The 260728-nt window shown below is 42.7% G+C and overlaps 13 protein-coding genes across 22 annotated transcripts; 6 read left to right on the top strand and 7 right to left on the bottom strand.

The window, feature by feature from the left end:
- Positions 1–37006: 37006 nt before the first annotated feature.
- On the bottom strand, positions 37007–47141 carry prox2 (prospero homeobox 2). Of its 3 annotated transcripts, XM_034222364.1 has the most exons (6): positions 47042–47141; positions 46252–46334; positions 43234–44840; positions 41198–41305; positions 39563–39757; positions 37007–37826 (listed from the first exon to the last, which is right to left on the bottom strand). In XM_034222364.1, the coding sequence occupies exons 2-6, from the start codon at positions 46325–46327 to the stop codon at positions 37659–37661; spliced, it is 2154 nt and encodes a 717-aa protein (XP_034078255.1). In that variant the 5' UTR covers positions 46328–46334; positions 47042–47141; the 3' UTR covers positions 37007–37658. The 3 variants fall into 3 exon arrangements, with proteins under 3 accessions (XP_034078255.1, XP_034078254.1, XP_034078256.1); XM_034222363.1 differs by having other exon boundaries at positions 46252–47090; XM_034222365.1 differs by lacking the exon at positions 47042–47141 and having other exon boundaries at positions 46064–46286.
- On the top strand, positions 46993–54146 carry dlst (dihydrolipoamide S-succinyltransferase). Its single transcript, XM_034222366.1, has 15 exons — positions 46993–47187; positions 48100–48133; positions 48242–48281; positions 48425–48486; positions 48593–48667; positions 48818–48873; positions 49199–49307; positions 49409–49576; positions 49747–49829; positions 49947–50044; positions 51317–51447; positions 52201–52274; positions 52372–52455; positions 52575–52742; positions 53520–54146. Exons 1-15 carry the CDS (start codon positions 47125–47127, stop codon positions 53652–53654), a joined length of 1380 nt encoding a protein of 459 aa, XP_034078257.1. The 5' UTR covers positions 46993–47124; the 3' UTR covers positions 53655–54146.
- A 449-nt stretch (positions 54147–54595) lies between these two features.
- rps6kl1 (ribosomal protein S6 kinase-like 1) lies at positions 54596–61003 on the bottom strand. Its single transcript, XM_034222392.1, has 12 exons — positions 60878–61003; positions 60078–60191; positions 59764–59937; positions 59356–59480; positions 59016–59108; positions 58881–58928; positions 58268–58400; positions 56467–57837; positions 56296–56385; positions 55390–55472; positions 55203–55298; positions 54596–55107 (listed from the first exon to the last, which is right to left on the bottom strand). Exons 3-12 carry the CDS (start codon positions 59897–59899, stop codon positions 54997–54999), a joined length of 2286 nt encoding a protein of 761 aa, XP_034078283.1. The 5' UTR covers positions 59900–59937; positions 60078–60191; positions 60878–61003; the 3' UTR covers positions 54596–54996.
- angel1 (angel homolog 1 (Drosophila)) lies at positions 59772–86382 on the top strand. 6 transcript variants are annotated; one of them, XM_034222398.1, is made up of 10 exons: positions 59772–59881; positions 60103–60237; positions 83190–83413; positions 83522–83591; positions 83680–84122; positions 84773–84917; positions 85055–85165; positions 85257–85287; positions 85577–85740; positions 85835–86382. In XM_034222398.1, the coding sequence occupies exons 3-10, from the start codon at positions 83264–83266 to the stop codon at positions 85990–85992; spliced, it is 1272 nt and encodes a 423-aa protein (XP_034078289.1). In that variant the 5' UTR covers positions 59772–59881; positions 60103–60237; positions 83190–83263; the 3' UTR covers positions 85993–86382. The 6 variants fall into 6 exon arrangements, with proteins under 6 accessions (XP_034078289.1, XP_034078284.1, XP_034078287.1 ...); XM_034222393.1 differs by lacking the exons at positions 59772–59881; positions 60103–60237 and adding exons at positions 74772–74860; positions 81976–82815; XM_034222394.1 differs by lacking the exons at positions 59772–59881; positions 60103–60237 and adding exons at positions 75278–75357; positions 81976–82815.
- On the bottom strand, positions 62230–64457 carry si:ch211-173a9.6 (olfactomedin-4). Its single transcript, XM_034222400.1, has 5 exons — positions 64255–64457; positions 63997–64164; positions 63689–63901; positions 63462–63603; positions 62230–63151 (listed from the first exon to the last, which is right to left on the bottom strand). The coding sequence occupies exons 1-5, from the start codon at positions 64300–64302 to the stop codon at positions 62361–62363; spliced, it is 1362 nt and encodes a 453-aa protein (XP_034078291.1). The 5' UTR covers positions 64303–64457; the 3' UTR covers positions 62230–62360.
- si:ch211-173a9.7 (olfactomedin-4) lies at positions 68059–69765 on the bottom strand. The gene is given in 6 exon segments (XM_034221970.1): positions 68059–68626; positions 68628–68841; positions 68916–69063; positions 69142–69354; positions 69442–69615; positions 69712–69765. Coding segments are annotated over 6 exon segments (1371 nt in total).
- LOC117549860 (leucine-rich repeat-containing protein 74A) lies at positions 70415–74105 on the bottom strand. The gene is made up of 13 exons (XM_034221959.1): positions 73997–74105; positions 73598–73773; positions 73417–73524; positions 73223–73316; positions 73013–73062; positions 72809–72890; positions 72607–72692; positions 72340–72534; positions 72153–72248; positions 71830–71973; positions 71587–71691; positions 71282–71367; positions 70415–71024 (listed from the first exon to the last, which is right to left on the bottom strand). The coding sequence occupies exons 1-13, from the start codon at positions 74103–74105 to the stop codon at positions 70415–70417; spliced, it is 1941 nt and encodes a 646-aa protein (XP_034077850.1).
- A 1456-nt stretch (positions 86383–87838) lies between the features above and the next one.
- vash1 (vasohibin 1) lies at positions 87839–93255 on the bottom strand. Of its 2 annotated transcripts, XM_034222087.1 has the most exons (8): positions 93074–93255; positions 92346–92578; positions 91882–91970; positions 91507–91563; positions 91061–91135; positions 90520–90901; positions 89332–89441; positions 87839–89173 (listed from the first exon to the last, which is right to left on the bottom strand). In XM_034222087.1, the coding sequence occupies exons 2-8, from the start codon at positions 92565–92567 to the stop codon at positions 89101–89103; spliced, it is 1008 nt and encodes a 335-aa protein (XP_034077978.1). In that variant the 5' UTR covers positions 92568–92578; positions 93074–93255; the 3' UTR covers positions 87839–89100. The 2 variants fall into 2 exon arrangements, with proteins under 2 accessions (XP_034077978.1, XP_034077977.1); XM_034222086.1 differs by having other exon boundaries at positions 92346–93255.
- Positions 93256–93851: 596 nt separating this feature from the next.
- On the bottom strand, positions 93852–96032 carry fcf1 (FCF1 rRNA-processing protein). Its single transcript, XM_034222085.1, has 8 exons — positions 95901–96032; positions 95210–95274; positions 95016–95087; positions 94779–94927; positions 94586–94658; positions 94418–94505; positions 94196–94290; positions 93852–94088 (listed from the first exon to the last, which is right to left on the bottom strand). Exons 1-8 carry the CDS (start codon positions 95985–95987, stop codon positions 94040–94042), a joined length of 678 nt encoding a protein of 225 aa, XP_034077976.1. The 5' UTR covers positions 95988–96032; the 3' UTR covers positions 93852–94039.
- On the top strand, positions 95988–109506 carry arel1 (apoptosis resistant E3 ubiquitin protein ligase 1). Its single transcript, XM_034222084.1, is given in 23 exon segments — positions 95988–96048; positions 96903–97130; positions 97588–97756; positions 99180–99400; positions 99810–99881; positions 100173–100399; positions 101228–101465; positions 101562–101731; positions 101902–102082; positions 102193–102434; positions 102556–102633; positions 102721–102862; positions 102961–103082; positions 103170–103245; positions 103382–103398; positions 103400–103492; positions 104339–104518; positions 104840–104965; positions 105438–105567; positions 105681–105739; positions 105831–105920; positions 105989–106164; positions 107293–109506. Coding segments are annotated over 22 exon segments (3060 nt in total). The 5' UTR covers positions 95988–96048; positions 96903–96982; the 3' UTR covers positions 107396–109506.
- Positions 109507–130410: 20904 nt separating this feature from the next.
- On the top strand, positions 130411–224639 carry LOC117550076 (latent-transforming growth factor beta-binding protein 2). Its single transcript, XM_034222374.1, has 41 exons — positions 130411–132004; positions 134560–134633; positions 144871–145132; positions 163005–163267; positions 164175–164360; positions 168000–168200; positions 171620–171903; positions 173364–173466; positions 185195–185269; positions 188905–189027; positions 189115–189279; positions 191003–191266; positions 191925–191944; positions 192189–192225; positions 192653–192727; positions 193709–193834; positions 194332–194460; positions 194679–194798; positions 195068–195187; positions 197782–197901; positions 198055–198177; positions 198291–198416; positions 198528–198653; positions 198833–198958; positions 199154–199279; positions 200130–200255; positions 201099–201224; positions 201513–201632; positions 201787–201912; positions 203615–203737; positions 204355–204483; positions 211449–211577; positions 212341–212475; positions 213410–213610; positions 213715–213807; positions 214177–214305; positions 219107–219247; positions 219412–219585; positions 219692–219964; positions 220653–220802; positions 222522–224639. Exons 1-41 carry the CDS (start codon positions 131562–131564, stop codon positions 222695–222697), a joined length of 6168 nt encoding a protein of 2055 aa, XP_034078265.1. The 5' UTR covers positions 130411–131561; the 3' UTR covers positions 222698–224639.
- A 2570-nt stretch (positions 224640–227209) lies between these two features.
- pomt2 (protein-O-mannosyltransferase 2) lies at positions 227210–234865 on the top strand. Its single transcript, XM_034221896.1, has 21 exons — positions 227210–228001; positions 228086–228170; positions 228256–228360; positions 228897–229005; positions 229209–229317; positions 230012–230171; positions 230266–230372; positions 230488–230570; positions 230865–230974; positions 231073–231139; positions 231234–231294; positions 231401–231479; positions 231941–232092; positions 232183–232274; positions 232354–232430; positions 232524–232595; positions 232692–232751; positions 232850–232955; positions 233055–233195; positions 233692–233803; positions 234138–234865. Exons 1-21 carry the CDS (start codon positions 227697–227699, stop codon positions 234241–234243), a joined length of 2298 nt encoding a protein of 765 aa, XP_034077787.1. The 5' UTR covers positions 227210–227696; the 3' UTR covers positions 234244–234865.
- A 713-nt stretch (positions 234866–235578) lies between these two features.
- lin52 (lin-52 DREAM MuvB core complex component) lies at positions 235579–256384 on the top strand. 2 transcript variants are annotated; one of them, XM_034221894.1, is made up of 7 exons: positions 235579–235689; positions 236667–236741; positions 236838–236875; positions 237011–237077; positions 237214–237297; positions 255999–256098; positions 256250–256384. In XM_034221894.1, exons 1-6 carry the CDS (start codon positions 235671–235673, stop codon positions 256052–256054), a joined length of 339 nt encoding a protein of 112 aa, XP_034077785.1. In that variant the 5' UTR covers positions 235579–235670; the 3' UTR covers positions 256055–256098; positions 256250–256384. The 2 variants fall into 2 exon arrangements, with proteins under 2 accessions (XP_034077785.1, XP_034077784.1); XM_034221893.1 differs by having other exon boundaries at positions 255999–256384.
- Positions 256385–260728: the final 4344 nt, after the last annotated feature.

Raw genomic sequence — 260728 nt, 5'->3', positions numbered from 1 at the left:
AGAAGGAAGTTTAAGGAAGCTTTTTGTTATTACAGAATGAATGTCTGTAGCAAACCAAATGTCCTGGCAATTCATCAAAAATGATTTAGACATAAAAAAAACACAAAATGTCAACTTCATAGTGGCAGTGGAGAAAGTCAGAGGATCACCAAAGTCCTTTGGATAAATCATCTGGTAACCATGAATGTCTACAAAACATATCCTTTACATTTATTTCAACTGATAAGTGAACATTTTACCTGCTTATGGAGCTCCAGGAAAAGGCAAGGATCACCATTCACGCCATTTTGATACATTGTCTGGGTACCATGTACAACATTTCAAGGAAATCCATCTTATTGCTTTTGAGATATTCCATTCTGGACCAGAGTGATGGACCAACAGCTGAATACATCTATATTATCATCTCTTGGCATTACATTATTTACCGTATAAGTAAATAGGAGAACGTTTACTAAAACTATGAGCAACCTTTACTCTAACCCTTCCCTCGGCTTAGCATATTTATGTACCCATTGTACTATGGCCATTCCCACACACACACAACACAGGGAGTTTAGCAATGAGAAAGAACAAAGAGCAGACCAGTGCTCCCAACAGACCCCAGATGGGTGGTAGTAAGCTAGGCACACCAGTGGAAGATTCACGAAGGCCTCTAACCATCCAGCCGCCTCTAACCATCCAGCCCCCCCCCCCCAGCTACTGCAGGTCCAGGAGCTGTTGAAAATGGATCCGTCACAGGAAACAGGCAGACAGACACGCTGGTGGAGGTGGGGGAGAAGCGAGGGGCTGTAGCTCCATTATTTCAGGAAGCTGATATTCCAGGGAGTTAAAGTATTCCCTTCTCTATAATTATAAGAGCCAATTTCCCTTTTTGAAATAATGTCTTGCTAACCAATTAATTGTAATAATCCTCTTTGTGGAAACAATGGCATCACAAGACAAGATGACTGGAGGATGAAAAGGGGAGGAAAAAAGAGGTCCCACACAAATAACATGTAGAGCACGGTCTGTGTGTTTTTAAAAGTAAAGGGCGACTCGTTTTCCATTCAAATCCTCCATTTGGACCAGATATTGCCATCAATACGTTTCCCACAGATACAGTAGCAAGGCAATCATTTACCTCCATTGGCAGGTCAAAACACCTTTCATTAGAGTTACGAGGCATCTCATCAAGATGCGGCCCCTCGCGCAGCTGTATGACTGCCGTGTATTGCTTAAGTGTGTTTCATTATTCCCAAAGCAACGTTGATGATGGTGAGGGAAAGGATTACACGTCAGGGTGAGTGATTGGGTTTGAACAGAGCTGCTGCATACACTTTGTATCAACCCAGGGCTCAAATTACACTTAGGTTGAAAACGGAGCACGCAAAAGCCCAGGAGAGCTTGTGGCACAGAAATGAAGAGTGGGCCACCATCTCTCTCTCTCTCTCTCTCTCTCTCTCTCTCTCTCTCTCTCTTTCTCCCTTACACACACAAACTTTTCATCTCTTTCCTTTGTCAAATTTTCTTTGGACCCCTCCTCCTTTTGCCTCCCCCTCCCTACGCCCTCCTCCTTGTTTTTGAGGCACAACCATCATTTATGGGCATTCTTATTGTTCCACTGATTCCGTTATGTGTATTTATTGCTCCATTTGTGAAATTGGAGGCACCGGCCGACAAGCCTATTACTATTCAATAACAGGAGCTGGGCATTTTCACAACCGTGGGCTATCAATGTCCCAGACAGAAACATTACGTCACATCAATTTGAAAAAACCGACAGATTGCTATATTATTGTTGTTGTGTGTATTATATTGGAGGGGAAATTTCACCCGTGTCCACAGAGAACACTGCGAGTGCCAGCGGTCAACAACGAGTCCCATCTTCAACAAAAGGACAATGCAACCGGCTCAAGAGTAGATCTATTTCCTAACAGATCCTGGTTACTGCCGTCCTGTACCTGTCCCAGTGGCGGTATCAGAGCCATGCATCCTCACACCTTTGACCCTGCCCAAGACTCTCTTTGGCTGATCAATAGGCTGTCAAAGTGCCTAGCAGGCACACAGGCCGGGGCCATCTGAGATTTCGCCCTCTCATTGTCCATCTTCACTGTTTTAAGTGCATTTATCAGGTTACACGCCTGCTCTGCTCACCACTTAATGCACGACTGAGCTGCTGTACTAAAAAAAACAAGTGGCTACAGTGGACCTTTGTTCCAGTTTGTCAAATGACTATGGTTAAAATTGTTATCAGACCATTACACAATCACACATTGAAAGACAAGTCTTCTGGTATAAGAGTAGATTAAACACCCACTTTTTATATTGTCAAACTAAATTCTGGAGCTAAAAAAAGGATTCAATGAGACAATTCTGGGCCAAACTGTGGTACTGGTCCTTCAGAAGAGTTGATTCAGCTGATATCAAATGAAGCAAACCCAAAAAGCATACCACACAGAATGGCTGAGAGGGTGAGACCACACAACACTGCGGAGAAAATACTCCTTTTAGCTAAAATCACTTGTTCCATTACACTTGAACATTGTAAGAACAGAAGCACTGTGAGAAAGCTGGTACACACACACACACACACACACACACACACACACACACACACACACACACACACACACACACACACACACACACACACACACACACACACACACACACACACACACACACACACACCACACACACACACACACACACACACACACCACACACACAAGATAACTGCATGTGAAGGGTTTTCTTCCTTCATTCCAGATTTATTTGCCCAACTGTATCTTTATCTGTGCGGCTCACTGATATGAAGCGATGGGGGGGGAAATATTTCCAACTATCAGCTGAATGTATCTCCCTCCACCCAAGGAAAACACTGCTGTGGGATGTTGGGGGGCCTCTTCTTCCCCTACTGTTTTATTGCCTCTGCCATGTATTCACGCGTTCTTATGGGCTTTTCCAATTTAACCACTGGTTTGGAAATAATGAAGGTAGATAAGGAACATTGATAAGCATGGATACGTCCATCAAATGGAGAAAAACTCACACAGGGTGCTGTGTGTGTGCTCACTTCACAGGCGTTTAACACAATTACCCTGTCATTACGGAGGGTCGGGGCCTGCGTTTTGAATTATATTAAGCCATTTGCTTCATCTAAGTGTACAGGTGTGATTGCTCATATTTTCTGGGCATGTTTGGATCTTTAAAATCAGAACACAGATAATACAATATTTTTGATATCTGATATTTCTTTAGATTTGCTATTTTACATGATTAATCGTCCTTGTTTTTTCTTGCTAATCTTACTAGTCTAAAACATGAATGAGCCGTGATTTAACCAGAAAGACACTTTGTCACATGTCATTTGCCAACTATCCTTCTGCACTATACAGTATCTCGATGGTACCGTGGATCCGGGGCTTTCCTGGGGTCCAAAAGAGCGGCGAGGAAATGGTCAGGCTCAACTCCAGAGGGGAAACCACAGATGGGCCTGACCTTTTCGGGCATGTCAAGCAAAGGTTAGAAATCTCCACTGGCCTTAAAGCAAATGCACTTGTTTGCCATAATAGAGGAGGCCCCTGCCTTTTTTCAGCTAGAGACCAGGTCCCAAGAGAGTTCCCTCTGATGGAATTCCACACACACACACACACACACACACACACACCACACACACCACACACACACACACACACACACACACAACAACACACAACACACACACACACACCACACACACACACACACACACACACACACACACACACACACACACACACACACACAAACACACACACACAACACACACACACACACACACACACACACACACACACACACACACACACACACACCACACACACACACACACACACACACACACCACACACACACACACACACACACACACACACACACCTCTGTCTCCATCGCTGCTTTGCCGTATAATTAAGTTCAAGTGAGTGTCAGGCTTTCTTGTATCAAACAAACCTAACTCCGACATGTTTTATAACAATAAATCTCATGGCGCATTTCAGGTCATAAAACACAATGCATCATCTTCTTTATTGTGATCATCCTTGCTTACATTTTCGTGTCATTTGCATTTCAGAGAGATGAACTGGGAGTCAAACAGTCAACAGCGCGATGAGACCGCATGCTGGGAGAAATAGATCTGTGATCAACCACGTAAGACCCCGGCGAGGAAATCACCCATCCCTTATCCTCTTACGAGATATACTGTAGAAATCTCATAAATATTGGCAAGACACTCTGTCTGGGTCCTATAGACGTATTGTACATCATATAACACATATGACCGCTCGTAATTCACACATTTATATTCACAAACGTGATTTTGTATTTAAAATATGACTCATAAAGCATGATATATGGAAATTGACAGATCATATGTGATTCCTGAATTAAATATCGTATAGATCACATGTTTTATGTCCTTTGCTCTCATCTCTCCTTGCCTGAGAAAGGAGCCTTGACCATGCAGGTAATTTACAGTGTTATGGGATGAGTGCAAAACATGCTGTAAATAAATAAGAGTCGACCCATTTCATTTTAGGACATGGGGAGGTTAGCCAGCCCCCCACCTACACCCCACCCCGCTGCCCCTTTTGAAACAGTGATGTCCCATCACCGGGTGCATCTGTATATCACCCAGAGAAGAAGGGACCACAAATGGGGCAGCAAGCGACACTATGCAGTCCATTTGCTAATTTCATATGGTGTCCGTCTGTGTGGGTATGGCCTTGGGCACAGTAGCAACCCCCCTCTTAGTCCCCCCCCCCCACATGCTCGTCTCTCCCCTGTGTCCCTTTGACCTTGCACTCAATCACAAACACACATACACATATATTGACTCCATAAGAAACTAAACACAAATCACATCTGCTTTCCAGCACTTCCTAAACACACACACACACACAGGAGAACTCTCCGATACATTTTTATCTTACCCAAATATATTCATTTTGGTACCCCGTCATATCCCTTTTGTTGTGTCACTGGTGGCTCTCACATTGTCAGTTCAGGCAGACACAAAGGTAGCCTGTGTCGATGCCTGACGAGCATCAATACCTTCAGTGTCAGCGGCAGCAGGACTCTTCTATTGTCTTTGTGCAGTAAAAGCTCACATATCGGCAGGCATTTTAGGACACTTTTCAGTGGAATCAGCACTGTCAATGAGCGCAGTCAGGATGGATTATTGCAGAAATCCCAATAACAACACCCGGTGTGTGTGTGTGTGTGTGTGTGTGTGTGTGTGTGTGTGTGTGTGTGTGTGTGTGTGTGTGTGTGTGTGTCTGAGTGTGTGTCTTTGAGTGTGTGTACGTGTGTGCTATAGCTTGTCCCTGGAGCCCCAGCAGCGTTGAGAAACACTGCATATGGGGGCGTTTGAATGGCTGTGATTTGCTCAATAACTCTCTACAGTGATATGGCTATGATCATTGCCCAGCTGTACGGTGTAACATCAAATGAGCAAATTAGGCGTGCCTTTGTTCTAATATTGTTTTCCCGTGTCGCCCGCCCACCTTCAGCTGAACTGTTTATGCAGACCCTTCTCACAAACTTTGAGGAACTATAAAAAATGTAATCATTTTGAAAAACAAAGAAGGAGCTACTTTTTTTATCGTCCACATGCTGCACTCTTTGATCATATAACACTGTCATTGTTTTGTCCGCACAGTCCAGCAGGTCTGCCTGTCGGCTGTTTAAAGGTTTACTGGCCCATGAATCGTGATTAAAACATCTCCTGTGAAAATGTTTTACGGTTGTTGCAGTTTGTGCCATCCCCAACCCTCTAACACATCCGTGTCTGCATGTCTCCTCTCGCCCTCCCTACTCATTTCATCTGTGTGTGTGTGTGTGTGAGAGAGGGATAGGTGTTGGAGCAGTAGCAGAGGGAATATTACACAATCCTCTGTGCATTATTGTAATTAGATTTCCCAGGATAGCTCAATTAAGTCATACTGCTCCGGGGACCCGGTGGTTTGTGGTTTGACACTCGCTCACAAGGGGTCCGGTGTGTTAAGTAAGGCAGAGAAACACAAAATTAAAATGGTCACTATGTCCTTTTTAAGAGAAAGTTGGTCATAAATAAAAATGTCTCCCTCAACAAGGCGGCTTATTTGTTTTCCAGCTGCCTTTTTTTTCTGCTTGCACAGAGGGCAGGTAGAGGTAGAGCCCATTCTGCCGCTCAGCTCTGTTGCTGTTGAAGAATGAAGGACAGCACACACAGTTACCCGAGTACAGGCGTGTAATGTAATGTTATGTATATTCTAATGAGAAGAGCTCCATCTATAGACCACCTGTTGAACTGCATTCATGATGAAAAGCATGAGCTGAAAGGAAGCTCCTGTGTGTTGAAGAAAATGCTGGTAGGTGGTAAATAATATCTATTTTTAGTAGCCACCGGATGGACGCTCAGTATAACTGTAGAGGTCAGATTTAAAGGGCTGTCCTGGCTTCCTGTGATTATTTATTTGTATGAATGGCAACAAAACGTGAATATGTTTGGAGGAATTGCATGTCATGTGTGGTGACAAAGGGAGATTCAGCACTTTTGATGATATGTGGTTACATTACTGGTCTCAAGGCTGGCGCCGAGTTTGAATGCTCCAGTAACATTTCCTTTTATTTATATCCGCAGACCTTGGCTGAAATAAATGAGTTGAGACAAGTGTGAGGGGCCGGTGTTACGAACAATTTCTTCCTGACATCGGGAAACGAGTATGCGCAAGACATTCAACTCTTTCACTGCCAGTGGCTGACAGGCCGTCCCGGCACGGCAGCCGGAGGCCTCTTAAAAAGATTCAATGTCGGCATCAACGTGAAAGTCGTTGTGTCATTATCTTAAATCTTAACTATCCAGCAGGATGGAAGTGTGAGAGACAACCCTATCTGTCAGGGGTCGGCAGGAGATGTTTTATTCTCTGTGTACAGTGAGTGCCCCTTTCATACGCCGAGATTAGAAGTCCCAACCGAGGAAGGGTCATTCTGCAGCCTGCCTTCAATTTACTGCCCCTTTTAATATTCTGTCATAGTTACATTTTTTATTGCCGTCTTTTATGACCATATCCTTATGTCCCGTGCTTATGAACTTTTCTATGCAAATCACTCACTGGAATCAAAAATGGAGTCCTGTGCTCTTTGTTTTTAGGCAGCTGAGGCGTCATGAAAATCAGCTGCCTGCTTCTGTATTCCTTGTCATCAAACACTCCTGCTGCATAACAGTTTCAGTGTATTCTCAGTGTGTGTGTGTGGTCCGGTGGATTGAAGGGCACAGCTGTCCAGACAAAACAACCGAAGGAATTCAGAATGACGTCAGTTTTTGAACAAAAGTCAGAAGTTGCTCCGTTCTGTGGTATAGTCAGCTGTGAGAACAAACAGCAAATCCTGAGCTGAATGTAATGATAATGTTTCTTTTTTGTAGCGCTGCACATGGACTCACTGGGGACTAGTTTCTTTGAGCTCAACATTTGTACTTGCTTCACCTCGCTGTATTTTCACACTCTTCTTCCTCCCTGACGACCGCCCCGCTCTTGTTTTCTCTTCCTCTGAGGCTTGACAGGCCAGCGGGCGTTGGCGGGGAGAAAGAGAGAAAAAAGAGAGGAGCGGAGGATGAGCCGGAGATTTACGACTGTATGGTCCTGCCACTTTGAGGATGGAGTTTATGAATACATTGAGATTTTGTCCTCTGACGCTGCTGTCCTGTGTGCTATAGGTTACAGCACTCTACGCAAAGACACAGAGAGCCATGCCTTTTTTAATCTGCTGCAGTATGGATCATCCAGCCAGCCAAAGGGGGGGGGAGGAGAAAGACAACAGAGGCTGCTGGGAGACTGACCAGTGGCCAGAAGGACTGGACTATTGTCCTGGTGCCATGGTGAATGGAACCAATCAATATTACATTAGTATGATCGTGCTATATGGATACAACTAGCTCTGTGTCTCTGTCCCACACACAGACACATGGGCTCTTAATGATAGTTATTTGATTGGGAAAGGTGCATCGAGGAGAGGGCCGACCTGACCGGGTGATGTGTGGATGTGTGGAGGGCCCCTAAGTGCTCATGAATGGCCCTAATGAGGGTAGAAAATGGAGACATAAAGAGGGAATGGGTACACTTTTCACTTTAGTCTGACATACCGTTGCTGCCCCCCAAAGCCCTTGAGGGGGCATTTGGAGAGGGTGCGACCATGCTTCAAATCCTCCTCCTCGGACTAATTGTTCAGGATATTGACCTTGGGAAGGAGAGAACGAGGGGAGGGAGGGGAAATCGGGTAAGGGGTTGAGGTGGCTCACAGTTCACGCCGGTTCGTTGACCTACAGAGAATTTATTCCTTCCTCACACACACACAGTTTACAGTATTTATACTGTTTTGTGGCCATTTTGGAAGTAGGAAGGATCGAAAAAAAGGAGAGTGGCGTTAATCAAAATGCATCAATGAATGTGGCATCATAACTGCTGGAATCAATCACTCCAATTTCAGGCCTGATTTTCGCCCCATGTCATTGATTTGGAGCACACACAGCACTATTGGATCCATGCGGGAGAAAGCGAGGGTCTCTCACACACACACACACACACAAATAAACATCCCCACCCCCTGTCCCTTGCCCTGACCCTGATCTGTGTTAGACAAGTTCACCATCCCGTTCTTCCTCAAGTCCCAGTCAATTGGTATCAATATGCCGGACGACAGGGGCTAGAAGGGGAGTCGATGAGGGGCTGATAAGCAGCGAGAGGCTGCTTTGTTTTAGTAATGACGGCTTAAACTAACGCCCACCGGCCCTTCCGTTAACCCACAGCATCACCTCAAACAACACGCTCTCATCAATAAAAAGGGACAGGCACAGAGTATGGACCCTCACGCAGAGCAGTGGATGATGAGAAAAAATACTTTTAAAATGTTGGTGGTGAATGTTGACTATGCCGTGTAGAACTTTACAGGACACTTTTAGCATTGAGCCTCTGCAGGGTTTTATTTCTCAACATTATGTAGAAATTAGAAATCTATAGGTTTTGGAGCAGTAAAACTTCCACTTTTTTATTTTGCAAGCTGATTAATTGCCAGCTTAATGGCATTTTATAATGTTACATTAACACATTAACGATTTAATACTCTTGGTTCTGCAATGCAATATTCAAAGTTCATTAGAAGTAAATCAGATCACATTACTGATGGCGCTGTGGTTATTGAAAGTGTAATTCTGATTTATATCTCAACAAGATTATGTATTATCGGGGAAAATCAGGGATGCACCAAATGTTTTATCTGAGGTGACTGCACATGAGGTTGTTCGTCTCCAAAGTCAAAGTCAGTGCTGTGTTTTGTGTGTGCTCCCTCATCCTTCCTGCCTCTGGCTGTATGTCAGTACAATCAGCAAAAAAAGCTAAAATAGTCCTTCTCACTGCTCTACATGCTGCTGTTTTTAACAGATAGTTTAAATATTACTCTTATGTCACTCTCAAATGTAATAAAAACCTCCCTGCTATGCATTTCTTTCCCCCAATTATTGATTTAGAGACATTACCAGCACTCGGATGTCACATCAAAGGACCTGCATTGTCATTTCACAATTTTAATTGACTCATATATACTCCTGCTCACAGTGTTAATTTTACAACATGTAGACAGGGTTTACATACATAACAAAGCACTACAATATAAAAGTGTGTTGCTGTGAGGTATTTATTACATTAATATGTGAGGTGGTAGAGTCATGTTTTCAATGGATCATTGCCCCGGTTAGCATTTGAGCATAAAGGCTTTGACCACTTGCTGTACGGTATGACTGCAAACAATAGCCTTTTTACTAGAAAGCCCTCCTCCTCCCCTATGACAGGCTTTTATGACGTGACAGTTGCACTATACCTCCACAATTACTTTTCAATTAGCGCGATGAACATTTCCAACACTGCGGCGCAATTATTTTATAGCCCAGTGTCTTAGCCCATTAATGGTGCTAGCAACAGCACGGGAAGTGATAAACCATCTGGCCAGGCTCCCAAAGAGATAGAGCACACTTAATGGAGTGAAAAAGTAAAAGCAATTAATGTCACATTAATATAATGATAATAATGCCTTCCCGTACAGCTCTGGCAGGCAGAGCAGGCGACTGGGACTGGGACGGCGCTTTCATAAGCACCGCTAAACTGAGGAGAGGAGCTCTGCTGGGACTCTGCTGAAGCCCCAAACAGCTCGCAGGACGTGAAAAACAAGCTCCCTGCTCCTGCTGCTGCAACGTGAATGGAAACATTACTCCAGCCAGGGAGAACAAGTCTGAATGGAGAGGGAATCGGATATGGTAGCAAGTAGTCGATGCTGTCAGACGATTAATATGTGTGTGCATCTGAATTCTGAAAATGGCGGATATTAAAGACTGATTCATTGCTGCAGAGCTACTATGGGATCACACAAGAAGAAAAGTCTCTTTGAATATTCATGCAATCAATTTGACTGATTATAGTGTTGGAATAATATGTTAGCATGTATGCTTGCAAATAGGGTGCAAAAGGATTAGACTAGAGAGCCAAAGATCTGATTGCTGATGTGGACGTTTTGACAGTTTTAAAAGGAAAACCACATGACTGCAATTACAATTTTCTTGGTGTACTTTCCTAGAAAACATGAAATAACATTCAAGAAGTCATAACTTGTGTTTGTGTTAACAATAATGAAGTCACTTAGATGTGGCTAGTCCGAGCTATGGAATAATAAATCATCCATCTATGTTCACTTTGCTCACACAGCTATTGTTACCCTTGGGGTGTGCATAAACTACATGTTATGAACTTCTTTTTTTACAAAAATTGAAGATTATCTGTAATCTTATCGGGATCAGCCATCAGAAGCAGGTAAGTATAGATTATTGGCTGAAGAAATCCATATTGTGCATCCCTACCAGTAAATGCATGTGTATTATTGAGGTGCGTAAATAAGTAGAGCTCAGAAGCATTGTGGTGTGTTTCATTATGTGTGTGTGTGTGTGTGTGTGTGTGTGTGTGTGTGTGTGTGTGTGTGTGTGTGTGTGTGTGTGCGTGTGCGTGTGTGTGTGTGTGTGCGTGTGTGTGTGTGTGTGTGTGTGTGGCAGCACCTGTCTCAGGAGTAGCTCCCCTGTCCTATCTCCTGACCCCTCTGTGTTCCCGCCGCCCTGCTCTGTTTGTGTTAATTCCTCTACATCTCCAGGGTGGCTTACATTAGAATATCTTAACCACTGGGCTGCATTAGCATAGCGTGATGGATGCCGCTGAATCTCCATGCCAGATAATGTCCACATTTTGCATTTTAAACTAAGCTACGCTATGGACGTGCTATCCATTTTCACAGGGGGAAATTAGGTCCTGGTGGGAGAGCGCCTGGCACTCTGTCATCCCAAGCAAAGCTCCCTGCCCAGGTTTTATGACACCTCCGGGGCACCATACAGAGACAGGTTGAGGGTCATTGTCTAGCACTGGTCAGCTGTGATGTCACCTAAACACTTGCTAAACTTGGGTGTCAGTTTACTGCACTTGTTCTTTTTAAAAGCTTGCCAAAGTTGGGGATGGAGCACTTGCGTTCCTGCGCGTCCGCCATCTTTCTGCAACACACGTTTTGTTTCCTTTCATGGAGTTATTTTTCGAGCGAAGCGTGTTAAATCATGCATAATTTCCATTTTAATCCGAATAGTCAGGCAGACGACTTGTGTGCATATGTCTGCGTGCAGCCAGACTGCCTTGGCTGTGAGGGAGTGTTGATTTCCGTTACAAGGCTGTTGCGGCCCCCGGCAGTTGATCAATAGGAATAAATCAGTGGGCCCCTTTATGTGACATGAGATAGTTGTACATTTATAAGCCTCTTTATGAGATAAGATCTCAACACTTGAGCTTGAGTCATACACAAGGAAACACACTTACGCGTGGAGAGCCAGGTCCTCGCTGCTTATTAAGCAACAGAATAACTGCGTGTCTGTCTTTGCCCGAGGTGGGATGTTCCTCAATAAATATCCACATACAGGTTATTATTTTGTATCCTTATTGGCAGCGATAACAATACTAAGATGGGGAATTACCAAGTGCAAACCTTTAAATCCGATTGTAGGAAACAAATGAAAATGCTATTGCTTATACAAGCCCTGTATTGTGTTAGACTAAAAGAGCTCGAATGTTTGTAGAGATATAAAAACACTATCCATGTGTGGAATTTGAGGCTCATTGATTTGTCGTCTCCTTGCTTTTCTCTTCACACAAGCATGAAAGGCATTGCTGTGCAGGCTAGTCATTCTGTAATGTTCTGCTAATTACGTTTGACTAATTATGATCCTTTTATATGGCAATATAAGCTGGGAGTTTCCCCCCTTATTACGATATAGGTCTTCGCCCTGCTTCATTGATCATGATTTGATACAGAGGCCTCCGTTTTCTGTTTATTTTCTAATTAAATATTAGCTTTAACCACTTTGGGGGGAGATAATTAAACTATTACAATACCCCCCACTCCCCTACCCCACCCATTGACCGCTCAAGAATGTGATCAAGTGAGACTCAAGCTTTAATTAGATGCTTGGACATTAGTGTGCTTTTTTTTCCAGGTTAGGAAAACCAGGCAGGATGCTTTCAACACCAAGCACATTGACTGAGCTCAAATTACATCCGCCTTTAAGTAGCGGATTGATTGGGGAAGGGGAGGCTGTCTTTACGAGCTAAGTGTTTCTGAATAGAGCTGCAGCACATACCTCCTCTTCTGTCCTTTCACGTGCCCCATAAAGAGAGCTCCCCTGGAATGGAGTGTGGACTATGTGAAAAACAGGAGGGATAATTTAACAACACACGTGTAGATGAAAAGGAGGGGGCGGGGGGGTGAGTGCGCCGTGGCAAAGCCAGGATGTCTCAACAGAGAGGAAAAAAGAGGAGTGTGCAGAGAAAGGTGTATGTGTGTGTGTGTAGGAGGGGGGGGGGGTTGGAGGTGGAAAGCAAAGTGCCACTGCGCTCTCTTTCTCTTTCTCCACACATGATGGATAGCAACAGTAGGGAGAACAAAACCAAGCATTCCTCATGCTGTCACCACAATGAAACAGGGACATAACAGGATTTGGTCACAATGCGAGCGGAGCACTTCAGAGAGATGCCAGGCCATCATGCCACTTCTACTGGAAGTCAAAGACTCCATCCATCACGTATAACGTCCCCTTAGCATTTGACTGGGGATGGCGCTGCTGTCTTCCCTGGGACTTCCTGCTCCAACACACCAGTCTGCGTGAATGAATTTATTGCACTGGCCATTGTTTTGCTGGTGTTGTTATTTCATTGAGTTGTTAGTTGGAGTGTAGAGCATTTAATTTCCTATCTGAGATGCAATGAAAATGCACTTAAGTACAAGGTTAAGCCTATTTGGATGATTATCAGGATAATACTAATTAACCTGAAAATCATTACATGTAATTTGCATATTGTCCCATGCATAGACTCAACAGCAGCTTAGCTTAGCGCTTACACAGGGAACACAGGAAACATTTAATGTAGATCCATTTGTCCAAAGAAAAAAAATCATTAAAATCTTAACCAGAAAGCAAATACAAGCTTACAACTATTTGTTGTAAGCCTTCAGACCCAAGGAAATTGAATTATTTTGTTATGTTTAAAATGTTCTCAAATAATTGTTGGTACTCTATGCTGACCTTCAGAATAAAACTGAATAGACACATCAGAGGTAGGGACTTATCTGTCTCTGCATCATCAAAACTGCAATGTTAATAATGCAGCCCCATTACATCTTATTTTATTGGTTAATACCTCTTTATTATGGGCTGTATTCTACATCCAGGGAGCGCAGAGCTAGCAGGTGTTCCTCCTGTTTTCAGTGCTAAAAGATCAGCTCTATCTATAGTGGTGGGCTGTGCTCCTGCCTGTAATGTGAAGCCCACCAAACGACTACACAATACGAAGACTACGTGGGAGGACAGCGTTTACAATCAGGCTCTTGAATGGCTGGCACCAGGTGATAAACATGATTGTGTAATGCTCCAGAATGTGATAATGTGAATATTGTGCTGTGACGAGCGGTGGTGGGGGCAGGTGGCTGTTGAGGGATTGGAGGAGGGGATTGTTGAAGGGGGAGTTGCATTCTCAAAATTAAAAGTTGTAGCCTATTAGTCTGTGTTTGGTAGCTGAGCACGCGCCCATGCCTAACACGGCTGCTAATAGGAAAAGATGTGTGGAAGTGTATGATTTATGGTTGCACGCAGGCAGGGGTGGAATAATTTGGTGCAGAACGGGTACTTACTGAACGGCAACAACTCGGCTACTTATCCGTACTTTCTGGTGATAAATTAGCTCTTGTTTAAAGTAGCCGGAGACCCATTTTTCATTTTGATTACTACACTTGATATCTCTTTCTTTCTTACTCTCTCTTTGTCAGCAGTGGTTTCTTAGCATTTGTGTGTATGGTTTGGGTTATGTGTTTGTGTGTAGTCAGCCCAGCCGCTGGTCCTGGCCTTAACCCCTCGTTGACTGCGGTGGCCACTGCAGCACTGTCCCATGTAAAAACATGGTAACGTTGTTAATTGTGAGGAGACAAAATCTGGCCAGAGTGACATGGCTTTTCTCATTGACCGTGAGCTGTCCTGCTGCCAGCTGGATGCAGGGCTCCTGTCAATCAGCGGCCGACCCCTGCCGGGACCTTCCCCTGCTCAGACAAGGTTCCCATTGATCCCTCCGTCGCCCCTCTGACAGGAAGCAGCCTCAGTGGGGGAAATAAGCAGGTGAAATATTAAGTTATAAGTCAGCTTCCAATCAATAAACAGAGCCAGGAGCGGGAAGGGGCAGGGCCAAGTCCCCACAGCGGGAGCCCTACCAGCCGGGGGGTAATGCGATTGAGGTCTGTGGATCACCCCAAAGACCTGCAGGCAGAGCCCAAACCATCCCTCCACTCCCTGACTGGGGCCATCACACCGAGTCCACTGCCAAGTCCTACAGCGCTGGCTGGCACTCGCTCTTATTGTCCTCTGTTTGGCACTGCCACCCATGCCAGTGCCCAGGCAGAGCTGGACACTCTACAGACGGCATAAATAAAACATATGAAAGCTGTAATGAGAAAAGAGCTTCAGGGCCAGCAGAGCCAAAGAGCAGCGCCTATTGATATACACAGATAGACAGCTCCACAGAGTCCAGTACAATTACAGCGACACAGGGCTTTAGAGCCAACAGCTCCACCCTTAGTTCTCACGGAGAGCTGCAGCGTGACATCGATCACATGTCAGCATGCGTCTCAACTCCATTGTCCTGAGTAGTTTGTTTGAACTGGTGAATCTCTGGCCCCGGGGTTGGATAGCTTGGCAGGTGTCAGCGGTTATCTTGGCCTGTCTTCTGTGGACAGGACAAGTGAGGAGGTGGTGCCGAGACCCTGTCAGCCCCCTCCCTGTTAGGCCTGGAGGGGGCAGGGGCAGGGGCGTGGGGGCAGCAGGGCAACTCAAAGAAGGCCCTTTTTTCCTGCAGGGCAGCATCTCCGGGGCCGAATCCTCCAGCCCCCCCCCCCCCTCCGTGCTCGTGCTGCTGACTGACAGCTATCTTCCAGCTGCGGGACATGCACCCCACCAACCCACCGCTGATAAAATGTTAATGTAATTAACAGATAATGGCTGTTGTTTTTAGCTGTCAATACTCAGACTGGGAAGGGATAAAGGATTGGAGCTACACAAAGTCACATTCAGATATCTGCCAGCCATTGTAGAATTCAATTATTTCGGCAACACTACCCCCACCTGTCTTCAGCTACTAACCTCCATCCAGTGCCCCAGACACCTGCCCTTATTGCATAGAGGCAAACATCTGATTGTCTTCATGGGATATTGACAGCATTTCCATCTGGCCTGCTGTTTGAGCCAGCTGTTTAGGGAAGACAAGATTGTTCTCTGGCCATCCATGGTGAACTTTTTTTTTTATATTCAGCCATGTCTTCCTACTTGCAGCTTTGAGATCATAAATCATGTGACTGAGGCAGGCCGCCTTAGGGCTCCTCTCACCTCGGACAGCGCGTCGGACACAGACGCACCTAGCCAGCCCGCCACAAGACAAATGTATTTATATTTGTAACCAAAAACACAGCGCCTATCAGGACATGGCCAGCGCTTTTTTGGACATCGGGCTGCCTGACTATTCTGGTATTTTAATAAGTATCAAGCCCAAACAAGATTAGGCGCTTCCAGTTTATGAAATGTCAGTGAAGGCAGCGCTATCACTCATAATAAATGGGCTTATGCAAACACTGGGGTTTTTGCCATGCATAAGAGCTTGTTTGGTGTGCACCACGGTGATGCTGTATGCTGATATGCAATTATTCTAAAGAGTATCAAAGTTCAGGTGTGAGTCTACCATCTTGTAGAGCGGCGGGGGATGCTCTGAGCAGCTACAGATTACCCAAGGAATATTCCATGAATAAAGGGGAAACAACTTGGGACGATAAGGGGGGAGCTTGAGAGTATGATAAAATACATTCCATAATGGATGGTGCTCTGTGTATTCATATTTTGTTTTTGGTCCAGCACTAAAGCTGATATGAGTGATTATTCTCAGCCCTACCCTCAGCTGGATTTGGGCTTAACGATGTCAGACTGGAACTTTGATCAGTCCATCTCAAGTGTTTGTGCCCCTGCTCCCTAATTAACCCAGTTTGTATGTGCTAATGACACCTAATTATCATTTGTGTAACAAGATTGCTCTCATTGCCATAATGAGAAAAACTCCTTCAAATGTTGCACCGCTTACAAGCGGGTTTCTGCCGTTATTAGCGGAGTGTTTATGCAATCACATCTAATTGAAGTGTTAATTAAATCAGGAATACCATTTTGCCAAACAAAGAGGCTAAGTAGTGGGAGTTGTGCAAAAAGCTAACACCCGTTTCCCCTACCAACAGTCACTATAGGTAACCCTAAAAACCACAACGCCTTCAGCCCCACCTGCCCCCCCCTTCCCCAGCAGCATCCACACCAGAAGAAGAGCCAATCAGGGTTGATTGGCACTTTGACCGGCTAGTGAGATGAGGCGCCTTGCTCCCACTGCTTCAATGTAATTGCCATGCACAAGAAGGTGGGAGGGCCGTGGGTTGTTGACCTTGTTCACATGTCAATAACAACGTAACTCTGAGCAGGGGTGATCTCAGGTGACCAGATACACACAGGACAAAAGGAATTATCAGTAGTCAGCAGGCAGAGGAAGAACGCATTATAAGCATATTAAGTAGATTGACATGTTTAGATTTTCTCTAATCAGTGTTGGAAACGTAAATAACTAACAACTAACTACATAGCTGTTCAAATACATTACATAATACTGCACATACATTATTATATTTTAATAGTGATTCAAGTGGTGAAATCACATGTTTGACATTTTATTTAAACACTAAAACTAAAGTTTTTCTAAGACTTTTGTGTATTATTATACAGATATTGGTAACTTGCAAAGCTAGTCTTATCATATCATGATATATGGCTTTATTATGACTTGCTGTGAAAGAAGCTTCACACACTTGTTTTTGTAGGCTGAGAGGGAACCGTTGCCTACTCCTTTCAAATTATTGCTGAAGTCAGAGTAAGGGAGATTATAGCTTATGAATTTATATGATGTATTATCATATTATAAATATTATGAGTCATGGTAAAAGCTTTTAAATAGCGGTTGAAGATAAAATAATTAGTGACTTTTACTCATGGGTTTGCAAACATCCTATAAAAAGGAAAAATCAATTTTTCCTTTTAGCTATTATGAACAAAGTATGGGAAGAGGGGCTGCAGCTATTGTAAAGATGCTTTTATCAGCTAAATGTAGTCAAATGTAACTTCACATATAAAGATAGTGTTTTTCAAAATCCTATTTGAAGCACAAAAGACAAACTATTCCAATGTACTATATATTTTAAAATAAGTCCCAAGTCTTTGGTTAATATATATAAACTGCGCATCTGTGCATAAACTGAGGAAAATAGACAAGCTATTGCTCCTAATATATAAATCATAGAAGCCCATGTTTAAATCAGTTATCTAAAGCTACTCTACCATTTTCATTTGGAAATGAACCCCATCATTGCCCTATTTTGGTTCATTAACTATAAAATTGACATAAATGGTTATGTTTCCTTAACCTTTTGACGTAATAAATGTTAATACATCAAGTATACTGTGGGGCAGAACCTGAATGGTACAAAATATAAAGAATAGTCAATTAACTTTTTGATGCATGTACCAAACAAAAATTACCTAGTTACAACAGTAAATAACCTACATTTAAAAAGGAAATAAATCCATTTGGTCAATCCGAATAAATCTACCAATAAAGGCTAGTTCGATCTGAATATCTCCAACAAAAATTATGAATAAATACGTTTTTTTTCAATATATCCGAAACAGTCGAACAATAACATAAAAAATCCTCACTAACATTTCTTCAGTCTTCAACCAGTTATTGACTTAAACATCAACATTTTATATTAATCTTTACGGGAAAAAAAAGATTGTGTTGCATCTACGTTATTAGTTTTGTTTTATTTCAAAGTAATCAAATGAATGTAAAGGTAAAATGCCCTTTATATCAACCCGTATGCCTACATAACATGTAAAGACAGAATAAATGGATTAATCCAGTAAGTGTTGGAGCTACAATCAGTTTGCATACTTATCCCCGCTCTGCTCTCGCCTTTCACTGCCTCAGTAGGATGATCCATTTCTCTCCTCTGTCTTTACGTTCCTATCCCCCTCCTCTCAATCTCATTTCATACCCCAGTCATTATGTTTCTCCCCCTTCTCCCATCCTGCTCCCGAACAGGACCCATTGGCCCTGATTAATCTGCTGCATTTGACTTAATGAGAGGTCATTCACATATCTGATCACAATGGCTACAGGAATCAATGATAGATGGCCACTTGGCAGAAATACTGAAAAAAACCAACTGAAAACTATATTACACATTCCTCCTCTGCACTGTGTACCCAAGTGTGTTGTTATAGCCTGTGTAACATATATATTTCTAACCTTTAAAAAGCTCAGAGATTGCTTCTTTTCACTTCTCTGGTATTATTGTCCATGCCTGCAACTCAACTGTGCTATTTAGATTCTCAGTTCAACACTATTGAGTTGGATAAGGTGAGTGTTGTGACTGAAATATGTGTTTGTGTGTGTTCAGATTAGATACACAATAGGTCAGTCAATAATATAGTATTGTGATACACACATCTGGAAAGAGAGACATATAGCAGGTGCGCACACACGCAGAAAAAACCTTCAGTTAGGAGATTATGAATTGATTTCTTCCGCCCTATAAAGCCCATGTCTTCCTCGCTGAATGCAGTAATGTGTCCACTTGACCTTTCTTGGTGGGCTCCTTTCTGGTGAATTGACTTCTAAGTGTTTGGCCCTGGCCTTTTCAGCACTGTGGGTGTCCTCCGTCTGCAGTGTGGCCTGGCTGGCAGACAACAGCAGCCTGTCAGCACATCACGCTGCCTGTACCAATGCAAACGTACTCGATCTCACACGCACAAACACAACTGCGCCGAACTGCTGATACAGAACGTAGGCCTCAAATGAGAACAATGTGTCCATCTCTGGCCATGACAATGCATGCAGCTTTTTTAGAATTGCACACGTGTTGCATGAGATCACCTCTTGACATTTTACTTAGTTGACCTACAGCATGTAGCCTATTAAACTGTTCGGTATATATAGTTCTACACAGCAGACTAGCCTGTCACACACCCATTCCACCACATTATGCAGAGTGAGACATGTGTATAGAGTATTTGCTGCCGTTGAATTTCCTGGTCTTTGTCCAAGTGCCATCTCTGGCCCATGGAGTGTGGTGGCAACGAGACTGGTCAGTGACACCGAGGTCCCGGGCATCTGAACTAGCATCTGTTGTGGACGGCAGCAGCACAGCGTCCGCCCTGTCCTCGCTGTTGGCCCGACACCATCCCACACTATCCGCTGTCTGTCACACTCGGCGCCCTGCAAAGTTAATTGTGAACTGGAGTGGCGCGTTGGGGCCCTCTCGCTAAGCAGCCCCTAATGACAGGCAGAAAGACAGCTACACATGTTCGCTGGCTCTCCCTCTGGAGGAGGCTACAGATAGCGCTCCGGCACAGACACTGACCTGTCACAAAGCTGTCAGCAGCCAGCCTGTCAGCCATGCAGCCCAGCACGCAGCCCAGCTATCCCAGGTGCTCGGCTGACAATCTCAACACCCTGTTCTGTCGGCTGCTCTGCCAAGCCTGCTGCCGCTAAGATCCATTAAGGCTTTATTCAAAGCTGTATTGGGCACTTCATTATCAACACACCTAAGAGGGTGTGGGACACACATAAACAGCACTTCCCATGCTTTGAATTGCTGTCCCGAGTCTTCCTGAGTCGCTGTTGTTCAGTCATCTTGTACTCTGGTGTTACATTTTCTGAAAACTCCCTGTGTTCCACTTGGTGTCCCTTGTTAAGATGACTCCTGAGGTGTGCGTTTTGTGTTTATGAAGGATTCTCCTGGTAGTGTAATGGAGCTCAGTACAGACGTATTGAACACATGTGCTAATATCTCCTCATAGGAGCCCAAATGAGCCATTACAGGAGCTAATCTGACAGGCATACCACATTCAGTTCCCCATCTGCCAGCCGCGGTGCTGAGAGCCACGGTGTGTTCCTCCTGAGTGCAGGCCGGGATGGATGGGCCAGATGGAAAACACCCTACTTTAGACGCAAGCCACTGACCATGGATGCAGAGAGATACAGGGAGTAAGAGGACGACTGAGAGCAATGGCACACCACGGACGAATCACCTGGTGAAGTTTGGGAGAATCAACATCCACTTCAGCACTGTAGTTGTTATGTGAATTACTTTTCCAGAAAGCTGTGGTACCATATCTAATGTTGGCCTTCTGCCTCTACCCCTTCTATACAGTTTCTCGGGTTCTTCCACACGCATAACCCATGGAGAGCAGGAGGGGGAAATGTAGAGGGAACAAAGGGGCAATATAGGCTGCTGCCTACCTCTTGGGGAAGAAGACATATAACATTAATGGTATCCGTTAACATCTCCTTAACCCCAATCCCCCTTGCTTGCAGAGCACCTCCCATTCCCTTCTTTTCCCCCTGCAGCCAACCGCAACCCACTCACAACCCCACCATGGTCCCCTCTACCTCCACCCCCCCCAGGCTCTGCTCCCAGGGGGCCTGTTTGTTTCCCTGCCAGGGGCACAGGCGGCGGAACACTGATGAGGTGCTCAGGCCACCGTGAAATGTGCCATAACCTGCCAGCGCAGGGGCCTGGTGAGATTGCCGTATTTACTTTTTAATCTGGCCGCCTTAATACATGCGATAAAAACTTTGTCACATTAGATGGTGACAGATGGGCCCGGAGATGTTATTACTGGTCGGGGGAGGCAGAGGGGAGATGGTGTTGGGAGGAGCGGGTGTGGGCTGGGAGCGCAGGGCGGCGGAGTGGAGGAGAGGGAGAGAGGCAATGCCCCCAATCACGATAATTTTTCATCACCCCAATTACTTTGTTGAGTGCATCTCGGCGGTGGCATGTGCACACCCAGCCCTGGTGCTGGGTAAAGAGCGAGGCAGGGAGACATAAATAAAGATAAAATGAGGTGCCCTAGGTCTTCTATCCCGCTGACTACTCCTCTGCCATCTCTCCAAACTGATGGAGGCCCTGTTTAAATGAAGGGTAAATCTTATTTAGATAAGAGAACTGAACTGCTGCCCGGGAACGAGAGCATCATTGTTTGTTACTGATGGCTGGAGAGGTGGAGGGGAGGAGGCAGGGGGAGGAGGGGAGAGGGGCTGGTCTTTGCATGTTCTTATGCTATAAGAGAGATTGAATGTTGTTTGTGTGTTTGCAGGCAACTACACACAGAGAATATCTGTCACTATACAGATAGACAGGTATGGTTTGTGCATGTGAGTCCCCTGGTAATAAAATCAGTATATCCATCCTTATGTCGTTTCCTATCGCGCAGTTCTTTGATCGTGTATTGCATGAAAAACAATATCAAACTGTATCCGTTGTTTATGGCTTTTCTTGATAGCTGAACATCACAATGTGTGTGTGTTTGTGTTTGTTGCACAAACATTTAGTTTGAGCCATTGAACACACAGCACTCAGCTGCCTCGAGCAGCACAAGTTTAGCAATTGTTTTCCTTTTTTTAATTTGTAGTGGAAATGAAATAAGAGTGTTTGTGACATGAGTGCTGCAGGTAATGAGAGCCTGAGAGCAGCTGGGAGGCTACGGGTCTGCGTGCGCATCATTAGGAGCTCAGAGGCTCCCAGGCTCCACGCTAGCGTAAGCCACTAATGAAAAGAATGTAGTCACAGATCTCATTTTTCAGGCAATTCTTGTGTAAACTGGAGATTTTCCAGTGTATGCACAGTGGAACAGGGGGCCCCACATAAATCACACAGGCTGGCTGCCTCCAGTAAAGAAAGAGGGGGTTTGAAGCACATGCTAACCACGCAGACATATGCTGCAGGAAACTGGAAATCTGCAGTGGCACAGCCAGAGAGGCAGCCACTCACAGCACCTACACCTGTCTACACCCCCACCCACTTCTCCCCATCTCTTCTAGCTCTCTATTCATCTCCACTGTGCTGTCCAACAGCCCAACCCCCACCCTCCCCCACTCTAACATCCCCCTCCTACCCGCAGGCAAACCAACCAGCAACGCCTGCATGCAAGCCATTGAAATGGGTCATTTTTTAATTAAATACAATATTAATTACTGCGAGCATCATTACCGATATGTGAGATTTGACTAATTAGTGTAATAGTTTTGGAGTCACGCTCATTAAATATGAAAATTACAGCAGTAGAAAAGATTGCTTCCGTGATCAATCTTGTATGGACAGAGAGGAAATGATTTAGAGAATAGCTTTTATTGTACAATTAACTCCATTACAACCTGCCAGACAAGAATAAAGACAGCAGGGAATTTGGTCGGTGTTAAGAGTTTCACACAAGTGCTGCCTTTGGCTGCTGGCTCTCCCTCACTTCAAATGCAATCTTTTACCTGTAACTAGATGAGACACTTGCCAAAGCATACAATACCCTCCAGAGGAGCCGTAGCCTCATCACCCACTCAATTAGGACAGCTGCTAAATGGAATACTTGTTGATCTCTTCTAGTTGACACCCTCAGAGCTACTTCTACTTTAATGTGGCAGATTTGCACTAAAAGAAAAGCCGGCCATTGTCATCCGACAAAACACAATTATTCTAGTGAATTTGACACATTTTGAGCTTCATCTGAGCTGAAAAACCTTTTTTTGTAAATGGTAAGTTGATGCTCTGGCACTGATTTTCACCATCACTACAAGATGAGAGCATTGACATTGAATTTTCACACTGAGTGTAGAAAAGAGAAAATGTAAGTTTTCCAAAAGATATTATTCTACAAAATGAAAATGTCCTCATGCTAGAAATAGAGTATGGACGGTCTCCAAGGTGACCAGTGGGCTTCACTGTTGTTTGTGTGTATCCGGGTCTCTCTCCACTGCTCTGGTAAACACATGAAATAGGAACACAGCCAGTGCATAGGAGCTGAACAGAGCTCCTCTATGTCCTCACCATGTGTACGACTAAACACTGAGATAGAAATTGGCCCCTTTGCTGGAGTGCGTTTTGTGTGTTTAGCATATCAAAGCTGTGAAAATAACCCTGTTTGCATTGCCTCTTCTCTTTCCAGGTGGTCTATCATATCTGGGCCCTCAGACCGGATGGCACGCACTGTGTGTGTTGATCACTGTGGCATCTGGGTAAGGGGAACACCCCTGGCTGGCATGGCAAGTGTGTTATAGTTTCAACACAAGTGATGGCAGCCATGACAAAGCAAACAAGACGCGAACTTCATTCAAATTATGCTGCTTTTTTTTTTAACACAAATTGCAATAGAAAATGCCATCAGGTACAGTGCAAAGCATGCCCTTGTAATTATTATAAAAAGTAAATACAAAATAAACGTATGTATCTGATCTAATATAATTATTTTATAAATTATGAAAACACTAGATGAATTAGCTTTTCTAATGATTATTAAAATAATGTATGTAATGCATTGATTCTACTTAATTGTTACCACCTAATTCTAAATAGGTCGTATTTTTAAAAAGGTATTAAAATAAATGTTTTTTTAATTTAAATGTTTGTAACAATGCACACATCACTTCATATCAACTCCGTCATGAAACTCTCCATCGTTTATGACCTTGTGTCGTGAATGTCTTTGTGAACCTCTGCTGGTATACGTACCATAAACATTTCCCCCTTTGAATATATGCAATAATCCTATCTCCAGCCACATGAATACCGGCCCTCCATATTATTGTAATGCTAACCTCCAGACTGCATGCCTGATAGCCAATACTTTATCACAGCTTTGCCTTTTTTATGGGTCTGGTGTCTCTTTAAAATGATTGCCCCTGTTTTGATCTGATTAATTTTGTGTGAGCACAAACAATTACTTTTCATCTTTATCTGCTCAAGGAATCACCCCTTTTTATGGGTATCATTTATTACAGGTGGACAGCTACTTGTTTATTAGAATTTCAAGCAGTCTATCGCAGCAGAGATCTCCCGCGGTCTATATTTACATTTCAACTTCAGCTAAACAGGCATGACAAACACACATAGCAAAGGGCCAGCCGCGGCCACACTTCATTTTCATATTTCCTCTTCGCATGCCAGACGGACTGGACTTAATGCAAAAGTTCCTGACATGGTGGCAGAAGGTGCTGAGCAGGAGGGAGAAGAGGAAAAGAGAGATGCAGACAGAGAAACTGAGAGAGCGAGGAAGCAAGAGGGAGAGACAGAGAGAAAGGGATGGAGGGAGTAGGTTGACTAAGTATGTGTTTGAGCTTTCAGGTGAGTGTCCATCATTCAGGGAAAGAGGATGGGTTCATGGCCTTTGAAATCCAACCATGGCAAGGGGGTCTTCACAGTGAATATAAATATATGTGTGTGTGCCATGGCCAGGGCCACTCTTGACAAGCCAACAGCTGTTAATTATGAATTGGCCTGCAGAGAGGAAGACAGGCTGGTGAATATGCAGAGCTGAAGGTGCACGCAGAGCCCATGCAACACAAGTGTCAGACCCCCACTGCACCCGGAGTGGCAGGGGTTGACCTGGGTGTCAATCACTAGCACCGGCCAAGCAACAGGACAGGGATTGCTTGGAATTGACCCAAAAAACTGCAGTTTGACTCGCATGGAAATTAACTTTCTTATTTAATGGTGGCAATCTAAAGTAAACTATAATCACCTCTTTCTGAAAAACATTGGGATATTGGAAATATATTTTATTATAAGTATTTAGTCTAAACCAAAGCAGACTAAAATGCTAAGTAAACAATTTGGTCAGTATAAATGACAGAGAGTTTCATTAACACTTCATTACACAACACACCGGGGAGCCCTTATATCCAATCCAACGATATATCAGATGATATGTGTCTTTTAAATAAAGATGCACTTTGCAGCCTGTGCCCATAACTGACCTCTGTGCAGCCTTAAATTCAGACTCAATTCAGACAATTAAACAAAAAAGCCATAGATAAAGAGTCTATAAACAACGCAACGGGTGCAAAAAGAAAAATCAACCCACATAAATGAAATAACATGACATTTCTTGGAATCAACATCAGAATAGAACATAATCACAGAACACAACACAGAGTAGCCTACAAAATATGCCCTTCATAGCAGCTGAAGGAAAAAAACAAACAAATAACATAACATTCTCCTGTGGGGAGCAAGTGTGTTGTTGTAGCCTACTCACCTGTCTGAAGGAGAGTCTTGTGCACCACCTGTCTGAAGGAGAGTCTTGTGCACCATGAAGGTTCAACGTATTCAGTTCCCAACGTGTAAAATATCCAGTCCACTCAGCCTCTCGGTCCCAGTACTCAGTCTCTGTCTCTGTCTCTGTCTCCCAGTGTGTCCCTTAACTTTTTCAAACATGTTGAGCTGAAGTGTCACACACCTCATCACAGGTAAAAGTTCCTCAGTAAACTCAGAAGTAGCCGCTGGAGGATCTATCATGAGCACGTTAGCATTTAGCATGTTAACCAGACCACCCACACACCTGTTGGGTGAGTTAGAGTTACTGGGCTGTGGAATTGTGAATAAGGTAAGTTAAACATTTGTCTTTCTTGTTTTTATACCAATTATATAATGATTGGTATAACAAATGTATATTGCATCTCTGCAGGCTTACTAGTGCGTTCAAACGGCTAGCCCTGCCCCGGCACAGGTGCGTCTTCGTCCCCCACAACCTGTAGTCATGAAGCTAGGCTACTTAGCCGCTTCTCCACCAGCGTGCGGGCACTGCGGGCCTCAAGATTTAAAACCATCTGCGTTTTCAGCTATCGCTAGGATATACCGTAGTCCCGCAGTTTGGCCCTATAGGCCTACCCCGACGCACTCACCCATTTCACGGGATTTGAGAGTCGGAGCCGGAGGACTCAATATGAGGTACCAACCGTACAATGTAGCCTACCAAAGACCGACTGCAGACGTTTCAGAAAAGAACTGCATTGGAATTGGCTTGTTGTTGCTTTTTATTATCTTCGTTTACTTTAGACTAAAGTGTTGGAGCCCTTTACGGCGATGCGGGAAATTATGTTGGATGCTCGGTGCAAGAGAGCAACCCAGAGAAAGACCACCGTTGACTGAGGAACTGGTAATGTCCCTATCATATGAATACAGTTGAAAATAATGACAAAACAAAAGTGTGGCTAATTAGCTTTTACAACTGTAAGAGAGGGGAGCTTATACTAAGATCCTTTGGGCAACTTAAGTAAAAGTAGGCCTACTAATAACACAGTGAAATTACTCTAATACAAATACAAGTCCTGAACATCTTTTCTAAAGTGTCACCGGAGTTCTGCCCTCCTGCGGCTACAGAAACCACAGCAGCTTAATTTCTGCTGCAGCAGCAGATTTGCTACATGTTATTTTTTTCCAGGGCTTTTAAAAACGCCTATGACTTACCCTTGTGAGGATTCGACTCTAAATGTAGGCCTATTGTAGGTGACTGAAGATGGAAAGGTCTCCAGTAACATTTAAATTACAATGTTTTACAAAAATCAAAAGAAACATTGTGTTACAGTCACAACAGTAAACGTAGCCTATTTGCAACCTCCACTTTCCACCCCTGTCTGCCATTTAAAGTCTAGGTTATTGTTGCTTTGATGCAGACATGTGCCTAATGAAGAGTTATAAAATGACTAAAGATATTTTATGTGTTCTGAATTTGATTAGATTTGAGTGTTAGAAATCATGTAAACGGAAAACCTGTGTAAATGCAAAGTGTTCCAGCACCCTAAGTAAAATGAGTTATTGTCAAAGCTTATTTATCCTCCCTAAAAACCCATATTTCTTCCCCCAGTCACTCAGAGCCCCTGCATGCACACACTAGCCATTCACAGTAGGATCAGGGTTAACAGGGCCTGTGCCTTTAATGACAGGAATATCTCCAGGAATTTTAATTAATTTTCCACTCTTAGCAGCTGAATCTGCGTTAATTTCCCCCTCAAGGCCTTTTATAAATTTCATCATTAATAAAATCAGACATTCAATTAGTCCCAAAATCCAGATTGCCAACTATTTCGTAACAGTCCGGGTCCGATTTTCCCTTTTTTATTAGGTTGGGTGAAAAAAAAGTTAAAACTAATTTCATTAATCTAATTGTCATAACTTCGAACCATCTCTTAATTAGTTCAAATTAATATGATTAATCACAATAATGACAAAAACTCATTCAATTACAGGTTTCTCAATGCCAAGTGGATGTGTTGGGGGTGATAGGGGCATAAAGGATGAGGGCGGGAAGCAGAGCTGGCTGCGAGAGACAGGATTGGTTGTGATTATTCCGATGACTGACAGGTTATCAATCATGCCGCACTTTTAATAAAGGCTGCTGGAACTTCAGTGGAAGGCCTGGCTCAGTTGTCTTCTTTCGTGTTTTATTTCTTCAAAATCCTTTGGAACTCTCCTTATTCCCGCATGAAATATGATCCTGCTTTGAACGACTTGAGCTGCACATTTTAATGAAGAGAGTGGTGCGCATAAAAACAAAAATGGACTCATCCATATGTAAATAAAATGGTGGCGGTGCACTTGCTCATCTCCACTACCCCATTATTGCAGAAAATTGCATACGTTTATGCGCTGGAAATGATATCACTTTATTTTCATTTGTCTGAGCGTTCGCTAAAGCTGCAGATGAGTCTGCCCCCTCTCTCGTTCCATTCCCTCTGTCGCTCTGCAGACATATGGATCAGTGAGATGCCTGCTGCGTTGCTTTCAATCAGGGCCACCAATCTAACAAAGCAGAGGAGCAGAAGCATGTCACCATTTGTCACATGCCACTGGGGCACAAGCTGAGCAGCAGGCTCACCCTCGGGTGTGTTAGGCCATGAGGGAGTGCTGCAGCTGCCAGTCTCAGGCAGGTTCCCTCTTGTCCCATGCTGTAGCCCTGGGACCAGCCACCCAAATGTCCCCAGTCAGTTGTCTGGGTACGATTTGACCTGCGCTCCACCCATCTGGACTGAAGACTGCATTGAGAGGGCTGCTTAGCTTCCATCACCCTGAGGAAGGAGTCTGATCATCAGAAGGCCCATCTGGGGATAGAGATCCCCCTGGAGACTCCAAACCTTAGAGTCCTAAAGACGCCCTTTCACTGTACCCCTATTGGCTTTTCATGCCCGCCCGTTCTCTCCTCTATACTTCAAACACCGCTTTAATGCTCCCACTCCAGAGCCGTGGCGCTAAGCAGGAGAGTTCACCTGCCACCCCAGGTAAAGTCAACCAAAGCCTGCTGGAGCGTTAAGCAAAGCATAGCATAGATACATATGTTATGTATCTGTGACAGTGCTTATCATGCAGCTCAAGGGCTCCCATCCTTTACCCAATGGTTATATCTCACACAGCATTGGATCCATGTCCGATGTATATCTTGGCTGACAGCATGGTTGAAAGCCTGGAGCATGACAGACATGTAAAAGTATACATTGTATACCCAAGTGTGCATGCTGCGGCTTGTAAGTTCCTATACTGTGCGGTGGCATGTGTTTACCAGTGCATTGTTTGTGGAGCCAGTGATTAGAGGCTACTGGAAGTGATGCAGAACCAGACAGTGAGCAGTGCCATACGTCCAGGATGCTGTGACCACATGGGGCAGCATATGGAGCTGTTTCCTCTCCCCTCTCCAGGACTTTTTAGACATGTCAGTTGGGCCTTAATCATGCATTTTTCTGCATGAGGGAAGAACTGGAGTATCTGTGCCGAGCTGGCTCCTGTGCCCTGAGGTTCTCAACCAACACAGTCAATCAATAGTGGCCAGCTCCACTGTGTACACAACACAAACATGCACACAAAGGCAGATAGACACATAGAGTTTACCTCAGTCCCATTTAGGAGCCTGTGCTTATTCTGTCCATTATTCAGGCCAACATGACCGTTTTCTTATTGTCATCATGCTTTTTAATTAGAGGAGAGTGGGAACTGCTGGATGGGGGACAATACCTCAGTAGTTCAGCCTTCCAGGGACTCAGGGATAAAAGGGGCATTTTTCAAGGTCTAAACCCACCCTCCCCTCATATGCACAGCCATCTCTAAGTCCCCAGCCACCCTTGAGAGGGAAGCACAGCCTTCCATGTGCATAAAGTTGAAATAAACTGCAGTCTGTATTTTCATTGGGGAAAGTGAACCCAATTTACACGCTGCTTCATTGGAGATGAGCACTGTAGCGTACCCTAGCTGGTAATCTCGCCCAGATTCCCCCTTTGTGTCCTGCATTATTGTTGAAATAAATAACCTTTCATTGCAATCAGTGTGGGGATCTTCACTTAAATTATCGCCCCACAGATAGCTCACTCATGATCTGCTTCTATATCCATTAACTATCCTCGAAAGTGATTTATTGGTGAAGGGTAAGAAAAAGGGAATGAGGAGGAAAGCAAGGAGTACGTTTGGTTAGACAATTGTGCCCTCTACTGTTGGTGAAGTGGATCACTTTAACAGACTGAAAACTGGTAACACCTTCAACAGTAATGTGATGGTTAAGTTTTGTCTTCTAACCTTAAAAAAAAGCTTTTGGATGTCTTTTTAAATATGGCCATCTTAAATTGGAACGACCAAACTGTAGAATGGACGTGTTAAATACCTGCAGTCATTGAAGGAACCATTCAAGCAATACAAAAGAAATCCAGAATAAAGCTCTCTAAAAAAAAAATCCAACACAACCCTCTATGCACTGCAGTTCAGATGGCAGTGTGGGCATAGACATTGTGCCCTCACTTTGTAGCAATTCATGCCAGGGCTCCTGTACCTAGTACCCCCACCCCATCCCTCCATCCACTCCTCCGCAGTCCCTCCTTCCCCACACTCCTGTGATGTGTCGTTACACGCTCGGCTGGCTCCTCTTTCATGACAGACTGTTACTTCCTGGAGCGGAAACGCATTTGATTGTTAACATCTGGGCCATTACAATTGCAAACTAGGGCTCTGTACATCAATCAGGAAGTGATTTCAAAACAAAGAGACCGTCCTCCAATCAATCTATTGGGAAGCGGGGGCATTACATGCTCCTGTAATCCCGGCTAATTAGCGGGATAATGGGAATGAGATTTATGAATCTGCTGAGGAGAGTGGAGGTACGAGGGCATACTCAAATTAGCAGGGATGCGCGCCAGCCAGGGCTGCAATAAGGAGGATGTGCTGTTGGTTTTTATCAACTTCTTGCCGCTGGGCCACCTTTTGGCTCGGTGTCACTGTGAAGGGAGCATCTTGGGCTAATGTGCAGGCACGATGTGAGGCACTGATACAGTACATCAAATCTCTGTTTAAAAGATGAACTTTGTTAACATCCAACAGAGGAGCAGTTTCTGTTCTGTGCTTCTGTCAAACATCTGGTGTATCAAGAAAAAGGAGTAAGCTCTACTAAATATAGGTAGAGCATTAAAATACTTTAAACGGCAAACACATTAGAGGAATTTTGTATCTGTAGACATTCGGCTTTTGTTTGTTTCCAGTGGCTCCCAATAGTTTTGGACCCTGAAAACCCATTTCTAAGGGTTTTGTCCTCCTCTTTCCCAACACATGCACCCTATACACCTCAAATGACACCATGCATATCTGTTCAAATCTATTTAAATGAACCTGATAAACAAAAAACACCAATGAAAAAATTCAAAATGTAAGAGCCAACATCAATAATGAGTACAGTAAATAAGGACATTTAAAAAAAAAAGAACTGTTTTCTACTATTTAAATAGAATGATTTTAAAACAAAACATAAAGAGGAAAACAGATGGACACAACATTAGCCACAGATTGTGAAATCGACTATAGAAACAAGTGGCAAAAATCTGTCATTATTCAAATCTATACTGTGCCATACAAGCACAATGTCCTGGGCTCGATTCCGGCCTTGGGCGCTTGTCATATCTTTAATTTTCTTTATTCCTCTGTCAAATAAAGATGAAATTGCCCCCCCAAAACAAGTTTACAATGTAGAAAATAGAAATTATACAAATATTGCAGCACTTTTTATTGTACCCCACTTCGGAAACCACTGCTGTTGGTGTCATTCAGATATTAAAGGTCCCATGTCATGCTTTTCCGGTTATTACCCGTCCCCTTGTGTGTTATGAAGGTTTTTATGCATGTAAACGGTCTGCAGAGTCACAAACCCTCAAAGTACACCCTGTAGCGAGTAAAACTCTAACTCAGTCTATGCTGCCCCAAAACGCCTTGTTGGAGATTTCTCCTTTTCCATTGTTTACTTCCTGGGTATGACGTGGGGATACCCAGAGGCCACACCCTCTGCCAGCCTTTCACGAAACAAAGCTTCCCAAACCTTTCAGCGATTCATGACGGATATGTACAGCGTAGGGCACTGAAGAACGATGCTGTTCCTACTTTGTTTTGGACCAGCGGGAGATTCGGGTACACAACCTGTAAGTATTCATTGTTGTTTGTGTATTTATGATGTTTAAAAAAAACAAGGTATCTACCACGACTGTTTAAATGGGTAAACGTTTTTCGGGCTACTAAGTTGGGATTGCGGAGAAATGCTCTCTGCAGACCCATTCTCACAGCGTTATAAACCTTTTTCTTACTCAATATCAAGCCACACTTATTGTTTTTACTTCGGCTGTGAGTGTTTGTGTGTGCTCAGGATGAGCTTCGCTTGTTCTCGCTGTATCGCCGACCCGGAAGCCTGTCCGCTCCTCGCAGCAGATCGCAGCAACTAGCCTCGCAAACGTCCCGACCAATCAGAGCACACTGGGCTCACAGGGAGGGGGGGGGGGCAGGAGCTCCAACAAGCCATTTAGGACAGAGAGTGAATATACCTAGTGAAGACACATACTATACAGAGATGCTGTATGAGAAACCAATGTGAGTTTGGAAAATTGCACAGTATAAATCTATTTTACACTGAACAAAAATATAAATGCAACACTTTTGTTTTTGCTCCCATTTTTCATGAGATGAACTCAAAGATTTAAAACATTTTCTATATACACAAAATAACCATTTCTCTCAAATATTGTTCACAAATCTGAAAAAATCTGTGATAGTGAGCACTTCTCCTTTGCCGAGATAATCCATCCCACCTCACAGGTGTGGCATATCAAGATGTGTGCCTTAGGCTGGCCACAATAAAAGGCCACTCTGAAACGTGCAGTTTTGCTTTATTGGGGGGGGTCCAAAAACCAGTCAGTCTCTGGTGTGACCACCATTTGCCTCACGCAGTGCAACACATCTCCTTCGCATAGAGTTGATCAGGTTGTTGATTGTGGCCTGTGGAATGTTGGTCCACTCCTCTTCAATGGCTGTGCCAAGTTGCTGGATATTGGCAGGAACTGGAACACACTGTCGTATACGCCGATCCAGAGCATCCCAAACATGCTCAATGGGTGACATGTCCGGTGAGTATGCTGGCCATGTAAGAACTGGGATGTTTTCAGCCTCCAGGAATTGTGTACAGATCCTTGCAACATGGGGCCGTGCATTATCATGCTGCAACATGAGGTGATGGTCGTGGATGAATGGCACAACAATGGGCCTCAGGATCTCGTCACGGTATCTCTGTGCATTCACAATGCCATCAATAAAATGCACCTGTGTTCGTCGTCCATAACATACGCCTGCCCATACCATAACCCCACCACCACCATGGGCCACTCGATTCACAACATTGACATCAGAAAACCGCTCACCCACACAACGCCACACACGCTGTCTGCCATCTGCCCTGAACAGTGAAAACCGGGATTCATCCGTGAAGAGAACACCTCTCCAACGTGCCAGACACCATCGAATGTGAGCATTTGCCCACTCAAGTCGGTTACGACGGCGAACCGGAGTCAGGTCGAGACCCCGATGAGGACGACGAGCATGCAGATGATCTTCCCTGAGACGGTTTCTGACAGTTTGTGCAGAAATTATTTGGTTATGCAAACCGATTGTTGCAGCAGCTGTCCGAGTGGCTGGTCTCAGACGATCTTGGAGGTGAACATGCTGGATGTGGAGGTCCTGGGCTGGTGTGGTTACATGTGGTTTGCGGTTGTGAGGCCGGTTGGATGTACTGCCAAATTCTCTGAAATGCCTTTGGAGACGGCTTATGGTAGAGAAATGAACATTCAATTCAGGGGCAACAGCTCTGGTGGACATTCCTGCTGTCAGCATGACAATTGCACGCTCCCTCAAAACTTGCGACATCTGTGGCATTGTGCTGTGTGATAAAACTGAACATTTTAGAGTGGCCTTTTATTGTGGCCAGCCTAAGGCACACCTGTGCAATAATCATGCTGTCTAATCAGCATCTTGATATGCCACACCTGTGAGGTGGGATGGATTATCTCGGCAAAGGAGAAGTGCTCACTATCACAGATTTTTTCAGATTTGTGAACAATATTTGAGATAAATGGTTATTTTGTGTATATAGAAAATGTTTTAGATCTTTGAGTTCATCTCATGAAAAATGGGAGTAAAAACAAAACTGTTGCATTTATATGTTTGTTCAGTGTAGTATACCTCAACAATGGAATTATGATCAGTAAAAATGGCCATGACATGGGCCCTTTAAGATATTATGATTTTTGAATGACATGCAGTGTCTGTAGCTTGTTGTCTGCGGTGCAATTTGTCTGACCTTAGAGTTTGGAGGTGTTTAGTCCTCATCTATTGCCCCTAAACTTTCCCATCTTTCTCCAATCTATACATGGCAAAAGAGCGTAAACAGTAGCTATAATCCACACTTTTCCATTCACCCCTTTACCACACGGACTCAGTGAATAAGGGGACGTGTGTGTACAACAATGCCTGTGTGTGAGGCAGTATGCCTGGAGGTGGCTGCCTCAGTGCCACCCTGAAGCCTCTTCCTCCCCAGCGGCCCTGGGCCTGACCTTGCCCGCTGGCGGGGGACATCTCCCATTAAAGCAGTGCATTGTGATAAGGCCATTTCTTTTCCTTCAGCATCCCTTTAATGTCATCCCTGAAATATGAAGTCATTAAGCGATATTAAAACAGTGCTGACAAACTAATTAACAGAAGACATTATACGGGATGGGCTCGATTAATCCGCTTTAATTGCTCTTTTAAATGGGGGCTCCAATTAAAATTAATAAAGATTTACTGGTGATCACACCAAACTACACCAAGAAGTGGTTGTCTGAAGGGCAGCCTAAAGTCAGCGGCCTCCATTCTCAAGTTGCACTCCCTATTGCTCCCTGCGCCCTCCCAGAGTGAGCCTGCCAAAAAAGCCTGTATCTATGAGCAGGAGATTAACCAGAGGGTCTGTCCCAGTGCCCCCGGTCCCCCGGCTGCTTTTGTCTCCAGCTCAGGGGTGTCTGATCCTGCCTTTGTCTTTCCAGGACCCTGCTAAGGAGACAATTTCCCATTAATTTCACAGCACACAAATACACTCACTGTACGCGATCAGCCATGCTTTCTTAACCCACAAATATCTCAAATGCAATGTTTGAAATTATAACAAATTTCACAGTGGCTGTTTCCCTGAAGTCCTTGCTGTGAGGAAATAACTGAGCAGTGTTGAAGAATCCCTTAGCAGAGGATCAGTTTCTACACAGTGACAAGGGCACCCCTATGTGGACACTTTTGTACACAGAATATGATGAATATTGAATGGCCTAAAATACTGATTTATAGTGAAGATATACTTTATTGATCCTAAATTGGGATTTGTATTCGTTACAGCAGCATGCTAAAACAAGCCATTGCACATCATTTGAAAAGTAGAAAATAAACAAATGTAAAATATAAACATCTCAAAATAATAAATATAAAACAGAACCAAAAGGTAATATATACAAGTTGAACGTAAAAGATAAAAATGTGTTGACTCTGGCAAATACACACTATGAAGAGCCAAATTACAGCCAACACAATTTAAAAGCAGGATATTATTATTTATAATTATTAAATGACTTATAAAAGAAAGCTTGTGATTGGCTACAATGTAAAACATATATATATTCTTATGAACACTAAAGAAGACTGTGTGAGAGAGATGAGTGAATTATGTTTGAGGTGAGCTGTGCTGTGTGTATTACAGAAGAGATTCACTAGATGATGCTGTTACTCTTTTCTCTGCATCCATCTCCAAGAACTAAGAGACTGATTGAAATGCTCTTTATTTAGTCTCTCTCAGTGTGAGACTGAGAACACTACCGCTTTATTATCATCAGTATTTTTCTTTAGAAATGTGCCTTTTTATATATTGAAAGCATAGCACAAAGACATCTCTTCCAACACTGTTTGAATTCTGTGACGTCCTGTTGCCTTTTGCTTTTCATTTCCTCTTCATTACACAGAATGCCGCTTTTTATCTGCGCCTCTCTAGTACAGAACATAATTTCATATCGCACCGTTTAAGTTGAAGCCTTGTCAGCCAGAGGCAGTTAAACAAACTGAAGGTAGTTTCTTTGTTTTCTTTCATTTTATCAGAGGTTACCAAGTCTTGTTCAGAAAATGTTACACAACAAATTAATTTAAGCGAAGCACTTTAGTTCAACCAGAGGCATTTTAATTCAGTTGATAATGTAAATCAATTTACTGAAGAAGAAGACGGATCTAATTGAAAAGAAATATCTATTAAAAGATTAGTGAGGTTTATTGTCTCCAGTCTTTGTCATCAACCAATTCAACTAATGTTTTAATTTCTTTAATGTTATCATTTTTGATGTAATTGGTGCTTGGGTGCCTAATTGGTTTTCCTATTAAATGTTGGGTTTTGCGCACTGACAATATAATCTCACGCTGTGATAAGAAAAAGTGTAGTTTTGTTAAAGTCCTTTCTGTTGTGCAGCCTGCCTTTTATTTTTTTAAAGGCACCTTGTTGCTTTAAAATGAATTAGCTGTAAACATACAATAATCTGTATGGATGTGCCAAATACTTCACCGTTATTCAGAGTAAAATAAACAGTTATGACATTTATTTATCCCATTTTATTCCCTGCTGTGGTTTATATTGAGCCCATGTCATCCAAAATAGCTCATCTGTGATTTTTGGGACATCACCATACTTGCATGTGCGTGTGCTTTTGCGTGTGCTTTTGCGGTCGCCACCGTGCTTTGAGTCGGTGCCTGGAAGAAAAAGTCAACGGGTTTGTGGAATTTTGCTTTGGTGGCACAACTGATATGAGGTCACCTCGGGCGTTAGTCATTAGGAGGGAATGCATTGTGGCTGTTTTTAAGACATGGCAGTTGTCCGCATCCGCAGCGGCCGCACAATGAATGCAGGCCTTAGAAAGTTGACTTGAATTGGCTTCAGTGGACAATGTGAACGGCATAGTTTGGGGGACATTTAACAGCTGGCTGCTGGACGTGGATTAGAGGCACCTTAGGGGCTCGGCAGTGGCTCGCAGTATTGTCATAGGGAGAGTTCAATGTTTACAATGGAAAAACAAAGCATTTACCTGTGTGTCTCTTTTTTTAAATATGTGCAATGAAAAGAATCACACAGTTTATATTCTATAATTTAGTGCATTTTTTATTTCAATAATCATCCAGTACATTGTCTGTGAATGAAATATCTGAAAATGATTGTACTTTACATGACCTTTTTATACATAATTAAACCAAAACAGCATTATTTTCACATGCGCATTCTGTCAAGATAAAAGATAACAAAATAATGATAGAACAATATGCAACACTCAACTGTAGCGCATGTACATTTACAAAACACACAGCCAGGAATCAAAAGCAAACTAATACTGATGGTAATTGCCAAAAAGGTCTTCTAGGTCAGCTAAACAGGCTACTATATCGTTTTATAATATTGAAAAAGAATGAAAGCACTCTGTAAACATTTGTACACACACCTAAAAATTCCTTAAATGTGTTGAGGCAGATCATACAGAGTAAACACTAAACAATAGAATAAAGAGCCATCATATTTGTAGATTATTACTTTCTTCTTCTTTTTTTTTAAACATACAGCATTACAGACTAAAGCTTATTCATATTTAAAATGATGTGTGTGTTTTTTTAAGATCTACAAAATTATTAATTATCCAACATCTACATTTCACCTCACTAAAATGCACTACAATAAAGGATGAAATAATACTGTCAAGGTGACCAACTCCTATTCTTCCACTTTTCTAATCCCCCACTTCGGCCTATAAATAAGAAGATGTCTTGAACTCTTCCGGGACGTCGCTGTCCAGTTTACAGATCACCTTGTAGATGGCCTTTTTCCATGAGGGGTCTGAATCTTTGGCTGCGGAAATGGCACTGTAAAACTCATGCAAGGTAATCTCAGAAACCTCCATGAATCTGTCTGGAACCTGTAAGAGAGAGGCAAAAAACATATACGTTGAATCAATCTTGTTAAATCTTCTAATAATGAAAACAGGACTTCATGCAATGAGCATACTGAACAAGCTTTCTTCAGTGCTCTCAAAGTCCAAAACATATCAAATGAAGACCTGTAGTGCAATTCTTCAAACACTCAAACTGATGAAAGGGATCTGATCTCTTTGTTCTCTGCACACATACAATAAATGCAATGCTGCAATCGTTGGCTTTCATTTGGAGGCCTCTTTGATTAGCTAGTCTTATTTTCTTGAACTTAAACTGCATTGTGAGATTTCCATCCAGCGCTGTGAGAGCCAGTCAACAAAAGCATGATTTTAAATCCCATCAGAAATATGGTTGAAAATGAAGATTACAAATGTTTTCATTAGGTTAGATTTAGGGCTAAACTTGGGATAATTGTGTTTAATTAAGAATTATATGTGGCTTAAGTTGGTGTAACGACAGCAGGATAAAAAAACGCATCAACCATTGAAGTCTTGATGCTGGGAGAAACCCGCCCCGCAGCCCATGTTTCCCATCCACTGACTAGTTATCACAACAGTTGGCATAAGTTATTTTTCTTTCCCCTCATCTCCCGACACAAAAGCATCCCTGGGAAAGGAATGTCTTGGTCCCAAGGTAAAGAAAACGGTCCCGTCCCTTTCCCACCGAACGGCCCTTCTCCCTCGGAATCCACAGCGTCTTTCTCAGCATTCCGCATCAGTAGCAATCTCAGTCTCGCTCAGGCGTACTGGTCCTCTAATCCTGAGTTGTTTTAGTGGGATTTTGCGGCTTCCTCTTCCCACAGTTTGATAACGCATCTCTCTGGAGTTTAGATAATGGCTGTAAAGGCTGGCCAGCCACAGGTGCAGTGTGACACACAGGTCAGATAATACAGTATGACCACAGCTACATGCTGACAGGAGAGCATACCTCAGCAGGTACTAACCACTGGGATAAATGTGTCAACTACAAAGTGTTAAAGGAATAGTTGGACATTCTGGGAAATAAGCCTACTCACTTGCTGGTAAAGTTAGATTCATACCGTCAATAGATGTATGTCTGTTGAATAATAAGCAACAGCAAGCAGCCACTTAGCTTAGCATAAAGCTGTAAACAGGGGGAAGCAGCTAGCCTCGCTATGTCTGTAGAGACCAAGTAAGCACCCTTTGTTATATATTTTTGTTTTGTCTGTACAGAAACAACGATTCAACAATTTATATTTCATGTCAGTTTGTGAATTGTTGACTTGCTGAAAGGTGGATGTTGTCGTCTTTCAGACATAGGCAAGCTACCCGTTTTGGCTGTTTACAGAGACATCATTACCCTTATAATATATATATCTGTAATATAAGACCATGTGGGTGCGTTGTATTTTTTATCCTTCTAATAATTGGCAATGCAATTGTTTATGCCTTCAAAGCATCACATTGATTGAATATTGAAATATAAATTATTAGAACATATATTTTCCCTTATGTAATACTGTATACTGAATTCCATTACCACCATCATCACCCTTTTAGCTGGGGGACATTAAACAAACAGAATATGCTACCTCTTATCAGATGAAAGTTGACTGAAGGAAACCTTTATCCATCGCACAGAATACTTGCAGAATGAGAGCAGTACCTCTTTTAACCAAACTTTGAGTTAAAAATCAGACCTTGATGCAAACCATTGAAACCACAACATAAAGGAGAAATGACTAATGAGTGACACTTACATGGAAGTCATTGGCTTTGTTGTAGTGCATGTTCAGCGCCCGGAACAGCTCTGAGTCCCTGCTAACCGTCATGTCTTTGATATCACTGATGCCATCGACGATGGCCTGGCGGGCAAACTTCTCCATCTGGATGTAGTAGAACTCCCTGAAGTTACTGAACCACTTGATCAGCTGAGAGGTGATGCAGCGGTTGAACTGGAAATGAAGAGAGAAAATACGTCTCTTAATATCATTGATTAGTTTACAGCCGATTGACAACCGAAGCCTCTGCATCGACAATAAACTATCCGGCTAAAGTGTCCTTGAGCAAAACAATAAAACCCAACGAGTCCAGAAGTGCTTTTCTAACATTTGATGTCTCAGTGAGGAAGCAAATGAAAGCAGAAATCATCCCTTTTAGTGATAAATTAAAATTGTAATTTCAGAACTCCATTTAGACTTCATTGAGAGCATACAGAAATTAAAAAATATGAATCTCCATGCTTTTCAATTAAAAGTCAAATGGCCGTTTGACGCTTTGGTATTAACCACCCTTTCCATAATTGACTGCACTGGTACCTGTAGGGCAAAATGGCACCAAATGGTCCTGTCACTCTACGCAACATTAATTGCTCTGAGCTTTTCCCACCAATGGTGAAAAAACATCTGTCAGGGCTCTGTATTTCTAAACTCAGTCTTGACATTAGTCCTGTTATTCTATCTCCTCATCCAGAAAGACAGAAAAAAATGCCTAAGGGCTGGGCAGGCATCAAAGACGCTTCTTCTCTCTGGTGTGGTGGGTGAGAAAGCGGCAGCATAAGGACAGAAGGAAGCTTCCCTCTCATTGACTCGGGCTGATAGGATGGAATCAGACACTGGGATTAGGTGCTCTTTTGTTCAGTGCCACTTCCCACCACAGGATTGTAAGCAAGGAGGAGACGTTCGCAGGGCTGCAGCAACAGCATCCTCCCCCCTGACCCCGGGGGTCAGAGCAGATTGAGAGGCAGGGGCCCGCACTGGCTCAGAGATCCAGAGAGAGAAGATAGAGATAGAGAGGAGAAGGAACAGAAACTCCAGAGAAAATTGCAAGGCAGGCAGGAGAGGAGTTATGGGTGTAAGCTTGTAACATAAGCAGGAAGGATGCTCCGATTGGAAAAGAATGAAAAAGAAGGAAGCAGAGATAAATAGGATGAATGAGAAGAGTTAACAACAGGAGACAGATCAGGAGACAAGAGGGAAGACAAAAAGAGGAGATAGAGGAGGAGGCATGACACGAGCCCAAGGCCAAAACACACAGGATGTTGTGTTTAGGCCCAGCTCATCGCCGCCTGGGTGCTGCCGCACAAGTCTCTAATACCAACTCTCTGTTGACACTCAATAGCAATGCCTTGCCTACAGAGTCCTTTGTCACTCCATTTGCTGACTGGAGTGGCTTTTTTAAAGAGAGAATGCCCCTGTATCTCCCTCTGCCCCCAGGACATACTAGCAGCTCAGTGGCTTTGTTATTTAAACCCTCTGCGTTTTTGTTTCTCTCCTCCGACACACTGCTGATTTTTCTGTCCCAAACACACACTGACAAGTAGATACCGGGGAGTTTAAACGCAGGGCAAACAATCCTGCAGCTTGTTTGACACATTATAGTTCAAATGTAATTACCTTGACATCAGGGAAGAAGTTTTTCAGCACATTGGAGCTGGGGTAGCGGGTGTAGAAGAACATCAGCTTGGCCTTCTTCAGATGGCTCGGGGTGAGACCCTCCTGGATGTTCACATTAACGTTAAGGCAAAAAACCTGACAATTAAATAGAACACAGCATGCAGTCCTATGCAAAGTGATAGCAGACCAGAGTATTGTGTTGCCTCAATCTTCAGCTAAATTGAATTTCCCTAAAGAACAGCTCGGCATTAACCAGGGAGTCAATAATGACCCTAACATGTGCTTATTGGCAAAACAGAATTACCAATTAGATTAGGGATTTTTAATTAGAGAGCGAAGCACTTCATGCCTGGCAGTAAAGACAGCTTGTTTTGAAATGTTTTGAAAAAAGAAGCCGGTTTTCGGATATAATAAAGTTGATTTAAAAGACGACATATGGTGCTATATTTGTTTTACTTTGGAAAGAAACACGCCAAAAAAAGGGACATTTTTTAAACAAAATTTAAATTACATGTAGTTCAAATTCAAATGTATTTATATAGCCCAATATCACAAATCACATTTAAGTATTTTAGTAGTATGTTTAATAAAATGTTTTTGAGTTTATGTGTGAGGCTTTAATTGTACACGTTTTGAATGGTAAAAATTGCAATATATATAAATATATACATTTCCTTAATTTCCTATGATAAATAATTCAATATCTTCTCAAGTATACCCCCTATGGCAATGAAGATGGTCAGGAGCATATCCTCTGTAGTCCACCACCACGCCTTAGGACATCATATTTCCTTATCAGGTCACCACACAATACATTTATTAGAGGAACCCTTGCTTTGAAATACGGAAGTTAAGATGAAAGATTTATGTGGTATTGTTCAAAGAGAAGCAGAGCTCTTTGCTCTGTAAAGATAAAGCGAATCCTGACAGGCACTACATTATATTCCTCTCTTATTCCGTGCGACAAGACAATCAACAACACTTCTCTGACTATTTTCAAATGATTTACTTTATAAAGACGGATTGTAACGAAATTATTTATTTCTTAGGCAAAGGATAATGAAATGTAGATGTTACATTTCATCATTCAGATTGTGGATGTCAGCAAACACATCATTAAAAGAACAATAAAGCCATTTTCCCTGAATTAAACATCTTATCCTAGATGGATTTTCTATGAGTTCCTATAAGGCTAAAAAAAACTGTTATCTTGCACTCTGTTTCAATCATGTACACTCTGACAAAGGTATCCAACAACAAATGCTCAAGACAAGAGCTCAAGTGTGGTGGTTGTGAGGCACTTCTGGTTTCCAGCAGCACTCAGATGTGACCTTTTAGATGCACCCCTATCACTCTGATGATGGAGAAATAGATCCTGCACCTTTTCAAGTCTGAAAAAATGACGCTTCCTGAAACAGAAACCGATGCTTTCTCTGCCTTTGAAAAATTGGCTTTTGTTCCTGGCAATTCTTATCAAAGCCTTGTATTCCTTTTTAGTTGTCTTTTTCTAAACTTAAAGTCATTACTCTGCTCAGATTAAAGAAGATGCTGTAATTTTCTATGGGGTTAGCGAGATCAAAGAAAAAATTCTCCTTGAAGTTTGTTACTGGAACTGCCCATGCTGCAATGAACCTCAACCAGCCATTGTTCAAATGGAAGAGCTAACATATAGGGAGTGTGTATCAATGAAGGAGGTAAATACAGTATGAGATAATAACACGCATACCCTGCTGTATGGGGAATGGTACAGAATGATCTGGTGTTGCTTTTCATTGTCAATTCTGTCAATTGTTTTAGAATTATTAAATTATTTATAATAAAATGTAATCATTCTAGAATATTTGTTTTGTATTTACCCAATACAATAACCGTTTTTTAAAAAGCCTACCTGCATTAAATATCTGAATTGTGTCTCTTTTTGTATCTATTGTCTCTTTTTTTATCATCATTATTACACAACAAAGCTCTAAATCCTGCATTTAAAAAAAAATCAAAGCCGCTCTGGCTCCACATATTTATTTTAAATAAAAGGATATGTTGAGTGACATGTAGGGGTTTCGGTCGGCCATGCTCTGCAGTTCTCCGCACTCGATCTTGACGTGGGGGAGACACAGATTGTCGACCGTCACTGCCCCCAGGGCGGAGGCACGGGCGTGGTGGGCGAGGTGGCTGGACGTCACCTTGGACCTCATGGCGATGGCGTCCCAGGGCAGGTCCACGGAGTCTGGGGAGTTCCTGTCCATGGATGGGGCCATGCAGGGGTGACCCCCGAAACTGGAATGTGGCCCGTACTTAAGAAGATGCTCCAGGATCTGACTGTCGTGCAGAGGGGTGCTGTAGCTGAACTGAAATGGATTCTGGTGCATGGGGTAGGGCCTCTTCACTGTCGGGTTGACTGAGCTCAGAGGGGTCACGGGCGGCTTGCGGACCACCAGTGACAGTGCCTCCGTCTGGTCCGGTGGGCTGTGAGCCTCGGAGCTTTCATAATACTCCAAAGAGCAGGGCTTCACCGCAGCCTCCTCCGCCTGGGGCTGTTCCTGGGGGGAGCCGGCCTGCTGGCGCTTCCTGTCTGCACCTACGCCGATCTGCAGCTCTGGAGAGGAGCACATGCGCTGCTGAGGGGACAGATCCTGCCCTGTGGAGGACGCTTCCTTCTTGAACACTCTGTCCACACAGTCATTCACAGCCCTGGAGAGCTCCTGCTTCAGGGTGTCCTGCAGGCTCCGACTCTCCCTCTGTTGCACCAGATAACCAACTACTTTCATTCGGTCCTTACACTCCGCAGTCACCCTGCTATTCTTCCTTTCAAAATCATCTTCAGTGCTTACGTACCGTGACTCTGTGCTTTCATGCTCCACACCTTCTGTGTCATCCCTGTCATTGTTTTCAGGGTCCTCCTGGTTGTAAACTTGCAGGAACTTTTCCTGGAGCTGGCGCAGCAGCCTCTGCATGCTGTGCAACTGCTCCTTCAGCTTGTGACACTCCTCATCCTTGTTGCAGTTATCACTATTGCTGCTGCTTCCGGGTCTTCTGTTTGCCGGCCCTCCAACACTGTGTTCCTGATGCTGAGGCAACCGCTGTTTACGTTTGTTCTCCCTGTATGCTTCTCTGGCCTCTCTGGTGTCTCTGGCATCTGTGTCACACCTCTCGCTGTCTCCAGGCTGCCGGCTGTTGGGAGAGCCCGCCATGACCCTGATAATGTTCTCCACTCTGGCCCTCTTGGCCTGCAGGTGGTCAGCCATGGGATGCTCCACCTCCGTGCCGGCTCCTGTGGGAACATGAGCGCCGGGGGAGGCAGCTTCCACAGTGCTGTCTTTTGAGGATATGCTGCACTGGTCCTCCTGGCTGGAGTCAGCCGCAGCGGAGCCTGAAAGGTAGAAATGGCTTTCATCTAGTGCCCTCTTGTTGTGGATTGTCTTGCGAAGGAGTTGAGAGATGATGGATCCGCTGGAGTATGAGGCCAGAGGCTCGTCGTACATGTTTCTGCGGAAGCAAGGCAACATGACATCAGGTTTGTCGTCCTCGAGGCAGCCTTCACTGGAGTTGTGCATGGTCTGGTCGGGGAGACTGAGGTTCATGCTCGATAAGAAAAACTGTCTTCGGCTACACACGTTGCACAACCAGTTATTTAAAATGCGAGAATCTGAAAAGAGAGAAAAATAGAACATAGTAAAAATCATACATAATGAAAAAACATTTTAATATAAAATGTGCTTTAGCCATTCATTATTCTTAAATCCTGTATGTGCATTCTTATATTGTGTATTTTCTTTTACACTTTTAATAAAACAATCTTTGCATATACATTATTGCATGCCTATTTCTGAACATTGACATTCAATTTAAACAGTAATGTCTCTTTATTCCTTGGATTCGTAGCAAAAATAAAGTATATTCATTTGTTAAATTGTTTCAGGTAAATTCATCTATACACAACATTTACAGGTGATTCTGCTTGTTAGAAAATGTCACTTTTGTAACTTAAAATTACTACATTAACAAGCAAAAGTAGAATTACTGTTATATATGATAGAAAGTCAATGAATCCTACATTAATCGCAAGTAGCTCTGTTCTGTAAAAAAAAAAAGAAGACGCATAAGAAATCCTTGATCTTCTGTAATAAGGGAGTGCTTTTTTTTGTATCATTTCATCTTGGGGTTGTAATATTGGATAACACAAAGGATAAAAAGACTGATACCCATCAAAGGTAAATGATAGCCTCTGAAAGCAATAGACCACACACAACAAACGGCTCTATGTATATATTATTTAAAAAAGAAAATACCATGAAAACCTCTTTATATTTTTCTGGTTCTCATCTTAAAGAATGATCAAGAAATTATTCTCAATGGTAAATATATAAAAAGCTCAATTTACCGATTCTATAATAACTAACTTAATTCCCTTTTGGTGTTTATTTTATAATATGTTCTGTGCTGTAGCTCACAGCATGGCATGTCAAACTAATTCAATACTTAAATGAAACGTATGGACTTGAAACGGGTATTCTACATTTTATTACTAGACGATAGATCCGTCCTTATGTTTATTTTTCTTACTTTGACATAATTAAGCATTCTTTCAGAAAGATCAACCTGTTTTGTAACTCAGTTACCCCTCATAGCAAAGTTTGAGAGGATTTAATTTTCCTACAATTTGTAGACAGCATTTCAAAGTCACCTTTACTTTTTACAGTTTGACATTTCCTGAAATATAGCAGGCAGACCTACTGTTTGTGGATAAACTCATTTGTATATATATGAAGCAACACATCATCTCAATAAAAAAAATATATATTTTAGTTTACTCAAACATTTCAACAGTCAATAAACACTTCATAATCGAATTTTTTTTTTTAAACTCACCAATCATATGATTATAATTTCTGTTGTCCTGTAAAAGCCTGCATGAGTTTTTCTAAAGCACTTTTCATAAAAAAAAATCAAGCTGAAGTGATGAGACAGGAGGCGGGTGAGCTGCAGGCATGCACTGTGTCACAGGCTGCAGTTTCCCCACGGTGCACAGAGACAGAGCGGCTGTGATGGGACCTTACCTGTTGCCGGGACGTGCTGCCGAGCTGATGGCCTGCGCAGACTGGGCTGTGGACAGTAGGAGTGCAGGAGAGGCATCACGCAGCTGGGGCGTGGCCATGTGAAAGCAAATCACCCACATAATGTCAAGAGAAGGAAAGTATTATTAGTGAGGTGTTGGAGGAATAGGTGGGTGAAGCCTTATGTATTGTCAATTTGGAAATGTGCACAAGTATTCATAGGGAAAACGTTTAAATATTCATCTATGACTGGAAAATGTAGATGTTGGCCTACTTAAATAAATAAAAGACGTCTCTACTGCTATCCTTTAATCTCTCAATAATTGTATTTATCTCAAAAGGGCAATTTTTGGACCATGCATTTACGAAAAACAAGCAAAGCAGTCGTAAACTCAAAGAATAAATAAGTGAAAAGTATACACTTGAAATTAGATACACTATGCTAATAAAAATCATAACCCTCTATAGACTTACCTTAACTTTTCGCTATTCTATTCTATAAAATCATATGTTTTCTTATACTTACCCTTAGGCTATGCATTGTCCTATATCATTTGAATATTATCATATATTTTTTCTATTATAGTCTATATTTACGTTGTTGCATGTAGGCTGTCTGTAAATACGGTACTCTTACAACTACCTTTACAGACAGCCTACATGTAACAACGTAAATATAGAGACTATAATAGAAAATATATTTCCCCAGCCCAGACAGGCCTACAGTGGGGGTCAGAGGGGACCACTAATCTCCAGCCTGCCCCCCTCTCGGAGCACTTGGTTTATCCCTCACCACTTCCTCGCTTTTTTGCGCGTCCGGCTTGTCCGTGTTACCGGAGTTCCCTTCCGCTGACAGGCTGCTGTCACACAGCCATCATGTTATCCCATTCCCGGTGTCTCACCAGGAATTTTGGCCGTTCCCTGTCTGCCATCCGCCAGGTAGGCAACACGCAAGTAACCTGTTGTCGTTGCCTCGCTGGGCAGGACTCCTCGCTGTCTCTGTAGTGTGTTCAGAGCTAGCATATATGGCTAGCATACATTAGCTGCAGGCCACGGTCATGCTGTAACATTGTAAGCCAAGGACAGTTTGACACTTCCCTGCACAACTCTGTATCGTAGTCTGTATTAAAGTGTAAAGCAGTGTCCTCTGTGTTGTGTTTGTCTCGAATTCACATTAATGTTAAAGGTGTTACACAGAGAGTAAAGTGTCCATCTTTAGTTACACAAGTTATCCAATATTGTTTTGGTAGCTAGCAAGAACATGCTAGCCGCGCTAAGCTAAATACACGGGTAGGTTAGCTAGGTCCTAGCTATCATGCTGAGGTCATAGTGTGATTATTGAGAGAAAACCACGCCCCTTTTAGTTAACTTTATGAAGTGTTGTGTTAATGTTTTATTCCTTTGATTTAGCTTCATGTAAGCAAAGTCAAATGTCAGAAAGTCCTGCTAAGTGTATGTCAGCTTGTCAGTAAGATAAGTAGTATAACATTAGGCTTTAAGGCAACTGTTCAAGTAGCCTGTTAACATATGTATTCATTTGCTGCTGCAGTTCTTATGCAATACCACAAAGCTACCTGTTTGCCTCAAAAATGTATTGATTGTGTCAAAGGTCATGTCTAACTTGTAGAAATAACCTTTGACCGACAGCACTGACTTATCTTGCTCAGGTTGAATCCTTTGTTGGCACTTAAGTTCAATCTCAACTATTATCACTGTTAGACATAAGGGGCAAGTCATTGACCTTGATGTCAGTGTTGCAATGTTCCAGACATTGTTGAGTTGTCTTTTCTGCACAATCGCTCCTAAAAAAGTTGCAAATGTGTTTTAAATCCTAACTGTGTTTTGTCACAGGGGAATAATGGACTTGCACGTCGGGCCACGGCAGGTATGTTTGGTTACTGTTCAAGCGATATGTCTTAAATGCCAATCTTTGATTTTGGATAGTCCTGCTGCAAGAAGTTAATAACACTTCTCCTTGTCCATTCTCTTACAGCTCTATCAGCTAGCCATTCTATCACTCTGAACAACAATGTGTAAGTAACACAAGTACATTTACTGACAGAATTTAAGTAAAACATTCACACTGTAGATGTTTCCAAGTCAAACAAATTGTTTAGTTTTGGGGATCGCTATTAATTGTTATAATTTTGAATTCATTTATTTTGTTTCTCTCCAGAAAATCTGATCCTCGTTCCAGCGTCTTCCAAATCCAGTACTTCAGGACGTCTGTAGCCCACAGTATGTTTCGAGCCAAATGCTTTTTATTCATACACTTATCTAAATCACTACTACTGATGTGAGGAGTAAATAAATGCATCTCCTATGACTTGTTTTTGTTCTATAGGAGAGGAAGTTGTCACAGTCAATACTCCTGCGTTTGCTGAATCTGTCACAGAGGGAGACGTAAGGTGGGAAAAAGGTAACTTTATTTAAATGTTATTTGCACACATGAATAGCTTCTGACACTGTAAAGAATAATAGGAACAGATACTGGATGGATACATAGACTAACTAAACAAAAGTTAGTCAATCTGCCCTCTGTTCCTAAAATAGAGCCTGCTTCTTACAGCTGTTGGAGACACCGTTGCCGAGGATGAGGTGGTGTGTGAAATCGAGACTGATAAGGTCAATTAAGTAAACGTTTTATTAATTTTTGATTGTTCGGTTATGCCTTCAAATGTAAAGGCCATCATTGTTTTGGCACATAAATAGTTAAAGTATTGGGGCACGTCGTTTTTTTCCCCAAAATAACAAATACAAAATCATGTTTGTTGGAGATTATTTCTAAAGTATTTCATTTTCCTCCTGACTGAATATGAGAATTACGCGAGAATAAAACCATACGGTCATTATTTTGGCAACAAATGTAGGCTATTTTGAAAATGTATAGAACTTTTCCATGTCTTATTTAAACCTATGATGATCTCTTTATGTGTTCCCCTTCCATTAGACATCAGTGCAGGTTCCCTCTCCTGCTGCTGGGGTGATCCTGGAGCTTTTGGTCCCTGATGGAGGGAAAGTCGAGGGAGGAAATGCACTCTTCACGCTTCGAAAAGGAGGTCCGTGTATTGTCATTTTATTTAAAAAAAGTACACAGTGCTGATATAAAAAATATATATGTAAAGTCTGTCTCAAACTAACGGTTCGCTTCTGTCTTTAGCTGGTCCTCCCAAAGCTGCAGAAGCCCCAAAAGCTGAGGCCCCGGCCGCCGCCACCCCTCCACCACCTTCTGCTGCCCCCCCTCCTCCCCCCTCAGCTGTGGGCCCCATTCCCACCACTATGCCCCCTGTGCCACCTGTGCCAGCACATGCTATGGACACCAAACCAGGTTAGTCGTCATGAGACAGACGGTCCGTGTCATGTGAGAACCGTTTTACTTGACATCTGTGCTCTTGACCTCTAGCTTACTTGATTACTCATCGTCGGCAGTGGCTTTCACCAGTGCCACTAAACCCGATGTCTGGAGATACTAAAGGCGTATTTCTGTCTTTCTCACAGTTTCAGCCATCAAGCCCACTGCTCCTGCTGCACCGGCGGCTCAAGCTGAGGGGGCGAATAAAGGAGCCAGGACAGAGAGCAGGGTAAAGTGCAAAGATCTCTACAAACACCTCAATAACATTAAGCGGTATCTGATGATACAGTTTGTGAAATGGATCAGTATAGTACTTGAGAACTGAATTTGAAATGTTTTGTTTTAGGTTAAGATGAACCGCATGCGACTGAGAATTGCCCAGAGACTGAAGGAAGCCCAAAACACCTGCGCTATGTTGACTACGTTTAATGAGGTCGACATGAGGTAGGAAACTCTATTAGTTGACCTACATTATAAAGCCATCAGTGTTGTTTTTAGAAATGTTTTCCTGTGTTAACAGTGTCCAAATCTGCTTATAAATTAGCATGTTTGTAAGTGTGCCTGTGTGCAGTACACAGGATACACACTGCCTGTTAAAAGCCAAAACAACACTTGCACAAATGGTTATAGATTGGAATCTGCCCAATAGGAAAAGCTTTTTGAAACCCGATATCCTCTTAAACGCTGGAATGTAAATATTTGGTCGTAATGCCATCTAAAACGAAGATAAGAATTGTTAAAACCGGTTTTATTAATTTACAAGGAAATGTTATTGTCTGCACTTGCCCCCTGTGCTGAAGAGGACACTTTGAGGATTTCTTTTCCCCACAAATGTGCGGTGTCAGCTTTCAGCTATTCAGGGTTTTCTATGTATCCTAATTAGATTGACATTGACGGTCTGGAGGAAGACTTCCCATGCTAGGGCTCATCTGGAGCCGAAGGAGCTAGTCAGAGCAGGAGGCTGGAGCATCTGTAGGGGCCCACAGAGACCTGCGCTCTGAGTGGAAGAGCGGCCTCAACCGATATGGGCTTTTATGACAGCCCAATAAGATTTACAGGCCCTAGAAAGTGAAGATTTTTATCGCTTCTTCTCTCCTTTCTCGGAGAGTCTGTGTCTTGGGAGGGGCTAATTATGTTAGCGGAGAAACCCTAGAGCTTCAACAGGGTTAGAGACAGGAAAACAAACAATTAAAAAGAGAGATACACGAGAAAAATGAGCAATGATGAAACGATTAGAGGGCCAATTTCAATAGCTTTAATTCACCACTATCTGCAACAGCATTTTTTTATAGCCACAAAAAGGCATTGTTTGTTTTTTTAGATTGTGATTTTTTTTTTACTGTTACAGTATTTAGGAAAAGATTGTCTTATATTAGCTTGTACTTTAGTTTTTCGAAAAATTCACATCATTCATTAATTGCTGCTGTTTGTTGTAAACTCGGCAACAAGGAAGTAACCGACTTATTTTCATAACCTGCGAACCCTTCCTGAAGCCAGTCCGCCCATCAGTTCTCAGAAATGAACACAATTTGCTCAAATATGAAGGGGATATTAAAGATCACATTTTTGGGGGTTTTTTGTAATAAAAAATGTTTTAGTCATTCTTTAAACACATTTCACACTGAAAGGCTTCATTTTCTGCTTCAGCCCTGCTTGTTGCCTTAATAACAACTAGTTAATTGATCTTTGCAATTGTTTTTGTCTATTTCCCTGCAGCAACATCTCAGAGATGAGGAAGACGTACAAAGATGCGTACCTGAAAAAGCACAACATCAAGTTGGGCTTCATGTCTGCGTTTGTGAAGGCTGCTGCCTACGCTCTGGCTGACCAACCTTCTGTCAACGGCGGTATGTATCTAACCTTAAACGACAGTGAAACCTTACCCTGCGGTGACAGCTTGGCTGCGTCTTTGCACGTATGAGTACAAGTCACTGAGAGAGGATGAAAGGAAGAAAAACGATTTAAGCTTCAGTAGATTTCTCTTGCGAACCTCAAACCCAACACTCACTTATTTACTGCCTATAAACACCCTGACCTATTTAGATACACCACAATGAAGGAGAGGGGGGGGGTCACTGATGCTGGCTTTTACCAATCTGAAAAAGTCTGTGGCTTTTTACTTGCATGTAACAGAAAATGCCACCCATTAAAAGGAAATGACCTTCGGGGGGGCTGCATAAGAAATGGAAATGTAATCAAAATTGCAATATTCACTTGTGCAATATCCAAATCGCAGTAAGTTCAATACTTGGTCAAGGCAGAATATGTGAAAATATATAAATAAAGTATTGTGGAGCTAGTCCCAGCCTACAAAGAGTATTCTACAGATGTAATACAAATCCATGTTGAGTACAGATCCTCTAAGAAAATCACACCATTTTAATATATTTTCTTAGATTATGTGAATAACGTTAAAACAATGATTCCCTCTAATATTGCTAATTATATTGCAATTACAATACATTATGCAATATGTGTTTTTCAATATGTAAATCATGCAGCCGCAAACGTTGGTGTAAATTGTATTGATGATTTGCAGTTTTAACATGAATTCATATTTCTTTTGTCTACAATGTTAACCAATTCCTCTGTGTTTTCAGTCATTGATGACACAACCAAAGAGATTGTGTACAGGGATTACGTGGACATCAGTGTTGCCGTGGCCACGCCAAAGGTGAGACAAGTGCCTTTTACTGTAATGCTGAGTGTAAGTGCTTCACTTGACTCTAATGTGAAGAGCAGAAAATTGAGTCATATAACTTCTCTCTCAGGGTCTCGTGGTTCCTGTAATCCGAAACGTGGAGGGAATGAATTTTACTGACATCGAGAAGGCCATCAATATGTTGGGAGAAAAGGTGAGATTTTATATTATATTATGACACATTCTTCGGTCATTTCTTTTACACTTCACGGGTTTTCATTTGGAGATTTCCTCAGTATTTGACCGATCCTTATTGTTGGCGTGTGTTCGTAGGCCCGTAAGAATGAGCTGGCTGTGGAGGACATGGACGGAGGAACCTTCACCATCAGCAACGGCGGCGTGTTTGGGTCCATGTTCGGCACACCCATAATTAATCCACCCCAGTCTGCCATTTTAGGCATGCACGGCATCTTTGACAGGCCCGTAGCAATCGGTGGCAAGGTTGGTATTCTTCACTTTAAACCTTAAAATACATAAAAAAAGAGACAATATACCTAGCATGGAGTCGTCATATATGTAAAATGACTGTCCAACATTTTTCATTCTTATCATGAATTTAAAAGTTTAGTTACTATTTCAGTAGATTAAAGATAGATTTGCTTTTTTTTTTGTTTAAAGGTCACCTATTATGCAAAATCCACTTTTTCATGTATTTTATACATAAACATGTGTCCCCTCTGTGGAAAGAGATTCTGAAAGTTTCAGGAAAAAAGATTCACTCACTTTTTGTCCTGATCCATTTATATAATGAAAATGAGCTGATCAGATTGTGGCCACTTTATGATGTCATAACGATTTTTTGGCTTGTGTAACCATTAGCCAATCACCAACCAAGGTAACCCCCCCCTTATCACCTGACTCTCCTCCTAGAGCACCATTGTGTCTTTTTAACCAAATATCTCTCAGAGGGGCGTGGGGAGGGGCTCCTTATTTTCATCTAAAGTAACAGACAGAGAATCAGCACTTTTGAAACGTGGCTGAAACAGAGGGGATTATGGGATGCTACAATGATCTGTTTGGTATTTGGAGCCAAACACTTCAGAGACGTGTTTTGTATATATCTGAGACCTATAATATATTGATGAAAAACAGTATAATAGGGGACCTTTAAAAACAAAAAACAAAAACAAAGGGCCTTGTTTGTCAAATTGTATTATTGTATACACTAATTTGAGTGTGTCTAACATTGCATGCATTGAATCCTATTCTCTTGTTCAGGTGGAGATCCGTCCCATGATGTATGTTGCCCTGACATACGACCATCGTCTGATAGATGGAAGAGAGGCCGTCACTTTCCTGCGTAAGATCAAGTCAGTGGTGGAGGACCCCAGGATGCTGCTCCTTGACATGTAAATCCCTGTGACTCTAAGCCCGAATCAAACAAACCCCCTCCCCCCCACACACAACCAGTGGTTGTCCTCACCTGGTGAACATGACTGCAGTTGTTGTGTTAGAAAAAACGATTTTGGGGAGAATTCTTTTTTGAGTACTGAGAGGTTTAGTTCTATTGTGGAGAAATGTCTGGGTTTCTATGGTGCTGGTCTTTAGATCAAACAAAACAAAGAGTATCCTAGTACTCATTTGCGCCATGTCATTTTCTACATACAACACAATAAATGTCAACCTATTGTGTATAAATGTCAAAGATAGAAGAAGTGATTAGTTTAATTTAATTATATTGGGTGAGAGAAGAACAATGAAAACATATTGGACCAGAAACCAAGAAACACTATGTCTGAAATGGTCCAAAGTGAAAAATATGAGGGAAATGATCTTTATGCTCTGTTAGAAAGACTATTTAAGTAAAAAAGAAAGTTTTAAACAATAAAAGCTTCTCTGACTGTAGGTTTTGTTTCTGAATTTTTGTGTGCTATTATTGACAGGGTAGCTACATTTACAAAATGTGGCCTGGGGCATAGATAGCTTAAAAACAGTTCCATTCCATACATTATACACAGATGCAGTGACGGATCATCATAAGAACCCATTTGAAAGATATTAGTTACTAAGTAAGGTGCTAACTGCTAACCATGCAGTCTACTATGAATGGGAACATTGTTTCTCAACACATTTATTTTTACTTATCACTCAATTGTATATTAGTGGGTTGTGGAATCTTAGATGATGACTATTAAGATGGGGGCGGAGTCTAACCAATACATAAATGTCCAACCATACAATGATAGATTTGTCATGCTCTTCGAGTCCCTTTTACGGATCATGCAATCCCAAAAAAGCACCGACTCAAAAGCAGTTAAACACACAAAGACCTCGACAATGAATGAACTCCCAGAGATAGAGAAGGTAACAATTTATTGCCTAACATCTTTGTTTCTTCAAAATATTTAATGGCAGACACTGCAGACATTTGTAATTGTCAGAATTTAGTCGAATGTAATGTCAGTTTTCATGCATTTTTATAATCTGCATACTATAAAACCTAAATGTACCAAAATTGCATCAGGGTATCTAAAATGGCCATCATACATAAAGTTAAAATTGATGTTTCATGTTTCGTAAGGGACATGGTTCACCAGGTTTGTTCATGTTTCAGTATTTACTGTCTTCTTTGAGAAGCGCAAAAGAGTGCACAGAGAACAAGCCATCTGGTGCTGGATCCAGTCGAGATGTGTAGGATTCAGTGTTTTAACTTCAATTCCAGCGCGGGACTTAGGGATCAGGGGTGAAGCACCTGCTAGCAGCTCAGAGCTTTCCATGAGACGCTGCTGAAGAAGGGATGACACTTGATGTCACTGACGCCCCCCCCACCAGAACCCAGGCGATAGCCCGCATCAAACTGAAGCAACTGTGAAGCAGCATAATGGAGAAACACAGTAAGATAACATCTCAACACGTATTGACACTGAGCATAATGTTCAGAAGAGTAGCCTGAAGTCTGACCTCAGTGAGCAGAGAGGCGGCGGCAGCGCTCAGGTGATTGGGGATGAGCAGTTGGGTGTGGGAGTGGATCCCTGCTGGGTGGAGCTGCCACAGCGGCTGCAGGCACAGAGAGCAGAGAGAGAGGGAAGTCAAGATGCAATGTGCAGAAATAACTAATACTGAAGATGTTTCTAGCGTGTAAGCTTACCATTCCTGTTAGGAGTTCAAACAGCAAAGCCCCAAGACTCCACCAATCACAAGCCTCCGTTATCCTGGATACGCCTCCAATTTCTGTCAACATACAGGGGCTGAGGTAAGTTGTACTCATGCACAAAACGTATGGAAATGTGTTGTGATGTCTTCCTATTACTATTATAATATGCAGTACTTTGCTTCTTATTCAGAGGAAAGTGAACCGACTTAATCTTGCCACTAGGTGGCAGTTAAACACCAAGCCAGAGGTGTGAGAAATATTCAGATTCTTTAGTAAAACTTTTACCTAAGTGCTAAAACCCCACTGAACAAATCCATCATAAGTTAAAACCTTGCAAAACCTTAATTTAACATATGTAAGTATTATCAGCAAATCAAGTATGACATGTAAAAGCGCTACATAAACATTCCCCCTCTGTGTGGAACAATTATATATCATGTATTAATAATACTGCTACATTAATTTAAATGTTGCATTTTACTGCTTTAGATGTTTAAGGTTGTGTAAATATTAACACTTTTATATACTGTTGGTTAGTTAAGTCTACAGCATAGATCATACTTTAAAAGACAAAGGTTTGCCGACCTACTGACCTATCTGTAAAGGTCAACTTTTCATTGGATAACAAAAACAGCCCTGCTTTTACTTTGCAGTTTCAAGCTGATCCAAGAGAAGTTTTGAATGATTTATTTATCTTTAAAAGTATGAGAATCTACCCATAAATCAACACTGAATCTTTCAGTTTATCACAAAGATTGAACAATGACCACATCTGGAAGAACATGGGGGTTACAAAGACTGTAATAAAGCAGTTAGGCACATGCATTAAAAACAGTACTTTAGTAAATATGCTCAATTACATTCCACCTCTGGGTTGAGCTTACAGTAATACATGTTTACCTGGAGCGCAGTACATCTGTTCCATGGCTTTGGAGCAGATCTCTGACTGAACCTCACTCCACTGTCCGAAAAAAGTCAGACACACTTTCCCTGTGAAGACATTGCGTCTGGTCAAAATCAGAAGTATGTACGTTCTCCACATGCATTCTCTTACTGTAATGATTAACTCACCGTTGCTGGTGAGCAGAACGTTTCTAGGGTTGAGGTCCCGACACAGAATGCCCTGCTGATGCAGACTCTCCAGAGCCAGCAGGACCTGAGCCCCCGAGACGCGGACCTCTGCTTCCGAGAGCCCCCAGCAGGTGTGCATGGCCTTATCTGCAGACCTGGAGGTTTCCACGGGGACCCTGGGCGTGTGGCACCATCCATCCACCTCTATGATGTCCTCCTCCCCCTGCCTCCCCGATCCTTCAGATTTAACAGACACATCCTCCCCGTTCCTGTGGGGCGGGGCTTCAGCAGGGCCTGTGGAGAACCAGCTCACAAATGATCTTTTTTTCGCAGGTGCCACCTTCTCTCCGTGACTCAGCACTTCGCAGGCCTCCTCTACACCGTCATTTGAACATGTTTCCCCCAGAAATGTCCCCTGTTTCTCTGCTATGTTGTGGCAGAGGGTAGCCGAGGAGTGACAGGAGCTTTCTGAAGTGTCTGTGTGCTCAGAAAACACTGCTCTGTCTGTGCTCTTGATGACCAACATGCCCTCTGCGGTGGGACTGCTGTGCTCCTGCTTTAAGTCTGAAACTGTATCTGCAGAGCTGCCACTCAAAACTGATCCTTGGTTAGAGCCGTTGGTTTCCCACGATGCCCTGCCACGGATCTGGGTTTGGCAATGGAGAGGAAGATGCAAGATGGCAGGAGAGGAAGTTAGACTGCTATTTTTACATGAGGTCTGGTTTGTACGAGGTGATGTTTGTCCTGGCGTGCTTTTTAAAAGACAGTCAGTCACTGCATAGGGGTTTATGTGCTCAGAGTTGTGAGCTGAATCCGCAGCTTTCCAAGCGACTTCAAACTCTGCACTGCACTCTGTCAGTCCCATTGCAGCCTGTGTTTTGTGGGGATCTGACATGACACCGAGAGCTTGACTGACCCGAGAACAGGAGAGAGGAAGAGAAGGGTGGTCCTGAGTTTCACTGGGGTGCAAACACAAACTGGGAGCTGGTGTGTGGATGCGGGTGTTGGCCTGTGTCCTCTTCAGGCTAGAATTCAGAGTCAGCCGATCGAGCTTGGTATAAAACGAGGCTGCGGAGCGCGTGTTCTGAAGACAACCCGTCTCCTCGATGTAGGAGTGAGTGCCGCAGCTCTCCAGGCGCTGCTGGGTCTCGTCCCAGGACGTGGGGAAGTCTGTGTCTGGGCTCTCATCGCTCAGTTTCTCTGGAATCACTCCTGTGCTCCCTCTGCTGTTGTGCTGGTAGTCTGTGTTGATTGTGGGTGAGGTGTAGCTGGTCTTCAGTTTGATGCTGGGCTGGCCAGAAGCGATGCATTCTGGGTGTTCCTTGGCCTTCTCGTTCCGCAGCTTGTGCAGCTTGGAGAAGAGCTTCCCACCTGGGACGATAAGGGAAGAAAATGCAGGTGCACTCCTAAAATAACGAACTAATAAATAGGTTGACATGAAACTTGATTTTTTTCTTTTATAAAACAAGGTTCATCAATGTTTATTTGTGAGAAAACGACCTTTAAACTTGTGTCAATATGATTTGCAAGACACTGCAGGTAAATAAGCCAACAATCTTAAGCTTATAGCCTAGATTTAACTTAAAATGTAACCCATTTAACACTTACACTAAGAAATGTTCTTAGTATTACAAGTTTCTGAAATGTTATGTTTCAATATGCAAACCATGCATTAAAGAATGTGAATTTTTTTGTGAATTTTTATGAAAACTTAAGTCACGAAATAGTGTGTTTTGTGAATGTTTTCTTCCCACTAGTCTAAAGGAACAAACAACACAGGAGGACAGAGCTATCCGCTCACCTTTGACATGCTCGAGATGCAGGTACACAGCATCCTCGCTGACATAATATCTGAGCAGCTTAACCATGTAGGGAACCCCCTGAGGAATGATGGTTGGCTTATCCCTGCTCTCCCAGCTCGACTTGACCAGACTCTGCAAGAACACACACACACACACACACACACACACACACACACACACACACACACACACACACACACACAGACTGATCTTTTAAATATGCACTTATTAATATGGAACAACATGGTATTAAATCAGACATGGTTACAAGAAAAAGAAAAAAGACTGCTTGGATTGCCCCTTTAGAGTTCAGTGCCTGTGTGTAACCAGGTCTCTATGGTCACTGAAATTGGAGGTGCACTTGCATAGGCTAAAAGGGTGAGAGCTCTCAGGAAGATCAATGCAGGATGATACTGGGGGAGACAGGAGGGAGAGAGCACCCAGCGACTGGCTTGCCACAGAGGTCTGGCTCGCTGACAGACAACAACCCCCGAAACATATCCGCTAACACTGGATGGATCTTAAAGATGTAAATGTAACAAAGGAATGGCCAATTTTCTTACTCACTTCTGGTTTCCTTAAATATCTAAATATACAAGAAAACTGACTCACCTTCACGACAAACGTCTCCTTGTTGACCATGCTTTGGACAATCAGGACCTTTGAAATGAAAAACAAATCAAGGAGTGTCAATACTCAAATACATCCCTCAAATGGAAACAATGGTGGTAAGTGTTTCTGTCTTACCTTATCAGTCACCCCCACCACCTTACACATCTCCAGGTCCTCCACCGGCGAACTCAAGTGTCTGATTGGACGGAATCTCAGACTGCTGTAACCCTGGTGATTAAAGCAACCCAGGATAAAGAACTATTTGAGTATTTGAGATGAATAAGGCTATTTTGAGCATAAAGTTTCAAAGTAGGCTAGGACGTGCTCTTTTATGTTCAACTTCCAAGGAGAACAAGCAAAAAATGCTGATACGACAATATTAGCCAATAATACGTGACTGCTGTAAATAACTCAACCCTACATTTAGAGTTTAGCTTGACTTTTTGTGAATGACAGTAAAGGATGACAGTCTTACCCCTAAGTGAGAGCTTCCCTTCCCTAGGTTGTCCTGCAAATGCGTTATGAAGATCTCTTCAGCTCTCTTGAGATACTGGGTTGTTTTCCTCTTGACAGCCTCCCGACGCTCCTTGTTTGGGTCCACTATAAAAAAAAAGTGAAGCTCTATTACACAATAATGCAAAGTAAAGTGAAGTAACTGCAGCTGTGTGACCCTGACCGGAGCACACCTCTGCTCCTGGGTTAAGGATTGGTTCCACACAGCTAACAAAGGAAAATCTCTGTTTAACCTTTGGTTTGTGACTTCCTGTTTTTATTCTGGTCCACATGTTCCAATCACATGACTTGTGCAAACACTCCTCTTCCAATGGCTCTTTATCACAAAGTCTTAACCAATTGTGTGACAGACCAAATGTTGTCCACTTACGCTGAACCCCATTGAGCAGCAAGTCCACTCCGTTCTTGTAGTAGCTGAAAGCGGCCTCATAGTCCTCATTGACCTCGCTGTCCAGGGCCATGTGGATCTGCTTGGCCGCCTCCACCAGGTAATCTCTCTTCGCCATCGCTGCCTTGTTTTGTACCCGTCAAGGACCGGATGGGCCTGAGCACAACATGGAAAGTTAGAAATGACATCTGATTCAAACATGGTAGAAAGTCAAGTTGTGTCTTGTTGAATAAGAAACTAAAACCTAATTTTGAAAGGTCGTAAATAAATCTTACTTGAGTTAACTTGGCACTTACCTTTGCTCCCTTATCTTATCAACAGTACACATCTCTGTCTGTTGTCACTGGGCTCTGTGTGTGTCTGCCCCCAGTGCATCTAAGGTAGAGGTCTCTGTACCAGAGCATGATCATCTGAACCAGTGGAAACAAAGAGTTAACCTCCAGACCAGCACAGGAAGTGAGTACAAGCCTGTGTCTACTATTTCTGAATGATGAATGGAAAGAAGCAGACTAGCAAACGTCCAAGATGACTCAGGTGACTCAGAGCACTGAGGCACATTGTCGTGTGTCTTTAGGGGAAATAAGGTAGTCATGTATCTCCAACAGGATAACCTAAATGTTACACTGGAGAGGGTGTCCACACAGCAATCTGACTCCAAGAAAGATATGGTACAGTGTGGTCTAAATACATCAACCAAATCACAGGAAGTGGATTATTTCTAATGTGCTGACACATCAAATATTATGCAATTAGCTTTTGTTACATACACATGTATTGAAATGTATCAACAGTCAGACAGAGAAGGCTAATGGTGACTATAATAGCTCCCATTGATCTGCAATATAATGTTTCTTTCCCTTGAGGAGGGTATTTGGCCTACACACTGAGACACAAACATCACACACCCCATCCTGGTTACAGTCAAGGAGGCGACATCATCTAAGGAGTGTTATGAAACGCACAGCGCCATCCCCAGTCTCCCCCATCATCATCTTACTAGCAGCATGCACTCCCACAGCAAAACAACTGGCTATCAACCATGGTAAAGAAATAAAACCATAGCACCGGAAACAGGCAGATACACAGCGTACTGTACCTGATGTGAGTGTGAGGCTTCCATGCCCCGGACCCTCCACCATCCAGCGGCAGCAGCGGCAGCATCAGCAGCGGGCAGCGGCTAGTGCCTCCAGCAGCCTGACGCCCTCCTCTGAGGAGCAGGGAGGAGCAGGGAGCTGAGTCAAGGCTTCTGATTGGCTGAGCGTGATGTCACTCAAAGGTCCCATTTCACACAGGGCTTGTGCTTCCCATCCTCCAAACCTGACAGATAGTGGCAAATTTAAAGAGACAGTACTGTTTTTGTGTGCACTGACTGAAGGACATTTTTTTCCCTGATTGTTTTACTTCCGAAACGCCACTGTGTTGTCCAATGACACATCCTCTATGAAATGTATAATATTATTGCTGTATTTATTTAATGTGTCCCATCCACTATGAATGGAGGTATCACCCTGCCCAGAATCTATAATCTGCAGGGTCTTGGTGCTCAGTACCAGATGGAGCCAGGCTCCAGTCACAGCACAAAGGAGAGTGGTTTCCTTCCCAAGGGAGGGCCGGTTTACAGGGGGGGGGGGGGGGGGGGGGGGTAAAAGCTTCAGCCTCAAGCAGGATGGGAGAGGAGGAGGCCTGTGGTGTATCAGATGCTGCAACCTTATCTAAAAAGAAAGAAGGGGTCGTATTTAGTGTAATGCATATTTTATACCGGATGAACGTTTTTAATATATTAATACCTGCTCTATTATGTTAGAAATTGCCTGATACAGTGCTGTACAGGTTATACTAACACAATCAAATTTCCCTTATTTTTTGCATTTACAGTTTCCTGATTAGCATCACCATAAAAGATCAAAAACTACCAGTTACTTTCACTAGACTTGAGATATTTGATTTCAATTTCTCCTTTCAGTCAGTTTTTATTTTTGATTAGCTGGGACTGTAGGGTAGGCTGAATCTTCCTGTTCCTCTAAGTTTGAAAAACAACATTACATGGGATGTACTGTTTTTACAGTACTTGCATCTTTGTATTGTTGTTGTTAAAAATAAACACTGTGTATCTCTATGTGTATGGCACCTGGACATCAGCTCTGGAAACCCTCACCCTTGGATCCATATTTCATTTGATTTAAAACCCTTCTAAACAAACTATTCAATTACAAATGTACAGTATGATAAATGGATCTGTCTACTTTCATTCTTATGAAAAAACAGACATGTGAATACTGGATTGAACATACTGGATCTTACTTTTAATGATATATAAGCACTTTTAATTGTTGCTTGTTTTAATTATCTAAAACTAATCTTCAATCGTGCCATTTCTTTTAATGTTGTATTAAAACATTGTGTAGCAGCATTATTTATTTGCATAAAAAGTAAAGGCAATTGACCCAATTTGAATGCTTCAGTTAGATTTTATTCAGGAAAAGACAGTCTATGTGATACAGTACACAGTATTATAGACCTGCAGTGAGGAATTAAGTAAGTATCGATCACTATACGTAGATCACAGAGAGGAGTCATCATTATTTGTCAAACCTCACATTGTAGGACACATAGTAGCCATTGTTGTACATGTAGAGCTTCTGATCGGTAGGATTGTAATGCAGGTTGGTGTATTTCTCCTGGAACTTTGAGAAGTGGATGCTGAGGTGTTTCTCCTCATTGGTCCTGGTGTCGTACGCATAGAAGATCTCCTCTGTGGTCAGATCCACTGACCTGGTGGCGTACATAACTCCACAGGCCATGAAAGCGTTGCCAGCCAACTGCTTGTACGCAGTGGTGCTCCACTCATTCTCAATGCCGAAAGATTTCTCATCTATTTTAGCGATGACAATTTTACCTTTGCTCGCCTCTGTGACATACATTACCCACAAGCCATTTTCATCTGCTGAAAAGTCCATGTTCTGATGGGGCGAATAACTGTACGAGAAACTTTCACTAGCAGATGGGATCACTCTGTAGTCATATTTGGCAGTGGTCAGGTTCAGTTTGCTCATGCTGAAAGGAGTGTTGTGCTGGTAATATATGGTGTTACTATGTACAATGTAATTGTTACCAGTACCTTCCCACCCACTTGGTAAGTCATGGTGTTTCAATGCTGACCTCAGAATCAGGTTTTCATAGTTGGAGTACAAATAGAAGTCATATATATAGTAACTGGTGTATGCACCGTAGAAGTACATTGATTCATAGCCTCTTACAGGTTTGGAGTCTTTTCCCCAGCCCCCATATTGATAACCTGCATTCAAATGAGAATTCAGTTGGACCACCATTGGCTTGCCAATGCTCATGATTCCTGTGCGGTTGCAGTTGCCTGGAAAGAAGAAAGAAAAAAGTTAATTATTATTTTTAACCCTTACAATGTAGCTGAAAATAACGGTTATATGCTCTTCCAAATATTTTCTAGGTCAATTGTTTGGTCTTAAAAATGTCAAAAATAGTAAAGAAAGTTCATCCCAGTTCCTCCAAGTCCAAGGGGATGTCTCTAAATGTCTTGATACGTCAGTCCGAAACTCAAAGATGTTTAATTTGATACAAAACAGAGAAAAGCAGGAAATCTCCATATGTGAAAGGCCAACATTTTTCTGATCTGTTATCCACCATCAGTTGAATAGTTGACTTACGAATATCTGTCTTGATTACATCATGGTCCTTCTGGCACTCCTCCAGCTTCTTCTGCAGCTTAGCGAACTCAAGGCGGATCACCTCCAGGTTGCTCTTGTCGAACGTCTCCAATTGGTTCACAATGAGGGTCATGTTACAGATCTGGGAAAAAACAAGTGTAAATGTGTTATTCTAATAAAGAAGAAATCTATGTTAATTAAAAGTTATAAGTAAATAGCTCTTTTACCTCAATATACAGACTGTCAAACATGGGAGAGGTGGAGTTGAGGGAGTCTTTGAGCTGAGACACCAGAACTTCAAACTCTCTGAGCTCAATCCTGAGCAGCTCAAAGTCCAGTTTGATGTATTTGTCAGCACTGCTCTCCAGCATGGACACTCTCACAGTCAAGTCTGACAGTTCCTTCAAGTAGCCCTCCAACGTACCCACATAGCTTATCATCTGAAAGAGTGAAGAATGGGAAATCAGCATGAAGATGTCACCAAAATATATAGAAAATGCTTGGAAGATTACCGTATTAATCAATCTTACTGCACCTTGTTCATCTGAATGTCCACCTCCAGGATCAGATCATGGCTGACTTGCTGCATGTGCTCAACCCGGTCTGCAGGGAAGGTGATTTCGGGCAGATACACGTGACAAACACACTGACCTGACTCACCCACTGAAGCAGTCACATTGCCGGACTCCCATTCATGCACGGGCTGATAATCAAAAAGTAAAGATATTGCCGTTAAAGTTGATTATAATAAATGACCCATACCTCCTGCAAATGTTAAAGAAAGTTCACTTACAATCCAGGCCGAAGCAGGACTGAGCAGCAGCAGCAGAATTGGAAGCATCTTGTCTCAGTTTACCTCTCAAGTGTCTCCTCTGCAGCCTTATTCCACGCTTTTAAGGACAGCTCTTATCACATCATCACCAACACCTTCTCTCTTCCCATAGTTGTTAATTGAGCTGCCCGGAACTTCAACACAAGACCAGCTGTTCATTCACAAGCAGCCCAGGATTAATGGCCTTATCCTTGTTTGCTCACAATAACATTTGAGGAAGAAGTCAGGTTTGATCAGAACATTGGGGTGTGGATGATAAAAATGCCATTTGTTGAACCTCATAATCTTTATGGCCTGTTAGGTGAATGTCGCAAGTGTTAGATAGGGGTCATCATATCCTCAGGCACACACTGTGTCAGGCTGTTTAATATAATTGCATCATTTATGATATATCCTGCTTAACAGGTCGTGTTTGTTTGTATAGTCATTACCCTAAAAGTCTGTTCTCACTGTGTTGTGAATGAAATAATCAAATTGCTTCTTTGTATAGTTTACTCCACATTGTAAATTGCATAATCGTATGCATGTGACTTGTGTGGTGCTTTTAATCAGCGTAGTTCATGAGAAGGAGACACTGTGCCATAATGGAAAAACTTTTAGTAAAATGCTGACTTAAACTCCTGGAAAGAGATTGTTTGCAGTTATGACTATTATTATTACATAACACATACAGTTGCAAGAAAAAGTATGTGAACCCTTTGGATTCTCCACACATAGCGTTGTGTGTTCCTTCCAAACAACTCAACTTTGGTTTCATCTGTCCACAGAATATGTTGCCAGTAGTGCTGTGGAACATCCAGGTGCTCTTTTGCAAACTTCAAACGTGCAGCAATGTTTTTTCTGGACAGCAGTGGCTTCCTCCGTGGTGTCCTCCCATGAACTCCATTCTTGTTCAGTGTTTTACGTATCGTAGATTCGTCAACAGAGATGTTAGCATGTGCCAGAGATTTCTTTAAGTCTCTAGCTGACACTCTAGGATTCTTCTTCACCTCATTGAGCATTCTGCGCTGTGCTCTTGCAGTCATCTTTACAGGACGGCCACTCCTAGGGAGAGTAGCAACAGTGCTGAACTTTCTCCATTTATAGACCATTTGTCTTACTGACTGATGAACATCAAGGCTTTTAGAGATACTTTTGTAACCCTTTCCAGCTTTATGCAAGTCAACAATTCTTAATCGTAGGTCTTCTGAGAGCTCTTTTGTGCGAGGCATGGTTCACATCTGGCAATGCTTCTTAAGAATAGCACATTCAAAACTGGTGTGTATTTGTTATAGGGCAGGGCAGCTTTAACCAACACCTCCAATCTCGTCTCATTGATTGGACTCCAGGTTGGCTGACTCCTGACTCCAATTAGCTCTTGAAGAAGTCTTTAGCCTAGGGGTTCACATACTTTTTCCACCCTGCACTGTGAATGTTTACATGGTGTGTTCAATAAAAACATGAAAACATATAATTGTTTGTGTGGTATTAGTTTAAGCAGACTGTGTTTGTCTATTGTTGTGACTTAGATGAAGATCAGAACACATTTTATGACCAACTTATGCAGAAATCCAGGTAATTCCAAAGGGTTCACTTTTTCTTGCAACTGTATGTTGTATAGCTGGCGTTTTTATCCAACATGATACCGTAAAATTGAACCTATCAAGTGCAACAATTTGGAGTCAAAGACGTTTTTTTTCATCAAGATTTACATGACTGCACCTGTTGTACATCCGGTATAATCATTCCTGTCCTCCTTGGACACCAAATGACATACCATTTATTTTACGTGGTCATTCTTCATATTGTGCAAACATTAAGAACACAATGCAGACATTATCATTCCCCCCATCAACAAAATGATCAAACAATACCTGAACTGTTATGTTAGTAAAAACCAGTGTGTTACAAACCAAATGAAACAAGTCTAAGAGAATCAAAGTAAATAAGAAGGAAAAGAAAAAAAAGAAACAAATAAATAAAGTGCTGCTGCTAGAGTTCTGGTGTTGCCTGTATTGATGGCGACCACTTTATTCTTCAAATCTATCGGTTTTCAGCTGTAGTGGAATCAACGGTTTAAACGTTTCAATTCAATTAACAAAGGAATTGAACTATCATGTAATCACAGTGGGTGGTCCCTCCCCAAACACTGAATATAACTGCTGCGTGTCCCCCTCAGTCTGCCTCTACAGCACAGGTCTGATTGATTAATTAATTATGGGTGCATTTCCTTCAGGTGTGCTTGTCCCTGTTTCATTGCATGCCGTCTCACTGGAATAGCTCACTGTGAGAATTACAGGTTACAGAGCCATGGTTAATGATTAACATCATTACAATGTAGACTTTTTTATTTCATTGTATCATCCTTGACCAACTTAAGGAAACAAATTAACCTTAACTAATGAGCTGCTGATGCATATTATTTCTGCTGTCCATTGCAGTTTCACTCTCCCATTGGATTGTTGTCATAGTGAGGTGCAAAACGTACATGATTAGAGTATTAAATTGTTGTCCTTTATTAATCTTGTTGGGATATTTGTTATTATCTGCTAAAAAGCAGACATTAAAGGCGGGGTAGGTAAGTTTGAGAAACCGGCTCGAGATACACTTTTTGTTATATTCCATGGAATGCTCTTTACATCCCGATAGCAATGAATATTTTAAGTGCTTTGACAAAAAATCCATACAAAAATGTCATCTGTGGAAGCCGTAGTACTGTAAAAAGCACGACCAATCATTTTAGCCGGCCCGGCTAAAGTAACTGGATGGCCTACCTGCCTGTCAGCCTTCCATCTGTGCACAAACTTATCTCGTGCCCTCATTGGTCATGTGCGCATTCGTGTGTGTTGGAGGAGGGGTTCTGTAAGGAAGTGGCAGATTTTTTCCAGCTGTCTCTGTTCAAATTCTAGCGCACTCGTGCTGGTTTCTCCAAAATTACCTACTCCACCTTTAACTTGTCATGGTAGAAAAAAGACTAGTGTTACTAATAGCAATAACGATGACTCTGTTCTATTCAAGGGTTGCAGTTGGGACAGTGACCCTGAATTTGAGGCTGCTAAATAATTCAGCCATCAGTAACTTTAATTTGATAATTAATATGATAATTTAAACATCAATGCTTTTACTATATATATTTTATTATTTTTTTGTCTACCTTGCCTGGCTCACTAAAACAGATGTACAGTATTAAAAAAAAGAAGTGAAAACAATCAATTGCACAGGTCTGTCACTTCCAAATATGTATGTATTAGGTTGCATCACCCATTGAGCCAACATTGGTAGTTTGTACACACATTAGAACTACTAAGAAACCTCATTAATTGATCCTGCAATCCAGCATTTCAAATCAAGTGTAATACACAGAATATGCCAAACAAAATCTAATAATAGTGGAAATAGATGAATTCCTTTGTATGTAGTTATTATTTTCTACTGCTTATCAAGTAAATGGGAAAACAGATATATAATGTGTGATGTATCATTATAAATCTGTTGGGCATTTTTACACTCCTTCAGTGTCAAAAAAACAAATATAAAGGACAATAACAACAGTTAGATGATCCTTCACCTATTGACTATAATTCAGTTTGAAGGTATAGAATGAGTGGGTGAAGAGAGTATAAATATAAAAAACACTCTACTCATCACATCTGAACAAGGAAACACTTGACACATTTGCAATGCTTGAGATAATTTATTATAAATCAAGAAGTTTAATTAATGCACTTTATGAACTTCAAGAGGAAAACTAGAGATATAATCACTGCTAAAGTCACAGATACAGATTTAGGACAAAATAAGTGGTGGTTCCACTGTGGCTTTAGTGGTGTAGTTAAACCACAGGTGGTAGTTAACATAGTAACCATCATTGTACATGTACAGCTTCTGGTCAGTGGGATTGAAGTCCAGGTTGGAATACTTATCCTGGAAACGTTCAAAGGGAACACTGACGTAGCTCTCTTGTTTGGTTTTGGTGTCGTACTTGTAAAATATCTCTTCGGTTTTGATATCAACTGTTTTGACTGCATACAGAACGCCACACACCATGAAGGCATTGCTCACGCCTGGTTTATAGACACTAGTCTGCCATTCCTCCTCAACCCCAAAAGAAAGCTCGTTTATTTTAGCAATGACCATACGACCAGCGGACTCCTCATTGGCATAGGTCACCCACAGGCCGCTTTCATCAGCCGCAAAGTCAAAGTTCTGATTGAGGGAGTTGGTGTAGGAGAACCTGCTGCTGGCTCTAGGAATAACCTTGGACTCATATTTCCCTGTGGTGAAATTCAGTTTGGCCAACCCAAACGGGTTGTTGATCTGATAATAGAGAGTGTTGTCACGGAAGATGAAATTGGTTTCTCAAAAGGAGGTTCTTGTAGTTAGTGTAAAGCCTGATGTCAACAATGGAAGCACTGGAGTACCCGGAGTACCAGTACATAGATTCTCTGTCAGGAACAGGCTTTGAGTCTTTCCCCCAGCCTCCATATTTGTAGCCTGCATTAAGATTGGCATTCAGTTGGCTTACAACAGGCTTGCTGACCTTGATGATACCTGTGTGTGCACAAGAACCTGCAGAGAAAGAGAGGGGGGAAATTAGTGTCCGAAAAAAACTTAGATGTGAATATCATAAGGAGTGAGCTTACCAATGTTCGGGTTGAAAAGCTCCTGGTGTCGTCTCTCGCACTCCTCGAGTTGAAGCTGCACCTTGATATACTCCCGACGCGTCACCAGAACCAGGTTCTTGTCGTAGGTCAGCTCCAGCCTAGTCAGGGTCTGCACCATGACTGTGATCTGGGTGTAAACACATTTGTTGGCATTGTGGATTGGCATTATACTGGTAATGCGTTGACTCCCATCAAATGTACTTACCTGTATACGCAGAGACTCAAAGACAGTGATGGAGCCTTTAATGGAGAGGTGCAGCTCTTTAATCAGAGCCTCCGCTTGTTTGATCTCAATCTTTATCTCAACCTTGTCGGCATCATTGTATGCATCGGGGTTCTTTTCCATTTTTTCAATCTGTACTGACAGCTCTATTATCCTCTCTTCATAAGCTGTCAGCTTTATCTCATAGTCCTCCAGCTGAAATAAAATGAAGATTTTACACTCTTTATTGAAGTCTCAAATATGTTATCATATACTTTCATATGCTTCAATATGCCTGTGCACCTTGCCCATCTCCAGCTCCAGTTTGTGTGAGATCTCCACGGCTGTCTGCTCTACCATCACCAGGTCTTTAATAGGAAAGGTAGAACTGGGCAAGAAGGCATCACAGGTGCACCGGTCCCCACTTCCACCTCCGGTCCCATTCCTCGCACTGCCCTCGCTCAACAGGCCTAAGCGCTTCAGGCAACAAAAAGAGATGGTCACATGCTGATACAGTAGATCATCCTCAAAGAATAAAGATGAATCAGTGGATCTAAGTCATGCCATAGATACCCTCCAGGCCATCGCTGAGCTGAGCAGTGCCAAGAAGTACAGCGTGTCAATCATCCTTGATGCAGTCAGAGTTGTAATGATTGAGATAGCTGGACCTTTGTGCTTTTATAGCCTGTTTCTACATCTCGCAGGTTGAAACACCTGTCCTTGTTCACATCACAATTAGCCAATATGTAAAACTTGATGTCATCGTCAGCAAACAGAAATGAAATACTCTTATGTTTGTTTGATTTATTTATGAGTGGGTGTGCATCAGAATTCAAGGATTAGATGATGGGTGGGTGTACCATCTGACAGAGTTCCCAAGCAATATGAAATGTTTTTCCTGATGGTCTGAACCCTGAATATGCTGTGCAAATATAGAGATTAGATAAAAAATAGCACCTGTTTCGGATTTATAAGCATACCTGTCTGTACCGACTACCCAGGGAAAGGTCAGAGAATTTAAATGAATGTCTGTATTTATGTATCATTTGCCAAGACTTGGAAGGAAAGGGGTAATGTATGTGTATGTGAGCAATAACGTGTAGATTGGAGTGGACTGTAAACTGAGGCGGGTGTGATTTTTATGTACATCTCCATGAATGTTATATGTTTGTGGAATAAATAAAAAGTTCTAAAAAAAAAAAGAAATCCCAGAAATATTAGTTTAAATCGTTTTTTATTCAGACAGTGAGATTTGAAACCAGTACACAGAGTTTTACTATAATTTGACATTTGTATTCTTCAAGTCTTTATCCACACGTTTTGTTGTTTTCTTTTTCTTTACTTTCTTGGTTTTGGCTTTAACCACTGGCTGCTTGGCGTCAAGAGCCGGCCTGGACCTGGTCAGGTGGTTTGCTGTGGGGCTTAGCTTGCTGTGGCCGAACTCTGAATCGGAGCGTATACCTTGGGCAGAGACAGATATCCCTGGAGCAGAGCGGGGGGAGTCATCCAGCAGGTTGGGCTGGGAGTAGGAGCGCATCCCTGGGGAACTGGTGGGACGGTAAGGCGTTGTGCCTCCCAACATGGGCAGATGGACATGCTCATTGCTCAGATTACTGACGGAATAGCGACTGCTGTTGGACATGACAATATGGTGCCAAGAACTGAGCGGGGTGGCAGAGAAGGGCTGCGGGCCACCACTTGAATCATCTCTGGGACCCCCTGGAGATATGACCATTGAGCTGCGTGGTGTCACAGCGTCCACGGCGCTCTGGAAGGTCTTGAGAATGCGGTCGCTCTTCTGCTTCTCCTTCTTCTGACGAGACTCAACCTTCCTCAGCTGGCGGCGGTGATCCCTCATCATCTGTTTCCTTGTATCTGCCAGTCCCCTGCACAGAACATCAGATAACACACACATCCGTTTTTTGTGAAGTCATTCAAGGTGAAGATCTGGACAAGTTCCCAGCTCATAACTAAAACACACACAGTTTAACTGTACCATCAATCAAACAATAATAAGACTGTAAATTGACAGCAATGTTGTCACTTAATGTTTTATATCCATAAACCTTGAGATATCAATCCCTGTGAAGTAATTCAGAAGGCCCACCTGTGAGTGTGATTAAACAATCGAAGACTTGCTTACCTGTAGTCTACCATTCCTGTCCTGTCGCGATCAAGTCTCTGAATCAGCTCCTCGATCTGGTATCGATCCAAAGGAATACTTGATTGCTATCATGGTTTCACAAAACAAACAAAAAAAGTCAGTCACTAAGTTTCTTCTTGAAATCATTCACCAGTCCCTTTCAGTAAGCTTGATTCAATTGATTCACAGTGTAAGAAAGACTTGAAGAGCGCTCTTCACGCATGATTTCAGAGGACAATTTCATGGTAGTCTGCCCTGCGAATGTAACTGACAACACAGTTAGGAAGATCAGTTTATCTGTACACCTGCACCGCCTTCCTGAAGTCAGCGACAGGGACCCGCATGGTGCCATCTTTGTCAATGTTCCGGAAGAAATCCCACAGGCGTAGCTTGCGTTGATCCAAATAATCCTTTAAAAACATTAAGACATTTTGACAATTAACCAAGCAAAAAGAAAGAGGAATTTGACGGCTTTTTTAAACTAATATGTCTCATTGTGTAAAATAAGATGCTAGGACTACTTATATTCATTTTCGACTGACACAGACCTGGATGACTTTCATTGGATCAACACGTTTTGGTGGCTTCTTAGCAATAAAACCACCGACCCCTCCGTACTGTACATCCAGGCCGGGATGCTCCTGGCATGTCACCTCCAACAGGTGCACAAATGTCTCAGTTACCAGCACATTCTGCGTGGTAAAAAGGTGACAACATATAATGTTTGGTACAGACAAGAAACAGGGTATTTATTGTGATTTATTTTATATTGAAAGGCCTATTTGAAAGGTTATGAAATGATATGACAGAACAGTTAGATCAGGGTGCCAAAAAGACAGACAGAGACAGACATTGAACCAAATAAACTCACACATATGTTAATCTCCTCCAAGGCAGTTCTAGGTGTGTTCTTTACCACATTAACCAGGGTCAGTGCTCCCTCTACTGTTAGAGAGTTGTAAGCCAGCTACAGGACAGTAAGAATAAAATGTCACATTCAAATGTACCTGCACCACACCGATGAGACATGTTAGCATAAAACAACATGTTCCACCCACCAGTAGGACTCGGAGTGTGTCGTTGAACTCGAGGCCCCTGCAAAGCATGCCGACGCCTTCATTGGTGAGGCGGTTGTTGTTAAGGTTGAGGTGCACCAGAGTGTTGTTGAATTTTAGGGCCTCTCCCATGGCGAGGGCACCCTCATTCCCAAATCCGTTCCATGACAAATCGAGGTGTTTCAACATCATATTCACCTAAATATGGGGAATGTGATCAGCTGTTGTATACTGAGACAGTGATCAAATGGATTGATTATACATCCAAACCTTGAGTCCAGCACAAAACGCCACAGCCCCTTTCATTCTGAGATGGTTCCAGCTGAGATCCAGCATCTCAAGACCCTCGTTGTTTGCTGTAGAAATGGAAGGTGGAATCACAAAATAAGGCTTGGCAAGTTTGTAATTTATTTCATGAAGCAAAGCTATGCATTTAGCAACTCAACAAAGACGTTAGAAAATGTTACCATACCCAACAGTTGTCCTAAATGTTCCCCTCCTTTTCCACAAAACTCATTATGGCTCAGGTCTAGTTCCTTTATTCTGGAATTGGTCTAAATATAGAAATATTAGCATCATAATAATGGCAAAAAGTAACCAAATATAACTTCATAATTTAAATGTCATTGCATAAAAATCATTGTTGTCGACTGATCATAAATAATAATAAACTTACCAACAAGGCATCTGCAAAATATTTTGCATCATCATCAGAAAATCCATTTCCTGTTGGAAAAAATAGAAATGTGCTAAACAAGTATAGAAATCACAAATAATAATCTTGAAACGTTTTTCTTTTTTAACTGAATTTAGTGATCTAAATGTACAGTGATATCAACTGTATAAAATATTGTATTTAACCTATTATTTTTTATTTCCACACTACCTGAAAGTTTCATAGATTTGATTGAAATGTTGTCCAGCAACACTTTAGCCATATAATCAGCTCCTTCAGACTGCAGATAGTTGTTGGACAAATCCTGTAAGCAAAACAGATGATGGTACAATATGCTGCACAGATGTAAGGGAGAAAAGCCTCCTGAAAAGCACTTGTGCCCTCCAGTGGTTACTCTGACATACCAGGTGCTGCAATGTGAAATTAGCCCTCAGCATCTCCACAAGGTATTTGGCTCCTTCAGCTTGAATATGATTGTCTGCCAGTTCGAGAGTATCGATATTCATATCAGCCTAAATACAAAGATAATATTAGAGATGTTCTATTTTAAAAAGTCACATTCAATAGCATGCCCTTTTAACTTACCACTAGAGCGATAGCAAGTGCCTTGCACCCCAAAGGTCCTAGCCCATGATGATTGAGGGTCATGGTTGTGGAGTCAAGGTTTTGTATAAAATAGGAGACTGGAACTACACCCACCAGCCTGCAGGCCTCGAGGTACACTTCAGAAATAGAAGTCTTATTGTTGCTCTCTTCTTTTTCTGGAAATGAGTGAGTACCACATGGGCCGTTGGTTACAAATACGGTATTTAAGTTGTGTTTCACAGCGACACTTTGTCAAAACAAGCGTTCTATTTTCATTGTTTTCATTAATGTTTTTTATCACAGATTATGAGTTGACCTAACAACTTTACATGAGCAGCAAAATAGCTAATACTATATTTACTCCAACAATTAATCCAAAAATGTATATAATTGACTCACCGTCTGACTCTAAGTCTGTGTCAAACTCATCCTCCGTGTCCTGCTGTTCAGTTGGTGATGGACAATCATTCTCTTTTAAGCAGAGGGACTCAAAAGAGAGCATTGACATTGCTATGCTGTCAAAGCCTATATCCAGATTAAATCAATTTTCAGACTCAAAGGGAATACAGTCCTCTGGTTATTGTTTCTCAATTTGTTCATGTGTGTTCTGTATGGGCTTGCACTGTGAAATGAAATAGGCCTGTGCTTTCCCGAGGGTAACTCTACCTCTCAGGTAACAGCTCATGTGTAGTGACATCAACAATTTATGCCTTGGTGTGGTAAGCATGCTGTGTTTTTTTTAGCATCTCTAAGCAAAACTGTAGGTATGATGATACAGTATGACACTTTGTGAAATGGTATTGTTCAAAGTAAAATGGTATTTTATAAGATGCTGTACATTCTTACATCAGCTGTACATTCTAACGTTTTATTTTATTTAGTTTATACAAAATGATGTGCAAAAGGATGCTATTTCAAACTGTGTTGAATTACATTTATTTAGAATAATTGTAAGAATAACACATTTTGTAATATACTGTATAGTCCAGGAATTCAGTGCAATATAGACAAGGAATATGAAAGAGCAGAAAATCAGAGGTAATAGTAAAATAAAAGATAAGGATAACAAACATGATGTTAACCCTAATTTTCACAGGTTTAATAGTGAATAGTTTCTCGCTGACCATTTGTAACACTACCTCATCACCACCAACTTCACAGCGCGCATGCGCAGACCTCACAACATAAACATGATTGGCAGCATATTGTACTATGCGCTCTACCCGCTGTCACGGTACATGACAAGTCGCCGTCTACACGCAGGTAAATAAAATAGCACATTGCAAAGGTCTCGGTGTAGGACATTGTCCTTCTCACCACGTGCATTGGGTTACATATTTTGTAGAAGCTATCGGCTAACGTTAGGTTGTGGCTCGCTGCTCACTGGGCAATGTATCAAACATTTGTCCGCGTGACTGAGCGTGAGGGTGATTTAAAATAAAACTTGGTGTCACACTTTTCTTGTGCTCCCACAGTATGAGCTAATATTTCCTTATTTATGATATCGTTAACTTAATGCACATTATGTTTTTGCTATTCCGCTCATTTAGCTCACGTTTTTTTTAGAACTTTCCCAACGTGATGCATGACGTCACGACGTTGCCATGTGGGACTGTTTTGCTTTTGTATTCAATGAGGCTCCTTTTTTGTGCCTTCCTTGTGCCTTCCTTGTGTCACATTTAACCCTTCTGTTGTGTTCGAAAGCTGTTCTATTTCGTATATGGCTTCGCCCTCTATGTCGGGCAGGCAGGAAGTGGAACGTGAGCATATATATATACACACACACAGGCCCGGACTGGCCATCGGGAGGACCGGGAGGTTTCCCGATGGCCTGGCCTGTTAAGTGGCCTGCTGGCCTGAGGATTATTTTTGTAATGTAGCCTATGTATAGTGAACGCAACGCTGCGCAAATGGGGGTCTTGCCTCACAGAGGGTGACTGGCTGTCTACATGATGTGGCCCGCCGACATGGCCACTTTCATACAGATCATACACTAAAGCCCTCGATTGGTCTCTGTGTGTCATTCAAGCTCGGGAGCGAGCGAGAGAGCGCGCGCACCGGTTACTGTATTGTTGCTGTTAGCATCTGGTGCTAGCTAGCTGCGCTAACCGATATAAGGAGCTGTTTCAACAACAAGGTGGAGGAGAGTCCTCTCCAGTCAGACTGAGAGACTGATAACTACAGCTCAGGTGAGGTAAAGGACTCTCTTGAGTGTTTAGATAGTTAACTTTGTCTAAGTTATCTCTGTGGGTCTCAAACGGTTTGGTCTCCATTTATGTAAACACATATTTCCATTTGAGGGGGGAGTGAGATTAGTTAAATAATATGCATGAATAATTTAAAAAAAAACGTTAACTAGGTGAAAAAAGGTAAGATAAACTTTTAAAACTTGTTGAGAGCTAAAACTAGTCTTTGCTGCTGCCTCAAAGAGGAGCAGGGGGAGAGGGGGGAGACAGGAGAGGCTGATTCAGGAGCACAGACACACACAACTATAAATGACCAAAAACAAATAAATAAACAAGTTCAAATGTTTTTAAATATTGGATATGGTATGTTATTGGTTATGGCCATATTCTTATGATTATTTAAATGTACAGTTCTGTTTCATATGGGTGTTTCCATAGATCTAGTCTCTTTATTTCCCCCTCAAAATGCACCAGATTGATGCATTTAACTCCAACATTTAACACTGGGTAACAATCTTACCGGGGGAGAATGCCCCCGGACCCCCTAGAGGATTTGAGGTCCACCCCCACTTAAAATATGTGCACATGGATAGGTTCCTAAATAGATTTGCACTTTTTTTTTAAATAGTGACCCATGTCCATATGTTTATTTTTGGGTAGTAGATTTAAACTATAGGGCTATCACTATGGGCAGCAACGCTGTAAATATTGACAAATAAATCCAGCAAAATGGCACAAAAACAATGGTAGTGGCCTGGCTGGGTGTATAACTCCCGGCCTGATTTATTGTCCCAGTCCGGCCCTGCACACACACAAACTCATTTAGCAGACCCTATCCCTCCGTAGTCGTTCAAGTAGGAGGGTAAATGCCAGCGTTCTCCTCCGGTTTACAGGCACTGTGTAAATTATATATATATATATAGAATAATTATGATGATTTTACCACTAAAATACAGCAACACATCTTTGATTCATGTCGTTTATAACTGGGATATTACAATTATGATTAACTTTGTCTGTACAAAGTAGTCTGTCCAGGAAATATGCTCAAATCAACTGAAACTGCGAGCCGGTAGGCAAGACACTCCGCTTCTGAAATGCTTCTGAAACGCGCCCGGTAGGGTATGACGCCGGAGGAAGCCGTGTCACTACCCGATCTGCAGCTCTGCCCGATCTGCAGTGCGCATGTGCGAGATGGTCCGCCATATTGGACAACGCCGGACGGCAACCCAAATAGGACAACATTGACACAGTGGCTTTTGGCAAAGCTAAAAAGGAAAACTCGAGAGAGATGAGTTATTGTTATTACAACGTGACTTCACTATTATTTAACAACTCTTTTTATTGGGTTCTTTCTTTTATTTGGGGTTAAGTACATTGTCAGAATAAGTGAGAAATGAATTTAACTTCTGTTAGACAGCTATCATACTGAATACATATTTACTGTGAATGTGTGCAAAAACGTATGGCATATAGGCTAGCTGTCTAGCTGATAACCGCGGCGCAGCCGTTACGCGACGCAGACGGACCCGGTGGAAACTAGGGGTTCGGCTATCGCTATTGGGTAATCCCCCTGCGCACCCGCGCAGCACTGAAACACTTGTAGTCCACGCCCACCCGCAAGGTGGGCCCCACCCTCGGGCTCCCTTCCGGTATAAATTGGAAGGAGGCCCGACAATCTGCTCCCTCTTTTCTTCAGCACACCGTTACTGAAGCACAAGAGACACTTCAATTGCAGAGTAAACATGAGTAACAATTGTGTGAGAGATTGTCCCTCATGTGGCTCTGGGTTCATAATGAGTTATGACCAGCACAGATAAAAGCAGTATGCGAATCCTGCCTGGGGTCAGAGCACGCGTACGCGGCTCTAAACCAGCAGGTAGCATGCACACACTGCGCCCGTCTCCCCTCGGGCGACAGGAAGCGGAGAGCGGACGCTCTTGCTGCTGTGGCCGAGGAGGACGATTGGCCCGTCCAGGCTTATGAGCCCGCGGACGGGGCCTCGTGTCCCTGGGGCCGAGTGCCGGGCAGGAGTCCGACAACTCCTGCCCCGCCTCCCTCCACGGTTCACCGTTCGGTTCTCCCCTCCCTCCTCTCCCCCGGACGGGGGAGACAGAGTCGGAGCAGGGTGCCAGCTTGGCGGCCGAACAGGCTTTCCCCCTCTCCGTCACCACAGCGCGGCGGCGAATAACATTGCGCTGCTCTCCAACTCGGTGGTGACACTGGTAGAGCGGTCCACCACCGAGGCGGCCAGCACGGCGCTCATTCTGTGCGCGTCCGTTGCTGTCTCCCAGGCGAGGATATCCGCGTGGGTGACACAGATCCAGCGCCACCTCTGGCTGAAGCAGGCGTCTGTTACGGAGACGGCCAGAAAAGTGCTACTGGACACTCCAATCAGCCCGGACGAGCTGTTCGGACCCCAGTTCCACACCATGGTGGAGTCCATGAAGACGGCCGCGGAACGGAAAAGGCGGACGGCATTCGCCAGCATGTACAGCTGGCTCCAGCCTGCTGAGCGCCCACAGCAGCACCAACGCCCGCAGCAGCCGCGGCGTCCACGCCGGTCACAGGAGGCCGCAAGCGGAGAGACGCCCACAGCAACCGCCTCAGCGTCAGACAGAGTCGCCCTTTGGCGGCTGCAGGGGCTCCGTCCCACGTCTCCGCTCCCCCGCCACCCCAGAGACAGGGTCTCCCGGCGGCGAGTCAAAGGGGAGTGAGGCTCCCCCGCTCCTGGTCTGCTCCGCGAGAGCCTCCGAGGAAGCAGAGCCGCTAATTAAGCCGGCTGCCACTAATCTGTTGATTAAGTAGACAGCAGGGCTCACTGCAGAAGCCTGCCGGTTTTAACCTCGGTTAATAACCTGCAGAGCTCGCGGCATTCCTCTGTCCGAGATACGCCTCGTACACACGGTCATAATAAACCCATGAGCGCCGTTATAACGCCTCATGTGGGCAGCATTGCACACACCTCCATCCATCCCCTGAGCGTGTACGCGCCTCATGATGAGAGTCGGAGGGAGACGCAGCGTGTGGAGGCCCCCCGCGCAGACCTTTCGGTCCAAGCACACCTTGGGTTGCCACTACACAGAGGAGGGATGAGAGTGTGGTTTTCTCTGGACGACCTGCTAATTGCTGGCTCGCCCCAGCGAGGAAGTCGCTTTACAGACGGTACATCTTGTATCGCATCTGTCAAAGCCTGGGTTTCATAATACATTGGAAGAAGAGCTGTCCTCTTCCCTCTCAGACAATCGTTTATCTGATAGTGGAATTAAACTCAGCCAGCATGAGAGCGCGGCTCTCGCGGCAGCGAGTGGAGGAACTGACAGCTCTCCTCCGGCGTGTCACAGCCCTCTCCGTGACGCAGCTGCTCGGCGTTGGCGTCAGCTGGTCACGTGATGATCCCCCTGGGTCTCTTCCAACAGGGGGACACTCCAGAGGTGGTTCATTCGCTGCAAAAGCCTGCTGTTTTTAACCTATTTGTTTATAAACTGCAGAGCTCGCGGCATTCCTCTGTCCCAGATATGCCTCCTACACACGGTCATAATAAATCCACGAGCACCGTTATAACGCCTCGTGTGGACAGCATGCACACACCTCTCATCCCCTGGGCGTGTATGCGCCTCATGATGAGAGACGGAGTGAAATGCAGCGTGTGGAAACTCCCTCGCAGCCCTTTTGCCTCACGGGCAGCGGCGGCGATGGCGTGGCTCGTCACCATGACGACCATTACGGCACATCACAGAGAAGCCTCTCCCCCCAGCAGTTCCATGGGATACAAGAAACACTCCTGTCATCCCAGGAACAGTGTCTTGCGCGGTTTTTACCCCTGCTGTTTTTCTAAATCTCGGACAAGAACGGGGGAGTCGCCCCGTTGCTGTACAATCAAACGTGTTGATTTGCACAGACAACAGGCCACGGCTATGGAAGCAGCCTACCTCCATCGCCAGGGAGGAGTACGATCTGTGCAGCTTCTGAACGCAGCCGCGTATGACCTCAGTGGGATTTGGCTTTGGTGTTACGCGCACTAAGCAAAGCCCCATTTGAACCTTTAGACCAGGTTCCCCTTAAACTGTTGTCAGCCAAAGTAGTATTACTTTTGGCTCTGGCTCTATCAGCGAAAAGGGTGAGTGATTTGTCTGCTCTCCCTGTGGCTCCGTCATGCCTCCGGATCCAAGGAGATGGCAGTTCAGCTGTTTTACGCCCTAACCCGGCTTTTATGCCAAAGGTCATCACAAGCTCTTTTAGAGTCGAGAGTGATCACCTTAGATGGCTTCTTTCCCCCTCCTCACAGGTCGGAGGAAGAAGCCGCGTCTCATCTCTTCTGTCCGGTGCGCGCGCTGTCCTGCTAGTGGCGCGCACGGCTGCCTTGCGCCATTCTCAGCGCCTGTTTGTGCACTATAGAGAGCGCTCGATCGGGCAGCCTCTGTCTGCACAACGGCTGTCACACTGGCTGTGTGAAGCTGTGTCACAGGCATATGTCTCCTCTGGGGTGGATCCCCCGGAGAACATCAATGCGCACTCCACCTGAGGAATGTCCTCCTCCATGGCTTTGCACGGAGGAATGTCAGTGGAAGATATTTGCACTGCTGCATCTTGGTCTTCCCCCTGTTCATGTATTCAATTGTAATTGAGGGATGTCTCCCATTCCTCTCTGACACACCCTGTACGGAGTGTCTTGTCAGAGTGAGTGAGGTCAGGGATCCAGCTGTGCGCCTCTCTCCTGCCTCTCGGCACGCGGAGAGTGGCCCTTTTTCCCCTCTTATGAGAAGGATGTTTCCTTTTTTTCCTCTGACACATTTTGTACGGAGTGTCTGGTCAGAGTGAGTGACGTCAGGGATCCAGCCGTGCGCTCTCCTTCCTGTCTGCACGCAGAGAGCTGCTGTTCCCCCTCTTTTTGTCACTGGGCAAAGTATGACCTTTGTCTCTACTTTTTCACAGCGGCAGGTATGTATTGTTCCCAGCCTTCGTCCCCTCATGGAGAATATTCATGTTATGCTATATTCCAGGGACGGCGATGGCGCAATAGGCATGGGTTATTATCTGAGCAGGTGTGTCTGTGCTTCTAGTACCGGGCGGACCCAGTGGGGCGCAGACTACATCATGCTTCGCCCTTAACCCAATAGCGATAGCCTTAGAGGGCGAAGCCATATACAAAATAGAACTGAAGTTACCTACTGTAACTCCAGCTTCTATGAGTATTGGCGCAGCCCTCTAAGTGCTGGGCCCCACTGGCCACGAATAGCTGAAGAAAAGTTATTTTGTATGGGAGCAGATTGTCGGGCTTCCTTCCTATTTATACCGGAAGGAAGCCCGAGGGTGGGGCCCACCTTGCGGGTGGGCGTGGACTACAAGTGTTTCAGTGATGCGCGGGTGCGCAGGGGGATTACCCAATAGCGATAGCCTTAGAGGGCTTCGCCAATACTCATAGAAGCTGGAGTTACAGTAGGTAACTTCAGTTACCGTTCATGGGGTTCGCGGGTACATTTTGACCCATGATTTATCTCAGTCCAAAACACACCAAAAAAAAGATTATCATCCAATATTGTTTTAACTACATCAAAACTAAGTTATTATGCATTCATAACCTTACAATCCTGTTGTAATTTAATGTTATGGCCCAAAACACATTACACCACATATTGTGCATGTGTGAGTTCAGGTGCAAGTGTTAGTGTACATATTCTTTGAGAAAGGTCGAGTTCCCGTGGGGGGAGGGGGGGAGCGGGGCAGAGGGATGGGAGACCAGGTGCATGTTGCGGAAAAGTATTGTTACAGTGGATGAAGGGAGTGGGGCTGGGGTGTCTAAAGTCAAAGATGAATCTTGATTGGTCCAAATTTGACCCCGAGTCATCCAAAACAATTCTTCCGGGTCTTCAAGACCCGAACACCAAATGATACACTTTTTGTTTTAGAGACCTTCAGACTTGGCAAAAATGGTCAAAATCAGTTTTGTAGTGTTTATATAGCTGTTGTGAAGGATATCATGAAGCCTTGTTCCGATAAAAAAAAAACTAGAGCGTAGTTATTATATAATTTTAACTTGAAACAGGTCACGGGAGACCCGAACACAACATAAGGGTTAACACTGCTTATCATTATTTTAGGGCAAAATCAATGACACAAGCTAAATATCTCAGTATGTTTCAGCTTAATATAAATGTACCAGCGTTCTCTAACACAGAGCTTGTCCTACAGGGGCCTCCAAGAAGGCTTTCCCTCCTTCTATGGATAATGATAAGGCATTGTGTGATGGTGGGGCCGTCACAACCAGAACCCTGTCCCAAATTAACAAGCTGGACCAGTGGCTCAGCCAAGGCAGTGGGACGAAAGGGGAAATGGAAGAAAGGATGAAAGAACCAAGCCCAGAACAGGAATACGACACATTGCAGCTGATGGTTGTCCTGCATGAAACTACAAAGAAGGAGGCTGATTCAAAGATGAGTGAGGGGGAATCTGCAGTGAAAGCAGAAGAAGCAGAGACGAGAAATGGACAGCTACAAGACACAGTGGAAACTCCTGAACAAGGGGACGGGGAAATAACTGATCACCATGAGGTGTTCAATACGAAGCAAAACACAGAGGATGGGAGTATTTCTCCAACTGAGGATCTTAATCAAGGGCTAGCTCCTGGCTCACAATTAGCATGCCTGCTAACAGAGGACAGCACGCAAGAAAGCCCAAGTCCTGAGTCAGTTACTCGAGCTGAGCCAAGAGTACAAGAAACAACTGGTTCAGTACAAGTACAACGTTTGGAAAAGCCAATGCCTCCAGCTGAAACTCCGGCTGAAGTTACTGAGTGCTGGGATGAATATTTGGCTTCAGTTGCTGAAGGTGGAGAAAGCAGTTCGGAGCTGATATTTTCCTCCCTTCTCTCAAATACTCAACCCCAACTTAAAGTCAGTGGGCAGCATGAAACTCAAGCAGGTTGGCACTTCCCGGCAGGACGTGGCTTGGCAGAGGAATTGCAGTGCCCACTGTGGCAATTTCCCGCAGCAAGCTACTATCCTCCAATAGATTCAACAGTGGGATTTGAAGGTGATAATCTGATTTCTCTTTTAGGTGAAAGATTAATATTTGTCGATTGTAATATCTCCACTGCAGTGAGATTTGCCTGTAAGATAAGATAAGATGTACTTTATTAATCCCAATTTGCTTATTTTTGTTGTTGCAGCATCATAAAACAAAACAAGGCATTGCACATAATAACAAATGAAAAGAGTTTAAATAAACAATTCGAAAATATAAACATCTCAAAATAGAAATAGGATTAAACCAGCATTAGAGAGTAAGAAAAATATACAGATGACCGTGAAGATAACAAATCTATTAACTGTCTGACAAATTAAATACAATAAAATAAATAAATAAAAACACTGTACTCTCCTTGTATGTGTTTGTTTTCTACCCAGTAACATGGAGAGTATGGGAGAAGGTGGATGAGAGTGCCACTGCAGCAGAGCCCCTTCCATTCACAAACGCCTCGATGGACTTCACTGTAATGTCCTACAACATCCTTGCTGATGACCTGCTGCAGGCCAACCAGGAGCTGTACACACACTGCCCTCTGGAGGTGCTCGACTGGAGCTACCGCTGCAGCCTACTCCTGGAGGAAATCCAGAAATGGGAACCAGATGTGAGTCAAGTGCCGACTGATTAAAATCAGTTGCTCATAGTTGCAAGATAGATACATTTAATGGTCATTTTGAGGGGTCCATTAATGAGTTATGTGTGTTCTCGGTAGATTCTGTGTCTCCAAGAAGTTCAGGAGAACCATTACCATCAACAACTGTATCCAGCTCTGTCTCAGATGGGTAAATCATCTTAGAAAATATGTTGGAACAATCCTTTTGGATGATGTTATCACAAAGACATTACATATACTGTCTCCTCATGTTCCAGGCTACACCTGTGTGTACAAGCGCCGTACAGGGACAAAGAGAGACGGCTGCGCTACATGCTACCGTAGCAGTTGCTTTTCTGAGGTGTCCGTCGCCACGCTGGAGTTCTTCAGGCCCGAGACTGAGCTGCTGGACCGGCACAATGTGGGCATTATTGTGTTGCTTCGGCCAGTGGTAATGAATGGGTCTGTGGTCAAGGCAAAGGGCCCACCGCTCTGCGTGGCCAACACCCACCTGCTGTTCAACCCTAGGAGGGGTGATGTGAAGCTGGCTCAGCTGGCCATAATGCTGGCAGAAATCGGCAGCGTGATCAAGTCCTGTAATGCAAAAGGTGAACACTGTAACCTCATCTTGTGTGGAGACTTTAACTCCATCCCTTCAATGCCTCTGTACCAGCTGATCACCACCGGAGAGCTCTACTTCCAGGGTCTACCCGCATGGATGGTGAGTAGAGCGGCAACGAATAGTTGTATAATAGATTACAGTGTTTCCAAGGAATGGAGGATGATTTGCTGTTTCTAATGACACATGACCAAACACACTAGGTTCATTCCCATGCAAAGCCAGCAGTGTTTGTCTTTTATTTCACAACCCAAACTTTTGTTTTAACATTGAAAAGGGCTACCCAATTCATTTAAATTTGTTTTAATGTTGTTGTTGAGATTCTGCCGCTTTTGATTGAAAATGGCTTCCATATTATGTCGTGAATGCCAAACCAATCAAAAGCATTGTATTGCTACATTAGAAAAGTAGGTCAGATTTCTTAAAAAGAAAACGTATTCCACCTATTTTATTATCTATTCTATATGAATATAATAAAAACATATATAGATTTAATCCCAATATTCACATACATACTGTAGAAGGGGGACTAAAATACCTACTCGCTCAGTGTAGTGATACAATACTGCGTTGATTTGAAGTCACATGACATTGAAGCTATTGGAGACAAATCTAGACTTTCTATAAAAAACAGCAACATATTCATATATCATAAAAAAGCACTAAATAGTTATATTTGGTTTCAGGTTAGTGCCATGATGCTTATAGGACTTACCTCTAACCACCATTTATGTATTCCCCGTGTCCAACAGATATCAGGTCAAGAGGACCTGTCCCACAGAGCCTATGGTCACAGACTGTGCGTCCCCCTGTGGCCCAGCTCTCTGGGAATCACTGACAGATGCCAGCATACTACTGCATACAAGGAGGAATCAAAGAGCAGGAGCCAGAAATCAGGTCAGTGTTTGAAGTGACTGCAGGTTTTTGTTATGTACCCTTTTTGTAATCTCTATCCATGGAGTAGGTTTCGGTCTTTTGTGTTTAATTTCCTCTTTTTCCTCACTTCCTATCCTGTCTTTGTTCTTCTCATGTAGGAAAAGGTCAGTACAGCCATGATTTTATGCGCCAGCTGCGCTTCTGTCCGACTGCATGTATCCGTCCTCTGGACCTACAGCTGATCCCAGGAGTGACTGACATCACTCCAGGTACGGGATTGCAATACAAAAACCACAACATCACTTCTTACTGAAATGGTTTCAATATCTGGGTCAATATCTTCTTTATTTTCATGCACAGATGCTTCAAGCGTAAATCAGCCTGATAAAAGGTCAGTTTACCCAACGTTTTTTGTCATATTGCCATTTCTTTATGCATACAATATACTATATGGGAGAGGATGCCAATTCAGTGTCAAAGCATACAACTGAGCGACTCTAAATAAAAAGCAACTAAAATCAATAAATAGGTAAATTAAATTCTTTATTTATCTCAGTTCATTTTGCATGTCGCCTTTTTACATATTAAAATAGGTTATGTACAAAACAAGATAGGCCAAAAGGTAGAGCAAGCTTAATTGGCTGTAACTGAGATGTGATTTGAGTCATGTTTTGTGACAGTTTCAGCCACACTATCAGCCACCGGTTAGACCTGGAGTCGGTCTACCAACACGTCCTTCCAGGATCTGGCAATCCAGAAGTCACAACCCTGCACTCTGAAGGCGGATCTACAGTCGACTACATCTTCTACAGCCGGAGACGCTCGGCAACCTGGGATCCAAGCGGTATGGGGACACGACACAGAGGACACTGTTGCAGATTTGAATCAATTTTTGTAGATCACTTATTAGTTTGTGGTGTCTTTCTTTTTTTTCTCAGCCGGTGCCTTTGCTATTAGGGGTCTGAAGCTGATTGGTTCTCTCTCCCTTCTATCTGAGGACGTCTTATGGTCAATGAAGGGCTTGCCCAATGACATATTTCCCTCCGACCATCTCAGTCTTCTGGCCAGATTCCAGCTGGACCTGAATGCTGTGTAATAGAAGAAAATGGGTGAACTTCAGAGTTTGAGTGTATTTCCCTTCACAATGGTTCAGATCTTGCCTTGTACACATCTGAGTTTTGTTTTTTGTTCAGATGAACACCAACCCTTGTGGTTCCCTTATGGCATCAAATGAAGTCTTCTTACTGAGAAGAAGAGAATATTTTTGTTTAAAAGAGCCAGAAAATAAAATGGAGGCCAAAAGTCAGTCTTGTTATACAATTATACAGAAATAGGAAAAATCGTATTATTTATGCTGTAAAAAAAAGTGATTGCTTTAATAATATTGTTATAATAATACACTGACCTGTTCTGTTGCTTTTTCATTGATTTTAAATCTAATGTTCTAAAAGCTGTTTCTGATTATGAGTGAGTGCTATTTGTTCAGATGGTGAAAATATTGAATAAATGTTTTTACAGTTATTTGTGGCTCCCTGAGTTTAGCTTTTTAACACCTTACATAAAATGCAATTATTTGTTATTTATAATGTAGCAGCACAGTTGAATGTGTCCACCAGCATTACATCCGCCAGATAGGAGTCTCCCTCTCTGTTTACCCTGCCTGGTGTAGTGCTGAGATGTGACCTGAATGTTGGCTCTGCCCCTCCCGTCCCACTACACTGAGGCACTCAGTTTGTCAGGGAGAAGAAGTCTGTGTGTGTGTGTGTGTGTGTGTCTAGTGGATGCATGGATGAATAATTCATTAAGATATTTGAGTGTTCATGCATGATGGAGCTCAGTAAGAGGGCTTTGTGTTATGTGTGGGCTATAAAATGTCTGCAGAGGTGATTCCCATCACTCACTCGCTCCTCACTCATTCTTGACAGTGTGCTATATAAATATGTTTCCCCTTCAAAGCAATAACTCATTAGTTGAAAACTTTAATATATAGAGGAATCCGATAGGGTGTGCCTCTCTTTTCCCTTTGTCATCATGCACGTAAGCGAAGTAGGTCAGTAGTAGTTTATTCTCTCATAGGTCATTATATCTTCTGTTTCTTTATCTGACAAACACTTCTGGACAAAGTGTCTGACATCTGGAAGGGAAGAGAGGGATTTGTTTATCTTCATCATGACTATCTTCTCATAATTCACTGAGGAAACTGCCACAACATTAACTTGTTTTAAAGAGCTCACTGCACCATTCTCTAACACATGACAGTATTTGATCTCACATGCAGCTTTTCCAGAGTTACATTACTGGCCAATGCATGGAAGTGGTTCCTTGCTGACTGGCGTTCATCAGATGCAGCTTCCATTAAGACTTCTTAGCTGATTGCTGTGAGGTGGACTTACATTCATCAACCTGGGACCATTAAACAGCAGGATCCCTGAACATGAGCACACATGCCAGCATACTACACCTTTTCTTAAACGATTTGACAAATATTAGCAAACAAGGGCAGTTGTCTACAACATTTGTTCTCTCGCGATAATCTGAAATCTTATTGGTTAAATTGTCCCACTTAGTCTAACTTAAGTGTGTAAATCCAGTGTTCCCTTTAATGGAGTTGTTGGCATTACGTTTCCTTTGTGTAAACCTAACAGGAAGTGTTTAGAGATCTCCAGAGTCTGCTTGCGTCATCATTTGCTTTGCTGCCAAAAACTGCCCTTCAACTGAGGACACCCTGTGCTCAGTTTGAACTATTGGTCGACAGAAAACTGGCTCCATTCCCTGCCTGACACCAAGCCTGTCCGACAACTAATTACAGAATACTTAGGGACTAATCACTGAATTCTTGGATGAAAACTGCTTAAAAAGGACTGGCTTATTAAAAACATAACCATGAGTTTATCCCCAAAAACACCTTTTTTAATAATAAAAAATAGAATCAGACAACAAAGATGGGTTGCCTCTTTATTGTGATCCTGTAAATCTACAGTCTTTTCGTACGAAACAATTGTGTAATAGAGCACTGAAATGAAAATAGACAACACCTACTGTAAACGGAAGGTTTTTGGCTGTGGCAACATATTCAAAACAGTGTGTAGTAAATAGTGTTCTACTGCTGATCACCAACACTGAAGGAAGTATAAAATGACAATTTCCAATGATAATATAAATACAAAATGCAGATAAAAGTGCAGTAAACAAACGTCTTTACACTTCATCTGAAAAGGAAATCGCACCACTTAAGGCTAGTGAATTATCGGATAAAGTTGCTACAAATAAAGTTAGAAACAATGTATATATAAAGCAGATATACAGGACATATAAACCAAACTTGTTCTTACTCAACATCTACATTAAATGCAGATAAGGTCCATCAGCTTGATAATCATGGTTGTTGTGACATGTCTTATATTCAGGAGCCAGAAAAAATCCTGCTTCTTATAGTATCACTACAGATGACTTCATAATCTTGAATATACCATTGTATATTGTGTATTCAATCCCATATTCAAATTCAATAAGGTGATTAGCATGCTAAACATGCTAGCATCTGGATATTTTAGGAAGAACAGAGATTACACTGCTTTTCTGATTAGTTAGACAATGAGAATAATGGGGTGGATATAAAAAAAGGAATTTCCTTCTCTTTGAGTTTCCATACAAGGCACACGGGTAGTGGTTTGCAAACTAGTCACTACACAAGAAATGGCAGCCCAGCAGAGCCTTAGTGGATTTAAAATGACATTACATGTACTTGCACACTTACAGTACGACGATATAGAATGCAGACGAGCCTTAAGAGCTTTTGTTGAACATAACACCACAGAACCTTATGACATGTCCAGTAGCACATTAACACTGAGTGGTGGTCCTGCCCAACGTCAAGGGAAGAGTCATATTTCACATTGTGTTGAGTTTGCAAAAATCTGCAGTTATTTAAAAATGTTTACAAAGTACTGCACTTATGTCCCCTTTTTAATTTGGGAGCATGGCCAGAACCAAGCACAGTACCTGCTCCATGAAAAACCTTAACCATGGTAGACGTAGAAAAACTGAAAGAGGCATTTGTTTTGAGAAGAAAAGTTGCTGGTGACCTATTCAACATTGTGTCTCCGTGAATAGGCCAATGAGTATAAAAAATGAAGAGTGAATCTGCGGCTCTGAAACACGTGTGTGGGACCTTGTATCCTTACAAGCAAGCTAACATTCTTCTTCAGACTCGAATCTGGTATCCATTAATTTCTGCGGCCGATTTTGGCTCCAGAACCTTCTTATCTCCAGAGGGACTGCAACAAAACAGACACAGATAAATCAGACAAGGAAACTGTGACTAATTCATGAACTACTCTACTGCTGTAGATCACAAGACATCTATAGTCCAAATGTGTCCCAGTGACAAAAAGCATGTCACATTAATATTGGCTGAGCACATGATGAATCATACCGTCTCTCAATGCGGCTGATCCTGCGTATGGGGCTGCCCTGTCCTCTGAGGGGTGACCCCATGCTGTTCCTCCTGTCTTTGGTGGGAGAGGGTGGTGCAGGCTTCCCTATCTGCAAAAACAAGAAGAACACCGTTATCAGAATCAGTTAAAAACACAGAGTGAAGAGTCACGTATTCTTATGTCCTTGCTTTCCAGGGCGAGGCTCAGTATGAGTGGTAGAAAAATCTGTCTTTATTAGTAACGTGATTGTGGAGAGCACTCAATGTAAATGATCAGCAATTGATGGATTGTGCCGGCCATGCATGAAGCACAGCAAGGCAGAGTGAAGCCATCACATTTAGTTTTATTACGCGCAGAGCTCAGCATCAAGGCTGTTTTCATTATGTTGGCATGAGAGGTGATGATAGAGCATCATTTGAGGGAAATCACTCAAACAGCCGGGTCAACTCGGTGTCACTGTGCATGAAGAGGCAGCGCGTCAAAAAGAAATCTAATGAGCGGCCCGTCTGCTGAGGACAAAGTAAATCTATCATCATTGTCTGAGCTCCATCAGCTTGTCCTGGTGTCAGCAGTGAGATGAGACTTCTGCACTACCATTCATAATGCTTATCTACAGAGCATCTTTTCTGAATACCGTACTGTACCCAGAGGTGGGAAGTAGTGGAGTACAAATACTTTGTTACTGTACTTAAGTACATTTTTCTGGTATCAGTACTTTACTCCACGACTTTTTACTTTTACTTTTTACATTTTTAACACACATACCTGTACTCTCTACTTCTTACATTTTCAAAACACGTTTGTTACTTTAGTTTGGTGGCGTGATCATTATTATTTAAAGTCATTGCATGCCTATTGATTTTAACACAATCGGTTTATCCATCATTTCCTGGTCTTCTCTAAAGAAGCGGGACCAATGAAAACGTTGTCATGTTGCCATTGTTCAGCATCAAAACATTCATTAGCTAACAATGACATTATTGTTCTATTATATAAAGGGAGGTCAGTTACTCTTTAAAACGGTTTGTAGGTATGCGTACTTTTTACTTAAGTGCATTTCGAAGTCCATACTTATTTACTTTTAGTTTTAGTATAGTCAGTACTTCTACCAGAGTATTTTTAAACACGAGTATCTGTACTTCTACTTGAGTAAAGGATGTGTGTACTTTTGCCATCGCTGACTGTACCTTCAGCCTCATGTCCCGAGTGTGTCTCTCCAGCTCTTTCCGTAGCTCCTCCTTGGTCAGCTTGTCTAAGTCTAGTATGGAATGTTTCCATTCTATCTGCTCCACGCTGTGAGCGTCATGGGACACGTACTGGCCGATCCTGACCTTGCGCAGGGTGTGCCAGTAGCCCCTGTAGGCTCCTTCGAACTCTTGCACTAGGTCCATCAGTGTGCGGAACTCCAGGGGCTTGAACATGAGGTCTTCCCTCCGACTCGTGCCCAACGCGCCGAAGCGTCCTCCGCAGTGAACTCCCAGCACGATGTGGTGGAAGTGGTTTCCTGAGAAGTGAGACTGAAAGCTGAGGGGGAAGCGCTCCACACCGGGCATGTTGTTGGTGAGGTAACTGTACGAAGAAGGGTCAAGGAAACGGACAATTGGAAAGACAATTTACAATAAGTCTGCCAAAAAACACTCCATTAACATAAACATGTATGATGGGGGCACATTACAATGAAACATACAATAATACAATTTGCAACATGCCCTGATTCTCTAAAGATACATCCCCAGGATCACCGCCTCCAGACATTTGATTGGCAGAGCCTCCCGCGTCATCTCTTTAGCAATGTCCATCAACCTGTGCAGGACAATGGAACAGGAGAGAAACACTGTTAATGCTCATCTGTGATATAAGACACTACTGAGTGTAATAGAAATGCACACACAGTTATTGAACAAACACATTTTCCACGAGCCATGGAAATATGATTTGGACCACGAAATCTAATAAGGCAAGGTCAGGGAAATTGTGTTCCAGGCCTTCTGCTGCTTGACGTTTCAGCTCACAAAGCCCTGAGGAGATACAGCTGATCCACAGGCATCAGACATTAGCAGCACTGGCCAACACCATAATAAATCAGCTAATATTGTTGCAGACATCCTATGACTGCTGCCATGAGTCCATTACTAGTGATTAGTCTTGGGTGAAAGACAAAAAAAGGTGCTTACGCAGTAAGAGGCCGGCTCTTCTTAATTTCAAAAAACTGTGTTCCTGTGTGATTGTACCTGTAGGACACAGTTAAGGTCGTACTGTATAACAACAGAGCAAACAGCAGCATGCATCAGGGAGAAGAGACAACCAATTATAGTGCTTTGTGATATTCATAGGTTGTTGTTTAAATATGGATGAATTACTTCTCTGACTGAAATAAAGCTGAATATAGAGTAGAGTTTCCACAATGCTTGCCTACTTCCAAATGTAAAGGGTAGTAAAAATAGAGGGTTAGATAGGATTTAAAAAAGTCAAGATAGATCTAAATATATTTTAACTACAAATGAAATGCTGTGGAAACATTCAAATACACCAAGCTAGTCAAAGGATACTGCAATTCCCTGATGTATTTCTGTATGGCTTCCAAGCGCTGTGGGATAGTGGTGGTAGGTTGAAATGTAGGCACACTCGGTATTGGAATCTGTAGGACAGAGAGCATCCCAACAACTTGATGAACATTGAACAATCAAAGTAGTCTTGTGTGCTTTTCCCTATTCAGCCTGCCGATTGCAAGAGCTTCTTAATTGCTCTAAGCACGAGAAATGAATGAAAAGTACCATTCTTCTGTGTCTAAAACATCCATAGCATGCAATGGTACCATGCAGAGTGGACTGGACAAAACATGCATTGTATTTTACTGCTGTGATAAAAAAAGACATTAGTTAAGTGTATCTATCAGTCATGTGGGACAGCATAGTAACACTGTAGCTCAACATTTCCTCAGATCACATGGGTGTTAATTGTTTCTCCACCATGTGTAAGTTTCACATGTGGAGTTCAACAGCTGCAACCTTACCTTGGGCAGGTCAGTGGCCCCCCGGGTCTCCTTCCCCAGAGCCTCAGCGTTGGGGTGTATTCGAGCCACATGGCGCCACATCCTCTCCCAAGTCTCCTCATCCACCGGGAGGCCTCCTCTGTTCACATAGAAAGGCACCCCTCCATCCCTTAACTCCTCTTCGGCTTCATCCTCCTGCTCCTCATCCCTCTGCTCCACGGAGCCCGCGGGGGCCCTCAGCATCCTTCCTCCTCCTCCAGCAACAGGAACCCAACTGAGTTCAGGCACAGAAGCCTCCATACTGGACCTTTCACTGGTTAATCTGCTTGTTGCAGGTTTAAGGTTCCCACAACAGATGGCCAACTCATGACATCAAGCAGCATGTGCCAAAAAATATATAAAAATAATAAGTCAATGCAATGTGGAGAAGGTTTAATAAAAATGCACCCCTTTAGTTGAAGACCTAAATGATGATTTCAAACAAAATTAATCTTCTTGCAATAAAAAAATGACTCTTTGGGAAAATCTAGAACCCTAGGCCATTTAATAATATGTCCATGTTAATAAATAAACTATGACACTTAGGTAATAAAGCCTTTAGACGTGTTTTAATTACAATAGGTTGACAGTTCAATAAGCCAACAATAGCTGGCTAATGTACCGCTATCACAGTCTTTAGGAGGATTGATCCGCAGACAACAAAGTATTAGAAACGACTAATTCCCTGCACCGTTAGAGGTCATTCATACCACAAATATCCAGAAAAATCAGTGCCGTTTTGCAATCCCATCATCTCGACACTCCTCACGCGTCCTCTTCATCGCTTCTTCACCAAACCATTTCCTTCAGTCAGCCGGTTCATTGTTCATACAGATGCTCCTGGGTTCAGCGGCTGGGAGTGGGATTCACGTCCAACGAGCAGCTCAGACACTCCCAGATCTCCGTCTACCGCGCATGCGCAAGACTGAGCGGATCTCAACCGTGACAAATGCTGCATTCAAGTGCTCCTCCGATCAAGAAGTTAGATCTGCGAGTCATTTATTCTACTGCTTGGTGATAATAATAAAAAACACAATTTGGGTGTTTTCATTTTATTAATCTTGACACTATATTGTTATGATGTGGTGGAAGGATGAAGGAAAGTAAATAAAAAAACGTTTTAAGATAACATATCAAAGATTTTTAAATGAGATATCATTCAATCAGCCATGCCCTGGATATGTTGGCTGACTTATTTTGTGATTTGTTATTAGTTGTAGTAGTGAAACATTTATATTGCCCTTTTCCCGGTTTGCTTGTATACATCTTTATTAACATTGTTGAAGGAAAAATAAAAACAATAACACATTTACACCATAATATTTTTTAAATAATAAAGACCTTAAAACATCAAAAGAGAATGTGTGAAACTATATATGGAATTGATCAAGGTTATCTTTCCCATAGTAAATTAGCATATTTGCTAATAAAGAAACATTTCCGCAACACATTAGGGGTGTTGAAAAAGACTGGAGACCAAAGACATGGAGCATTGCAACATTTCATTTATTTTTTTAACAAAATGTTTCATATGAACAACCAAATGTAAAGTAACTTGCAGTTTAGATCAAACCCACCCTACACCAAACCAAACAAACTACAAAATATACATGAAAGGAAAATCATTTAAAAACAGAAAAGTGGTCTATTTACAGGTCCATCCCAGCTGTAGAAGATTAAGACCTTGGAGCACCGTAGTCATCAGGCATCCGTTCAATATTGAACCTGTATGAAAAGAAAGAAAGAAACATGTCCATAAATCTTTTTCACATTTTATGCAAAAAAACAGATGTATAAAAAGCAGACGTATATTTCAGTCAAAATGGTGCTACCTGTGGTTTGAGATGTACATGATGGGCACCCCAGGGATCTTCCTGACTCTTCTCTTAAGATCTCTGTCCACAGTGGCCAGGATGTAACACTTGTGCTGTGGAAATGCATTAATGTTATTTACCTGTGCCAAAAACTTCAGAAAAATGAAATGCGAAAAATTACCTATAATTATTCTCTATAATGATATGATACGTTTTAAAGTGAAAATGAAAGCATATTACCTGTGTTACCCTTTGGACCAAACAGTCATCGGCGTATGTTCCCTTGTGTGTGCACGGCAGGCGCTCAAACCTCGGATCTTTGGCTATCCTGCAAAGCAAAACATTAACAAATTAATAAACTAAATAAGTTCAAGCCGTCCATGCAGTTTTATATTTAGCAGCTTGTACCTGAGTGCGACTCTGTACTTCATTCCAAGCTTTTCAATCTCAGCCATCACACAGTCTGTGATACATGGGATACCTGGATTGGATAACATTGCAGAGGGGAAAAGAATGATTAGGAACGTTTTTGAATCATTGTACTGTATATAAGAATTTGTTGGAGGAACGGGTCCATTACGCACTTGGCAATAGTACTTACATTTTGCATACAGGCAATCCATCATAGACTGAACAATGTCCAGTTTGGCTTTGATGGAAAAATTGATGAAATTGGTGTCGACTATAACGTGGTATGGTGGACCAAGCTGCGTGTTGTACTGGAAGAACAGGCAGGATGGGTACTTTGTCCTGCACAAAAAGTTAAAATAAATCAAGTTAAGGAGCCACCCACCAAAAGTTCTTCATATAGTAATTAAATATGTTATAGCCAACTCACACTTCTCTCTCCTTGAGTGCAGAGGGGTCCTTCTTCTTTTTCTCTTTTGGTTTAGCCCGGTCCTTATCTTTTCTGAAAAAACAACAAGTTATGTTAAATAGGTATGCATACTTGGCTGTATTAATAACATTGTGATGGGTGATCAATACGTTTGTTAACTGTGGCTAGAAGACAGAGACATTATTAAAACTCACAGTCTATTATCCTTCAGATTGATCATTCGTTTCATGACAGCAAACTTCTTCGTTTTCTGCTTCCCCTAGGTTAGACAAGTACAAACACAGAAATTGATTAAAATCAAGATATTACAACCAACAAATAAAGCTTTTACATAAAGCTTTTACAGCAGCAATTGACTTGTTGTGTATGTGGAGGGTTTGAGTCAACCTCATAACACAGGCACTTTGTTGATTGAACACAGCATTATCAACAACGTCTCTCAGCGTAACATTTCCTTGTATAAACACTTAACTAAACTGTAATGTCATTACTGAAGCAGTTTTTAGACAGCACGTTGACTTGTATAACGAGAGCTAAAGAAGTAACAAAACAAACACTGCATGTGTTAGCTAAACCTTGAACAATTAACTCAGACGTATCATGGTTTTAGGAGAATTAACTAACACTTACATGTATTTAATGTTGTGGCCAAGATCTTTACATTGATAAAAGTAAAGATATATTTAAACGCTTATTTCTTTCTGCAGCTGGCGTACCTGTTAGCCTACTTTACGTTAGATAGGCTAGGCTAGCTAAACTAGCTCAGGAGCTTGCCTGCTATAAAAGCTTCGACGCCAATGTAGTAATAACACATAACATACTTTGATAGATAAGTATTATGAGTACAGTCTTGATGTTACTGTATAACATATACATATGACATACCATGGTTAAAATGTTAGTCCACAGATCTGAGTGAAATCTTCTCCCCTTCCCCTCGTGTGTTGTCGATGCGTTTACTATAGACGTCATCAGTAATCGACACGTTTTCTGCGCATTTTCCGGTTGCTAGGCTAATGCCCATCAGACGAAGGTAAAGACTGTCTTTATTTACATAAAATGAAAGTTTTCATTAGCCGTTTTTATTTGTGTTAGAGTACTATTGCATGCAATGTCTTATGAACGTGTTGTGGTGTGCATTTTGATAACCTCCATGGTTTGGCGAGCAGCTTCTGAAATGACGCTGACATTGTTGGCTAACTTGGCTAGTTAGCATTTCGCTGTCGTTTTCTAGTCAACTACTGTAGCAGCTTGTTGGCACAGTGCTAACAGTTGTTAGCATTATCCTCCACCTTTACCTTGCGCTGCAGGTGACAATAGACCAGAGACAATTGATTACATTGCAGTTAGCCTGTGCGTGTTCCGCTCCCGGTGTTTTTTTCCTTTTTTAAGCTACGTTTAAGAAACTGTACGGTACAACTGACCGCTTCGACAGGTTATTTATAACGCTTTGTGGTTGTTTGTACCAGTGGCAGCGGATGACACTTGGAAACGTTATGACACCTGAGCTATTACTACCAGGCAGCTCATCGTTACCATCACAAACATCTAGCTGTTGTTGGTTGTGACTGAGACTGTCAATGTTTCTTTGACGTTGACAGTTGGTCCGGGCTATAAGAGGCTGGGGAGAGTTTTATGACCATTCTTCAGCCAAGTTGTTCATGCATATTTCAGTGCTGGGGATTACATGGTATTCTCCCATCAGCCAACACCAAGGTGTCACTTAAATATTCATGCTTTCTTGGCTGAGCATGTTTATTGTAAACCACCTCAGGCATCCTGTCTGTTTGACCAATGTTCCTCTTTAAATCCAATTATTAAAAACCTTTTTGTAAATGTATTTCAGTCAAACTGGTTTGAGCCTAAGCAGTTTCTCTCCAACTATAGGAAACTTGTCAAGTCCCCTGGTGAGTGGCAGTTTTCCCTTGAGCACGGAGGGGTCTGAGTGAAGGCTGAAAGATGGTCTGATGGACCGCCGCTTCTTCCTGACCTTCCTCCTCTGCTCGGTGTTGTGGATCTTCTTCTGGGAAGTGCGCTGGAAGAAAGGAAAAGAGAGTAAAATTGAGGAATGGCTCCAAGGACATAGCCTCTCTCAATACAGGCACTTATTTGAAGGTCAGTTGCTTACAGTCATATCTCCATTTGAGATATATTTAGATGGCCATTACAGTTTAGGCCTTTATTTGATGGTCTGACGTTGAAGGTAACCCGCACAAGGTTACTTCTGCAAGACAGATTATGATACTTGAAACTTTGGTTGGAACAGTTTCTCTAACCATTAGCTTTTAGAGCTTTGCAGGAATACCATGAATAAGTGTCATGTCTAACTGGATCTAAACTATGTTTAACGCAAGGAGATAGTGTTGCTTATTGCTTTGACCCTGGTCATTTTTGTTTTAAACATTCAGGATTACGAGATGCATGTATGCACGGACAATCAGCTCAGGCTTTAATACACTTTATTATAGACTTTAAGAGAGAGTATTTAAGCCTGTGCTGGGGCATTACTAATGCTGATTTGTTGGCTGGTATGTAATTGAGTATTTGTATGTGCTGTTCATGTGTCATCCAGATGTACAGTCACTGGAGGAACTGAGCCTGAGTGTACTAAGTCGCCTGGAAGAGGTGGTGAAGGAACGGCAGCGCTGGAGGGAAATTGAGGAGGCCCACATCCAGCTGCTCCGAGACTTTGCTTTCCAGGAGTGGCTTTGCTCCCAGAAATTGGAGCACTATTACCATACGTAAGCAATGAAAGGTCTTAACCTTTTACATTTACACTAATCTAGCCAACAATCGTGAGAAGCTTTCCTTTTTCAGTAACAATCACTTATTGGCATGTTATGCGTATAGATTTTTCCAGGCATATTTTAGGCTTGAATTGGTTCTGTGGTTATGATCAGGTGTTATGCCGGTTATCACAGGCCATATCTATTTCTGTCCACTTGAGGGCAGCCTCTCCATTCATGGCTGGCTGAGCTTTGCTGACGCTGAGCTGTGGAGGCTGCAGTGTTTCAGAGGGTCACTGCAGTAAAAAGTACTCTTCACCGGCTGTTTGTGTAAGACCTGCAGCAGTGCAGGTGATGTGTGTGTTGGATCATCTCTATTGATACAGTCAGAACAGGCTATGCTAAGTCGTCATTGTGATTTCAAAATAAACAAAATAAACTTTCAGTTTAAGGAAAGTTAATGTTTCAAAGGTCAACTGTGTCTCTCAACTAATCATTCATTTCAGAAGAAAACGGTTTGGTATTTCTAAAGGAACACTGTGTCACATTTTTGAATGTCATGACCGTCACACCATTGCTGCCTCTAATGTCATTTTGATAGAATGGAATTTGAACCTTTCTTGGTAATGTAAGTCTGGCAGAGCTTCAGTTCAGTGACTGTGTTGTAACAGAAGGTGACCCTAGCACTTTACAAATATATATTTGACTGCAAATGGGGAAGTAGTGGATTGACATAAGCCACGACTTGTCAGATACATTGTGTTATTAGGAGTGAGAGGATAAAAAAGATCCAAGTATTTACTTTAAGAAAAAATAATGAGACGATTGTTTTTTATAATTATAACTAAACAATCACAAGGTAGATGATCAACCATGCCTCACACACTGAACTGGACAAAACAGCATGCTAGAAAATAGCATTTAGCATTTTTCTGTACAAAGTTACAATTTAGTTGCGTCTGGATTGAAAATGTGCTTTCAAAAGAGAAAAAAGGGTTTTAGTGTGTTTTTAGTCACTAAAGTTTGACTTTGCACATTACACCTTGGTGTTATCAGGCATTGACACAAGGTTGTACTTTTTGTAGATTTACAATGGGAAGATTATGTTTCAGTTTGACTGGTTTCATTGTCCTCTGCTGTTTCTGCTGCACCTTCTCGTGTAATAAAGCTTTACGACGGTAGTATTTTGCTAAGGCAGGATACAATGTGCTGCGCTGTCTCACCTGTTAGGTGATAAGATCCAGGTTGTAATCTGTAGTTTGTTTTGTGTGTGGGACAAGCTGTTGTGTGCAGTCAGCACAGCAGACTTGGTCAACGGGGAGTGAGCAGTCAGAGTAGGATATATCTCTAAAGGGTGTACTTTTTAAGAGGTTAATCATCGCTACCACTCCTTTCAATGATCTCCTTTATTCACTTTCACTTCTGCTTCCCACCGCAGACTGAAGACCTTGCGTTGTATGAACCTAGATGATCTGTCTCAGTTCGACAATCAGCTGCAGCTCTCTTTAGCTGCCTGGGGATACTACTACGAGGACTACATCAAGCTGTCTACTGGCATCAAGATCCTCCAGAACTCCAGGGGGAGTCGTGACCAGGACTACGAGATCCGGCTGGTACACAGCCTGTCTGTGAGGCGTCTGAATGAGAAGTGGACAATTGGTGAGACACAGGTCATTTGCTGCCTTAGACAGGTTTTAAGTTTGAATTGCTTTCCAAAGCTGCAGGGTATTAGGAAGCCTTTAGATGTAAGACGTAAACATAAGGTGGATGGTACTGTTGATAAGTGTTGTTTCTGCAAGAGTCATAGCTGTTGAATGTGGCTCAAGTGTTGCAATAGAGAAGTTCAGTGTTGCCTCATCTCTGTGTACAGAGTAACATTTGTTTGTTCTTGTCATTTGCTGTTCATTTATTTGACAGGACACCGTTTAAAATGCAGTGGTGCTGTTGTTTAGCCTTGGCTTATGTCATCATTCAACAATATCAATCAAACCTTTGCACCTGTTGGTTTATAACATAAAGTGTGTATTGTTTTCATTTGAATTATTCATTTGTACAATTGTCTTTTCAGAGGGAGCTCTCATATTTGGCTGTACTGTGGCGCTCTGCTTCTTGATAAGGGACCTGATGTTTTACGTGATTGGTGAGTTCACTGTATGCTGTTTGGGCGGTTATACTGGACCTGGAATGGCTGCGACATGACTCATTTAGCTCTTTCTTCAAGCACTTTGAACCAGAGTTACCGGTTTGACAAATTGCTTTATAGTTTGTTTATATATAGCCTAATGATTTGTTGTCAAGTTTTGATCCCATAAACCTTTGTCAAACTTTAGCCTTTGCCCTGTTTTATTGGTGACCAATGAATTACCTTGCATTTATTGCGCCCCCTTGTTCCAACAAATTTTCTCTTGTGCTTCTTCCCTTCTTGCGACAGGTGGAATTACTGTTTCCATCATAGCGTTTGTCTTCACCATTAAGTTCCTCTGTGAACTTGCAGCAAGGGTTGTCAGCTTCCTGCAGAATGAGGATCCAGGGCGACGCGGCGACCGCAGCATCTACGACTATGTCCGGGGCAACTACCTGGACCCCCGTTCCTGCAAGGTGTCTTGGGATTGGAAGGAACCGCAGGAAGTGGGCCAGACTATGAGCTTTAGAGTCCAGGTGATGATTTATTCCTAACAGTCTTTTAAAGGTTTCCAATCATGCTATTTCTAGGCATTTATTATGGCTCTCAGATATATGAACAAATATAAAGAACATGTCTATGATGTGTTTTCCTCAAAATACCAAACAGATCACCCATTCCAGCCATGCCTCATACCCCTCTATTTCAGCCCTGTTACTAAAGTGCTGATTCTGGGTCCTTAGCTTTAAAAAAAAAAGAAAGAAACAAAAGGGGGGGATGGGAGCTAATGCTTGCTCACAATTCTACGGAGAGATTCTCAGCTAAATGCTGCCGTCATTAAACGCCATATCATGTTCAAAACCACATCAAGGAATATTTCTGAAACAGTATGGAGCTCAAATGCTTTTTCTCTTGCGGGTTTCCTACAATGTGAGTTCCTTTCTTTATTTTCTGCTTTTTTACACATACTCTGTCCAGTACAGGTTAGCTCTGAGTGTTAGCGATGCTTGCTAATGTAAAAAAAAACATATTACGTCCAAAACACGTCGGGCATTGTTTTCTGATAGCGAAGTTTCTGATAGGGCCGTGGGCGTAAAGCCAGCTCACATTTCCGATATTACGTCATATCGGATCAGCTCCGTTCTACTCCCTTTTTTTAGAGATCTGGGTACGGAGGAAAAGAGAGAGGGTTTTGTTTTCTGACACTTTGTGGGTTCCCTGATACACCGGGGACACACATTTATGTACAAAAGACATCAAAAAGTGAACTTTAATGTCTAGTCTCGTTGACTTAAGTGGCTCACGCATGCAGCAGTGTCAGAGAATATTTTGGTCTGCAGTTATTCATCTTTTTGTCTTCTCAGCTTTTCTATAAGAATGGCCAGCCTTTTCCCGCCCACCGGCCTGTGGGGCTGAGGGTCAACATCACCCACATCGAATTGGCTCTGGACATCCCTGTGACGCAGGAAGTTCTGCAGGAACCAGAGTCCAACGTAGTCAAAGTTGCCTTCACTGTGCGCAAAGCCGGGCGCTACGAGGTTGCTGTCAAGCTGGGTGGCCTCAACGTGGCCTACAGCCCTTATTACAAGATTTTTCAACCAGGTATTTCTGCTAAACCGTATTTTTCTGTGTTTGGTTATTGATTTGACTAGTATTTATTGTTTATTAAGTTTATTTCTATTCTTTTGTCCAAATCAGGTACAGTTGTCCCATCAAAAACCAAGATAGCCTACCATTTCTCCACCCTGGTGCTAACTAATGGCCAGCAGCACACTTTGCAAATTGAGCCGAGGGACGAGTATGGAAACCCCACCAGTAACTCCGCATCACTCACTGATGAAACCAACTACAGCGTCCACGTGCACTCTGTAAGGGAACACACCCCCTTTCTACTTGATTTACTCATTGATTTGGACTGTAAAAATGAAAGCCAGAATTGTTCAGCCTTCTGTTCCCAATTGCACAGTCCACTAGCTTTACGGCGCAGCAGAACAAGTCTCTGAGCTGGGATTCATTTGAGTTTCCTTGTTTCTTGCAGCTGGGCACGGGGGATGACGACAGTCTGGAGGAGTACTACAGTAAGTCAGTGACCCTCAACAAGCAGCAGTGCCAGGTTCTGCTGAAACTCACCCTGAGGAAGACGGGCTGCTTCAGAGCCCGCATCTCCTACACAGACCAGCCGCTCAGCAACGGGGAGTTTGATATTATTGTTCTCAGTGGTGAGCAACCTTTACATGCTTAAGGAATCTACACTTCTATAGAAAAAACACAGTGCTCTCTAGTCTGTGTTTCCAATGCATGATACTCATACTCTCTTTGCATATTACAGAGAATGAGAAGGCCTGTGTGGAGAAGAATGTGTCCACTCCAGGCATTAGCATCTACTTTGAAGCGTACTTTTACAGCAATGGGAACTACAGTTCCTCATGGCAGTTGCCCGCCTCCTCTCTGCTGGCCCCCCAGAGGAGGCCCTCCATGGGAGAAGAGGAGGATGAGCATGACTCTCCTGTGGAGGGACAACCTGAGAAGGTCAAGAAACCAAAAAAGGTCTACTGCTACATATCGCCAAAGGTAAGCGTGTCATATATTGGTTGTTTGTCCTCTTAACCTTTTGGTTGTGTGACTGATGTCTTGTATATGAGAGGATAGAACTCAACATGTGTTAATGATCAATGACTTCTTTGTCAAACAGCAATTATCCGTGAAAGAGTTCTACCTGAAAATTATTCCATGGCGCCTTTTCACCTTCCGAGTATGTCCAGGAACGAAGGTAAGCAGCAGTGAGTCGGAAAACCCTGGGACACTTTGGTTTGATTGAATTTACCACGCTAACCATAATATTCTCTTCTTGCTTCAGTTTACCTATTTTGGTCCTGACCCCGTTCACAAGTATCTAACTCTTGTGGTGGATGATGGGATACAGCCTCCTGTGGAGCTCAGCTGCAAAGACAGGAACATCATGGCTGCCACCTTCATTCGCTTCCTGCACAAGAACATCGGTTTGTTTCTGTCTAATGTGATGCATTCGCGTTGAGAAGTACTTAGTAAATACCGTCTTTTAGAGACTGCAGCTATAATCTGATGGTGTTGTCCACAGGTGGATCTGAAACGTTTCAAGACAAGGTGAACTTCTTTCAACGTGAACTCAGGCAAATCCACGCAAAGAGACCTCGCACCAAGACCTGCCTCAAAATCACTCGGCACACTATTCTAGACTCGGTGAGTGCTGCTCGTCAAAATAAAAATGGGCTTGTTATCATGTGATTGTTTAGATTCTTATTTGTCTTTTCTCTTGCTGTCGCTCAGTCCCTGAAGGCTACCAGGAACTTCTCTGTGTCCGACTGGAGTAAGAACTTTGAGGTCGCGTTCCAGGATGAGGAAGGTAAACATTTAGCTGCAAGCACTTCAAACCAAAAAGATCTTAAAATAACACCGGAAATGGCATCAAAATGACGGTTACAGACATAGTAACTTTGTTAGATGAACACACTGCTAACACCTTTGACACTTCTCTGCAGCTCTGGACTGGGGAGGCCCCTCGCAGGGAGTGGTTTGAGCTGGTGTGTAAGACCCTCTTTGACACCTCCAACCAGCTGTTCACTCGCTTCAGTGACAACAACCAGGGCCTGGTAAGTTAGTCTTATTACCCCCTGTCCCCTTTCAAAACACCTCACTGAGGCTTAGGTTACATCTACACGAAGTACTGCTTAAGAAATAATATCTGTCTATACTAATATACCTAAAAGCATCCATAGGAAGGAGATTGTCTACTATTCTATTATTTAAATGTTTAGTTTTAGCTCCATAGTTACCAAACACTCACTCACACAAACACACACTCAAAGAAAAAGGAATTTTGTTTGTTTTTCCGCACTCAGTTACAAGGCTGCTACCAGGTTACTATAGCAACATTTTACTATATTTCGTTCAAGAAATGTGGCCAATACATGTCGCAGAACAAAACAAGCATAGATAGCAAAAAGGAAGTCATCAGATTTATATCTATTTCCCTCTTGAAAGCTGCTAACCATGCCTTTAAGCATGTTCTCTGCTAAGGGATGCTAGCATAGAGAACAACAACTGAAATGTGTTTATGTTTAACTGAAACCTGAATCTGGAAAAGTGTCTTGTGATGTGTCAAATTAGGGAAGCGAAACTAATCAAGAAATATATCCTTTTTTTAAATGTATTCCATGAATTGGTATTATCTCATTTAAGTATTTGTTGGTGTCATGTTGAAATCTTGAATGTAATGTAATCATGTAATGTAATCACTCATCCTGTAAAAAGAACATTATATGAAAAAAAACATCAACTTGACGTCATCTTTTTAAATCGTCTCTGTTTTAGTATTGTGGATTCTTGGCATAAGCAAAGCAAAGATGATGAGATGAAATGTGTGGACGTAGCCTTGCTGTCCTCTAAAAGCGCAATAAGTTCAAAATACAGAAACCCAGATTCCTCTTATTCTCCAGGTGCACCCTAACGCTGAGCGGCAGGCCCACCAGCGTCTGAAGATGTATGAGTTTGCTGGTCGTGTCGTGGGGAAGTGCCTGTATGAGTCCGCTCTGGGGGGGGCCTACAAACAGCTGGTCCGGGCTCGCTTTACCCGCTCCTTCCTGGCCCAGATCATCGGCCTCAGGATGAACTACAAGGTAAGGAACTCAGTGCATTTCAAGGAAAAAGCCTTTCCTCGGAAGTTGGAAGGTCACGTTTTCATTGTTTACTTCTCCATGTCAGCCGGTCTGTCTCATCACTCTCACATTCCCACAAAGCCAAGAAACCTAAATGTTTTTTTGGCGTGTTTTATTTCAGAAAGCAAACCAATGTGTTTTGCCGTTTATCCAACTTCCTAAGATCTGTAAGCGGAGAAGTAAAGCCCAATCATGTTTTTATCCTTCCACGAGGAAGAGGAAAAACCATGTTTATTTCAAAACGTCATTACCCTGTGTTTTCTTTTTATTTTCCAAACGCAGTACTTCGAGACGGATGACCAGGAGTTCTACAAAGCCAAGGTCTGCTTCATCCTAAACAATGACGTGAGCGACATGGACTTGGTGTTTGCCGAGGAGAAGTACAGCAAGTCGGGACAGCTGGAGAAGGTGAGGCGACACGTTGGAAGGGAACTCCCCCCTTTTATCCCTGATGTCATTTCACAGGACAGAGGAGCACAAAAAGAAACCATATTGCTCGTCTGGCAAGCGTTTGTCTTGTTGAGGCTGAGCGCTGAGTTTACATAGAGGTGAATGAGTATTTTAAACTTTGTAGCATAGTTACACACAATAGCCGGCTGTGGGACTCCCCCTACTTCTTTTTAATTAGATACGTATGTATGGCTCCGAGTCCTAACCATTGTGTTTTTTTACCTTTTTAGATGAATTGCCCTATTATACTAACGATGACAAATGTGTAACAGCCTCTCACAAGTGTTGAACTGTATAAATAGATTTACCGTAACAAAGGTTTTTCCACCCTCCATCGTTTACTGCCCACACATTGACAGATTTTTAAACTGTTTAATATCTTAGGCTCTTTCACTCTCTTATGTATTATGACATGGTTGCTCTCTTACAGGTGGTGGAGCTGATATCCGGGGGATCTCAGATCGCTGTGACCAATGAAAACAAGGTGCATTATCTAAACCTGCTGGCCCAGTACAGACTCGCCAGCCAGGTGAGAGACGAGGTGGAACACTTCCTGAAAGGTGAGGAAACAAGCACAGCTGCAGTTTTCCTTCTTTCTTTTTTAGCCCACACCTGTCATTTCAGATCTCTGGTAATGTGCACGTAGTTAGTGTCAGTTCCTGATCTGTTGCAGGTCTGAATGAACTGGTTCCAGAAAATCTGCTAGCCATATTTGATGAGAACGAGTTGGAGGTATGTATGATGTTTCTAATAACAAATCAAGTTTTTAAAGAAACTGATACTGCAGGGTAATTATAATCGTTTTTTCTTTTAATCTCTTCAGCTTTTGATGTGTGGCACCGGAGACATAAACGTGCTGGACTTCAAGGCCCACGCTGTGATTGTCGGAGGGTCGTGGCACTTCAGAGAGAAAGTATGTCGTTGGAAATCTCTTTTATCCATTTTCACAGCAGGCCACTGATTTTTCTTTTCTTGCCACAGGTGATGAAGTGGTTCTGGGCCGTGGTGTCCAGCTTCACCCAGGAGGAGTTGGCCCGTCTGCTGCAGTTCACCACCGGCTCCTCTCAGCTCCCCCCCGGGGGATTCAACACCCTCTGCCCCTCTTTCCAGATCATTGCTGCCCCCACACACAGCACCTTGCCCACTGCACACACGTGGTGAGTACGAATTACATGAAGGTCTGAGCCCTTGATGCTTTAGTGATGTCAGTCTGTCAATCGATTGCTTGCTTTAATAGTTTGGTCTCAACATTCATTTGAACAAACTTTCAAAACAATATATCTGACATTCATGGTCCTCAGAGGATGAATCCTACGCTTCATTCAGCCAAACCAACAGGTCAATGTTTTCTGTTTTTCTACTTTTAATATCTTCAAATGTACTAGATGGATTGGCAAGAAAAATAACTCAGACATTTGTAGTTCCCAGAAGATTTATTATAAAGACTTTTGGGAACCCGAGTTTTTTCCAGTGCCATCCTCAAGTCAAAATGTGATCTTTATTGCAGCTCTCTAGCCCGCTTTTGTTTCTCCACTGTTGTAGTCTATTAAAGGCATCATATCTAAATACTCTTACACTTTAAATTCTTCGGTTATTATCCAACAGTGTAAAAACGTGTTATCACCTTCAGCAGTTCTTTGCGTTAAGTGCTAATTAGCACTCATTAATACTTATACGGTTTAATATGACTGTGATCATTATATCTGATAACATTGTCAAGTTTACATTGTCATTATGGACATGTAAGCAAGCTGACGTTAGCATTTAGCTCCACGAATCATTGTTCACACTTTTCTATTAATAAAAAAGGCTAATACATTTTCAAAAGAACTGGGCACTGTTTCCTCAAACATCACTCAAAAACACGCAACTAGTGATTTTCACCAGGGCTAATTTTAGCAGGCGGATTATGACACATTCTCTCGTGAGTATCTGAATCAGCACCATGGGGTATGTTGGATAGACTCAAAAATAAACGATATTTTCTGTGCTTATGTTAATGACGAAACATGACTCCCAGGGCTCATTGATGGGATTTTAATAGTTCTTTAATAACAATAGCACGGAGGAACAAGCTTCATCAGGCTAGGACATATTTAAAATAAAGTCATGTTCGTTTTGTCTTTTCGTTGGATTTGTTAATCATGAAAAAATACAATATCAACACATCTTTAATGTTTAGAGCTCATTACACGTGAGAATGAGCGTGAGTTATAAATGTTTTGTAAATGCTTCATCAGGAACTAAACATTCGCTGATTCCCTGTGGTCCAATTTTCTGTCCAGTTTTAACCAGCTGTGCCTCCCGACGTACGACTCTTATGAGGAACTGCACAAGTTGTTGAAGCTGGCCATCAGTGAGGGCAGCGAGGGCTTCGGCATGCTCTGACTCTCCATCCAGAGGACACCACCATGCACACTTCAGTGCAACGGTTTCCTGCTTTCATTTGCATTAACAGTGGGCATCTTGGCAGGGAGTCTGGGTGATGCTCTATCAGTCCTCTCTCAGGAGGAGAGGGCATTACAGGAAGTCCCAGAAGGCTTTCCCCAAACTGGAACTCAGTCATTTGAACTCAAGTACTAATTTTATGTATATAAAATATCTCGCTTTTGTAAAAAAGGAAACCAGGACCTGCTGGAAAAGGTCAGGTTTTGGCTAAAGTTTGCTTAGTTTTATATGTTTGAAAGACAAATAATTCTAGTGCAAAGGCCTTGAGTATTACGTCATAAATGCTTCTTTTGCATTTTTCAAACTGAGGAACACTTAAGTGCAACAGCGGGCTACATGTGTTGCGGGTGCTGCGCGCACCTACAGCACTTTGGCCTTAATCGATCAGGGACTGATGTGTGTTTGTAAATATATAATATCACTCTTTTATTCCAATAATTGTACATAGTAGTGTGTATACATAGGTTTTCATCTTGTGACCTCTTTGGTTTAAAGTTCAAGGAGAAGGGAATCACTTTATTGGTGCACGTTTGATGGGTTGAGAGTTTATTTAATTTCTTTTTTTCATCTGAGAAAGAATGGGTTTTAAAAGAAGCCAAGTAATTTCTATTGTTTATACATGTTTTTAACTTATTGTGTCTTTAAAATAATATTCGGGTTGACCCATTGTTTAAAATATGTTTGCCTGGAGTGGTAAATGTTTGTCTTATGTTTTATAACCTGCCTTATTCATGCCCTTTGCCTCTGATTGTATCCAGAGAGGTGCGTAGGTGAGAGAAGCATATAGTGGACAATAGTAAGTGAAAGGTATATCATGGCATTTCTACTACTACATGCAGGGGTCACTGTGTACGTTGGGGAGAGCCCATATATAACAAACACTTTGTTATATATGTTTACTTTTACTTTTTCCTTCACAGCCTTTTTATGGATTTACCTCAGAATCTTCTATGCCACCTGTTCATCCTCTGACTCAGCTGTATATGTGCACACTTGTGGTAAACAGTCCATATACAGTTTGTTCATAGCTGCCTCCTTCCCGTCCTGTACCTTTAAGGCATATTATCCCACATCCTCAGTAAACTGAAGCGTTATATCAGAGGAGAATATGCCCTGTTCTTTGCTATTGTACAATTATTTATTTTGAATACGACGATTGTCAAAAATCCTGAGCCAACAGTTTTCTCCTTTCTTCCTCTTCATATTGTGTAGCAAGTTCTAGACTTTACACGTTCAATAGCCATTTTGTACTAGTGTGTGCTGCCACTCAGTGTTTGTAGATCATTTAGGAAAATACATGTTTGGACTGCAAAGTTTAAAAAAAGGGTTATCCTTCACAATAGTACTTTCACCCACAGAGCACTCTGGGTCCAGTTTCACATTATTCTCACAGTATGTTTGACTCAGCCACTAAGAGATTTCCTTATTTTCGAACGGCAAAGATGTCACATTTTGAAGTCAGCAGCAGGTTTGTATTGTGTTGGCTCACCAGAACCAACACAGTGTCCACTTGGGATCTAATGAGCGTTTGCTTGTGCTTTAGCTAGCCTTTTACAGTGTTAAGAGGTTTACAAGTGGGTTGATGGATTTGTGTTTGTTTGGGTTGTGCAATGTTGACCAGAAGTACTAAGAACAGCAAAAAAAAGTGCTTATGAAAATATTTTCAGCACACTATCAATGGCTGATATCATATTTACCAGAAGTAAAAGTAGTGTAAGCATTACATGTGTTAGTTGTTCCGTTAGAAATGACCGTTATAAGTAAACATGAAGGAGGTCTATGCTGTAGTTTTATGTTCTTGTTTAATGTTTTGCTTTTCATGAGCATCTACTTCTCGTTTTATTTAGCTATGTTTGGATTGTTTCTGGGCTACATGGCCCGAGTGTGACTTTTAGCGATGTAGATATTGTGAAATATTTGCCTATGACTTTGAAGCTGGGATACTTCTTTTCTTTCCTTTTTTTAAATGGCAAGTCATTGCTTACGAATGTTTGAGATTTTCTGCAGGTCCTTTTGTTTATGGGAATAAAAAATGATGGACTAAATTCTTATCCCTGTATCACACTTTTTGTGTATCTCATGTGGATTGTGCTAAGCATTGTGATTACAGACCCTTTTAACATTTTCAAACCTGGATTTGGAGATGGCTTATGGTGTTGTGCATGCCGACCAATGGTTCCTGAAAAGTGCAAAGGTTTTCTGAAACATAATGAAAGTTAGGTATAGAGGTGTTTTTGCATTTATTCATGCTTAAAGATCACCTAATATGCAAAATCCACTTTTTCATGTATTTTACACATAAACATGTGTAAAGACATTCTGAAAGTTTCAGGAAAAAAAGATTGTCTCACTTTTTGTCCTGATCCATTTATATAAAAACCTGTCTGAAAATGAACTGATCAGATTCTGGCCACTTTATGATGTCATAACGAGTTTTTTGGCTTGTGTAACCATTAGCCAATCACCATCCCCCCCCCCCCCTTGTCACCTGAATCTCCTCCTAGAGCACCATTGTGTTTTTTTTAACCAAATATCTCTCAGAGGGGCGTGGGGAGGGGCTCCTTATTTTCATCTAAAGTAACAGACAGAGAATCAGCACTTTTGAAACAGGGGATTATGGGATGCTACAATGCATGATCTGTTTGGTGTTTTGAGCCAAACACTTCAGAGACATGTTTTGTGTATATCTGAGACCTATAATATATTGATGAAAAACAGTATAATAGGAGACCTTTTAAGAACAGAACAAATATGTATGACTTGCAACATCTCCTCACTGGTATAACCATTTTCCTAATACAGAAGACAACAGCTTTGATTATAGGAGGACTTTATAAACATATAAATGCATGTAAAGACATCGGCTACACTGAGTCCCTGGGCCATGCATGTTTCAGACACAAGGGGGCACTGGTTCTACATGTGACATGATCATCCATGATTGGAGGATGCATGCTTCCTCTGCTGTCTTCCTACGGGACAGCTGAGCAGCAGTGAATGATGAGGTGCTTTCCTGTCTTCAGCTGACCCTCCACACTTTCTGTGTATCCCCTCCATTACAGACATTTCTTATTTCCCCACACACATACAATACATACCTCACAAACCCCAAAAATAAACAAAGTTCATTCAAACCTCCTGGTTCCACGTCCACAAGCTTAATGGAATCAGTCTTTTGAGAGCTTTTCTGTGTATGAAATGTGATCACACCAAACTGGACAACAAAGGCTCCCTTTTCCTTTTACCATATGAAGATGGCATAACTGAGAGCCGTATCGGCACAAGATGGAAAGACTCTAGCACTGAATGAATGTTTGCTTCCTGAGTCACAGCGTCTGATACTAATTGCTTTGCTCGGACATGCTGGCCCTCCACGCTACACCCACGTGTTCCTGGCGCGTCTCCTCACGTTGTGTTCTGAACACAATCAGGAGCACTATGAAAGGCATCTTGAAGTACTTGGAAGGCAGGACTCCAGTTATTTGGTCTTGGCATGCACCTGTGGATTTGCATAATGGTCTCTCTCAAATTTCCCCCAGGAATGCTTGCTAAAGAGTGACCACAAATCAGAAGTCATCCTCTGGCGCTCATTAAGAGCAATATACCATGTTGGAGCGCTTTTCCACATCCAGAGAACCTGCGGGAGACCGCTCAACAACTATTGTGCATTTTAGGGTTAGATATCTTATGATATTAATTCCCAGCAAAAACATGTTTTTCTGACAAATTTCCAGTGTATTCCATAAACATCTCCAGACCTGACTGGAGCTTGGTTTTGGAGTTTGGGGTTGCCAAGTTGCTGGTGGAAGCCAATTTATCGGTGGTTCTTCTCAACTGAAGAATACAGTGCCTCATTTCCCATCTCTGAGTCAGACACCCTGCCTTTGAGGAGATCCGTCAGCTTCTATGATCAAAGGTAATTGTCCACAGACCGTGATCTTCACAGGGCAGAAGCCCCAAATGTGGCACGCAACTATCTTTAGATCATGACCGCTCTCCCTTCTTTCTGCTAAATCTGCTTTCCATTCCAACATGCAGGTCCTCATTACCTGATTGGACGCCACTGATTAACTGCCAACTGGATTGGCTGCAGGTATTCATCATCTACATTGATTGGGCCAATCTTAATCAGGGTTGTTGAAGGACAGGAGAGCATCTTTCCAGCAGCCAGCCTGGACTAAAGCTCTCCTCAGGAAGATTACCCTTTACTGTATTCTGACTTCATGTTACATGCAAAATATCCTTCAGGCCTAAGTCCAGAACCCTGGCAAACATCAGTGTTTTGGACTGAAAGACTAGTTCTCTTGCTCCTTTCACTAAAATGACTTTGAATGTTTGGCATTTTTGGGATGGATTTCAACCTCAATCGTGCCTTCTGAAGTTTCCTAGTGTGAGTCTTAACTACACTGAACAAAAATATAAATGCAACACTTTTGTTTTTGCTCCCATTTTTCATGAGATGAACTCAAAGATCTAAAACATTTTCTATATACACAAAATAACCATTTCTCTCAAATATTGTTCACAAATCTGAAAAAATCTGTGATAGTGAGCACTTCTCCTTTGCTGAGATAATCCATCCCACCTCACAGGTGTGGCATATCAAGATGCTGATTAGACAGCATGATTATTGCACAGGTGTGCCTTAGGCTGGCCACAATAAAAGGCCACTCTAAAATGTTCAGTTTTATCACACAGCACAATGCCACAGATGTCGCAAGTTTTGAGGGAGCGTGCAATTGACATGCTGACAGCAGGAATGTCCACCAGAGATGTTGCCCGTGAATTGAATGTTCATTTCTCTACCATAAGCCGTCTCCAAAGGCGTTTCAGAGAATTTGGCAGTACATCCAACCGGCCTCACAACCGCAGACCACGTGTAACCACACCAGCCCAGGACCTCCACATCCAGCATGTTCACCTCCAAGATCGTCTGAGACCAGCCACTCGGACAGCTGCTGCAACAATCGGTTTGCATAACCAAAGAATGTCTGCACAAACTGTCAGAAACCGTCTCAGGGAAGCTCATCTGCATGCTCGTCGCCCTCATCGGGGTCTCGACCTGACTCCGGTTCGTCGTCGTAACCGACTTGAGTGGGCAAATGCTCACATTCGATGGCGTCTGGCACGTTGGAGAGGTGTTCTCTTCACGGATGAATCCCGGTTTTCACTGTTCAGGGCAGATGGCAGACAGCGTGTGTGGCGTCGTGTGGGTGAGCGGTTTTCTGATGTCAATGTTGTGAATCGAGTGGCCCATGGTGGTGGTGGGGTTATGGTATGGGCAGGCGTATGTTATGGACGACGAACACAGGTGCATTTTATTGATGACATTGTGAATGCACAGAGATACCGTGACGAGATCCTGAGGCCCATTGTTGTGCCATTCATCCACGACCATCACCTCATGTTGCAGCATGATAATGCACGGCCCCATGTTGCAAGGATCTGTACACAATTCCTGGAGGCTGAAAACATCCCAGTTCTTGCATGGCCAGCATACTCACTGGACATGTCACCCATTGAGCATGTTTGGGATGCTCTGGATCGGCGTATACGACAGCGTGTTCCAGTTCCTGCCAATATCCAGCAACTTCGCACAGCCATTGAAGAGGAGTGGACCAACATTCCACAGGCCACAATCAACAACCTGATCAACTCTATGCGAAGGAGATGTGTTGCACTGCGAATGGTGGTCACACCAGATACTGACTGGTTTTCGGACCCCCCAAACCCCCCCAATAAAGCAAAACTGCACGTTTCAGAGTGGCCTTTTATTGTGGCCAGCCTAAGGCACACCTATGCAATAATCATGCTGTCTAATCAGCATCTTGATATGCCACACCTGTGAGGTGGGATGGATTATCTCGGCAAAGGAGAAGTGCTCACTATCACAGATTTTTTCAGGTTTGTGAACAATATTTGAGAGAAATGGTTATTTTGTGTATATAGAAAATGTTTTAGATCTTTGAGTTCATCTCATGAAAAATGGGAGCAAAAACAAAAGTGTTGCATTTATATTTTTGTTCAGTGTAAGTCCCTTTTATAAATGGTGACAGTGTGGCTCTGCAGTCAGCATTGTTGAGGTTTACGCAGAAAACAGCTGTGAGAAATGCAAATCACAGCGATGAAAACGGTTTGGCAACGAAGTGCAGCAAAGGAATGTATCGATGAGATACTGCTGCAGATTAAAGAGAATTTCTACTCATCTGTTGATATTTTACATATTTTCCTCCTATCAATCCCCTGAGATTTAAGTGCTGAGACATGGCTCTCAACACCCGAGCCGAGATGATGCGAGTCCACCACTGAACGACATCCGCGAGCAGCCACCCATAGATGAAACGGCTTCATTAAAATGCATTCCTCTATCAGAAGAAGATCTGCCAACATATGTTCTGGAAATGATATAAACGTCCACGCGTACAGCTGAGGTCAGAGACAAGCAGGAGCTTAGAGCTTCAAGCGCTCTTGAAAAACTGCAAGCGTGGAGATTAAGTGTCCCCTAGCTGATGGCTGTCCGTGTTTTATATGATGTCGGAGAGAGGCTATTGATTCATGGGGTTAGTTGTCCTGCTGGGAAGTGCAGCTGGTTTATATTCGGTGTGTCGGGAAACATTTCAGTCCTCTGTAAAGACAGTGCCTCTAATGCAGACTGTCCCGCTGTTTGACAAACACCTCTGAGCCGCCTCGCCCTTGTTGTCAGTGTGGTTGTTACCATAGCACTTGTGAAAAGGCTATGAAGTGATATTCATACTGATGTCCTTCTGTAAGTGCAGAAAAGTGTTTTAGAGAATGCGGCATGGCTCATGGGATGGCAATGTAAAGTCATTTTGATCCAGACTGAACATCTCTGTTTCATGCCATGAAAGTTTCTACAGACATCCCCCGAGTATGAATCCCACTGACTTTGGTAATCCCTTGAACTTTCCTGGAGCACTACCTGCCAATCAAGGCTTTTACCTATCCTCTGAAATGTCTCAACATGTATCAGGTGGGCCAGCCACATTTTGTGCAGACATTCATTGTTCCCAGAGGATGAAGTTTGATCACTTTGGAATCACCCCTTGACTTTTTCTGTAGCACAATGGATTGCCCTGTGTTTTTGTTCCAGATGTGAATGTCTCTTAATGTTTCATCTAGTGCCGTCATAAGGTCAGCATTTCAATTTGTCAAATAGGGTGGTTAATGAACAAATATCTTCAAAACATTTAACATCTCAGTTGTACTACATGATACTTGCTAAATAAGCATGCAGCAGTATACCTAGTATTTAGTTCAAAACACAGCTGTGCCTGAGCTCACAGAGCCGACGGCATGGCTGTAGACTCTGAGTCTTGTCTGCCTCTCTCCTCATAAACTTCACCAAGTCAAATTAGCCCTTTAACTGTACATGCATGTTCCTAAACCATGGAGAAGAACAGCATAGTCCTCTTCTGATGTGATTAAAAGCTGCATAGCTATGGGTTAGCGTCACAAGGTCAGCGGCAAAGTCACTGTCATTAATCCTCACCCTCTCAGTTAAACAAATAGAAAAATAAGCAAGACGTGATGGAATGCTTGCCACCCTGAGGGTCTTGAAAAGTGCCAAAGCCTTGGCTGGCACTAGTTGGTAATGAGCCTGGCATTGGCCTTCTTTCCGACCACAGCACTGCAAGCCAGCTCTGCATTACCCATGATGTTGGGCAAATCCTGCCTAACAGAGTAGGCATACATGTAAGCATTGACTCAAATTAAATGTATTATGTCAACAATTGACACATCATTTTAAGTTTAAATAAAATATTGGGTTCAACTTAATATTATTGCTTTCCACTAACCTAATACAATTATGTGCAATTCGTTGTCATAATACATTTAATTAAAGTCAGTTTTTCCAGTGCAGTTCACTGAAAAAACTGAAACGTTGGCTTTTATTAAATGCATTATTTCAGATTTCACATAACTGTATTAGGTTAGTTCGATGAAATAATATTCATATTAAATAAAAAGTATTAGATTAAACTTAATATTATTGCTTTCAACTAACCCAATACAGTTATGTGAAATGTGTATAATACATTTAATTAAAGTCAACGATTCGGTTTTTCAGTGTATGCTGTGTTTGTGGGTCTGTCCAGCTTTAAGTGACCTTAAATGCCTGGACATTTCTATAGATTTGTGTTTGTGATTGACATGTACAATGGTTTCTTTCATAGGCTTTTGTTTCCAAGTTACCTTCCTGCTTTGCCCAAATCTAACAAAGCTGGACCTAAAGCATCCCCCTTACAATACCTAAACCTCAGTATTTGTGAATAAACCACTGTGTTGGTCTGTGGTTTGGGCCACATGCACCGCATTATCTTTTGAACTGAAAGTCATCACACAGTGTGTCACCTCAGTGGGGAATTTACTCACTCATACTTTCTCCAGTTAGATAATGAGGTTTGAAATGAGTTTCACTGACCACAGATGTGCAACCACAACAATAGTAGCCACATCTGGCCTGCACATTGGCCATCTCCCTTTTGTGTACAGATCAGCAATGGCCAGCTTACAGAGTGTTTACAGAGCAGAGCCACATATTACCTCCACCTTCACTGCGCTGTGAAGTCTGATCTGTTGGGAGGAAAACTGTTTGACAGCAGCATTATAGACGTCTGTGATGTTAATAGGATTTTGAATTTGTGCACGTTTAGCTTGGCTCGAAGACGCTGGTGTGTGAGAGTGTAGGCTGGCACCATACATACTGTTAAATATACTCGAGAGGAACTGCCAGGCACCAATGTGTTAGGGATCTGGATGAAAGAAGGAAAGGTAAAGCGAAAGTGCTGATTGAGGGGAAGCATATTCCTGTTTGCTGCCAAGTCATCTCGAATAGAGATGGTCAGCACAGGAGGGACCACCCCGGTGAGAGAGGGGAACAGGGTGAGGCTCTGTTTGGACTGACAGGAAGATTGACTGCATCCTATCAGCCGCTGCTTCCAAAACGTGCCCAGCTCTCAGTTTAGATAATGGCAGACTGCCGCTTAAACCCTTTGAAGAAGAGACTCCATGTTTTCAGCCTGATTTCATTTCAGTTATGTTCTCAAGAATATCAGATTCACATGACTCCTCTTGACAGCCGTGGCCGCATGTAAAAGTCCGATTCAGTGTATGTAATCATGAGGAATAAGCTATACGACATGATATTTTCCACAAATGGTTTCTCCTGCAGCCCCCTGCCTAATAAAGTTATCAGGTTCCAGGTGCTAGGCAGACCAAAAGGACATGATGTAACTCATCCAGGCGCCCCTCTGCTTTCTGTGTTAGCATTGTGGGTCATGGCAGGAGTCTCTTCCTGTTTGAGGGTGTCAGCCACCCAACGGGATGATGAGGATACCATCCAGGACACCCTAGGGACGACGTTAAAGGCAAAAGACAAGTGAGGACATGAGAGAGGCCACGGACATGGCAGAGAGTGTGTGCTTTGCTCAGTGTGAACTATGCGAGGATGTGCCTGTATATTTTTCTTTTCAATGGTGGCCCGTTGAAACGAGGAGCTCCTATCAAGGGTCATCACACTGCTGCAACAAGAATATCAGAAGAGAAACATGTATTTTTAACTGCACTTTAAGGCATGTGACTTTAAAGACCCTTTGCTTCTTCTCATTTTCTGAGCTCATGACTTCACACATTTGTTTACACGATGAGAAATATGACTCATTCTCTTTGAGTACTTTCAGAGAAAAAGAGTGTCTGATTTTATGCTATAAGCACGAGGAGTTAATGGGGGTCTTTGTGAGCAATTAGGCAAAGATAAGAGTCATGTGGCATTACGAAAACAAAGGATGCATTTATGCTTTACAGTTTACATCAGAAACATCAAAGTAAAACACACTACAGATAGAGATCCAAAAGGGAAATAGCTTGAAAGGCCGACAGGAGGTCAGTCAAAGAAAATAGATATTCATGCTGACATGCAGTGACTTTTTTGCTTCATTTGGACAAACCCAGAGATCGGGGAAGAAGGCCCATTGGTGACACTTTCCGGGCTGTGAAAACACAGCAACCTTTGATATCCGTCGTATCACCTGCCATCACACTGTCATTATAATCAATGAGATTGGCTGTTAAGATTTTGTGTCCCCCCCCCCCCCCCCCCCCTTCCCCTGCTCTTTGTTTCTTTCCCAGCTGCACTCCTGCCAATTAGCCAAACATAATTCACAGATCTGATGGAAACTCCCACACTTTTTGAAAGCGTCCAATCCTAGACAGCCATCATCATTTCAAAGGCCTTTTCCCTTTGCAGAACAGGCCAACTACTCCACAAGGAGGTAAAACATGTCATCTGATGCCCAGTATTGTCCACAGACTGCGGTTGATATAGTTTCCATCCGTTGAATGAATCTGTGATCTTTTTGCAGTCATTATCGAACGCAACAGCAACATTTTTGTGGCAAAGTAAACATTATGTCAGCAAAGAATTTCCCCAGAAAGATCTCTCCAAGGAGGCTACACAGGAATACACTTCCAATTTCCAACACTTAAGTTTCCAGTCCAAATTCACGTATTTATCACCACATAAATATGAAAATCTTCCATTTTCTGTCATTTTGCTAAGTGCAGAAATGACATAACAAAGGCAGTTATGCAACTGGAGGAGTTCCCGGGTGTTTGTGACAAGGAGACGGAGCTATTTGGTGTTTAGTTTGTTATTAACAGCCCCCAGGTTGCTTCCAGATGTGGCTTGGGCTCAGACACAAGCGGAGTACATTTTTGTTGATCAATTTCCCCTAAAAAGAGTGACCCCACACAACACTATCCATCATCTTAAGACTTAAGGGATGACGCAGTGATCTAATAAGTAGATCTGACTCTTGCTTCAAACAGGGAATCATTCTTTAAGCTAAATGGTGGACAGATGGTCGGTCCCTCTGCAAGTAATCTAAAAAGAAGGCCTATGATTACCAAACCTCTCATCACACACTGTCAATTGCTGAGATCAAAACAATAGGGTGATGGAAAACAGTAGTATGAAATTCCACAATCACAGCCTCTAATATTAGCCAGGCCTTTTATTAATAAAATCACAGACCAATTCTAACTTTGTTGTTTTGTTAGAACATAACAGAATCTGTATATTTCATACAGAGGCTGGAAGTATTCTGGATCAATCTATACACAACAAACAAAGGCTTGATTGTTTATTAGTATCAATTACACCATTCCAATCTCCATTTGCCCATTTTTAAATCCCCTGCAGCCCTAAGACAATTTCCAAACACAAAAAAACCTGATACAGAACAAAATGTGCAATATTTTAAGCCAAATGTTGCTATCTAAACATCCCACGCAGTCCTAATATACAAGCACTGTGATTGATTCCTCTGTGGGTTATCTTATCTCGAGGCCAACGCAGTAAAGTAGAAACAGTTGAAGGACAATTTTATGACGTTATCGTTTTGTTAACAGTACTCGATAATTGTAATGTCAGTCATCATGTATTTTTCTAGTCAGCTGTCATACTGTTTTTATTCATTTGGTCATTTACCTCTTGCTTAGATAAATACGGGTCTGGACTGTGCCAAGACTGTCCATGAAGAATGGAGGGTGGGTATTACTTTGAGATAACAGGAACAACACCGGGTGAGTTATCAGACTTAATTCCCTCCATAATGACAGAGTGACAACCTTGATATGCTCTTGTGTCTTCATTTTTCATTATTATATATTACTCGAACCTTTCTCCTAACATTTGTCATAGAGAGCAAACCAAAGCTCCCATTGTTGAAACCCTAGACAATAAAGTTGCATTCTGGTTTAAATATATGAAACACAGTAGTGGAAAGTACATTGACTCAAATACCATACTTATGTACAACTTAAAGATATGTTGCTCTGTTTCCCTCGATTATATGTTACCTGTAGCCTACTACACTACATCTAAAAACAAATGTGAAACTTTTTTCCTCCACTACATCGATTTGACAGCTATATAATAATATAATAGTTTATAATGATATAATAATCATTCAGGAAATATGCTTTTCCCCTTCTTGCCAAGAGTGAAATGAAAAGATTGATGCCACGCTCATGTTCAGCATTTCCAGATGAAAAATGTTAAACTACCACACAAGAGACTCAAAATGATCGTAATTTAAGGAAAATTACAATTCTTTTAGTCAATTTAACATGAAGTGCTTGACCTACAGGTCGCAATTCAATCCATCCAACACCAATTCCACAAGCTAAATGTATTTCACATACGTCTCTCCCCAAACTGATGGTACATGATGTTTAGTGGTCGACCATTGGTTCATCTACCTGGATGCATTGCTCATGATGCCATGTGAAATCACGAGGATAAGCAGGATAAGTAAACTCACCTCTTCTGGCACTTGAGGCTGTTTAGCAGCATGTCTGTCTGCGGGCTTATTAAAACTTGGCTCCCTAATGAACATTCACCCTTGAAGCCTGCTGAGTGCTTAGTGCTGCTCAGGAGACGGGGCTCTGGACACACGGGGCCTCTCTTCCTGCTCCCTACGGAGCGCTTGAGTATAAAACTTAGCTGTACCGGCAGGCCGGGTAGAGTCGTATAAACACTTTTACATTACACTGAACTGGAATGTTAACAAAAGACAGTCCACAGAAGATATTCTTCTTCTTTTTCTGTTGCGGAAATGCATTTTTGTGAGCTGATGGAGAGAACAGTTTTATTGGCTTTGTTTTTTGTTTATACTTTTGTCGTTGTCATCTTGTCATTTTTGCCTTGGGTGATATAAACCCCACTGCTGCGGCTTGAGAGAGTGGGAGGAAAAGACAGTTCCACATGGGCTAAGTGAGACCCTGCATTGCCATGACTTCTCACTCCATTGTCAACTTCCCAATTTACATGTGTGTGTGCAGTGGATCCACTTTGGTGTGGTTTAGGCTTGTATACAGTGTTGCACAATAACACATCTATTCTAACAGCTCCCTCAAGGGTGTGATTTATGAGCGGGGCAGCGAATGGGAGAATTCCAGGAACTAAATCCTATTCTTAACAGACATGGAATTCCAATTTTGGAAAATCTAGACATCCATCTATCCATATTATTTATCTATGACTGTTGAATCTATATATTTCTTTGAACTACTATATAAAAGCAGTTCAAAGAAATTCCACAAAAGTGCCATGATGAATGGAGCACTTTTCCCTGAACATCTGTCAGAGGCCTTGGTGTCTGTCTGCCCGGGGGCTCTCACAGACAGGTCAGCACAGTTAGAGAAGCGTCCTCCCTGAACCTCACACGCCTTTTTCTTCCCTTCAGTCCTGTCCCATAGATCTCATGGTCATAACAAGGTTTCATTGATGGCCCTCGTAGCAACTGGACTGAAGTTTGGTCTTAGTTATGTGCTGTGTTGGTGTTACCCTATTGACCCTCACACTGGAGGGATCCCCACCCAACACTGGTGACTGATGATTAGCGAAACCCTGTGGCAGAAAACACTTTGAAGTCATCTCTGCTAATTGTTGTGTCATCCCCTTGCTCCTTAAAGCTTGCGGTCAGCAGAACGTATGTAATGGCAGGCCAATGGTTTGTTCTGACTAAATGGACTATGGGAAAAAGGTTTAATGGCTTGAAAAATAACACATTTATCATGCTTAATAGGAAGCTATTCAGGTCAAATTGACCTCATGCAGGGGGTTAAATCGCATCATAACTTTCTGGTGTTCAACCATCACTGTTAATTGGGGGAAGTAAAGAAGATTTTTCATTCATCTAACTGTTGCTGAAGGGAACACATGATTCTCGGCTCACAGCTAACCAAGCATGATGCCCATCCAGCAGGACCAGCAGCTATTAAACATGAACGTTACATGAATACTACTTATAGGAAGAGGAACACTGCTTGAAAACATAACTAGCAATTACTTTGACCTAAACCACGGCACCATACCAAATTGATGTGCTGGAAGGCACGTGTCATTAATGAGTCAACCAGCAAAAGGGGCTTATGCATCATCCATTCCCAGCCGCAAAGGTAAACAGACCTTAACCTGTATTACTCAACGGGCTGCAGTCTAATACCAAAACAACTGACAATCTTAGTAAATCTTTCCTTTATCCTGCGAGTGTTTGGACTGTTGAGTGGGCTGGAGGAATGATATTCAGTGTCAGTTTCTGTGCCACAACACTGTTTAAGAGACACTCTGTGGAAACAGGAAAGATAAAACACTTCCAGCAGTGAATTGAAGCAGACAGAGTTAATAAAACATTACAATGTAAATGCCAGTGTTTGGGGTCATTAGTAAAATATATTTTACTTTCAACATGATAATCATTATATGCTATTTTGTTGTAAGTTATTGGTTAAAAATAAAGGAGTGACCCTCTGTAGTCAATTAAGCAGTTAAGTGAGTTTTATACAGCATTTTCCTTGCAAGTGTGAACAGTATTTTGAAAGGTCCTGGTTCAAGAATAAAAGCACTTTTATAAGATCTGCATGACACTCGTTAAAGTTAGACATAAAACAAGGAAATAGAGCTAATGTGGCCTCTTAACCTGGTAAAAAAAACAACAACTGGGAATTTGTTTTACAATATGACGACGAGAGAGGCTTCAGTAAATCCAATGGCTCTTTACTGCACCAGTTGCATGCCTGTAAATTGCACACAGCGGGTTATACGGAAAGTCATTGGCAGTTTGGTGCCAGACAGTTGGCATTAACTCAGAGGCTCCTGTCTCACCTTTGCCCCAATTTCTGAAATATCCCATCTAATATTATCTCTGCATCATTCACTCATATTGTCTCTTATGAAACTGTGTTGAATAGAGCCATCAGTTAGTACTTTTGGGGAGATAAGTGTGTGGAGCCGTTTTTTCCTGTGGTGGACGGAGGGATGTTGGGGAATTGGAGCAGATATCCGTTTCTATCCTCCTGGTAAAGCTGCTAATGTGGAAAATGCTTGACCTTGATTTTCCATGGTCGGTTGGTGGAGACACCGTTAACGGGGATGAAGCTGAACGGTGTGTTGCCATCTATCGCTCCATCATGATGAATAGCAGTTAAGATGGTCCAGTGAGCCTTGTGGCAAGGTCACTGCCAGGAGGACCAGGAGCCCACAAGGCCCCAGGCCAATGGCTAGAGAGGCACACTGAATTGAGGGTGAGGGGCCAGGAAAATTGAAAGGGAGGGGAGGAGAAGAAAGCTCCGGTTATAAAGCCAGGATGATCTATTGCACTCGTTAACCCCTCCTTCTGCTTTTTCTTTTGTCAATTCTTCAAAGAGCCAAAGAAAACATGGCATCTACATACTCAGAATATAAGAGAGCATGTTACAAAGCGCACAATCTCCATCCCACACTTATTTAGACATTACCAGTGTTGATTTATGTTCTGATTGATTTCATGGATTTTTAAATGATTTATTCTAATGACTAGAAGGGCTACATCTTTGGGAAATATTTTTTCTGGAAAGTTATGGCAAGTTATTATTTTACCTAATTGGCTGCCAGCATGATCCACCCCTTGAATCCACTCTAGGGGCATTTATCATGCTGTAGTCGTGTGACATCATCCTGTGTATTGTTAATTGGAGAGTCTTTTAAATCAAACTTCAAGAGACAGAAGTACTGCAACACAACATTTGAGGCTGATGTGGTGGATTTAAAAAGCATTAGCAGAATTGAGCCATATATTTTCAAACCGATCAGAGTTGAAATTGTATTTCAAAAGACCACCAAAGCTGCCATCGACAAACACATTGTAAAGTAATAAATTATAAACCCTAAAATGTAATAAAAATCCACAGGACTCTTCCCCTTTCTATCTGAATCAGCTGCCTTGATCCAACACATTTCTCTTTGAGTTGACTGGGGGAGAGAAATGGATGATGATCAAATCTCTTAGTTATACTGCCATGCCGCTTCTCGGATCATATTTCAAATAACACAGATGGTTTACTTTTTGCATTTCTAGTCCCTAGTTGGAAGCAGGAGGGTAGCATCTGCCTTTGTGTCTATATAGTCCTTAAATTCCTATCTCGGGAACCAGTGTCCGTTCAAATATTCAGGGAGCAGAGCTATTTAGGGAACCAGCTCCACGGGGGTTCATTTGCCAGTGGACAACTAAAGTTGCCTTGTTTGTTGCACCAGCAGAAAACACAATCTGTCCTACGAGCCCCTGCTGACTAACCCAAACCATCAGGAAAAAGACAAGAGAATTCACCCCCATCAAATCAGGCAAAAACTCTCCGTTCTACTTTATCTTAAACCTCTCGAAACCATGCTGATAAAATCCCATACTCGTTCAGTAAATTAACTAAACACAAAATATAGGAAGATTAATTTAGTCTTCTCCAGGATGGCCTCTAAAATAAGGCTTTACTTCATTTGATGCAGCTTGCGTCAGGTTGGTTATTCTACTGCTAGGAGTCCATCTATATTCGATATATTACAGTAATGTATGATGTATAATGATCTCTGTACAAAAGCCAAAACCGCATGATCTCAAGTGAGGCTTTTCAGAGGGGGCTAAAGGGAAATTTGTAAAAAGGAAAGTACTTAATCTAATCTGTGTTACAGTTTTCTTGCACATTTACTTTAGTGCTGACATCCCAGGGAGCTTAAAGCCTTTGTTAAATTAACTACTCACACCCATAAATGAGTGAGCCGCTCTCTCAGCCGTGAAATAAAGCAGAGTGGATGTAATGCCAGCACTATGACATGCATCAGAAACATAGCCAATGGTGGTAAAATATGTCTGACTTGAACATGTTTCTGGATGGATCCACTTTTTGAACACGTAGCGTTGGAGTTGATATATGTTCCCCTTTTATCGACAGTAATGTATAACAAAGACGATCCAGGCTTGCATGTACAGTTTGGCTGAAGCCCTCTTTTTTTCATCCGGCACTCATCACAACACCCATGTAAAGAAAATGTATGAAGAATATCATGAAAGGCGAAGTGGAAATGCCTGTCTTAAATAACGCCCATGTGACCTACTTCTATTGCCCAGCTGACAGCACCTCATTCATACAAGCTGGGAAAGACCCTGTAGTCCTTGGACTAAGCGCATTACATTTATCCTGTATATCTTCAACTGTTTCCTCTTGTTGCGTGAATGCCTGTTTTATGTACACTGCTCAATAAGCTATGAAGCGCAATGGACTTGGTTTTGCTGTAATATTCCTTCTAAAGAAAAGCTGTCATGTTCAATGAAAAACAACCACATTAATAAAGCACATAATTTCAGCTTTTACGAAGTGGTTTTCTGCCAAATGAACCTCTCTTTCTCAGGTTTTCCCACAGGTTCTCACTGCTGCCCAGTCTGAACAATGTCAGTATTATGTTAGCTGCCGGGCAAAGAGGAAAGAGTGCTGAGGGCTTTGATACAAATGGCAAAAGGTAGCTAACGAAGAGATTGACGTTCCTTGTTGGTGCTCTCCATTGAAATTCATTACAGAGACCGATTCACATAGATCACTTAAAATTCTGGAGGCGAGGCTAAGAATACTCCGTTGATACTTGCTTTTAATGAGAGCCCTATACATTCTGAGTGTAATGATACTGTTTGGCTTTCAAATGGGTACACTTGAACTGTGACCCTTCACTCACGCAACAAAGACCATGCAGTCACTTTTAACTAAATGAATGCAAATGTGTCTCTCTTGGGATGTTCACGCTGACAGGTGACGCTGACAGCGTGTAGATTTGGTTCCCATTGGTAGAATTCATTAGAAGTGAGTGTGTGTTCAGTAGCTTCAAAACATGTACCTTGCACGGAAAGCCACCTAGGAAATAAGTATGGAGACAAATCAAATCCACCTTGAGTTTTCTTCATTAAACATGCATGCAGGTTGTTTGCGTCAGTGTAATTACAAGGCTTGGATGATATTATTGTTACTATGTCCCTGCTTTGTATAAAACTATGCAGTGTAATGTAGTTATATTTCTGCTCTGCATTTGAACGATGATAGGAGTGGCTTGGTTGTCATGCCAGAGTTTTCAAAGGACTCTTTGTGTAGAAGCGTCGGTTATAGCCAGAGACATCCTCCTGGTATTTAGTCTAGAGTTCCTCCAAATGCTGCAAATTGTATCAAATTGGGCCACGTTAAGGCCCACTTTCATAACACAGATAGCTGCTTCACAGACCTTCAGTGGTTCCAAACCAAAGGGTACTTGTGCCCCATGGGGTATTTCTGCAGTTACCAAAAGGTACGTGACAGATGACTAGCCCAAGTAATTAAGAAAGATATGAGTTAAAAATGTAAGTTCGCCAAACAATCCAATGCTCAATCTCAATCTTTATCTATTTATATAGCACATTTAAAACAACCTTCAGTTGACCAAAGTGCTGTACAGGCAATAACTACAATATTAAATAACACAATGGGAGTACAATAATAAAACAATGCTAACCTTTACAGTTTATTACCGTTTCTTCTTTTTAATACTTTAAACTGTTTATTCTCTACTTTATCTAGCCGGTTTAGACCTCTGATCACTTGCTAGTTTTCACAAACTCAAATGCAAACCTCTCGTGTAGGACTGTATCAATCCAGCTAGGTTTGGTTTGAGTTGGCCAATTTTGGAGATCAGCTGAAGACATGTCTTCGAAAAACTAGCAATATGTCTTCCCAGAAAAAAGGACCCGCTTAAAAATATCTTCATTTGATATTCCCAGCACACTGCAACTCACGTCAAAATCAACCTACACATTACATTACATTACATTACATTGCATTTAGCTGACGCTTTTATCCAAAGCGACTTACAATAAGTACATTCGACCAGGAAGACACAACCTTGAAGAAAACAGAATCATATAAGTACATCAGGTTTCATAGAGCCAAACATTTCAAGTGCTACTCAACTGGCTATAGATAATCCAGTCCTTTATTAGTATAAAAGTGCTTCGTTAATAGTTCTAACGCTCGAAGTGGAGTCGAAAGAGATGAGTTTTCAGTCTGCGCCGGAAGATGTGCAAGCTATCTGCCGTCCTGATGTCAATGGGGAGCTCATTCCACCATCTTGGAGCCAGGACAGCAAACCCACGTGTTTTCGCCGATGGGAACTTGGGTCCCCCTCGCAGCGAGGGGCGCAACGAGTCGTTTGGCTGATGCAGAGCGTAGTGCACGCGCTGGGGTGTACGGTTTAAACCATGTCCTGGATGTAGGAAGGGCCAGATCCATTCGCAGCACGGTAAGCAAGTACCAGTGTCTTGAAGTGGATTCTAGCAGTTACCGGAAGCCAGTGAAGGGAGCGGAGGAGCGGAGTGGTGTGGGAGAATTTAGGAAGGTTGAAGACCAGACGAGCCGCTGCATTCTGGATGAGCTGCAGAGGTCGGATGGCACATGCAGGTAGACCAGCCAGGAGGGAGTTGCAGTAGTCTAGGCGTGAGATGACGAGAGCCTGGACCAGAACCTGAGTCGCTTTCTGAGTCAGCTGGGGACGTATCTTCCTGATGTTGTAAAAGCGTGTATCTGCAGCAACGGTTTGTAGCAGCGATGTTTGCAGTGAAGGACAGGTTGTTATCTAGGGTCACACCCAGATTCCTTGCAGTCTGAGTCGGGGAAACAACTGAGGTGCCGATGTTGATTGTTAGGTCAAGAGTGGGACAATCTTTTCCCGGGAGGAAGAGCAGCTCAGTCTTGTCAAGGTTGAGCTTGAGGTGGTGAGCAGACATCCACTGAGAGATGTCAGCTAGACAAGCAGAGATGCGTGCAACGACCTGGGTCTCTGAGCGGGGAAAGGACAGAATTAATTGGGTGTCGTCAGCGTAGCAGTGGTAAGAAAAACCATGCGGGCTAATGACTGATCCGAGCGAGTTTGTGTACAGGGAGAAGAGGAGGGGACCAAGAACAGAGCCCTGAGGGACCCCCGTAGTTAATTGACAAGGGTCGGACTCAGACCCTCTCCAAGTCACCCTGTAGGTACGGTCTTTCAGGTATGAGGTGAGGAGGGAAAGAGCAGAGCCTGAAACTCCAAGTTTTTGGAGAGTGCGAAGGAGGATCTGATGATTCACCGTGTCGAATGCAGCAGACAGGTCCAAAAGGATGATGACAGAGGAGAGGGATGCAGTTTTGGCAGTGTGCAGTTCCTCCGTGACAGCAATGAGAGCAGTTTCTGTGGAGTGACCTGCCTTGAAACCAGACTGGTGCGGATCCAGAAGGTTGTTCTGATTGAGATAACAGGAGAGTTGTTTAAAGACAGCGCGTTCAAGTGATTTAGACAGGAACGGGAGGAGAGAGACAGGCCTGTAGTTTATAACATCAGACGGGTTGAGAGTGGGTTTCTTTAGGAGAGGGTTTACTCTTGCCTCCTTGAGACTGTTTGGAAAGTGACCAGAAGTTAGAGAAGTGTTGATGAAATGGGTGAGAAACGGTAGAATATCAGGAGCGATAGTCTGAAGGAGGTTTGAAGGGATAGGGTCCAGAGGACAGGTGGTAGGGTGGGCAGAGGTAATGAGGGTAAGAACCTCACTTGGAGAGAGAGGGGAAAAGGAGGTAAGTGTGTTGGTGGAAGGAGGGTCTGGTGACCCAGCGGTGAGTAAAGGTGAGTCAGAAAAAGAAGAGCGAATATCATCAACCTTTTTTTCAAAGTGGGTAACAAAGTCGCTTGACAGAAGTGAGGAGGGGGGAGGGGCTTTTGGAGGGTCCAAGAGGGTGGAGAAGATGGAAAATAGTTTTTTAGGATTGGAATAGGAAAATTGGATCTTATCTTGAAAGAAAGTGCTTTTTGCCTGAGAGATCGAAGCAGAGAAAGAGGAGAGGAGAGCTTGATAGGTTAGGAGGTCGTCACGGTGTTTGGATTTCCACCATTTCCACTCTGCTGCCCTAAGGACGGTTCTATTAGCATGCAGTGCATCATTTAGCCAGGGAGCAGGAGGGGACTGACGAGCCTGCCGAGATGTGAGAGGACAGAGCGAGTCCAGAGTGGATGAGAGAGTAGAGAGGAGAGTTTCTGCAGCAGAGTTTGGAAGCAGGAGTTGGAACGAATCAGAGGAAGGGAGGGTTGAGAGCACCGACGAGGCAAAGGTAGAGGGGGAGAGGGAGCGAAGGTTACGGCGGACAAGTGTAGGATGGGAAGAGATTAGTTTGTTATGTTTGGAAAGGGATAGAGAGAATGAAATGAAGAAGTGATCGGATGTGTGGAGCGGGTTTACAGAGAGGTTAGAAGTAGCGCAGTTCCTTGAGAATATGAGATCAAGGACATTGCCAGCTTTATGAGTCGGTGGGGATGGAGACAGTGAGAAAGCAAAGGCGGTTAACAGAGATGTTAGTTCGTCTATCTTCCCCGTCTGGAGGTTGAAGTCTCCGAGAAGTACAGCGGGAGGACCAGTTTCAGGGATGAGTGAGAGGAGATTATCTAATTCCTCCAAGAAGTCCCCCAAGGCGCCTGGTGGACGGTAGAGAACAACAATGGTTAACTGTATAGGATGGGTTACTGTGACGGCATGGAATTCAAAGGTGGAAGGAGTGAAGTTAGGTAGCTTGAAGAGGGAAAAGCTCCATTTGGGAGAGAGCAGGAGACCAGTGCCACCTCCTCTGCCAGTGGGTCTGGGTGTATGGGAGAAGGAATATGCTGTGGAGAGAGCTGCTGGGGTGGATGTGTTGGATGGAGTAATCCACGTCTCAGTGAGAGCAAGGAAATCCAGAGACTGCAGGGAGGCGTAGCCAGAGATGAAGTCAGCCTTAGGAACAGCTGACTGGCAGTTCCACAGGCCACCTGAAACTAGATGTTGGATCTCAGTGGAGCACGTGGGATAGATGAGAGCAGGCCGGTTATATCGATTACGAGATACACGGGGCCAGTGATAATTGTGATACACTTATGAATAGCACTACAGGTAAGCAGCAAAATATATGTTTTGTTTTTTTACCCCAAGAGCTGTTTTGATTTTTAGTGTGTGAAAACAAGTTAGCAAGATTGCAGCAAGTTCTGAGGCTACGCGTAGTTAGCTAACAGCAGGGCTGCCCCTGGCCCACTGTATGAATAGGTTACAAATAAACTAACATTATTTTAATGAATAGCTGAGATAGATATGTTAGCTAGTTGCCTACCCTAATTTATAAACAGTTGAAATAGCCAGCTAGCGTTAAGTATGCTAATGGTTTTCCTGTAAGTTGTTGTGTTCACATTTTGGGTCTTTTTTTATATGTATCTCTTTGGAGGCGCTACAGTTTGCCGGGCTGTTAAACTGTATTAGCCTACTAGAGATGTTGCTGTGTGTTTGCCCACCTGTTAAAGTAATGTATTACAAGGCTGCTGTACTACATTAGTTTAGCTGATAACACACGCATAGTAACAGTAATGAGCAAATAACTGAGATGCAACAATATACATTTTTTGGTAACTAATCGTGGTTTATAACATCCATTTGAAAATCTTAAATGTGCTTGTGTTGATGACCCGAGTTGATTTGCCAAGCTACAGCCTTACATCGGCCCACCATTTTTAATAACCACCTACAAAACCTTACAGGAAGATACAGAAACGGATTAAGATGCTGACTGAGGCTTTAGCACTGCTATAACAGTTGGTCTGCAGCCAGCTGCTCACTCACAGAGGTCACTGAGCAGATAGCAACCCACACATTTGTGGATTTCACCTTCTAGGATGCTGGGGTCAACTGGCCACGATCTTTTCTTTGGGGGCCGTCGACACCAGCAGGGAAACCTGACTGGGGGTGGAGTTAGACTTTCGGACAAGAAGACAAATGCAGCCTCCTTCTCTAATTAGGTTTCTCATGGGCTGCAAGAGGAGCTGTGGCGCTCAGCCCAAGTATTCACACAGACATGATGTTTCCTTGGTGATCTGACAGGAAAGGAGACAGTCTCTTCTAAGTGTACAATAACCTTTTTCAAAGTTTCAGTGGTAAATCTCAAGAGGTTTGTATGGCCAAGCTATAGAGTAAAGGAGAATGAATGAGCAGACTACAGTCTTTCTTACCGCTGCTGTTTGTTTTGGATGGCAGTGCAGTGTGTGGTAATGGTGCTCAGGGACCACTCATGAGAGAGACAGGCGTGCATCTTGCTGGGTTGAATGAGAGGAGCGAGACAACTCTTTGGGTTGTTTAAGATCTTATGGGAGAAGAGAAATGTGTTGTTTCCAGACAATCGGAGGGAAAGTGATGATGCAGCATGGATGAGAGGGGGAGATGAATGGGATCTGTTACATAACCTGTTTTCCAAGATTTCAGATTGAGTTTGAGATTTCCCATACATTTTACTGCTGGTTTAAAGCATGTCTGTAAACTTGCAAATGGCCACAATGCGCTGTTATTTATAAAAGATGAACCACAGCATTAATTGAACTGTGCTACACACTGTGTTGTGGCAATGTGATCAATTGACACAATGACTCTACACTCAATCAATTCAAGTCATTATAAAAGTGAATGCATTGACTCAAATAATCCAGCAATCAGTGTTGTGGATTATTCAGGAAAAAAACCTCTGGTTTCTGAAGTTTTATGATATTGTAGTAGCATGCCAATTCAAATTTAAATGAAAGGTAACGATTAACCTGCACTCAGGATAATTCCAAAAGTCCTGTTCAAAGGGATCACAGGAAAAGACGCTCAGTAACATGATGTAACTTGGCATAGAAAGTGCGTGTGGGCACATGGACCGAGCGGTGCCGTGAGTGAAGCAACAATACAGCCGACAAGGGGGAGTTTCTTCTTGGAAAGCGCATGCAATCCCTACAAAAATTCCCGGTGACTTCAGATCCAAGGAGGTGGTGATATTCATGGGAGCACGATTCAAACTCTCTCACTTGGAGTACAGCTTCAGCAGCCCTGAAGCCAGCACGCTGCTCTCTTTTGAGCCTCTTTCTCTTGTTTAACATAAACTAAAACAGATGGAATAATGTTTGCCTAAAATAATAGTTGTTCACTGCTGGAAGGAAAGCTTAGAGTTTCTCACTTTGGACTGTAGTTAGGTGCTGATTTGACAACCTGAAGACATTACTGCGCAATCTCTTACCTGGGCATTATGAAGAGGTATCCAGGCTTTTTTCATTCCTGGGAGAGGATGTCGTCTTGCTGAACTCGTGTAGATTAATCGCGGACTTTTATTTCATTTGCTCACATTTTAGTGGCTCTCAATACAACTGTAACGCGATCTGCCTTTTTACGCGGTACTTTCAAAACGTTGCATGCTGAAAATGGACCGCGCAGGATTTGTTGTTTTGATGCTTTTGATTGTTGCGCTGGTGCAAATTAGTGACAGTCACAAGGACACAACAGGTGGGAGGAAAGAGGGTGCAGGGGCAGCCCAGGCGGTGTCGAACAAGCAGCAATCCCGGGTGAGGAGTCAAGGTCACTCGCCAAGGGAACCAGAGGACGATGCATCCCCGGAACCATCCAGTGAAACTTCTCCTGGGACCAGCCGGTCAATGACTCTTGTCCGACTTCCCAGGGGCACATCCAAAGCAGGACCGGCTCATGCTGCAGGCGTCTCCCGGGAAGACCCCGTCTCTGCGACGCGGGATGGTGCGCTGCGCACCGCCAGACACCCGGGCAGCCCGCTGCACAGGAGCGGAGTGAACCGGAGGCAGAGCAGCAAGACCGGCTCTGCCAGCACAAGGAGACTTGTTGGGTAAGAACGGAAGCCAAATGCTCATATAAAACATGTTTACTTTGCTTTATCAAGCTGTTTAAGCCATTCACGTTCACTGTATGGGCAGAAGTTTTTTAGGAATCTGTGTGACCTATTTTACTGAGTCCATGTGGTTTACTGTAAAGTGGTTGTGGGCCACTAAAGCAGAATATCTCTTCCTGTAATGCAATCCAAGTAATTATGTAACATATGACCCGCAGAAAAGGGCTTCAAAGTTGTGCTCCATGTCAATACAAAGCCGTGTGGATGGAATACATTAGGTGAAAGCTGTATACAAATGACTGTAATGTGTGTGTTTAGTTATCAGGGTCATGGCAGGACATGTAATAATAGCTGAGGTTAAACACTGTGCTGATTACTGGGCTGATAGTGGAGGTGTATAATGAGCAGCAAATGTATATGAATATATGAACTATTTTGACACTAATGTAACACTGCATTATCACCATTTCCTCCCATTACTACACATTACAGCATATTTAAATGAAAGTAGGAGAATGGCTGTAGACTACTTCAATGTGTGCACCCTTTTATTCTCTTGCCTGTGGCTATATGTAGTGGTTCAACCGGAGCCTTGGCTGGTGAACATTTGCAAATTTGCTTAGTGATCAGAAACACCTGTTTCTCAGATGGCCCTCTGTCAAAGCTGCAAATCCCTATTTTTTTGTCTTTGTTAAACTCAGGACGATGGGTTGTTTCCACATTAAAGCTCTTTTCTTTTTGTGAAATGAACCTTCATGTATCCAGTCCTTTTTGTTCCATAGGGACAAAGCGTGATACACACCAGAGGGAAAAGGGTTTACATAACAATCAGAGGGGGATTTTAATGGCTCACCTTGGGTTGCAGACACTGAAAAACAAACACAATATCTCTTTTGTGTGTCATAAAATGGGCTCTTGCCTTTAGGAAATTGATTATTTATATGGCTAATTAATGCGGAGGATGATTAAGGCAATTGGTGTGCCATCTGTATGCATACAAATAATGTACACTCACCTGCCTTAAACCTAAACATTGATAACATTGGGAATGTTTTCCAGTACTTATATCTGAATTGTATTTACTCTGTCCACAAAATAACTGTGTTTTATTGTGCACTGTCAATATGCCCTGATCCATCACACCTTAAAAATAACATTTCTTAGCCAATCCGTCAACCCGACAGTTGTTCTCATGCATGGTTGAATTTCGTTGCTGTCAATTTAAAGCAATGCATTAAGTAAATTCCTGCCTGTAGTGTTCAATCAGACATGCTTTATTACCTTGCTTGACATTGCCAAAAAAAAAGCATTCTCAAGTGTTGAATGAATTGGCTTCTTTGAGTTTTATAGAAACATAAAGGTGGCGTTACATAACTTCCAGGGAACATTATAGTAGTCTGAATGGTGACACATTGATTCATTAGCTTAAGATGAATCACCCGCCACTTGTTAGAGAAAGTGTTTTCATGACACATTTCCTCTCTGAATTCCCACTCAGATCACTCATTTAGTGGACCCGGAGGCACTGGAAGCACCAGGTTTACTTTTCATACTCAGTATGACTCCCTTCTGTGTGCACCTGTCAGTTGTGGAATGATTGAGATATCTCAGTGGTGAAATTATACCCTGTGCCTCATGTTTGAAATACAAATATAACTATGTGTGAACATGGTTTTATCTTCATTTTAACCTGGGGCAGGATCCTAATTATGTTGTATAACGTTCTCCATTACATACATATATCCCTTGACGGAATTTGAATGTGATGACTGATGTATTTGGCACGGGCCTGGCCTGATGTGTTTGATTTATGACAAAGTTAAGCCTGCCAGAGGGCCCAAAACAACTGCACGTTATCCCTGTGACGCCCCAGTAAGACTTGCAGTATCCAATGAGCCCAATCCAACTGAGGTCAATGAGTCAATTCCCGTTATCTTCTCAAATCACCATGAGTCAGACATCCACTTACTGTAATATCTCGTGAAAGGATGACGGGGCACAGATCCTTGCCAGCGCGGTGACTGTTGCCCTCAAGTTGCTCTTGCGGTCTGGTGCTTTTTCATCTATCTCACTGCGATAAATTGACCCGTGCTGAATGTGTGGATTAAAGAGTGCAAAGAATGCAGTTCTTACTGTTTAAAACTTGTCATCTCTCATTTGCTCAGTGATTTATAGAAGATGCAGGGTGCTTTTCATGTCCCGTGTGTCTCTCATAATCCCTTCAAGGCTCCGATAACTGTTTTTGTTTTCACTCGACTCGTGCATTACAGAGGGACTGGATCCTCGTTCAGATAGGGTTTCGTGACTTGCCCTGACATTTTTATCAAATAAAATGCAATTATAGTGTAATCTCTAAAGTGTTCATATCAATAGGAAAGCCACAACGGAATGATCTGTAACTGTAACAGCCTTAGCAACCAGATCAGCTTGTCGTGCAAAGATTTGATGTTATTGCTCCATGGATTATTAAAATGTCCTTGTTATTTATGGAGGCTTGAAGCTGTACCGTCAGAGTCTTAATTCACCTTTTTTTGTATTTGTCTTCCTTTCAGGCCTAATGTCTGTGGAGGTCAGCAGTGCTGCTCAGGCTGGGCTTTGGCACCAGGAACTAATCGCTGCATAAAACGTAAGTAAAAACCTTGATTGTCCTATTTACATTTGAAATAATAATCTAAGCTACGAAATATATCTATTTTATTATTTACATACTAAGGACACACATGGTTGTAAGGTCTGCAAGCAGCACACAAGCACACTGACATGCATTATGTACATTAGAGCTTTCTGAACTAGTAAACTTCTCAGACAGAGGCTTTAGAATCTTATTCACACAGACTGAACATATAACTCAGTAAATGGCCACTAATGACTGTCCTGTCAAGTGGAATAGCCCAATGAAAGTTTTCCTAGGGTGTTATTGTCCTCATGCTTTTTCTTTTCATGTTGGATCCCCGCATGGAAATTACCATCATTAGCACTTGGCTCGCTCTATGACAGAAGCCCTTAATTATGGGTGGAACGGCTTCTTCTTTTATTTGACCTCAGCAGTATTGGATATCCTAACTGCCAGATAATTAAAAAGTGGACTAGAAGATACTGCGAGAGAATGAACAATCGACCACTTCTTGAGAAGCAAAATTGGTATAACAGTATCCGTGCCCGCAGAATTCCGACAATCATACTGCAGGTTTTCCACAGATTTTAAATGAACCCAGCGATGCTGCTTTGTTATCCTAACTTAATATTGTCTGTCACATTACAAGGTAAAAAAAAACAATGCAAAATTGCGTAGATTGTTGTTTTGGATCACTGCTGAAAACAAAACATCTGATTTTGGGTCGGAGGACGGGTTCCAATTCAGCACAGAAATGGCTACAGCTTGAACTAAATGTAGTCTTTTTATGTGATATTTGAATTTCATGTTTACGACCGCCATTGTTGCTGCAGACTGAAATAACATGTTGGAATTGGAGCTTTTTTAGAGAGAGTTATCTTTACATTTTATGAGTAAAGTAAAACCCACACGGCAGCTGGCATCTATCTATCAATGTAGCAGCTAGCTAGCTATAGGCCTACCTCTCTTTGACTTGTTTACTGTTTTCTCAGTTTCTCTTTGCTAATTATCCCCCTCACACACACACACAGTTGACACACATTTCTGCCGATTACACAACAAGCTGATTGGCCCCATCTCCTTCCCATCTCTCCAGTGCAAAGCATCCTCCTCATTTTTTTCTCAAGTCTCAGCTAAAGGCACACTTACCAAGGTGTAAATTACATCTAGCGTGGAGCTGCGGCTACTCAAATTAAAAGAGTAAATACTTTTAATCTGCCAAAAAGTAACAGGTCCAGTCTAACCTGCCTGTGTTAAACAAGGCAATGCATCTTAAGCAGGCCAGGGTCTGTCCAACCATCTGGACCCTCTTACAGCTTGGCCCTCACCCAGGTCTGACTGGAGGCTATGCTATCATCAGCTGAGTGAAGCCTCACGGCCGGCAAGGTGCCAACACAAAGGCCCCAGACTGGAGCTGGGACTGGAAGCCCCCACGTAGAAGACCTCCATGGAGGAAAACAGGCTCAGGCTATCTTTATTTCGTCCCCACCAGAGACCCAGGCTGCTTTATTAGGCGATGGCAGCATGAGAAAACATGTTCACAGTGGGGACAAGTAAAAGGAACAAACCTGTTGTCTGGAAGCATAAGTAAAAACATATCATGGCTGAGCTGCTTCTAGGAAATTCTCACTGAAGGGATTGAAGTCATGTCTAATATTAAAAGTGTCAGCTGCTTGCTGGATTGGGTGTCTCACTTATGGCTTCCAAACAATACCTCCTTGTTCAATTGGGTTGAGCTCATAGCAAATCTATGGCAGGAATTGGATCACTTGTTGTCCAGGGAATGCGCTTACATGTCTTTAGAAGTGTGGATATAAAACCGTCTACGTCTGAGTCTCTGTGGGTCTGGTCGGAGATTGTTGTCTAGCTCTCCGAAGCTTCCATCCTGCCCATGTCCTGGCAGGTTCGGTGCTGACTGTCTCTGTTTTCGGCTTCAGGATGGATGGTTAGCAGACTTGTTTTTGTATTGAAGTGCATTCCATGTGCTCAAAATAGCTAGGGTTTTTAGATACAAAGCTTTGATCGATTAAATACAGAACATTGCGTTTAGACTGCCGGTGTTTATTTATCTTTTAGTTAACTTGATGATTTTAAGTAAAGATGAAACTTCGCAGGTTTTTATGACAGACGTTTTACCCAACTATTATTAATGGTGGCTGAGAATCAAAGGAGTGTGTACTGTATGAGCGTTGTGTTTGGCCAAGTGTGAGCTTGGCATTACTTCCATTTGTTAACTTGAAGACAGGATCGAAGCTCAAGATGAATGGAGCATCTCGTTTTTTGGGTCATGCGCTTATACTTTATTGCCCGCTGAGCCCAGGTTCACATCTGTTCCTAAAAAAGTAGTGTTGCTTAGATGAAGAGCAGAGGGAGGCCATATTGTATCCTCACGCAGCCACAGCCCACCTGTAGCCTTGTTTGAGTTATAATACAAGACTGTCTGTCAGCTGCAATACTGAGGAAGTGTTTGTGCTGAACACTGCAGATGGTCAGCTGAACGTCTGGATCAAAATCTCTATGGAACATTTTCAACCGGATTTCATGTAATCTTACACCACTTTAGGAAGCTGTGGGAATCTTGTATGTGACAGTAATTGGCACACAAGAGCAAGTTGTTCTATAAAATGTGTATCAGATTGTAGTAGGAAATTGCTACATAAATCTGTTTACAAAATAGTAAGCTACTTAGCTGTGATAATAGGATGAAAGTTTAAATTGCTGGCAAGTTTATGTGTAAATACAGTAACCCCGAATTAGGTGGTAATTCTGTGAAGAATTGCTGTTTTGCCGTTTTGGTTTACCACATTTCTTGGGAAAAAACAATTAAAGTAAGACCTTTAAAAGCCAGTGTTACCGGAGAATAGAGTTGAGTTTTATCTGTCCTCCTTTGTATCGGCTTTCAGAGGCTTCAGTCTTATCTTTGCACCTTTTCAATGTGGCTTTCACTCATACCTAGCTGTAAATGGATTCTTGGATAGGCTACCAGGAGGTACAGACTGAGGTAACGGATCCCTTTGGCAAGTCAGATACCTCCTAGTTTTACAACAAAGGTCTGTGAGGCTGTCCTTACTTTAGACACAGCTTTCTCTTCGAGCTAAATGTCAATATCTGTTTTGAGCAGATGGAATGTTTACCATGTGAAAGATAATGAGTGCATCTGTCACATGATTAAGATCCGCTCATCCCTGGCCCGTGCTTCACCATTCCACCAAATGTCATTAACATTTCCGCAGTAGTTTTTCCTTAATTCTGCTGACAAAGTAACCAACCCGAAAACATAACCTCTTTGCCTGAGGAAATTAGCACTAAGAACAAAGGTCAGCATGTGTGTTGCAGGTATTTTGTCATTAACTAAGTATTGAAGAAATTGAAATTCATTCCAAGGGGGACAAGAATGTCTGTATCAAATCTCACTGAAATCCATCCAATGGTTATGTCACCAAAACCACACACGGCTCGCTGAAGAGGAATGCTACAGTAGGTGTCGGCGCCGCTCATACTGCCAGGGTCACTATACATCAGATTTATGTTGTGTTGCTCTGGTTCCTCCAGTTGACATGGCTGTTTTAGTAATTGGATTAATGGCATAGTCTACCACACACAGTGAATGTACAGGACAATATAGAATACTTACGGACTGTGGGCCTTCAGACTCCCTGCAGCACAGACAGGAACTGGCTTTACATTTAACCTGAGCTCATAATGCTCCCTAAAGTGCCGGCTTTAACGGAATTTATTTCACCACACTATACATCACAATATTTTGGCGAAAGCACGCAACACACATGGCAACTTTCTGCCAGCGGCAGGAGCATGACCCTCTAAAAAAAAGCAGATGTTGTTTAATTTAAACCCCTCACTGTCTCAGAGAGTGCAGATGAAAGGTGCATCATTCACAGGGAGGAATAAAGTTGTTTTCAGTCTCTGAAGCAGTTGGTGATTGACAGAGTGAAACGCGGTAGAAAATAGTTTCTTTTTGATTGCCTTCCAGCTTTCTTTGGCCTGCTGTGCATCTCAGGGCCTCACCCCAACCCTAAAATAACTCCTCATGCAGAAAGTCTCTCTCTCTCTCTCTCTCTCTCTCTCTCTCTCTCTCTCTCTCTCTCTCTCTCTCTCTCTCTCTCTCTCTCTCTCTCTCTCTCTCTCTCTCTCTCTCTCTCTTGCTTACCTCTTTCATGACAAGGTAACTTTCCTTCCTAGCATGTTTCCTATTTACCACCATGTCCCCAGTGTAGTTTAAGTATGATTGAAGCCCTCCAGTGTTGTGAGAGCATGTAAGTCTTATGTTCAGAGATTGAAGCAGCTGTTCCCCATGACAGATATCAAACCATCCCAATGTGGGTTTTATGTGAAAAAAATATTACAAACAATCATAGCAAAACTATACAAATCCACAGTTGCTGTTGTGTGTGAATCCCTTTTACAGTTATGCTCTTCTTTTGCTACAACATGTGTGAAGCAGCTGGAGAAGTATCAAGGACAAACACGTGCGAACGCTTTCTGACCTCCAAAACAGTACCCAAAAATGTAGGTTCACCATCTTCACCTAATAGATACAAGCCGTCTCGCTTTGCTTTTCATTTGCTACACAATAGAATATCCTCCTATATTTGGATTTAGTCTAACAGTGAACTTTGCCCTCTGCATTCAAACTAAGACTTGATCTTCAAAAGGTTGCCTCGAAGGCAAAAGCACCCACATAGCTCTGTGATATTTGCTTTTATTTTAACTTGTCATGTGCTTTGTTTTTAATGGTAGGAAAGATACTTTATTATGCATAACAATTGAATGAATGAACTGTACTGTTATGGTTTTATGGCACTTCTTAGGATAGTGACATTCAGCTAGAGGTCATGAGCTGAAGTGAAGCACATGATGCAGGGTGAACAATGCTAAATTAATTAGTTATGAGTTGATATCCAATGGAAAATGTGCAGTTTCATACATCAAATGTCATAGGCAGCTTTGATTTCAGCTGTTATCCTCAGTTTGTACGATGATGAATATCTCACCTATTTAATAATACATTGTCATCATTCTGCAGCATTGAGGCATTCATATTCCAAAAGAAAAACCTACTTTCCCACAGCTTTGAAAAAAGACAGCTTACATTGATGAGAACCAAACCTTGTGAGCGGTGTCCTCTGTTTTACAAGAACAGGAGGAGGTTTTTAAAACGCTGGTGTTTCTGGTGACTTCATTTGAAATGACTGCCGCACATACAGCCACAGAGCCTTCCTCAGCTTTATATGTCGTGTGTGGATTTGTGGGGGTTTAGTTTACGGGCATGACACTCCCTTGGCAGCCCTGCAGAGAGTTATGGTCCATTGGACATATCCTGTAATCAATACACACCCCATTGGCCCAAAACCCATCATTAACATGCTGGACAGCTCGTTCTTTGCTCTTCTCCACAAACCAGGAGTGCTGCTTTCTCCACTCCAGCTGGTGTGTCTGCTTAAAGGTTGCAATTGCGTTCTGTTTTTTGCCTCCTGCGCCACATGTTTTTCTAATTGCTACCATAGACGAAAGTGTGGTGCAAATGATGTACTGTTCAGCGTCTGGACCGAGACATCTTCCTGTTAAATTTATTTCTTGTTTATTTGCACATTCTTGTTCATGAGCTGCTATATTATGGTAATGAAGAAGTAGAACAAACATGGCTATGTTTAGATGAAAGATATTCTCTAATAACACGCTTTCATGATGCAAAAAGTTGACGACTACCGCCTATCTCTTAGCAGAAAGCCTGAAAAGCAAGAATGGGCTTGATTGACAGTTACAAAGCAACATTAACAACCAGCACCCCTCTCCTTCAGTCACACACACGCTCGCTGAGGCCCCAGTGTTGTTAAGTCAGACTGTAGTCAACCATATATCATGGCACTCTCCTGCTTAAAGACCATATGGAAGTTGTTGCGATGTGATCCCTCAGGAGGATGGGGTTTGTGGCTTTTTGGTGAACACCACGTTTCTCAGAGTCAGCTTTACATGTTGCGGGCGTACGCCCCCAGATCCAGATATCCTTGACAGAGCGCCTCAGCATGTGGCTCATTAGAATCTGAATGTGGGAGTCTGAGGGTTGGAGGCACGATATAGCGCGGCTAAAAGTAATGTACACAGTGTCATGGGTCAAGTGTAGGTTAACAAAATCCCCACACAGAGCTGAGGTGGGTTAGGAGAATAAAAGCTACAACTACTGTATTGGACCAAAACGCCCACACTGATTGAAATATGTGCATCCATGACATAGGCACCTTAATCCGGTGAAATATTACCCTTGTAAGATTTACCACAAAGAGAAAAATAAAGGATTAGTCAAACAGTGTCAGATTCCCTCGTTCTGGTTCTGATTAGGACTGATAGAGAACTTTAGAGTTACAGTAACAGTTTGGTTAAGTTAGCGTTTGGCAAGCCTGAAGTGATAGCATTTGCAATGGCAACCATGTGGAAATCACATGCTGTAAAGAGATTAACACTCACTTGAAATGATTAGCATTGAGAGGCAATTGTATTAACTGCTCAATAGACCAATTCTTACTCCCTTAACGGATAGCTAGTCCGGATGAGAGGCAAATCTTAAGCTTGCTTACCCCTGCTGCCTCCCACAATCCTCAACACTTGACCTATTTCATGAGATCTGTCAGGTTCAGTGGTAACTCCTAAAAAGAGGCTCTTGCTGTCATCGCAGGATGTTGAACAGACTACGTTTCAGTGACAAGAGTTTTACAATTGTCTATATACGGTTGCTTTAAATTCAGAGCAAATTTTAGGACCTAATTTAATTGGTAAATGGACTGTACTATAGCTCCTTATCCAGTCTTCGAGACGCCTCAAAGACCTTTACATACTTCATTCTTCACCTTCATACTTTATCATTCACCCATTCATACATCGCTGAGGCTTAACATTCTTGACCAACATTGCATCCACATGTATATACACACATTCTTTCTATAGATTTAACACTGTTATTTTATCGTATCTCCTAGAATCAAACCAGAAACGGCTACACTGAAACAGACAGTTCTAGGTAATTACCTAGAACTGTCTGTTTCAGTGTAGCCGTTTCTGGTGCAACTGTCATTTTTACTTTCATTGATATTTTCTAACTTCCTCTCTTTAATTACAGTGTTGAAAGGGACTTTAGTCAAGCCTTTTGTCGTATTCTACTAAATTCAAATCTCTGGAGCAGCTCCCAGCCTCTAAATCTCATAATGGCGCGTAATGCGCTCAGCCTGGAAAAAGTCCTTCCCAAGATTCTGGCGATTATGCTTTCATTATCAATATTATTTTCAAAAAAGATCAAATTACCTCTGGTAGCACTGTTGACCTGCGTAAAGTGAGGAGATTTCTCTACATGTTTGAGTTATGTCGGATATTGGTTTCAAATGGCCCCTTGCTGAATGAAATAACTGTAAAGGTTTGATGGGTTGTGTTACTCTGAGTCACAGAGTGGGGAACGGTGAATCTCTGGTGGATTGTAATGAACTGGAAACAAGCTCTTAGTTGGAAATTAGAGTCCAGTGAAAGGGGGGAGCGAGAATGGTAATTTTCCTAATATAGACATGCACATACAATCCGCTTATAACAGGTAACTGTAGCCCACTAGAGAAATTTGAACCATGCTTAGCTCTATAAAGACCCTACGGTTACTTTATTACCTACAGAATTACTGTGCATTTGCCTCGAACTTTGACTACAGAAATACCTTTTAAGGTTTATATTCTTACAGAACTGATCCCTTTACTCCGAAGTGAACACTATTTGCAGAAAGATGGCCAAGGCCGTCAGGCGTTTTCTTTAGGCCTCCTTAAAATATCCTTATGTAGCTTAGGTTTGAGGACTGAAGGGAGAAAAGACCTCAGACCCACCTAAATGTAAAGTTGAAGATATATTTTTAGGGGAAAGAAAGTGCTGTGTCCGCATTAATAATGTGTTTCATACAGATTGTCCTGGATCAGCATGTTTGGTTGGAGGGTTCAAAGCTGCCAACAGTCTCCCCTTTTCAGATGACTGGATCTCAACACAGTCTTGCAAAACTTGGCCAGTTGGCTTAGTTATAATTGAGGGTGAAGTGGCAATGCCAGGAATGTTTGCCATTTATTTTCTTTTATTTCTGATGGATTCCCATTTTATTATTACTCTCGCAAAGCAATAATTGCTGCACATATTTGTAAAATGGATGGAATGTGAGCCAATTAGTTTTAATGATGTGCAAGACAAATCTGCATGACAGCAATTACTGCGACAATGTGTTCAACAGCCCAGAGGCCGGGCCCAGAGACAACACAGACAGGCAGTGGCAGGATACGCTGCGGCCGGCCAACAGGCTTCATGTGGGGCACATGTCTGGCCCAGAGTCACTGACCTGTCCATTTTACTGTCAGCACAGGCGACATGTTTGTCTGGTGTCATTTCTGTGTGTCCCATGGCTGAAAACGAGCCACATGTTGCAGAATTAAACACATATCCCATCATCAGCCAGCCGCCTACTTCATTCATTGGATTCTTTTTCTTACCTGCACTGTTTCTCATATTAATTCAGACAGTTTATTTGAAGAACACAGTCTCACACATTACTAAGTTCTCCCCCTGCGGCATAATATCACTGGAATCTGTGGACTATTGGATCCACCTCTTCATCCCCAAACTTGAGGTTAAACAGACTCCGGACGAGGCGGTGGCAGACAGCCAGCACGTACTTTAGTTAGATGATTGATTTAACTCCTTGCCAAACAGAGCCCAGGCAATTCCTACTTTATCCCATGATGGAAAATTCGGATCACATACCAAGTTATATATATCCACAACCACATCTCTTTAAATGTGTATGCTTAATCAAAAAAGGGGCTACATTTTCCTCATAGTAGTTAAATCAAAATACTCTAGTGAATTGGTTTCTAAATAAAAACTGGTCAACCAAAAAACAGAAGAGGGTGGTTTGATATTTAATCTTCAATGTGTTAGTTTTTCTCACTGTACCACACGCTGATGATGCTTAATGCAGTGGTCTTTCAATAAGTGTGCATCATCTAAGACAACTCAAATGTACTGTAGAGCCTGATGTGGCACTCTTTGTGTTCTGTACGTTTGTTACGCGCTGCTGTCATTTTCCTTGTGTCACTTTAAAGCTCATGTCACCAAGAACAGACATTTTTAGGGTCCAGTGTGCCTTCACTTAAAAAAAAAAACATAAATTATCCCCTTGAGTCTGAGCAGAGTGGCAACAACAGGAAACTCACAGCAGGTAATGCGCTGTTCGCCACCAGTGGGGCCCTTTTTTCCGACTGCCAGCACTCGTCCCTGCCAAGAGCGGTGGCAGCGTTCCTGCCTGCGATCTGTCAGTGTCCACAGCATCTGTGTCAATAGCATTCCTCAGCCCTGTTGACAGAGCGCCGTTGTTTGCTTTAACCACCACCGACCAGTGGCCTGATTTACTGTTTGAGGATAATGTCATAAATCCTCAAGTGCCGTCCACGCGGCCCACGCCATACATTTGTGTCACAAGATCAAGAGGCTGTTTACTTTGCTCTGCGTGCCGCAGAGTTTTTCAGTATCTGGAGTGTGATGCTGGTAGAGTGACACATATTATTTTTCCATGACCATGAAATGTTCTTAAGACTGTAAGCTTGAAGACTATTGGTAATATTATGCACGCATTCCTCTTAAAGTACAGTAAGCCCCTACAGGTTTTGTTTGTTTTTCAAATAAAAGACACAGGCATTTAGTGGATGAAGTGTCAGCTATTTACAGTTGACGTTGAGTTTTTTCCCATTCGCTCATGTTTTTATGGCCTCTTACTTTCATTGGCTTTTTAAGCTTCCTGTGTTACAGTGAAAGCCCTCACTGGATTCTAGATCAGTGACGAAATATATTTTAAGGAACTCACTTTGTATAGAAATGCTGGCGGCACTTAACTGAGCCATGGACCTGAAGTATAGGCTTTACCTCAGCCAGAAATTGGATAAGGATTTAATGTAAGTGATCATATACATTTAGACTAAACAGGGCAGTTAAAGACTCAAGAGAAATTGAACATGACAGCCCCTTCAGGCCCTCTGCTGAAGGAAAGGGACAGAGAAGGTTGAGAAGTGAAACTAATGGCCCCTTGATTGAATCAATTTAAAGTGAGCCCCGGTGTTGAGATCAGGGAAAGTCTTTCTGCTACTGCTCCTTCATACAAGGGGGGCACATGCTCTAACATGACCTGCTGAAAACTTGATCTCCATCTGTGCTCTTTCTTCAGCTGACTGCCAGCCCCCCTGCCAGAACCGTGGCTCCTGCAGCCGGCCACAGACCTGCGTGTGTCGCTCAGGCTTCCAGGGGCCCCGCTGTGAGGAGGTGGCTCCAGAGCAGGTGTACATCCGTGATGGAGGAGCCCTGAGGCGCGTTCAACCCGGGATCAACCCTTTCCAGAGAGACCAACCGCGAAGAAGGCCGTCAGAAAGGCAGGCCATCGATACCACGAAGGTCCAGCCCCCACGACCTGCGACCACCAGACTGCCTGTGTGAGTGATGCAGCTGTGCTGCCTAACGCTTCTTATAATAGCCGGGAAGAGTCTCATAGCTTTGCCAAAGAAGGATCGGTCAAAAAATAACCAATAATATGTTTTAATGGTCTTCCATCGACTGTTAATTATGGCCCGGTTACACCAGGGTAGTTGGTGAACTAGTGTAATTGATGAACAAACATCTATTACACTAGTGTGTGGTCAATGCCTAACCTTAACCATTTAGAAGGAGTTTCACAAATTGAGGGTAGCCATTCAGACACAATAGATTTTCCATCATGTTTCTAGATGATTTCATTTAATAAACATATATTGTAAAGGGTAACAAAAAGATGTCATAGCCAAGTAGCTTCCCAAGTAACTAACTAATGCTAGCTTTAACTGTCGGACAGATAGTAAGTTTGGTCATTAATGGGACAATTAGTTCACACAATTTGTTAAAAATATGTATTAATACCATCAATTATTGTATTAAGGCTTTCACTTAACTATTCCTGTTTATGGAGCAGTAAAAAAGAGTTTGATCATTTCTCCTGGATCTTTGATCAAACGTCAATACTACCAGGATAATTTGCAATTGGTCAATGGCACAATTTTGCGTGATAATGTAACGGAGAATATAACTTACATACGCAGGTTTTGTATCTCCTTATTTACAATGTCAACCCTGCAGACAGAGAAACCAGACTTTTTTGTCTGAAGCCAGACTTCATTTGAGTATATACAATATTTTTTATTTAATTGGTGAATTTATTATTCTGTGGCTTTTCACTGAGAGATATTTTTTTCAAGCTACCAATACCGTCACACAGGCAGGATCATAGAAAAACAAATGGTACACTCTTCAACAAACAGTAGTTCATTACACTGCTGTTCAGCGCTGGTTGTATTTATCTTTGCAATAAATTAAAACCAGATGAACGGGTTTATAAGTTAAATCTTTGATACACTATAAGTAAAACAAATACAGAGTAAAGCAAGTCAGCATTTACTGCCACTTGCTGCCATGCTTGAGAAAGCATTAAGGTAAATCTGTGAAATGTAGGAAAATATTACATGATTTACCAGGCAGGAGTATTACCCGTGCTATTTGCTGTGAAAATAGAGCTGGGAGATTATATTTTCTTTAGGCTTTGACTTTGTTCTTTGATTTGTTGGAATAACGGTGACTATAATGTATCCAACTAATAATTGCTTGGATGAAGGCCTCTTTTAGTGCATTCAGCAAACCCTCCAAAGAACTACTAATCAGACGGGCCTAATCGTTTCTTGGCTTGAACGTCTGACTGTTTTAATTCCAGTAATTCCAATCTTGTTGGAAATAACTTTTTTGGTTGATTCATTGCATAACCATGGCAAGAAGTATATTCATGATGGAGGGTGCTAAAAGGAAATAATTGTTTCCGGGAAGAATTTTGACAGGTCTTTATTGCTTACAGGTTTAGACTTATCTTGTCAAATTATGCTCCATTTGGGATTCTCGCCCGAAGCTTTTCTTATCCACTCACAGTCGGTTAAAGTGTCACAATTTGTTTGGGCCCTGAGGTCCTCATTCGCTTTTTAGCCAGTTTGTCATCTGGGTACTTTCTCTTTACCAAACCACTTAAACATTCTCAATTACATCTGACACTCATGGTGCTTCTTGTGCTATTTGTGAGGGTCTTTTTTTTGTGTCATTTTGTGCTTTTGCTGGTGTTATGAACAATTCTGGCTGAGCCCTCCACATGTTTGTGGTAGCTCAGTAAAACTACTAAATGTTTTGGCAGATGGTTCATAAAATACTTTTTGTACATCCTCCTTCCCGAAACGATTATCTTAGAGTTGTAGTAAATCTTCTAATCAATACAAGCCCTTTGAGGACTGCACACTTGCTGTGCATATGTTGTCTTTGTTCTTGACTCACAGGACATTTTTGCATCCTGAGTCACAGGTCTGGGACAAATCGCAAGAGACAAGGCTGCAGGTTCAACATTAAGAGGCAGACAGTTTGCCTGAGTCACGAATGCCCCTACTATGACTGTGTCCGTCTTTCATGTTTCTGCAGAAGTTGACTAAGAGGTGCTGTTAAGTTCAAGATGGATCATTTCCCTTTGGTGAAGTGCAAAATATTCAAGCATGCAGCTCAGACTAATCAAATTATTAGTTATTTCAACAAACATGTTTTCTGAATCTGCAGGACAGACTTAAAGCTTCTGCCGAAATATAAAAAAGTCTTCCTTTACACATTAGTACATTTGAATTGGAATACTTTACTTACTTCTTATTTCAGTACTTTTATAATTCACATGTAGAGCCCAAGCCTTGTGAACTGCTGCAAATGTTCTGCATTCTCCCAGTCTAGAATGATCTTTTAGGGGTGGGACAGGTTCCCCCCTGGAAAAGTGGTGGATGCAAGTCTTGGTTTCAAATATCAGGCTGATGTTCCACTGCGTCCAAAGCCAGGAAAGCACGAGCAATGTGAGGTCACAGAGAGTGAGGTTCAGATAGAGACAACATCAGTGCCAAGGCTCAATTACGAGTGAGAAAAGAAGCCAGGACAACTGACAGATAGCTCATGTTGGTCTTGTCCCAACTATGCTGAGGGAGCAAAGGCCAGCCTGCACATGAAACACTCAGCCAGTACTTTCTCCCTACTAGAGAAGGTGTGAGGTACTATATATGTCTTTCTTGGAGCAGACTTGGCTTGTTATGTCAGCAGCACCCTGTTACTGACCCAGCCTATCAAGTGGCGCCAAGAACAAGAAATAGAGTGGAGAAGGAATGAGACTTATAGAGATAAATGGATCATAAGGTTAATTGAAGCTGCAAACTGCAATGAATGAGTCCTCTCACATTCATGTCTGTCTGTGGCGTGGGGGAGACGCTGCCTGATGCTGCATTTTATTGCAGTGACCCCCAAAACAAAATTGAATGTAAAATGGCCGACTTCCCATAGGTTATTTGACAATGGCCAAATATAAAGGGCCATTAAAATGGCTCAATCCAATGGGCCAGTTACGTGACTCGATCCAATTGGCCAATCAAATGACTAAATTAAATGTGTCAAACAAATGGCTCGATTCAATCGACCAATCAAATGACTTGTTTCAAAGGGCCAATATAAAGGACTTGATGCAATTAGCCAATCAACATATTTTTGCGTTGCGTTGACGCTTGGAGGTGGGCGTATCTGAAGCTTGGGGATTTTTTGCGACCAACAACCAATCACATGAATCTCCCGCCCCCGACATACAAAGCAATAGCAATATTAAAACGAAGTAAACTGGATATAAAATCCCCAAACAGGCGAAAACCTACCAGTTTCATCCACTGTCTCTGCCACCTCCCTCCATGCCTCGCTCCTCCGGTTTGTATCCCGGTAGATCAGGGGTGGGGAACCTTTTTCCTCTCAAGGGCCATTTCAATTTTTACAATATCCTCAGAGGGCCGTACAAATTATTGACCTCTGCTTAAAATAACTAAAATCACAGCCCATTCATTTCTTTCTGTGCAAAGAAAAAGCAACCTCTTAACCCAGATATCTCACCATGACTCGCGTATGCATGCACGGTGTGGCGTGACCACCAAAACAGAAAGATATGGACACAAGATGTGTGCAAATGTATTTAGTTTCCTATCCATGTGAACATGATTTAAGTGGGGGGAGGGGCATAACCTCCTCTAGGGGGGTCCGGGGGGCATGCTCCCTCGGGAAGATTTTTTTTAAATGTTGAAGTTAAAAGCATCAATCTGGTGCACTTTGAGAGCAACATGAAGAGATCTATGGAAACATCTCTCAACACCCAGATGAAACAGAACTGGAAGCAGATTTATTTTTCTTTATGAATATTTTACAAATCACTCTCCTTTTAAACTGTATTCTTCTTTATTAATAACAACTTTTTTTTACTGTCATCTAGTATTTTGTACCCGTTTACTTTATTCTCTTATTTTTTTATAACTATAATGATCATATAAAGATGTGCCTTTACCTCACTGGTTGTAGAAAAAGCTTCTTATATTCGTTAGCATAGCTAGCTAACCAGATGCTAATAACAACAAAGTTATTGACTTTACGATCAGTATGACAGATGAACAGATCGCCACTGGGCTTACAACTAAAGACACAGCCACGCAAAAACTGCGGCATGTGTACGGCTCCTTATGGGTACTGCAATTTCTGAAGTGCTGGAGTGGCGTTCTGGTGCTCTCAGTCAGAACTGCATCCCTGTCAGTCGAGACATATACCACGTGATGACACGTTAAACTCGTGTTGTGTTCAAGGACCCTGACCTTGGCCAGGAAAAACAGGCACTCGCTTGTTTAATTTTTTTTCGGTCTAGATTTCTTACATTTTTTTCTTTTTTGCGTGATTTTATAAATTACCTCGAGGGCCGTACCAAATTGTCTCGCGGGCCGTATGCGGCCCGGAGGCCGGAGGTTCCCCACCCCTGCGGTAGATGAACAGAGACTGATCATACAGCACCGAGTGATTCACTACCGCTATAATGAATTTTCCCTCCATTTTTTGGAAAATGAGGAAATGACCTGCGTAGTCTCTCCCAGCATACACGCGGTTTTATTGGCTAGCGCTTGTACTGGCAGATTTGCATAAACGGGATTTCATTGGCTGACGCCTCCGTCGAGGCTTCAAAAGTTGAGCAATGTTCAACTTTTGAAGCCAGCAACGCCAGCAACGCCAGCAACGCCAGCAACGCCAGCAACGCCAGCAACGCCAGCAACGCCAGCAACGCTCCACGTCGCTTCCCAAAATGCAGTTCGGCTAAAAGTGACGTCACTCCATTCAAAGTGAATGGGCAGAAGCGTTGGAAGCTTCAACGCGCTCCGCTGTGTGGACGGGCCGTAACGGCCCCTACACACGGCGGCGTGCGTTGCCGCTTCAACGCTTCTGCCCATTCACTTTGAATGGGGTGACGTCACGATTCGCCGAACTGCATTGTGGGAGCAAAGCGTAGCTTTTCTCGCGGTGCTCGCTGCAAAAGTAGAGCAATGTTCTACTTTTGACGCCTCGACGGAGCCAATCAAATCCCGTTTATGCAAATCTGCCAGTACAAGCGCTAGCCAATCAAACGGCGTGTATGCTGGGAGAGCCAGACCGCAGTTCATTTCCTCATATGCCAAAAAATGGAGGAGAAAATAATCGTAGCGGTAGGGAATCACCCGGTGCTTTATGATCAGTCTCTGTTCATCTACCGGGATACAAACCGGAGGAGCCAGGCATGGAGGGAGGTGGCAGAGACAGTGGGTGAAACTGGTAGGTTTTCGCCTGTTTGGGGAGTTTATATCCAGTGTACTTCGTTTGAATGGACAGCTAGCAAGCATAGACAGTATATTTAGCCAGCATGAATGTAGCATGAATGCTTTGCTTTGTATGTCCGGGGCGGGACATTCATGTGATTGGTTGTTGCTCGCGTTGCTCGCGTTGACTCCCCAAGCTCAAGATACGCCCACCGCCAAGCGGCAACGCACGCCGCCGTGTGTAGGGGCCGTAACAGTATCCTTTCCAGACTTGAAGCTAAGCTATCATCTTCCTATAAGGCCCTGACACATCTACCAGATTTTGGGAGTCAGAGGCCGTCAGAGGCAGTCGGGCATTCGCGGCACCCTACTCAGGTTGGTGTGTCCCGCACCGTCGTTGCTTTTCGACACATTTTCACACCTCCCGCGGCCGATTCAACATGTTGATTCAACATATTGAATCGGCCAAAGAAAGTCGGCCAAAGAAATCACTCTGATTGGCTGTTGCTTCTTTTGAATGACGAATACACACTACCGCTGCCTGCTGGTGGGGACAGTTATTGCCACTCGTCGACTGAAGTCTTTGCGGTGTGTTCGTAGGCGGGCGGCGTAGGCGGGCGGTGTAGCCGACGCAGACGAGGTAGCGGACGTAAAAGTCGGGACGTAAAAGTCGGGACGCCTTCGGTACGCGTTCTTTGGTCTCAGGTTGGTGTGTAGCGGCCTTTAGAGTCATTCATTTGCAGTTTTCTCATAATAAACCTTCAGACAGAAAGCAAAGTCATTTTCACCGTGACAGATCTGTCCACCACATTCAGAGGGAATTCCGCTCTGTCAAATCTAACCACAGCTGCCATGTTGTCAGTCCTGTGTGGGCACACCTGCCTCCTGAAATGTTATCTTAAATAATAAACTGCTTCCTGAATAGTCCTACTGAATGAATGCAACACATTTATCACTGACAGCCTAGAATAAAAGTCTTGTTTGGATGGACAAAACATATGAGGAGTTCAGTGGGATTCTGGGACATGGGAATACAACTTTTCTTGTACTTCTTTCTCCAGTCCTCCAATTCCTCCTCTGACCATTTAAACTGTCTAAATTGTCCCAGCTGGCTGTTCTGTAGGATTACACCTGTTAGATTTAAATTAGGTACATCCTATATGCATCTGGCAACATATATCAATTCCCTTCTCTGTCTAAATGTGTTTCACTGTTAAACAGTGTTTCCTGTGGGCGCTGTGCTCAGCAGTAGTGAAAGAGCTTGTCCTGTCAGCACGAGATCCTGCATATCACAGCTAGGTCTGTCAACTCCCAGTATGGAGGTCAGGGCCAGTGGTGAACACTTCTGGCTGAGCTGGAACTGTGATAACGCACAGAGGACGTATTCATCACCTCCTATGAGTCCTCCGTATCAACTCTACTGTATACCCCCACCGTTCTCTGACATCAGTCCGCTCAGCAGGAAACAGAGCAGGGCAGAGCAGGATGTGTGCGCAGCGAGCAGGTCGTCTCTCCAAAGGTCATCTCTCTCTCTCTCGTCTCTGTTACATAATCACACTAAGGATAGCTGGCAGCCGCTACCTGAGAACAGAGATGTACAGTGATAGTGCACACAGTTATTCTTTTTGAACGTTTCACTTTGTTACCTAAGGAATATATTGTCATTCTTCTACACCACTATGATGAATGTGCAATTGACAGAAGGCATTGTCTTGTCTTGGGTAGAGTTTGCATTTAGAGTTATTATTTAAGTACTGTCAAAGAACAAAGGTGGCTTTTGTCAAAAGTTTTTAGTGTTAGAAAATGTTGTCATTCACACGGTACCTCAGTACAAAGTAAAAAACGTAATGCTATTGAGTAAAAATTATTGTACTGAGTTCCATGTGATGATGTATACAGTATTCAAATGTTGGGAAAAGACTGCACTGGTATCGGATTGGTAGTCTGAAGATGCCTGAATTTTAAGTTATTGACATTTAATCAGTGTTATTACTACTGGTTCTTTATTTAAACTAAATCAAAAATGAATTTCGATACATTATTGTATAAATGTCTTAGCCTGTTAACGTGTTTTCCTTGTGCAATGTTGAAAAGCACACTCCAACTCAGAGATGATTACAAATTGGGTCCCAAACAGTAACATATTGAGATGTTGAAGAAAAACAAAAACACCCAGTGACATGGAGCAGAACGACCCTTAAGAGGGTGAGGCATGCGGCTTTCTCTGCATTAACTGTTATGCTTATATCAGCCCCACAGCTTGCCTAGTGACTAATATGGCTGGCGGTTATGTGGATTGTTGACTCAAGGCTTTGCGCATAGCCACACAGCCGTTTCTCAGAGGAAACTGTGGTCATAGCGGGAGTTCTCCATGTTAATCATGGATCACTGGTCGCTTTCACTCCCACTCCAGACAGACCACACCACCAGCGCTGACGGGAGCTACCGTCAAAATCCCTTAGGTGAAATGTTGTTTTAATATCATTACCCATGTTCTTGGTAGCCGTGATCACCAATGAATCACAGGTATCAAGTGTAACAGACCTTAAAAAAAGAAAAAGGGGAATGGAAATTTGCCTAAAAAGACTCTCATAGGAGGATACAAAATTAAAAGTGCAGCACAGTAGTTTTCCGTCTCATAATTCTCTTGATGCTTACCACTTTGATAGGGTATGTGTGTAAAACTAAAATGTATATCTAAACATTCAGCCTGGGAAAGTTTTCCTACTATACCACCTGGCAGTCTGCTATATTACTCAAAGAGGACGTGTCCAGAATCGTCCTCTTGTCTCCCTTTTCGGCCGCTGCCAAAACAGAGGAGGCCTGCAGATGGGGAGCCGGGGCTGAAGTAGAGAAGAGGAGCGAAGTGCAGGGTAATTCCCACAGGTTGTATGTGCTGCTCTCGTCTGAATAGGCCTCTATTTTGCTTCTAAACCAGGCATATGACAGTGTCTCGAGCTGTGATTTGTATCCCTGCATGGGAAGACTGGAAATGAACTTGAACAGATTCAGGTTAAATGGTTTTCTCAATTGTGAATTACAGACGTGTGTGTGTGTGTTGTGTTCTGAAGCTTTAAACTGTACCTTTACCCTGACCTTGGTCCCTGGTGTGTTTTCCCTTGTGATATTTACTTTATTTGGAATCTCTATTAGTTATAATAGCAGTAACAACTATTCTTCAAGTGGTCAAAACAAAAGAAATCACATTCTTGACAATCCATAATATCAACAAACCCCCCCCCCAAATAACAAAAAGTAAGTACATCTCTGTCATGTATCATTTAAATGTGAAATATATCATATATATAGTAAAATTGTAATATTACGTGTATTCAAATGTGAAATATAGGCACCACCAAAATCATGGATCTTAATAACTGCTGTTCTTAATTTGTTTAAAAAACTGATCCTACTGGTAACATGTAGGTTAAATCGAGCGGTATTTTTCTCCAGTTTGACATGGGACAGGGCTTTCCGTAGCACAATTGGACATCCTCTGCCACGGTTTGTGGTTTTGGTACCTCTGTGCTCCTGTGGGTCAACAGAGTGCAGACTCAGCCGTGGAGGCCTGCTGTCCTCAGGTGACCTTACTACATGCTAAAACAAAGGGGAGGAAATGTTGAATTTTGCACAATATATTATACATTGGTAGTAAATCAACCAAGATTGATGTAGCATATGTTTTGTAATAAGTGTGTCTAAATGTGCTGTGGCGTTTTGAATGTAAGCAAGCTTACCACACAGCAATATTGACAGAGCCAGGCCAGGAAGAGCTGGTGTGTTTATTTCTACAAACACAGAGCCAAACGAGTCCCAGGAGTGTTGGGCTTCCTGCTAGGCCAGAGGGAACAAAGGACCATAGAGAACTCCACACTCCACAGCGTGGGACAGATATGTCTTTCTCACTCCCCATCACCACTCTCCAAAGCCCCATCTGAAACACGTTCCCTGGGCCGCAGTGCCAGCGGGCTCAGCATCCAAAGCCAAATCCTTCTCATCAGGAGCCTGTGCAGATGCAGCTGTCGGAGGGACAAATACTGCAGGGCAGTTAGAGGAAGAGGGGCGCCTGTCCCATTATGCACTCCAGCCTCTAGTCCAGGAGCAGATGGAGAGAGCATCCATCAGGCTCCACTCCCAGATATGGGGCATGGTGTTGAAAGCATGAATAAGCAGTATGGCCATGCAAGGAACAATTTACATAATCCAGTCAGATTTTAGGATGTAGGGTTCCTGTGGCGAAGACCTCCAAAAGGGCCAAACATACACATCCCACACATTTATCTTCTTTCCTATACGTCAAAACTCAAGTTTCCTTCTTTTCCTCTTCATTTTACCCTTGTGTTCTCTGGGAACCTCTGGTAAAGTTGTTATTGCATTTTAATCCAATGTTAACGACCGGTACATATATTCCCTCAATCACGTCTCTTATTGGAAACCCACTTGGCTTTCTTTCAGAGCAGTCCGACACGTGACACTGACCAGCGAAGGCATAGCCTCAGTCAGCACTTTGTAATGGCTCTTCCTGCTGACCGGTCTTGTGGCATTCCACTTAGTGAATGATCAGAGTAACTACAATTAACCGGAGAGTATTGAATAGCCTCTCAGCTCACCATGTCTCCAGGCATTTTGATTCAGGCCCCTGAACCACTCCAACCACACTGCTTTTCTTCCAGCCAGATTTAGGCCTTTCTGGATTACTTAAGAGTTTGAAACCCCCACTTTATACACACTGAGGTGGAAACAGAGAGGCTGGCAGTGCTGCTGGCCCCCTAGAGATGAAAATGAAACTGTTTTGTTCACCGATGTTGGCCTGGGATTGAGTAGACAGCAGCAGTCATATGTTTTGATCACGTAGTGTCTATAAACCGCGATGAGGTCACATTTCCATAGCATCTATTTTTATGCAGATGGTAAGGGAAATTAAACCTATAAAATGAATTGGAACTTCACCTTTTCATTTGTGTGTGCAGCACTTGGGTCTATCGAAATAATACTCTTTGCTGAACACATTTCTCGAGAACCTTTGCTGCTTTCAGTTCTGCAATAAGTCCAGTTGTTGCTCTAATATAAGCCCTATCCTCTGGGGCAAGAAAACAAAAAAAGCTTTCTGAATCGATCCAACCCGACTGTAATTCATTTCACCCAGGCTCTGGCTGCTACTGGCAGGATTCCTAGAAGGCTGTCCAGACACAGAGAGCATGATTTGATCCAGCCTCAGTGGCTGGAGCGATAAGCCCTCAGACACACCCAGATTTTCACAAGAAGAAATATTCTGCCAGGACCCACAATTATCCAAGTCATAATGACTGGAGATGTTATCAAAAAGAGACCGGCTTTAATTGTTCACTGATGTTTGGCCTTATGCAGCCTCATATGAGGAGAACACATCCTCCCTGTTTCGGGAGAAAGGAGCTTATCGTTAAAGCGCTGCAAATGTTTCTGTGACTTTGTGTTTTCCTGTTATTCCTAGTCTTTTCTGTAGTTCTGGAACATTGGACTACTGTCACTACTAGAAATGTCTGGTCAAAATGTCATACTTTTATCTATTTTTGTGGGTTTTTTTAATTTACCGATCACTAGAAGATTACATCATTCCTATATTAATTAATTTATACTAGAAAACATGATGTCTTTGTGTTTTTGAGTAGACATTTTTTTATTATTTTACCCATTCATTGTGTGCTTGTGGTGCTGCACGGCTGACAACGGTTGATCTTATCAACTCTCTAAGGTGTCATTGTAGTACATAGCACCCTCACTAAGGCACAATATATTTTTCTTCTTACATTCAATCATTGGCAGGAAGCAAATGCAAGCGCTTTAATAAATAAATAATTGAAGTGTGGTCCATCACATGTCAAGCTGTTCTTCCAAAACAACATCAACATCAATAGTGCTCCAGTCAGTTTAACAATTAAATGTGATTCAGAGTGTCAAATTAATTTAGAAAACAACTTGTGAGAGCAGCCAGTGGAAGTTAAACATTTACTAGCGGAGATTAAACATTCACAAAAAGTTGTAATTTAGGCTTTTGTCAAGTTATTTTTGAATTTCCGGACAAACAAAAACTTCACCACCATGCCATGGCATGACCGTGTTGCTATGAGGGACACAACAACAGCGTAATGAAAATCCCCTTGGGGTTGGATATTATATTTATTGGTGCGCATGCTATGGTTCAGACCTCAGGATTTTATTGAAAGAAACACACAGGGACCTCAGTGGCGAATGATGAATGGCTGAGACGGTTCTGCATGAAGCCAGAGGATTTAGATGTGTGACCACAGTGGGGTTTGACCACTGGTGGTTCAGATGGTTTGGTGCATTGAATGGGTTGGTAAGAAATAATTAATTCATTCTCAGCCCGCAAAGACTTCTTTCACCTCTTAAAATACACCAAAGCTGTTAAGACAGACCAAATTCTGAATTAAGATTTTCTTTTATTTGCCTGTGTGCCCTGAGTGCTAGATCAAACATGAAAACCACCCTGCCTTCTCATAGTAAGAACAAAATAGTCTTAACATATCCAATTATGATTCATTTCTTCTCAATATCAGATATAAGAAATCTAACTTTTTGCCAAACCAAATTCTGAAGTCATACTTGGAAAAGGAATCACAATCAACCTATGATAATTGATAATATATTTTGTGCTAATCGGGAATGTTTTCTCTTTTCCTAGCTACACCATAGTTAATGTCTCGGACGTCACAGAGATTCATAACACTATTGGGCTTTCAATAGCAAAACATGAACAAGAGTCAAGTGTGTATGTCTTTGCTAATGCTCTTGAATAACACCTCCTGGGACTACTCTCAACAGTCTGCACTCTGCTTCCTCGTCTGCAAGCTTTAGTCTGTGAAAAACTGGAGCACCATCTGTTGTTGAGCTTCGTGTGGAAAAACTTCTCTCTCGACAATCTCAAATCTTAAACTCAGCATAAAGAAATACATTATCTCTGTCCATTGCAAAGTGTTTGGGCTTTTTAATTGATAGAGAACGCTGAAAGGAACGGGGTCAATATGCTTTGTTGCATCAAAAATAAGGTTTATACCCTGCACACAGTGCTCTGTACAGCTCACTGGCAAAAGTGCATTTTGCAAATACTCTCATAAATCTCCCCTTCCTTTGTTGCCAACTGTTTGCTGTGGTTCAGCAGTACAACGTTTTCATTGTTTTAGCTGCTGTATGCACACTTTTCTTCAATGTCTAAACTTCCCTCCAGTTAGACTGATGATCTGCAAGTAGAGGCACAAGCTTTGAAATGAACAATGGTCTTCGATGCTTTCTCTGAATGAGGGTAAACTCAGATTCACACTTGGTCTCCGATCATCGTCAATTACTTTTCCATTTACCAAGTAGCCTTTAAATTGCCCTAATTATGTGTAGTTCTAATGTATTAGGGTTTTTTGGCTGCCGCTCCACGTTGGAAAGAGGTAAATGGAACCATTAAACATTTTGTTTAAACAAAGAGTAATGACTTGATTTTTCTCAGCAGGATAGAGCGACTGTTTTTCTTGATTGGTTGAAACCTGTTGGTGAATTATGAGGTTTGCCCCCTCATGACCAGTCCAACTCAAACAGAACTGAGTGAGGACAAAGGGACAAGGCTAAGAGCTACAGGGTTGTACGGTGTGACCCAGACTAGGGTCCCATGCCAGCGACTCTGCCTGCTGTCAGACTGTCTTGTTTAGACAGTCTGTTCAAAACCAAATGACTTCATCCAACAGCCAGACAAGCTCTTCATATCAGTCTATTTTCTGCATTAGCTGCCATAAGCCAACAAACCGAGGCCATTACAGTTTTTCTCGATTACTAACACACATTTTTTTTAAATTGCTCAGTTTCTCAGAACACTAAACACAATTCACAAAACCACACACCCAAAGTGCAAAACACCTCATTTCTCCTGCTAAATGAAGAACTGCACTCACAACGACATAAACACTTGCAAACACACCAAATGCAAACTTTTGCACCAAATATAACTTCATTCATAATACTAGATTGTTTGACCACCCAACTACACACTGCTGAGCATAATCTAAAGCACTTTCATCTGTTATGGGCTATGCTCTGTACATAGAGGTTTCTGCAGAGAAAGATTGCTTGAGTTTACAGAAATACAGTAAAGGAAGAAATACAAATGAGTTGTTGAAAAAAATCACATTTTATTCAAAGATAACACTGCAACATGCATCTCAGCACATGGTTACTATGCTTCAGATCTCTCTAAGTGTGATGGCATTGTTTGCCAAAACCCAGTTTGTAACTGCTGCTTCCTGGGCCTCATTGAACATCCTTAGCCTTCCACCTGCACCTCTTTGTTTCTCAGTCCTTCAGATAAACAACAAAGATATAGTGGTCAGTCAGTGTCTGTGTTGCATAAAAGTGAGTTTACCACAGTATATTGTGCAGGATTTTTGTACATTTATAGTATGCAACATGCCAACAATTCAATTACAGTAATGAAGTAAATACGTTTCACACAACAGATATAAGCACTGATATATCATGAGAGTATTCTTCTTTGTCCACGTCCTCTCCCTCCACCTCTCCCCCACCTCTTCCTCTCACTCTCAGCCCAGCCCTTCCTCTTCCTCTTGCTCTTGCTTCCATGTTGGCTTCCATTGTTGCTGTAAGAAAGTTCTCACCTGTGGTCTTTTCATAGTGCTAACATCCTGATTGATGAGCCAACAATTATGCTATCAGGTGTTTGGTCAGGTGGAACGTGTTTCTTGATCATTGGTCCATGTGTGAGGCATTTTGAATATCAGTGTTTTAAACCTGCCAACACGTGACTTTATGTCAGATTCCTGTGTCTTACGTGGTTTGCAAAAAGTGCCATGTTGATTTGCAAACTGTGTGAAAAGCTGAAAACGTGTTTAGAGTTTTGGAGATTTGAGCCGATGTTTTGCTCTTTGAGTGTCAGTTAAAATAATTGTGCTTTATGTAGAATTTTAGTGTGTTAGCAATCGAGAAAAATTGTAAATGTTGGTTTGGACTTGGAATTCTCAAACAAATCAAAATGAAAAATGAGATTTATGAAGGTAGACTTGTGCTGCGCCTGAAGTGCTGGTGAAAAAACATTAAATATCACAATCCTCTCCAACCTACTTAGCATCTTAAGCCCAAGAAAAATTAAACGCTGTCTTGAATAGATTCAGTTATAACTGACAAACATGCTATATTTTTTAAATGATGATGTATAGAGAGATAACAAGAGCACCTCAGAGACCAAACTGTTTGTGAATGAATCAGCTGTGGACCTTACGTTACTGTGCCGTGCTTCACATAAACACAGTTCAGAGTGGGCTACAGTGATGGTTTAAGACATAAACACTTCACGATCAGTGTGTGTGTGTGTGTGTTTTGGGGGAACATGCTCATCAGATGAATCCAGATTTGTTCTCTCTGTCTGGCTCTGCCTTTTTCTCGATGGGCAACTCACAAAAACAAAACAGTCACCACTGAGATGATGGGAAGCGGTGTTTTCCAAGCCGCCCGCCACGGTGCTTTCCTGGCACTTAAACAAAGCCACCTAACTGAATTTATCCACGTAAACCCACCCCTTCCCCCAATACACTCTCATCAAAACATCAAAGTACACCTAGCATTTTGCTTGGCAGTGTAAATCACTGGGTTTTTTGTACAGCATCAGCATAAGCTCAGAGATCAGAGGGTTTGTAGCTGTTTTGACTGTCATCCAGTTCTTGGTTCTGGCTACACTGTGAACTGTTTGCGCTCCAAAGCTGCCTCCTCTCCAACTCATCTGGGTCAAGAAGAGGCGCGGCTGGAACTGCCATTCAAGCTGCCTGTTGAGCCTTCATCAGATCTTATATTCACATGTTGTAATGCAGCGATAAGTTCAAAGATATTCAAAGATATGTATCGACAGAGTGCCAAAAAAGACTTTTGCAACATATTGGAAGCTGTACACTTGTTGGATGCACATCTTATACTCTTCGAGATCACTGTGATTTGTAATTTCCTCAAATGTGAGGAGATTGTGTTTTAATTGCTTTCTATAGTTGTGAAATGAGTGGAAGTGGACAGTGCCAATGGCTTTATGTCTTAGTTGGTGCGCTCCGTTGCTATCAGATATAAACTCAAGCTTTGATCAGATGTTTGGACCAATACTTCTGAATAAAATAGTTCTCTTTGAATGTAATTATATAGCACATGTTCTGAACATGACATACCATGTGTAATGTGCTACACCTTGTTAAAGCCTCGGACTGTATTCAAATGAACTTCTACTAATGTAATCAAAGTGTCTAAATGATTTACCTCATTATTTCAACATCATGGGTGTCCATAATACTTTGTCTTTGGCCATTGCAGTTGTATTTAATTAACAGATTACATCCGCCAGGACGGTTATGTTTTTGTGTTATTGTCAGCCGAATTACAGAACAACTAAATATGCCAGATTTTCATACAACTTGATGGAAGAGTATAGTTTGGACCAAGGAACAACCCATTACATTTTGGAGCAAATCGGAATCACTGGGCGGATACACACATTATTTCTCACTGGCGGAGGTCTGTGCTCTCCATGTGTCCTTTTAGTTCACTTGGACCTGCAGTTGAATGACAGAAAAATGTTATGAATTGATTTGCCTACATTCTGTCTTTACAGTATACCATATGTTCATTCAGCAGCGTTCTTATCAGAACCATTCATTGATTTAATTAAAACTCCATGGCTATCATTTAATAACCAAAACATTTTCCCCATCTGTCTGTGTGCAATCTTGGCAGAGGTCTTCAAAATTGCTTTCAAGTCACCCATAACAAGGCGGGGGAATGGTTCCTCCTTGGATCCCAGAGGCCTTGAAGTTCCTAATGATGACATCAAATGTCTTGAGTGAGTCGTGCTGGCCCTCACGCCCTCTGATCTGCAGTCAGAGAGGGCAGCGGTGAGCTCATTATGGGAGGAAGTCACTTTACCATTGAAAGTGAGAGAGACAGAACGAGCAACATCTGTCTAAGCCTAGGAAGTGAGGCAGGATGCGTGCAGGCCAGGTGTCACTGTCAGCGGTGGAAAAACCCGTTCATTAGTAGGATGGACGATGTAGCTGGGTCAGCCACCTCCTGTAAGTCCTTACCACCTTGAGTCCGGGGGACCTCTTATTTCCCCGTGTCATTTCCTATCCCTGGGACGCGCCCGATAGATTCAGGATCTGGGTCAGCAGCTGTCAGATATACTGTCGATGCTGCCTGTTTTCTTTTGGATAGATGATGTGAGAGGCCATTATCAAATGTCTTTTTCCCCTTTTCATTTACTGTCCTGTTCTCTTGGCAGCAGGAATGTGGTTTGTGGATAAATATACATGCATGGGCTTGTGTTGCACCTAGCACAGCTGGAACAGAGTGTGTGTGTGTGTGTGTGTGTGTGTGTGTGTGTGTGTGTGTGTGTGTGCGTGTGTGTGTGTGTGTGTGTGTGTGTGTGTGTGTGTGTGTGTGTGTGTGTGTGTGTGTGTGTGTGTGTGTGGTGTGTGTGTGTGTGTGTGTGTGTGTGTTTATTTGCCCGATTATCGTTGTACGTCTGTGGGTCGACAGAGCTGATTCAGTGTGTAAATACGTGGTGTGTGGCAAAAAAACCACATGTAATAAATGTTAATGCATGGTTTATATCCTCATTTGGGATTTGATTACTGCTTTAATTTCGTTGAAGGGCCACAGGTGTGCTTTGTAGAACTCTTTCTCTGATCGGCCCAACATGGTTCCTCTTTGTCTTGCTCTGCTTACTGTCTGTCTGAGCAGATCTGTGGGATCCAGATGGTTTTTTTGCAAGGTTGAATCCCAGCCCTCCTCAAAGCTTAGGCCCTTCTGCCTGTCCATCCGAGAGGCACGCGCCTCCCCCAGGTCGCTCACATGAACTCAGCTTCCAGGTCGTACAACACAGGCTCAGTAATTGACCCAAATCAAATGCGCACCGGTAAAAAAACGTGCCCCTCTCAGCCCTGGACAAGCTTTGTTCTTCGACCCTAGTTTTAATACTTCCTCCAGCCCTGTGCAACACTCAGGATGTTGCCCCCTGGTTGGCCACAGTCAGACTGTACAGGGAGTTCATCATCTAGTCAGGCAGACACAATGTGTGATGGAAGTGTTTTGTTAGCTGATGAAGGGATCTAATTTGTTTAATTACTCATTTTTTCCGAGGCAGACCATGCAGCCACAAACAGACGCCAACACAAACTGGGACACCTAAATCCTTTTGGTTGCTGGATCCTTATTTGTTGTTAATCAATGGTGAAAAATCCTCTCTTGCAAAAGTTTAATGTCTGACAGAATCTTTACATTAATTAGGGATGGTCTTGGATCTGTATACAGCAAATGTGAGTTAAGAAACCCTATATTCGCTTAAAGAATGATATGGTATTATTAATTTGATTAAAATAAAATGATTTCCAAATCATAGTGTTGCATCAATGAAATCAATGAAGCAAAGCTATGACCTAAGACAGCATGACATATTATTTTCTGTTGCATGCTTTAATGGATTTCACAGTGATGCGCATTGGTTGCAGAAGGGTGTTGCTATGTGTGTACAGTAAATATGTGTGTGCTATTAGCGTTAGCCTGAGGTCATGTATTTATGGTCTTGTGATCATGTTAATGACAGGACTCAAGTGAGACGGGGACCTCCTGACTCCTCCCCTCAGCAGACTGGGACCTCCCGCACTGTGAAACGTTATCCATCATCTTCTGGACCAATAACCTCCAACGCTCTACCCAATGGCAACGGCTACGCTAATGGCCACGGCAGCGAGCACAGAAACAGGCACGGACACAGGAATGGGCCTAGCAACGGGCACCACAACACTAACAGGCCCACCAGCGACAGCCAGCTGCAAGGGCAGTTCAACAATGCACTCTCACCAGCAGGTAAGAACAACAAACATATATTTTGTACACGTTTAAGATAAAGAACTTGGATCAGCATGCTTAACATTTCACTTTCCTCGGTCATGTCAAAACAAACATTGTGGCTCAATTAACAGAGGCCAGCATGCACATGTACACATGTATGGTGTCATCGTGGAATGGAACATTAGCCACAAGAAAAAAAATTGGCAGCTTCCCAGGCCGCACTTCCATTCCTCCACTGTCCACCCACCCCACCCCCTTTCTGTGGTCTGCATCCCACCAGACAGTCTTTGATATGAAAGCTACGTACAGTATGTGTGTGTGTCCTGGTCCACAATCTGCTGGAGAGGAGTGTGAGCAGTGTGTGTGTTCTTGTGTGCTTTGATATCTTTGGGAATATGCCTTGTCACCTCTCCGACATGACAGGCCCTAAAACCTGGCGCCTCTACCCACAACAAAAATAATCATGTATTTCTTATATTTGTATCCTCTCTTCAATAATTCATCTTCCTCTGATCCCCCATCCAGCACACACAGCTGTCTGCTGTTCAAGCTTGTTGTTTCGCCCTGTACCACAGCAACGGCTGTTGAACAGCTTCCCACCATTACACCATGTTAATTTGCACTCAAGCGCTCTTTCTCTCCTCAACACATACACACATCCAAAACACCTTACCCTCAAGATAAAGGGCTTGGAGACTAGCCCGATGTCTAATAGTATTCTTTCCGCCTATTTGCTGGCCAGATTCAGCTACAGTGTGCCACTGCCCAGCCGTCAGCACACACCCTCGCACACTTATAAACCTCCCTTTGCCCAGACGGGGAGTGTGTCACAGTGAGGCTGAAGGAGAAAGGATGCAGCTCGTCTCCAGCCCGTCTCCCCTGCTGCTGCTCCTCCTCACCCAGGTGTCTGTGTGTTTTCCAGGGGCCAACCTCACCTCCAACCTGGACCGCATTAAGATCGTATTCACGCCCATGGTGTGCCGCAGGGTGTGCAGCGGCGGACGATGCTACAACAGCTGTGAGAAGGGAGACATGACCACGGTCTACAGCGAGAACCAGAACCAGCAGCAGCATAGGCAGCAGCCAAAGAACCCGGGCTACCGACTCTGTGAGTGTCAACCTCTGGCCTTCTGTTTATTATTAACTCTTATCTTTCTTGTCCACTTGTCATCCTTCATCTCCCCCTCATCTCTTCCCTTGCTTACTTTCTGATTCTCACACACTTCCCCTGTGCCTCCATCCTACTTTCTCATTCCTTTTTTTATGGGGTGAGCTTGACAAAATGGGTTCCCAGTGGCATGCTGCTTGTTGTGAATACCAGCCTCAAAGAGGAGGTAGAGTGGTGGAGTTTAAAGCTAAGAGCTACGCTACAAACTCTCACTGTCAAAGAGAAAGAGAGACAGGCAAAGCAGGAGTGATGGGGGTGCGCCAGATTTTAAGTGGGCTCTGTAATAGGGGGTTAATCTCCCCCTCGCACACACACGTGGAGCTGGTGGTCCCACGCTCCCAACACTTAGCCTCATCTCTTTGCGGTTTACACCTCGCGGTTGGCCCCGCCGTTAACCATTTGACATGCCCCCTGGGAGAGCAGGAACGAATGAAAGAGGAGAAGGAGAGAAAGAAAGAGAGAAAGAGTAGCAGCATGAACAGGATTTTATAGGGATTACAATAAACCTTCCATTTATCCTGGGGGCTTTGCTCCGAATTCACACAGGAGTGTCCATGGGAAGGGAAGGGGTGGTCAATGCCAAGGGTAGGGTCATACCCCGGCATGTTTCTTAGTTTTCTCATCAGTTTTAGGGACCAGCTGAGGCTCAGACTAATTACTACTTGGGGATTAGAGCTGCTCATACCACACACATACACATACGAGTCCTTAGGGTCACAGCTCAAATAAATACAAGGGACACAAACATGTAACCTTCACTTAAGTGCACTCGGCTCTTTGGGGAGGACCTAGCTCGCTTATGAATATATGAACAGGTTGTTGTTGCAGATGTATGTGCCCATTAATGGGGTTTTGGAACATGGCGTAGATATTCCAAACACTTCAGCGTCCTGGCAGAGGCCTTCCCCTAAGATTACATTCCTGGCACCTCCACGTCTTCCTGGGCAGCGGGTTTGTTTTTATGCCCCTTTTTCATTCTCTAGTAATCTCCTTTCATTATGCAAACGCGTAGGTTAAAGTGTGTGTTAAAAAGTGATTGATTTTCCATAAAACGTGCATCCTGTTATTGCTTGGGTGTGCGTGTTCGTCAAGGAATTTCAAGTGGACAGCAAACAGTTATCTCATGCTGTTGTTATGTTCCCTACGCGGCGCTGTAAACTCTGTCTTGATACACTTACTTTAAAGCCTGATATTAGATTGAGTAGAAGACTGTTTATTGAGTGAGAAGTGTGTGTGTGTTTGTTTCTTTCCTTGTTCATGGCCATTTCTACTGATCATAATTCCATTGTTGAGGTTTACTAAAATAGATTTATACTGTGCAATTTTCCAAACTCACATTGGTTTCTCATACAGCATCTCTGTATAGTATGTGTATTCACCGGTATTCACTCTCTGTCCTAAACGGCTTGTTGGAGCTCCTGCCCCCCCCCCCCTCCCTGTGAGCCCAGTGTGCTCTGATTGGTCGCGAAGCTGAGAGGCTCGCAGCTGCAACGGAGCAGACAGGCTTCTGTGTCAGCGATACAGGAGAACAAGCTAAACTCATCCTGAGCACACACAAACACTCGCAGCCGAAGTAAAAACAATAAGTGTGGCTTGATATTGAGTAAAAGTTTTATAACGCTGTGAGAATGGGTCCGCGGAGAGCATTTCTCCGCGATCCCAACGTAGTAGCCCAAAAAACGTTTACCCATTTAAACAGTCGTGGACTCGTGGTAGATACCTTGTTTGTTTTAAACATCATAAATACACAAACAACAATGAATACTTACAGGTTGTGTACCCGAATCTCCCGCTGGTCCAAACAAAGTAGGAACAGCATCGTTCTTCAGTGCCCTACGCTGTACATATCCGTCATGAATCGCTGAAAGGTTTGGGAAGCTTTGTTTCGTGAAAGGCTGGCAGAGGGTGTGGCCATAGCTCTGGGCGTGGCTACTGGGTATCCCTACGTCACGATACCCAGGAAGAAAACATTGGAAAATGAGAAATCTCCAACGAGGCGTTTTGGGGAGGTATTTTCTGTGTTAGAGTTTTACTCGCTACAGGGTGTACTTTGAGGGTTTTTGACTCTGCAGACCGTTTACATGCATAAAAACCTTCATAACACACAAGGGGACGGGTAATAACCGGAAAAGCATGACATGGGACCTTTAAAGGTGTTTAAATGGAGAGACAAAAAGATAGACAGACAGACTGTGCACAGTAGACAGTAGGTTGTTGTCTAAGAATAGCTTCTGCCCCTGCCTGATACAGACCAGGGTAGACCTGCATCCCACATTGAGAGGATTTAATATCGTCATCGAGCTGATAATTTAGCCAGCATGTCTAATCACTGGAGGCCTTCCTGTTGACAACAATGCTGGACCTCTCTGTTTCTGTCTGTCTTTCCACATCTTCTTTCTCCCATTGCTTATTCCTTTTCTCTGTCTGTCTCTTCTTTGTTGTCTAATTTCTGTTTTCAATCTATTCACATTCTCCTCTTCTAACCCCCTTCATCCCCTGTCTGTTAATATTCTATTTTTACTCCATTCCTCCCTGTCTTCCTCGACCAGTCTCCCTGTTTTTAATGCCATGTGACAGAGGGCTCATTCCTTGTCTGTCTCGATGAGGCAGAGAAGATACAGCTCGCAGCATGTTTCCATCACTAGCGGCCTCTTTCATCTCATAGCGCAGTATGTTGGCCATCCCGATCTCCAGCTGTCTGGTAGAGCAGTCCTCATATTTGCGGTGCGCGGTGCTGCTAGGGTGTAAAAGTGCAGCTCTTCACTTTTTCATCCTTTATGATGAACATTTTTGTTTCTTATTCGTCACGGTTTGAGAGATTTTTTCTTTGATGTTTTGAGTTAGAAGAGGTCAAGTCAGGGCCAATCTGTGGACGGGAGCATTCCCAGGTATGTGGGTGCTGGGCTGGCACCCATCCAATATGCCAAAAGATAAGGCCGGTGAAAGGGCTGTGAAAGCAATATTGTCAAACAGCATCTGGCCAGTGCCGGCCTTTCCTCTCTTTCTCGTCCCATGATGATTTGAAAACTACATAGCAAACTGTACACTTCAGTTCTGAACATGTTTTTGGATTCAATCAACTTATATGGTGATGAGCCAGTTACCTGCCTTTGAGATTTTGTCCAAGATTTGACAGTTTTATAGGCAATTTGCGTGGTTTTTCCTCTGCCAGATAAGTGTTCCATACAGGTATTCACGCACTTGTTATTTTCTTAGATTAACTGCTGGATGATTCATCACTCATCACCACGCACAGGAGTATGTGATCACTTAAAGTGAGGTATAACATGCCAATGAAGGAGGTGCAGCATGAGAGCTAGTTCCATGGTTCTGCACTCAAAAGCAAAGTTGAAATGTGTGTCTGCTGTAAAGAACAGGCAATGCTAACAAAAAAAACCGTTCCAAATAAAGTCTAGGCACATGCCCTTTCTATAAGGACTTCCCTTTTCTGCTTCTTATTACCGCATCCTTCTAACGAGGATGCATACATCTGTGTAATTGAAAGTCTCATGTTGTGTACGCTAACAAATCTTTCACTTCTAAAAACCTCTTCCTCTTTTGCTCTGTTCCTCTTTGCAGTCTTCTGTCAGATTCCCTGTCTAAATGGAGGCCGATGCATTGGCAGGGACATGTGCTGGTGTCCATCAAACTCAACGGGGAAGTTTTGCCACCTGCCAGTCCCACCTCCTGCCAGACCCATCCCTAACAAGGAAGCAAGCCACCATGGACCCAAAACTCCCTCCCGCTCCATGTACACTTTACCGCTGTCCAATCAGCAAGGTAATGCTCCAGCACTGTAGCCAATCAGATGGCAGACCTTGGCTTCCCACTGACTTCTTCTAAGGTGCTGTTTACACGAGAACGCAAACGGTTGTATCCGCTACTTTTCTCTTTCGTATTGCCCGTTCGTTCACATGAGGCCGTGACAGAAACGCGGAATCGGACCCCGCAAACGATAACGTGTCCCAAGGTGGATAGATTTGCAAACTCAACGCTCTGGGGTGCAAACGGCTCCGTGTGTACGCCTCTATACGATCATTTCCTGATAACGATGAAGCCATAGCCCCACCTCTGCTGCTCACTGCTGAAGCATGGTCAGTAGCTACTGTCAGTAGCTACTGACCATGCTACAGCTACTGACCATGCTACTGACCATGCTACAGATGTTAGTGCAAAATCTACAGCTCGACCATGCTACAGATGTTAGTGAAAAATGTACAGCTCCTCTACCACAACCATCAGCAACAAGTGGACATGGAGAATGACATGAACTACATGTTGCTAAATCCACCGCGGGGCATAAACAGAAGGTCAACCATGCTCGGGGGACTTCTTCGCTGCTTTGGTGTATTTTGTGGCGAAAGTACAGCGCCACTTACAGGCCCGGCATATGTACTACAGCGTCTCCAGCGCTCCCGAGCGGTCTCGTGTGAATGGAAGACTTTTTTGATATCGTATTCGGTTTGTGTGCGTTTGCGTTTGCAAATGGGGTCTAAGTAAACAGTTTCAAAGAAAACATTTTTTTTTAAAACATATTTTTCCTCTATTTATTAATCTAGATTGTTTTGGTGTGATTGAGTGTTGGAGATATTGGCTGTAGAGGTCTGCCTTTTCTCCAATATAATTGAACTAGATGGCACTCTGCTTTTGGTGCTCAAAGTGCCAAGAATATGTTTGAAAGAGTCAGTCAGTGTCAATATATTTGTTCTCAGTACTGTTCTGTTGACACCCCACTGGCATTTGTTTTTGGATTGTACAAATTAAGGAAAGGAAAAATAAGTTCTCTGACTGTCAGTTAATTTGTCTCATGTCGATTTAATCTCAAATCATGTTGCATAAGTGTCTGCAACTATCCTTCTCTTGGAGGGTGGTTTATGCTCTAACAAAGGAGGGCTAACTAAGGCATGGTGCCTTAGTTGGTGCTAGCTTGTCCCAATGTGGATTATCTGATCTCAGCACTGTCTGAATACAAATATTTATTCCACTAATTACAACAGTTCGAATTAAATGAATGTAATTCTTAGCTTGATTTTTCTAATGCTGGTGTGACAGGTGCCTTTATTCTTTGCCAATCGCTTCATTATCACAGTTGTACTGTATTGCTCTGCCTTTGCTGGCCAGGAGTGAAGGTCACACTCTATTTTGAGCAGAATGAGTAATACATGACTAATGTGGAAGTCCTCAAACTGTTCGCACAATGATGCTTTTATAAAAAAATTGGTTATTAGAAACAGAGGAAGGCCACATGATGAAGATTAAATGCGAGAGATTTACTAATTTCCATTTTTGCTGATATCCATTTTGAATTTCCTCCCTTTGTCTCACTCCGTGTATCGCTCTGTCTAACAAGAACCAGAAGCAGAAGCTATGATTTACATAATTTAAATTACACTCAGAAATATTCCATCCTCTGTTTTGAATACAATGAAATAATCATAACTAAATGCCATAAGTCCAATGGCTGTATTGTCTTGTCACGACAAATCAATGATTCCTCCTGTCAGTATATTCACTCAGTTTCATCTCCAGGACACTTGATAAGGTCAAATGATTCTCCTTGGACTCTCCTTGCCATCTGTCTGTGCAACTATGATCAGGGCCGGACTGGGACAATAAGTCAGGCCGGGAATTATACACCCAGCCAGGCCACTACCAGTTTTTTGTGCCATTTTGATTTATTTGTCAATATTTACAGCGTTGCTGCCCTAAGTGATATCCCTCTAGTTTAAATCTAGAGGGCCAGCCCCAATATTTTAATTGGGGCTGGACCTCAAATCCTATAGGGGGGTCCGGGGGCATGCTCCCCCGGTAAGATTTGTTTTAAATGTTGGACTTAAATGCATCAATCTGGTGCACTTTGAGGGGGAAATAAAGAGACTACACCCATATGAAACAGAACTATATACATTTAAATAATCATAAAATCATAAGTACATAACCAATAACATACCATATCCAATATGAAAAAACATTGAAACTTGTATATTTATTTGTTTTTGGTTCATTTATGTGTGAGTGTGTCCAGGCTCCTGAATCAGCCTCTCCTGTCTCCCTCCTCTCCCTCCTCTTCCCCTGCTCCTCTTTGAGGCAGCAGCAAAGACTAGTTTTGGCTCTCAACAAGTTTTAAAAGTGTATCTTACCTTTTTTCACCTAGTTAACATTTTATTTGTATTATTCATGCATATTTTACTAATCACTTCCCCCTCAAATGGAAATATGTGTTTACATAAATGGTGACCAAACCGTTTGAGACCCACTGAGATAACTTAGACTAAGTTAACTATCTAAACACTTAGGGATCCTTTACCTCACCTGAGCTGTAGTTATCAGTCTCTCAGTCTGACAGCAGAGGACTCTTCGCCCAGCTTGTTGTTGAAACAGCTCCTTATATCCGTTAGCGCAGCTAGCTAGCACCAGATGCTAACAACAACAATACACGTAACCGGTGCGCGCGCTTTCTCTCACCCGCTTTCTCTCACCCGCTTTCTCTCTCTCTCTCTCTCGCTCGCTCGCGCCACACATACACACACACACACACCCTCCCGAGCTTGAATGACACTTGTATGATCTGTATGAAAGTGGCCATGTCGGCAGGCCACATCATGTAGACAGCCAGTCACCCTCTGTGAGGCAGACGGCAGAGTCAGACCCACATTTGCGCAGCGTTGCGTTCACAATACATAGGCCTACGTATAAAAAAAATCCTCAGGCCAGCAGGCCACTTAACAGGCCTGGCCATCGGGAAACCTCCCGGTCCTCCCGATGGCCAGTCCGGGCCTGACTATGATTCATGAGGGTGGCTTAGGGTTCTGGGAAAAAACCCTGGCACTCCCTGAAGATAGATGTTTCCCTCCGTCAGAAGGACAAAAGAGCTCATTCTCCACATTGCGACATCCCTACAGCTCCTCAACAAATCTGTTTTTGGTCATTCTTATTTGATTAAACCAAAAAATACAAAGCTCGATGTATTTGTTGTTTTGTCATACTGTATGTAGTGTCTTCGTTGCCGGGAATTCCCCATGTTGATCTCATAAATTGATGATGAAGTGAGTGTTGAAGAAGTGTTCGCTGATAGCTTGCAAACTGCAGTATGTCTATACAGCTTTTATCCCTTGGCTGAGGATACTTTCACTAACAATATCCAAAATGTGAAACTATAAACTATCTTGTATAAACTGTGGTTCTTTCCATTCCTCTAGTGTCCCTCCACCCATCCTTGGTGAACGTCCACATTCAGCACCCTGCAGACTCCGAAGTCCATATCCACCAAGTAGCTCGGGTGCAGCCTGGGCAGAGACCGGCCCTCAGCGATGGGGCTCACTCTGTGCAGCAGCGCTCCCAGCCTGGGAATGGACATGAACACACCAGTGAGCATAACATCAGGCATCCACAAACCAGTGGGAATGGGCATGGCCACGCCAGACAGCACAACAATCAGAATGGACCAGTTGGAAGATGCTTTCAGGAAACAGTCGATGGACAGGTACTGTGTTAAGTCATTAAAGCATACTATTAGCACTGCTACCACTCATCAATCTAAGTTACCTTGTGTATTCGAGCCTATTAAAGGTCCCCAATTATACTGTTTTTCATCAATATATTATAGGTCTCAGATATATACAAAACATGTCTCTGAAGTGTTTGGCTCGATATACGAAACAGATCATGATTGTAGCATCCCATAATCTCCTCTGTTTCAGCCCTGTTCCAAAAGTGCTGATTCTCTGTCTTTTACTTTAGATGAAAATAAGGAACCACTCCCCACACCCCTCTGAGAGATATTTGGTTAAAAAAACCACAATGGTGCTCTAAGAGGAGATTCAGGTGATAAGGTGGGGGGGGGGGGGGTAGTGAATATTTTTCCAGAATCTCTTAATGCAGAGGGGACACATGTTTATGTATAAAAGACAGGAAAAAGTGGATTTTGCACAATAGATGACCTTTAAAGCATACTATTAGCACTGCTAACACTCATCAATGTAAGTTACCTTGTGTATTCGAGCCAATTAAAGGTGAGTAATAGTGTTTTACCACAGGTACCATTACGTTATTGTTCCATCCCAGTGCCTGATTGCTGCTGTCTCAAACAGAAAGTGTGCCTGTGGCTCTGATTTATGTCATGTCTAGGATTTACCATCTCGGACCACTTTTGTCATCCATGTTCCACCAGTTCCCAAGCATGTAACAAGTTTGGATGCCTTCAGATACATCAAATACTAGATCCTCTCTGTCAGTTCTTACCTTTCATAATAAAAGCCCTAAACATATGATATCTGTAGAGGTTTTCAGTTGCCTGTTGTTTATTTGTCATGACCCCGATGGCCTTTGGCCTGTTGGTTTGCAGTTGCAACAACCCATGGGTTGTAGAGTTGGTTTGGCAGCATTATTCCTTGAACAATTTTGTTTGTGCTGATCAGTAGCTCTCATTTGATCTACTACTAGATCATAGAGAGTTTGAAATTAAACCCTCCAGACAGTTACAATGATTTTTCAGATCCCCAATAGAACTGCCTCTGAGAGACAGCATGCCAAAGCTTTATCTGGTATGTGTACCTCTGCTCCTGCGAGGATGCCAGGTTGGTGTTCTCCAGAAGAATGTCCTCTCTGTTGCATTTTTAGTTTCATAAGTCTCCATTGGCCAACAATTCAATAAGTAAAATCTGATAGCAATCTCTCTTCACAATGAACCATGTGCCTTAACAAGTCATGCCAGGATGGTCCTAGTTCTTCTTGAGACACAGCACTTATGTCCTTTTCCAACTAACTAATCTCAGATGTCTCTGGTTCACTTTGTCCTTGCAGATAGGTATTCACGCAAATGCTGCCCAGCCAACACACTTGAACACAAACAAGCGTGCATGCACAAACATGTAACACCCATTCTTAGATTTCATTTCTTAGATTGAATTTGTTAGATTTAACGCAGATGTGTGTTTATTGCAGTGTGGCAAGCCTCTGCCAGGCCTTACCAAACAGGATGATTGCTGTGGAAGTGTGGGCACCTCCTGGGGTCTCAACATGTGCCAAAAGTGTCCAGCAAAACCTGGTAAGCCTTCATGACTAATTACATTAATCTGAGTAGATTTTTGTTCTCTCCTTCCCCGTTGCATACTCCAAACTAATCTATTTCTGAATTGGTCTGGTTCTGCTGGTATTATTTTCTGTTGTGCCTCTGGTATGTTGATCTCTTGGTATTTGTGTGCTTTTATCCACATTCAAAACAACAACAACACGCAGCTGGGCTCCACTTTCATAGTTCTGTATAAAAGGGTATTTAGTCAGCGATGCCTCTTATATTCCCCAGCAGCTTGATGAATTTTTACAGCATTTATCCCAGCCCTAAACAACTCTTACGGCTGATGGGGATTAGCATAGCAGTCTTCATTAGAATCCTAAACACCTATGAGGCGGCTGTGTGAACGCACCCAGTTGTAAGAATGAAGCTGGGTTGGTTTCCATAAAAATAAAACCTGGAAGTAAATGAAAACACATTGAGCATTAAGATGAGAGCCTGGCAGGAGTGCCACCCACTCTGCGGGACACATCGCGCCAACGCAGCCTTCACAGAGGAAATGAACCGCCGCAGTTCAGCTGCTTCCCAACCAGAGCTGCGGTAGGTTTGAGAAACAGCAGCAGGGAGGTAGCACGCCAGCAGGCAGGGTGGGTGGTGACACCATTCACTGTAGATGGAGACTCTGACAGCTATGGGTGTTATTTTGAGGGCGTGGTTATTTTTCTGTGCTGGTGTAGGACTTATATTGGGGCCTCCTGGTAAGCAGCTTCCGTGGCAAGTGGGGACATTTCCCAGCACCAATACTTTCAATCGTATTACAACCATGCCCACAGATGTCAGTTAGCTGTCAAAGTCTTGTACCCTGTTTAATGTCTGACCAGACCTTAATCAGAAGCAGACATCATCCCTCTCCATCTCCTCCATCTATCATCGATGCCGATCCGTTCTTTTCTCTCCCGCTCTCTATCTCCCTCGGCAGGACAGATTCCTAAAGTCTCCGGCACGATCTCTTTTGGCTCCCAGATGTTTTCCTCTGCTCCCTCCTTTGAAGTGTGAGGGGAGAAACAAAGTGAAGACCCCATTCCCTCATTTTTGTAGTTGTTTTGGGGGGCAGCATACTGTTAAGCCAGGGGTCCCGGGTCACACGCAGGCAGGGAGGAAAGGATAGAGAGAATGAAAGAGAGGGAAAATGAAGTCATTTAGTCCCAGAAGTCTTAGAGGGAGCTCTAATAAGAGAAATGCTTTGAATTCCTCTCGAGTGTTATTGTTCTGAGTTTAGACCCTTGGCTAGATGTTTCAGCTGCATTCCACTCTTACTGGCCGAGATGTATGTTTTCTGACGTGTTTGACAGAAATTATATATAACCTGGAGAAAACAGCCCCTGAAAAACGAGGCTGTCCATTTATATTTCATAGTGAATGGGTGAGTTGTGGACTTGCAGTGTGGAGAAAAGTAGTATGGCTTTAAAAAGGTCTCTTGTGTCTCCTGTTAAGTATGTGACAATGATGTCATGAAAGCCCAGTTTGTATTTAGGGCTGTAATGCTACCATTGGTCAGTTTACAGCAGGTTGCAAACTGCCCTGAGATGATGCATTGCTACTTTATATTCTTTATTGCATTTATAGCTGATGCCAACATGACCACACTTTGATGGCATCAGTTCTGTTTAAAGTCTATGCTTCCTAGAATTACTTTATTATATGCCCATTCTGCCTGCTCATCACTGACTGGAATCATATTGATTAATAATCAGCAAAGTGCTTAACAAAAGACACACGATGTATTGCTGTTGCAGAGGTCTTTGGATGTTAGCACAACTGACAACATTATATAGGTCTGGGTATTATTTATTAAGATACACCAAGGACACTATGTCACTGCTGTGGCAATATGGGATTGGTGTGTGTGTGTGTGTGTGTGTGTGTGTGTGTGGGTGTGTGTGTGTGTGTGGTGTGTGTGTGTGGTGTGGTGTGTGGTGTGTGTGTGGTGTGTGTGTGTGTGTGTGTGGTGTGTGTGTGTGTGTGTGTGTGGTGTGTGTGTGTGTGTGTGTGTGTGTGTGTGTGTGTGTGTGTGTGTGTGTGTGTGTGTTTTTGAGGGCTGATGTTATGGAGACACGAATGCCAATGTGTCCCATCTCAGCGGGAGCCCAAGCTTTCAGGAGCCAGAGCTTTTAAAAGTTGCATGCTGAGGATTCCTGTGTCATAATGAGATCCAGATCAACCAGAAGAGGCTGCAGTCCCTCTGGTTCTGATGAAGAGGAGGCTTAAAAAAACAAAACAGCTCTACACTTTTCAAGAGCTGCAAACCATTAGGCGACTAATAAATTCATCAATCGTCAGAAAATTAATCGCCAAATAATCTGAAAATCTAGAAAACATGTTGGGATGGGATCTCATAGCAACATGGTTTGGATTGTCTAGGTTGTAATTTTATTATGCTGTTTATTCTTTAAGACATCCGGCCTTGGTGCTCTCTCAGCTCTCTCTTTTTCCATTATTTCCCCAATTGGGATTTCTTTTTGGGATTTATCTAGACTCCAATGACAGATGAATGATGCATGTGTAATATGTGATATTGGGCTATAAGAATATTTGATTGATTACTACCAGCCTTGACTGCAAATGTGGGCATTAGTTGTGGGGGCCAAAAGCCTTAGTTCTGGGAACTGTGCTCTTTCCCCCCACCCATATTCGAAAGCAGTCATAATTTGGATCATAACTAGATATCTGTAAAGTGTTGTCATGCCAAATCGGGCCAATGGAGTAAAGTGTGCTGGAGGGGGACAGTAGTCACTTGGCCCCCTTTGCCCGGGACCACGCTCATTTTGAGCTTGATTTACAGAGTAATCAAATCTAGGGTTGTCATTTCTGATCATGAATGAGATGCTCCAAACTTTCCTCAAGTATAAAAGCTAACCAGTGACATCTTAAGTCAAATGAGGATGAACAATTGGTTGCACAGGTCCCATGAGACCTGAGAGAAACTATAGGTTACTTACGTAACCCCAGTTCTCAGAGTAACATGAAGTGAGATGTCTCACTATGGGATGCGCCTCATCGCGGAGCAAACAGAAGCATCAATCTCATTACGCCAATCCTGATTGGCTGGTGATCTTGACGTCAGCGTCAGGGAATTCACCCCCTATAAGTAGCTTGCGCCACGACGCATGCGTCATTCAAAATAAGCACCTCTTCTCGCTTCACCATAGCAAGGAGGGCCGTCTGGTGAGACATCTCACTTCATGTTACTCTGAGAACTGGGGTTACGTAAGTAACCGATAGTTCTCAATCATAACACTCCGTTCGATGTCTCACTATGGGAAATTGTAGCTCCCGTATTGTCAGACGAGCTTATCTCGAAAATCACCAAACCAACCAGAACTTAACAGGTAGAGCTCTGACTCAACCAGGTGCCCAGCACTGCTTGAGTCACACTGGGAGCAGAACGTCCAGCCTGTTAAGAGGCGGACAAAAGTGAGCGGCGAGGACCAGCTCGCCGCTGCACCAATGTCTTGGATGGGAGACATCCTGGACAGAGCCCAGGATGCAGTCAGACCCTGAGTCGAAAGAGCTCGCGGACCTGAGGGTGCCTGCGAACTCTGACTCGTATGAGCCCCAAAGCAATTGCTTCCACAAACCAGTGGGAGAGCCGTTGCTTAGTAACAGGCTTGCCCTTATAAGGGTTAGCCCAGGACACAAGGGGTTGGTCATTATGACGAAGCACCCTTGATCTGTCCCTGTACGTGCGTAAAGCACGGGCTGGACACGGCAAATCCGGCCGCTGTTCCCCGGAGGAATACAGTGGCGGGGAGGATGCCTCAATGTCAAATGTGGTACCTGAACCAACCGCCTTAAGATAAAGGCAGGGTTGGGCTTCAACCACACTCTGTTTGCCCTGGGGCGAACTGAGTGCATGAAGACTTTACAGATAGTGCATGAGTGCCACTGGCTCGCTTGGTAGCTGCCAGGGTCAGCTTCATATCACACTGTATTCAGATTGTACCACTCACGGGCCAGGCCCATAGAGCCAAGCGCTCTGGGTCTGGGTGAAAGATCGCCCCCCCCCGCTTGGGACAGTATGTCCCTGCGTAGTGGGAGCTGCCATGGCTGCCCGCACAGCAGCTGATATATCTCCGCTAGCCAGTACATAGCTGGCCAGTGCGGAGCTATCAGGATAAGTGTGTGGCGTTGCTCTCTCACTCTGGCCAGAGTTGGGGGTATCAGAGCCAGGGGTGGGAACGCGTACAGAAGGCCCGAGGGCCAATCGTGCGCGAGTGCATCCACGCCTAACGGTGCATTTAGATCGCGCATCGAAAAGAACAGCTGACACTGAGCGTTGTCTTTCGATGCGAACAGATCCACCGCGGCTCTGCCGTAACGCACCCACAGCTGGCTCACAATCCTTGGATGTAGAGTCCAGTCTGCATAAAGTGGTATACCTCTGGACAGTAGATCTGCCCCGAGGTTCATCACTCCCGGTACGTGCATCGCTCTCAGAGAGAGGAGACATCTACCGCTCCATAGGATCAGTTTGCGCGCCAGTGTGTGTAACTGGAGAGAACGCAAACCCCCGTGGCGGTTAATATACAATATTGTGGTCGTATTGTCTGTCCTCACGAGGACGTGATGTCCCCTGAGGAAAGGCAGAAAGCGTTTTAGGGTGAGAAACACCGCTAAAAGCTCCAGGTAATTTATGTGCGCCCGCTGGAGGTCTCTGCTCCAGAGACCCCTCACCGGGCGACCTTCATAAATACCTCCCCAACCTGTCAGACATGCGTCCGTGGTGACCACTTTCCGTGAAAGGACAGCACCCATAGGCACACCTCGTACTAGAAAAGTCGGGTGCAGCCAGTGGCGCAGTGCCATTACGCATTTCACAGTAACCATAACTCTCCGCTGACGCCATGAGCCCCAGCAATCGCAGGCATGATCTGAAGAGAACATGTTTGCGCAGCTGGAAAAGAGTGAGACAAGCTCTGAAAGCTTTCACTCTTTCCGCTGACAAGCGAGCTGAAAAGGGCACCGAGTTCAGGTGTAAACCCAGGAAGAGTATAGTCTGCGCGGGGCACAACATGCTCTTCTCTGTGTTTATTATGAAACCCAGGTTGAGCAGGTGCTTTACGAGGACATTTGTCTGCGTAACAGCCTCCTGCTCCGACTGTGCGAGAAGCAGCCAGTCGTCCAGGTAGGTCGCCAGGCGAATACCCTGTTGTCTTAACGGGGCTATCGCGGCTTCCGTACATCGTACAAACACCCTTGGACTGAGAGACAGACCGAAGGGGAGTACTCTGTATTCATAACAGATCCCCTGAAATGCGAATCTCAGATATTTCCTGTGTGGGTAATATACTGGGATGTGAAAATACGCATCTTTCAGGTCGACTGATGTAAACCAGTCGTCTTGTCGCACGAGCCGCAGCAGAGATGTGTGAGTGAGCATTCTGAACTTATATCTTTTTAGATATTTGTTCAGAGCCCTCAAATCAAGTATTGGCCGAATTTCGTTCCCTCCCCGTTTGGGAACGAGGAAGTACTTGGAATAGAAGCCGCCCTGACTCTGCTCGGCGGGTACAATAGATATAGCCCTCTTTTCTAGGAGTGAGAGAATCTCTCTCTCCAGAATATGGGCTGACTCTCCTCGGGCCTGCGAATGCAGAATGCCCGAGAAGCGAGGGGGGGTGACGGTGACTTGGAGTCTGTAGCTCCGTGTAACTGTCTTGAGAAACCCAGGCAGATGTCGTGAGCATCTCCCGCTGTATGCTCCTTAGAGCCAGCTGAGATGTCACGTCTCTTCCCCTCTGAGTCTCTATTTGTTGTGTTATGGGGCCCTCCAGTGTCTGAGCACTGTGGTGCCCCATTTCGACAATCCCCACCGACACAGCGCATGCGCGTGGCGGTGGTGCCCTTACGGCTCCAGCCGGCACTGCGCATGCGCGTGACGGTGGTGCCTTCACAACCCCAGCCGGCACTGCGCATGCGCGTGACGGTGGTGCCTTTACAGCTCCAGCCGGCACTGCGCATGCACGTGACGGTGGTGCCTTTACAGCTCCAGCCGGCACTGCGCATGCGCGTGACGGTGTAGTGTTGGCGTGACTCTGTATAATTGTGCTGGCAGCCCCTCCCTCACTGTGAGTTTCACAGCGAATGGAATTCCACAGGCTGTTTGTCTTCCCATCTGTCATTGCTGGGCATCTTCCCTGACTGTGACTCTTCTGCAAGGCTCGGAGGATGGGAGGCTTCCCAGATCGGATGTCCCGAGGGCCAAAAGTTACCATCCTCACCATCACAGGAGCCTCGGCTTCCTCTAACTCTACCTCCCTGGGTCGTCAAGGTCATCATGACGTCACTGCCCTAACGCTGTCTTTGCCCTGCTTTCTATTCCACGTCTATCTGTGGGAGTCACCTGCTTGTTCCCCCGCCCCCTCCCTTATCTCTGTGTCTTTCTGTATTGAGGACACTATTATTCATGAGGTTTTGATACAAAAAAATGAGTTGAGGCACAGAAAAATCCGGCCTACAAAGCTCCACAGATCTTCCCACATGAACTCATTCCCTCCTAATCCCTATATATTCCCCAGACATGATATCTGACATTCATCGAGGGGCCAAAGCCTGCACTTATTACTTTTTATTAGGTCTGATCAAACATGAATACTTGTTAATGACCAACAAAACCCAGAGATGCATGACTTGAGCGAGTGAGAGAACAGATGTATTGGAACAAATCCACAGCGGCTTCTCCTGGTGATTATATAGAGACGTCACATTTCTTTGACATAGTTTGATTCATTGATGTTGACTTAGTGTTATCCCCTTCACAACTACAATGATGGAATCTATTAGCTGGGCAGCAGTGTGGCAAATCAGCACAGGGAAACCACCATAAGACATAAATCCTAGTTGGAGGCACATGGGTATGTAATCTGTGCTGCATTTCTTAATTGGATACAAGCTAAGTTAAGCACATTAATTGGGAATGTACTGTGGCATGCCTTCTTTTGGAGCTAGCCCAGGTGGTTAATATTCTGCAGTGAATGGGATATTATAGAGGAATGTGGGTCTGTTTTAAATGTGTGTTTGATGCGGGTTCCATTGCCAGCAGCATTTTGGAAAAGGACGTTAAGCTAAATTGTCAAACTAAGCAGGGGTGTAAAATGCGTTGTCTAGTGAATAGAAACAGTTAAAGTATGGTTTGAATAACATTTTTCTGTTGCTGAAAAATGAAATAATCTCCTAATCAAAGGCCTTTTGTTGCTTCACATGTGCCATATGGTAATACCAATATGATACGCACACAGTTTGGACTGTTAATGATGAGAAAATCATTCGTAGCTTGTACAGTGGTTTTGTTTCCATGTCTATATCAGCAGGAGGATGTTGATATTAGTCCCATGTGTCCTAACTGATTAGCTTTAGCTCCACTGGAAGGGCCTTGTAATTTACAGGGCATTATATTTGGCAAAAGTGGCACGTGCCAAGGAGAAATTGTGTTTTGAAAGCAAGCTCCAATCAAGCATTCGCTCCAAGGCCAAGAATAGATGGCTTTTCTCATTTTAGAGACTCATAAAGACCTGAAACCCTACTTAGTGATTAAAGAGCTTCGCTTGCTCCAGGTTTGTTCTCTTGGCGGCACAGGTCTGTCCCATGAGGGCATTTCAGTAGGTAGATTTCTGGAAAAGTTCCTGAGGAGGTCTTGACTTTGGTGTTGGTTGTTTTCCTATAGAATTGCCCACAATAGAGTGGAAAGGAAGACTTCTCCTGTTCACGTCCTGTGGATGGCATCAATCCCTTCTCGATCCTCCGTCTCCCAGGCGCTCTCAAGTTTTCCAGTCAGTTAAGGGGAGAAGTCCAACACTGAGGTTGCCTCCCAGGCAGGTCCCTGGGGAAGGTGGTGGAGGGCTCTGCGCCCTGTGATTGATGGACCAGACCTCTCAATCATTTTAGAAGAACAGCCCCAGGCCGGGTGGTCTGCGGGCTGATTGTACCAAATTAGCAATTAAAGATCTCTGTACGGCCGAGAAACCCATCTGAATATAAACTCTCTCCGTTCTCAGCCTCCTGCCTCCTTCTCTTTTTACTTTCTCTCTCATTTTGCATAAGCTGTGCTGGTCCTTTCATTTTAATACCCTCAGCAGGGCCCTGCATGGAGCAATGTTACTTTAATGTTTAAAAGAGGGATTTATTCCGATTAAATTTAGGACAGCACCATCTATCAAAAAGCTCAGAGGGATTTGAATTACACTTTCAGGTCAGGGAATTTGAGCAAATATTATTGAACAGTTGCCAGTGGAATTCACAACACCATTGAATGGAGACGGAAAATAAATTAGTAAGGGGTGACAAAGTCTTTTGTTGAACAGGGCTAAATGGATATACAACAATTGTAAGCTTCTATCTGTGGATAAAGACCAGTCTGGGTCTACAGTCGTGGTAACCAAGGGGGACACTAATGATGCGAAGCTTGAGATCACTGTTGCAGGCCACTGCCTACAATAACTGTAGAAACAAGCATGAGAACGTACACATAATTAAATCCTTACCTAATTCATATTTTTTTGTTATCAAAATTATATAGCCATGTTTTCTTAGATTTGTATTCCTGGTGTTCATTATCTTGTCTTTAGTTGAATGTCTAGAAGACATGGTACTGATTTGTTGGTACAGGAGTCTTAGAATCAGACACAACTACAGTAAATTATAACACTTTGCATTAAAATAATATAATAAATCAAACAGCAGGATTCTTTGTATCATGTATACATCACACAAAGGGCATCTAGTATTTACTCTGATTTTTAAACCACAACTACAATCGAATTCCCCTGAGGGAACAAAATAAAGATCTACTGAACTAAACTCATCATGACCGAAAGAACGAGATCGCGGATACAAGCGGCCGAGATGGGTTTTCTCCGCAGGGTGGCTGGTGTCTCCCTTAGGGATAAGGTGAGAAGTTCGGTCATCAGGGAGGGACTCGGAGTTGAGCCGCTCCTCCTTCGCGTCGAAAGGAGCCAGTTGAGGTGGTTCGGGCACCTAGTTAGGATGCCACCTGGGCGCCTCCCTAGGGAGGTGTTCCAGGCACGTCCAGCTGGGAAGAGACCAAGGGGTAGACCTAGGACCAGGTGGAGGGATTATATCTCTTCGCTGGCCTGGGAGCGCCTTGGGATCCCCCAGTCAGAGCTGGTTGATGTCGCCAGGGAAAATAAAGTTTGGGGCTCTCTGCTGGAACTGCTTCCCCCGCGACCCGACCACAGATAAGCGGGAGAAGATGGATGGATGGATGGATGAACTAAACTCAGATTACACACATTTTTAAATGCATGATGCAAATGAGGAAATATGAAGTAGAATCAGCCAAATTTGATCCCATGTGCAAATAAAGTTTTACGAAATATATAATGTAAACCTGTCAGGTATATGTGGAAACATGCCAACTTTTCATCACCTATAATTAGGTCTTAAAGACTTTTACAACATCTCAGTGTTTTCTCTCATACAGTTTTGAGGCAAGCAGAGTTTTGAAATGATCTACTTCTCATGTTCATGTTGAAGTTGTTACAGACTGCAGAGGTCCTCACCTCCCTGCTAATAAGCTTTATTGAGACACCCGGACCTCCCCCACTGGGCTTCCCTTGGCATATGCGCACTGCTGTCACTCAGGCCAGACTTTCACTGATCCCATCGCTGCAGGAGGGCGTGCCCACGTCCCTACCACGACAGCTCATTACTCTGAAAGGGGGATTATGAGGGTGCGGAGGAAGATGAGGAGGTGGGCAGACGGAACAGAGGCGTCACTTTGACACAGTTCCCCCCTTTTTCCCGTTGCCCCCTTCATGCTGACCCACTTCTGCTTTGACAACCCTCAGGTACATTGACCCTGCCTGGTCCACTAGGTCACAGCAGGACCAAAACATAACTCAGCTTCCAAGACAGCGTTCCCAAAGCCTCCATGTGGCACACATTCCAGTCGCTCCTGGGAAAATGTCACAAACTCATGACTGATTGCCGGGTTGTGCGTTGACGGTAGATGTTTACAGGATTGCTGTGTTGGTATCCCGTACCTATTAAAAGTGCTTTTTTATGGCCTCTGGGTTTGGAACCTCAACCCACATGGTACCTAAGTATTTCCAGTTACCAGCTTCTCAAACAAATAGCAAATACAGATTCAATGTATGTGTTTGGGTGGCGTAGGTGACTGGTCTTGTCTGGACCTGTTTTCCAGCAGACAGGCATCCAAATAGTCATTTACATCAGCCACAAACGCAGAGCAATTTTTCCCAGCGCACTCTGCCAGGGGAAGAAATCTGTTTTCTTTGCTGGCAGGGCTGTGACCGTATTTCTCGCATGCGTCACCTCTGTTTTCAACTCTTCGTCGCTGTGGCAGCGGGTTCAAAGCATGCTTACCGTGCTACCATACTTTGGTATTATCTTGTTTTTTCTAGCCATGGGGTAAACTCAAGGATTGTCATCACTGTCATTTGTTCCTGTTTTCTGTTAGTGGGAAATGTTGGAAACGAGGACTTTTTTTCTATGTCTGCTTTCATTGGGTTATGATGTAAGTGAAAAATAGATGTGAAGATGTATTGCACCATGATAAACATATTTTTAAATAGTGACCCTTGTTCAACATTTTAAAAAGTTGAATTACTTTTTATTTCATTAATTTGAACATGCTGGAATATACACTACATATGCAGCAAATTGTATTGTAGCATTTTTTTATAAAATACAATTCTACCATAATTCCTTTAAGCTGTATGATGATTGTAATGTGAATAGGCTGTAACAGTGAGAAACAGTTCCGTCATGCTATAATGTATGCTGGGTTTTTTTTGTAGAGCTTTCTACACCCAAACACATTTTCCACTCCAAAATCAGAGGTTAAATCATCCCCTTTCAACACGATATCAAGCAAAATTCTTTACCTCGGTTTAGGTCATGGAAAGATCTGCTCCTAATAATCGCCCTGTCTCTGTTTGGAAACGTATAGAACCTCGTACACATCCGCTCTATCTCTCTGTCAAACACACAGATACAGACACTCATCACAATTTCTTCTTTGCCATGTAATAGTCACATTGACCTCTCATACATACATGAATGGATCAGGCTGGGGCTTGTATGAGTAATGACATAAGGTTTTCAGGCCTCTGTCATTATCGCCGCTCTGTGTTGTTTACTTCTGCATAGCTCTAATACACACACCTGAAGCACACATCATAAGGTTTTATTGCTTTGGCATACCAGGCAGAAAGAAGCATTGAGCCGATCACCTCCCTGCGAGACGTACATCAGTCTTCCTCCTCGTGTGCACAGTTAAAGTATTAGTTTCGTGTTTCCCTAGATTCGCACTGTGGTTGATGATAGAGGTCAGGGCTGTCACGGAGGCTTCCTCAACATATTTATGATGTAAGCACTTCCTTCATCAGTCCCTAAGGGTTGAGGAGAGTAATAGGTAATATGATTATAAATGACGTCAAGTGTTATCCTTACATTCTGCTGGTTGGCAGTGCTGTCTTATAAATGCGGTTGATGGGGATCCATTTCCACACACTCACTCTGGAGTCCCACGAGGCCCAGCTGTGGGTCCCCTCATTTTTCCTCTCGCCAAGATGCTCACATCTGTAAGTTATATGGTCCCCTCCTAAAGCCGAGTTCCTCTTATCCCTTTTCAATGAATGCAATGCTTTGTGACAGAGAGGCTCTGCACTTTAAGATAATTTTGCTCCTCTAAAGCCCTGCTTTCTCTTTCTGTTTGCAGCATATGCAGTGATTAGAAACGGACAAGTGGAATGTTCCAAAGGATTCAAACGGATGAATCTCACACACTGTCAAGGTAAGCTCTGAAATATGTTGGGCATCGTGTATCTAGTTTAATATATTCTGATTGTTATATGATGTAAACCACTGCATATTTTAATAAGCAGCTAAGCCATTGCAAAAAACTGAATTTAAAAAAATAAAATGGCATGGATGTGATAAAACGTTACTGCCCATATGTTTCCATGCTTACTTCTGGCCCTGGGGAGCTCTATAAAAGTATGCCTTGCTGTACGTCTGGCCCCTATGAGAACCAGGTCAAGTCAAGGGTACAATTAGCCTCAGTCCAGGGTCAGAGTACAGCAGCCAATAAGCACCTGGGGCTGCTGTTTTAATTGGTCTTTGGGGTTCTGACTGGAGAATGGTACGGCAGGGTGTGATTATGGTAAATGTGGCTCTCTGAGTATTTGGAAAGGGAGCTTTAGTTGCAGACCTGTTTGTCACTAAGCAGCCCTATTTGTGCCAGCAGAATAAAAAACAGCAGAACTGCCACCTCACCAAGCCTTCTGTGTAAAAACAAAAATATTCCCAGGCAAACATTGCGTTTTCGTCTACGGCAGCATCCCAGAGGTGTCTAATTGTCAGCTGGCTGGTAGTTAATGAAGCCCTTAAACCACCCACAGTGTCAACTCTGTCTCCCACCAGAGAATTCACACTATTTATATTTGTTGCTGGTGTATACAGCACCGGAGTTTGTCGACATGAACAAATAAACATCGGCTGAATGACACTGGAAAAATTAACTGCTTAATCTGTGAACTTTGCAACGGACGCTGACACTTTCAACAACCAAATGGTCCTTTCTGACAGTCTACTTGAGCTGGGTCAATGACTTGATTAATGGTGTCATAATCCAAAGGGCAATGCTTACTGAAGCCTAAAGAGCGCAAAAGCATAACGGTTCAATAGACAGCTATGACTACATCTATAACAGCCTCATCCGGGGTCAGCGAGTTCAACATGTTTTCTGATTTACACAATACAGTACCATCAATGTTTTCAGGTAAGGATTGAGCCGGGAGACATATTTTAATAAAAACATAGACCTGTGGACAAGGACACACTTATTTTCCTAATTGTATGTCAACTAGCCAACACATGTGGAAATGTATCCTTCTATTATTCATGCTTTTCTTTGGTGATTGTTTCAAGATGTTCCTCCCCTTCAGTCGCTAATGCCTTGAGTTCCAAAAAAGCAAAGCTGACAGTTACCCACAATATTTGCTGGAGCGCTTTAACGTTTTTGCCCTGTTCAGCTGCCACTCCATTCCCCCAAATTATGTTTTATTTCAGGTCTCGAGCCAACTGCCAAAGAGGCAAAAACCTGCTTTTTCTGGGATGTTGTCATTATTATCAGAGTGGTGTTCAACTGGCCAAGCTAGTGCTCCAAGTCTGAGCTATTTTCAGTGCTTTTTATTGGAACAGAGTGGAGCTTGTCTCATATTCGGTAAGAGGCAGGATTTACTGCCTGCAGTCCCCTGACCCTTCAGTGACGATAAGATGACCGATTATAGCCACACAATGCTCTCTGACTTCAGAGATGATTCCTTATCTTCAGACGCTGCTTCTCAGAAACTCAGTCAGCTGAATTTGACATTTCTAACACACATAGATGCATGTGTAGTCGTTGGGGGGGGGGGGGGCAGTAAACCGATGCTGGGATGGGAGCAGGTCATGTTACACATACCACTTAAAAGAAGAGATGATGGAAGTCTAACATAACTCCACTTAATAAAAGCTACTAACAATGACATTTGACAATCGTCTTCTTGAAAACGGCCTGGAACAACAAGTTGTGACCTTGTTTTATATTAGGTTATAAAACCAGGAATTTGCCTGTGAAAACACATTTTTCCTAGTAATGGCTTATTTGGCTGTATTTTGAGACTGTTCAATCCCTTTCTTCACAGTTTCTAAATGGATGCATTTTTGGCCCCATGAGTTTTGTCTGGTATGAGGCTTCCAAAGTAGTCACAACGCACTCCCTTTAGCCATCAGAGCCAATACATATTAAGAGAGTAAGGCTGCTTTACAGTGTCAATAAATATTTCTGCTGGTGTTTATATGAATATTGGTTTTTCCAGGAGTTAAAAGTGGCCAAGGGCCTGTAAGGTCGTAGCAGACTGGCTGACACTTAATGCATCAATAGGTATCATTTACCAATATAAACAACAATCATAAAAGCTGCTGAGCGACACACAAAGACTATTTACCAATGAGTGCAACCAAGCATAGATTCAAAATAGATGTTGAGATTAGTGCTGGTCAAGACAGGTTGTCATGGAAGTCAGGTTAAATTCCAATCAACCCACCAGCCGACTGTAACAATAGCACTAATCTGGGACTCAACTGAACCGTGGATTAAAGACCCCATGTGAGGAAGGCTGAGCCCAACGCTGACCTGAACTCTGACCAGATAGCATGCTGCTTAAACTAAACCGAGCTCCCACAGTACCTGTAGGAGAATATTGTTGTTCTTAGCTTTGTCGAGTGTGTTTATCAGCACAGGCATGCCTGACATCTGTGGTCTGCTTCATTGTCACTGTCCATTCACTTCATTTTTTACTAGCAGAGACAGGTTTGTTTACATTGTCATAACGTACAGGCTTCTGCATTATCCGGCCAGCTTCAGCTTCAAAACCAGAAAAGGACAAATGGAAAAACAAAGGGCAGCAGAGATAGAAAAAGGAAAAACAACTAAAAGAACACTGAGGCATCTTCTGAATTTCCTTCAGTTCACAACATATTAGCCCCGAGCCCTATACACTCACTTTTTCCAGAAGGAAGCAAAACAACAAAACAAGAGCAGATTAATTAAAATTGGGAAAATCTGTGGTGGCAGGCTGTCAGGTTCCAGTCGTCAAAGCAAGGGGGAAAAAGCTAATGATGTACTCTTTGTTTAACACAGTAGAACAACAAACTTTGCCTGGTCCCAGTGTGACCGCATGACTAAGCACCTGAAATATGTCCCCCAATGCTCCCGGCTGGCACATTAACTGGCTTTCTTGCCGTCATTTGGCTTAGTGACTCTGAGCGAGCTGTTGGCGCAATAAGCAAACTCCACTGGCCACTGTATCCCTCCAGCACATGGTTCAGGTCAGACAGAGGGAATAAAAACTCTTTAACTTTCACTCATTGACGTAAGCGGAGGATGCCTTGACCTTATTGGACACTGTAAAGGAAAGATACTGGGAAAGAAAATGTAGAACATTCTTCTACTTTCTCAGTGTCAAAGTCAAGGTTACCACATGCACCAGAGCTCATAATATCTTTCTGTCAGAAGCTTGTACATGATTAAGTGTGTTCTACTTTACAGTGGCCAAATTATTATATATGTTTCATCACTCCTCCATACTTTCACACAATTATGAAATCTTAAAGTTTCCATATTTCATCACCTCCCTGCCAATGGTCACTATATGACCTATTGCAATAATTTGTCTCCTTTGGAAGTGTAAATTACCTCTAAAGTCTTAAATCATCTCAAACATGAAGGTTTTGATAATGTTGAATGCATTACACCAAAACTGTAATCGATACTTGTGCTTGTAAGTTTGGCTGAGGGGTTTATTGTGAGTTTTAAAAAGTGGAAAAACATGACTTCATGATATTTCCATAATGAGAATGAGAAACGCACTGCATATTTCACAGACGTCAATGAGTGCCTGCTGCCTGGGCTCTGTAAGAACGCTGAATGTCTCAACACCAAAGGAAGCTTCAGGTGCATCTGTAAACCAGGCTTCTTTTTAGACCCCGACAGGAGCCATTGTGTCTGTAAGTATAGCTACACATTATTCAAACCTGTGGCCATTCTGTCATGTATTGCATTTGACTTAGATAGATTTTGACTTCTCTCCCCAGCGGACAAGGCTGTGTCTGACCAGAAGGCGTTCTGCTACCGGTCCGTGTCAGCGAGTTCATGCTCTCTACCGATGGTTCATCACATCACCAAGCAGATCTGCTGCTGCAGCCGCGTGGGCAAGGCCTGGGGCCCCGGGTGTGATCGCTGTCCTCTGCCGGGATCAGGTACAGCACCAAAAAGTTACCCTGCTGTCGCATGTGACCCGAATTCACCTCTAATGTGCCTGTTTAAAGGCACAATGAGTTCCATTTGCCCCAAAAAACGATTTATAGTCTCTTGTCTTTTCTTAATATTTTGCTGTGTTCTGGATGTTTTTGGGACGGCTTTCAAAACATATAGACCATGTGCCACATCATAAGCACGTATCCATCCTGGACAGCTATGCAAAAATGGCGGATCCAACAACTATAAAGAGTAAAAAAATGCAGATACAAAGCAATTGTATTGCATTACCCGTGATTGTTAACACAACTTTAAAACATGTGTTAACAATCACGACAAATTGTTCCCATTTTGCATTTTTAATACAAGACTTATCTCCGTCCATCTGCAAGCTAAACCTTCCATTCCTGGATTACTGTTCATGAAAACTGAGAAAACTACAGAGGAAAAATAATTTCTGGGTTAAATGCTTTTGCAGATGTAAAAATGTCACATGTAATATTATGCAAGTGCTAGCAATGGTAGTAAAAGCCAAGGCAAGGGATATTCACCACTCAGTCACCAGTCTGCTCTTTGCCAGGCTTGTAAAGCAGAAAAATAACCAAATATGTTTGGGGTGGAAAAGGACCAAAAACATAAAAGTTTTCATATTTTGGAGGCTGCACAACAGTGGGAGTCAGTCTTGTGTTATCACTCCAACCCTCAGAGAGAAACCCCACTAATAATCCGGCAAAGCTTCACAGCAGAAATAAACAGCTTGGCCAAGCGAAACATGGGAAGTAGTTGTCATCTTTTTTTCCATGCCGATGTAATCTTCAAAGCTTCTGAGAGAAACAGGCTGGTTTTATGGAGTGTCTCTACTGGCCAGTGATTCATTGGGATAGTCACAGATCAGATATCACACACACAGACCTCCATGGTGCTGCTCAGCCAGGACTGACACAGTACACAGACTCACAGCCTCTGATTATTTTGCTGGCTTTTGTATGGCCTGACAAGCTGTTAGAGACATGTTCTGAACCCAGCAGCCAGGCCCATTAATTGTGCCTTGGTAACGGGAGCCCGTTGACTATCATTCCATATTTACTGCCGTTCCTCTGATGTGGTTCCTCATCATATATAAAGCCCCATTTCCCTCCACTTTAAGTTCATCATTCAGTAGCCTATCATATCCACATTTCCTGCATTTACAGCGACCACGTATCTGTCATTACTCATATCTCTATTCCAGACTTTTTTTGGCATAGAGTCGTTGCTTTCAGGTCAGGTAGGGGACACAGTGCTTCTCACTTGTAATGGATTCACCATCGCTGTGGTTTGTTGGGCTCCGACACAAAGAGTTGTAGTCTCCCTCCTTTTATCTAGCCAGCCAATCCTCCATTAGCCTCTCACTCACACGCCTCTACAACCAAAGAGTTCAAAGGTCAGTCAGTATTACATGATCCTCTACTTCCTGTTACTGGCATGGCTGTGTCTGTTCGCAGATATCCCCAAATCTTTCCAAATCCCCTCGCTGGTTGCCCTCTGTGACAGCGAGCTATTCTGCTATAATAGCCCGAAACCGGAATCCCTCGTTTACAGCACGTTGTAAAGCACAGCATGCTCAACATAACAATATTACACGGATGGGTTATGGCATTGCTTTGACTATCTAGACAGAAATGTGAGCCAAAGTTACTCTCCGGCTCATCGTTTTTTTTCTGCTATGTGTTTCCTACTCTGCAGACCATTTCAAGGAGATCTGCCCAGCGGGTCACGGATACACGTACTCGCTCTCTGATGTGCAGATTTCTGTCACGCGACTCGGGGAAGATGACCTGCAGAGCACGGGAGTGTCATGGGAGGAGGAGAGCCCCACTTTCTCTCTGCCTCAAGTACCCTTATACCCGGAGAACCCTGAAACGCCACAAGCACCCCGGGACCCTCAGACTCCTCAGCATCCTCTCCATCCCTCTCACCCAGACAGGGAGACACCTAAAGAGCGGGAAGGTGAGGACACCATGTTTGGTACATTCAATCTCCGCCAAGCTGACTATGGTCAGACTAATGGTAGAGCGATTAAAGTTGCTGCTGAATATACATCTTATGCCCTAAGGCCTCCTAACATAGTGTTGACCTTTACCCATGACATAAACAATGCGGGGCAGCTGAGTGATTTTCTTTTCTCTACAGGATGCAAACGGATTCGCTTTTTTTTGAGAGAACTCAAACATCAACAGGATGTTTTGAAGTGAACCCCCTTTGAGCATCGGAGCAATGCACACAACTAATCCACATGGGCCATACATCTAAATCCTCTGGATTTTCTTGAAATACATCTTCCTGGTTTAATGCTCGTGAGATTCTTTATTGGCCAAGCTACAGGGTTTTGATTTCCATGTCTCTCTTTGCATTTTTTTTCTTGGACAGTAGTCTACACTACTTTTTTTTACACTTTGACCTTTTTCTGTCTGGCTTTCACAGGATAAATACGCCGTAAGCTTTGTTTTATTAGAAATAAAGACCTCCGGCGCTGCGATTTAACTGCCTAAAGAGATCATGGGTGGTTGTGTATGTTGAGTGCAGTGAGTCATGGTATTTGTATGCAAAAAGAATGGCAACTTTTTGCTACTGATAAACTTGTTGTCTCCTTTCTGTTTTTTTGCAGATACGGAAATTCTGAGCCCGGTAAGTTCTCCCTCCCTGTCAGCCTCTTGGCACGTACTTTTAAAATGTTTATCCTTGAACGATATGCTTTTGCTTTCTCAGCTGGAGGGTTTGTTATGATTATGTAACTTATTCAGGCCACATTTTGGTAGAGATACATAACTAATTAGCGCAGAATATGTCGACAAAAGCAGACATACTGCATGAAGATGAATATGGTGATGAAATGTAACCATAATCTTTGACATGTTTGCTTCTTTTCTAGCCAGCCATTGTGACTGACTCACCACTGAAAAATCCAGGTATTTGTCTCTTAGATTTACAGATCATAAAACACTACCTCCTCGATGCTGTTGTGTAATGCCTCATCTCAAAGCTCAGGCTCAAAAGTAGTTTCAGTCGGGCACAGACACACGGTGTGTTTTCTATGAATTTATCACTCCGGTGGAGGTCTCACTGCTGCTCCGCCCTCACGCCAGTGAAAACATTGACTTTAAAGTCTAAAGGTTGACTGAATTCAATGAGTCAACTTGATTTATTTAGGTCATTTGACTGTTTTTAGCCCAAGAGGAAAGAGTAGATCATTTTATTATAGCTGCGCAGTGAGTGACAGCCGGGCAGCAGTGGCTGGGAAAACAAGCGGCTCGTAGAGAATGAGAATTTACTATGTGTCGCAGTGTTAGTGGTTCACTGTGTTCGCACTCACCCAGTCTCCGTCTGTCTTCACAGAGACTTCTCCAGACTCCTCCATCATCAACCAGAGGCCGGATTCAGGGGACACGACCCACACAGTTTCAGCCACAGGTAAAACAATTAATTAGAATTCACATATTAAATACACGGGCTCTCATTGAACTGTCAAAAAAACATGAAAGGGATAGCTGCTGAGCTGGAGGGTGGGTTTATGGAAGGCAAATTACATGCTATCTAGAATGCACATCATATAGTATAACATATTTTCTCACATTACATTCACATTTGTATATGTTTGCTAACATTTGTAATGTAAAAATCTAATATAGAACTTGGTAAAGAAACACTGTATATTAAATCAAAAGTCCTTCATTGCCAGGTGGGTATGGAATTGTAGGACCACGATGCACAATAACTCTTCATTTTTTAGTAGTATCAACTACTGGCAGACAGACATATTTTCAGGCTTACCCAGACTTCAACCGAGAAGAACTTGTATTATGTTTTTATTTGACCTCTTTTTCTCAGAGCCAATTTGGCTTGGAGATGCCGTGCAGCGCAGAGGGTGAGAGGGCGAGAAACCAAGACTGAGTGTGTCTCTTGGAAGGAGAAGCTAAGCTGAGCTGAGAGAGGCCAGATTTATGAAAAGTGAAGGACGACAGTGTTTGGGTGTCAGTGAGAGGAAGAGTGATAGCAAGGACAATTTACAGTAATCCTATAAAGAAAGACATACTGTAGTTTTCCCCTCCTTAACCGGACATAGGGGCCCAGTGTTTAACCGCAGGCCATTTGGACAGACAAAGACAAGAACAACACCAATGTCAGGCTCTACTGTGCGTGACCTGTTTCTCGCTGACCTCTTTGTAAGAGCTCCGTACCACCTGTTAGAACACTACAGTGCTGTAAAATCTGTTCTCATCCAAGACCTCACCTATAAAACAGACAGGTTTCCATGGTAAAAACAACATGTGCTAATGGAATGCAGTTTTTTTTACTTTTAACAGTGTCCGTAATGTTACGTAACCTCAGGTCAAAAATATTCCCGTCTGCCCCTTGAGTAATGACTGTGAACATCTCTGTGGCTTCTTGCAGGCATTGACAAGTGTGCCACCACCCCCACCATATGTGGCCGCGGGAAATGTATCCCTGTGCAGACTGGCTACACCTGCCGCTGCGAGTCGGGATTCAATCTCAGCGCACTGCAGACCAACTGCATTGGTAAGCAACGATGAAAGACAGAGAGGGGGAGATAGCATGGGGTAACGGTGGGACACTTGAAGTGAAGTAGGGGTCGCACAAACACACACATGCTGACTCTGTCTGTCATCGTCTCTATGCGAGCGAGTCCTCAACACGTTACGTGGCACAGAAGCCTAGAGAAATGAAGCGAGCCAAAAATGAAAAGGATCCGTTTGTTTATGTTGACCTGTTCCTTGATGCCTGACAACATAGAGCAGGCCTTCCAAAGAGCTGCCACGCTGCTGTGTTCCCTTACCTCATGGTGAAGGCCACTTGGCCACAGACTCTGCTCCACTCGGCTGGGCTCAGGCCAATCGCAGAGGAATGCCTGCACAGGAGAGGAGCTACAAAGTCAGGGCATGAAAAGTGTACAGTCTCTGCCAAAGAAAAGGAACAGCAATGTAATGTTGCATGATGTCTTGTACTCACCTTCCCGGTGTTTTGTCTTTACTTTATTTCTCTGTCTCTCGTTGCAGATGTGAATGAGTGTGACGAGGAGCCATGTGAAGGGAAGGGCCGCTGTATTAACAGCTATGGATCCTATACCTGTTACTGCCACAGTGGCTACAGCCAGGTGATCACTCAGAACAGGAAGTTCTGTCAAGGTGAGACACAGCCCAAATGCCAGCAGAAGACATAATGTTTCCAATGGATGAAAGCCATTACATCGGCTGTTAGCTTTCTGTCTCTCTATTAGAGCACCACACGTTTTGTCTGTCAGCACTGTTCATTTCAAATGCATCCTGCCCTGATTACCGAAATGCTGTGGAACACAATAGTCACTTTCTTTTCCATTCTCCTTGGTTTTCATTCAAACTGGCAGACATTAACGAGTGCAGCATGCCCAACAAGTGCCAGAATGGTGACTGCGTCAACACAGAAGGATCTTACACCTGTGAATGCAACAGTGGCTACGCCAAGTCTTGGAGAGGCCAATGCGAAGGTGACATGCATGCACACACAGGCGCCTATTCACACATATATTTCACAAAAAAACTAAACATAAGCCAGGCCTATTTGTTAACGTGTATCCTGGTAACAAAACACATACTCAGTTTATCCAAGCCAGGAAGACAACTACGCACAGTCTGTGACAGAGAGAGATTTGGTGTTTGTATATATTAGCATTTGTAACCTCACTCCCCTTTCTTCCATATGTGTGCATATTTTTTTATAAATAACACATTTAAATCTGTCTTTCTCACTGAGCAGATATGGATGAGTGCAGGGACCCCAGCTCCTGTCCAAACGGGATCTGCGTCAACACTCTTGGCTCCTTCGAATGCCAGGACTGCGGCCCCGGGTTCAGGCCCGTCAATGAGAGATGTGTGGGTAAGAATATCCAACACACCCCATCATAGCAGCAGCACCATCACCACTACCCAAACTCCTCAGGGTGTATCCGACCGCTGCATGGAAAACAGCCGGGTTTCCCTCTGACTCCGTAACAGCTTCCTGTATTAGGTAACATTTACGTAGACAAGAGCTACTGCTCCCAGTTGGCATCACCAAAATAACCAAGGCGCCATGGCAACAGGCCATACCCTTAATTACTTGCTGACAGCTCATGGTGCAGTACGGTTCACCAAATAGCAACAGATGAAGTAGTTTCTCTGAATTGAGGCTTTTTGCTCAAAGGGAAAAAAATACATTAAATAAATTGTATGTCACGCTTCAAAAGACTTGATACTTGATACTTTTTATATGTGAAGCGTGGACCACTTTAGGGCCACTTCGGGCCCTCCACCCTCTCTCTCTCTCCATTCAGTGTTTCCCCGTATGATATATCAACTACTCCGCCCGGCAGCCTCCGCATATCCCCAATATTATTTAAACACATTCACTGTTATTGCTGATATTTTGATATCACTGGCCCCCGTAAAAAGATTGTTTATAATACTTCAATTTGGGAGAGTCCAAATATTTTTTCTTGGCCACAGCCTTGAATAAACAGCGTAATATTGTTGGAGCGCTCTGGCCACTGTACTGTCGGGCCCAGCGGAGGCTTTATTACCACTGCTGGGCTAACTGAGAGGGCCGAGCCGTCACTGGAGATGTATGAGAAGGTCAAAGGTTTAATTCCCCACTGCACAGAGGTCACGACACGTAAACACATTCCCTCACTCACCCATAGTGTTGACCATGGTCGGCTGTATAAACGTTTAATTGTGTATTATTTTATTTGAAAACACAAATGGCCGCCGACTGCATTCGGTGCGGGTTGTGTTTAAGCTATCACGCTCCCAACCTGAAATTAGCCCTGTTACATAAGAGCCTGACTGGTGTGACTTACCACATCCCCTCTCTATGACCTTGCACCCCTCTAATTTGTTTGCAAACCCAAGCTTTCGGAGTGAGTATTCCAGAAATATGAAAAGCCAGAAGACAGAATGAGGTGGAAAATATGGAAATGCACTTAAATTGTAATTTGGAGTTCTTTTAAATGGATTTCTCAGGGGGTCCGACGACTGTAGCCCTTGTTTAAAAATCTCCAGATTAACTTGCCTCCAAAGGAAACACCACTTCAGCCACTTTGTGTTTGTGAGTCTACTAATATTATTCATTTTGTGTAAACCTGGTGTGTATAAATAGCAACTGAGAGGAAGCCAGTAAATGGGGGATAACGCTGGAGGTAAATATTTTTACTCCAAATATCCACCAAGGCAGCACTAACGGGCCTGCAGTATACGTCTGCTCACATAAAACAGGCAACATGAGCACCAGGTTTCCAGGGTTGGCTCCAGTCAATTGACAGTAGCACAGTAGTTTGGGCCCAATTGGCCAAATCATGGATAAGCTTAATTGCTGGTGTGATAGAGAAAACAGTTCGGCCTGAGAGATGCCGGATGATTGCAGAAACAAAGCATTGAGCCATACTGACAGACGTCTGGCAGTGCCCACCGCTCGGCAAACAAAACCCAGCCTGTTGCTCCCTCGCAGTGTTTTCAGTGTGAGAGCACTCCGTTTTAGCATCTCTATCACGTCCTCGCTACACTTCCTTTTGCAGACAAATGATTTACCTTCCTCTCCCCTCCTTTCTTTTTCTTCTTTTAATGTCTCTTTCTCACTTACACTCACATAATCAGAATCTCTCCCCGCACCTTGGCCAAAGCTGAAAATGTGCCATTGTTAACACTTGGTAAAATCCACTATAAAACGTTATTTCTGCATGAGGTTTTCCACAAATAATCCCTGGGTTTACTGTTCTAACTCACGATGTGGAAAAGACAGCTACTGCTGCAAGTAGTAAAAGCTCTTTGAATGAGGTTTGGGCACTGATGTAATGTAATGACTGCTATTATTCAGTCATTATCAGCTAATTATGCTGTAATTGTTTCCCTTTTACTAATGCAACGTTGGTTTTGTATACACGTCTTTGTTTTTATGTATTGTTTCCTGCTGTGACTGCCTACATTTCATCGGCATTTCATAGTTAATCGTGTGTTAAACCCCCCGAATTACAAAAGCAATCCTTGTTCTCACTTTGATCGAGTGTTTTGTAGCATCGCACATGTTTGGTTTTATGTGCCTAGCTTTTGAGACATCTTTCTTTTAGTTTTCTGCATCTGCCTAGAGAAATAACTTTTGTTTGACTTTTCCTGCATTGGGAAATGACACTTTATTTCCTTCAACAACTGAAATAGTCTCCAAATAAATAGCAATTGGAGTTACTGCGACATACTGGGAAAGTTAAGCTCCTGTTAAATGCTACAAATATTATTTTTCATTGCTGTTAGCACCACAACTGATCATTTCATTTCTTTGTATTGGGTGGTGGGCAAAAAACAGGTAGATATCTCAAAAGTCTAGATAGCACTAGAGGTAGATTAACTGAGGATGAACCTTCAGTCACATTATGGCTGAATAAAACCTGAAATCCCCATCTCACATACGTTGTGTCCTCTCTTGATTTTTTCTGTCCTCAGATGTAAACGAGTGCTTGAACCAAACAGCATGCAGTCATGGAAGGTGTGTCAACATCGAGGGCTCCTATAGGTGCAACTGTTTCCAGGGATACAAACTCTCACCGGACAATATATGCCAAGGTAAGGACATTCAGAAGTCAGAAATCATTTACTGTACAGCTCTGTGAATATATCTCTACAGTGCTACTACAGAAGCCTCCAGGCACTAATGACAATTAAAAAAAAGGCTACAAAAAAATAAACGTTTGTCTTTATTCTGTATCTTCCTTCTAGATGTGGATGAGTGTGCGCTTCCTGGAGTTTGTCTCCACGGCCACTGTGTCAATCTAGACGGCACCTACAAATGTACCTGTAACCATGGTTACCAAGTCACCTCAGACGGCGCAGCCTGCGAAGGTCTGCAAAGGATTATCTAGAGCTGTTGGGCGTAACTCATCACTGCATACTTCTCAGTGTGTGTAGCTCTCTCTGCATCGGTGTAATGTCTGCAAATTGTTTCTTTTTGTTAGATGTCAACGAGTGCGCAACTGGTAATGTGTGCCCTGCGGGAATTTGCATCAACACTGCAGGTTCTTACACTTGCCAGGACTGCAGGCCTGGGTTTGGACCATCTGCTGATGGACTGAGATGTGAAGGTATGAAATGGGCTGTTTAATGATTTCTCCTAAACAGTGTTTTTTGACACACATCTGTGACGAAGTGTGCGCCAAGTTTAAGTGGTAATCTGTGTTTTTCTGTGTTTTTAGACGTGAATGAGTGTGCCCAGGGTGACTTGTGTCTTGGTGGGGTGTGTGCCAACACGGAGGGATCCTACACCTGTACCAGATGTAAGGCTGGCTACAGAGTGTCTCAAGACCGGCAGAGGTGTGAAGGTAAACTCCAGCTGTGCTCCTTATTCAGTAAAAAACACTACGACTGTGGAAGACTCACTCAACACATCTGGGCGTTTTGTCACCTCAACAATAAAAACTTCAAGTGAAACCCCTCCACATAGTATTCAGTCTTTATAGTGATCAGTGTCCATGCATGTCTGTGCATATCTTTTAACCAGATGTTGACGAGTGCCAGTCCCTGTCTCCCTGTACCAATGGGATCTGTCTGAACTCGGAAGGCTCTTACACCTGTGAGAACTGCCCCACCGGGTACAGGGTATCATATGACGGAGAGATCTGTCAAGGTAGGATTTTTCAACACCACTTTTAAAAATGGAATCCAGCATGCTGCCATATGTATATTATTAAGCCTGAAAAAAAGAACACTGGTGGGGTTTAATGGTTATTTCTTTCATCAGGAATGTAGTCTTTTTTGGGGGCTGTGAGACGCCCCTGTCCCCGCAACATATGTCTAACAGTTTATGTTGTTTTCACGCCAGATATTAACGAGTGCGCGCTGCCAACCACATGCCCCCAGGGAACATGTACGAACACAGATGGTTCCTTCACGTGTATCGTCTGCCAACCTGGATTCAGAGTCTCTGAGGATGGACAACAGTGTGATGGTGAGGATTGGCTGTGTTTGTGCAGGAATGTAATGTGTTTATTCAGCACAGGTGTGTCTAGCTTCCTCTTCTGTTCAAACTGTGCCTTAAAGGAATACCTAACCCACAAAATAATGATTTGTTTATCAATTACTCATACATTGAATTTCCTGATTTTTTGTTGTTGTTTTTCTTACATTCTTACATTACAAAAAAGTAATTGATGAATAAATCTAAATGTGGTACTTGGATTATACTGCATGTGTTGCGTCAGTTGGAAAAAGGATGTTGTCATGCTGTTGTTGCTGTTGTTAAACAGTAACCTTACCACAATTCATCGTCATTCGTTTTGCTATTCACCTTGGAACCATGTAAGAAAAACAAACTTTTATTTTGATTTGGGTGAGTAATTGATAAACAAACGATCATTGTGGTGGGTGAAGTAGTCTTTTAGTACACAACAAAGCTGCGTTTAAAGTTGAACGTGCAAGCTCTGTGGAACATGTTGCTTCATGTTGTACATGAACAGCATCAGGTGTGACAGCTTGGATCCCAGAGCTCCGTCATAAAAGCCCTAAAATCCCAAAATACACCTTGTAGACATCACATCATAGCTGGATCCTGGAGCCGTTCGCCTCTGGTACCGCTCATCTCATCCTCGCTCAACATAGTGAGACACCGGCCCTCAAATAGAACAAGATGATGTCAGGCAAATGTTCTGCAGATAGCTCATCTTAAGAGATAGAGGTGTCAACACTTCTAATTTCTAGTTCCAGTTCTTACCGATCTAGCTGATTACAACTGCCGGGCTTTATTCATTTGAAGCCAGAGATTATAATCTTTGCTATGATGTGTCTATGTTTGTGTCCAGATGTGGATGAGTGCTTGGTGTCTGACGTGTGCCATGGCCAGCTGTGCTTGAACACCCCAGGTTCCTACTCCTGCAGGAGCTGCGGAGCCGGCCTGCAACTGTCTGAGGATGGTTACGGCTGTGAAGGTAAAAAAAAAAACTGCCACAATGGCGAACATGGTACCAAAGTTACGGTAGAGCAGCGTCATACAGGAATGCATTAGACCCAGAATATGATTACAGAAAATCTTTGCAGTGCTCTGTAATTTGTCCTGACATGATTTATGAGATCAATGCAGTGAAACGGCTGCTTTGACGAGTCCAGGGAGGTCAGATCTGTCATTACTTCATGGGAAGCAGAACAGGAGTGACTGTTTAAATGTAGTCAAACATGGCCTTACTTAGTCATATATACTGCGGTGTGTTTTTGAATGGAAGTGTGGATGTAGCCCAAGAGGAAGATCCCCTACTGATATGTGTCTCTGGGCTGGGAAAAGGTTTTATAAAACAAGCCCGTGACCAAGTCGTCCTCTGATAGGATTTTAATGGTTGTCTCTGATGCCATGGAAAATATTAAAGTTTTAATTTGAAATGAAGTCAACCACTCCCCTGCCTTCCACAAAGTGCAGCTAGCTCGCCCTGTTGAACTCTCCATGTTCAGCCAAAGGCAAAACGGAGCCGTCTCCATCACTTAACAATGGCCCACACTCTTTTCTCCGTAAGAAATACAATCTGTACCTCAAGGAATTTTCATATAACAGCGAGCCAGTGACTGTTTGTAGATACAGTAATTATGTGCCACCTGTAATAGCTTGCTGTTTTGGATTCAATGACCGTCCTGCATACTTATCTCTCCACCCTTTTTAATAAAACACTGTCAGTGTGATCTAATAAAGAGTCACACACACACACATCATTTTTAAAAGATAAGACAAAAAGTGGGCTCGCTATAAACTAGATCTAACCTTTTCTTCTGCTCCTGTCTCTCAGACATTGATGAGTGTGAGACCCCAGGTGTGTGTCCCGCGGGTGTGTGCACCAACACAGAGGGCTCCTTCTCCTGCATGGCCTGCGACCCGGGCTTCACTGTGGCTCCTAACGGGCTCTCATGTGAAGGTACGGCATATTGGGTGGTTCGCTCTGGTCCCTAAATGTACGATTTCTGCACAATCATTTCCTTAGTCTAAGTTAGTCATCTGTTCCAGCCCAGCATGACTTTTTGGAGTTAAGAAGTAAGAAGAAGTCATTACTTGCTGATGATGCATACGTTTTCTTACACTGTGGTCTGGAAGCTCCTCATCCAAATGGCAGAACTTGGGTTGAATTTGAATTGAGACAGAGGGATTTACAGCGGGTGTGAATGTGTCATACTGATGACGTCTGTGTCTTTGTGTGGCTGGACAGATGTGAATGAATGTGAGGACCAAAGTCTGTGTGTAGAAGGCCAGTGTACCAACACCATCGGTTCCTATAGCTGTTTCTGCCCCGATGGTCTGGAGATGGTGGATGGGACGTCCTGCAGAGGTACACACACACACACACACACACACACACACACACACACACACACACACACACACACACACACACACACACACACAAAACATACCATTAGTGGTTCTCAAAGCTTACCTCATGTTGGCACCCTAACACAGCTGTGTGTGTATATTTCTGACAGATATCAATGAATGTTTAACCGTCATGAGGATCTGTGGTGAAGGAGACTGTGTGAACACTAAGGGCTCCTACACATGCATGTGCCCTGATGGATTCAGCACTGTCGATGGGAGGATCGGCTGCCAAGGTATTGTAGGAAACAGTGGGAAATTATTCTCAAATGATTTTAGGAGCTTTTGTGTAATTGGGTGAGGCAGAGTAATAACTTGATAAAGCTGTTTGTAATGTAATAATGATTATACCCCATATTGCTTATGTCATTTTACAGTAACCTTGTTGGCCTGCACAATAGTATTCATTGAGTGCAGGCAGGGTGACAGACAGTATCACTCTCTGTCTGCTGAGGCCAGGCCTGGGACCCTTGGCATGGGTGCTCAGTCCGGCCTGTCTGTTTAATGGGCCGTGGCCTCATCCACTGTCTCAGCTCACTCTCCCTTTCGGACATCAGTTTGATGTTATTCCAGCCGCACCCATTCACAGCGATGGGAGAAGAAGAATGAAGCCTGCTCATCAGCTATGGAAGGCTTTTCTTTTCAGCAAATAACTTTGGCTTGGATTTCAGAATTAGATCAGTGTTTTTTTCTGGTGGCTCTTGCAAGTACAGTAAGAGGTGAAGTTACGTAAACCGTTTGGTGGTGAAATACCCTTTTGTGATGTGAAGCAGGTAGGATTGAATCTCTGGATCCAGGCCCCTTTAAGAAACTCGCTCAATTCTTGATGGTTTAAGTTTGACTTACAATAGAGGAGGGTCAGTCCTTGAACAGGGACATTCTTCCACTGAGGCTTTGGCCTTGGAGCGTCTTAGATATGGTACACAGACTCGGAGCAAACTAGCCTGCATCAGGTACTTTGGCTGCCCGCCACAACAAAATACTCCACTCTAATTATCCTATAAATCAGCAGTTGTCATATATTTCCTTGCAGCCTGCCATTGTGTGTACAGTGCTGACACAAAGAAAGCCAGACCCCTCTGACATGAGCCTGCAGGGGGAGGAGAAGGGAGAAGGGAGGAGGAGGGTATGAGTTTATGGGAATGAAAGATGGGTTGAGTCAGGTGATGCTCGGCAAAATGATGCTTGTCCTTGACCAGGCCAGTCTTTCAGCAGAAACAGAACAAATGTAAGAAAGGACTGACAGCACACTGAAACACATCTAAATGTAATCTGAATCAACAGGTTGTGCCATGGCCTTGCTGAGCCTTTAGTACAGGCTTTGAATCAACTCCAAAGCTCTCAGTCTCAGAATTTTATGTGTTTACTTATAGTCTGGGCTATTGTTTTTTTTCACACTATCTTTGCAAATGGGTGTTTGCCTTGTTCATCTTGATTATCAAATGTTGGAAAAGGATGATGGGCTTTAACCCAGCGGTGGATTTCCCCCGATTTCTTGACTTTCCACCTCCTTTTCCCGCAGGCCTACGTGCCTTACAAGTTATGTTGTAATGCCGCAATTATCCACCAATCTACAGCTAATCAAGCAAGTCGCATTTATTATTATTTTTCTTTTTTACGAATTGGATGGTGAGATATATGTTTTTTTCCCTCCTTTGTTTCCTGTTTGCCGGTACACTGTTAAGCTCTCCAAATGGCCAATGCATCTTGTGCTCAGACAAGCGCTTGATTACACATTCTTTTTGTGATTCTTATGAAAAGGAGTGGTGTTCCCTGTGGATGTAATGAAGACAGAAGATATATGGGGATATTAAGTGATAATTAACATGTAGCAAATCTTGACACACCCTTCCTCCAATTACCTTATCCCTCTGTGTGACGAATGAAGGTATTCTGATTCTGATTCTCTCTTAATTTGTCTCCCTCTCTCTGCCTCAGATGTGAATGAATGCGAAAAAGACGATGCGTGCATCCGGGGCGAATGTATCAACACTGACGGCTCGTTCTTGTGCTTGTGTGAGGCTGGCTTTAAGTTTGACACCGACACGGCTGACTGCGAAGGTAAGACAGAATAGAACCCCTTGTGATGCTCTGTTGTTTGTGTCATAGTGATTGTTGAACCCCTAACTCTGTCCTGAGGTTTCTCTGCGCAAACCAATATGTCACCATTAGCTGTTTGATCGTCACGCTACATTTAAGCTCAAGCATAGCACACTTGGCCATGATTGATTATCTATAGGCAGTTGGGACTGGGCTCCAGGGAAAGTGTCCAAGCCTGGCTTAGAGGCTTTCCTCCAGGGTCCCAGGAGCGAGGGGTGCCTGGATAACATGGCTGGAGCCCTGAAATCCCAATCCCATGAGGGAAGTATGAATGACCCGATTGTGAACGGGAGGTGTTTCTCCCTCTGGAACGTCTCCCTTTAGCTCCTTCACAAGTTCTTCGGTTGCTGTGATAATATTGTTCTTGGCCATTCCTGTTGCCTGCTGCGTTTACTGAGGACAGCTACACCACAGGCCTCCTGACTACCTCCTGCTGTACAGCCATTACACTGGAAGCAGCAGAGCAGTGGAGGGAATATCTGTGTGTGTGTCAGTTTCTGATTGCACATGTGGTTGCATTTGTACCTCTGTTTGTCAGTTACTAACCAACATCTGTCTTGCTCCCTTTTTCGCTGTAGACCAGAATGAGTGCAAGGAGTTTGGGAGCTCAGTGTGTGGTACCTGGCGGTGCGAAAACACCATCGGCTCCTACCGCTGTTTCATGGGCTGCCAGCCTGGCCTCCAGGGAGACGACGCGTCGGACTGTGGTGAGTGGTGACACTGGTAAAGACCAGCACACGCAATTATGTCAGGGAAAAAAGATTTTAAGGCTAACTGTCTTAAAGCATTGAATAGTAAGCATTATGTAGCTCTTAACTATTTTTGTGCCATTTAAATCTTGGGCTGTAGTTGAAATAAAGGCAAGCGTAGCCTCAACTCAACTCTGCATACTCTTCAGGACTGTCCCTCTGTGCAGAGATAATGATATCTGTTTGGCATGCAGACACAGAGAGGCTGATGGGAATCAAAGAGCTATCAGGTACTCGAGGTCTTCCTGCACAAGAGGCCATAAAGGAGATGAGGACAAGTAGCCCCTTGAAATTGGGACACTCTAGAAAGAGGAGTGCACTGTCATTAAAGGGGGTGTGAGAGGCCAGCAACTGATAATGGTCTCATCCTCTGGACAACAGAGCTAATGGAGTGTCTCTGGCAGAGGCACACGGTGGAACCTGATCACCTCTGTTCTCCTTTTGAGAGGGGATGCATTTATCCGCCGTTACCTATTTTCCTCCCCTTAAGAGGATCCCGGTCACCTGGTTTGACCGGCTAGGCTTATATTTATGCTTCATCTGGGCCCACAGCTGGCCAACAGCAACAACAGACACATCAAATCAATCAAATCAAGTTTTATTTATATAGCACATTTATAAACGATTTTTGGTTGAGCCAAAGTGCTGTACATAGAATAAAAATAGTCTACAGTAGAGACACTTTACAGCAAATACAACAGCACAGATTGTTCAGAATATCAGTATGAGAAAAACGACACCCTCTGTCCTTAGACCCTCACATCGTACAAGGAAAAACTTCCAGAGAAAACCCACAGTTTAAGGGGAAAAATGGGAGAAACCTCAGGGAGAGCAACAGAGGAGGGATCCCTCTCCCAGGACGGACAGACGTGCAATAGATGCCGTGTGTGAATCGAAGAGCTAATACATTTTACAGCATATAGACCGAATGTTAGGAAATGCATGTGTCTGTAATAAGAAGATGAATCCACGAGGATGTCAGCTACAATCCTGTGGAAGCCATCAGGGAAGCAGCATGACGAGACCCAAGGCAGGACCGCAGAGACAGGTTCAGCCACGACCCGAATTCCACGACTTAATCCAGAACTCAGGATAGAGGATCCAAGACACAGGACTACAGTAAGAGGATCAGCCTCGACTCCGGATCCCGGCGTAGATATAGATACAAAACAAGAAAAAATATTTGGCTGGGTTAATCGGAACAAGAGAATACACAGACACAGTCAGAGAGGGAAAAGGTCATTGGATAAAAGTTATTCTTGATAACCCTCTAGAAAGATCTCATGAACTTCCCCACTCAATCTATCAAGACCCGAGCAGTTCTATTAGATATAGGATAAGAAACAGAGAGAGGGAGCACAACAACCTATCTCTTCGTCAGATGCACTCCCCCGCTTATCTAAGCGACTCTGTACTCCGTTACCCTCTACAAGGCCATAGACCAGCAGAGGGAAAATGGGGGGTGTGTAAGGGTTTTTAAGAATAAACCGCAAGGGTCTAAAGGGAAAAAAGATTAAATATAAGGTACTATCTCCACAACCACCGGAATACATGAAGCTGTCTGTGTTTACTGGCAGGATTAGACACCTAGAGATATAAATGTGGTATGTTGCACAACGATTTATGTTTATTTTGTAGCGCAGCATTACTCATCGGTGTTGCTCTCACAGCACCATAAAACAACAAGTCTTGTTTTTTAGAAACAATATGCCAGACAAAAACAAAAGGACGAATATTTTCCTTATAACAAGTCAGAATCCAAACAGTCACCGGAGATTGACAGGGGGGAAAGCAGACTGAGAGCATCTGAATGGAATGATGTGTTGGACTGCCGATGGAGGCTGTGGGTGTTTGCGGGTGATTGTGTGTGTATGTGTGTGCGCATGTGGTTAGCTGTGGGTTTTTTTTGTTGCAACTCTGCTTGTGTTAGAGAAGGAGAACCAGAGTCTAACCGTCGTATAAATGCACTCGGGGTGCGGTGCGGCTTCACAGACTCTCATGAGCATTTAGTTTTTATTGGACTATCAACAGATGGAAATCAAGGGAGAATATGATGATCGGTGACGGATCAGACCCCTCCGTTACCCTGGTCCCCGGCTATGTGTGGCTGCCTCCTCGCTGCACTTTATGGTGTTGCCTGTCTGGCATCAGCTGAACAGTGCCAGGGTCTGGAGTGTGATAAGAGCAGATTGAAAGCAGCTGCTGACCTCCACTCCTTCAGTGTAATATTCGAAACACTGCCAGGCCGCTCATATAGGCATAAATCAGTGCCACGTTATGCGCTACAGGTCACACATTTCTTCCTGTAGAGCATGATGTTATCTTTAGGTGGGATATGATATATCACATTGGAGCCACAGACTCCATTCAGACCAGTTGAATGGTGGGAAAGCAAAGTATAATGAGAAACTGGAGGAACCCAAGCGAGCCCTCATTTCAGGAATGGTTTATAGGGTTGGCAAAAGTGGCATCAAACGAAGAAAAACTCATATTTAAACTGTAAGGACTGAGGAAGATTGATACATATGTGGCTTAGTGAGGAGACTACCTGAAATACACTGTTAATATCCAACTATGTTAAAGTAAAAATACATAATATTTAGATAAACATCACACGGTATCATGTCTGATAAGATAAGATGTACTTTATTCATCCCAATTTGGTAAAGGTTTTTGTTGCAGCAGCATAAACAAAACAAGGCATTGCACATAATAACAAATTAAAAGAGTAGAAATAAACAATTCTAAAATAGAAACATCTCAAAATAGAAATAGATAGAAACCAGCATTAGAGAGTAAGACAAATATACAGATAATGACTGTGTTGCTTGAAAATTAAATAATGGTGCATATTAATGTTGGAAAAAGCAGCTTTTACTTTTACAAACTTTATTAAAATATACAAGTTGTTTGATTTGTTAGCCAAAATATGACGATGTTTATAAAAAACATTCAATAAAATACTGGTAAAGAAACAAAGAAAAAGCTTCACAATGTCCCCTATGTTTCCACACATCTCACAGTTTACCTAATTCTGTATTTTGCCAAGTTATGACGGGACCATCTTCCCCTCGTTGCTATGTTGTGACTCAAGTGGTCCGTGTTTTCACTAGACCCCACAACAAACACTCGTACAGCTCAGCGTTGACTCACAGCCACAGTTTAAGCACCAGGCCCTCTCACCCTCAGAAGCCCAGCGCTGCACACAATAGTGGCTTGTTTCACCTCACGATTGCAACTTGTGGGAGATGCTTGCCGTCACCCCAATACAATTCCAGGGAGGGAGCTCAATTACTCCAGGGCATTTTTGTCTGCTTGTAAAAATCATCAAATATTTAAGAAGAGGCCAGACACTGTAATTTGCCATTTCTATGAGGGGCGTTGTTTTATTTTTACTCACCGGCCTTCGAAGGGGCAGCGGTTGTCTTTGGCTCTGCTCACGGTACTCATTTAGATTTAGAGGCCATAATACAAAAGGGGAAAACACTTTATTTTCCACGACTGTGCTGTGGGGGCTGTAGTTCTGCAATGATGCTGTACTCAGGGCCATGAGAAAAGGGCAGTATGTGTGTAGTTGCAAGTCATTGTTTTTCATCTTTAAGTCACCATCATGCTCATAAATCGCCTCAAGCTAAGCCTTGTCTTTAATAAGGCTTGCCCCAGGGCGGAAATTGTCTGTGGTCACGCTCTTGCCAACCTCCCACCCCTTTAAACGTATAGAAAACCTAAAGACTTTACCGTGTGTGTGTGTGTGTGTGTGTGTGTGTGTGTGTGTGTGTGTGTGTGTGTGTGTGTGTGTGTGTGTGTGTGTGTGTGTGTGTGTGTGTGTGTGTGTGTGTGTGTGTGTGTGTGTGTGTGTGTGTGTGTGTGTGTGTGTGTGTGTGTGTGTGTGTGTGTGTGTGTGGGATCAAGCACACATAGAAGTCCACACATTGTACGACAGTTTGACCTCCGCTGTAGTTAACCCGTGACAGGTTGTAGATGTAATGTCAGATAAAGCGTACAAACATGCTCCCCTGAAAACAAATACCTCACCCCATCCTCGCCCAGTCACGTGTGAAATAACCTCTGCATATGGGTCCAATCAGACAAGGGGTTGCCCAGAGAATAAGTGTGTGCTGCGGAGGGTGAGCCAACAGTCACTGATTCTTATTGTATTGTTTCCTGCCACCATGTGCTCCAGATTAACACATGGCACAGATTCCCACAGCATTAAACCTTCCTACCCCCCCCCCCCCCCCCCCCCTTAAACCGCAGCATCACCGGATACAGGAAGCAGGTCCTCCTGGGTCAGGCCATAAGGAAAGGTGCCTATTGGGCCGGGGTCTCCCTCCCACCTCAACTGAACTCCTCACCCTCCTCAGTTCTCCCCTCTGGGCAATTTACAGCTCTGCAAGTGTCCTGACGTAACTGATTAGTACATGGACAGACTAAGAAAGGTGACCCCACCTCCTGCTGGTGTGACCGACTCTTGGTTGATCTGATTTCGTATTCTTCCTTTTTTCCCACAAACCATTATTGCTGTGATAATTAATTTGACCCTCTGCTTGGAAGATCTGAATGGCCGGTCCAGTTAAGCTGCCACTCAAACTCAACTGAGTCAGAAACACAGAAAAACAAGAGCCATTAAAATAGTTTTGCTGTGGATGCTCTCATTCCTCCCCCGGATGATGCTTTGATTGCATCTCATCATCACAACATGTGGTTTGCAACAGATTTTGTTCCATGTTACAGATGAATGAAAATCCGTCAGCAGACACTGATTATTTTATATATTACCGGCGAGATTTCATGGTCTTCCTCCCAGACCACCCTGCTGGCAGCCGCTGTCATTCCATCATTCTCAACTGCACTTAAGCTCTTCACAATGCTCCTCAAACTCTGATATACAATACTTAATATCAGCGCATAACCTTAATTGAGCTCTGGGAAAATCCTTCTTGAAAATGTATTTCTCAATCACTTATTATCTTGTAGGAGCCAAAAAACGTTGCCACTTCCACAGCAGTCTGTCATCTCTATCCTCAGCTGCAGAATGCTAATCCAATGGGGGGGCGATTTTCAGTATGTGTCCATCCATTCTCACTCGATCATCTTGCTGCCATTTGAGCCCACAAGTCTATTCTAGCAATCCTTTTCAGCATTTCTTGTTAGAGGTTTAACAAATGACAAAGGCAATTTTGTCTGTGCAGTTTTATTAGCCCGTGGGAGCCCCTGTCTCTGACCCCAGAGGCATGTTAGAGAAGCGGCCAAGTCAGGACAGAAACACTGGCGGAGGACTTGTCCCCCAGCAAGCCTGACAAAGTAGTTGTCTGTGTTGGAGGGGGAGAGAGGGCCCTGGCCAGATACACTGTTCAAATGAAATGGCTTGTGGTTTTTCTGGCCTACTTTCTCACTGTCTTTAGCTGATACAGCCTTTATAGGTGCTCAGAGGATAAATAAAACTGGTTAGACAATATGTGAATGACTGTGCTTTGTACTCCATAAACCTGCCACTGGATTCAACCGTTTGTCCTTACTGACAGTCCTATCCAAAGTAAGCTTTACAAGTATGAGACTGTTACATTTAATGGTTATTTGAGTATTCAATGTGTTGGTATTTTCAGCATTTTTTCTTGCATGTGTGATCACTCCTGTGGAGTTACTGTTAGTCATGGAAACTTTGAATAAAAGGGTCATTAAGGGTGGTTATGAAACTTAAAGTCAACAAAAGTTGAAATCCTGCTTCTGACTCTAGTAATGTTAGGTCACAAATCTGTCAGTCATAATGTTACAAACTTAATGACTTGCAGAACAATAAAAGGACAGACTACATTTCATTTTACTGAAAAGTATTTACTTTTTATTTCTTAATTGAAAAGAAACATATGCCGCTTTTAACATTTCTCTTTAAAGGTCAAAAGAGGCCATTACATACCGAAGACAAAAAGACATGAAGAGTTATTTGTATTGACCTTTATGTGACCCTAAAGCAGATCTAAACGTTTACCATTGACCAGTGGCCAATCATACTGACCAGAAAACATATTCACTAAAGTGTGTTCAATAAACTCTCTGATTGTGTTTTAAACTTTGCTTTTTAATTACTGATTTTAAATGTCAGTTCTTAATGTCTTTCATTTATTGTAAAGCACTTTGAATTGCCTTGTGTTGAAAAGTGCTATATAAATAAACTTGCCTTGCCTTAAACAATTATAGTCAGACTTGCTCTTCAACAGAATCAGACTTTCAAATCAAATCAAGTTTTATTTATATAGCACATTTATAAACGATTTTTGGTCGAGCCAAAGTGCTGTACATATAATAAAAAATAGCCTACAGTAGAGACACTTTACTACTATTACATTGGCCTCCTTTGTTTTCAAAACGCAAAGAAATGAGAAACAGCTAACAAATGTTGCCTTTAAATAGCGTGTGATGGGGAATTGGAAGTGCTGTAACATGGTCAAGTATAACAGCCTCAACTTCCAGGTCTCTCTCACACTGATATACAGCATACAGTCCCTCCACTGAATTTACTGATACTTGTACTTTCATATTACCTAGATCCACAGCTGATGTCAAACACATTAAAATGCATTCAAACATGTTGACTGAGAAAGGGAGTCAACTCCTTCAGAATGGGGTCAAAAAGCCTCTTTAAACCTGAACTCTGCCATCTCACAAATTGAAAACTCCTTTGGCTCTTACAGTACATGTTACGAGTTTGAAAACACTTTTAATGGATTGTCTTATCTGTACACTGTTTCTGGTTCTGTTATGATGGGAGTGATTTCTGTTGTTATTGTAAGGTAACAATGGTAGTGATGTTTAGTTTGGAACGACGGCGGCATATTTACAGAGGCGGTCTGAAAGTCTATTGTGCAGAGTGACATTGTAAATATTAATGCTGTGCTCGCCTCTCTGTGTGCTCTCGCCTCCAGATATTGATGAGTGTGTCAATGAAACCATGTGTGGGAACCACAGCTTCTGCGAGAACACGGATGGCTCCTTCCGCTGCCAGTGTGACCAAGGCTACAACAACCCCCCCGGAGACATGAGCAAATGTGTCGGTCCGTAACCGCTCTACAATTAATATTACTTGTTCATTATTGCTTAAAAGATATTCCTATAAAAACACCAAAACCAACAGTGAATTAATCATATTTATAAGTTTGTGACGTTAAACCCTGATGTATAATTTTCCTCTGTGGAGCTACATTTTTGTTCTCACTAGAGCTCCAAGTGTGTATAAATATGCGTGTGAAAATAGAACCCAATAATTGTTATTTTTGAGAAATGTTTTCTAAAAACTGCCTTGCATAACGAATTTAAGAAACTATTTAGCCTTTTTGGAGATTAGAGTATATATTTATGACCCATTTTTAAAGATATAATCTTCTTTAGGAACCAATAGGCTTGAGGTTGAGTGCTTCTTTACTAAGCACTCAACTACTTGAGTGCTACTACTTACTATCATTAGACTTATATTTGTATTATTGTGTGTGTTCTTTGTCACTTTTATAGAGCAAAACCTCATTATTTTAGTTTAAAGAGAGATTAACTGATTTCTTCCAAAATCTAATTACAACATAAACTCTAATCTCAACATTATACAAATACATTTAGAATCAATATATAATTAATCACTGCAAATAAAGGTATGATCTATAATGCACAATTTCTTTCTATCAATTGGGTTTGAATTTATCTTCCAGTAACGAGATAATAAAAAATAGTTTGTCTGACCTCCCCATGACCTTGTTGAATGCATGCCTGTGCGTACGTGCCTGAAACCCTTTACTGACCTCACGCCCTCTCTCCTGTCTTTCTCAGACGTGAACGAGTGTGAGATGAGCTTGGCGCTGTGCGGGGAGGCCCTGTGTGAGAACTTCGATGGCAGCTTCCTGTGCATCTGCCCCAACAACAATGAGGAATTTGATCCCCTCACCAGCCAGTGCCGCTCCCTGGGTAATGGAGCAGGACTAGCACTCACAGTGACCCACGGGACTTAATTCTCCATCCCATCATTGGGAGACGAAATTTTCCCTGATTTAATGAGCCGTCTCTCATTATCCAAACAAGGGTGACGAGGTGGACACGGCCCACTCCTCGTCTCTTGACCTGGCTGTTTCCATGTGTTTTATAGGCTGGGGTTATGGTTGGGTGGACTATGAAAAAATTATATTAGCTTACTCCCTCGAATGAAATGAAGTCACTCCTCCTGTGGAGCCAAGTAGATACCCTGAGGGCTTTGTTAATGATAACCTATATCCTCACCAAGACAAACAGGGATAAGGTGCAGCTATGTGCAATTAGAGCTGAAGACACATTGCACAAAATCATCTCAAGTGCAGAGGTTACAGATACGCAACATATTGCAATTTCCGAATGACAGTAAAGTGCTTTCCAGCCATGGAAACACCATCACCACTCCAGCGTGATAGGCGTATGTGTACACGAATTGGGCGTATTTACATTATTAAGCGGCGCGCCCTCAGCGGGGATGTTATTTCTTCTGCCTGGGCACTAAACCCCAGCTATGCCTTTGTGTACCTTTTTGCCACATTCCGCTGTTTGCTTTTGACGTGTGTTAATCAATCATGTGAGAGTGAATGGTGTGTTGACTCACATGCCAGTGTTTCCATTTGGCTAAGCCTGCAGCTTAAGGGTGAAATGCCTGAACCCATGCCTCTAGACAAATGAGCCGGCTCAGCAGTGGCAGGCCAGGGTAATGCACTACTGCTGGAGGCATGTGGCCACTCAATGCTGATACTGAGGATTTCCTGTTAATGTATGTCCTTGGAGATCCAATCTCAGTAGAGAGATTTGAGATTAGTTTTCCCTCCTGATGTGCCAAATCCCCACCATGTCGTGAAGAAATGCTTCCTTTGTTCCTCTACAGCTAACTCGACGCCTGCTCCTGGCGTCCCTCCATCAGCTTCCTCAGCCGACGAGAGGAAGGAGTGTTACTACAACTTGAACGACGCCAACTTCTGCGACAACGTCTTGTCTCGCAACAGCACCAAGCAGGAGTGCTGCTGCACAGTGGGGGCCGGCTGGGGGGACAACTGCGAGATCCACGCCTGTCCTCTCCAAGGAAGAGGTACAACAAGAGGCCCAGAAAAAAGTGAACTTAGTCAGTGGATGTTGTAATGTGTGTTTTTATTATCTGCTACCTCACTAATGAATCCAACTCCTATTTTCCAGATGATTTTAACCAGTTGTGCCCTCACGGCACTGGATTATTACCCCAGCCCTTGTCCTTTTCACAAAACCTGGGAGAACACCGCCCTTACATAGGTACGCATAAATACTTACTCGTTTTAATGATATATCCAAGTTTCTATAGCTTCCCTTCTCACAACACTTTAAATTGGCACGCAAAGGTGCAATGTCAGCAGACCGTGTTAACCTACACCTGCATTACGTTTTAAATCCAGATAGACAGACATAATGCCTCACCACATTTACGAGGCTGTCTCCACAGTAAGCCCAGGTTTAATGTGATCGTGCCTTTATACCTGACTAACTGCTGCAACCACAGTGTGTCTTCACATCTTATTACAAGAGGAGGGAATGACGTTTACAGCAGGGTGCCAATGTGTGGCCTGTTGTTACTTTTCATCTCGTTTATGTAATACCAAGGTGTGATTCTGTCTCGTCCCTCAGATGCAAATGAGTGTGAGATGTTTGGATCGGACATTTGTAAGAACGGACAATGTTTAAATCTATTTTCCACCTATACCTGCTATTGTCGCTCCGGATTCTACTATGACAACATCCGGCTTGAGTGCGTGGGTAAGGAGATCATCTTTTTTGACATTTGAAAACCAAATCCATATACATGTAACAGCAACAAATAAACTGGAATGTCATTGTACAGGTATTAATCAAATTAAACTGTTTTCAAGATTGTTGGTCACCCATGTCTAATGCCAGTGTTTTAAATAAACGTTAGTGCGTTTAACCCACATGCTGTATCCTCAACCTGTATGCATTACAGTAATCCATTATTTTTGAAACATCTGATGTAGTGGCATTCTATAAAAAATGCTTTCAATAATAACACTAATGCTTTCAAATGTAATTTTTATTTTTTTATTTTAAATACTTACATACTTTCACTTAAAGGTCCCATGTCATGGCCATTTCTACTGATCATAATTCCATTGTTGAGGTTTAATAAAATTGATTTATATTGTGCAATTTTCCAAAATCACATTGGTTTCTCATACAGCATCTCTGTCCTAAATGGCTTGTTGGAGCTCCTGCCTCCCCCTCCCTATGAGCCCAGTGGCCGTCTGCGAGACAGCGAGACACAGCGAAACCCAGCCCGAAACCAGCCCTAACACACACACACACCCGCAGCCTGGCTGGGAGTTTGTGTGTGTGATCACACACCGACTCACAGCCTTGTGTGTGTGTGAGGAAGACTTAACCTAACGGCTCCGCGGACGTAACGTAACGGCTCCATGGATTGGTCCATTTGGACCAATGGGTCCATTTGGGTATGGGCACGTCACTGTACCCAGGAAGAAAACACTGGAAAAAGAGAAATCTCCAACGAGGCCTATATAGAGTGCCACAGTGACAGCCATAAAACCCGGAAGTAAGCTGCGCATGGGTTCCTTCGACATAAAAGCAATGCAATTTCTCCATAGGATTTTGGAAAATAGCTCGAAATAAGGTCTGTGGTTGACACACATTTGAGAGACGGATCAGGTTTTGTTCAGTCGGATAATATCCACATGTCTACCCTACTTTTATAATTGTATAATCATCAATCTAATCGGTAGATTTATGATCGATAGATTTATGATTCGAAAATTGAATTTTTGGAACCCATGCGCAGCTTACTTCCGGGTTTAATGACGCATCACTGTGGCACTCCGGCACACGTGATACGTCCCAACTATCGTCTCCGTATAGTCACAGCTGTGTGTCTGTATTCAGCAGGATGTAGAGTAAAGTTGTTATATATATATATAATACATATAATGGCACTGTTCTAGCGGCAAACACTTAAGAAAGAACATGTGCTGTATCAGAAACAATGCGCGGCGTGTTTTGGGAGTAATATGCTGTGTGTTTACATTAGCAAGCATGCTAACACTCAGAGCTAGTCATGGAGCTAACGCTGTAGGCTACTGGAGAGAATGTGTGTAACGTAATGTCCTTGTCCTGCAAGAGAGAGGTTTGAGCTCCACACTGTTTCAGAAATAATGCTTGGTTAGTGGTTAGGAGCATTTACATGACATTTAAAGGTAGGGTAGGTAAGAATGGAGAAACCAGCTCGAGTGCGCTAGAATTTGAAAGTACGCAGCCGGAAAAAAAATCTGCCCCTTCCTTCAGACTTCCTTACAGAGCCCCTCCTCCAACACACACGAACGCGCGCATGACCAATGAGGGCACGAGATAATTTTGTGCACAAGATGGAAGGCTGACAGGCAGGTAGGCCATCCAGTTATTTTAGCAGGGCCGGCTAAAATAATTGGTCGTGCTTTTTACAGCGCCACATTTTTTTATGTATTTATTGTCAAAACATTTAATGTATTCATTGCTATCGGATGTTAAGAGCATTCCATGTAATATAACCAGAAGTGTTTCTGAAGGGAATTACCTACCCCTCCTTTAATCACCGCAACGTTTAGCTGAGATCTCCCAGTAGCAGGGGGAAGCTGATTGACGCTACAAAGGGGCGTGGCTAGCAGCAGAATCAGCCTTTTTGCAACAGGGCTGCAAAAGATGGGTATGAGCAGTATGAGGCATGGCTACAATGGGTGATCTGTTTGGTATTTTAAGCAAAAAACGTCACAGACATGCTTTGTATAGGTATGGCCCTACAATATATTTTTCCAATATAGCATAATAGGTTCACTTTAAGTAAGGTTTTGAATGAAGGACATAGAAGTGGAGTATTGTGCACTGTTAGTACCAGTAGCGTGGCGTGGGGAAAAAATTAGGGGAAGCCAATAATACGTCCTTTCTTTTGGGTCGGGGGTCTGGTGGTCAATGTAATAACGTAACCAGATGAGTGATTACAGCACCCGGTATCATTTTACACACATTTGTATCAGATGCAGGACTTACACACGCCTGTTATCTAACCGACAGGTCCGCACGCACTCTCCAGCCGAAACTCTAATAAGCATTCATTCACAAACTACATCAGGAGACCTTGAACGTTTTACGTCCGATTCGCTCCTTTTTTCCTCGCTGTACACAGCTCTGGGCATTGGCCTGTCATCAGATTGTATTTGTTGTTGCTGCTGTAGCGGAAGTTTAGTACAATTATTTTTGATGAAATACTCCAAATCTCCACCCTCCATAATTGCACTTGCTTCAGTTGCTTGCTACTTTCTAACGGCGGTGACAGGGTCGGCGTCATGGGGGGTCATTCGCGGGCCATGCCCCCCCAAATGAGTCACTGTGCCCCCCCAACGCAGGGTGGGCAAGCCTTGCCACTTTGCCGTTTAAAAAAAAATCATATAAGTGAAAACGTTTCCACTAAAGGTTTTTTGTGTGAAATACGTCAGAAATAAAGAATACAAATATAAAACACAGCCTGAGCTGTGCTCACTGCTGCTCTCTGATTGGTGTGTTGCTTGACCAATGACCCCCGACCTTTGTTTTGTTATCATTACGTGGCTGTGTGTTTAGATGAAAGCCCGGTGGCGATCTGTTCATCTGTTACACTGATTATACAGTAAAGCCATCGAAAATAATATGATATACAGTACAAGTACAGTACAAGTAGCCTACTTCTGGGTCTCTGTGTTTCATTCAAGCTCGGCTCTGTGTGTGTGTGGCACGACCGCATTTTGTGAGTGCGCAAGCGGTAACGTGGAATGTTGATGTTAGCATCTGGTTAGCTAGCTATGCTAACGGATATAAAGAGCTGTTTCTACACCAAGGTGGAGGAGAGTCCTCTCCTGTCAGACTGAGAGGATCGTATAACCTCAGCTCAGTGAGGTAAGGACTCTCTCAGTGTTTAGATAGTTAACTTTAGTGTAGGTTATCAGTGGGTCTCAAACGGTTTGGTCACCATTTATGTAAACAAGTATTTGCGAGGAATACCTTTATATGATCATTATAGTTATTAAAGAATAAGAGAATAAATAAAAAACGGGTATGAAATACTATAGGACAGTAACACAAGAATACAGTTTAAAAGGGGAGTGATTCGTAAAATATCCATAAAGAATTTAGTAAATCTGTGTACAGTTCTGTTTCATATGGGTGTTGAGAGATGTAGGCTATCCATATATCTCTTCATGTTGCTCTCAAAGTGCACCAGATTGATGCATTTAACTTCAATATTTTTAAAATAATCTTCCCGGGGGAGCATGCCCCCAGACCCTCCTAGAGAAGGTTAGGTCCACACCCACCTAAAACATGTTCACATGGATAGGATACTAAATACATTTGCACCCTTTTTATATGGTGGCCTATGTCCTTATATGTTTCTGTTTTGGTGGTCGTGCCACAACCGTGCATGTATGCACAGGTCATAGGTGCGCTATACAATAGCACTACACCCTGCAATGTGTGTGAAAGACAATAGACTTTACAGCATGTTTTTTGAAGTTGCGTTGGTGTTTGTGTGTTGGTTGTTGACGGCAGTGTGTGCCCCCCCTTTGTAAATGATTTCCCCCCCATTCGATTTGTTCTAGAGCCGACCCTGGGCAGTGAGAGTGGTGCAGTGGCGCTATCTATCTTCTATCGATTAGATTTATGATTCTGAGGGTAGACATGTGGATATTATCCGACTGAACAAAACTTGCATTTATCTAACAGTTTCGTTTTCCACTGACCTTATTTCGAGCTATTTTCCTAAATCCTATGGAGAAATCCCATTGCTTTTTTGTCGAGGGACACCGAGCGCAGCTTACTTCCGGATTTTAGGATGCGTCACTGCAACACTAAGTTGATGCGATTTGATTGGATTGTGAGGCAAGGGAAGCCAGCCGCCTCTGGCTTCCCTTGGCATGGCCCTGACCAATCACAGGTTGGCAGGGGCATCACGTGAGCCTCATCTGATCGGTCAATCCCTCAACAAAAAAATCACCAAGGGAAGCCAGATTCAGCTGGCCTCCTCTCGCAACAGTGAGTGCAATCTACTGTTTCACCATAACATCTAGAGGGGCGCTGTTTGTTTCACTCTTTGTAAAATACTCAATGAGAATGGGGGAGAGACGGGCGGCAGCAACACACAGCAAAGGAGAATTATCGAAACAAAACAAAGTAATTTTATTTATTTATTTAAATTATTACTACAATCCGAAAAAACAGGGGAAGCCTGGCTTCCCTTGGCCTCCGGGAGAAAACGCCACTGGTTAGTACATTTACTGAATATTTCTCCTACCACGTCTTCAGTTAGCCTATCATGAGGACAAGGAAAGATTGCCTGGGTAAAATAGGAAAATAAAACGGTTAAAATCAAAACAAACTAAAAATGGCAGAATGAAAAAACAAATGTTCTTCATTTGTTCCATCAAGCGATTTATTTAAAATGTTGCGTCTCAATCATTTATAACCACTTTTGCATGATAATGTATTCATATTGTAATTCCTTTGTGCCTTACTTTGTTAATTTTAGATTACGATGAGTGTGGATTTGGGACCGCCTGTGAGAACGGAGCGTGTGTGAACACGGCCGGCTCTTTCAACTGTTTCTGCAGCCCTCCGTTAGTCCTGGACAGCACGAGGCGGCGCTGCATCGGCCTCAACACCACAGAAGGTGTGAAAACAGTTCAAAATGCTTATTTGCTTTTATTGATCCGGTAGTACTTAACAAAGAGAAGACCTACAAAGTGGTGGAATGATTTTTCACTACCACCGAATAAAATGTTGGTGGTAAAAGAGCCATATGTATTTTATCTCCCTCCCTATTCTATCTCCCAGAAACCATTGACTCTGACCACGATGTGCACATGGATATTTGCTGGCAGCGTCTGGAGGGGGACAACGTATGCGCAAAGCCCCTGCAGGACCGCAGAACTACATACACTGAATGCTGCTGCCTGTTTGGCATCGCTTGGAGTGAACAGTGTGCCTTCTGTCCCCAAAAAGACTCGGGTGAGAAGCAATTTGCACTTAAGAAAGTTTAATAGTTTCTGTTTTTTTATGAACACATCATTGTTATCATCCAAAATATAACCCTCCCTGGTGCTGCTCTGTTCAGACGACTACGCAGTGATGTGCAACCTGCCTCGGGAAGGAGGAAGGGACAGTCTGCGAGAGGGGCCAGGGTATGAGTATGGTATGGAGGGGCCGGAGGATCCTGCGGAGCCTTTTGTTCCTCCGTACTGGGACAATTATGGCGGCCCCTCAGGACCCTATGACATTCCAGAGGGAGTTCCTCTCTTCAACGACTACGGCGTGCAACAGCCACCCTCCCGTGTGCCCATTGCAAGACCACGGGAGCAGCAGCCACGGCCTTTGGACCCCTACGCTGGTGGGTTTACACACCCTGAGGTTTTCATCCCCTATGTGTAGCATTTTGTATAACATACACAGTAATATGCCGACTTTTCTAGTGCTATAAATAAATTATGAACTTCTGTTTGACAACCGTAACACACATGTGTCCCCTTAAGATGGGTAACCGCTGTCCACTGATGTCATTAAACTCATCAAGATGCAATAGCTTAATGGAAAATTACATGATTTTAGTACAATTTTGCATTCAAATGTTATTTTCTCTATACTATTGTTTTAACAATAGGCATAATCTGCCATACAAAGCTTTATGGTGATTTTCAACTCATTGTGTAGCCGTCTGCCACACCACTTTACTGTTTTCGTCCACTCTCATCTCTCATACTGTCCTTTTCTGCATGTATAGCTATATACCATTACCTTCTACATAACGCATCGCATTAGAAAGACAAGATTAGAGACCAGTTTAGGAACATAGCGGAACATTTAACTGCAGAACCAGATATTACCTTCAATACTTGGTAGAGAACTAAACGGGAGCTAATAGAAAGAGAATATTAAACCATTATTTGTCAGGTGGCCAGAAAACAACTCTAAATAAATGATAACGTTGCATCGTAACTGCTCGATGTGTAAACAAGAGGTTCTATCTTAATAACAATATTTTTTATATGTGTTTCCTTCCATATTTCTGGGCCAATCAGGGCGCTACGATGCCTTTGAGGGTCTCCGAGCGGAGGAGTGTGGAATCCTGAACGGCTGTGAAAATGGCCGCTGTGTTCGTGTGCGAGAAGGTTACACCTGCGACTGCTTTGACGGTTACGAACTTGACCTCAACAAGATGGCCTGTTTAGGTGAGTTATTTCCACGGCATCTTTGATATCTTTTTTCAACGGACCACCCACATGTAGATTTCAAAGGGCAAATGTTCAGGGACTTTGTAGAATCAATAGGGAATCACAATTTGGTGTTGAATCTCCAAATCAAACCGCAGAGAGGTTCAGGTTAAAGCCTTCTGGAGCCGGGTCTCGGATTAATTTCAGTGAGGTAACCCTTCTTGCTGTAGATCATCAAACTCAAGGAGACCTTTGAATTTAACAACCTTGCATTAAGTTATGTTTTATGGGGAACTAATGAAAGCAGTGTACTTCTCAAAACCATCGTATGTACCCTTTGGCCAGAAATTCCCTAGTCACACTCTGCCAAGAATAAGGAGTCCTTGAATCTCAGCCACTTGGTGTATTACATGAGATACTATATCTTTTAAGTGTACTGTGTTTGTTTTGTGAGAAAGTGAGACCGTCTTGTTGTAATGAAGTGATTACAATATTCTGTCTGCGTACAAGTTTATCAGCTCCAAGGCCAGACATTTTCCTGAGAAAAGTGATTGATTCCCAACCAGTGGAAACATGTGGGATCTGTGCAACTCGTGCCATGCCTCCTTTTATAAATATCACCATGAGCATTTCCCCCTAGCAGAACATGACATAAACAGAAGGAGGGTCATTTGAGATGGACTGCTGTGAAATGACAAATCAGACCTCCCGTGTTGAAAAAGGGAAAGAAAAATCTGTCGAAGGCCAAAAAGAAACATAATCCAGTGCATTGTTAATTTTACCATCATTCTGAACTGCTCTGCACTCGAGTGCTCCAATCCAGCCGACACGCAACATGACGGCATGTTTGATTAAAGATATACAAGATGAGATATTATGCAACATATCATACTTCAAATGTGAATTTTTTGTGATGGTAATTTAAACAACCTTGTTTATTGCTAATAAGATTGCATACCATTTCATCCATCTGACCCCCAGGCCCATTTAGGAGCTGAGGAACTGTACAGAGGGCGCAACCAACGATAATTTTTTATTAGCAATGAACTGACAATCATTTGTTCAACTGACAATTTGGTTATGATATCGCCTTGTTTAATCTGAACCACAGTTTAAAACTGCACAATATCAAATGTACTAATGTAAAATGAAGACCAGCAGCAAATCCTTGAATTTGAGAAACTGAAACCAGATGTTTGACATTTGATTTAGACATTAATTTTTGGTGATTAATGGATCATCAAAAAAGTAGAAGATTCAACCAACCTATGCAGCTCAAAGATTACAGACACAGGCGCCATTTCTGCTGATGGGCCCGTAAATAACCGTCTGCAAAAACCACATTGGGAAGTAATTACCACTGCCACTAAAACTGTTTTTTCTTAAGTTAGAAAACGAAAGGTTGAAAGGAAGGATAAGAGGAAGGAAGGAAGGAGGAGAGAAGGAAGAAAGGAGAGAAGGAAAAGGAAGGAAGGAAGGAAATAGGATAGAAAGAAAGGAGAGAATGAAGTAAGGAATGAAGGATAGAAAGAAGGAAGAACAAAAAGACACATTTTTTATAAGAACAAAAGACAGACAGAACAGTTGACAGAACTGAATTCAAAAGTATGAATTACTTTGACATTCCAGCATCCCATTCCTCGTATACCCATAAGGCCACTCAGCAGCAGATGTGGCGCAGGCAGCTGTTTCAGCTGTGAAATCTCTGTGCTGACCTCATGTCTCCTATTCCTGCAGACATAAACGAGTGTGAGGACATCAGTGACAAGGTGCCCTTGTGTCAGAACGGGCTGTGCAGCAACACAGAGGGCTCGTACAAGTGCACCTGTCTGAGCGGCTTCTTGGCCTCCGCAGAGCCGCACAGATGCATCCCAGAGATCCCAGCGTCTGGGCTTCTGGAGACAGGAAACTGAGACAGACTGCTCCCTCAAAGATCCCCTTACACCCCTCTGCCCTTTTCCCCAGGGCCCTGGCACTAAACCTCCAACAGTAACGCTTAGACGTCCAAACTCATTTCCCTACACACACAAACACACACACTCGCATTCAGCACAGAACACATTCATATCCCCCTCACACACATCCAACAGGAGCAGGAATTGTGCAGTGAATGTATAACATGGGATTTAGTATTCACCAGATATCCATTTGCCTTAAAGGGATTTTGTGGACTGATCTATTTTTATTCAGTAACCCCAGGCAGTTTGATATGCAGATATATTTTCCACATTATTTTCTCTGTCACTTTCTTTTGTTGTGTTATTTATTTCATTTACATGACGGGCCTCTGCAAACTAAGAAAGCGACCTTTTTCAGTGGGCATACATGGATTTCTCCTTTTGTATTTGTCTCACCTCAGAGACAGAGTGGGGAGATAATAAATGTGTTTATAAAAGAAGGAATGTTAGAGAGAATCAGCCACTCATAAATCAGCTTGTGCCTCACCATCAAACCTCACACCAGTTTTCTCACTCACTCATTGTAATTAGCATCGACCTTGGACTAAATGGACCCCAGGGTTGATAGACATCTGAAATTAAAGGAAAGAAAGTTTTCCCACAACCACCTTTCTCTTCTTCAAGATTAACCACGAGCTGAAGAATCTCTGGACCCAGAAGTGAGGAATGAACACAGCCAAACTACACATTCAAAACGTCAGCCTTTAAGTGGACCTAGAAAGACTGTAGATGTATATGATGATCTATGTAATGTTTTAAAAAAAAAAAAAGGTGCAATAGGTATAACCTGCCTTCCTCTGTTTAACACCCTTTTTATGATCTTAATACCAGCAATGAAGTAGGAAAACATGGACTCGTTTGCTGATCCCGTTTTATTTTATTTTTAACAGTATTAACTTGTTTTTTATGTCTGTGAAAACCATATGTACCATGACCTATAGGCTACATTCTAGCCTTAAACCACAGGAAGGTAAGTTAGTTAAAATTATCCACAAATATCACAGCTTGAAGTGAAAGTTTTATGAACCAGGGTCACACATCAGATCATTCCCACGTGTGCATCTCGAATGCATGTAAAGACACAGGCTTTGTTGGAGAGGTTTGGTATATTTTGTACAGATCTAGTACTATGTATTATTTTTGTTACATATTCTCTTAATGCATTATAGCACAACCAATATTTTGTTTGACATAAAACGTAAAAATGTAAGAAAAATCTGGCATTATAGCTTTGTAGATTTATACATGTCTGTAAAAATGTTTTTTGTTTTTTTTATGTATGAGGAGAGTGGCTGACACTGTACCAGAGGAACTGTGTGTATACCCTGCCCTGTGGAGCAGACAATGAAATATATTTTTTTGGAAGTGGCAGCACTGTTCTAAAAGACATTTTGTCTCTTCAAGTTCATTACAAAGACAATGCTTTTGAAATGCAAGCACCAACTCCTGTGCGTCACAACTCTATGGCTAAATATTAGTAATTGTGAACATTATTTCTTTTAGTCTCTGTTTGATCCTTATGTCATGAATGTATCATAGACAGTACCATGTGGTTTCTGAACTCCCACTTATACCTTTTTGTGTTTTATATTCAGGTTTAGAATATAATGGCACTATTTGTCTAATGGACTAAACTTCTTCCAGCAGTGCAGAAACATAAAAGTCTCATTCCAACATGGAGAAGGACTAAAGTTGATGATTATACTCTTAACATGCATTTGTAACCTACAGTATAAACCTAGAGTTGTACAAATGTCTCCACTTGATGTCCACTTTTCTGTGCTGTATTCATCAGCTAACCCGGATCGGAAGTCTAACATTTAGGTCAAAGTTGGAATATTTAAAGCCTTTCAAAACTGCAAATAACTTGCAATAAATGTCTTGTTTTAAAGCTGTGGTCATTGGAAATGTATGCTCATTCATTTTGTTTACCTCTTGACTGTAATCACTATCAGTCATCAAAAATAAAAACTTAAAAAATATATAAATCTCTTTGGAAATGTACTTTGACAAATGGTACAAAACACATGTATATTAACATAGTACATTTTTGCTGCCAGAGACGTTTATTTCTACCAAAACAATAACAGTAAGTGTGTCAGTTGTAGTAACTTTTAACGTGGGAGGTAACAAGTCAGATGTGTGTGTTTGGCTGCGAAAATAGCTGTATTCAGATCCTTTACTGGAGTAAAAGTAGTAATACCACAAAGTAAAAATTCATGAATTGTTACTTCGTAACGTACTTTAAGTTATCGAAAGTATGAATGGAAATACAATACAAGATTTTTACATCGGTAAATACTATTATTATTGGATTATCAAATCATTGTTTTTTAATGAATTGGCATATAAGCAACATTGTAATGGTACAGGTAGTTAAGGCAGAACTAACTTTACCTAATTCATACACTTTTTGGCAGTTTAATTTATCATAATGTGACCCTTCATGTTATATCCGTATTTGTTTTGAGTGTAAAAAGATAATATATATAATAAAATGCTGCTATAAACTGCCAAATAAATGAAGAGCAGAGAGCAATATTATCTTATAATTCCTCTGAAATGTAGTTAAATTGTAGCATTAAGAAGCACAACATTTAAATTGTATTTACAGAAAACTTGAGCAAAAGAACTTATTTTAATTTATTTACCAGTGGTTTTAACCCTTGTGTGGTGTTCGGGTCAAATTGACCCGATTTCCATTTTCAATGAATAAAAAAATATATAAGGATATTTTCGTTCAACCTGAAATTCAATGGCCGGAGCTTATTTATTGTGAAGGACATGTGGAATTGTTTTTATTTTTTTCCACTTATGAAAAAATGCCCACCCGCATTTATGTCCTTCATAAGAGGTTCGGGTCAATCTGACCCGGATACAATACCAGGACAGACAGACAGAGAAAAACACAGAAACACAATTGTATGCATAGAGAAGCTGTTTGATCCTGTTTTCCCTTGATCTTTACCCTTTGTAGTGTGTACACAAAACTATCCTACATTATAAACATTTTAGATCTTCCAGAAATGTATAAACATTTTACATTTTCTCGCACTGTCCCCCCTCGCACCTGCATGCCGGAGGAGGGACTAAACAGAGACATAACCTCAGTGTAGTAACAGTGTAGTGCAGAACTACAATTATCTACCAACAAAATAGCCAAAAGATATTCTGCTCAGATCCTTGGAGCTAATAATGGATGAGAGTGAGTGGAATGCATTAGAGGAACACGGTGAAGTGGAACAGGAAGACATTTCTGAAGATGAAGATAATGTGGAGGTAAACTCAGAATTTGACAGCAAATTGGAAGATGAACTTGACTCAGAGCCAGCTGCTGGAAGACCCCCACAGCCAGCCGCAAGAAGACCCCCACTGCTAGCTGTGAGGTCTGTGGACCCTCAAAGGACTCCAAGACACAGACTACATGCAGCAACTGCAACAAGTACATCTGTGCTATACACACGAAGAAGTTCTGTACATCATGTGTTTCCTAAACGGACTTGCCCATTGACTCACATGATGTTCTGCAGTGTCACTTCATCAATATATTTTTCGGATATACTGTATTTTATGAATAGTGACTGTTAATTGTTTTTTGTGTTTATATTTGTTCTATGTAATTTATATGAATGTTTCATTCTCTCTATATTTCACAGCCAAATACTTTTGGATGTGTGGTTCTTGTGTTCCAATTGCTGCTAAATTGCTTTATTTCCTTCTGGGCTTTGATTATTATATGACAGATTAAAAATAATAAACATTAATGAAAAAATGTTTCATTTACATTAGTCCTAAAAGAAAAAAAAAGCATGAGAAAAATGTAAACCTAGTTTTTATTACAGTGTATTTTTTTTTTAACATAAATTACATTTTTATCACAAAAAACGATGGACACTTCCATTGTTACATTTGATCTAGCAAAGAGTATTTTCAAAAACTAATCATATATTTCATTTATGTTGTTGGGGAATGAGTTAAAGACAATATATATAAGGAATTGTGCATGTTGAATTTAATTCTGTATTTTTTTAAAACCCTGAAATATGTCCCGGGTCAATGTTTGACCCGAACATTACCAAAGGGTGCGAAATGTGAACATAACACAAGGGTTAAGGTATTTGACTACAGATATGAACCCATGGCATTTTATCTTTGTGAGTCTAGATAAACTTAGAACTTGGGACAGGGAATGCCAGGTGGATTAAATTGTACACAACAGAAGAGAGAGAAACAAGTTAGTTTCATAAAGCATCTTTGTTAGTATTACAAATATGTATTATACTATATCGCCCTCTTGTGGCCAAATAGCACTGCACACCACTACTTTTCCATCTCGACCATAATATTTCTCCCATTGGTTAAACGGGGACGAGAAGATATTCCAGATGGATTCTGGGTAAATGTGTTTACACCTCAACCACCAAGCCAACCTAAATTACGCAGTGGAATACATTTCCCAGAAACCACCTCGCTTAATACGTGTTTGAGTCGAACTGCAACCTCCCGTGCTATCGCTGTGTTGCTAATGTAAATCTTTTAACTGTTTGAGCCGATAGAGACCTTTAACAATTATCATATTTTTTTGTGAGGAATGCCGACATTTAGCCAGTGGACACTTGGTTAGCAAGCTAGGATAAGTATGCTTTTATCGTTGAAATTGTATCAATAGCCTGGCTACACTGTAACAAAATAGTATGTGTGATAATTTGTTGACTAGGAAAGGTGAGACATTCTCTGTCAATATCGCCTTTTTTATTACGTTGCAATGTTGACGACTCACATCTGTTGCTCAAGTATTATATCTTGCTAAAAACTAGCTATGCTACATTTAGATATTAGTCCCAGACAACACAGTTCATCCAGATATCAACTTTAGCTATAATATATAGGTGGGAAGTGGACTCTCCCGGTCTGGAAGTGGATCTGGTCCATTTATTACAGGTTGCATTTCCTCATGGCAAAAGAAGAATGCATAACACAATGGAACAAAACAGGGGATACTTCAACACTACGAAACAGGAAAATATGTCTCACCTCAGAAAAGACTCTCCAAGCCCCATCCACCTCTTTGTCAAAAGACAAACACAGTCACACTGCTGGACATTTGTCAGAAGATGACACCCAGTCTTCAAATGGTGCTCAGTTTTCCACCAGAGGAAATCTCAGTAAGGATCCTCCAAGCAGGGTGCTGCTGATGTTGCTGGTGGGGCTGTCTTTCTCCACACGCCTCTACAAGATAACAGAGCCCCCTCATGTATGGTGAGTTAAAGTCATGCATGTACAAAGATTAAGTAGGATCATAATTTGCAATGTTTAAAACACTGATTCATTTTGGTGTTTCAGCTGGGATGAGACACACTTTGGAAAGATGGGGAGCTACTACATCAACAGGACCTTCTTTTTTGACGTCCATCCTCCTCTTGGAAAGGTGGGATGAGATCTTATCCCTTTTGTGTAGCGTCTTCTGGAAAGCGTTTTTATTATGATTATTGATCTCCATTAATGTGTTGCAGATGCTGATTGGTCTTGCTGGGTACATGACCGGTTATGATGGCTCCTTTCCTTTCATAAAGCCTGGAGATAAATATGATCATCACAACTACTGGGGGATGAGAGGGGTATGTTTCTTTCAACACAAGAAAACCTGCTTTTGTCTCATTGATTAAGAAGGAACTTGAATGTATTCATATTGTTTTGTCCCAACTTTAAAAGGACAAGCCATTAAAGGTAGGGTAGGTAAGAATGGAGAAACCAGCTCGAGTGCGCTAGAATTTGAAAATACACAGCCGAAACAAATCTGCCCCTTCCTTCAGACTTCCTTACAGAGCCCCTCCTCCAACACACACGAACGCGCACATGACCAATGAGGGCACGAGATAAGTTTGTGCACAGATGGAAGGCTGACAGGCAGGTAGGCCGTCCAGTTACTTTAGCCGGGCCGGCTAAAATGATTGGTCGTGCTTTTTACAGTACTACGGCTTCCACAGATGTATTTTTTTAATGTAGGCTACTTATTGTCAAAGCATGTAATGTATTACTTGCTATCGGGATGTGAAGAGCATTCCATGGAATATAACAAAAAGTGTTTCTGAAGTGAATGACCTACCCCACCTTTAAGGCTGCTTATTTGTGCGTTCTCCCCCCTGCTTTACAGTTCTGTGCCGTGCTTGGCTCCTGTCTCCCAATCTTTGCCTACCTCATAGTGCTGGAGTTGTCTCAGTCTCAAACTGCTGCCCTCATCACTGCCACCTTGCTCATATTTGGTGAGTAATCTCCTTTTTTAAAAGGTTTGCACAAATTCAAAACATGTTAAAGTTGCAATTGACTGACCGTCAAGCTGTTTATAAGCAGTTTCTTTGGACACATGAAGAGTATGTTGTGTACCTTACGAGCATTTATTTTAATATCAAATTACGCTGTTTGAATAAGGAGAATGAATTTGAGATTAATTTACTGCTTTCTACAGACACTGGCTCTATCACCATTTCTCAGTACATCCTGTTAGACCCTATACTCTTGTTCTTCATCATGGCAGCAGTGCTGAGCATGGTCAAGTTCAACCAGCAAAGATACAGGTAGGATACCACTCAGGCTTCTTTTCAATCTAGTCTCATGCAATGCAGTGGTGAAACTATGTCAGTAGTCCATTCAATAATCAATTAGTTGGCACACAGTAAAATCAACGATGATTCCACTGTCTTTCAGGTACAAATGCAATGCTTGTGATAACTTTTTTAACCTATATCAAATCATTTAAATTCAAAACTGCATACTTTTTTGGCATACAAATAGAAACGACCTGTCGTGGACTCTGCTTGTGTTTTGTTAGGGAAATATGGACAATTGTCTTTATTGAGGAGAATGTCTTTACCAACTGGTTACAATAACTACTAAAGCAACACAGAATCAAAATCTAGTTTGAGTTTTAGTTTAGGTTTTCATGGCCAAGGAATTTACTTTCTTATTTTAATGTAAAACATTAAAAATAGTGAGAAAACATTAAAATAGTGAATAAGAAAATCTCAGATTAGGAGAAAACTATAATAAAAATACTTGACATATAGCCAAAATAACTGATGCAGATTTTAAGAAGTTGTCACCTGTGCAGGAATGTGCAAAGTTGTCCAAGGAATATGCAAAGGTTCACAGTATGAAGTCTGCACACGTATATGAGATGCATCTTAAAACAATATAGTAATGTTTCCTCGTGTTTTTCCAGTTGTAAGCAGTACATTGATTTTGTTCCTGCTTGCTTGCTGTTGTTCTTAGGCCCTTTGCTGCCTCCTGGTGGCTGTGGTTGGTACTGACGGGTGTAAACCTTGCTGGGGCATTAGGGGTGAAGTTTGTGGGTCTGTTTGTCATTCTGTTCGTTGGACTGAACACAATCTGGGACCTCTGGAGAATTCTGGGAGACCTGAGCCTCTCACTGGTAAACAGCAGAATATTCTGAATGGTACTGTTACAGATATTGTTGACGAGCAGCACCTGAGATTTGACTGTTTTTGTTTATTTCCTGGCTCCAGGTTGAAATTGCAAAGCACTTCCTGGCTCGGGTTGTTGGTCTCATCTTGTTTCCACTTTTCCTCTACGTTACAATATTTGCAATCCACTTTGTTGTGTTGAACAAAAGGTGCGTCTGATCTCTTAAACTATGGATACAGATTGATATTACCCCTCACCTCACACTCAATAGTGCTCAGTATCTACGTTGTTGGGGTCATCATGATTTTGTTTTCTATCACCAGTGGACCAGGAGATGGTTTCTTCAGTTCAGCCTTTCAGTCCCGACTGATCGGGAACAATCTACACAACGCATCCATGCCTGAGTGTGAGTCCTAAACACACCTTTGAATAAAAGCACATTATGCTGCAGCTGTGTTTACTAAAACACAAATCAAACAATGAAAAGGGGGTTGAAGAAATGTAGGCTTTCCCTTAGTAATGTTAACAGGCAGACAGGCTGATGTGTGTACTGCTTACATTTTGCTGTCTTCACAAAGTGTCTATTCTTTATGCTCCGTTCCTTGTGTTGATGGCTCTTTGAAGCCTACAATTATGATTAATTAAAATGTGTTTGTTTCTTTTGTTCTGTAACAATGTGGATGTTGTTCTCCTTATATAGACCTGGCATTTGGCTCCACCATCACAATTAAAAACCTCCGGATTGCTGGAGGATATCTGCACTCTCATTGGCACTTATACCCAGAGGGAGTGGGATCAAAGCAGCAGCAGGTCAGGCTACAGTGTGAAAAATTATCAAATATAATTAACTAGCTATTTCCTTTTATAGTTATTGTAAATAAACAGTTTTCCCTGCCATGTCCTCACAGGTGACAGCCTACCTCCATAAAGACTACAACAACTTGTGGCTCGTTCACAGACCGGATGAAAATGAATGTGAGCACATGGGGTTGATTTACTGATACCAATAGCATGTATTTAAGCCATAAGGAAGCAATGTATCAGCGTCTTATTGTTTGTCTCTATTAAGCTCAATCTGGGACACCTGACCTGGTTCGTCATGGAGACATCATTAGACTCGAGCACGTAGAGTACGTACAATAAATCCACAAAGCAGTACAATTAAACCTATTGTTAATTGTCCATCGATTTGAATCCAATGTCATTCTAATCTAAATAATGTGCGTGTATTTACAGAACAACTCGTAACCTTCACAGTCACCTCCATGAGGCCCCTCTGACCAAGAAACACTTCCAGGTTACAGGATATGGCATTGTGAGTACACTCATAACATCACCTTACGGCTCTTTACCTTTGAAGGGTGACATGTAAGAAGACCTCAGGGTGAAGTTTGCTTTTTTGATGCCAAACAGTTAATGGCCTTAGATTCAAGATTCAAGGCTTTATTGTCATGTGCACAGTAGCCACAGTGTAGATATGGCAATGAAAAAAGTCACAGGCTCCTCCAATAATGCAACATGAATATATATAAGACATAAAACAAATACAATTATGAAAAGCACACAACGAAATGTAAGCAAACACTGAAATGAAACGAAAAAAAGGCAGAGTTGGAGAGGAGCCAAAGACACGGCAGCCATCATCACCGGCACCATCTTATCATCATCATTATAGCGCATTAAAAGTGTATTACATTCTAATTGCATGCCATTATATGCCGTATTTGTATGTCCTCAAGTCTAAAAACAAATCATCACCTTTGGCCTCTTTTTTAGAATGGCACGGGTGACAAAAACGACCTGTGGCAGGTGGAGGTGTGTGGAGGCCGTACGGGGGACCTGGTGAAGGTACTGCGTAGCAAAGTGCGCTTCCTGCACCGAGCTACCGGCTGTGTGCTTTACTCCTCTGGAAAGACTCTCCCAAAGTGGTAAAAAAAACAGTTTGGACTGCTCCTCCTTTTCTATTCAAGATGCCGCATGTGTATAGACAGTCAAGGACACGTTTTCTTTCTGTTCAGGGGCTGGGAACAGGTGGAGGTGACCTGTAGTCCCTACTTAAAGGAGACTCCCAGCTCTCAGTGGAACATTGAAGATCATATCAACCCCAGCTGTAAGAAAAACTCCTATGATCTTTTCTACTCTTCATGGTGTTAAACACTAATCAACTTAATCCTTTTTCCTTCTTTCAGTGCCCAACATTAGTTTGTCTGTGCTGAAGCCCCATTTCCTGGAGATCTTACTGGAGTCCCACATTGTGATGATAAGAGTAAGAAACGGTGACATAACATGTAAATCCATCTGTGCGGGTTGATTTTAATCAGAGACACTTTGTTGACATAAAATGTGTCTTTTTTTCTAGGGTAACAGTGGCCTGAAACCCAAAGACAATGAGATGAACTCAAAACCCTGGCATTGGCCAGTCAACTATCAGGTGCGTTGAATAATCTAGGGTCAAATGTACATTTTTGGAAAACGTTAAAGCTTAATAAAATTAAAATACAAATGTTCTCGGTTCATTTCTGTGAAGGGTCTGAGGTTTTCTGGAGTGAATGACACAGAGTATCGTGTTTACCTGCTGGGGAACCCCGTAAGTCCATCTTAAACATGCCCCATTTCTTTCTGTTGTCACTCTTCCCTTAGAAAAACATGTTAATACACTCATGATTTTATACTTTTTTCTTTTAGGTGGTTTGGTGGATACATTTGGCTAGTTTGGGATTGTATCCTATCATGGCGGCAGTGGCAGCTATAGCCCTCAAAAGAGGTTTCTCATTGAGCCAAAAAAGAATAGGTATGATAATGGCCAGAAATACAGATACGTGGTAACTGAAGCATTTAAAAGCAAATATATGTGACAAATAATTGTTGTGTTCTCCACTTTGTCTTTCAGAGCATTCTCATGTTCTCATGAGAGAAGGAGGACTGCTGTTCCTCGCCTGGCTGCTGCACTATGCACCTTTCTATACGATGGGCCGTATCCTCTACTACCACCATTACTTCCCTGCAATGCTCTTCAGCAGCATGCTCACAGGTACCATTCATACTTTATTTTAGCTTCCTCCATTATATAGAACCAGAGGTGTTTTAGGGAGCGAGGAGGGAGAGATATAAGGCAAAGATAGATCCACTTGGACTTTGGGACACTTTGGGAGTCAACGTTTAAAGACTGACCACGCAAAACACATTTCTGGCCATACCTCTAGAATACACACTGTTATTATAGCAATCTCACGCAATGTCTTTTGGGATAAATTAATGACGATAATTTTGGACGGACAAAGATTGTGAGTTTATTTTTGTACACATACAGTATGATTGGTATGATTGATTAATTGTGATCTAATGTCTTAGATATTATTGCAAAAAAAAACTACATTTCACTCCAGAACTTAGAATCATAAGGTTTATGTCCGAGTTTTATCCGATGTGGGCCCACACTTTCAGCCTTTCAAAGACCCTTGATTAATGTTGTCATGTCACCGTCATGTTGGGCCGAGGGTTAAAAGCATTGTGTTTGTTTTTCACAGGAATTACATTTGACATTCTGTTAAAAAGCACCGACCTGCTAATTCGCCGGCCTTATTGTGATTGGCTGCAGAGACTCGGGCAGATGGTTCTTCTCTTCAGTATTCTTTACAGGTGAGATGAATATAGAGAAACTTCATAATCAGATTAGATTCAGTCTGTGATGTCAATGCATTTAACAAGGTTTCTTGTGATTAAATACTGAACAAAAATATAAACAAAACATCTTTGTGTTTTAAAATCAAGAGATAGATGGGAAGATCTATACCACTCTCATATTTGTCTTTTAAGGCTAAAGCTACAGCCAGCAAGTGTTTAGTTTACCACAAAGATTAGAAGCTAGGAAAACAGCAAGCCAGGTTTAGATGACCTCATAACCTTTTTTTTATTTTTTATGATCGCCTCTTTGACTTTGTATAAATCCCTTTAATCAATCTCTTTGCTTCAGTTTCTACCTGTTTCATCCGCTCTCCTACGGCATGAAGGGTCCTCTGGCACACGAGCCAGGCAGCGCCATGGCCGGCCTGAAGTGGATGGACTCCTGGGAGTTCTAGTCAGCTTTGCACGAAGAAGACAGATTTTATTTGAATGAAGAACTGGTCTGACTGTGAGGGACTTATGGTCTTATTTTACATAATGTACTGATTGCACACACTACCATAGAATCTCTACCAACTCATGTATTATTGAGTGTCCGAACATTTCTTATTGTTGAGTATTAAAGCATGTCATGTGTAAAGAGTGCTTTATGAGAATGATCTGAATCAGTGCAATACAAATGCCAGAGTGTTGTGAAGTATTTAGGAATACAGATCTAGACAATAATGTTCACCAAGCTGCCTTAATTAACTCCATATCTTGGACTTGTATTGGACTTGTATGTCACAATAATAAGCTCAAGTGCCTGTAAGGAGCTAGTAAAATAACTCTAAAAATGTTTCAAATGCTGCATCTCAGTGTTGGTGACTTTTAACGAAACACTGTTTGGTACGTAGTTATAGGCTATCGGAGACTGTATTTTGTTTGTGTTTGTCTTGATCGTAGTGCCCAGTATTTTTTAATTGTATTTAGCGATCAGTGCTATCAAGTACTTGTTTCTGTTTTGACTTTGTAAAACTACTAGTGACTCTGTCATATACATTTCAGTATGATGAATAAACTGTGATATTCTTGTAATCTGTGGTTACTTTGGTTCATACACTATCGACAAAAAAGAAACTGCTCCAAATGTGTTTGTTTTTTCTCCAGACTAGATTATGATGACTTTTTGTAACTATTATACTTTTTGATTGTTATATTTTATTTAATCTCTCTCAAAAACTGGAAAAATATTCAGGAATAATGAGTAACATTATCACAAGATATGCCACAAATAAATATATAAATACATGAAATCATTGCTTATAACAATGTACAATTGCAATGGCTCTTTAAAACAACCCAAGACAGACTTAAAACAAAAATAAGACCAACTCTGATCTGAACTCTTTTATCAGTTTGTCTGTGATCATGTATGCGATCATGAATACCATTACAAATTAGTCCTTGAAATGTAATAACTTCCAAGATGTATACATTCCTGCTTACAGTCTAATTCTCAAAAACGATTTTACATTTATAAATATAGGGTGTTTCCCAAACGAAAGTAAAAGGTATGTAATTCAGTAGTTTTCAACCTGAAAATAGGGACCATTTGATTATAAATGATAGATTGCTTGGAGCTTTACTTATTCATGTAGTCAAGGGGGGCGTTTATTCCTTGAAAGTTAATGTGTCAACTGACCCCACCCATTCAAAAACATGTACATAATGTATTTTAATGCCTCTTGAATTCACTTTGATGCTATTAAACCTATGTATTCAGTCTTTATGCAGTTACGCCGCTCTTCCTGGTGGGAAGTTGGTGAAGAACACCGCTAGACGTCAACTCTGGGTACGGCTGCTGTGATTGGCTGTCGTTAGTCACGTGTGTGTTTTGAAGATGGCGTCTCCAAATGGAGGTAAATTCTAATTCCTTACCCTGCTATGTTGTGTATAACATTTAAATTAGACATGTTTAAGGACATTATATCTTTAGCAACTCCTATGCCTACACACAAGGACATACCAAGGCGACAGAAAACACATATTAATGCTGTATTTGTAATGTTTGGAGATGTTTATTACGTTGCCAAAGCCTTCACTAGCCCCAGTGTTGTTGCTGACCAATGTAAAGGGAAGAGACGATAAGCGTGAACCATCGTTCACACTGACCCACAAAACTGCTTCCAGCTACACACACAGCTAATCTCAGAAGATTGCTGCCCTGCTATTAATAGGCTAAATCTGCTTTGTTTATAATTTGTGTAACGCCCAAGTGTTTTCATTCACAATAACGTGATCAGTCATGGGTTTCACTCCAATAGTCAGTCGATGTTCATGCTTTTGTCTTGTTAACAACACTAATGTTTAGGACTGATGTTGAATTTACAATTTATTAAAAACATTAAGGTATGACTGTATTTATTTTCCATGTAGTTGTCTTCCATGTTGATCACTTTCAGATCACTTTCGTACACATGTTTGTGTGCTACCCTAAAGTATGGCAATGTATTACATTTCGACATAACTTACATATAATCGAACTATGTATTAAGTATGTAAGCATTTTAATTATGTAGTATTTTAATAAATATATGGGCAATATATTTTCATATCTGATAAAACACACTAACATTGTATGTTATGTTGATATACTTTTATTATAGTAGGCACAACTTTTTCGTTTGAAAATGTAGTTTTAGTCAGATGATACTTTACACAATGCCAGCTATATTGGTTCAACACAGTAAGAATTAAACATACACAGTAACTTTATTATTGTCTTTACTTTTATTCTTTCTAAAACTCTTACATTACATTATTGCAGTACAATGAATGCATTTTCCACATAAAGAGCATGAAACCAAAAAAACAAGTATATTTTGTGTTCTGATAGGTGACGATTTTGAGGGCTCTTTGCTGAGTTTTGAGAAGTTGGACAGAGCGTCACCAGACCTGTGGCCGGAGCGCTGTAAGTCTACATCCCCTCTCTGTTCCTGTGATTACTGTCCATGAGATTGTGTCCTACGTTGCTATGATCTTAATTATCCTGTAATCTCTCGCACAGTGCCTGGAGTTGCAGAATTTGCTGCATCTTGTAAAAACGTGAGTTGAATTCACTGTGGCTACTTTTGATTTACAAACTAGATAATTAAGTAGGCTTGACATACTATGATATACTGTATAGGCCTCATCTATAAATCTTGTTCACTGAGACATTTGTTGTGTCTTACATCACAGCCTATCAATAATTCGCCCCCTAAATGGATGGCTGAACTAGAGAGTGAGGACATTGAAATGTTGAAAGGTAATGTACAATTTCAATTGTTTTTTGAACAAGGAGAAAGTAGACGGAAATAGTATAATCCTATCAAATGGGATCACATTTGCTGAAACTAGTTACACGTTAAGTTTTCATTATAGCTCCTGTTATCCTTCTGTAGAGCTGGGTAGTCTGACCACAGCCAACCTGATGGAGAAGGTCAAAGGACTTCAGAACCTTGCTTACCAGCTGGGCCTAGAGGAGTGTAAGTACCTGAACATCACACACCTGAAGTTAAAAAGGTTCATATATAAATGTTTGGTTCCATTTTCGCTTGAATACAATTTAAGTGAAAAGTTTACAAATGTACCATAAACAGATGCAAGTTGGTCCACGTCACCACTAGATGGTGCTCATAGCCTTTCTTGTAGCTAGTTGATTTCACAGCCTCCATATGTGCTTTCACTTTCAAGACCCAAACAGGCTGACTGCACATAGGCTCATATGTTTTAACCCAATAACATAATGGATCAAAATTGGAACCAGCCATTTTAAATCAGCTCTCCAGTTCTATGAAATAGCATAAATAGTTTGAATTGAGACCTTTATAAAGGTGTATTTAGGTCAATCTTGTTAGAGTGGAAAAGGTAGGAAAACAGGGGCATGCCCACAACAAGTGCTAAAGCATTTGATTGATGCACAATCTAGTGTTTAATCCATTCTCCACTGCCTCCATTGTCATAATCCGTGTGGATTAGAGAGCTAAGTGCTCTAAGAGACAAATGGGAATTTGCAGTGAAAAAGCAATGAAGAATTGTGATGTAGCCTTCCCTCTTAATGGAAAGATATAAATGTTAATGTTTTTTTCCCCCTGGGTCATTTACATTCAACTAACATGCAGTCAAGGCAAAATGATGTGATTTAGATAGTAAGGTTTTAAAGTCTTGCACATTTGACTGCTTTGTAAAACTCCATTAAGACAGCTTGTACTTATGAATAAAGTTATGTAGAACATCATTTGGAAAGGCTTTGAAATTTGAGAGATGCATAAAGGGAAAAAAAACATCATCAAATGTGTAGGCAAGGGAGTTGACTCCTGAGTGATTGAACTGTGGTCTGCAATGGTATAATGCACACATATCCAAATGAACATACCACAGAAGGCCTAGATAAGAGTAAAACATGATATCAGGCTGTAGATTGTGTAGCATGTGTTGTATTTGCATAGACCATAAATCACAAATTCATTTAGTTGTAAAAGTGTCTAATCTCCCGCACCAACCCACAGAAGCATGTAATCTGGCTGGTATGAAGACGTTAGCTGTCACAGGTGCAGGCCTGCAGGCTTTGCAATCATGTCATGTTCCCCGCGATGACGGGACACAATGATGGTTATTATGGGTGTCGGAGCAGCCCTGTAATGGGTGCCTGTTTAATGCTCTCTGGTTTAATTTTCTCCTTTTCCTGGCTGTCAGGGAAGGCCTTGTAAATCTCAGCTACTTTTTCATCATGTTTTGCACTCTTCAGTACCCGTAAACGAGACTCCTCAAACTCAGATTGAGGGCAGGGGGATAGGATTTACTACCCCTCCCCCTTCAACATGTGGACCATTAAAGAGGAAGCTGGTTAATGGGCACAGAACAATCAAGCAGTGAAACTCCCCTACTGCAGTTAGAAAGAGGACCGGGACCAAACATTATTACAAGGACGCCATTTCCTCCCTGTGCCTCAAACATACCAAGACTGTGTTGGTTTCTGCCCTTTTTGCACTCTACATACTGTTGTACACACATGTTTGTACATAAGTATTAATATGGAAGTGACGGGGGGTTGTAACACTCCCTTAATCCCCCGCCTCACCCCCTCCTCCACCAGCACCCCCAATGATGTCTGAGTGACGCTTGCCCGCTCTAGTCCCAGAGGGGTTTGACGCGTGCCTCTTCCTCAGGCCACAGCTGCTACTCCACCCCGTGATGAATGCTCCTGTCGTGGGCTGCTGAGCGCGGGCATCAAGCCCTGAGTCTCTGGGGAGAGCTGAGGACTCTGATAAGTGCTGTTATTGGAGGTAATTGAAAGCTGAGTGTTCCTTTGGGACGCGCTGGAGGGCCGTGCTGCCGCGCACCACACTGCCAGAGATGGGGCTCTATCACACTTGTGGGCTCAGGGCTACCGACTACCATTTAACTCTTCTCCGTGTAGGGTGGGCTGTTGATTAGGAAATGTTTCCAGGGTAACCTTCGCTCGTTAACACATTTAAACCAATAACAGAATATTAGAAAGATGTGACTGACAAGTGGACTACAGCACTTGTAGGACTGAGTAACGTTTTTGAGTGATTACCTCATTTCTGATAATGGATTATATTTCAAGTGTGGGGCTTTTTAGGAGATGCCTCCACATAGGCTAGTATATGGGCCAGCTCCCAAGTTGTCCCTTGGCAGAAATTGTAGAAAGAAATGTGCAAAATGTTAGGGGTTGGATAAAGCAGATAATGTACCCTCTTAAAAATAAATGAAACGCTTAAAAAAAAAAAAAAATCAAATTTATGGAATCTTGTATATTAACTATGGAATATTAAAAATCAAACGCATTAGAAAAAAACAAACTATACAAGTCCGTTTTAACCTTGTGATGTCATCAAGTATAAAGTCCCAAACAAAGAACGGTCACCTGATTTTGTGGAACCATCTTTTCTGACCCAGGAAATGTATCCATATACTCGGAACACTTCCTTTGCTGCCTATCTGTGAACACCACATAATTTTGGCCAATTCATTGTCTAGGGAGCGGTACCAGGCTTGAAACGTTATGACATCACACATTTGAGTTGTACAACATTACATTGCATTTAGCTGACGATTTTATCCAAAGCGACTTACAATAAGTGCGTTCGACCAACACAATACAAACTTGAAGAAAACAGAATCATATAAGTACATCAGGTTTCATAGAGCAAAAACATTTCAAGTGCTACTCAACTGGCTTTAGGTAAGCCAGTCCTTTATTAGTATATAAGTGCTTTGTTAATAGTTCTATTGCTCGAAGTGGAGTCGAAAGAGATGAGTTTTCAGTCTGCGCCGGAAGGTGTGTAAGCTATCTGCTGTCCTGATGTCAATGGGGAGCTCATTCCACCATTCTGGATGAGCTGCAGAGGTCGGATGGCACATGCAGGTAGACCAGCCAGGAGGGAGTTGCAGTAGTCTAGGCGTGAGATGACGAGAGCCTGGACCAGAACCTGCGTCGCTTTCTGGGTCAGCTGGGGACGTATCCTCCTGATGTTGTAAAGTGTGTATCTGCAGCAACGGGTTGTAGCAGCTATGTTTGCAGTGAAGGACAGGTTGTTATCTAGGATCACACCCAGATTCCTTGCAGTCTGAGTCGGGGAAACAATAGAGGTGCCGATGTTGATCGTTAGGTCAAGAGTGGGACAATCTTTTCCCGGAAGGAAAAGCAGTTCAGTCTTGTCAAGGTTGAGCTTGAGGTGATGAGCAGACATCCATTGAGAGATGTCAGCTAGACAAGCAGAGATGCGTGCGACGACCTGGGTCTCTGAGTGGGGAAAGGACAGAATTAATTGGGTGTCGTCAGCGTAGCAGTGGTATGAAAAACCATGCGGGCTAATGACAGATCCGAGCGAGTTTGTGTACAAGGAGAAGAGGAGGGGACCAAGAACAGAGCCCTGAGGGACCCTTGTAGTTAATTGACAAGGGTCGGACTCCGACCCTCTCCAAGTAACCCTGTAGGTGCGGTCTTTGAGGTATGAGGTGAGGAGGGAAAGTGCAGAGCCTGAAACTCCAAGTTCTTGGAGAGTGCGAAGGAGGATCTGATGATTCACCGTGTCGAATGCAGCAGACAGGTCCAAAAGGATGATGACAGAGGAGAGGGAGGCTGCTTTAGCAGTGTGCAGTTCCTCAGTGACAGCAAGGAGGGCAGTTTCTGTGGAGTGACCTGCCTTGAAACCAGACTGGTGCGGATCCAGAAGGTTGTTCTGATGGAGATAACAGGAGAGTTGTTTAAAGACAGCGCGTTCAAATGTTTTAGACAGGAACGGGAGGAGAGAGACAGGCCTGTAGTTTATAACATCAGACGGGTTGAGAGTGGGTTTCTTTAGGAGAGGGTTTACTCTTGCCTCCTTGAGACTGTTTGGAAAGTGACCAGAAGTTAAAGTGTTGATGAAATGGGAGAGAAACGGTAGAATATCAGGAGCGATAGTCTGAAGGAGGTTTGAAGGGATAGGGTCCAGAGGACAGGTGGTAGGGCGGGCAGAGGTAATGAGAGTAAGAACCTCACTTGGAGAGAGAGGGGAAAAGGAGGTCAGTGTTTGGGTGAAAGGAGGGTCTGGTGACCCAGTGGTGAGTAAAGGTGAGTCAGAAAAAGAAGAGCGAATATCATCAACCTTTTTTGGATTTCCACCGTTTCCGCTCTGCTGCCCGAAGGACGGTTCTATTAATAATAATAATAATAATGAATGATATTTATATAGCGCCTTTCAAGGGACCCAAGGTCGCTGTACATGGTGGACAAACAAAACAAACAGACAATCAACGGGCAAACCAAAGAAATAAATAAAGGAAGCCAGGGGACCAGAAAAGGGCTAGGGCCCGAAGGCCAGGGTGAACAGGTGTGTTTTTAGTAATAATTTGAAGATGTCCAGGGAGGCAGCATTACGGATCTCGGCAGGAAGTGCATTCCAGAGGGTGGGGGCCGCAACACTGAATGCCCTGTCACCAACAGTTTGGAGGCGAGAGCGGGGGATGGAGAGCAGGCCCGTGTCTGAGGACCGCAGACTCCGAGAAGGGGTGTAGGGATGGAGGAGGTCCGATAAGTACTGGGGGGCGAGGGTATGGAGGGACTTGTACGTGAGGATGAGTGTTTTGTATTGAATCCGGGACTTGACCGGCAGCCAATGTAGGTGGATGATGGTGGGGGTGATATGGTGCCATGGCTTGGTGTGGGTGAGAAGCCTGGCGGCAGAGTTCTGGACATATTGGAGCCTATCCAGGGTTTTACTGGGAACCCCGGACAGGACTCCATTGCAATAGTCCAGACGGGATGTAATGAAGGCGTGTACCAGGGTTTCTGCCACAGAGTCAGAGAGAGAAGGCCGGATTCTGGCAATGTTTTTTAGGTGGTAGAAGGCGGATTTGGTGACAGCTTTGACATGCGCCTGGAAAGAGAGGGTGGTGTCCAGGAGGACAGAGAGAGTCCAGAGAGGATGAGAGAGTAGAGAGGAGAGTTTCTGCAGCAGAGTTTGGAGGTAGGAGTTGGAACGAGTCAGAGGAAGGGAGGGCTGAGGGCACCGATAAGGCAAAGGTAGAGGGGGAGAGGGAACGAAGGTTACGGCGGACAGGTGCAGGATGAGAAGAGATTAGTTAGTTATGTTTGGAAAGGGGTAGAGAGAATGAAATGAAGAAGTGATCGGATGTGTGGAGTGGGTTTACAGAAAGGTTAGAAGTAGTGCAGTTCCTTGAGAATATGAGATCAAGGACATTGCCAGCTTTATGAGTTGGTGGGGATGGAGACAGTGAGAAAGCAAAGGCGGTTAACAGAGATGTTAGTTCGTCTATCTTCCCTGTCTGGAGGTTGAAGTCTCCGAGAAGTACAGCGGGAGGGCCAGTTTCAGGGATGTGTGAGAAGAGATTATCTAATTCCTCCAAGAAGTCCCCCAAGGCGCCTGGTGGACGGTAGAGAACAACAATGGTTAATTGTATAGGATGGGTTACTGTGACGGCATGGAATTCAAAGGTGGAAGGAGTGAAGTTAGGTAGCTTGAAGAGGGAAAAGCTCCATTTGGGAGAGAGCAGGAGACCAGTGCCACCTCCTCTGCCAGTGGGTCTGGGTGTATGGGAGAAGGAATATGCTGTGGAGAGAGCTGCTGGGGTGGATGTGTTGGATGGAGTAATCCACGTCTCAGTGAGAGCAAGGAAATCCAGAGACTGCAGGGAAGCGTAGCCAGAGATGAAGTCAGCCTTAGGAACAGCTGACTGGCAGTTCCACAGGCCGCCTGAAACTAGATGTTGGATGTCAGTGGACAGTGTTGGGAAAGTTCACTTTCTACATGAACTAGTTCAGTTCACAGTTCACAAATTTTAAAATGAACTAGTTCAGTTCATAGTTCATAATTCAAAATGTTGAACTAAAGTTCATGGTTTCAAAAATGAACTAATTTATAGTTTATAGTTATTTTTTCAATACGTTGCTGCGAGCTATTATTTGTCAAAATGATTGCCACAACCCAATAGAACCACAGACAGCAATCAGAATACTGGCATTTCCATAACGCTTTGCTGCCGCCCATTCAGTCCACACTAGTAGCAGCTGCAGCTTTCATCTCTACAGTATATTTTCAAAAACATGAGGAAAAACGTGCTGCTTGAATAGTCTTTATTAAGTATAATAATCTAAATATACTTAAAGTACCAAAAGTGAAAGTAGTCATTGTGCAAACATATAACATATAAACATGTGCCGACATAACTCTGTACAGTGTTTCCCACAGATCTGAAATATACTTGGGCGGGTGGTGGCAGCGGGCGGGGGGGGGGGGGGGGGGGTGCGCAATAAAAAAAAAAAAGTGTTCATTTTGTATAATCATTTTGCGTAAAGATGGCACTCAAGGGCACACTAGTGGTGGTGTTCCTGGCGGGATTTGAACTCACAGCCTTCCGATCTTCAGCCCACCTCACTATCCATTAGATCAGGGGTGCCCACACTTTTTGGGCTGGTGAGCTACTTTTGAAATGACCAGCTCACCGAGGTCTACCAACCAAAAATAAAATCCCAAATTGCAAGGGTTGCTGAATAACACGTTTTATTTATACATGGGATAATAGGGCTGCAACAAATGACTAATTTGATAATCGATTAATCTATCGATTAATGAAACAACTAATCGACTATTCAGACTATTACTGGATGCCTTGCACAGTTTCTCAAACGCTCTTGTTTAGCCATCAACTTTTAGATGTAGCTTGAGGTTGTTTTAGGCATGTGGAAACTAACAATGAAGACAATAAAGATGAATACTTGATTCAAAAATACATATTATTAAATTAACAAATTGTTTACAAAATTAACATTGCTTTTTATTTAAATAAAATAAATAATATTTCGCATCAAAAGAAACAACAATGTTTTAACAAATCCTATTAAATAATCTGATGACAGAACTGTGAACAGAATAGCTTAAACTTTAACAAAATAAAGAGTAACTCAGTTTCCTCTAATCATTAACCCATGTTTGTATAATGGAGTTAACTCCGTGTGTTGCTGCTAGCATAACACCTGACGTGGAAACGTTACTCGTGGATGGAGCTACAGAGCTGCTAGAAAGACAGTCGAACCCGGTGCATTCCTCCGTCTGAATGTGGAGCACTTTTGATAAATGTTTAGACACATTGCTCGTGTTCCCGCCCTCACATGCTAAACACTCTTGGCAACGAGCATTGTCCACCTCAAGACGGGTAACATTTAACCACACCTTGGAGCGCTTCTCTCCGCCATCTCCTCCGTGTGTTGCTGCATGTAGCAGCCGTGTGTGTAAACTGCCCCGCCCCCTCGCACACAGACGGGGGAGGGAGATCTCGTCTGGATCGGAAAGGTCGAAAATACACCGACCATAGACGCATTTGTTTGTCTTTTTGCATGTTAGAAACGAGTTGGCGACACTAAGACTGCGAGATAATGTTTGTGTAGCAAGCAATAATACATGACCTTTCTCAACTCGCTACTCGGAGGCAAGTCGCTGTCATATGCCTTGTGAACACTCCGATAATGCCTCTCCACTAGGGATGTGCATCTCCATCACTGAGGCCGATGCGATGCGCATCTCGATACGTTGCCACGATACGATACATTAACGATACACTTGAAACACCAGGCGATGCGATACGATACGATTCACCCCTGTTGCGATACAGTTCGATACGATTTGATTCAACATTATGCGATTCGGTGCGATACGATGCGATTCAACACGATGCAAAAATAATGATACTTCAATTTGGTACGACAGAGGATTTTTGTTTTATTCCTTATATGCAGCAAATCATACATTAACAAAAAAGTGCTTTACATATTTGGTACTGCACATCCCATCATGCCGTTTATTTGTTTACCTTTAAAAGCTCTCCAGAGTACAATTGTATAACACCTCACAGTTAAACAATGTAAGGATGCATTGCTCATGATTAACAATGTGCAAATAACAGCTACCATAGAGCAATGCCCATACAGCTGCCAGCCTGATGTGCTTAACACTCATTCATAGGCTAACTCACCAGTGAGCAGAAAGCGGTGGGTTCTATATGAACAATAAATAATACAAATAACCTTTCACAAACAGGTATTTCATAACTGCTTACAGTGAGGAATACATTTAAATTATTATTGGCCGTCACAGGCTGCTGTAAACTAAACACCACTCTCTCTGACAGAACACCTCACTGAGTGATTTAACTCATATGTCTAACTTTCAGGTTTCTCTTTTCAGCCGCAGACCCCATGTCGACTCTTTATGTGCGTCGCTAAGTTCCTCGTACTACTTGTGTACTTTAAATCGGCTCGGCATCGTTAACAATTTGCGAGCGATTTTTCAAGTTGACCGTCTGTGCCGCGCACATATACCATCAGGACGTTACTGATGGGGTGCGGCTGCGGAGTGATACTGTGTGTATGCAAGCCCGCATCTAGGACGGATCTATGTATCATGACTGTAGACCTGTTAAGTAATAAAGATACCTCATACAAAGGTCTACGGATACCTTATTACTCTCCATGACCTGCGGTCAACTATATAGCATAAAGGACTATGACACCGTCTTTCTTGAACAATCCGAAGTGTTGCCAAACGTTTGATTTGTAGGTATTTTTCGGTGCGCTGTGTTTCTCTTTCTCCTCGACTTCCGTGTGTGTTGATAACTGAGACTCTCGGCCTCCGTAGTGGCGAAGATATCAAAGATCGTATCTGCTGAGCGTTGACAAGATTAGGGGATTTTATATGAATTAATCGGTTTTTTACCGATGCAAAGACGCTACGCAATCGATGCATCGCGAGTTCAACCCGGTTCAACCCAAACTGTAGCCGATGTGCACTCTTTCAACCGGTGCACTCGCATCTTGAACGTTTATGCCGGTGCACCGATGCGAATCGGTGAATCTTAACATCTCTACTCTCCACGTTACCTTTCTTTGGCAGAGCGACGCTTGCTTTACAAATAAGGCAAATAACCTTTGAATGTGACATCACAAACAAATAGTCTTCCTCCCATTCTGGGTGGAAGTGGTATGTCTTTAGCTTTTTGCTCGGTCCCGCACTCATTTTGTTGTTTGTCTCTTGTTAGTCTCTTTAACTTAATTTGAGTTTTCCCAGCACTTGACTGATTTTGTATCGCTTTGCATTCTGGGTTAACAGACTGGAAAGCGATAGGTCGCTTTTTCTGTCAATCAAGTAAACTCCTGAATTAAGTGGCAGGGAGGCCAAGGGAGGAGGGATCAAAACCTGTTTTGTCTATTTTAACGGAGTTGGATTTTTTTTTTTAAGAATGACTCGCGATCTACCAGCATTGCCCCCGCGGGCGACCGGTCGCCCGCGGTCGACGTACTGGGCACCTCTGCATTAGATCAATCACTACCCTCTCAAATGGAAATATGTGTTTACATACATGGTGACCACACCGTTTGAGACCCACTGAGAACTTAGACTAAGTTAACTATCTAAACACTCAGAGAGTCCTTTACCTCACCTGAGCTGAGGTTATCCCGAGCTTGAATGACACACAGAGACCAATCAAGGGCTTTGATTATGATCTCTATGACAGTCACCCTGTGTGAGGCAGGCCACTTAACGAGGCGAGATCAGAGCAAGGGGAGCGAGGGATCATTGTCCACAAGTTAATCGATTGCAGATGGCGTCGTGGTCACGGACGAATAAAAAAAATAAAAAATTTTTTTTTTTTTTTTAAAATGGGTTGCGAAATATACTTGGGCGGCCGTTAATATACCTGGGCGGCCCGCCCAAGTATAGTCTATGTGTGGGAAACCCTGCTGTACTAACACAACACGAGGTAGGAACCAGGCTGAGGTATGAAACTAAGGTTACAGGCAAACGTTAGATTTTTTCCGTCTGAGTCAGTACTGACTTTAACGTAAAACTCTTTTAAATGCTCATTAGCCGACGCCGTAGAGTCTGACTCTGAGCGAGTGCTGGGTTGCATTCCAATAGTCCATTTAGCTTAGGAACCTTCCTAACGGAGTGAAATGACCCGGAAGTACGTCACTGGCAGCCATGATAAGTGCCGTTCCAATTCTCCAAATGAAAGGAAAGGAGGTTTCAAACTTCCTTTATAACCTCCTTTAGCTTAGGAACCACTGGACCTCCCTAACCGAAAGGAGAAAATGCTGCCCCACAATGCATTGCAGCCGCAGCATTTGCCGTCACTCAACAGTCGGCCGTTCACGGAAACAACCGATTATGACCGAGAAATGATATCAGGAAAGTTACGGTGCTTATTACGCATTTTAAAACGTATGTGGTAAGTTGCCAAAGTGCTTTGTTTTGAACGTTCATCAGTATTGTAATCAAAAAAATAAATATGAACGTTAGTTTTTACTGAAATGATCAAATAAAGTCAACATTTCACTGAGCTGTGTGGGGTTGTTCAACTTTTAAAAGATGTTTGAATGGTGATATACACAGTGATAGATGTTAAGGACTAACGTTTATAATAAATACATTTGTATTTATTTTAAGATCTTTTAATAGTTCATACAATCATACGTATTGGGATCATTTGTATTAATGTGGACCGGAGGGAGAGGGTGACGAGCATAAGTTTCACTTTCCTTTTTTATTTCAATTCCAACTTTGGTCATGAAGAATATGTTTCTCTGTTGTCCCCGTTCATAAAGCAACAGCATCAGAGCACGGTGCAGAGTCTCTAGATGAGTTTACAGTAGTCCCTCGTTCTTATTAAACATTAATGTTGTAGTCCGCTGTATAGAAAACTGTAGTTTCCATAGTTTCCCCACAGCAGCAGACGCACATTCATGACGTCCGCTGGCGCATCATAAACACGTCGGATAGTGAAAGTGCATTCGGATTCTCTAAGCACCGCAGTCTCTTCTCCTAAATCCTTTTGAATTGTCCTATCCACTATCCCTTAACGTTTCACTCAGAGGTCAAGGAATAGGAGATAGGGTTAGAATTTAGGAGCTGATTTTTGGATTATCGGAACGCAACCCTGCTGCAGCTGCTCTCGGCTTCGTCCATACTAATTCATTCATTCATTCAATGCTCGCCGGTTCCGCGGTTCCACATTGTTTGTTGTGAGGAGTCTGATGACGTATATTTTAGTGCAACAGCCAGGGGTGACAGGCGCGTACGCGTCACAGGCAGCTTGCTGTTGCCAGATTGGGTGGTTTTCCGCATTATTTTGAAGCCTGTTTACGGTGTGTTTTAACTGGGTTTTCGGCTGAAAGGCATATGAAATCTGGCACCCTTTTGAACGCCGTTATAATACAGTGCTGAGAATGAACGCACTTTTGAACACCGTTATACAGTGCTGAGAATGAACGCGTTCTCAATTACGTTCATCTAGCGGAAATACAGTACGTTCAGTTCACGTTCGCCCAAAATATGAACGCGTTCATGAACGATCGTTCATTGGACGCGTTCAGGTACATCACTGTCAGTGGAGCATGTGGGATAGACGAGAGCAGGCCGGTTATATCGATTACGAGCAGTGATAATTGCGAGAAGACACATGAACAGGAATGGAGAAAATACACATGATTATAGCATGAGGGGCTAAACAACCAAATAAAATAAAACACCAGCGATACTTAGCTCAATCAAAGTAGGATTTGCCTCCTCTTTGCCACCCTCGTGACTCCAGCAGGACTCTATTGTCTTTGTCAGTCTTACTCCAGCAGGACTCTATTGTCTGACGCTGACGCTCCAGGAAAGTGCTACCTAAAATGGACAACTGATTGCTGAGTTCTCACAGATGTGGGGCCACGCCCCTTTAATTAGTTAACTCTCTGCAGCTGGTGGCCCTCAAAAGGAAATCTAGACTGGCTCCCTCCTGAGTTGCTATTGTGTCTTTTCAGTGGCCCAATAGTTTTACAATTACATTAAACCCTAAGTTATAAAGTTATGAGTTTAACCCTTAATACAGTTACACCTACTCAATAAAGCTCTTAGTATTCTACAAATGTTTAAATCAAAGTTAACCCGAGCAGTCAGTTAGTTCAGTTTTAAGGTTTCAGTCAAATTACTTGTCCCAAGTTTCTGCCTGACAGATACTGTAGCGGTTTTGAGATTTAAAATCATTTATACAGAGTACACACACTGAAACAGAGAAGTCTAAAAACAGAATGTTACTCACACAATTCTAGAAGTCACCAGTTGTTATCCTGTCAAAATCGAGTTGCACACAATCCACTCTTGTTCTCTGATCTCGGAAAGAGTTCATTTTACTGATATATATTCTTGGCCCGCCTTAGGCCACAGGACTATCCTGAATGTTTTTTGTTTTTTTAATGTCCATAGTTCCCACTAATATCTTTAAGGCCAGGAAAATAAATAACAATATAACAGTGTTTAAAACTGTGATATCTCGGTTAAAACAGCGTCTCACAGTGTGCTCTGTAGACCACCTGTTGTAGCTCTACAGAGCACCTCTCCTCTGATTATGACACATGGCATAGACCCACCCTGACCCCTGTTGCATCTCCCTGTGTGAAGGTGAGACTGAAGGTCGCCCTGCCCTGACAGCTCCTAATGGGCCCGCGTTCACCCCCGCCTCCTCCTCACCCTCAGGATCAATCTCCGGCCTATTAGAAGCAAGCCACTGCTGAATATGATTGCATTCACCGGGCCCCACCGGTGCTAATGTGCCTCCATCAATCCATCAGGCGGCTGACCGCGGGGCGGCCCGTTATGAAGTGCCTGAGCTGACAGCAGCTGAATGAGGAACAGGGGATGCCTCCTCACCGCCTCTTGCCTTCCTCCTCCTCCTCTTCACCTCTACTACTCCTCTGTGCTCGTCTTTTTAACTCTCTCCTGTGTCTCTTTGGGGCTCATGGTTGCAATGAATGGCAGCATTGTGGCGCATCTATTTGAAGGGGACACAATCTGTGTGAGGAAAGTGAAATAAGCCTCAAGGATGGTTCCGTTTTTGAAGCTCGGGTTTTTATCATCGTAATGTGTAGTAACCTTGAGCCTGGTGGGGCGAGTTTTCTCAAATTGGCTCCCATAGTTATATATTTTCAAATAATTGGGCGTGCTGACAGAAAAGAGCCGCTACTATAGTGATGAACCATGGTTGGAGAATCTTTAGAGGCTCCACACACATTTTACAACTGGCTGACACGAGTAGCAGGTTGCAGCTGTATATGATAAAGCCTGTCCATATCTCAGGCAGGATCAGTGTTAGAGCTGTGCGAAAGCAGAGGCAGACACACACACACACACACACACACACACACACACACACACATACACACACAACGCTCCTCAGTTCTGCCTGCCTGCCGCCTCCATGAGCAGATCGGAAATGACACCTCATTTCCATAAAGGCATTAGGAATTCATTGGATTTTCTCTCCCAGCTAATCATGGCTCGGGTGTAAAACCTTTTAGGCTTTTTAATGAATGATTTTTGACTGATTGCCTATTAATAAGGACACCTCTTGAACAGGCGTCGGCTGGGGTTGGGAGGTGCAGATGTGTTTGTTTTGGTGTGTGAGTGTGTGTGGGTGTGTGTCAGCCAGGCGAAAATGCATCGGGGGAGGGGGGGGGGAAGCCTCTCGGTTGGGACATAAAGAGGAACCAGTGGCTCCCCTGGGAAATCACAGCTCGTGTCTGCATCTTAAATATCCCTGTGAAGTATCAATAAGTGGGTAATTGAATTTTGAACACAAACATGAGCGTCAGGTGTATGTGTTGCATGGCGGGGGGTGGGGGGGGTGCTGTGGGGGGGGGGTCGTCGGCGGTATGTGTGTGCTTCCGAGTGTTTCTTCGCCTGTGTGTTGGTGTGTGTCATCTCCTCTGTGTCTCCCCTCGTCCCCCCCGGGGAGGACGGCGGTGAAAGAGGATGTTAAATCCATTAAATAAAGCTTACAGCCCGTAATAGCTGAGCAGCACTCGGAGATGGGCAGAGGGGGTCAGATAAGTCCTCTTAACTCTTAATGAAAGTGAATTGGGGCAGTCAGGGCAGGGGTCCAGGACTCCAGTTAACCCAGGTGGTCATCTGTCTTTGGAGCTAACAGGGGTCTAGAGGCTCACCGGGAGCGTGCCATGGAGGGGGGGGGGGGGGGTGTTGTGCGGGGGGGCGAAGCGATGATTACTCTCATTTAATACACAGGGGAGTGGTGGGGGGGGGGGGGGGCTGGGAGTGGGCCGTGACAATGACACCCAGATCACTCACCGTAAAGCAGGGAAAGTAAGATGTTACCCCGCCAAGCATTTACATCTGAGCCACCGGGGATTCGCTCAATGAGAAGGAGGTGCCAGGGCAGAAAATTGCTGACATATTTTGGTTACACAAAATGTTAGTAGTTTTAATCCTTGCTGTATGACGAGGTAACATCATAATATGTAAAACAAGATAAACATCTCTACCATATGTATTTTTCTGTACATCGCTTCTATTTCGTCATTCAGACTATTTTTCTTATTTTCCCAGATTGAATTCTCCGAAAAAAGCGTGACTTAGTTTTTCATGTACTCATTGTTAGACTCAATCCAAATACTAGAAATATCTCAGTATCAAAAGTTATCAAAATATGGAATGACTTAGTCTATATATGGTGATTTTTTGCCTTTTAGCATAACTCGCTGTTAAAATATTTGCTAAAAGGGCATCATTTTAAATAGCCTCGGGGCTAGCAGATATAGGTTAATCTCCATTGTTGCATTGTGCCTCAGCAGCATTACCCAGGGTGAAATCTGCAGCCAGAGGATTACTGGTCTGATGTTGGATTTGCAGATATAGGAGCCTTCAGCATGCTCTTCCTTTATCTGCTCTCAGACGTCCTCATTCTTATGATAACCTAAGCTCTGTTTTACATATTGTGTCTATTTACGGATATAAATGATGAAACAACAACAGCAACCCAGCTCACACTGTCCGCTCCAGCAGCGAGCCCTGCAACGTCCCGCCAACACGGCACCCAGACCCCACGCAGCATTCTCACCTGTTTGTCATTACTGGTGTCATTTTCTGGTTGCTAACGCCATTGTAACACATAATCACTGATGTTCCGCTGTAACGGTGGTAGACTCATCAGAACAGCAAGCTGACCAATCGGAGCACAGTGGGCTCACAGGGAGGGGGGGGGGCAGGAGTTCCAACAAGCCGTTTAGGACAGAGTGAATACACATACTATACAGAGATGCTGTATGAGAAACCAATGTGATTTTGGAAAATTACACAGTATAAATCTATTTTAGTAAACCTCAACAATGGAATTATGATCAGTAGAAATGGCCATGACATGGGACCTTTAAGATAACAATGGACGGCGGCAATGTAGATATATGTCGAATTGTTATATTCTGTATAATGTGGCTGTGTTGCTAAAGTATCACGGCATGCGGCGATGGAATCTCAGACCAGATCGTGCAGAATGATAATTAGATTAGCAACAAATCAACAGGGCCAGGAGATGGCCCTCACAATCCATAAGGTGTCATTTAGTATGGATGGCAGTGGAAACAAGATGCTGATTAACTTAGTGTAAAATTAGTAATTGACCTTTCTAATCAACTAAACAAATCTCTAAAAGTCCCACTAATCAGTATTGATCTCTCCTGGTGTGTGTGTGTGTGTGTGTGTGTGTGTGTGTGTGTGTGTGTGTGTGTGTGTGTGTGTGTGTGTGTGTGTGTGTGTGTGTGTGTGTGTGTGTGTGTGTGTGTGTGTGTGTGTGTGTGTGTGTGTGTGTGTGTGTGTGTGTGTGTGTGTGTGTGTGTGTGTGTGTGTGTGCAGGTGTGTGCAGGTGTGTGCAGGTGTGTGTGCAGGTGTGTGCAGGTGTGTGTGCAGGTGTGCAAGTGACAGTGTGTGCGCCGGTGACTGAGTGTGTGGGCGTGTGTTTTTCAGTGTTTACCTTCATCTGTTTATGTACATTTTACAAATCACTTATAGAATAAATTGTTTATAGATCATATATTCAATAAAATAACACGTAGAACAAGCTAGTGCAGTAAAGTTCAACATTTGAATTGAAATCAATAATTTATCATCAGGTTTTTAACCAAGAGAAGTCTATTTTGACATTTATGCTACCAGTTATTGTAGAGGTCTTTTTCACGGAAGATAATTTTACACGTTACAGTTGTTAATGATTAAACCATTGATGGCTGAATGCCATTTAGCTGCTTCAGTTTCAGTGTACCGGTATAGCATGTTCTCATACGTCATAATAGCTAAGTTCCCTATTCTAATGTAGCATGAATAAATATAATAATAATAATGGATAACACAAATCCAGATCAGCAAAAGAAAGTGAATGAATGCATTGTACCATCCACTATCATTATGAAGATAATTGTCATGTCCGGTGCCATTCAACCATTGCAGAAAAGGCTGCAATGAGTGTCAGTCCAACGTCAATTATACAAATACTAGGAAGTAAAGCGTGATGAAAATCAGGCATTAATGTTTCTTTCATACATTTCTTTGAGAGGATTACATTTTGTCAAGGCTCCAGACATATTTACCTTTTTTATCCGTCACAATCTTTCGTGTCTTCAGAGGAGATTTAAGTTGCATGCTTCGTGCAAGTTATGATTTATTCACAAAATCCTTTTCCTTTGCACTTTGCAAAGTCAAACAGGAACTTTTTTTGAGTCCCATATTACGAGGTATTGTAATGCGTATATTAGAAAAAAAGTACATTGTTAGTGTTATTAGTAACACCCTTTTTTTGTGAATAACTCCTATTGTAGCTCTTTCGGTGGTCTAACTATGTATACTTTTAGCTGGAGTTCATCCTGCATGCATTATTTCATGTTCTGTAATAACCTGCTGAACACCTTCCCCCATGTATCCCTTTCATAAAAAGAGGGGCACACATCATAACTTGAGCACTGATTTATGTTTAATGGGGTCTTTAACGTGATGGTATCAGTAATATTTCTGTCTGAGCGGTGGGAGTCTGAACTGAACCGTAATTAATAAGACGCTCAGCGGGGCAAGGGGTCTCGGGAGGAGGGGCCCAGCCATCCTGATCCGTTTTACAGTTTGGGCTCATCAAGAGACGGGGAAAGTGATAACAAGAGAGAGAGAGGGAAGCATGGTACCTTTTTAAAATGAAAAGTATCCTTTACCGTTCCTAGTGTAACTGCTCCTAATAAGGAAGTGACATCAGAGCACTTGCGGCATGAGGGTCATCCCGAAGTAATTGCTTTCCCTCGCTTTATTTTGATGGCTGTATTTCAATCTAAAGCACCCTATGCATGTCCCGGGGTCCCCTGATGACTTTGTTTAGGGTGATTTGAAGAGACAGCAAAGTGCAGAGTGAATCCATCCCATTCCAATTAGCATCATCTTTAACCTAATGAGGGACACCTCAAGGTGACGTGGCCCCCACGCCCAGATGCACCATTATCATTCCACACTGGGCAACTCATCTAAATTACTAACTGGCCCGGCTTTTTCATTAGCCGCTGGGGGGGGGCTTCACACAGGCAGACAGCAGCAGCCAGCTGAGATTGTGATCATATTCTTCTTGTAGGCGTCAGGACGGTGGATTACTTTCTGCTAGATGCCCGGTTGATATCCTCCCTCTCTCCCCCTCTGTTGTCTTGTATTTGTCTGATGAGCCAGGTTAGTTAGAAACTGATCAGAGTCGCTGATGATCTCGGCAGCTCATAAAAACTGTAGAGCAGCCGGGTCCTATTCTTATCTGAACAAAGAGTGATTACTGTACCTGGATGGTGCATCGCAGGGTTTCTAATGATGCTGCAGGGAGGTCTGAGAGCCAGTTATTGCTCTCCCAGTGAAGATCACCCTCACAAAGAGCCTTCAGCAGGGCGGTGTCTGTGTCACGTAGTTGTGTTGTTGTTTACTGAACCAAACATGCCGCTGTGTAGAGCCTTTAGCAATGTGTTGTATTTGCATCACAGATGTCGCACAGACTTTACAAGATGGAGAAAAAGAGTGAAGCTGGAAAATATAATACCATATAATACCAATTGATTTTGTTATAATCATTGGTACATTCATTTACAGAGGTTACTAAAAATGTATGTATTCACCGGATTGTTTTTTCTTCTTAGATTGTTTAATTTTAACTTGTTTTTTTTATTTGAAGGAATACAATAAGCATATCTAACATTAAATGAATAAAATAGCAACAATCAGAGAAATAACAATGGCCTTGTGGAGCATGATGTTTTGCATTATTTCCTAACATGGCCCCTCAAATGTATTCCTTTGGCTTAATAGGCATGTTTATTCCTTTTTTAAATTATTTTGCTATTCATTTGTCGCTTATTTTAAACATGGTTACATTACATGTTCACTAGTTGAGGTTAATAGTGATGATAATAATCTCTACGCACTCCTCCTGCAGTCACACGAACACACACTCTCATGCACTCGTAGGTCTGAGTACTTGTGCCTCACTACATTGAGACAGCGATAAAGCAAATCACAAGACTCTTTGGTGGCTACGCTTCCATCTTATCTTGTTTTCCATGTCCTGAATGAACAGATGTTTGTATAAATTACCCCGCGGTGTGACACTGTAGATATTAAATACATGCTTTGCATTTTTAAACAACAGTTCTGAAGTGGTGAGAGCTGCAGGCAAATGTTGTGGAAGACTGACTGATTTACCCAACTTATGAAGGGTTGTTGGGAGGGTGTGAAGCATACTGGAGTATCTTACCAGCATAATAAATGAAAATATATCTATTAACCTGAACATTATTTTAATATGTGATGTGTCTTCTTGTTTTCAGCCCGAGAAATGACCAGGGGGAAGTTCCTGAACATATTGGAGAGGCCCAAGAAGTGACGTTTTTCTTTTCTACAAGCAACAACAAATGTGGGCACTGAAAGGTGAATTAGTTCTATACATTAAACAGTATGCTCTGAACATGTTAAGACCTTCACTACACATTTCAAAAACCTTTAATTGAAGCAGAAATGCTCCCTGGTGGCTGAGGTCTCTTCCTGCTGTCCTCCTAAACAGACGCCTTTACATCCACAGAAACTCAAAATGATGTACCACCTCTTTCTGACTTTCCTTGATCAAATGTTCCCTATTTATTCTTCCTTCTATTTTAAACATGATTTACATTTTTTTCAATTTCTGAAGTTGTATAATAAAGTTTTAAAATGAAAAGACGATTGCTTTTTTATTTGACGTCCTCTTGAATGATAATGAGTGCAGACAAAGCGGATAACTTTTGTGCTTTTTTGTCCAACTTTTAATTAGGGCAGTTCTTTGACGTACAGAGTGCATCAACTCTCGGCTGCGACATGTAAGCAGCTCCGACGTGAGAGTGTTTTCCCGGCTACCGGGGCATGTTTTCCATTTAATGAGCATTGGAAGCAGGGTCCCCTACACAAAACATTGCGTAAAAATAATATTGCTCGTTGTCATCGCCTTTAATGAGAGCTGACATAATTACTAGGACCATTTATTTTCTAATTAGCACACTTCAGTGTTGTCGGAGCTAGTGGCCGGGCAAAGAGGGAATCTGACAGGCATGCCGAGAGGGAAACAAAAAGAAGTCCATCGGCCATAATTAGGTGAGACAATGCCTCGGACTGTTCTCGGCTGGAGATGTCGCAGGGTTTCTGCCCGCTCACTCCCAACAAGTTACACTTCTCCCCGGGCCGCTAATAAGCCCCTAACCTCCTTTCAGATTCACACGGACAGAGGCCGCCAATTCCTCAGCAGCCTCACCCCCTCCCTCTCACGCGGACCCTGGCTCACCCCTTTTTCTTTTTAAATCACTGGTACAGCTTCACATTTCAGAGAGTAGCTTCTTCAGTGTTGCTGCTGGAGTGTGATGGGAGAGGCAGAGAGGCCAGAAAGTACATTTTTATTTAGGCTGTGTCCTAATACTCATAGTATTATTTATTTGATATAAGAGCACAATAGAACATCCAAATACAGATGCCTAATCCTATCACCTGTGAGAACGGTTAAGGTCAAAGGTCAACATCTCCCTTGGATCAATTCTGAACTCATCAGTCTCTTTAGGGAAAGGGATAAAGCATGGTCGATATATCGTCATTCAAGAACTATAGCCGATTGGGAAGTATACAGGCATCTCCGAAATCTGAGTAAAACCAAAACCCGAATTGCTAAATCCAACAACTATAAAGAATCTCTCACATCGGACTTTAAGAATCCCAAGCAATTTTGGACTAAAATTAAATCTATTTTAAATAAATCAGGTAAACATTCTATTAATAAAATAAGAACTGCTGATACAATAATTCATGACCCATTATCCATTGCCCAAATATTTAATCAGCATTTCGCTAATGTATGTTCCACACTACTATCTGACTCCTATTTGACGACTGGTATTTCTAATAGTAACTCGTACTGCAACAGTTCTTTTTCTTTTAAGAAAATTCTACCACACAAAGTTCATAATGCTATCCCAGAATTAAAAGTGGATGGCAGTGCAGGACTCGATGGTATAGAAAACAGGTTCATAAAACTGGCGTCCCATATTCTCATGTACCCACTTGCTGATTTGTTCAACCTGTCTTTGTCCACCTGTGAGTTGCCGACTATTTGGAAATGTGCACGCATCATTCCACTGCATAAAGGTGGTGATTTACTTGATACAAATAATTATAGACCAATCTCTATAATCTGCTCTATTTCCAAAGTTTTGGAGAAAATAATTTATAATCAACTGTCACATTATCTCAATACTTATAATATTTTATCTCTGGTTCAATCTGGTTTCAGGCCTAATCACTCCACAACAACTGCACTACTTAAATGTACGAATGACTTGTACTCTGCTGCAGATGATGGTGAACTCACAGGTGCCATTTTTATTGACTTGACAAAAGCCTTTGATTTTGTTGATTGATATCTGCTCTTGGATAAACTTCACGGCATTGGCCTTTCTAATAATACAGTGTTATGGTTTAACTCGTACCTTCACAGTAGAAAGCAATGTGTGGTTGTTAATGGAAAACAGTCTGACCTGTTGATCCAACAAAAGGGTGTACCCCAAGGATCAACTCTGGGCCCACTTCTGTTCTCTATTTACATAAATGATTTATCTTCTTGTCTCATTAATTGTTGTACTCACCTTTATGCTGATGACACTGTTATATATACATCCAAATCAGATTTTTCACAAATTCAGATCTCTCCTCAATCAGATTTTAATATCTTACAGGACTGGCTATCACACAATAAACTACTGCTTAACAAATCTAAATCTTATACCATGGTCTTTGGTACCAGGCAGAAGCTCAAATCCAAACCTAATAACATGTAAGGATGGCACTTCTCTGCATAAAGTTGATAGCTTTAAATATCTTGGTGTATGGCTAGACTCTGAACTTTCATTTAAACTACATATAAAGCATGTAATACAAAAAGTCAATTACGGAATCTGTGTTTTACACCGCTCTCGCAATTGTTTTACGCTCAGTGTCCGAAAGAGAATTGCTTCTCAACTTATTCTTCCGATTATGGACTATTGTGATGTTGTCTACCAAAATGCACATAAATCAGATCTTGCTCCACTCAACATAGCCTACAATAGACTATGCAGATTTGTTCTTGGTTGTCCTTTTCGTACACATCACTGCACAATGTATAACCAACTTAAATGGCCTTCTTTAAATGTAAGAAGACACACGCATTGGCTTCAGCTGATATTTAAATGCATTTATCTTAACTATCCCCCTTATTTAAAGCAGTATTTTGTACCTTACTCACCAAATCATCATGTTAGACATTCTGTTCAGATTTATTTCTCTGTCCCCTCTGCAAAAAAATTGATTGGCAGAAGAGCATTCATGTTCAAAGCCCCAACTGACTGGAATACTTTACCTGCTGCCATTAGATCTTTTGCATCATTGGGTTTATTTAAACATGCATTATCATCTCACTTTCAACTGGTCTGTACTTGTTATTAATGAAACTGATTTGCTTGACTGTCTCAAATTGTAATGATTGTATGCATTGCTTGAATTTTACTTAACAGACTGTATGTGGTTTGTCTTGTGTGTCATGTTTTGCATTTTGTCTTTTTGTTTATGTATGTCTGTAAGTTGTTGCTATTGTCGGGACCCCCTTGAAAACGAGATGGTGCATCTCAAGGGGTTTATCCCAATCAATAAAAATGTATATATATATATATATATATATATCAATAACCTATAACTGCCAAATTGTCCTGTTAAATGGGTAACAAAACCAGCCATCCAAAAAACTAAATATAACTCTTTCTGTTGCCATTAAAGGCTTGTAGAGGTTACATTTATATATACATCTTTCTTATTTAACGGGGCCTATTGCAATTATTATATGATAACAACATTTCAGTGTTTATTGGTGGAATAGTGGCTTTATTAAGGGTTGATAAAGCCCTCCATATAGGCTTTGTATATCAATAATATGTTATCCTCCTCCGGCCATCTAACCTACTGAAAAGAGATAGAGCATGTGAAGCAAAGGGATTTTTCAACTAGATTTGACCACAAAACGTTATGAACTATTTATTATTACATTTAATTGCAGACTTGATGGCTTCTCAGAGAGTGAAAACCCCTCAATTTTTGCAAATGCACTGCAAATCTTTAAGTATCATTACCAGAAAGGATAAACATGATCAAGAATTCAGATTTAGCATGAGTAAAAGTAGTGATAGCACACTGAAAACACTGGATTTGAAAGTAAAAGTCCATCGTTGAAAATGTTAAGTGCATCAAAAGCTAAATGAATAGTAAAAGTACACTTTCTACAGGAAAATTGATAATGTAATGTTTCCATTCAAGTATGTATGCGACCATGCTGTCACTGGTTGCATGGACACTTGTTGATGCTGACTTGATGAACATGCAGTCTGCTGAGCGCTGACATGGTAAGCGACCTGACATCCCCAATATGGTGCACGCACTGGTGGCTGCCCGTCACCCGCAGCCTTCCTGCAGCCAGACAGCCTTTTCAAGAAACAGGTCAGTCCCTGCTGAGCTGGTCATTCGTATGGAGAGAGAGAAAAACCCCTCAGGGCCCCTCCCATCCATGCAGCAGAGCGTTGCTTTGACCTCACGAAACCTCTGTGCCCCGACAAACGTCAATCCGATGTGCCCCGAGTCCTTAAATTAGCTGTCAATTAGTGCAAATGAATCAACTCCTCGCCTAATTAAGCAATGCCGACGGGCAGCTAGCAAACATGCCATTGTGGAGGAGCCATGAGAAAGCTGCGGGGCTTGCAAACTATTTTTGCATGGGGAGGGGAGAGGGAGAGGCAGGTGGGGGCATCGTGTCACATCACGCCCTGCAAGTGCTTTGGGAAAGCATGAGGCTCTGGCTGTGCTTTAGTTTTTCCCCTGACTCTGCTCTACATGGTTGCTGTCATCAGGCTGTCCTGCACCCTGTTTCAACACCGAGGATCAGCTTGATTTAGCAAAAAAGACTGATGAACAGCAGCTTCCTGCATAACAGTTCCTAATTTCTAACGGGAAGCATTTGCTT

The sequence above is a fragment of the Gymnodraco acuticeps genome, unplaced genomic scaffold, assembly GCF_902827175.1.
Source record: "Gymnodraco acuticeps unplaced genomic scaffold, fGymAcu1.1, whole genome shotgun sequence".
NCBI classification, from domain to species: domain Eukaryota; kingdom Metazoa; phylum Chordata; class Actinopteri; order Perciformes; family Bathydraconidae; genus Gymnodraco; species Gymnodraco acuticeps.
The sequence above is the reverse complement of the archived record's forward strand: the minus strand, read 5'-3'. Positions and strand labels throughout refer to the sequence as shown.

What these genes read in the sequence shown, in the direction of transcription:
- prox2 (XM_034222364.1), bottom strand. Translation starts at nt 46,327, where the DNA reads ATGCCTCTCCTGCACTCCTACTGTCCACAGCCCAGTCTGCGCAGGCCA. An exon ending in GCAGCACGTCCCGGCAACAG is followed by an intron (nt 44,841 to 46,251) that starts GTAAGGTCCCAT and finishes CTCTCTTTTCAG; the next exon opens with ATTCTCGCATTTTAAATAAC. An exon ending in ACAAAGCCAATGACTTCCAT is followed by an intron (nt 37,827 to 39,562) that starts GTAAGTGTCACT and finishes TCTCTCTTACAG; the next exon opens with GTTCCAGACAGATTCATGGA.
- dlst (XM_034222366.1), top strand. Translation starts at nt 47,125, where the DNA reads ATGTTATCCCATTCCCGGTGTCTCACCAGGAATTTTGGCCGTTCCCTG. An exon ending in AGACGTAAGGTGGGAAAAAG is followed by an intron (nt 48,668 to 48,817) that starts GTAACTTTATTT and finishes TGCTTCTTACAG; the next exon opens with CTGTTGGAGACACCGTTGCC. An exon ending in CCAACCTTCTGTCAACGGCG is followed by an intron (nt 51,448 to 52,200) that starts GTATGTATCTAA and finishes CTGTGTTTTCAG; the next exon opens with TCATTGATGACACAACCAAA.
- rps6kl1 (XM_034222392.1), bottom strand. Translation starts at nt 59,899, where the DNA reads ATGGCGAAGAGAGATTACCTGGTGGAGGCGGCCAAGCAGATCCACATG. An exon ending in CGTTCTGCTCACCAGCAACG is followed by an intron (nt 56,386 to 56,466) that starts GTGAGTTAATCA and finishes ATGTCTTCACAG; the next exon opens with GGAAAGTGTGTCTGACTTTT. An exon ending in TTGAACTCCTAACAGGAATG is followed by an intron (nt 55,299 to 55,389) that starts GTAAGCTTACAC and finishes CTGTGCCTGCAG; the next exon opens with CCGCTGTGGCAGCTCCACCC.
- si:ch211-173a9.6 (XM_034222400.1), bottom strand. Translation starts at nt 64,302, where the DNA reads ATGCTTCCAATTCTGCTGCTGCTGCTCAGTCCTGCTTCGGCCTGGATT. An exon ending in TTGACAGTCTGTATATTGAG is followed by an intron (nt 63,604 to 63,688) that starts GTAAAAGAGCTA and finishes GTTTTTTCCCAG; the next exon opens with ATCTGTAACATGACCCTCAT. An exon ending in TGTAATCAAGACAGATATTC is followed by an intron (nt 63,152 to 63,461) that starts GTAAGTCAACTA and finishes TCTTCTTTCCAG; the next exon opens with GCAACTGCAACCGCACAGGA.
- LOC117549860 (XM_034221959.1), bottom strand. Translation starts at nt 74,105, where the DNA reads ATGTCAATGCTCTCTTTTGAGTCCCTCTGCTTAAAAGAGAATGATTGT. An exon ending in TGGAGGAGATTAACATATGT is followed by an intron (nt 71,974 to 72,152) that starts GTGAGTTTATTT and finishes TTTACCACGCAG; the next exon opens with AATGTGCTGGTAACTGAGAC. An exon ending in ATCCAATGAAAGTCATCCAG is followed by an intron (nt 71,692 to 71,829) that starts GTCTGTGTCAGT and finishes ATGTTTTTAAAG; the next exon opens with GATTATTTGGATCAACGCAA.
- angel1 (XM_034222393.1), top strand. Translation starts at nt 74,788, where the DNA reads ATGATTGGCAGCATATTGTACTATGCGCTCTACCCGCTGTCACGGTAC. An exon ending in TTCAACAGTGGGATTTGAAG is followed by an intron (nt 82,816 to 83,189) that starts GTGATAATCTGA and finishes TTTTCTACCCAG; the next exon opens with TAACATGGAGAGTATGGGAG. An exon ending in GGCAACCTGGGATCCAAGCG is followed by an intron (nt 85,741 to 85,834) that starts GTATGGGGACAC and finishes TTTTTTTCTCAG; the next exon opens with CCGGTGCCTTTGCTATTAGG.
- vash1 (XM_034222086.1), bottom strand. Translation starts at nt 92,624, where the DNA reads ATGGAGGCTTCTGTGCCTGAACTCAGTTGGGTTCCTGTTGCTGGAGGA. An exon ending in GGGCCACTGACCTGCCCAAG is followed by an intron (nt 91,971 to 92,345) that starts GTAAGGTTGCAG and finishes TCTGTCCTACAG; the next exon opens with ATTCCAATACCGAGTGTGCC. An exon ending in AAGAGCCGGCCTCTTACTGC is followed by an intron (nt 91,136 to 91,506) that starts GTAAGCACCTTT and finishes TGTCCTGCACAG; the next exon opens with GTTGATGGACATTGCTAAAG.
- fcf1 (XM_034222085.1), bottom strand. Translation starts at nt 95,987, where the DNA reads ATGACGTCTATAGTAAACGCATCGACAACACACGAGGGGAAGGGGAGA. An exon ending in GCACTCAAGGAGAGAGAAGT is followed by an intron (nt 94,928 to 95,015) that starts GTGAGTTGGCTA and finishes CTTTTTGTGCAG; the next exon opens with GACAAAGTACCCATCCTGCC. An exon ending in AAGTACAGAGTCGCACTCAG is followed by an intron (nt 94,506 to 94,585) that starts GTACAAGCTGCT and finishes TTTGCTTTGCAG; the next exon opens with GATAGCCAAAGATCCGAGGT.
- LOC117550076 (XM_034222374.1), top strand. Translation starts at nt 131,562, where the DNA reads ATGCTGAAAATGGACCGCGCAGGATTTGTTGTTTTGATGCTTTTGATT. An exon ending in ACCGGACAATATATGCCAAG is followed by an intron (nt 197,902 to 198,054) that starts GTAAGGACATTC and finishes TCTTCCTTCTAG; the next exon opens with ATGTGGATGAGTGTGCGCTT. An exon ending in GCCTTTGGACCCCTACGCTG is followed by an intron (nt 219,965 to 220,652) that starts GTGGGTTTACAC and finishes TGGGCCAATCAG; the next exon opens with GGCGCTACGATGCCTTTGAG.
- pomt2 (XM_034221896.1), top strand. Translation starts at nt 227,697, where the DNA reads ATGGCAAAAGAAGAATGCATAACACAATGGAACAAAACAGGGGATACT. An exon ending in CAACGCATCCATGCCTGAGT is followed by an intron (nt 230,571 to 230,864) that starts GTGAGTCCTAAA and finishes CTCCTTATATAG; the next exon opens with ACCTGGCATTTGGCTCCACC. An exon ending in TGGGATCAAAGCAGCAGCAG is followed by an intron (nt 230,975 to 231,072) that starts GTCAGGCTACAG and finishes ATGTCCTCACAG; the next exon opens with GTGACAGCCTACCTCCATAA.
- lin52 (XM_034221894.1), top strand. An exon ending in AGACCTGTGGCCGGAGCGCT is followed by an intron (nt 236,742 to 236,837) that starts GTAAGTCTACAT and finishes TCTCTCGCACAG; the next exon opens with TGCCTGGAGTTGCAGAATTT. An exon ending in GGACATTGAAATGTTGAAAG is followed by an intron (nt 237,078 to 237,213) that starts GTAATGTACAAT and finishes ATCCTTCTGTAG; the next exon opens with AGCTGGGTAGTCTGACCACA.